At 43.5% G+C, this 288,358-nt stretch overlaps 2 protein-coding genes across 2 annotated transcripts; one reads left to right on the forward strand and one right to left on the reverse strand.

Annotated features, from left to right (window-relative positions):
* Nucleotides 1-17,773: 17,773 nt before the first annotated feature.
* ccdc160 (coiled-coil domain containing 160) lies at nucleotides 17,774-52,011 on the reverse strand. The gene is given in 5 exon segments (XM_073057739.1): nucleotides 17,774-20,743; nucleotides 20,745-20,822; nucleotides 20,824-20,944; nucleotides 20,947-21,430; nucleotides 51,159-52,011. Coding segments are annotated over 5 exon segments (1,029 nt in total). The 5' UTR covers nucleotides 51,276-52,011; the 3' UTR covers nucleotides 17,774-20,514.
* A 14,154-nt stretch (nucleotides 52,012-66,165) lies between these two features.
* Nucleotides 66,166-237,100, forward strand: gpc4 (glypican 4). The gene is made up of 9 exons (XM_073057738.1): nucleotides 66,166-66,800; nucleotides 79,524-79,682; nucleotides 112,105-112,496; nucleotides 149,669-149,834; nucleotides 156,066-156,196; nucleotides 167,955-168,098; nucleotides 186,577-186,710; nucleotides 209,764-209,939; nucleotides 235,286-237,100. Exons 1-9 carry the CDS (start codon nucleotides 66,644-66,646, stop codon nucleotides 235,498-235,500), a joined length of 1,674 nt encoding a protein of 557 aa, XP_072913839.1. The 5' UTR covers nucleotides 66,166-66,643; the 3' UTR covers nucleotides 235,501-237,100.
* The last annotated feature ends 51,258 nt before the right edge of the window (nucleotides 237,101-288,358 follow it).

Here is a 288,358-nt window from a genome sequence, read left to right on the forward strand (position 1 = left end):
ACAGAAGGCTGGGAATTATAGGCCAGTTAGCCTAACATCTGTGGTTGGCAAAATATTGGAATCGATAATTAAGGAAACAGTAACAGGGCATTTGGATAAACGTAGCTTAATAGGACAAAGTCAGCATGGCTTTACAAAAGGGAAGTCATGTTTGACAAATTTGTTGGAGTTCTTTGAGGACATAACATATAGGGTAGATAAAGGGGAACCAGTGGATGTGGTGTATTTGGTCTTCCAAAAGGCATTTGACAAGGTGCCACACCAAAGATTATTACTTAAAGTAAAAAATCATGGGATTGGGGATAATATTCTGGCATGGGTGGAGGATTGGCTTTCTAACAGAAAACAGAGAGTTGGGATAAATGGTTTATTCTCAGACTGGCAGTTGGTGACTAGTGGTGTTCCGCAGGGGTCGGTGTTGGGACCCCAACTCTTTACAATCTATATTAATGATTTGGAGGAAGGGACTAAGTGCAACGTATCAAAGTTTGCTGATGACACAAAGATGGGAGGGAGTGTAATGAGTGCGGAGGACATTGAAACCCTGCAGGGGGACATAGATAGGCTGAGTGATTGGGCAGACATTTGGCAGATGAAATATAATACTGACAAGTGTGAGGTCTTGCACTTTGGCAGGAAAAATAATAGAGCAAGTTATTATCTAAATGGAGAGAAACTGGAAAGTGCTTCTGTGCAAAGGGATCTGGGGGTCCTGGTGCAGAAAACACAAAAAGTTAGTTTGCAAGTGCAGCAGGTGGTCAAGAAGGCCAATGGAATGCTGGCTTTTATTGCTAGGGGGATGGAGTATAAGAACAGGGAGGTCTTACTGCAGTTGTACCGGGTATTGGTGAGACCACACCTGGAGTACTGCATGCAGTTCTGGTGTCCATATTTTAAAAAGGACATACTGGCTCTCGAGGCAGTGCAGAGAAGGTTCACTAGGTTAATTCCGGGGATGGGTGGGTTGATGTATGATGAGAGGTTGAGTAGATTGGGACTCTACTCATTGGAGTTCCGAAGAATAAGAGGCGATCTTATTGAAACATATAAGATTGTGAAGGGGCTTGATCGGGTGGATGCGGGGAGAATGTTCCCAATGATGGGTGAAACTAGGACTAGGGGGCATAATCTTAAAATAAGAGGATGCCATTCCAGGACTGAGATGCGGAGAAATTTCTTCACTCAGAGGGTAGTGGGGCTGTGGAATTTACTGCCCCAGAGAGCTGTGGAAGCTACTACACTCAATAAATTCAAAACGGAGATAGACATTTTCCTGGATAAAAATGGCATTAGGGGATACGGTGAGCGAGCAGGTAAGTGGACATGAGGCTAGGTTTAGATCAGCCATGTGATCTCCTGGACCAGTTTTCGATAGCCTGGATGGGTCGGAGAGGAATTTTCCAGATTTTTTCTCCTCAGTTGGCAACTCGGTTTTTTTTCCCCGGGTGATCACATGGGTTTGGGCGGGATGAATAATAAAATAAAATGGGCGGCATGGTGCCCTGTTGGTTGGCACTGTTGCCTTGTGGGATTCGGTGAAAACTAAAGTTAAGATTGGATCAGCCATGATCTTGTTGAATGGCGGAGCAGGCTTGAGGGGCCGATTGGCCTACTCCTGCTCCTATCTCTTATGTATGTTCTTATGTTCTTACCAATTTGGTTCACCCAATCTATATGTAGATTGAAGTCACCCATTATAATTACTGCTCCTTTATTGCACGCATTTCTAATTTCCTGTTTAATGCCATCCCCAACTTCACTACTACTGTTAGGTGGCCTGTACACAACTCCCACCAGTGTTTTCTACCCCTTAGTGTTATGCAGCTCTACCCATATCGATTCCACAACCTCCAGGCTAATGTCCTTCCTTTCTATTGCGTTAATCTCCTCTCTAACCAGCAATGCTACCCCACCTCCTTTTCTTTCTTGTCTATCCCTCCTGAATATTGAATATCCTTGGATATTGAGCTCCCATCCTTGGTCACCCTGGAGCCATGTCTCTGTGATCCAAACTATATCATATTCATTAATAACTATCTGCACATTCAATTCATCCACCTTGTTACAAATGCTCCTTGCATTGATACACAAAGTCTTCAGGCTTGTTTTTACAATACTCTTTGCCCTTATACAATTATGTTGAAAAGTGGCTCTTTTTGCTTTTTGCCCTGGATTTGCCTGCCTGCCACTTTTACTTTTCACCTTACTACTTTTTGCTTCTACCCTCATTTTACACCCCTCTGTCTCTCTGCACTTGTTCCCATCCCCTTGCCACATTAGTTTAAAGCCTCCTGAACAGCAGTAGCAAACGCTCCCCCTAGGACCTTGGTTCCAGTCCAGCCCAGGTGCAGTCCGTCCTGTTTATACTGGTCCCACCTCCCCCAGAACTGGTTCCAATGCCCCAGAAATTTGAATCTCTCCCCCTTGCACCATTTTTCAAGCCACGTATTCATCTGAAATATCCTCCTATTTCTACTCTGACTAGCACATGGCACTGGTAGTAATCCAGAGATTATTACCTTTGTGGTCCTACTTTTTAGTTTATCTCCTAACTCCCTAAATTCACCTTGTAGGACCTCATCCTGTTTTTTACCTATATCTTTGGTACCTATGTGCACCACGACCACTGGCTGTTCACCCTCCCATTCCAGAATGTCCTGCAGCCGCTCAGAGACATCCTTGACCCTTGCACCAGGGAGGCAACATACCATCCTGGAGTCTCGTTTGCAGCCACAGAAACGCCTATCTATTCCCTTTACAATTGAATCCCCTATCACTATAGCTCTCCCACTCCATTTCCTTCCCTCCTGTGCCGCAGAGCCACCCATGGTGCAATGAACTCGGCTGCTGCTGCCTTCCCCTGATGAGACATCTCCCCCAACAGTATCCAAAACAGTATATTTGTTTAGGAGGGAGATGACCCCAGGGGACTCCTGCACTACCTGCCTACCGCTATGCTGTCTAGTGGCCACCCCTTCCCTTTCTGCCTGTGTAGCCTTTACCTGTGGTGTGGCCAACTCACTGAACGTGCTATTCACCACTTTCTCAGCATCGCGGATGCTCCAGTATGAATCCAATCGCAGCTCCAGACACTCAATGCGGTCTGCCAGAAGCTGCAGTTGGACACACTTCCTGCACACATAGTCTTTAGGGACACTGGAAGTATCCCTGATTTCCCACATGCCGCAGGATGAACAAACCACGGGGCCGATCTCAGCTGCCATGATCTACCCAATACTTGCCTCAACTTTTGAAACTTTCTCCTTTTGAAACTTTTGAAAGCTGTTCGGATGAACCGTGACACAGGTCCTTGCAACTTTCTCCACACCCTCTTTGCAAATCCACAGTCCACAAAAAGATAAGCTGCCATCTTGTCCCCACTACAATCCTGTCGAGCAGTGTACAGTGGGAGTAATGATCCAGGCATGCTGGAAAGGCAGCTCTCAGTGCCAGCCAAGCAAGATCTTGATGCCTTTTGAGAGGCCTGGAAATGAGGCATTCTGCCAGCTAGTCTGGACAGTCTGCTTGGGAAACCACCCTACTGTATCCAATGAGTTCATTCCTGCAGTGTTCATAGGATGTTCAGTGTTGACCATTTCCTCATGGACTTGTGATTAAAGGTGTTGGTTATGAAACACCCTGGTTTCTTTGGCTACATAAGTCCAAGGAAGACAATCTCCGGCCCTGCCAAACTTTAGAGATTAAGGCACACTGGATCTCACCCCAAACTCCAGTTTGTGTAGATGCTGTGTCATTTGCTACCCTGTTACAAATTAATGCCTTGAAATAACAGACAGTACACTGCATATGATTAAAGGAATTATATTTATAAATCTTAAATGAAGGGTCAGTAAAGAATAACAAAAAGGGCCCATTCTAATTAAACAATCAAATGTACACAATTTGGAGCTCACCTTGAACTTCTCTGTCACTCACTCGCTGGGCCCTCGGTCAACATGAAAGCACACACCACCTTCTGAACATTGCTCGCAATCCATCTCAAATAAATGGGTCTCCCACTGGATCGTATACTACGACTGATTCTCCCCAGTATCTTCCCTCCATCTCCCACTGAACAAAAGTCGAAGACCAACCTTATTGTCCCTCACCAAGAAAAACCTCCTGCTAATTAGATGGCACACATTCCACATCATCCCTGATCTTCAACAATAACCCAAACAGGCTGATAGCAGAAAAAACAGCTCTTACAGAGCTGCTAAATGAAATACCTACAGCATAACAGTAAAGGTGTGAACCAGGGCATTGCAGTTAGGAAGAACTTTAACACAAGATGACAGGTAGTGCTGTAACATCCAACTAACAAGGCTGTTGCATGGCAATAGGGCCAGACCTACCCTTCACAATATTGGGGACAGATAGAACCTGGACATGTAGTGGTACTTGATGCCCACATGCTTAGGTTCACACACAGCCTGATGCGGCCACATATGAAAGTGGTCATTAGGGTGAGAGCAACATTGGGTACATGTTTACCCCATTGTCCAGGACTTCACTCTCGTGACCCATCTGACTCATTCCATCTTGAATCTCCAAATTAACTTGAAGACAGCTCAAGTGATTCCCTAGCTGGAGGAGTGGGTTTCAGCCACTGCTGTGCCAAGTACAGCAGCCCTGAGAGTACTGTACCTGATGACCACATTCTTCCCAGTTATTGAGAACAATTTCTTCTTACATTCTCAATCTGCTCCAGCCAATTCTTGTCACCTCAGTCCTTTTGAACTAGATCCCCAGTGCCTTCAGGTAATCAGACCTGATAGTGAAGGGGATACTAGATCAGGCAGGCAAGTTGCTGAAGTGCATGGCTTCATTCTTCACGCTGTTAACCCTGGCCTCTGATGCTGACTTAAACTGGTGGCAGATGCTTGTAAATCTGTGAACCAACCTCAGATCTGAGCTGAAGACAGTGACATTGTCTATGTTCAGGGAGGTTTTTAACTTGCATTCCCCACTGCCTGGCAGCATCAACCCTCTTATGCTCTCATTCTTCCCGATAGCTTCAGCAAAGGGTTCTATACTGCACGTAAACAAGATGGGGAAGACTGGGCAACCCTGGCTGACGCCATCTGCTCTACAGATGCTTGTGTACGGCAGTTGGATCCAGTTCCTGATTCCCTCCCCAAAATCCATTTTGGAGAGTGCATCTATCACATGTGTGTGATATCCTGTCAAAGGATTTCTCCTGGGCTAAGCTGACCAGGTAGGTGTCCAACCCCTAGTCCTACTCTAGGCGAAGGTATCTCAGTGCAGCACAAGCCTGTCAAACTTCTTCCTGCAAGGTACAGTAACCGGTTTGGTCTGGGTGGATTGCCTATCCCAGAAGAGACATAACCCTGTTGGCAATGGCCTTGGACAGGATCTTACAGCTTACATTCAACAGCAAAATGGGTTTCCAATTCCTGATAACATCCCTTTCTTCATTTTGATTGTAAATATGGGTAATGATGCCATTCGTCATGGAATCTGACAAGTTGCCACTAGAAGCATAGCACTGTACACTTCCAGCGAGTCTGGGCCCATCCACTCTCACAGAACCAAGTACAACTGAGCTGGCAAACTGTTGCTTCCGGAATTTTTACTTGTGTTGAGGGTAGGGATGAAGCCAGTCAGCTCCTGTAGGGTCAGAAGGTGGTCCAGATTCTCCCACTTGCTGTTGTCTAACACCTCCTTAATAGATCATAGGAGGTTCTGGAAGGCCGTGCTATCTGTGGCCATTCTGTCATGCAAATTGGCATAGAAGGGTCTGCAGAACCTCAATGTCCGACTGTGAGGATGCTACTGAGATGTAATCTTCCATAAAGTTGTGGATTACAGAGCTCCCCCTATGAACTTTTGGAAGAAAACTTTAGTTTTATGGAGTTGTGTTATCCGAGTCTGCTGGAGCTTGTATGTATTGGGCCCTGTGTTATCCCAGTCTCCAGGGGCTGGTATGTATTGGGCTCTGTGCTGCCCCGGTTCACAGGAGCTGGGAGTGGCTGCCAGGAATTCTTCTTCATCGATGTTAGCCTGTTGGGTCACTTTACTTTCTCATCTCTAGTTTAGCGTTTCCTCTCCTGGCGTCAGTTTCCCACGCTTGCTTCATCATCCAATAAAAAGTTGTTGCTGGTGTCTGTCTGTTGTCCTGCCCATTTCCTCCCATTTGTGTTACTCTCAGCAGCCTGTTGCCTGTTGAATCGTGTCTTCTGGATCTCCCTCCTTTTCACCACCCATCATTGTCTCTTTGCCCTTCCCACCTCTGCTGACTCTTCCTTGTCTTGTGCAGAGGCCTAGGGTTTTCAGCTGGGGTCTGGGAGCTCCAGGTAGCTGGCCTCTCTGACATCTCACTCTCTGCTTTCAAACGAGAGAAAATCTGCAGATGCTGGAAATCTGAGCAACACACACAAAATGCTGGAGGAACTCAACAGGCCAGGCAGCATTTATGGGAAAAAAGTACAGTCAACGTTTCAGGTCAAAACCCTTCAGCAGGACTGGACATAAAATACTGAGGAGTAGATTTGAAAGGTGATAGGTGAAACCTGGAGGGGGAGGGATGAAGCAGTGCTGGGAAGTTGATTGGTGAAAGAGACAGATACCCATGGAAGAAAGTAAAAGGTAGAAGGAGCACCAGAGGGAGGCAATGGGCGGGCAAGGAGAGAGGGAAAAGGGGATGGGAAGTGGAGAAGGGGGGGTGGGGTTGGGAGGGCATTACAAGAAGTTTGAGATATCGATGTTCATGCTATCAAGTTGGAGGCTATCCAAATGGAATATAAGGTGTTGTTCCTCCAACCTAATTGTGGCCTCATCACAACAGTGGAGGAGACCATCAATGGACATATGGGAATGGGAAGTGGAATTAAAATGGGTGGCCATTGGGAGATCCCACTTATTATGGCGGACAGAGTGTAGATGCTCAATGTAGCGGTCTCAGAATCTCTGTCCGGTCTCACCAATGTACAGGAGCACCAAACACAGTAAATGACCCCAACAGACTCACAGGTGAAGCGTTGCCTCACTTGGAAGGACTGTTTAGGGCCCTGGTTGGTAGTGAGGGAGGTGGTGTAGGGGCAGGCGTAGCACCTCTTCTACTTGCAAGGATAAGTGCCGGGAGGGAGGGAGGAATGGACAAAGGAGTCACGTAGGGAGCAACCCCTACAGAAAGCAGAAAATGGGGGATGGGGGGGAAGGAAAGATGTGCTTGGTGGTGGGATCCTGTTGGAGGTGGCGGAAGTTTCTAAGAATTATGTGCTGAATGTTGAGACTGGTGGGATGGTAGCTAAGGACAAGAGGAACCCTAACCCTGGTAGGGTGGTGGGAGGATGGAGTAAGAGCAGACTTGCTTGAAATGGAAGAGATGTGGAGGAAGGGAAGCCCCTTTCTTTGAAAAATGAGGACATCTCCTTCATTCTAGAATGAAAAGCCTCATCCTGAGAGCACATGTGGCAGAGATGGAGGAATTGAGAAAAGGGAATGGCATTTTTACAAGTAGTAGGGTGGGATGAGGTGTAGTCTAGGTAGCTGTTAGAGTCCTTGGGTTTGTAATAGAGATTGGTGGATAAGCTGTCTCCGGAGATAGAGACAGTGACATCGTGAAAGGGGAGGAGGTGTCGGAAATGGACCAGGTGAATTTAAGGGCAGGGTGGAAGTTGGAGGCAAAGTGGGTGAAGTCGACGAGTGCAGGAAACACCACTAATTCTATGCCAGCCTGTTTGTCAGCTATGTGGAACAAGCTTGCACTGGTGACCGTCCCGCACTTTTCCTATGCTATATCAACGACTGCAATTCCTGTACCTGTGCTGAAACACATTTACTGTGTTCACTGCTCCTGGTGTGACCTCTTGTACATCGTTGAAACCCAACCTAGATTGGGAGACCACTTCACCAAGCATCTACACTCCGTCCACCAGAACAAATGCGAACTCCCAGTGGCCACCCATTTTAATAGTACTTCCCATTTCCATTCCGATATGCCCATCCATGGTCTCCTCCACTGTCATGATGAGGCCATACTTAGGTTGGGGGAACTGAACTAAAGAGACTGGGGAAGAGGAGGTTAGCTCACAATTAGAGAGAGCTTGTAGACAGTGCGAGAGGGAGGATAGGCAGGTGGTAGAGAAGGGACGCACTCAGAGCGAGGGCTTGAGAGTGTCTATTTTAATGTGAGGAGTGTTGTGAACAAAGCGGATGAGCTTAGAGCGTGGATCAGTAGTTGGAGATATGATGTGGTGCTCATTACAGAGATTTGGATGGCTCAGGGACAGGATTGGTTACTTCAAGTGCTGGGTTTTAGATGTTTCAGAAAGGACAGGGAGGGAGGCAAAAGAGGTGGGGACGTGGCACTGTTGATCAGAGATAGTATCATGGCTGCAGAAAAGGTGGAAGCCATGGAGTCTCTGTGGGTGAACATTAGGAACAGGAAGGGGTCAATAACCTTATAGATGCTGCCTAGCCTGCTGTGTTCTACCAGCATTTTGTGTGTGTTGTTGTTTGAATTTCCAGCATCTGCAGATTTCCTCGTGTTTGCTCTTAAAATAACCTTACTGGGTGTTTTTTATAGGCCGCCTAATAGTAACAGGGATATTGATGAGCAGATAGGGAAACAGATCCTGGAAAGGTGTAATAATAACAGAGCTGTCGTGATGGACAATTTTAATTTCCCAAATATAGATTAGCATCTCCCTAGAGCGAGGGGTTTAGATGGGGTGGAGTTTGTTAGGTGTGTTCAGGAAGATTTCTTGACACAGTATTATAAGCCTACAAGAGGAGAGGCTGTACAGTACTTGATCTGGTATCGGTAAATGAACCTGGTCAGGTGTCAGATCTCTCTGTGGGAGAGCATTTTGGAGATGGTGATCGTAATTCTATTTCCTTTACAATAGCATTGGAGAGAGATAGGAACAGACAAGTTAGAAAAGTGTTTAATTGGAGTAAGGGGAATTATGAAGCTATCAGGCAGGAAATTGGAGGCTTAAATTGGAAACAGATGTTCTCAGGGAAAAGTACGGAAGAAATGTGGCAAATATTCAGGGGATACTTGTGTAGAGCTCTGTATAGGTATGTTCCAATGAGACAGGGAAGTTATGGTAGGGTACAGGAACCATGGTGTACAAAGGCTGTAATAAGTCTAGTCAAGAAGAAAAGAAAAGCTTAAAAAAGGTTCAGAGAGCTAGGTAATGTTAGAGATCTAGAAGATTATAAGGCTACTAGGAAGGAGCTTAAGAAGGAAATTAGGAGAGCCAGAAGGGGCCATGAGAAGGCCTTGGCGGGCAGAATTAAGGAAAGCCCCAAAGCATTCTAGAAGTATGTGAAGAGCAAGAGGATAAGACGTGAAAGAATAGAACCTATCAAATGTGACAATGGGAAAGTGTGTATGCAACCGGAGAAAATAGCAGAGGTACTTAATGAATACTTTACTTCAGTATTCACTATGGAAAAGGATCTTAGTGATTGTAGTGATGACTTGCAGCAGACTGAAAAGCTTGAGCATGTAGATATTAAGAAAGAGGATGTGCTGGAGCTTTTGGAAAGCATCAAGATGGATAAAAACACAAAAATACAACTGCAGATGCTGTGGATCAAAGAATACGTACACGACGCTGGAAGAACTCAGCAGGTCAGGCAGCATCTGTGAGAAAAGAGTAGCCAACGTTTCAGTCCGAGACCCTTCATCAGGAATGGGGGGGGGGGGAAGAGAGGGCCAAAGCCCAGTAATAGAGATAGGGGAGGGGGAAGGGCTAGAGGCGCCAGGTGGAGAACCAATCAGAGGAAGGATAAAGGGGGGAGGGGATAAGCATGAAAGAACTGTAGAGATAAGAGAGCAGAAAGTTGAAAGGGGAGAGGGGCAGAGAGGGACCTGGGATAGGGGAAGGGGGAGGGGAGGGAATTACCGGAAATTGGAGAATTCAATGATCATACCACCAGGCTGGAGGCTACCCAGACGGTAGATGAGGTGTTGCTCCGCCAACCTGAGTTTGACCTCATCATGGCAGTAGAGGAGGCCATGTATGGACATATCTAGATGGGAATGAGAGGCAGAGTTGAAGTGGGTGGCAACCGGGAGGTCCTGTCTATTGTGACGGACGTAGCAGAGGTACTCGACGAAGCGGTCCCCCAATCTGGGTCAGGTCTCACCGATGTAGAGGAGGCCGCACCGGGAGCACCGGATGCAATAGACAACTCCAGCAGACTCGCAGGTGAAGTGTTGCCTCACCTGGAAGGACTGTCTGGGGCCCGGAATGGTGGTAAGGGGGGAGGTGTGGGAACAGGTGTAGCATTTGCGCTTACAAGTGCCGGGTGGGAGTTCTGTGGGGAGGGACGTGTGGACCAGGTAGTCGCGGAGGGAACGATCCCTGCGAAAAGCTGAGGGGGTAGGGAGGGAAAGATGTGCTGGGTGGTGGGGTCCTTTTGAAGGTGGCAGAAGTTGCAGAGGATAATGTGTTGGATCCGGAGGCTGGTGGGGTGGTAGGTGAGGACAAGGGGAACCCTGTCCCTGTTGTGGTGACGGGAGGATGGGTTAAGGGCTGAAGTGCAGGAGGTGGAGGAGATGCGGGTGAGGGCATCTTTGATGACACCAGAAGGGAAACCACGATCCTGAAAGAAAGAGGACATTTGAGAAGTCCTGGAATGGAAAGCCTCATCCTGGGAGCAGATGCGGCGGAGACGGAGGAACTGGGAATAGGGAATGGCATTTTTGCATTGGGCAGGGTGGGAAGAGGTATAGTCAAGATAGTTATGGGAGTCAGTGGGTTTGTAGAAGATGTCAGTGGATAGTCTGTCTCCGGAGATGGAGACCAAGAGATCAAGAAAGAGGAGAGAAGTGTCCGAGATGGACCAAGTGAATTTAAGGGCTGGGTGAAAGTTAGAAGCAAAGTTGATGAAATTGACGAGCTCAGCATGGGTGCAGGAAGCAGCACCAATGTAGTCGTCGATGTAGCGGAGGAAAAGTTGGGGAGTGGTGCCAGTATAGATTTGGAGCATAAACTGTTCCACATAACCCACAAAGAGGCAGGCATAGCTGGGGCCCATGCAAGTGCCCATGGCTACACCCTTGATCTGGAGAAAGTGGGAAGAACCAAAGGATATCAAGATGGATAAGTTGCCAGGATCGGACGAAAAGTACCCCATGCTACTGTGGGAGGCGAGGGAGGAGATTGCTGAGCCTCTGGTGATGATCTTTGAATCATCAGTGAGGACAGGAGAGGTTCTGGAGGATTGGAGGGTTGCGGATGTTGTTCCTTTATTCAAGAAAGGCAGTAGAGATAGCCCAGGAAATTATAGACCAGTGAGTCTTACCTCAGTGGTTGGTAAGTTGATGGAGAAGATCCTGAGAGGCAGGATTTATGAACATTTGGAGAGGTATAATATGATTAGGAGTAGTTAGCATGGCTTTGTAAAGGGCAGGTATGCCTTACGAGCTTGATTGAATTTTTTGAGGATGTGACTAAACACATTGAGGAAGGAAGAGCGGTAGATGTAGTGTATATGGATTTCAGCAAAGCATTTGATAAGGTACCCCATGCAAGGCTTATTGAGAAAGTAAGGAGGCATGGGATCCAAGGGGACATTGCTTTGTGGATCCAGAACTGGCTTGCCCACAGAAGGCAAAGAGTGGTTGTAGACGGGTCATATTCTGCATGGCGGTCGGTCACCAGTGGAGTGCCTCAGGGATCTGTTCTGGGACCCTTACTCTTCGTGATTTTTATAGATGACCTGGATGAGGAAGTGGAGGGATGGGTTAGTAAGTTTGCTGATGACACAAAGGTTGGAGGTGTTGTGGATAGTGTGGGAGGCTGTCAGAGGTTACAGTGGGACATGGATAGGATGCAAAACTGGGCTGAGAAGTGGCAGATGGAGTTCAACCCAGTTAAGTGTGAAGTAGTTCATTTTGGTAGGTCAAATATGATGGCAGAATATAGTATTAATGTTAAAACTCTTGGCAGTGTGCAGGATCAGAAGGATCTTGGGGTCCGAGTCCATAGGACGCTCAAAGCAGCTGTGCAGGTTGACTCTGTGGTTAAGAAGGCATACGGTGTATTGGCCTTCATCAATCATGGAATTGAATTTAGGAGCCAAGAGGTAATGTTGCAGCTATATAGGACCCTGGTCAGACCCCACTTGGAGTACTGTGCTCAGTTCTGGTTGCCTCACTACAGGAAGGATGTGGAAGCCATAGAAAGGGTGTAGAGGGGATTTACAAGGATGTTGCCTGGATTGGGGAGCATGCCTTATGAGGATAGGTTGACTGAACTCTGCCTTTTCTCCTTGGAGCGAAGGAGTATGAGAGGTGACCTGATAAAGGTGTATAAGATGATGAGAGGCATTGATCGTGTGGATAGTCAGAGGCTTTCCCCAGGACTGAAATGGTTGCCACAAGAGGACACAGGTTTAAGGTGCTGGGGAGTAGGTACAGAGGAGATGTCAGGTGTAAGTTTTTTACTCAGAGAGTGGTGAGTGCCTGGAATGGGCTGCCGGTAATGGTGGTGGAGTCAGATACGATAGAGTCTTTTAAGAGGCTTTTAGATAGGTACATGGAGCTTAGTAAAATAGAGGGCTATAGCTAAGCCTAGTAATTTCTAAGGTAGGGACATGTTCGGCACAACTTTGTGGGCTTAAGAACCTGTATTGTGCGGTAGGTTTTCTATGTTTCTAACAACATCTTATATTCCATTTGGGTAGCCTCCAACCTGATAGCATAAACATCGATTTCTCAAAGTTCTGGTAATGCCCACTAACCTCCCCCCCCCCTTCTCCATTTCCCACCCTCTTTTCCCTCCCTCACCTCGTCTCCTTTCCCGCCCATCACCTCCCTCTGGTGCTCCTTCCCCCTTTTTCTTTCTTCCATGGCCTTCTGTCTCTTTCACCATCAACTTCGCAGCTCTTTACTTCATCCCTCCCCCTCCAGGTTTCACTTATCACTTGGTGGTTTTCTCACCCTCCCCACACATTTTAAATCTACTCTTTAGCTTTTTTAATTCAGTCCTGCCGAAGGGTTTTGGCCCGAAATGTCGACTGTACTCTTTTCCATAGATGCTGCCTGGCTTGCTGAGTTCTTCCAGCATTTTGTGTGTGTTGTTCACTCTCTGCTTTGGTCTTCGTAGTGGCCTCTGCACTTGTAGTGGGGGTGTCAGCATTTCTCTGGGCATTATCAGTGCCAACACCCCCTCACATTGCCTGTACATAGGTGCTAGTATGTTTTGAATAGGCCTGAAGACGTGTGTGTCCTGCCTCTCCACACAGGATGCACCATTTGCTTTCCCTGTAGTTCTTGGTCTGATGTTCTTTGTCCATGCAGTTCTTGCAGATCAATACACTGAATTGGGTTGCAACATCTCCAGACTTGTTGCAGTTATGACACAGCCTGGGTTGTCCAGCATACACCAAGTAACCACGGTTCCCTCCAATTGCAAAGACTGAGTGAGTGTGGATAATTGTGCCATTCAATTCTCCCCTCAGTTTGACCTTCACCTGGTGCTTACTTGTACAAATCTCAAACACCCACATAGTTTCCTGCTCCTTCAATGTACTGAGGCAGGAAGGTGACCTGTAATGGATAAACGGCAACCAGACATAAGTTTTAATGTTGCCAAGGTGTTTGAAAGCCAGGTGGAGAACCAGTGAGATTGTCCACTGTAGACCTGTTGTTGCGGTAGGCAAATTTCAGTAGATACAGTTCCTTGCTCAGGCAGGAGTTAATTCCAGCCATGACCAATCGCTTAAAACACTTCATCTCAGGAGATCTGAGTACTATTGAGTGTCAACGTGAAGCAGCTTACCCTGCTCTTCTTGGGCACTAGTATGATTGATGCCATTTTGAAATAGGTGGGAAGTAAAAGAGGGTGGAGCTTAGTCATGATGATGCTAAACCCCAACTCCTTTGCTTGCATCTTTGGAAACAGCTCTACTTCCATCTTTAATATCTGTATTTTCCTTTTTCAGGGTACTTTTGAAGACCCTGACCTGGAGTTACACGCTGACTTTGGTTCTCTGTGGGAACGGGACCCACACTTGGGGTTTCATGACTGGCCGTTATTTGACATGCCAAGGACGCAGCCTAAGAACTTAGCTCACCTTCGGAGGTCCAAGATCTTGTGGCTCTGGAGACGGGTGGATCGAAGGTCGGTGTCCTGTCAGGAGATCAATGTGTCGTGGGAGCTGTAAGATCTCTGGCTGTGTGCCCAGAGACATGAGATCTTTGGGCACAGAGCTCGGAAAAAGCGACACAATGGACTTTTAACATCATAAACCAGTGAGTTGTTTGATGGGTCTCCCCTCTCACTGTGAAACGAAGACATCTCTTTCTCCTTTATTAGGGAGAGAGAGAGAGCCTGTGGGACTGGGGGACTGCAAGTCTATGTCTTTGTTGTTGCTTTGCTACATGCTTGAGTGCTTAGTGGTGGGTGCTGAAGTTTTTTTTTGCTGATGGGGAGGGGGATCATTGCTGCTGCTTATGCATGGGAGGGAGGGGAGTGGGGGGACTTTGGGGTTTTGGCATTTAACTGTCATTCATTCTTTGGGGGCACTCCTCTGTTTTCGTGGACAGTTGCGAAGAAAAAGCATTTCAGGATGTATATTGTATACATTTCTCCGACATTAAGTGTATCTTAATCTCAGTGAGGTCAGCTTAGAAGATCATCGGGGTCTCTCTTCCCACCATCACGGACATTTACACTACATACTGCATCCACAAAGGAAACAGCATTATGAAGGACCCCATGTACCCCTCACACAATCTCTTCTCCCTCCTGCCGTCTGGGAAAAGGCACCGAAGCATTCGGACTCTCACATCCAGACTATGTAACAGTTTCTTCCCCCAAGCTATCAGACTCCTCAATACCCGAAGCCTGGACTGACACCTTGCCCTATTGTCCTGTTTATTATTTATTGTAATGCCTGCACTGTTTTTGTGCACTTTATGCAGTCCTGTGTAGGTCTGTAGTTTAGTGTAGTTTTCTCTTTTTTTTTACGTAGTTCAGTCTAGTTTTTGTACTGTGTCATGTAACACCATGGTCCTGAAAAACATTGTCTCATTTTTACTATATACTATACCAGCAGTTATGGTCAAAATTACAATAAAAGTGACTTGACGACTTTGAAACCTTTGAAACCACCAACTGCAGCAGGGAGAGGTTGAATATGTCCTTGATCATTCCAGCTACTTGGGCAGGGCAGGCTTTCAGTATCCTGCTCAGTACCAGGGTTCCAATGTTTTAGAAAAGAGGGAAGTTTGAAGGGGTGGGTGGGGGAATGTGGTTGCATTATTAATCATGGACAATATCACAGTCACCCTCATCCAATGAGTCGATACGGTTTGAACTCAAAATTAGGAAAGGTACAATCAGTCAAGGCACTTAAGGAAAGCAGGAAATAATTTAATCAAGAAATTAAAAGAGCTAAAAGAGGCCCTGAAATGTCCTTAGCAAGAAGAATTAGAATTAGAATCAGGTTTATTGTCAATGATATAAATCGTGAAATGCATTTTTTTATGACAGCAATACAGTGCAGGCATAAGAAATTACTGTAAGTTACCTAATAGATAAACCTAAATAGATAGATAGAGCAAAAAAAGAATAGCGAAGAAGTGTTCATGGACCATTCAGAAGTTTGATGGTACAGGAAAAGAACTGTTCCTAAAACATTGAGTATGGGTTTTCAGGCCTCTTGAGAATGAGGAGCGACCTGAAGTTTGGAATTTCAGTGCCAGGTCAGATTGAAAAGGTTAAGGTGTCAGGACCATAGCAAGGGACATCCTGGTTCAGTTCACTGCTCCACAAGGTCTACTCGTCTCTACACTGAATTGAAGATGTGCCCTGCAACTAACAGGCTACTAGATCAGCTGTGATGACAGCCTTTGTGGCCGTGGACTCACTTTCTTGAACTGCTTCTTCTTGTTATTTGCACAATTTGGTTTTTTTTTCTGTACATTGGGTGTTTGAGTCTTTTTTTAATGGTTCTATTGGGTTTCTTTGTTGTGCAGCTGCCTTTAAGGAGACGACTCTCAAGGTTGTATAAAGTACACATACTTTGATAATAAATGTACTTTGACCTTTTGAACTTTGGAGACCAGTAACCAGTGGCACCACAGGCATCAGTGCTGTGTCTGTTGTTGTTTGCCATCTCTTTCAACGATCTGGTTGATAATGTGGTAAACTGGATCAGCAAGTTCGCAGATAACACCAAGATTATGGGTGTAATGGACAGCGAGGAAGGCTATCGAAGCTTACAGCAGGATCTGGACCAGCTGGAAAAAATGGCAAATAGAATTTGATGCAGATGTATAAGTTGTTGCACTTCGGAGGAGAGCTGTAGGGCACTAAGGATTGAGGTAGAACAAAGGGATCTGGGAATATTGATCCATAATTCCTTGAAAATGGCATCACAGGTAGATATGGTCATAGAGTCTTCCTAAAGTATTGAAAGCATGAGTTGGAATGTTATGTAGAAGATGTATAAGATGCTGATGAGAGCTAATTTGGAGTGTTGTGTGCAGGTTTGTTTACATACCTACAGGAAAGATATCAATATGATTGAAATTGCACAGAGAAAATTTACAAGGATGTTGCTGGGACTTGAGGACCTGTGTTATGGGGAAAGGTTGAACAGGTTAGGACTCCATTCTGTAGAGTGTAGGAGAAAGAAGGGTGATTTGATAGAGGTATACAAAATTATGAAGGGTATAGATAGGGTAAATGCAAGCAGTCTTTTTCCACTGAGGTTGGTGATGCACCATCAATAACTCTTGAAGACGTGAGGCGAGAGATTGGCTCTTATTAGCTGGAAGAGAGAGCACTATCAGCAGCAAGAGACCATCACACAACATCTTGGAGACTGAGGGAGGAGCAGTGCCTCCAATCGCCTTTATACAGTGTTACGTAACCAGGTAACTTACCAGCAAAGATAGCGGGATCAGCTGAGTCGGATGCTACTATTTTCAAACGTTTTATTCAAAAAGGGGCACAAACGTATGGTTAATACAAAACATTCAGATCATATACATCGTCAAAACTCAATCTAAAACACCGGTGTAATAATAATCAATCAGAAATAAGCTCTATAGTTGTCTAGGGGTTAATACTGAGTCCAATTGAAATATAAAGAGTCACTCAGAAGTTTGCAGGCTTTTCCCTTTTGGGAACCGCTGGGGTTTCATGTTGTGGAGAGAGAGAGATGGTTGAGAAAGGATAAACACTTGCCCGTTGTCTTTACAGAGCAAATCCTTCAAAATGCCTTCCCGCTCCCACGGGAATCGGTATCGTGCTTCCTTGGTGTCTCCTGGGTGCGTCTGAGGGTTGTCCCCCCCTCAGACCCTCCTTTATACTTCTTCACGGGATCGCAGGTGTCAATCAGGTTGCAGGTGATGCGATCTCTCTCTCAACCAGCCCACTTTGCCCGAGGGCTTTTCACGTGGTTTTCATGAGACAATAGTCAATATCGCCTTTATTCTGCTTCTCGGGAGAACATGGTCTTCCGCACATCTCTCTCTCTCTCTCTCTCTCTCTCTCTCCCATTTCCTGTGTCTATTCAGCACGTCTCTCCCCCTCTTGGGTCAGTTGACCCCCCCTTGACTAGGGCTCTTGCGATTCTCACAAAGGAGGGGGCCGAGGTCATAACAACAGGGGTCTGTGGGAGGAGCCACAGGAGCAGTCAGCGGGGGGGGGGGGGGGGGGGGCGTGTCCAGACAGGTATATGTAGTTCACAGTTGGGTGGGACTACAACGTGAGGTCCTGTCAAGGGTGAAAGACTATAACATATAGAAGCAGAATTGGGCTATTTGACCCATCGAGTCTGCTCCATCATGTCATCATGGCTGATCCATTTGTTCTTTCAGCCCCAATCTCCGGCTTTCCCCCCATTTCCCTTCATGCCCTGAAAAATCAAGAACCTTTCAACCTCTGCTTTAAATATACATACAGACTTGGCCTCCACAGCTGCCTGTAGCAATGAATTCCTCAGATTCGCTACTCTCTAGCTTAAAAAAAATCCTCATCTTCATTCTAAAAGGATGTCCCTCTATTCTGAGGCTGTGTCCTCTGGTCTGAGACTCTCCCACCATAGGAAACATCCTCTCCACATCCAGTCTATCCATGCCTTTCACCATTCGACAGGTTTCAATGAGGTCACCCCTCATTCTTCTGAATTCTAGTGAATACAGGTCCAGAGCCATCAAATGGTCTTCATACGACAACCCATTTAATCCTGGAATCATTTTCATGAAACTCCTTTGAACTCTCGCCTTTTTAAGATAAGGGGCCAAAACGCCTCACAATCTCCAAGTGAGGCTTCACTAATGGTTTATAAAGTCTCAATATTACATCCTTCCTGTTATATTCTAGTCCTCTTGAAATGAATACTCACATTGCATTTGTATTCCTCAACACACACGAAAACTTTTTCAAATTTAACCTTAAGGGAATCCTGCATTAGGACTCCCACATCCCCTTGTGCGTCAGATTTTTGTATTTTTTCTCATTTAGAAAATAGTCAAGCCTTTTAATTTCTTATACTAAAGTGCATGACCGTACACTTCCCAAAACTGTATTTCATCATCTACTTCTTTGCCCATTCTCCAAAGTCCTTTAACCTCTCTAATTCCTCAGAACTACCTGCTCCTCCACCTATCTTCGTATCATCTGCAAACTTGGCAACAAAGCTATCAATTCCATCATCCAAATAATTGACATATAATGTAAAAAGAATCAGTCCCAATACAGACCCATATGGAACACCACTAGTCACCAGCAACCAGACAGAATAGGCTCCCTTTATTCCCACTCTTTGCCTCCTGGCAATCAGCCACTGCTTTATACATGTTAGAATCTTTCCTGCAGTACCATGGGCTTGTAGCTTGTTAAAGATCCTTGTATGTGGCACCTTGTTGAAGGCTTTCTAAAGATCCAAGTACATAACATCAACCGAATCTCCTCTGTCTGTCCTGCTTGTTATTTCTTCAAAGGATTCCATGGATTTGTCAGGCAAGATTTTCCCTTGTGGAAACCAAGCTGACTACGGCCTATTTTATCATGTGCCTGCAAGTACCACAAAACCACATCCTTAACAATTGACTCCAACATCTTCCCAACCGCTGAAGTCAGACTAACTGGCCTATTAATTCCTTTCTTCTGCCTTGCTCCCTACCGAAGAGTGGAGTGAAATTTGTAATTTTCCAGTCTTCCGGAATCATTCCAGAATCTAGTGATTCTTGAAAGATCATTAATGCCTCCACAATCTCTTCAGCCATCTCTTTCAGAACCCTGGAGTGTACACCATCTGTTCCAGGTGACTTAACTACCTTTAGACCTTTCAATTTCCCAAGATCCTTTTCCCTAGTAATGGTGACTTCACACACTTCATGACCCGTGACACTGCAAAATTTCCAGAATACTGCTAATGTCTTTCACAGTGAAAAGTGATACAAAATACTTATTCATTTGTCTGCCATTTCCTTGACCCTTATTACTACCTCTCGAGCATTGTTTTCCAGTGATCTGATTCCACTCTTGTCTCTCTTTTACACTTTAACTATCTGAAGAAACTTTTGGTATCCTCTTTAATATTATTGCTAGCTTACTTTCATATTCTATCTTTACCTTCTTAATGACTTTTTAAGTTGCCTTCTGTTGGCATTTAAAAGCTTCCTAATCTTCTCACTTCCCACTAATTTTTGTTCTATTATATGCCCTGACTTTGGTTTTTATGTTGGCTTTGATCTTCCCTTGTTAGCCATGGGTGTGTCATCTTGCCTTTAGAATACTTCTTTCTCTTTGGGATGAATATATCCTGTGCCTTTTTCAAAGAAAGGTGACATGTTCAAAGGGAACGGAGAATTCTTCACTCGGATGGTAGTGAGAGTGTGGAATGAGCTGCCAGCAGAAGTGGTTGGGACTGTTACAGTAGTAATTTTGATAGGTACACAGAGACGGACAAAACATAAGAAACATAGAAACATAGAAAATAGGTGCAGGAGTAGGCCATTCGGCCCTTCGAGCCTGCACCGCCATTCAGTATGATCATGGCTGATCATCCAACTCAGAACCCTGTACCTGCTTTCTCTCCATACCCCCGATCCCTTTAGCCACAAGAGCCATATCTAACTTCCTTTTAAATATAGCCAATGAACCGGCCTCAACTGTTTCCTGTGGCAGAGAATTCCACAGATTCACCACTCTATGTGTGAAGAAGTTTTTCCTCATCTCGGTCCTAAAAGGCTTCCCCTAAAAGGAAACTGGGACAATCCTGGTGTAAACCATAAACGAGATTCTGTGGATGCTGGAAGAACTCAGCAGGTCGGACAGCATCTATGGAAATGAATAAGCAGTCAACATTCATCAGGACTGGACCATGGTTGACAGCATGTATTGAGCCTGTACCTGTGCTATATTGCTCTTCATGTGAAAACAATATTAAATGCATAAAATCAAGTTCTGTGATTTCCATCAACCAACAAGTTCATAGTCACATGATTCGATTGAACTCAGCTGATATTTGTTCCAACGTGTGAAAAGTAATTTTTATTTATTTAGAAATTCAACACTGATAGTTTGAGTTTGAAGAAATTAAACAAGCAAAATGTTTATAGAACAACTCCAGATCTTTCTTGTTTCGAGCATTTTGACACTTTTCAGCTTGTAGTTCAACTTTCACCGCATCCATTTCCAGCTGTAGTTTATTCAGCTCAGTAGCAGAATGTAATTTTACCTTCTGCACCAAGACAGCCTTTTCCAACTGATGTCACAAGGTCTGTTGCTCCAGAGACCAGAAGCCTTTGCTTACCCATTTGGAATTCCTGAGCTTCTAGCCTGGCATGATGGACTTCTGATCTCAGCTTACTTACATTCATTATGGAGATCTTCTCTGAGAATTTGAATTTGTAAATCTTTTACATAAATTTCTTGTACATTGTGAATGTGCATTAGAGCCCTGCCCTGTAGTTCCTGTTGGGCTTTGCACAGTTCAGTCCTCTCTTTTCCAGACTTTCTTCTAGTTGCTTGCAAATTGCTTTCAGCTGTAGCATTTGTGAATGGGTAAGACCCAGCCGTGCCTTTATCATGCACTGTTCCGTATTTTTACATGTATCTATTGGTTGTTCAGCACTTGGGACGCACCCGTCTTCCATTCTATGAGAGAGAGTTTTACATAAACTGGCCGATTCATGCAGCTGAAGGTGACTTTGAACAATCTGATCTTTGATAGGACTCACCTTATGTACAATCAGCCCTTCAGTGTATTTTTTTCGTTTTGCTTTCTTTTGCTGTTGAAAATTCTTAGTTTCCTGCAGGTATAAAGGTATATATTCAATTCTTTTAACTCTGCTGGCGGCAAAGCATTCAGAGAACTGCAGGACCTCTGAGCTGCAGGTATTTCCCACAAGTAAGTCCTCTAGACTAAAGCGAGGAGGAAATAAATCCTGAACATAGTGTTGTTTTTCCATTTCTTGGAATTTCTGTAAAACAAAAAAAATGCCAGTGTTACTTTCAGATGTGATGAAACAATCTTAAACACTGACAGTCGGCACCAAACTGATGAACAGACTGAAACTCCAGCCCATTCACATAGTGTCGGTAAGCTGGGTGTCCATCACCCCACACACTGCAGTAGTGAACGGTGGCTCATTCATCCTCATGTACCTGGAGTCAGTTTCATCCTTCACCTTCTACTAATACTTCTGAGAGGCTATTAATAAATATGTAACCACTAATTACTCATTGTGGCAAAGACAACTTGCCCCTTCGAGACCTGAAAGGGTGAGTGGTGGTCTGGTAGAACCATAGAACATTACAGCACAGAAACAGGCCTTTTGGCCCTTCTTGGCTGTGCCGAACCATTTTTCTGCCTAGTCCCACTGACCTGCACTTGGACCATATCCCTCCATACACTTCTCATCCATGTACCTGTCCAAGTTTTTTTTTAAATGTTAAAAATGAGCCTGCATTTACCATTTCATCTGGCAGCTCATTCCACACTCCCACCACTCTCTGTGTGAAGAAGCCCCCCCCCCCATGTTCCCTTTAAACTTTTCCCCCTTCACCGTTAACCCATGTCCTCTGGTTTTTTTCTCCCCTAGCCTCAGTGGAAAAAGCTTGCTTGCATTCACTCTATCTATACCCATCGTAATTTTATATACCTCTATCAAATCTCCCCTCATTCTTCTACACTCCAGGGAATAAAATCCTAACCTATTCAACCTTTCTCTGTAACTCAGTTTCTCAAGTCCTGGCGACATCCTTGTAAACCTCTCTGCACTCTTTCAACCTTATTAATATCCTTCCTGTAATTTGGTGACCAAAACTGCACACAATACTCCAAATTTGGCCTCGCCAATGCCTTATACAACCTCACCATAACATTCCAACTCTTATACTCAATACTTTGATTTATAAAGGCCAATGTATCAAAAGATCTCTTTACTACCCTATCTACCTGTGATGCCACTTTTAGGGAATTTTGTATCTGTATTCCTAGATCCCTCTTCTACTGCACTCCTCAGTGCCCTACCATTTACCTTGTATGTTCTACCTTGGTTTTTCCTTCCAAAGTGCAATACCTCACACTTGTCTGTATTAAACTCCATCTGCCATTTTTCAGCCCATTTTTTCAGCAGGTCCAGATCCCTCTGCAAGCTTTGAAAACCTTCCTCACTGTCCACTACACCTCCAATCTTTGTATCATCAGCAAATTTGCTGGTCCAATTTACCACATTATCATCCAGATCATTGATATAGATGACAAATAACAATGGACCCAGCACTGATCCCTGTGGCACACCTCTAGTCACAGGCCTTCACTCAGAGAAGCAATCCTTCACTACCACTCTCTGGCTTCTCCTATTGAGTCAATGTCTAATCCAATTTACTACCTCACCATGTATACCTAGCGACTGAATCTTCTTCCTAACTAACCTTGTCAAAGTCCTTACTGAAGTCCATGTAGCCAACATCCACTGCCTTCCCTTCATTCACTTTCCTGGTAACATCCTTGAAAAACTCTAACAGATTTGTTAAACATGATCTACCACACACAAAGCCATGTTGACTCTCCTTAATAAGTCCCTGTCTATCCAAATACTTGTAGATCCTATCTCTTAGTACTCCTTCCAATAATTTACCTCCTACTGACATCAAACTTACCAGCCTATAATTTCCCGGATTACTTTTAGAGCCCTTTTTAAACAGCAGAACAACACGAGCTATCCTCCAATCCTCTGGCAGCTCACCTGTAGATACCGACATTTTAAATATATCTGCCAGAGCCCCTGCAATTTCAACCCTGTCAGGTCCTGGGGATTTATCTACTCTGATTTGCCTTGTCACATACCCTGTGGGTATCTTGTGACGTCTTATGACCATGATGTAATTGAGTATCTTGTGAGCATGTTGTAATTGTCTTATGATGGTGGGGTAATGTAATTTTCCCACCGGGGTGAGGTCATGTGATGGCATGTTCCAACAGGTATACAAGGGAAAACCCCTGTTGTGACACAGGTTAGTTCGTTAGTTAGTTCGATAGTCAGATCGTTAGTTACCGGTAGTTTTGCTGCATATTCATCTCATGACACAGTTTCATTTTAAAGTGGAGTTTTTACTTTCTATTGTAAGGTGCAAACCATTGTGCCGGCAGTTTCGCCAATTGCTGCCAGTTTTTGTTTGTACACATTGTTTTACCTCTACGGTCTAGTATTGGAGAGTGACGACCTTATCAAAGTATGGGAACCCGAAGGACTGAGTAAAGTTGGTGTCGTTCGTCGGTTTTGTAAAGTAGTGGTCACCATCCCGTCGATCGCGATCAACTAGTTGATCTTTGAGACTTTCCCAGTTGATCCCGAAAAAAAAAGAAAAATAAATACACAAATACTGTTGAGAGATTGTTTCCAGGTTGCGGGGTTTTAGTTCCGTTCTTTCTGTCCAGTGTGCATGCATATAGCTCTCCCGCACTACACAGTGTAATTCACTGGTCCCCAACCACCTGGCCGCGAGGAAACACTATGAGTCAGCTGCACCTTTCCTCATTCCCTGTCAGCCCACTGTTGAACTTGAACCCACGCGAAGTCATCAGGCGACTAAACGCAGTGACATCCTCGCGCCAGGGATTACTGGTTACCCTCGGGCGGCCGGCGGGAAGTGTCGTCGCTACTAGCCTAGAGTGCTGCCTCTGAACCTGTTTAGCACACCGAATATTTGTGGGGAACCCAGTGCTAAAATACTCGCAGACGACCTAATTCGGACTCAGCGTTTCGTAAGTAGTAGAGCAGCTACCACGCTGTGATCTACTGAAACAAACATTTGTCGGCCGATAGATCCTACAAGGGGGGCAGGCAGGCACTCTGTCGCACTCCCTGCTCGGTCGGCCGTGCTCTCTGGACTGTGACCGCCACGGCCCCGGTATGGGGACCTCTGGTCCTGACCTTGTCCTCTCACCCCACCCTCAACCAGCCGCACCTGGCCAAGGCATCTGGCGGCCGGCGGGCAGGTGGGAGGCTGACTTCAGGCCTGGAGGCTGTCTAATGAGGTAATGTCTCAAAACTGCTTCAGTACCCTGAGTCCAAGCACCCAGCACTTAAAGACGAACCCGCTGAGTTTTCTCAGCAGAATAAATGTGAGAAAGCGGGACAGAAGCTGAGAGCCGCGAAAACTAGAATAGACTGGACATAAGGAACCTGCTTGGAGTATCGCTGTATTCCGGTCATGTTTAACACCCACACCCCCTTTGGCCGGTCCACAAGAATATTATCAATATTAAACCGGTCCGCGGTGCAAAAAAAAAGGGTGGTACCCCCGGTGTTTATATATTATTTCTACTTCCAGGTTGCGGTCTTTTCTGCCCTGGGGTGTGCATGCGTGTAACTAATTGATGTGGGGTCGATCTTGCCTTTTACTATGGCTGAGGTAGGGGATCTTGGGCTTAAAAAGGTTGGTGATCACTATTGTTAAGGATTGACCTTATTGAATGTTCATTCAGGAATAGTGGCCTGCATCTGAGATAACCCCTGTAAGATCAGGAAGGTTTGTGCAGTTTTCACCCTCCAGCAAAAAGGTCAGTTCCTTTAAGCCGTTTTATTTCCTTCGTCGTGAATCCTTTGGACAGGCATCACTCGGCTGTAGGATTGGCAGATCATCGTTACTTTGAAGAAATCAGTTTTCAGCGAAGTCTCTCCTTACTATCAGTATAAATCACTTGGACTTTCGAATTTACCACTTTAAGAACTATTCCAGAGTTTGGCTGTTTGTTAAATTGCCGTATAGCAGTTAACTTCCGGTTAGGTTAGTCATTGATTTACTTCTCACTTTTGTTGGGCAGAGTTTAATAAATGTTTATGTTTGTTTATAAAACCTGACTCAATTCTATATTCATTGTTGCCACCACATAACAGCATGAAGATGGCAAACACCTCCTCTTCTTCAATCTGTATAGGTTCCATGACCTCACTACCTATTTGCCTTATTTCCATTGACTCCATGCCAATTTCCTTAGTAAATACAGAAGCAAAAAACCCATTTAAGATCTCCCCCATTTCTTTTGGTTCCATACATAGCTGACCACTCTGATCTTCAAGAGGACCAATTTTATCCCTTACTGTTCTTTTGCACTTAATATACCTGTAGAAGCTCTTTGGATTATCCTTCACCTTGACTGCCAAAGCAACCTTGTCTTCTTTTAGCCCTCCTGATTTCTTAAGTTTTTTTTGCACTTTTTATACTCCTCAAGCACCTCATTTGCTCCCTGTTTCCTACACATGTCATACATCTCTCTTCTTCTTTATCAGAGTTCTAATATCCCTTGAGAACCAAGGTTCCTTATTCTTATTCATTTTGCCTTAATCCTGACAGGAACATACAAACTCGGCACTCTCAAAATTTCTCCTTTGAAGGCCACTTACCAATCACATCCTTGCCAGAGAACAACCTGTCCCGATCCACGCTTTTTAGATCCTGTCTCATTTCTTCAAATTCGGCCTTTTTCCAGCTTAGAACCTCAACCTGAGGACCAAATCTATCTTTATCCATTATCAATTTGAAACTAATGGTGTTATGATCACTGGAACCAAAGTGTTCCCCTACACACACTTCCATCACCTGTCCTAACTCGTTTCCTAATAGAAGATCTAATATTGCATCCTTTCTAGCCTGAACCTCTATATATTGATTTAGAAAACTTTCCTGAACACATTTTACAAACTCTAACCGGTCTAGACCTTTAACAGTATGGGTGTCCCAATCAATATGTGGAAAATTAAAATCCCCTACTATCACAACTTCATGTTTCCTGCAGTTGTCTGCTATCTCTCTGCAGATTTGCTCCTCTAATTCTCACTGACTACTGGGTGGTCTATAATACAACTCCATTAATGTGGTCATACCTTTCCTGTTTCTCAGCTCCACCCATATGGCCTCGGTAGACAAGCCCTCTAATCTGTCCTGCCTGAGCACCGCTGTAACATTTTCCCTGACTAGCAATGCCACCCCCTCACCCTTTATTCTTCTGCCTCTATCACGTCTGAAACATCGGAACCCTGGAAAATTAAGCTGCCAGTCCTGCCCCTCCTGTAGTCAGGTTTCACTAATAGCTATAATGTCGTAATTCCATGTGTCAATCCACGCCCTCAGCTCATCAGCCTTCCCCACAATACTCCTTGCATTGAAATAGACACACCTCAGAGGATCATTACCGCCACACACAACCCTTCTATTTGTGACTTTGCATGTACTTCTAACATCATTTATTTTCACTCCTGCTCCACTATCTGCTCTGGCACTCTGGTTCCCATTTCCCTGCAAATCTAGTTTAAACCCTCCCCAACAGCACTAACAAACCTCCCTGCAAGGCTATTGGTCCCCTTGTAGTTCAGGTGCAACCCATCTCTCCTGTACAGGTCCCACCTGCCCCAGAAGAGGTCCCAATGATCCTGAAATCTGAAACCCTGCCCCCTACACCAGTTCCTCAGCCACGTGTTCATCTCCAGAGCATCCTATTCTTGCCCTCACTGGCACATGGCACAGGTAGCAATCCTGAGATTACCACCCTCGAGGTCCTGCTTTTTAACTTCCTACCAATCTCTCTACACTCACTCTTTAGGACCTCCTCACTCTTTCTTCCTACGTCACTGGTACTGATGTGTACCATGACATCTGGCTGATCACCCTCTCACTTCAGAATGGTCTTCCATTCAGAAAAATCCTGGCTGATGTTCACTCTCGGTAAGTTTTCCTACAGTGCCTCCATATCCTTTGGCATCCAGAAATGTAATAATCTCTGAAGTTATACGTTTTACCACACAAAAGGCAGTGTATTTTTTTAATTGTAAATTATATCTTGCTCCAATTCCATTTATAAGTTTGCAGATGATACCACCATGGTGGGCTGCATCACAAAGAATGGTGAGTCAGAGTACAGGAAGGAGATAGAGAGCCTAGTGACATGGTGTCATGACAACAACCTTTCATTCAGTGTCTGCAAAACAGGAGAGCCGGTCATTGACTTCAGGAAGGGAGGGGGCAGTGTACATGCTCCTGTCAATAAAATTCAAAATAAATTTATAAAGTTGAAACTACATATATGTCACCATATACCTGAGATTCATTTTCCTGGCAGCATACTCAATAAATTCATAATAGAATAATAACCTAAAAGAATCAGTGAAAGACTGTCACCAACTTGGGCATTCAACCAGTGGGGCACCAACAGTGTTGAGGTGAAGAGGGTTGAGACCTTCAGGATTCTAGAGTGGCAACAATGTAGATGCTATGATGAAGAAAGCTCACGAGCACCTATACTTCTTCAGGAGACTAAAGAAATTTGGCAAGTTCCCTTTGACCATCACTAGTTTATATTAATGCACCATAGAAAGCAATCTATTAGAGTCAGGTTTAATATCATTGGTATCTGTTGTGAAATTCATTGTTTTGTGGCAGTAATACATAAAAACTGTAAATTACAGTAGGAAGTATATATATTTTTAAAAGTTAAAATTAAGTTTAGTGCAAAAAGAGAAAACCAAAGTAGTGAGGTATTGTTCATGGATTCAATGTCTATTCAGAAATCTGATGGCAGAGGGGAAGAAGCTGTTCCTAAATCATTGAGTGTGTGCCTTCAGGCTCCTGTACCTCCTCCCTGTTGGTAGCAATGAGAAGGGGGCATGTCCTGGGTGACGGGGGAGGGTTCTTAAAGATGGATGCCGTGTTTTTGAGGTATCGGGACCTGTCTCCTTGCGAGCTTTCACCCTCTTGAAAGACATTCTGACATCGCTCACCAAAACAGAGATTACAGGGTCACCGGGTGCTGCAGGGATCCTCATAACTGTAGTATGCATAAAAGGCGTTAATGCTCAACTGGAGTGAAGCATCACTGCTATTCATGATGATAGGTTTTGCTTTACAGGAATTAATGGCCTGCAAACCCTGCCAGAGTTAATGTGCATCCAATTCCACTTCTAACCTTGATTGGAATTGTTCTTCTGCTCTTGAGATAACCCTCTGTATTCATGCAGACTTGAAGATGAATCCCTGAATACAGACTGAATGCATAACAGCTTAGTATGACAACTGCTCTGGCTGTGAGAGATTCATGGACACAGTTCAATGCATCACAGAAACAAGCCTTCCGTTCACAGATGCTGTCTACACTTCTTGCTTTCTCAGTAAACCCTCCAATGTAATCAAAGGCCCCATCCACACCAGACATTCTTTGATACTGAAAGCACGTACCATCAAGTTCAAGAACAGCTACTACTCCATTGTTAATAAGACTATTGTACAGACTCTAGTACAATAAAATAGACTCTTAACCTCACAATCTAACTTGTATAATCTTTCACCTTATTGTCTACTTGTATTGTACTTTTTCTGTAACTGTGACACTTTATTCTGCACTTTTTTATTGTTTTCCCCTGTTCTACCTCAATGTATTGTATAATGAATTGACCTGTATGAACAGTATGCAAGACAATCTTTTCATTGTGCTTCAGTATGTGCCAATAATAAACCAATTTACAAACTGTAATTTAGTGTCCATATGCTCAAACTATTGCAGTTGTAACAAGCAAATAGGCAGGTAAATATTTGGCCTTTGGAGTCAGAGAGTTGTACAGCATGGTAACTGGACATTTGGCCCCACTCTTCCCTGCTGACCAAGTGTGTAGCTGAGTTAGTTCCATTTGCTTGCATTTAGCCCATAACCCTTTATTACTGGAGGATTCAAATCCAGGAATAAAGACTTCACCAATGTTAATAGATGCACCACAGAGAGCATCCCATCCAGATACATCATAGCTTTGTGTATTAACTGTACTGCTTGAAATGGCAAGAAACTGCAGAGAATTGTGAACACAACTTAGTCTATCACAAAAGCTAGCTTCCCTCCATTGATATTCTTGGATATTCTTGTTTCTTCCCCCTCCCATTGGGCAGAAGATACAAAAGCCTGAAAACACAAACTATTAGGCTCAAGTATAGTTTCTATTGTACTGTGATCAAACTCTTGAATGGACCTGTTGTACAGTAAGATGGTCTATTAATCTCACAATCTGCCACATTATGATCTTGCATTGATCATTTACCTGGTACTGCAGCTTTTCAGCAACTTTACACTTTATTCTGCATTGTTATTGTTCTATCTCAATACACTGTGTAATGGTTTGATCTGTAGAAACAGTATGCAAGACAAACTTATCACTGTGTCTCAGTACATGTGACAATAAACCAACCAACTCTCAATGGTAGGGCAGTAGGGAGCATAATTGAACAGAGGGGCCAAAGAGTCCAGTTGCAACCTTATAGAACTGTTTAAAACTATGAGAGGTATAGACAAGTCACAGACTTCTCAGGATAGGGGTGTCTGAAACTAGGGGCCATAGGTTAAGGGTGAAAGGAGGAAGATTAAAAGATACCTGATGGGCAACCTTTTCATACAGAGGGTGGTGAGTATATGGAATGAGCTTCCAGAGAAAGTAGTTGAGGCACGTACATGGAGGGGCAGGGTTTGGAGGGGTATGAACCAAACATGGGAAATTTGGACTAGCTAGGTGATATAACCGTATAACAATTACAGCACGGAAACAGGCCATCTCAGCCCTTCTAGTCCATGCCGAATGCTTACTCTCACCTAGTCCCACCTACCTGCACTCAGCCCATAATCCTCCAATCCTTTCCTGTCCAAATACCTATCCAATTGTTTAAAAAATGACAAAATCGAACCTGCCTCTACTACTTCTACTGGAAGCTTGTTCCACACAGCTACCACTCTCTGAGTAAAGAAGTTCCCCCTCGTGTTACCCCTAAACTTTTGCCCCTTAACTCTCAACTCATGTCCTCTTGTTTGAATCTCCCCTATTCTCAATGGAAAAAACCTATCCACGTCAACTCTATCTATCCCCCTCATAATATTAAATACCTCTATCAAGTCCCCCCTCAACCTTCTACGCTCCAAAGAATAAAGCCCTAACTTGTTCAACCTTTCTCTGTAACTTAGGTGCTGAAACCCAGCTAACATTCTAGTAAATCTCCTCTGTACTCTCTCTATTTTGTTGACATCTTTCCTATAATTCAGTGACCAGAACTGTACACAATACTCCAAATTTGGCCTCACCAATGCCTTGTACATTTTTAACATTACATCTCAACTCCTATACTCAATGCTCTAATTTAGAAAGGCCAGCATACCAAAAGCTTTCTTCACCACCCTATCCATATGAGATTCCACCTTCAGGGAACTATGCACCATTATTCCTAGATCACTCTGTTCTATTGCATTCTTCAATGCCCTCCCATTTACCATGTATGTCCTGTTTGGATTATTCCTACCAAAATGTAGCACCTCACACTTATCAGCATTAAACTCCATCTGCCATCGTTCAGCCCACTCTTCTAACTGGCCTAAATCTCTCTGCAAGCTTTGAAAACCTACTTCATTATCCACAATGCCACCTATCTTAGTATCATCTGCATACTTACTAATCCAATTTACCACCCCATCATCCAGTTCATTAATGTATATGACAAACCATATTTGACCCAGTACAGATCCCTGAGGTAGGAATCCAGTGAGAAATCACTCACTAGTATGAGTGGTGAGCATAGATATTTTGGGCTGAAGAGGCTGTATCCATGGTGCACTGCATTATGGGAGGCATAGATATGGTAGATAGTCAGAATCTTTTTCCCCAGGTAGATATGTCATTCCAGCCTTGGGTGCAGTGCACAGTGAGGAGGGTTCTCGCAGGTCGGCAGTGCTTGTTTAAAAGGAAAGCTTTGCGGGCATTCGGTGTCATTCCAACGGCCCAATCAGTGACAGAGCAGCACAAAGGAGGTTTCTTGAGGTTGGTGGAAGCAGCTAGGAGTAAATAAAAGTACAGAAGGGAAAAGTGGAGTGGCAATTGTTGGGAGTTGGGCCAGTGGGAGTATCAGGCTTTGGCTCAAAGGAGGCTTCAGCTTGGAAGAGAGGTTGCTCTGGGTTAGTTGTTCAGCCAAGTTTCTGTTTAGGTTTCCTTTGTGAAGTGCATCCAGCTGCAGCTCTTTGAAGACTGTGTTAGGGATCTGGAGCAGCAGCTGGATGACCTTTGGCTTGTATGGGAGAGTGAGGAGTTCATCGATTTGAGTTAAGGGAAGCAGTCACCCCCTAAGTTGCAGGAGGCGAGTAGCTGGGTGACTGTCAGGAGAAGAAATGGGAAGGTGAATAAGCAGTTAGTGCAGAGCACCCCTGTGGCCATTCCTCTCAATAATGAGTATACTGTTTTAGATACTATTGTGGGGATGATCTCCCAGGGGAATGCCACAGAGACCAGATTACTGGCACCGACCATGGGTCCGTGGTGCAGAAGGGAAAGAGAGAGAAGATGGGACTGGTAGTGATAGGGGACTCAATAGTTAGAGGAACAGACAGGAGATTCTGTGGATGTGAATGGGACACATGGATGGTATGTTGCCTCCCAGGTGCCAGGGTCAAGAATGTCTCAGATCGTGTCCACAGCATTTTGGAGAGGGAGAGAGATCAGCCAGATGTCTTGGTACATATTGATACTATTGACAGAAGAAGGAAAAGCAATGACATCCTGAAGAGAGACTTTAGAGTGCAAGGCAGAAAGCTGAGAAGTAGGATCTTCATGATATAGTAATTTCTGAATTTCTACCTGTGCCTTGCACCAATGAGGGTGGAAACAGAATGATTTGGCAGATAAATGTGTGGCTGAGAAGCTGGTGCAGGGGGCAGGGCTTCGGGTTCTTAGATCATTGGGATCTCTTCTGGGGGAGCTGTACAAAAGGGACAGATTGCACCTGAACCTGAAGGGGACCAATGTTCTTACAGGCTGTAAGAGCAGTTGGAGAGAGTTTAAAATAATTTGGCAGGGGGATGGGAACCGGAGTGAAGGGACTCAGGGTAGGTTGGATGGTAAAAATAACAAAGATAGTATGCAGCAAAAAAAGGATCAGAAGATGTTGAATCCTTCTGGCAACACACACAAAGTGCTGGAGGAACTCTGCAAGCCAGGCAGCATTCATGGAAAAAAGTACGTTGACTACTTCTTTCCATAGATGCTGCCTGGCCTGCTGAGTTCCTCCAGAATTTTGTGGGTGTTGAATCTGCTGGGTTGAGTTAGGAAACTGCAAGAGTATAAGGACGCTGATGGCAGTTATATTCAGGCCTTCAAGCAGCAGCTGTGATGTGGACTACAGATAGATAGATAGATAGATAGATACTTTATTCATCCCCATGGGGAAATTCAACTTTTTTTTCCAATGTCCCATACACTTGTTGTAGCAAAACTAATTACATACAATACTTGACTCAGTAAAAAATATGATATGCATCTAAATCACTATCTCAAAAAGCATTAATAATAGCTTTTAAAAAGTTCTTAAGTCCTGGCGGTTGAATTGTAAAGCCTAATGGCATTGGGGAGTATTGATCTCTTCATCCTGTCTGAGGAGCATTGCATCGATAGTAACCTGTCGCTGAAACTGCTTCTCTGTCTCTGGATGGTGCTATGTAGAGGATGTTCAGAGTTTTCCATAATTGACCGTAGCCTACTCAGCGCCCTTCGCTCAGCTACCGATGTTAAACTCTCCAGCACTTTGCCCACGACAGAGCCCGCCTTCCTTACCAGCTTATTAAGACGTGAGGCGTCCCTCTTCTTAATGCTTCCTCCCCAACACGCCACCACAAAGAAGAGGGCGCTCTCCACAACTGACCTATAGAACATCTTCAGCATCTCACTACAGACATTGAATGACGCCAACCTTCTAAGGAAGTACAGTCGACTCTGTGCCTTCCTGCACAAGGCATCTGTGTTGGCAGTCCAGTCTAGCTTCTCATCTAACTGTACTCCCAGATACTTGTAGGTCTTAACCTGCTCCACACATTCTCCATTAATGATCACTGGCTCCATATGAGGCCTAGATCTCCTAAAGTCCACCACCATCTCCTTGGTCTTGGTGATATTGAGACGCAGGTAGTTTGAGTTGCACCATATCACAAAGTCCTGTATCAGTTTCCTATACTCCTCCTCCTGTCCATTACAACGGGAAATAGAAAAGGCATGCTAAAAGGGCAATGTTATGATAGTCTTGGAGATTTGAACAAGTAGGTAGATTGGAAAAATCAGGTTGGTAATGGATCCCAAGAGAGAATTTGTTGAATGCCTACGAGATGGCTTTTTAGAGCAGTTTGTCGTTGAGCCTACAAGGGGATCAGCTATACTGGATTGGGTGTTATGTAATGAACCGGAGGTGATTAGGGAACTTAAGGTAAAGGAGCCTTAGGAGGCAATGATCACAATATGATTGAGTTCAACTTAAAATTTCATAAGAAGGAAGTAAAGTCTGACATAGCAGTACTTCAGTGGAGTAAAGGAAATTACAGTGGTATGAGAGAGGAGTTGGCCAAAGTAAATTGGAAGGAGCTACTGGCAGGGATGACAGCAGAGCAGCAATGGCTTGAGTTTCTGGGAAAAATGAGGAAAGTGCAGGATAGATGTATTCCAAAAACAAAGAAATACTCAAATACTCAAAAAATAATAATGGGATACAAGGAAATGGCAGATGAACTAAAAGCATTTTGCATCAGTCAACATTCTGGAAGACACTAGCAGTATGCCAGCTATTGAAGGGTGTGAGGGAAAAGAAGTGAGTGCAGTTACAATTACAAGGGAGAAGATACTCAAAAAGCTGGAAGGCCTGAAGATGCAAAGGTTACCCGGACTAGATGAACTGCACCCAAAGTTTTGAAAGAGGTAGCGGTAGAGATTGTAGAGGCATTAGTAATGGTCTTTCAAAAATCATTGGACTCTGGCATGGTACCAAATGTCACTCCACTCTTGAAAAAAGGAGGAAAGCAGCAGAAAGTAAATTATAAACCAGTTAGCTTGACCTCAGTGGTTGGGGCACAGGACAAGAAAGGACAAAGTCAGCATGGTTTCCTTAAGGGAAAATCTTGCCTGACAAACCTATTGGAATTCTTTGTGGAGATTACAAGTGGGATAGATAAAAGGGATGCAGTGGATGTTGTATATTTGAACTTTCAGAAGGCCTTTGTCAAGATGCCACACATGAGGTTGCTTACCAAGTTAAGAGCCCATGGTATTACAGGAAAGTTACTGGCATGGTTAGAGCATAGGCTAATTGGTAGGAGGCAGCAAGTGGATCCTTTTTGGCTGCCAGTCACTAGTGGTGTTCTGCAGAGTCGGTGCTGGGACCGCTTCTTTTTCTGCTGTACATTAATAATTTCAATGATGAAATAGATGGCTTTGTTGCCAAATTTGCAGATGATATGAAGATTGGTGGAGGGGCAGGTAGTGTTGAGGAAACAGGAAGGTTGCAGCAGAACTTCGACAGATTAGGAGAATGGGCAAGGAAGTGGCAAATGAAAAGCAATGTTGGAAAATGTGTGGGAACCAAAATGATAATGCCAGCAGGTTTACAAGTAGATGTTGAATGTAACATGAATGTAAGGAAGGACACGCCAATGCAGACAGAGAAAAAAGTTAAATTATACCACCGAGGCAAAATTCAAAAGGGCAAAGAATGCAGGACTGAAGGTGATGTATTTAAATGCACATAGCATGTATCGAAAGGATAGGCATGAAGGCCACGGCAGTGGTGTGGCTTTGTTGGTAAGAGATGGAATTACATCTTCAGAAAGAGGTGACATATGTTCAGAGATTGTTGGATCTTTATGGGTGGAGTTAAGAAACTGCAAGAGTGAAAAAACCATTATGGGAATCATATATAGGCCTCCAAATAGTAGCCAAGATGTGAGGTTGAGATTGCAATGGAGCTGGAAAAGGATGTAATAAGGATGATGGCAGAATTATAATGGGGGACTTCAATATGCACGGGGATTGGTAAAATCAGGTTGGTGTCGGATCTCAAGAGAGGGAATTTGTTGAATGCCTATGAGATGACTTTTCACAGCAGCTTGTGTTTGAGCCCTCTCGAAGAAAGGCTATCTTAGACTGGCTGTTGTGTAATAACCCAGATCTTCTTAGGGAGTTTAATGTAAAGGAACCCTTAGTAGGCAGTGATCATAATATGATTGAATTCATACTGCATTTTGTGAAGGAGAAGCATAAGTCACATGTATCAGTATCACAATAGAATAAAGGGAATTACAGAGGCACAACAGAGGGCCTTGCACAGGTGGATTGGAGGAGGATACTTGTGGGATGATGGCAGAGCAGAGGTGGCTGAAGTTTCTAGAAATAGTTCACAAGGCACAGGATAGATATGTCCCACAGAAGAAGTAGTTCTCAGATGGCAGGGGTGGGCAACCATGGCTGACAAGGGAAGTTAAGACACAAAGTACACTGCAGATGCTGGGGTCAAAGCAACACGTACAACAAGCTGGAGGAACTCAGCAGGTTGGGCAGCATCCGTGGAAACGAGCAGTCAATGTTTCGGGCCGAGACCCTTTGTCCTGATAAAGGGTCGTGGCCCGAAACGTTGACTGCTCATTTCCACGGATGCTGCCCGACCTGCTGAGTTCCTCCAGCTTGTTGTACGTGATGCAAGGGAAGTTAAGAACTGTATAAAAGCCAAGGAAAGGGCATACAAGGTAGCAAAAGTGAGTGGGAAGTTGGATGATGGGGAAGGTTTCAAATTCCAACAAAAGGCAACTAAAAAAGCTATAAGAAGGGAAAAGATTAACTATGAGGGCAAACTAACCAATAATGTGAAGCAGGATACCAGAAGTATCTTTCAGTTTTATAAAGAGTAAAATGGAGGTGAGAGTTGATATTGGACTATTGAAAATGATGCTGGTGGGGTAGTAATGAGGGGCAAAAAATAGCAAATGAACTTAATGGGTTCTTTGCATCTGTCTTCACTGTGAAAGACACTAGCAGTGTGCCAGAGGTCCGTGAGTGTCACGGAGCAGGAGTGAGTGCCATTGCTATAATAAAGATAAAAGTACCAGGCAAACTCAGAGGTCTTAAGGTGGATAAGTCACCTGAACCACATGGTCTACATCCCTGAGCGAGGTTGCTGAAGTGATAACGGATGCATTGGTCATGATCTTTCAAGAATTCCCGAGGACTGGAAATTTGCAAATGTCATTCCACCCTTTAAGAAAGGATTAAGGCAAAAGAAAGGAAATTATAGGCTAGTTAGCCTAACCTCAGTGTTTGGGAAAGTGTTGGAGTCTATTATTAAAGATGAGGTTTCAGGGTACTTGGAGACTAATGATAAAATAAGTCAAAGTCAGCATGGTTTCTGTAAAGGGAAATCTTGCCTGACAAATCTGTTAGAGTTCTTTGAGGAAGTAACAAGCAGGGTGGACAAAGGAGAGGCAGTAGATGTTATTTACTTGGATTTTCAGAAGGCATTTGGTAAGGTGCCACACATGGGGCTGCCTAACAAGATGTAATCCTGTGGCATTACGGGAGAGACTGGTATGGATAGAAAAATTTCTGACAGGCAGGAGGCAGCGTGTGGGAATGAAAAGGGCTTTTTCTGGTTGGCTACCAGTGACTCGTGGTGTTCCTCGGGGTCAGTATTGGGATCACTACTTTTCACATTGTTTGTCAATGATTTGGATAATGGACTTGATGGCTTTGTGGCAAAGTTTGTGAAGATAGTTTAACGGATAGGTAGTGTTGAGAAAGCAACACAATTGCAGTGGGAATTAGACAAATTGGAAGAATGGACAAAGAAGTGGCAGATTGGTAAAAGGAGCAATAGTGCATACTGTAATCTAAATGGGGAGAAGGTTCAAACATCAAAGGTGAAAAGGGACTTAGTTGGAGAGCATTTTGGCTCCAGCAACCATAATTCTGATAGTTTTAATATAGTGATGGAACAGCTCAAAGAAAATAAATAAGCAATAAATATCGAGAACATGAGATGAATAGTCCTCGAAAGTGAGACCACAGTTCAGTGATGGGGCAAGTGAAGTTATCTCCTCTGGTTCAGGAGTCTGATGGTTGAGAGGTCATAACTGTTGCTGAACCTGGTGCTGTAATTCTGGAAGCTCCTGTATCCACTTCCTGATGGCAGCAGCAAGAAGGGAGCAAGTCCTGGGTGGTGGGGTTCCTTGATGATGGATGTTGCTTTCCTGAAACAACGTTTCATTTAGATGTGATCAATGGTGAGGAGGGCTTTACCCGTGATGAACTGGGCTGTATCCACCACTTTTTGTAAGATTTTCTGTTTGGTTATAGGATTGAATAGGTCCACAAGTGAGGGTCCTAAATTGGAACAGGGCTAAATTTGGGGGTATTAGATAGGAACTAGCAGAGGTAAATTGGATGAGCCTGTTTGAAGGGAAGTAAGAACATTAAAGCCTGTGACAGAGAGTCCAGGAGCAGCATTTTCCTATGAGTGAAATATAAACATTAGGGAGTTCCAGCTGATGAGATAAGGAGGCTTTCTTCAAGAAAAATAAGAAAGCAGGCATTGGAATTTGAGAGTCCAGAATGAGTGAATTGCTTGGTGGACTATAAATTGGCAAAGAATGGATGATCAGGAGAGCAGAGAGTTAGGGTGAGATGTAAAGTTAAAAAAAATCCCAAGAAGTTCCATTGGTATAATAAGAGTTAAATGGTGGCTGGGGTGTAATGGGGACAGAGAGGTTCCAGAGGATTGGAGGGTTCCAGATGTTGTTGCCTTATTCAAGAAAGGGAATAGAGATAGTCCAGGAAATTATAGACCAGTGAGTCTTACTTCAGTGGTTGGATACGCAGAACAGATCCCAGAGGCACACCACTGGTCACTGACCTCCATGCAGAATATGGCCTGTCTACAACCACTCTTTGCCTTCCGTGGGCAAGCTAATTCTGGATCCACAAAGCAAGGTCCTCTTGGATCCCATGCCACCTTACTTTCTCAATAAGCCTTACATGGGGTACCTTATCAAATGTCTTGCTGCAATCCATATGTGTTCCATACACACACTTCCGCTGTCACAATTGATTGGTCCTATTCTCTCACGTCTTAGCCTCTTGCCCTTCACATACTTCTCATGGCCCCTTCTGGCTCTCCTTCCTGCTAACCTTATCATTTTCTAGATTTCTATCATTACCTAGCTTTTTTAACCTTTCTTTTTCTTTCTTTTTGACTAACTTTCAACAGCCTTTGTACACCATGATTCCTGTACCCTACCATCCTTTCTCTGTCTCATTGGAATGAAACTATGCAGAACGCCATGCAAATATCCCCTGAACATTTGCCACATTTCTGCCGTACATTTCCCTGAGAACATCTGTTCCCAATTCATACTTCCAAGGTCCTTCCTGATAGCTTCATATTTCCCCTTACTCCAATTAAGCATTTTCCTGACTTGTCTGTTCCTATCCCTCTCCAATGCTATGGTAAAGGAGATTGAATTGTGATCACTCTCTTCAAAATGCTCTCCCACTGAGAGACCTGACACCTGTCCAGGTTCATTTCCCAATACCAGATCAAGTACAGCTTCTTCTCTTGTAGGCTTATCTACATATTGTGTCAGGTAACCTTCCTGAACACACCTAACAAACTCCACCGTCTAAACCCCTTGCTCTCGGGAGATGCCAATCAATATTTGGGAAATTAAAATCTCCCATCATGACAACCCTGTTATTATTGCACTGTTCCAGAATCAGTCTCCCTATATGCTCCTCAATGTCCCTGTTACTATTGGGTGATCTATAAAAAACACCTGGTAGAGTTATTGACCCCGTCCTGTTTCTAATTTCCACCCACAGACTCAGTAGACAATCCCTCTATGACTTCCGCCTTTCCTGCAGCCAAGACACTATCTCTGATCAGCAGTATCACACCCCACCTCTTTTGCTCCCCTCCCTGTCCCTTCTGAAACATGTAAAGCCTGACACTCTAAGTAACCAATCCTGCCTGAGCCATCCAAGTCTATGTTATGGCCACAACATTATAGCTGCAAGTACTGATCCACACTCTAAACTCATCCGCTCTAAGCTATCATTCTAATGATATGAAATTAGAAGTTGACAGTGATTAAAGTTATCATTAATTACAGAGGAATCTTGTTTATTTAGGGAAGAAGGGCCAAGGAGTAGCAAACAAAGAGTTGTAATGCAGATCTGCTCTAGGTAACCACTGTTCCTTCCCCTGAACCCACTGGTTCCCATTGTAAATACAGCTGAGGTATTAATTTAAGACTTCATCCATTTCCCACAGTGAGCACACAATGATAATGCATGCAATTGTAGAGGACCACACCAACTCACTTCCTAAATATACTTAAAGAACCTTTGATCATCTTCCTTCACCTTATCTGCCACACCCTTTATTTTCTGCAAGAAATTCACCTAATCCCAGCTGCCAATATATTTCATATGCCTCCAGACCAGACTTAATATTTCTCATCAGCTACTCCTGTCATCCTTGCCCTTCACTCTAACAGAAACATACTGAATCCTGAGCTCTTCCTAGTTTACTTTTAAAAGCCTCCCACTTGCCAGATGTTCCTTCACCTGCAAGCAGCCTGCATCACTTTTGTCAATTCTTGCCAGATACCATTGAAATTAGCCTTGTATCAACTTTGGACATTTTGAGGGCATTTCCTAGCTTTTCTAGACTATCTTGAAAACACACAATAAATATCTACTTTTGTTTATTCTGTTAATTGAAAATGCAATGTTTTTAATTACCTGCCCTCTTACAGCTGTTCCAATAAATCTGGTTTCTAAATACAGTGAATGAAAATAAAAGTAAATGCAGAGTAAGTAGCATAAAACAAGATTTGGTTTTAAAAATAGATTTAATATGTGAACATTTCAAATAATTTAAATTAGTTTCAATAACCTATATTGAACTTTGGATGAACTAATAATTACATGGTCATAGAGTCAGGTTTACTAACACTGGCGTTTGTCTGAAATTTGTTAAATTTATAGCAACAAACAATTAATATTGGCTTGGTTATATATTTTTGATATCAATTTTGAATGCGCTCGTTTGATTTTAATATATATATATCTTCGATATCAATATATTTAATTTTGTAATACCAGTATGTTTATCATATTACCCTCTGATAAAGCTCCTTTAATGATAATTTCCAAGAACTGCATTCTATTGTATTTGTAACATAGTTAATTAAGAAACTCGTATGTCCTATTCTGCCGATAAAACGTAATATATTCCTCGAGTCTGATTTGATCTGTTCAGAATTAACGGTTTCCTATTTGTATAACACATAATCATTGAAATAATTGTTATTTTCCCGGAAAACTTCGCTGATCGCTCTTATTGCAATTATTGCTAAAATATAACATAACAGAGCTAAAGGTGATAAACTTTATAAAAGTATTCGTAGAAAGGGAAACTAAAATTTACTCCTATAGCTCTCCAACAATTAACCCTAACGGGTCACCGCAATACCGTCCAGTAGTTTTTCACGAGGCTCACTCATTTTCCACGCTCAGCAGCAGGTTTTGAACAGCCCGCAGCCGTTCGAGGATAAAAAGGTGGCCGATATAGGCGGCACGATTGAATAATTAAATTGTATGAAGCGTTACGACTAAATTTATCGAAGCCACGTGTTCAATTTCTGTGCTTGCATCTCTTTCTTGAATTAATTTGTGTCGATGTGTTTTACGTTTGGAGAAGTGTGCATGCACTATTGTAGTTAGTGTTGACCAACTACCCCCCCCCCCCGGGTTCTTGACAATGTCAGTGTAGCTCCATGCTGCTCAAGTTTCAGAAAGGTTTGCCTGAACAGTTTTCAAGTATTACACCGTCAGATGAAAGCATTCAGAATAGATTTCCTGTTCAACGTTCCTGGCCCTTTTGGGATATTTTTCTTTAAATGCGTTTGTTTGATTTTTTTAAATTTCAAAACTAAACTTTATTCATATCAATGTATCAAAAAGAGTGCTAAACTTTATACATTATTGGTGTCATTTGGTCAACCCATTCAACGGTGTTAAAGCTTTGTTTAAATTAGTTAAATGGTTTAATGAATGCCCTTTGAAAAAATGCACCGAGCTGAGCCGGACAACAATGGGATGCTGCTGTGTATTATGCTAATGAGAGGGCCGGGCAATGGAAACACGCCTCACGTCATCACGTGGGTTTCTCTTCGCGCCACTTTCGGAAAGCCGGCCAGCACAGTGTGAGCCGAGGGGCGATGGCTGCGTGGCTGGCTTCTTTCCTCATGGCGCAGTGTCGGCGTCTATGCCACGCCGGTTGCACTGAGGAAGGTAGGTACCCGCCGGAATGAGCAGACACTCCCACCGCGGGAGCAGGGGCGCGGAGTGGTAGGTGGGGGAGGGTGGCAGGCCGTTCAAGGCTGAGGCTCTCGGGCCCGGCTCCATCTCCCGCCCAGCCCAGCCCTCTACCAATCTGAAGAAAATGCCACTATTGTTGCCCGAAGGTCAAAGTGATATCCAGGCCTTGAGTCGAAACGCAGGCCTTGAATCGGTCCGTCCCGGCTCTTTGGCCTGGCTCTGGCGACAGAGCAAAGCACATGGCGCGGCGGAAGAAGCGCCCGCTCCGGGCCTGTGAGGCGGACGGTCCAGTGCGCATGCGCTGGGCCGCCGGGAGTTGTAGTTCCCTGGTTGAAGGGTGAGTGGCGGCGGGTCCCGGAGCACGCGGCCGCCCCTCCCCCCGGACCCGCGCTCTACCTTTTGTCTCCGGGACGGACCATCGGCTCCTGGCGCTGACCCGTTCTCATCTCGCCTTGTATAAGGGCGGCACTCGTATTAAGTGGGAAGGTGGAAAACGCCCTCATTGAGTTACCCGAAGGGTCTCGGGCGAGAGAGCGGGCTGGTATTTTGTGGCCGGTCGGGTGCGGATGACGAGCCGAGACGGTACCGGCGCCAAAACCTCGGCGGGACAACTTTTCGCAGTCACACCTGATGCTGCGATACGTTGCTCGCGTTCAGTAACTTGCTGTGGCTTTGTAACTGCTGTTCACAATGGTCCCGCTCGGCATTTGGTGTTTACACCGTAACATTTCACAATGCCATCCAGTTTTAAACTTGCATGTTTAAGTAATCAATATCTTTATTTTAAATGACGTCTTTCCGTTCCAGAGCCCACAATTATTGCTCCTTCCTCGATTTCGCGCTCTTTCACCAGGTTCCTAAGGTGGTAAACGTAATGTCCCAGGGTCCCCGTCCCTTCCCCTCCCCTCCCCCTCCGAGCTACAGTGTGGGGGATGGGTATAATCGTGTCCTCCACTGCATCCCAAACCCGATCACGCGTTTGAACATTCCTGATCACAAATATCTCTGCCTAGAGCATCTCTGCTTGATTTTTATTTTTTGAAATGGTCATGTTACTTTTACAAAGTTTGGTTCGACTGGTTAGTGGTGTAAAGTATCGATCTCAAATACCGATTTTCAGAGATCAACATTACCAACAAAAGGAGTATAGACATGTTAAGTGAAAGATATGTAAGGAGCAGTATTGTAACTTGGAGGTCTTAATGAAAAGCCTTACTGAATAATTAATCCCATTAAAGTTGATCGTGTACACGAATTTGTCAATTGATTTGGGGGGAGGTCACTTCAATTTCAATATGGAAATTAAGTTGAGCTTTTAGACTGGTCCTTGTTTTTTATGAAAGTAATTGAAATACTTTCAATACAAATGCGAGAATTGGTGCTTCTGACATAAAATGGGTATAGCATTGCACCATTTGGCATTACAGAAACTTGAACAGTAGTTCTCAGCTGAAAATGTTCAATTGTGCAGTTTCATAGCCATGCTATAGCAGAAATTAAAATCTAACTAGATATCATTGCCATATCAAAACCAAAGGTACACCTTTTGTTATTTCTGGAGATCTCAAACTGGTGTGTTTTGCCTTGCCCTAAGCAACTAGGTTGAAGAGCTCTTTAAGAATTTATCTGGAACAGGGCTACTTCAGGGCAATACCTTTTGATTAAAGGGGCATTTTATTTTTATAAATAGGTTCAATTATTGGCTATTTTTGCTAACATCTCTTAAGTGTCATTAACTCGTGCTATCTTAATTATTAGTTGATATGTTTTTAATCGTCCAACATTGCTACTGGCACTGTTTATATAGTCTCTTGAATTGTCATTTTAACTGAGTTAGAAAAGTAGAGAGTTTGGATATTTGACTGGATGGGGTAGTGGATGATGTTACACCTCTACCTAGACAATCAAATTGAAGATGTAAGGAAATGCAATTTGGACCCGATCTTTTTAAAATCTGTCCTTTTTATTTGTAAAGATTGTTCTCTGGTATAGTAATCAACATTTTACTAAATAACACATATTCACCTCTTATTGTCCTGCAAATTGAATGCACTTCACATTTATTTTAACTTTTTATAAAGTTGGACTTAATTCTTTATTCGTTTTAACAGGTCTGAAGTTAAGAAGCTTTGAAGATGGTGAATGATCATCGATGCGACTTTTCGAGCTGTGCACTGGATTTAGTCAAAGTTGTGCAAAAGTGCTTACAGTGCAGGTAGCAGGCTACATCTACTGCAGTGCAAGCACTTCTTGCATTACTTTGGCAGTTGTTTGACTACAATTGGCCCAGTCCTAACCTCATCATATCACACTGTTAATTGCTTTTCCAGCCATGCATGCATGATGCTAACGTACCCCTTGTGTTAAGGTGCATCTAGTGCAGTTAGTGAAGTAGTTTAGAATCTACTGCCCTAAGTGCTCCTTCTGGCACAAGATTTTACACAGTCGGCTTGGCACATCCTTAAGGATGTGAAACTAAACTTTCACCTGATATCTTCAGATCACTCCTAATTCCGTTAATACCACTAGGATCCTGCATTGCAAGTTATTTGGCAACTTCTAATTTGTTGCTTTCATTCTGCAGTTTGAGCATGAAGTGAGTTGTTTTGTAGTTGCATGCAACCTGTAAGGTGAAAATGTTTCTAATGGCTGATATGGCATGATCTGTTATAAAATGATGTAGCATTTATTCATGAAATTACAGTCTCACATTCCATAGCATGAATGGTGATATTTAGTCTGTGAGGCAACAGCTATTCTGTTGTCAGGGAGTCGCAAGCTCTTGGTTTTGTTACCATGAATGTTTAGATCACCTTTCTAAAATATTGGGTTTTGTTAGAAGGTAGTTTTGTAGTAAATATAGCGCAGTTTCTACAATTAGAAAGGATTTTAATGATTGAACACAATTAAATTCTTATGCAAAAATCTATATTTATAGGTACCTTTTTAATATAATCATTGCCTTCTACCAAATATGACAGCTGTTTGCTCATGTGCTCTCACTGCTGCTTCAATGAAGCATATGCAATTCTCTGTCAGTTTTGCAGTTTTGTACTACAGGAAGAAGTGACCTGTGCAAATCTATGCAAAACTAGCAGGGAATTGTCCTGACGAAGGGTCTCGACCCGAAATGTTGACTGTACTTCTTCCTATAGATGCTGCCTGGCCTGCTGCGTTCCACCAGCATTTTGTGTGTGTTGCTTGAATTTCCAGCATCTGCAGATTTTCTTGTGTGGGGAATTGTACTGCTGCTTGCTGCTGCATTTATTTGCCTACTGTCTCCTCTCTGTTCTCCCTTTGTGCAGCCTATGGCTGTTTTCATTAGCCTTTCATTTGCCATTTACAGGAATGTGAACTGTCCATGCAGTACCAAAGTGCTCATAGTGCAGGTAGTAGTGTAAGAAATCTACTGTAATATGAGCACTTACAGTCATGCTAGACAAAAAGAAACAATTTGTCTTCCTGAACAGTGGAAATTATTGATTACTGTTTACAGTTAGTTTTGCAGGTTTGCATCCAGCTGTCAAAATACCAGGTGCTGTGCAAATCCATGCAAAACTGATTGTAGCAGTGGTTTCTGGGGAGCTGAGTAGTTTCAGAATTAGTAACAATAAGCACATTTTTGAGCAATGCAGGCTGGTTTCTGCATGGGTGGGGATTTGTTGCATTACTGGGTGTTGTATTAACAGTATTGCACTTGTCCCGGCCTGTGGAGGAAAAAAGGACTTGACAGCAAATGGTCTAACTGATGCAAAATTTACTCTCCTATAGGGAGTGTTGTCTCCTATCGTCTTGCTGTTGTCGGGTGGATCACGATGCAATTTTGATTTCTTTGCTTCTATAAAATTGCACGGTATCCATCTGTAATCCGCAAGACATTTGCTTAAGAGGTTTAATGTTTAACGATGCTGACTTTTCTGAGTTTTTTTTTGTTTTAAGGTGTTTGGAGACCTGCAAGTCTGTGCAAAACAAAATGTGAATTTTTAATGTGCAGCACTGGCTCAATAATTGAAGTCTGCTATTTATTGCAAGCGACAATTTATGGCTGCAATAATTTGTGACCTTATGTCAGTGATTAGACTGTCAATGTTCTTTGAGTGGAACAACTTCTCAGTCTGGTCTTCAAGGAGAATGTTTCTTGAAATTGTAGTTCATTTCAGATGGTAAATTAGCTAGCTGTTTTTTTAAAATTGACAACATTTAGGTCTTGGCAGTTCTATCCATTTTCATGAAAGTAAAGTTGCTCAAATTAAAAAGACCATTGGGTCCCTGCATTTCAGTCATATTTCAATTTTTCGGGTAATTCTAAAAATTGGGTTTCAGTCTAATTTCAGTATAGAAAAAAACTTGCCTCTTGCTAATTTTCTACATTATTCCCCTGCCCTTGATTCCCTCGTACACAAATATTATCAAACTGTTTTCAAATGAAGTGCACTTTCATAGCCAATTGGCATTTCAAATACTCACCAATTTTTTTTCTGTAAAGAGATGATTCAAAAATTCAGTTAATTCTTGCTTCTGAAGCTTTCACCTAGTGCTTGAGTGCCCAATTTGGGAAGTACTGTTTCTATATCCAGCCTGTGCATTACTGAGAAATTTGTTCTTCTGAACTCTGAAGAATACATGTCAGTTATACTTAATATGCTCAGTCAGCAAACATGCCATCCCAATCAGTGGAGTGAATCTTCACTTGCACAATCTGGCAAATGTATAAATTCCTGGGTAAGGACACCAAATATGACAGTTTAATAGGCTTGATATAATTGCAGTATAACATTTTCATGTATAGTTGTGTTGTAAATGCTGATATAACCATGAGTCATAGCCACACCATTCAATTGTGACTGATTTATTCTCCTTCTTGACGCCATTCTCTGCCTTCTACCTGTAACTTGGTACCTTTACTAATCAAGAGCCTAACAACCTCTGCTTTAAATATACAAGGGGAATGTCAGAGGTAGGTTTTTCGCACAGTAGTGGGTGTGTAGAGTGCTCTACCAGCAAAAGGAGATTTACAAGAATGCTGCCTGGTAGGTCAAATATGATGGCAGAATATAGTATGAATGGTAAGACTTGGCAGTGTGGAGGATCAGAGGGTCCTGTACATAGGACACTCAAAGCTGCTGCGCAGGTTGACTGATTAAGAAGGCATATGGTGCATTGGCCTTCATCAGTTGTGGGATTCAGTTCAAGAGCTGAGAGGTAATGTTACAGCTGTATAGGATACTGGTCAGACCCCACTTGGAATACTGTGCTCAGTTCTGGTCACCTCACAGAAAGGATGTGGGAAAATATAGCAAGGGTATAGAGGAGATTTACAAGGATGTTGCCTGATTTAGGGAGCATTTCTCATATTCTTATGAGAATAGGTTGAGTGAACTTGGTCTTTTCTCTTTGGAGTGACGTAGGATGAGAGGTGACCTGATAGAGGTGTATAAGATGCTGAGAGGCATTGATCATATGGATAGCTAGAGGATTTTTCCCAGGGCTGAAGTTGCTTCCACGAGGGGGCATAGTTTTAAGGTGCTTATAAGTGGGTACAGAGGGGAAGTCAGGGGAAAGTTTTTCCACAGAGTGATGGGTGTATGGAATGCACTGTTGAATGTTGGTGGAGGCGGATACAATAGAGTCTTTTAAGAGATTATTAGATAGATACACGGAGCTTAGAAAAATAGAGGGCTATGTGGTAGTGAAATTCTAGGCAGTTTCTAGGTCAGATTTTATGGTCGGCACAGCATTGTTGGCCATTATGTGTTGTAGATTTGTTTATATATCCACTGGCTTAGCCTCCACAGCTGTCTATGGCTGTGAATTCTGCAGGTTTTCTACCCTCTGGCTACAGAAATTCCTTCTAACCCGTCTGTCCCAAAGGGTGGTCCTAAAAAATTAGTGGTTGACCACTGGGAAATTCCACTTTTGGCAGATGGAGTGTAGTGACTGCTTGCTAAAGCAGTCCCTCAGTTTACACGGCGTCAAACCAATGCAGAAGAGGCCCCATCAGGAGAACCAGATACAATAGATGACTCCCAACAGATTTCCAGTTGGAAGTATTGCCTTATCTGGAAGGGCTAATGCAGGTGAATGGGCAGCTGTAGCATTCCTTCCATTGGTATGTGCCAGGAAGGCAATTGGTGGTGGTGGTGGGGAAAAAGTGTGTTTGGGGTAGAGTCCCACTGAAGATGGTGGAAATTGCAGAGAAATTGTTGAATGCAGCGGGAAGATGGGGTGAGTGGATGTCCAGGAAATGGAGGAGTTGTGGGTGAGGGCAGCATGAATGGTGGAGGAGGGAAATCCTGGGAGATGAAGGAACTGAGAAAATACTTTTACAGAAGACTGTAGGAAATGACAGTCAAGAGAGCCATGGGAGTAAGGTCTATTTAAGATGTGGGTTGACAGTTTGCAATGAGTGAAAAAGGGGTAAAGGTGTTAGAAATTAACTAAGTGAATTTAAAGGTAGTGTATATGATAAGGTAATAGTTGATGGTCAGTTCTCTGGAAACCTTGTGATGAGCAGGAATTCCCAGAGTTAAGTATTGGGGCTTGTAATATTAATCATTTGGCCCATGGATCTGCTCTGCCATTCAATTATGGCTGATCTGGTTTTTCCTCACCAGCCTTCTCCCTGTAACCTTGGTTGCAGTGTCCAATCAACAGCCTATCAATCTTCATCTTGAATAACCTGGTCTCCTCAGCTGTCTGTGTTAACAAATTTGATAAATTTCCTGCCTGGGTAAAGAAATTTCTCTCCATCTGTTTTAATTGGATGCTCCAATATCCTGAGACTACTCTTGTCTTATATCCTTTCTACTTTTACGCTTAGGCCTTTAATCATTCAAAAGGTTTCAAAAAAAGCACCCCCCCCCCCCCCAAATACTTATAGACACCAATGACTGCAGGCCCACAGCCATCAAATTAACCCTTTAATTCCCAGAATCCTTTTGAACGTCTTCCAAGCCCTCTCTAATGCCAGCATGTCTTAGTTTTGGGCTGTTCATCTGGTCACAATAGGCCTCACCAGTATTTTATAAAGCCTCAGCATCACATTCCCTGCATTTGTATTACAGACCTCTTGAAATGAATGTTAGCATTGCATTTGCCTTCCTCACCAGTGACTCAACCCTTAAGGTGTTCTGCACAAGTGCTAATAAGTCCCTTTGCATCTCAGATTTTTTTTGTATTTATTCCTTGTTTAGAAAATAGTCTGCTCATTTATTTCTACCTCCATGCATTTTCCAACATTGTATTTCATTTGCCACATTCTTGCCCATTCTCCTAATCTGTCTAAGTTCTGCATCCTACCCATTTTCTCAACACGAACTGCCACTCCTATCAATACCTGAAAATTGACATCAAAACCATCTATTCCATTGCTGAAATCATTAACATACATCATAAAAAGCAGTCCCAGTGCTAACTTCTGCGGAACAAGGCTAATCACTGGCAACCCAAAAACTCGCCCAATGCTCTAACCATGCTAATAACTTCCCTGTAATAATATGGGCTCTTAACTTGGTAAGTGGCATCATGTATGGCACCTTGTCAGGCCTTTTGAAAGTCCAAATATACAAGATCCACTGTACTTTCTTATCTATCCTACTTGTAGTTCTTCAAAGGATTCCAGCAGTTCTTCAGGTTAGATTTTCTTAAGGACACCATGCTGACTGCCCTACATCGCCAAGTACTCTATAACCTCGTCTTTAACAATTGATACCAACATCTTCGTAACCACTGAGGTCAGGCTAACTGGTGTATTCTTAAACAGTGGGCTGACACATGAATTGTTTCGGTGCACAGGAATCATGCTAGCTCAATGATTTTTGAAAGATCATTACTAATGCCTCCACAATCTCTACCTCTACCAGAACCCTTGGGTGCAGTTCATCTGGTCTGGGTGACGAGAAGCTTTAGGTCTCATCTTTTTGAGCACCACCTCCTTTTGTAATTGTAACTGTGCCCCCTTTCCCTCACACTCAAACCCTGGCTCATTGCTAGTGTATTCAAAGGCAACACGAGTGAATCTGCAGATGCTGGAAATAAATAAAAACAAATAATGCTGGCAGAACTCAGCAGGCCAGACAGCATCTATGGGAGGAGGTAGTGATGACTTTTTGGGTCGAAACCCTTCATCAGGAGTCTGTCTTCTACAATGAAAACTCATGCTAACTACTCATTTAGTTCATCTGCAATCTCCTTGTACCCCATTATTTCTCAGGCCTCATTTTCTAGTGGTCCTATATCCACTCCCATCTTATTTTAACTTGAAAATACTTCCTATTCACCTTGATTTGTTTGTTGGCTTTCTTTCATATTTCATCTTTTCCCTGCTAATGATTCTTTTAAGTTTGCTTTCTGTAGGTTTTTAAAGCTTTCCACATCTACCTTCCCTCTAATTTTTGCTTTGTTGTATGCCCTCTTTTGCTTTTACATAAGCTTTGACTTCCCTATGTCAGCCATGGCTTTGCCTTTTGAGTACTGTATTTCTGTTTTTGGAATACATCTATCCCCACTGCACCATCCTCATTATTCCCAGAAACCCACACCTTTGCTGCGATGGTGACATCCCTGCCAGCAGCTCCTTCCAATTTACTTTGGCCAACTCCTCTCTCGTATCAATAATTTACTTTACACCACTGAAACACTGCTATGTCAGACTTTGCTTTCTCCCTATCAAATTTCAAGTTGAACTCAAATCATATTGTGATTACTGGTATCTCGGGCTTCCTTTACAGTAAGCTTGCTAATTGCCTCCAGTTCATTACATAACACTCATTCCTCTATAGCTGATCCCCTAGTTGGCTCAATGACAAACTGCTCTAAAAAGCTATCTCATGGGCATTTAACAAATTCACTCTTTTGGCATCCATTATCAAACCAATCTCTTCTCTCCCCCCACCCCCCCAATTCAACCTGCATCTTGAAATCTCTAATAACTTATAACTTTACCTTTTATAGCATGCCTTTTCCATTTCCTGTTTTAGTGGGTAATCCACATCCCAACTACTCTTTGGAGGCCTCTTTGCGATCAGTGTCCTTTTACTCTTAGTTTCTTAACTCAACCCAGAAGGATTCATCATCTTCTGATCCCATGTCACATTTTTCTATTGATTTGATGTCATTCTTTACCAGCAGAGCCACACCACCCCTGTCTAGTTTTCCATTCCTCTGGTAATGTGTAACCTTGGACACTCAGCTCCCAACTACAACCATGATTAAGTGATTATACCCAACAATCTGTAAAAGTGCAACCACCTCATTTCTTGTACTCTGTGCATTGAAGTATAACACCATATGAGTATATTTGCTACAATTTTTTTAATTGTGCATCCCTATTGCACTGATACCCTGCTGGCTGCAATTTTATCCTGTCATCTGCCTCCCCTTTCTGGCAGTCTAACTGCATGTTGACTTGTTTTTTTTTAAACTGCCCTAACCTGAGTTTATTCATTCTGGTTCCCCATCATTGTGTGTAAATAATGTGGATGCATATGACATGGTTAACACTTACCTGATCATGCCAAATTTGGGAGTTTTGTTGATGGTGACCCAGGTTGCAATAAATTACAAGGAGATCTTGATTAGTTTGACATTTTGAGACATTGGTGATGATTTTTTCAGGAAGCATTTGATTTTGGAATGGTTCCAGAGTACTGGAAAATTGCAAATGTCACTCCTCTTCAAGACAGAGGAAAAGTAGAAGAAAAGAAATGGCCAGCTAGCCTAACTTACGTGGTTGGAGATACATTGGAGTCCATTATTAAGGATGAGATTTTGAGATACTTAAGGCACATGATAAAAGATTAAAGTTGTGCATGGTTTCCTTGAGAGGAAATCTTGCCTTTCAAAATCTGTTAGAAATATTTAAGGAAATATCAGACAGGACTGACAAAGATTCAGTGCATGTTCTTTAGTTGGATTTACAAAAGGCCTTTTGACAAGGTGCAAGACATGATGCTGCTTGAGATAAGAGCGCATAGAATTGCATGAATAGAAGATTGGAAGAAGGCGAAGAGTGAATAAAGGAGGCCTTTTTTGGTTGACTGCTGGAGAGTAGTGGTATTGGGACTGCTTTTTGTGTTGATTGGGATGATGGAATTGATAGCTTTGTGGTTGGGTTTGTGAATTGTTAGGATAGGGTTCAATTTCATGTGGAATTTGTTAGTGGGTTAGGGCTAGAGCCTCCTGATGAAGGGTTTCGGCCCGAAACGTCGTCACTACCTCCTCCCGTAGATGCTGTCTGGCCTGCTGAGTTCTGCCAGCATTTTGTGTTTTTATTTATTTCCAGCATCTGCAGATTCACTCGTGTTGTTTTTGGATTCATTGTCCATTTAGGAAATGGATGGCAGGGCAAGAAGCTATTCCTGAATTGCTGGGTGTGCCTGCAAGCTTCTGTATCTCCATTCTGACAGTAACAATGAGAAGAGGGCATGTCCTGGGTGATGGGGGTTCTTAATAATGGACGCTATCTTTCTGAGGCAATGCTTGTGAAGTTATCTGTGAAGGGGAAATCATGCCTGACTAATCTTCTGGAATATTTGGAGGATGTAACAATGAAAATAGATAAGGGAGAGCCAGTGGATGTAGTGTACCTGGACTTTCAGAAAGCCTTTGATAAGGTCCCACATAGGAGATTAGTGGGGAAAATTAGAGCACATGGTATTGGGGGTAGGGTGCTGACATGGATAGAAAATTGGTTGGCAGACAGGAAACAGTAGGGATTAGCAGGTCTTTTTCAGAATGGCAAGCAGTGACTAGTGGGGTACCACAATGCTCGGTGCTGGGACCACAGCTATTTACAATATACATTAATGATTTAGATGAAGATTAAAAGTAACATTAGCAAATTTGCAGATGACAAAGCTGGGTGGCAGTGTGAAATATGAGGAGGATGTTAGGACGGGTGACTTGGACGGGTTGGGTGAGTGGGCAGATGCATTTTAATGTGGATAAATGAGGTTATCCACTTTGGTGGCAAGAGCAGGAAGGCAGATTACTATCTGAATGGTGTCAAGTTAGGAAAAAGTGAAGTACAATGAGATCTCGGTGTCCTTGTTCATCAGTCACTGAAAGTAAGCAGGCAGTGAAGAAAGCTAATGGCACGTTGGCCTTCATAACAAGGGGAGTTGTGTATAGGAGCAAAGAGGCCCTTCTGGAGTATTGTGTTCAGTTTTGGTCTCCAAATTTGAGGAATGACATTCTTGCTATTGAGGGAGTGCAGCATAGATTCACGAGGTTAGTACCCGGGATGACGGGACTATTGTATGTTGAAAGATTGGAGTGACTGGGCTTGTACATTGGAATTTAGAAGGATGAGAGGGGATCTGATTGAAGCATAAGATTATTAAGGGATTGGACAGGCAGGAGGCAGGAAACGTGTTCCTGATGTTGGGGGAGTCCAGAACCAGAGGCCAAAGTTTAAGAATAAGGGGTAGGTCATTTAGAACAGAGTTGAGGACAAACTTTTTCTAACCATATAACAATTACAGCACGGAAACAGACCATCTCGGCCCTTCTAGACCGTGCTGAGGCTTACACATACCTAGTCCCACTGGCCCACACTCAGCCCCATTACCCTCCATTCCTTTCCTATCCATATACCTATCCAATTTTACTTTAAATGACAATACCGAACCTGCCTCAACCACTTCTACTGGAAGCTCATTCTACACAGCTACCACTTTCTGAGTAAAGAAATCCGCCCTTGTGTTACCGTTAAACTTTTGCCCCCAACTCTCAAATCATGCCCTCTTGTTTGAATCTCCCCTACTCTCAATGGAAAAAGCCTATCCACGTCAACTCGATCTATCCCCCTCATAATTTTAAATACCTCTATCAAGTCCCCCCTCAACCTTTCCCTGTAACTTAGGTGCTGAAACCCAGGTAACATTCTAGTAAACCTTCTCTGTACTCTCCCTATTTTGTTGATACCTTTCCTATAATTCGGTGACCAGAACTGTACACAATACTCCAAATTTGGCCTTACTAATGCCTTGTACAATTTTAACATTACATCCCAACTCCTATACTCAATGCTCTGATTTAGAAAGATCAGCATACCAAAAGCTTTCTTCACCACCCTATCCACATGAGATTCCACCTTCAGGGAACTATGCAGCATTTACTGCATTCTTCAAAGCCCTACCATTTACCATGTATGTCCTATTTTGATTATTCCTACCAAAATGTAGCACCTCACACTTATCAGCATTAAATTCCATCTGCCAACTTTCAGCCCACTCTTTTAACTGGCCTAAATGTCTCTGCAAGCTTTGAAAACCTACTTCATTATCCACAATGCCTCCTACCTTAGTATCATCTATATACTTACTAATCCAATTTACCACCCCATCATCCAGATTGTTAATGTATATGACAACATTGGAACTAATACAGATCCCTGAGGCACACCACTAGTCACCGGCCTCCAACCTGACAAGGTTATCCACCACTACTCTCTAGCATCTCCCATCCAGCCACTGTTGAATCTATTTTACTACAATATTAATACCTAATGATTGAACCTTCCGTGCGGAACCTTGTCAAAGGCCTTACTGAATTCCATATAGACATCCACTGCCTTACCCTTGTCAACTTTCCTCGTAACCTCTTCAAAAAATTCAGTAAGATTTGTCAAACATGACCTTCCACGTACAAATCCATGCTGACTATTCCTAATCAGACCCTGTCTATCCAGATAATTATATATACCATCTCTAAGAATACTTTCCATTAATTTACCCACCACTGACATCAAACCTACAGGCCTATAATTGCTGGGTTTACTCTTAGAACCCTTCTTAAACAATGGAACCACATGAGCAATACGCCAATCCTCTGGCACCATCCCCGTTTCTAATGACATTTGAAATACTTCTGTCAGAGCCCCTGCTATTTCTACTTCAACTTCTATTTCAACTTCCCTCAAGGTCCTAGGGAATATCCTGTCAGGATCTGGAGATTTATCCACTTTTATATTCCTTAAAAGCGCCACTACTTCCTCCTCTTTAATTGTCATAGTTTCCATAACTTCCCTACTTGTTTCCCTTGCCTTACAAAATTCAATATCCTTCTCCTTAGTGAATACCAAAGAAAAGAAGTTGTTGAAAATCTCCCCCCATCTCTTTCGGCTCCACACATAGCTCTCCACTCTTGATTCTCTAAGGGACCAATTTTATCCCTCACTATCCTTTTGCAATTAATATAACTGTAGAAACCCTTTGGATTTATTTTCACCTTACTTGCCAAAGCCACCTCGTATCTTTTAGCTTTTCTAATCTCTTAAGATTCTTTTTACATTCTTTATATTCCTGGAGCCCCTCATTTACTCCATGCTGCCTATATTTATTGTAGATCTCCCTCTTTTTCCGAACCAAGTTTCCAATATCCCTTGAAAACCATGGCGCTCTCAAACTTTTAACCTTTCCTTTCACCCAGAGAGTTGTGGATCTATGGAATGCTCTGCCTCAGAAGGCGGTGGAGGCCATTTCTCTGGATGCTTTCAAGAAAGAGTTAGACAGAGCTCTTAAAGGATAGCAGGGTCAAGGGATATGGGGAGAAGGCAGGAACAGGTTACTGATTGTGGATGATCAGCCATGATCACATTGAATGGCGGTGCTGGCTTGAAAGGTCAAATGGCCTACTCCTGCACCTATTGTCTATAATTCCCACTCACTGCCTGCCAGCCATTCCCCTCTCCATGCGGTGTCTTTCCTGCAACACCATTGGATTTTATCTTGTTAACTGCCTCGTGTGAGGCACCTTATCAAATGCCTTCTGACAATCTAAATGACATCCACTGCCTCTCCTTTGTCCACCCTGCTTCTTACTCGAATTCCAACAGATTTATCAGCCAAGACTTCCCTTTTCAGAAATGATGCTGATTGACTTATCATTAATCTCCAAGTACTTTGAAACCTCGTCTGTTATAATGGACTCCAACAATCTCCCAATCACTAGGCTAACTGGCCTATAATTTCCTCTCTCTTGTCTTCCCTTCTGAAAGAGTGGAATGACATTTGCAATTTCCCAGTCCTCTGGGACCATACCAGAATCAAGTGATTCTTGAAAGATCATGACTAATGCATCTGTGATCTCTTCAGCAGCCTCTCAGGAATCTGGGATGTAGTCCATCTGGTCCAGGTAATTTATCCACTTTAAGACCTTTCAATTGGCCTACCAATTTTTCCTTTGTAATGTACTTTGGTGGTAGAAATAAAGATATCGTCTTTGTAACTCCTGAAACAAAACTGATTCAGAGAAAAACGAGGAATCACAAGATAAACGTATGTACTTTTTTTCCAGTTTAGTGAGGCAAACGCATAATGTGGTGTTAATGACGTTTGGCAATCATGTAATCTGTAATGAATTATTTAAATAAAGAATGCTTAATCAAATAGTATATTTGCAATATTACTGAATATTAACTACACAACAACCTGCTTAGCTATATGCTCCAACTCAATGTCTCAACTCATATGTAATGTTCTCCAGTAATTTTATATTCATGTATACATACACATGCAGTATACTATAGAAAATAGGTGCAGGAGTAGGCCATTTGGCACTTTGAGCCTGCACTGCCATTCAGTATGATCATGGCTGATCATCCAACTCAGAACCCTGTACCTGCTTTCTCTCCATACCCCTGATCCCTTTAGCCACAAGGGCCATATCTAACTCCCTCTTAAATACAGCCAATGAACTGGCCTCAACTGTTTCCTGTGGCAGAGAATTCCACAGATTCACCACTGTGTGAAGAAGTTTTTCCTCATCTCGGTCCTAAAAGGCTTCCCCTTTATCCTTAAACTGTGACCCCTCGTTCTGGACTCACCAACATTGGAAATAATCTTCCTGCCTCGAGCCTGTCCAATCCCTTTAGAATCTTATACGTTACAATAAGATTCTCCCTCAATCTTCTAAATTCCAGCGAGTATAAGCCTAGTCGATCCAGTCTTTCTTAATATGAAAGTCCTGTCATCCCAGGAATCAATCTGGTGAACCTTCTTTGTACTCCCTTTATAGCAAGAATGTCTTTCCTCAGATTAGGGGACCAAAAGCTGCACGCAATACTCCAGCTTGGTCTCACCAAGGCCTTGTAGAACTGCAGTAGAACCTCCCTGCTCCTGTACTTGAATCCTCTTGCTATGAATGCCAACATACCATTTGCCTTTTTCACAGCCTGCTGTACCTGCATGCCCACCTTCAATGACTGGTGTACAATGACACCCAGGTCTCGTTGCACCTCCCCTTTTCCTAATCGGCCACCATTCAGATAATAATCTGTTTTCCTGTTCTTGCAACCAAAGTGGATAACCTCACATTTATCCACATTAAATCGAATCTGCCATGAATTTGCCCACTCACCTAACTTATCCAAGTCACCGTGCATCCTCCTCACAGCTAACACCGCCGCCCAGCATCGTGTCATCCGCAAACTTGGAGATGCTGCATTTAATTCCCTCATCTAAATCATTAATATATATTGTAAACAACTGGGGTCCCAGCACTGAGCCTTGTGGTACCCCACTCGTCACCGCCTGCCAATCTGAAAAGGTCCCTTTTATTCCCACTCTTTGCTTCCTGTTTGCCAACCAATTCTCTATCCACATCAATACCATACCCCCAATACCATGTGCTTTAAGTTCGCACACTAATCTCCTGTGTGGGACCTTGTCAAAAGCCTTTTGAAAATCCAAATATACCACATTCACTGGTTCTCCCCCATCCACTTTACTAGTTACATCCTCAAAAAATTCTAAGATTCGTTGGACATGATTTTCCTTTCACAAATCCATGCTGACTTTGTCCAATGATTTCACCTCTTTCCAAATGTGCTGTTATCTCATCTTTGATAACTGACTCTAGCATTTCCCCCACCACTGATGTCAGGCTAACCGGTCTATAATTCCTTGGTTTTTCTCTCCTTTTTTTAAAAAGTGGGGTTACATTAGCCACCCTCCAATCCTCAGGAACTAATCCAGAATCTAAGGAGTTTTGAAAAATTATCACTAATGCATCCACTATTTCTTGGGCTACTTCCTTAAGCACTCTGTGATGCAGACCATCTGGCCCTGGGGATTTATCTGCCTTTAATCCCTTCAATTTCCCTAACACCACTTCCCTACTAACATGTATTTCCTTCACTTCCTCTATCTCACTAGACCCTCGGTCCCCTACTATTTCTGGAAGATTATTTATGTCCTCCTCAGTGAAGACAGAACCAAAGTAGTTATTCAATTGGTCTGCCATGTCCTTGTTCCACATGATCAATTCACCTGTTTCTGACTGTAAGGGACCTACATTTGTCTTAACCAATCTTTTTCTTTTCACATATCTATAAAAGCTTTTACGGTCAGTTTTTATGTTCCCTGCCAGCTTTCTCTCATAATCTTTTTTCCCTTTCCTAATTAAGCCCTTTGTCGTCCTCTGCTGGTCTCTGAATTTCTCCCAGTCCTCTGGTGTGCTGCTTTTTTTTTCTAATTTACATGTTTCTTCTTTGGACTTGATACTATCCCTAATTTCCCTTGTCAGCCACGGGTGCACTACCTTCCCTGGTTTATTCTTTTGCCAAACTGGGATGAACAATTGTTGTAGTTCATCCATGCGATCTTTAAATGCTTGCCATTGCATATCCACCGTCAACCCTTTAAGTACCATTTGCCAGTCTATCTTAATTCACGTCTCATACTTTCAAAGTTACCCTTCTTTAAGTTCAGAACCTTTGTTTCTGAATTAGCTATGTCACTCTCCATCTTAATGAAGAATTCCACCATATTATGGTCACTCTTACCCAAGGGGCCTCGCACGACAAGATTGCTAACTAACCCTTCCTCATTGCTCAATACCCAGTCTAGAATGGCCTGCTCTCTAGTTGGTTCTTCGACATGTTGGTTCAGAAAACCATCCCGTATACATTCCAAGAAACCCTCTTCCTCAGCACCCTTACCAATTTGGTACACCCAATCTATATGTAGATTGAAGTCACCCATTATAGCTACTGTTCATTTATTGCACGCATTTCTAATTTCCTGTTTAATGCCATCCCCAACCTCACTACTACTGTTAGGTGGCCTCTCACCAGTGTTTTCTGCCCCTTAGTGTTATGCAGCTCTACCCATATCGATTCCACATCCTCCAGGCTAATGTCCTTACTTTCTATTGTGTTAATCTCCTCTCTAACCAGCAATGCTACCCCACCTGCTTTCCTGTCTATCCCTCCTGAATATTGAATATCCCTGGATGTTGAGCTCCCATCCTGTATAATACAACTACCATATAGACATGCACAGTGTAGTGAATTTTACATTGTCCCATTCAGGACTGAAGATTTAATTGCTGTGAAGCATTTCTTGTGCTTGTGGGATAATGTCTCGACTGGGGGTGGGGGGGGGGTGTCATCACTCTTAGCAGGTGAGGCTTGTGGTTGTGAAACAATCTCAGGTTCTGGGTCCTCTGTGGTGGTTGTATGAGTTGATTCTGAGACTGCAGGAAGTGGTTTTGACAGCTCTGGACACCTTTCTTTAACATTTCAGTCTGCTGTCCTCAACTGGTCAATTTGTCACCCGCAGATGACGACAGATGGAATCTCCACTGTGTCAGAGAGTGGACTAGTTCTGTCCTTAATCTTTTAAAGTACACACTTTTGATCACCTCTGTAGACCCTCAGCAGGAATACTTGTCCAGGTCTGAAACATCAATCCTCTTTGTTTGAGGATCACTGTATTTGTATCAGCTGTTTGTTCTGCATATTCCTGAGTTTGGGTTTGAGGAGATCCAAGTGTGAGTGCAGGGGATGATCCAAGAACAGCATAGCTGGTGAGTTGGTTGTGCAGTGTGCTGCACTGCAATATGCAGGAGAGGATAATTGATAAGTTTCTGATTCAGTGTTGGTGTAGTGTGCTCTACTGACATTGCTCACAGTGCATTCATACTCCGGACATACCTGTTCACCAAACCATTATTAGCTGGGTGGTATGGTGCAGATGTAATATCTTAATCCATCTTTTTCAGGAATGACTGAAACCAATGTACTAAACTCTGGTCCATTGTCACTAAGTGTGTTGGAACACCAGTCCTTGAGAAGAGGGTTTCAATACATGAAGTGTATAAGGCTGTAATGGAGGTACTGGGAACAGTACTAACCATTTTGTAGCTGCATCCACTACTACCAGGAAATTTGTGCCCATGAATGGTCCAACAGAATCCACATGAAACATCTGCCAGGGTAATGCACGTCATTCCCAGGTATGGAGATGTACTGCTCTTGGCACCTTCTGGACATGTTGGCATCCTTGTCAGTGAGTGTACGGCAAGCTGCTTCATCTGCTGATCTATCCTAGGCCAACAGACAAACCTTTGAGCAAATGCTTTCATTTTGGCCATGCCTAGATGACTGGGATGTAGCTCCTCCAGTACTTTTAGCTCTCAGCTTGGATGGTACAACAACTCTCAATCCCCACAAGTTCATTCCAGCACTGGTGAAAATGGGGGAACTGAAATTTCTGCCACAAATTCCAGCCATTTTGGATTGACATGTCGACCTGAGACAGTATTCTCTCTTCTGTTTTTCCTTTATTAATAGGGGGACTTTCAATTTGCATAAAGGATAATACTTCAAGAGGAGTGTCCTCTTTTATAAATTCTTCAGGTATTTCCTTTTCCAAAGATAAATGGAACAATCCACCAGCATTTCCATGATTAGTTGTCCTCTTGAATTCAATCTTGTAATTGTATCCTCCAAGAAAATCAGCCCTGCATTTGTGCTGATGCAGTTAGTGGAACATCCTTTTATGAATTGACAATAGACACTAGTAGTTTTGAGAGGACTAGAATATAAAAACAAGGATGTAATGCTGATGTTTGTTTGGGCATTAGTCAGAACTCTGTGAGCAGTTTTGTGTCCCTTATCTAAGAAAAGATGTGCTAGCATTTCAGAAGGTGCAGAGGAGGTTCACAAGACTGATCCTGGGAAAGAAAGGGTTAATGTATGAGGAAGGTTTGGTTCTGGGCTTGTACTCACTGGAGTTCAGAAGAATGAGACAACTATCGAATATTAAAATGCCTAGATATTGTGGATGTTGAGGAGTGGGGAGGAATGTAGAACCAGAGGGCTAAGCCTCAATAGAAGAGTGTCTGATTAGAGGGATGTATATTTAGAACAGATGAGGAATTTCTTTAGCTAGAGAGTGGTAAATCTGGAATTCATTGCTGCAGATGACTGTGGGGGCCGAGTCTTTGGGTATATTTAAAGTGGAAATTGATGGGCTGTTGATTAGTCATACATCAAAGATTATGGGGAGAAGGCAGGTGAATGGCTTTGAGAGAAATAATAAATCAGCCATGATGGAATGGTGGAGCAGACTTGATGGGTCAAATGGCCTAATTCTACTCCAGTGCCTTATGGTCAATCTGCAGCCCCAGTATTGTCATTAACACTGAGAGAAAGGTTTTGTTTCACATATAAGGAGGAAGATTAGTGGGGGGAGGGTGAAGACAAATTAACAAGGGAATCATGGAGAAAGCGATCACTGGAAACTGCAGAGTGTGGAGGTAAAATGTATTTGCTGCTATTAACCTGTAGAAAATGGGGGGAGTTGTGGAGAATGTTATGTTGGCTTTGGGCTGCTAGGTAAGGACATGAGGAACTCTAACCCTGTTGAGGTGGTAGAAAGCTGGGGTGAGGACTGATGTCTGGTAAATGGAGATGTGAGTGGGGGCAGTATTAAGAGTAGAGGAAGGGAAACCTGTTCTTTGAAGGTGGATATCTCAAATATTTTGGGAGGGAAAGCCTCTTAGATATGGAGGAATTGAGAAAAGGGAGAATAATTTTTACAAGTTGATGAAATTGAGCTCAGAATGGGTGCATTAAGCAGCACCAATGCAGTCATCAATGTGGGGCAGTAAGTTTGGGAGCATGACCAGTGAAGGCTTGAAACATGGATTGTTCTACATTGTCAATCAAAATGCAAGCATAACTAGGGGTGCTCATGCCCTTGGATTTAGAAAATGTGGGAGGAGCCATAGGAGGAATTGAGTATGGTGACCACTTCTGCCTGATAAAGGAGAGAGGTGATGGATGAGAACTGGTTAAGTCTGTTGTATAGAAAAGTGGAGAGCTTTTGGCCTTCTTGATTGGTGATAGATGTGTAAAGGGTCTGGACATCCATGGTGAAAATGAGGTGATCAGGGCCAGGGAACTTAAAGTCATTGAAGAGAGTGAAGTGTAACTGATATAGGTAAGAGGGACTGAACCGGGGGGGGGGGGGGGGGATTGAATGGAGTTAAGGATACCATTTGAGGGAGGAGGATGCAAAGAGGCCTTAAGGCTAAACAAGTGAATTTGTATTTTACCATATGGCAGATAATGATATAATGTGGGAAAAATATGAAGTCACCTATCATTCAAAAACAGAATCGGAGAAAAGATTTGGTGGTAAGAGTAAAAATGTTATATTACAATTATATCAAGCTTTGATGAGCCTACATTGTTGTTTTGCTGCCAAAGACAAGTTTACACATGCCATAGAGGGCATGCAGTGACAGTTAACTAGGCTGGTTTCTTGGATGGTCGGCTTGTTTTACGAACAGTGATTGAAAAGATAAAATCTCTATTTTCAGGAGTTTAGAGGAATGAGGTGAATACCTTGAAAAATAATAAGGGCTCAATGAATAGATGTGCAGCCGAATAAGTCGTCTGGAACTACATGTTCAATGACCTACAGATATGTTTACAATTCATAAAGGTATAATAGAGGCAAATTGAAATAAATGAAGCATTTTTGAAAATCTGATCAAAAATATTAATCTTCAAAAAATACAATTGAAAAAGCATCATATTTAACTAGTATTGCTATTGAAACTGATCACTGGCTAGGATCCTTATGTCCTTGTTGTCCACGGGAATAGTACCGGAAGATTGGAGGGAGGCGAATGTTGTCCCCTTGTTCAAAAAAGGTAGTAGGGATAGTCCAGGTAATTATAGACCAGTGAGCCTTGCGTCTGTGGTGGGAAAGCTGTTGGAAAAGATTCTTAGAGATAGGATCTATAAGCATTTAGAGAATCATGGTCTGATCAGGGACAGTCCGCATGGCTTTGTGAAGGGCAGATCGTGCCTAACAAGCCTGATAGAGTTCTTTGAGGCGGTGACCAGGCATATAGATGAGGATAGTGCAGTGGATGTGATCTACATGGATTTTAGTAAGGCATTTGACAAGGTTCCACATGGTAGGCTTATTCAGAAAGTCAGAAGGCATGGGATCCAGGGAAGTTTGGCCAGGTGGATTCAGAATTGGCTTGCCTGCAGAAGGCAGAGGGTCATGGTGGAGGGAGTACATTCAGATTGGAGGGTTGTGACTAGTGGTGTCCCACAAGGATCTATTCTGGGACCTCTACTTTTTGTGATTTTTATTAACGACCTGGATGTGGGGGTAGAAGGGTGGGTTGGCAAGTTTGCAGGTGACACAAAGGTTGGTGGTGTTGTAGATAGTGTAGAGGATTGTTGAAGATTGCAGAGAGACATTGATAGGATGCAGAGGTGGGCTGAGAAGTGGCAGAAGGAGTTCAACATGGAGAAGTGTGAGGTGGTACACTTTGGAAGGACAAATTCCTAGGCAGAGTACAAAGTAAATGGCAGGGTACATGGTAGTGTGGAGGAGCAGAGGGATCTGGGGATCCACATGTCCACAGATCCCTGAAAGTTGTCTCACAGGTAGATAGGGTAGTTAAGAAAGCTTATGGGGTGTTAGCTTTCATAAGTCGAGGGACAGAGTTTAAGAGTCGTGATGTAATGATGCAGCTGTATAAAACTCTGGTTAGGCCACACTTGGAGTACTGTGTCCAGTTCTGGTCGCCTCACTATAGGAAGGATGTGGAAGCATTGGAAAGGGTACAGAGGAGATTTACCAGGATGCTGCCTGGTTTAGAGAGTATGGATTATGATCAAAGATTAAGGGAGCTAGGGCTTTACTCTTTGGAGAGAAGAAGGATGAGAGGAGACGTGAAAGAGATGTACAAGGTATTAAGAGGAATAGACAGAGTGGACAGCCAGTGCCTCTTCCCCAGGGCATCACTGCTCAGTAAAAGAGGACATGGCTTTAAGGTAAGGGGAGGGAAGTTCAAGGGGGATATTAGAGGAAGGTTTTTCACTCAGAGAGTGGTTGGTGCGTGGAATGCACTGCCTGAGTCAGTGGTGGAGGCAGATACACTAGTGAAGTTTAAGAGACTACTAGACAGGTATATGGAGGAATTTAAGGTGGGGGGTTATATGGGAGGCAGGGTTTGAGGGTCGGCACAACTTTGTGGGCCGAAGGGCCTGTAATGTGCTGTACTGTTCTATGTTCATCCAAATACTGAAGTGTACACCAGGTCTATGAGGAGTTCAAACTGTATCATCCAACATCACATGTTCTTGCAACAGTCATGCTGGTGCCAAGCTGCCATGAGACATTTCCTGTGAGAACGCCAGTAAAGATTGTAACCTTATGGTGGGCTTTAAAAAAAAAAAAAAAAATTAAATGTTGGCTGCCACAAAATATCTGTGCCTGCCATCTTGGTCATGTGTGCTGTAGGTTAACCACACCTGTCTTTAAATATTTCACCTTTTACTCTAACCTATGACCTCTAGACCTAGTCGCCCAACCTCGATGGGAAAAAGACTTTGTATTCACCCTATCTAAATAACTCATAATTTTGTATCCTCCTACAAGATCTCCCCCATTCTCTTGTGTTCTAGGAAATACTCAAGAAATGAGTTGGTTTGCAGCAGCAATACTATTATATATACATATATAATATATATTCATGCACACCCATACACACACAAAATCAAATGTTGCAAGAAAAGTAAATGAATATAGTGAAGTAGTGTCCTGATGAAAGGTCTTGACCAAAATGTTGACTGTTTATTCTTTTCCATAGATGCTGTCTGGCCTGCTGAGTTCCTCCAGCATATTGTGTGTGTGTGTGTATTGCTTGGTTTTCCAGCATCTGCAGATTTTCTCATGGTGAGATAGTGTTCATAGGTTCATTGGTCATTCAGTAATCTGATGGCAGAGGGGAAGAAGCTGTTCCTGAAATGTTGAGTGTGTCTTCAGGCTCCTGTACCACCACCTCGATGGTAGCAATGAGAAGAGGGCATTTGCTGGGTGATGGTTCTTAATGATGGATAGTGCCTTTTTGAGACATTGCCTTTTGAAAGTGTCCTTGATACTGGGGAAGATGGTGCCCATGGTGGAGCTGGCTGAGTTTACAACTTTCTGTGGCTTATTTTGATCCTGTGGAGTGGCACATCCATACTGGCTGGTGATGCAGCTAGTTACAATGTTCTCAATGGTACATCTGTAGAAATTTGTGAGCGTCTTTGATGACATACCAATTCTTCTCAAACTCCTACTGAAATATAGCTGCTGTCGTGCTTTTGTAAATACACTAATATGTTAGTCCCAGGGTAGATCCTCAGTGATGTTGGCACCTAGGAACTAGAAACTGCTCACCATTTCTGATTCTTTGATGTGGACTGTTGTGTATTCCCTTGACTTCTCCTCCCTGAAGTCCACAATCAAGTCTTACTGACTTTGAGTGCAAGATTGTTGTTGCAACACCACTCAACCAGCTGAACTCTCATTTCTGTACACCTCCTTGTCACCATCTGAAATTTATGTGAACTATAGTTGTGTGGTAAGCTAATTTACTGATGGCATTTGAGCTGTGCCCAGCCACACAACAGTGCGCAGAGAGGGCGGAGGGCACAATACACACCTTTGAGGAGCTCCAGTCTTGATTGTCAGCAAGGAAATATTATTTCAGATTCACTCAGATTATGGCCTCCTAGTGAGGAAGTCCAGGACCCAGTTGCAGCGGACCAGGATTTGGAGCCTGTTGTTGGAAGAACTAATGGAATGATTGTGTAGAACGCTGAGCTATAGTCAATAACAGCAGCCTGACGTAGGGCTTTACTATTGTCCATGTGATCCAAGGCTGAGTGGAGCCTGTGAGATTGAATCCGCTGTTGACCTGTTGAAGCACATTGTTTTTAATTTTGCTTTTTTCCTAAAAAAAAAAGCTGGTCACAGAGTGAATGTAATGAAAATTTATTGGACTAACTCCTGGAATGGTAGGTCAGTTGTATGAGGAGAACTTGAATCGAATATATCTTCTATTTAGAATATATCTTCTATTTAGTACCCATTGAAGTACTCGATATTCTTGTTTTAAAGCCTGCACAGGGGTATCCACAAAATAAGGAGTCTGGGTCTGGAGGTGTGGTCACAAAGAGAAAGATATTAAGGGCTAAAAATGAAGAAAATTATCTGCTCAAAGTGCTGAGTGAATTCCGTCATTCAATCTAGAGACGGGTATCTAGAGATGCGAAAAGAATCGAAGGAAAATGGTGTTGAGGTAACACTTCAGTAAAAGTCGAGTTGAAGATGGGAGTCAAATGTTTGTTAGGCGGTGGACAATCTGGTCGTGTATGTGTTGGCTCATGGGATCGAGTGGTGCTGGAGACAAGGTGAGATCGCTTTAGCAGCAGCAGGAAGACCGGCGGGGTTCCTCCAGTGAATGGGAAGTGCTAGTCATTAACCAAAGTAGGTCCGTCCCCGCGGCATATTTTAACCAATGAACTTATAGGATCTCCTGTGATCGATGTTCAGCTGTGACCAATGGCCGCTCGATAAAGTTTGGGGTCGGGACCGCGAAAGAAACTTTTCTGTGCTTGGGCCGCGTTCCCCTCTCCTGGCCCGGATTGTAACGACTCCCCGACGCTGCTCTCCCTTTGCGGCCCTTCGATGCGCTCGTGGTTTAGGCGTAGTGCCCGTAGTTTGTCGCTATTCAGCCGACGGGGTTGGTGATGGATGCGGACTCAACGAGCTGAGTTCCGCGTGTTCCCGCCGCCCTTTGTGCCCGCCACCACGCCGTCCACCCGACTCTTTGTAACCGGCACCGAGGGCTGAGCTCCCTCCCTAACTCTTGCCCCGGTACCTCCAGCCCGGCTTCATCATGTCTTGGTTCCCGTTCCCCGTCTCGTTCTGTGTCCTGGCGCTCGCTCTGTTCTGTCTCCCCGCTCGGCCTGAGCTCCAGGCGCCGAGTTGCTCCGAGGTGATGAGAGCTTACAGCCCGCGGGAACTGAGCGGCGGCCCCTCCGGGGAGGTGACGGGTAAGTGAGCAGGTATTGGGGGCAGGATGGGGAGACACCGATGGAGGCCGGGTTGGTGACTATATTCAGGAACCTCAGCATGATGGGGGAGAGTGGTTGTGGGGTGGAAGGGAGGTGTAGTTGGGTTTGGGTTAGGAGGGGACACCCTCGTGAGTGGTAGCGGGATTGGAGGCAATCTGCTAGGAGATGCCTCTGTTGCAAGATGAGTGACTGAAACAGTCCAACTTCGGTCTGTTGAGTTTTAGTGGATGTTCCAGGTCGTTTTTTCTTTCCCAGGCTGACTGCTTCCACATCCACGCAACCCTCGCTGGTCATTACGAATAGAGCTGGATTAATGTTCATTTTAATTCTGTTGTGTGTTTCTATGTAAAGGCAACTAAATAAAACAATTACTTCCAATTGAAGTCCTCTGGTTAATGCACTGACACAGTGTATTTCACAATATTTGCTATTTTTAATCGATGTTGAAGTTATTTTACAAATAATAGGAATGTGGAAGCATTTGTCTCCACAATGATTTCAAAAGAACTCTGCTATTAGCACTGGTGTTGTGTAGAGTACCAGTTCTGTCTGATCTGTGTGTATGTGTGTGCTGTAATCTACTTGTGTTTGTTTATATCTGTGATGAGAACATATGAACTAAGAGTATGGTCCAGCTATCACCTGCTTTAATACCTTTGTGGTATTAATTCCCATGCATTTGATTTTCCTAAAACTGAAAGAAAGTTATGCCACATGGAAACAGGTCTATGGCTGTACCCGTCCATGTTGATCTGCGTTTTTTCTTGCATTTGACCCTGTCCTATTGGTTTAAATGATGTAATTGTGCCTGCCATCCCACTTCCTCTGCCAGCCTCATACAAATGCCTACTTTCTGAGTGGGCTGGAGGGAACAGTAAATTGACTCTTAGAGCTTCTTTAAATCTTTCTTCTTTCACCTTCAACCCATGCACTCTTGGACTCCACTGCTCTGGGGGAAAAACCTTTGATGTCAATATGCTTGCCACTGCAAATTTATAGAAATTTGTCAGAGTCTTAGATGTCAAGCCAAATTTTCACAAACTCCTAAGGAAGTAGAGGTGCTGCCATGCTTTCTTCATAATTGCACATATGTGCTGGGCCAAGGACAGGTCCTCTAAGATAATACTGAGGAATTTTAAGTTACTGACCTTCTTCACCTTTGATTCCCTGAAGAGGATTGGCACATGGACCTCTGGTTCCTTTTTCTGAAGTCAATAATCAGCTCCATGGTCTCGCTGACATTGAGTGGGACCAGTCAGTCAGATTTCAGTCTCCCTCTGATATGCTGATCCGTCACCACCTTTGATTCGGCCTACAACAGTGAACTTAAATATAGAATTAGAGCTGTGCTTCGTCTCATAGTCATAAGTGTAATGTGAGTAGAGCAGGGGATAAGCACACGACCTAGTGGAGCAACATGCAACGCAGCCTGGTATGGGAACACCATGTCCTTGAATGGAAATTCCTTCAAAAAGTAGTGGATACGGCCCAGTCCACTCATTGTAAAGCCCTCCCTACAATTGAGCAAATCTACATGGAGTGTTATTGCAGAAAAGTAGTATTCATCATCATTATGGTTATTCTGTGGATTTATTGAGTATGCCTGCAATAAAATAAACCTCAGGGTTGTATATGGTGACATATGTACTTCGACAATAAATTTACTTTGGATTTTAATGGTACAGTAAGACATAGCAGAATTAGGCTATTTGGCCTATTGGGTCTGCTCACCATTCCATCAAGGTTGAATTTTTTTTAAATCCTTAACAACCCCATTCTCCTGCCTTCTTCCTGTAACCTTTGATGCCCTGACTCATCAAGAAACTGCCAACTTTAAACATAGCCAATGACTCAGCCTCCACAGCCATCTCTAGTAATGAATTCCACAGATTTACCACTCTTAGTCTAAAGAAATTCCTCCTCATCTCTATTCTAAAGGAATGTTCCAGTATTCTGAGGCTGTGCCCTCTGGTTCTAGACTCCCTCACTATAAGTTCCTCTCAGTCCACTTTATCTAGGCCTCTCAGTATTTTGAAAGGTCTCAATGAGATTCCTCATTCGTGTAAACTCCAGCCAGTACAGGCCCAGAGTAATCAAAAGCTCCCCATACATTAACCCTTTCAGTCCCAAAATAATTCTCTTGAACCTTTTCTAGATACGCTGCAAGACCAGCGCATCCTTTTTGGATAAGGGGCCCAGAACTGTTCAGAATACGTCAAATCCTGTACGAGGACTCCCAAGTCCCTGTCCACCTCCGAGTTTTGAATTTTCTCCCCATTTAGAAAATATTATATGATTTTAATCCTGCTAAAGTGTGTGACTATACACTTTCCTATACTATACTCCATCAGCCATTTCTTTGCCCATTCTCCCAATCTGTCCTTTGCAGTTTTCCTGCTTCCTCAATACTACCTGCTTCTGCTTCTATCTTTGTATGATCTGTAAACTTACCCACAAAGCTCTCAATTCTCTCATCCAAATTATACTTTGGGAGCCACATACTTGTATCCCTAGGTCTCTGTTCTACAACACTCTCCAGAGCCCATCAATTCCCCATTCAGGCTCCCCTCTTACATTTTCTCACCTGTTCATCACCCTTGGTGCCCTTCCATTTCTCCCGCAGTCCACTCTCCTGCCCTTACATTTTCTCCCTATCGCATCTCAGTCTCACCATCCCTCTCCCTCACCCACCTGGGGTTTCACCTTTCACTTTCTAGTTAGATCTCCTTCCCATTCCCCACCTTTTTATTCTGGCATCTTTCCCCGTCCTTTCTAGTCCGAATGAAGTGTCTCAGCCTGAAATGTTGACTGTTTAGTCCTGTGCATAGATGCTGCCTGACCTGCTGAGTTTGTTTGTGTGTGTGTGTGTTGCTCTGCAGAGCCCTGCTGTTTACTGCCCTCATTTTAATTACCAAAATGCAGCATTTTGCATAAAATTTCATCTGCCCTTTCTTGGCTCACTTTCCCAGTTGATCCAGAGCCTATGGTAATTTTACATAACCTTTATCACTGTTTATTATTAGCGTACCTGCAAATTTACTCACAGTACCGACTACTTTCTTATTTAAATCATTATTACAGATGGCAAACAATAGTGGATACAGCACCAATCCCCATGGCACACCACTGGTCACCAGCTGTCAATCTGATCTATCAGTTTGTCTTTATAGTTGGAGACTGAGCATCTACTTCATTCTAGTGTTGAATAGTGAATTCCAAAGATTAATTAGCCTTTGGGTGAAGAAATTTCATCACGTAATTTGCCATAATTCAACAGATGGGGAGGACAGTATGATGCCTGTGGCACCTCATTGGTTAGAAATCATCCAGTTATCCTATTCCTTTGCCATAACCTTTACTTCTGAACACCTATTTGTGCAAAAGAATTTTCCTGTAAAATGCCTTAAGAACTCAATGCAATACTCTCATTCAGAAGAATGAAATATAGGATTAAGTCTATTTCATCTTTCTGCATGGCAAAAACTGATAGCCTGGCAATCAATCTCATGAACCTTTGGAAAGGACTGACCAATTAACCATGTTCATATTGACCAGCAGGGCTATATCTGTCCTTGTCCCTTTACCCAGAACATAGTTCATAGTATTCTGTCTCTTGGCAATTCAAGGGCTCATGTAGATACTAAGCATTGGGCAGATTTCAACCACCCTCTAAGTGGTAACAGTTCATTCTCAGAGCCCCTCTGAACCTTTTGTCCTTTACTTAAACTTAAGCAAATGCTTTTGTCCTATCTACTTCACCTATGCCCTTCTGAATTTTGTATTCCTCTATTGGGTTGCTTCCTGTCGGCCTGCAGACAAGTACAGCCTGTATGGTCTTGAATGTATTTGAAATGCTCCATCCCAGACAATGTTCTGATGAATGTCCTCTGCACCCTCTCCAATGCACTTGTATCCTTCCTAAAATGTATTCTTCTATTTGACATATTACTTGAACTGTAACCAATGTATTATAAAGTTATACTATGACTTCTGTGCTCTTGTGTACCATGTCACAGCAGATGAAGGCAAGTATCTATTATGCCTTCACCTTGTCTCCTTTTGCCACCAGCTTGAGGGATTCTATTCCTCAATACCCAAGGCTCTGACGTGAATTGTGTATGATCTAATCTTGTTAGCCCAGCCCCTCCAATATGTATTACCTCACACTGGATTATGACTAAATTCAGTTACTCTTCCCATTTTATCAAATGATCAATGTCATCTTGTAACCTATCATCATCTGCATATATGAAATGCTACCAATTTTTGTAATTGACAAACCTGCTATTCACCATACCTTCTATATTCATATCTTAGTTGTTAATGTCTACAAGAAACAGTTTTCTGTAGGGATCATTATTGCAAACCACCAGTCACAGCCTTCCATAGCAAAAGCAATCCTCCACCATTGCCCATATCTCCAAGACAATTTTCAATTAAATTTGCTAATTTGTGATGAATACCCATTGGACCAGTCACTTGGGATGTCATCAATGGTCTTGACGAGACTGCCATGTCTGCTAGATTGTCTCACCTGTATATTTTCTTTCCTTGTTGAAAAATTCAATTAAATTGGTCTGACAGATTTCCCCAACAAAACTATTTTCTTTCATTCATCTCTGCCTATCCCTCTTTTTTTTTGCATTACCATCTCTACCTCATTATGCCTGTAATTATCTAGTTTATCCAGATGCCCTTCTTGAATAAGGGTACCACAGTTATTAGGCACCTCATCTGTGGCCAGTGAAACTGAAAAAGCTGTCCAAACTGCAGCAATCTCTTACCTCTTCCTCAAACTAACACCCCATTTCCACAGTAGACTGGGATGAATCTTATAAAGCCCCTGGTCCATCTTTACCTTACTAAAACATCTAATAACCCCCTCCTTTTTTAGTAACTTTTCTAGAATTTCACTGCTTCTCCCTCTCTGATTTTTTTTCATTTCTGAGGTAGAAACATAGGATTTAAGCCATTCAGCCTGGAGTTTGTTCTACTTTTAATATGTCTGATCATTCAAATTCATTCCCCATGTCTCACAATCTATTTAGCTATTAACACCATACCTATCTCCTCAATTATATTTAATGATTTGGTCTTAACTGCTGTCCATAGGTTCACCACTCCTTGGTGAATAAATCTAACCCTAACCTTAGTCCTCTCCTCAGTCCTGAATAGTCCATCCTGTATGGTCTGCCCTGTATCCTTAAGTTATGACACCTCATTCTAGAGTTCCTGACCGTTGGAAAATCTTCTATGGAGATGGTATGTCCAGTCCTGTCAGTATTTAGTTTCACTGAGATTCTGTTCTGCTCTTCATATTTGAGAACATAAACCAAGTTGTCTCAATCTCTGCAGACACTGGTGCTACCATCTTGGCATTTGCTCATTTCCAATCTGGAAACTGTTTTGGAATTTATGGAGGTTTGTAAGATTCCAAAGAAAACTTGGCTGTCACCTGCAGATTCCAAAAATATGTGTCATTAGGTTGTGGGGATTTATCATCTTAATCTTTTTATTGCTGTTTCTTCAATGACAATTTCTTTTTGATCCTTATTCACTCTAATTTTTTATTTGGAAGTTTTCTTCTATTAAGTTTTGACTTCTATGAAAACACATACAAAATACGTTAAATTTTGCTGCTTTTTCCTACTACCCAAATATATTTTTCTCATCCTATATTTAAAGGAGGTAAATTAACTTTTGCTAATGTTTTCCTTTTTGGAGTCCCCAGAAACTTTTGATGTTTTTGTTTTATGCAGTATTTATTTTGTATTCTACTTTTCCCTTTGCTATTTTCCTTACAAGCCAATTATTGTTATACTGTTATTCTACTACATTTTAAAGTAATTAGGTTATTGTGCAGTGTGTATGTGGGGAATTTACCTGTCCCTTTCCTTCCTGTGATGGATTAGGTGAGCATTGTTTGGTCACAGTTTGCATTGCTTCCCACATGGAGTGTGTTGTATATGAATCTAGTCTATGGAATGTTGAATGTTGTTTATAAATGTGAATTTTGGGAATTTTTCAAACTCTGAAAACTTGCAGCTAAGGAAACCAAAACCTTGATTGTCATCATTACAGATGTTGTAAATTTGTTTGGGAAAAACTGAGTGTTTTTGTATTTGGCTGTATGGTATTCATGAGCAAATCTGCTTGGCTGTTTCATAAATGTTCAGATGAGTTCAAACAAGTTTAATCAGCATTTTGCATCTTAATATTCACCAAGAGAATTTCAGCAAGAAATTGTTTGTCTGTTGCTGGCTAAATGAAATGCTGGTAAATGTAATTAGACCTGAGCTATTTTCTTTTTCTGTTTTATTTCTATTGCCCCTCTTTCTAAGCCTGTTGCTTTTATTTCTTGGTTGAATGGCCAAATGGGTTACATTCTCCTCACAAACAAAGAACCTGGCTATTTTGCTCCAGTTCTTGAAGGACCACCAAGGTCTTCATCTTCTGCAATGTAATTCCACAGTGCTTTCAACAATAACAAAAATGCATGACTGAATAGCAGAAAAATGCAGAATCTTGAGAGCATTGAACTGTGTCTCAGCTGCTGTCACTACACAGACTAGCTCGGCTGCAATCTGTACTCAGGCATCCCTACAATGTTACAGGGTTGGGGCTGTACATCGGCTTTTATTTTAGTCAGTCAACACTTACTTATTTGCAAGACTGATCTTGGTAATATTTTCCAAAATCCTCGCTTTTGTGCATTTCCTCTACTGTTCTACTTTGGGTTGGGGAATAGGTAGTCGTAACTTGAAGATTCAAATGAATTCTACCTTTTGATGCTAATTTTGATTCATCTTATTTGACTTTAAGTGCAGATGGAACTGCTCCACTTTCCCACCAGATTGTTCTGCCCACCACTCTTCACCCCTTCATGTTCAAGACTCTGGTATGGCGATTTTTGTGTGTTCAAATGTGGTGCCCGCAAAGTTTTGAATCTGAGTTTTGGACACGCATCTTTTCAATTTAAAATGTCAGGCTTTATAAAATCCGATTTTTTTTCTCTCTGCAAGGTGTTATTCCACCACTGTCAGAGTACTAAACGGTCCCAGGTGAAGCACTCCTACACATGTTAATCTATTGGTGTTATGGAATGCTGGAGCAGATTTGATGGGCCAAATGGCCTAATTCTGCTCTTTGGCCATGCATAGACGTTTCCTGGCTATGTTTACCATCCCCGCATTCCTTACTTGCTACTTGCATCCGTGGAATGAATCAGTTGATATCAAAGTTCAAATTTAAAAGTATATAAAGGTCACCATATACAGCCCTGAGATTAATTTTCTTTTGCACATGCTCAATAAATTCAATAAGCATAATAGAATCAATTTCCTGGGTTATCAGCCACACACAAGGAAAAATAGACATTTGCTCTGTACTCAGTCAGTCTGGAACTGAATAGATGTTGTACATTTCTGCTCAGTCATGTTACCTTCTTCCCAAAACCTTTCTCAGCATTAAATGTATTCAAACTTAGTCTCCAAAAACCTGTGGAGACATAATGCTTGCCTTGCCAGTGACTTGGAATCCTGGTAATCAGTGAATTTAAATAAAATATAAAGGATTTGCTTTCCACAGGCAGGTAGTAAAACCTCACTTATGGAAGTGTGTTTTCTTCATATCTAGAAATACATTTATCTGTTTTGAATGAACAAACTTGGCCACGACTTTCCTGGAGTAAATAGTTCCAGTGATTCACCACCTATTCATTGATGTGTAATCTCCTCATCTCGGTCCTAAATGGCTGTACCCTGCACTCAGCCAGGCAGTCAGAGATAGAAAAGGGATCGTTGCTGGAGTCCTAAATGACCGTACCCTGCACTCCTCAGCCAGGCAGTCAGAGATCTCATCTCAATCCTAAATGGCTGTACCCTGCACTGCTCAGCCAGGCAGTCAGAGACAAAAAATGGATTGTTGCTGGAGTCCTAAATGGCCGTACCCTGCAGTCTTCAGCCAGACAGTCAGAGATAGAAAAGGGATTGTTGCTGGAGTCCTAAATGAAAACTTTGCTTCAGTGTTCACCAGTGAAAGGAACCTTAATGAATGTGAGGTCAGCATCAAACAGGCTAATGTGCTAGAGCCTGTCAAGGGTAAGAAAGAGGCAGTGTTGGAACTCCCGAAAAGCATTTTCCTTTGTTCAAGGAAAGTAATATAGCTAATCCTGGGAATTACAGGCCAATTCAAATCAAATTACATATGTCACCATACACAGGCCTGAGATTCATTTCCTTGTGGGCATACTCAATAAATCCAATAACCACAATAGAATCATAAGAACATAAGAAATATGAGCAGGAGTAGGCCATCTGGCCTGTTGAGCCTACTCTCCTCATAGTCTAACCCCCATCATCTCTGGAATCAACCTAGTGAACCTCCTCTGCACCGCTTCCAATGTCAGTATATCCTTCCTCAAGTAAGGAGACCAGAACTGCATGCAGTACTCCAGGTTCGGCCTCAACAGTACCCGGTACAGTTGCAGCATAACCTCCCTGCTCTTAAATTCAATCCCTCTAGCAATTAAGGACAACATTCCATTTGTCGTCTTGACATGAGTCACATGAGAGCAGGTAGAAAAAAAACGAAGGCAACAAAAGCTGTGGGAGCATGCGCGTGCACAACTGATCCGGCCCGCATGAAGTCGCATTTTGCCCAATCCGGCCCGTGACCTAAAATGAGTTTGACACCCCTGGTTTAAGGAGAATTTGATCATTGGTATAAATGACAAATCAGCACCAATCCCTGCTGCATTCCACTCATCACAGGCCTCCAGTCAGACAAGCAAGCATCTACTACCACTTTGGCTTCTCGCAAAAAGCCAATGTTGAATCCAATTTACTTCATCCTGAATGCCTTGCAAGAGTTTTTAAAGGCCTTACTAAAGTCTATGAAAAATAACATCCACTGCCTTTCATTCATTAACTTTCTTGGTAACCTCCTTGAAAAATTCTTTAAGATTGGTTAGACGTGGCCTGCCATGCACAAAGCCATGTTGACTATCCCTAATCTGGCATTGTCTATCAAAATACTTGTATATCTGACGTCTTAAAATACCTAATAATTTACCCACTATAGATGTCACACTCACTGGCCAATAATTTCTCAGCTTATTTTTGAACCTCTTTTGAACAGTGGAACAACATTAGCTATGTTTCAGTCCTCTGGCACCTCACCCATGGCCCAGGACATTTTAATTGTCTCTGCGAGGGCCCTGCAGTTTCTGCACTTGCTTCCCACAGGGTTTGAAGGGACATCTTGTCAAACCTTGGGGATTTATCCAGCATAATTTGCCTCAAGACAGCAAGCACCTCCTCTTCTGTAATCTGAATATGATCAATGAATTTACTGATTATTCTTAATTCTGATTAGTATGGCACTGAGCTGCAGTCTCCATCATGGTTGTGGCTCAGTTTTTTTAGATTTTTACAGACAGAGAGGGGAGTGTGGTTTAGGGTCAGGGATGTGGGGGAGTTCAATGCCAGGACTGATTCTAGGCCTCCACTCCACAGTCAAAGCCCAGTGATGTGGGTGTGTGACATAGAGTCATAGAGAAGTACAACACAGAAACAGCAGCTTTGACCCATCCAGTCCATGCTGAAACAATTTCAAATGCCTACTCCTATTGACCTGCACCAGGAACAGAGCCCTCCATACACCACCATCCATGTATTGTACGTATCCAAACTTCTCTTAAACATTGAAATTGTGCCTGCATACACCACTTGTGCTTAGTGCTCATTTTCCCCTTAAACTTCTCACTTTCACCCTTAACCCATGACTTCTGGTTCTAGTCCCGCTTGCATTCTCTCCTCAATATCTACGTTTTAAGGAATAAAAGGCTAACCTATTCAGCCTTTTCTTATAACTCAGGTCCCTCAGACCCACCATCATGCTTGTAAATTTTCTCTGTACTCTTTCAACTTTGTCTACATCTTTCCTGTAGGTAGGTGACCAAAATTGCATATAATGCTCCAAATTAGACCTCACCAAAGTCTTATACAACTTCAACATACCATTCCATCTCCTGTACTCAATACATTGATTTATGAAGGCCAATATGCCAAAAGCTTTCTTTATGATCCTATCTACCTGTGAGGCCACTTTCAAATAATGTATCTGTATTCCTTTGTTCTACCACACTCCTCAGTGCCCTACCATTCACCGTATAAGACCCACCCTGGTTGGTCTTACCGAAGTACAAAACCTCACATTTATCTGTATTAAATTCCAGCTGCCTTTTCCAGCTGATGCAAAGGCATGATAACCTTCCTGACTGTCCACTACACCCCCAATCATAGTCTCATCCACAAATTTGGTGATCCAATTAACTACATTATCATCCAGATTGTTGATATAGATGACAAACAACAGCGGACCCAGCACTGATGTCTGTGGGACACAAGTCATAGGCCTCCAGTAGGAGAGGAAACTCTCTACTACCAATCTCTGGCTTCTCCTATAAAGCCAATGTCTAATCCAGTTTACTTCCTCATCCTGAATGCCGAGCGACTGAACCTTTTTGACCAGTCTCCCATGTGGGACCTTGTTAAGTGCCTTATTAAAGTCCATGTAGACAACATCCATTTTCCTGGTAACTTCCTCAAAAAACACTATATGAGTGGTAAGAGGTGACCTACCATGCATAAAGCCATGCTGACTATCCTTAATCAGTCCATGTCTATCCAAATACTTATAAATCCAGTTCCTTGGACTACCATCCAATAACTTTCCTACAAGTGATGTAATGGAATTATAATCACAGGGTTCAAATTGTCACCCTACACAAATTTTTGTCACTGCCCTGTCTTGTTTCCCAATAGGAGATGCAGTATCACACTATCTTTAGTTGTAGCCACTTTCTATTGATTAAGGAAACTTTCCTGAACACTTTTGACAAATTCTATCCCATCCAGTCCTTTTACAGTAATGGAGTTGTCTGACAGTGTGCAGAAAGTGAAAATCACCCTCTATCATAACTGTATTTTTCTTGCAGCAGTCTCCGATCCACAGTTGGGTTGTCTGTAATAGAGCCCCATTAATCTGGTCATGCCTTTATTTCTCAGTTCTACCTATAAAGCTTCATGACACAAGTTCTCCAGCCTGTCCTGATTGAGCACTGCTGTGATATTTTCTGTGACTACTAATGCCAACCCTTCCCCTTTAATTCCTCACACACCATCACTTCTAAAACCAAGGAACCTCAGAAACTAAGCTGCCAGTCCTGTCCCATTCTGGAACAAAATCTTACTCGGGATTGAAATATCATAACTCCACATGCTAATCCATGTCCTAAGCTCATCTGCCTTTCCTGCAAAATTCCCTGCACTGAAATAGTTGCAACTCAGAACGTGTCCTACTAAGCTCAACCTTTCAGTTTGTAGTAGGCTGAACATCAACTTTCCTCTCAACCATTCTGCTAGCTACCCTGGCACTCTGGTTCCCATCATCCACAACTCCAGTTCAACCAGCCCCCTATGCAGTACTAGCAAACCTTCCTGCAAGGATATTAATTCCCCTCCAGTTCAGGTGCAGCCCAGTGATCTAAAAATCTGGATCCCTCCCTCCTGCACCATGTCGTTCAGGTTAAACTGTATGATCTTACTATATCTGACCTCTCCAACATGAGCCAAGTGTAGCAATCCTGAGATCACAACCCATCCTTTACTTAGCACCCAGCTCCCTGAACTCATTTTGCAGGACCTGGTCACTCTTCCTACCTATGTCATTGGTACCATGTGGACCATGTCATGATCTCTGGTTACTCACACTACACCTTAAGAATGCTGTGGACTCGATCCCAGATGTCCCTAACCTTTGCACCTGGGAGGCAACATACCATCCAGGAATCTCATTCTTGTCCTCAACCTCTTTTCCCATAAGCAGTGACTTCCTTATCACTGCATCTCCCCTCTTCTCCATCTTTGTGAGTCACAGAGCTAGACTCAGTGCCAGAGATCTGACAACTGTGGCTGTTGTCTAGTAGGTTATCTCCCTTCCACTCCAATAGTATCCAAAACAAATTTCTTTTTATTGAGGGGTACAACCATGCATTGTCTGTCTTTCCCCTTTTCCTCTCTTTTTCTGCACAATAGGTGTACCTACCTCCCTGTATTGCCTGTCAAGCAACACCTCAGCCTGCCAAATGATCTGGAATTCATCCAGCTTCAGCTTCAGTTCCCTAACATGGTCTGTAAGAAGCATGGTCTGCACTTTTTTGCAGTGTAAGTTATTGGGAACACTAGAGTTCTCCCTGTCTTCATACATCCCACATGAGGAGCATTCCACTATCCTGTCTGGCATTTCCACAGCTCTAACTGTGCAAGAAAGGAACTTACCAGAAGCTTACCTTAGCCTCCACCTCCTCTTGCCAAAGCCTCTTGAGCTGAAGCCTCACCTTCCCGCACTAACCCTGGCCCACTCACTGGAAGGATGTTCCTCACCTCCCCACTCTAACCCTGGCCCACTCATTATTGCCTCTGAAACCTAATTTCTTTTTATTGGCCTTGCTAAATGCTGTAACCCAAATGATCTCAAGCCTGATGAAATTCCCTGCAGGTCCAGCTTGCTTTTCAAATCTTGTGCTTTAATGTACTTAACTTCTTTAAACTTTTAGAATCATTGTTCACAGATCCATTACAGTTTGATGTGATCAGTAGGAGTAAATCCCAGAGTAAAATATGTCCAATCTGTTCCCAGGTGATCAGCTGAAGGTCTGCTCACAGCTCTATACTTGCTGTACGTCTGAAATGGAGGACAAACTCAACCTGCAAAGCCAACAAGAGTTTAGCAAAACAGTTTTGGAGACCTGCAATATCCTGCACTCAACCTTCGCCTCTAGATATAAGAAATTTGATGGTAAGTGTAGGGAGGAATATGATGTAATGGAAATACCTGGTTATGACTAGATTATGTGCTGAGAACTGTCTGTAAGTGGGTAATGTGTGTGTGGGAGAGGATCTCACTCGAGGAGAGTGAGCAGGTGCACAAGGAGTGGCCACCAATCAGCCTCACTGGTGATGTTTTCCCAGCCTTGGACTCTGTCAATTGTCATGGTTTGGGGGGGGAGTGGGGGCGATGGTATGGGGAGGGGCAAAGGACGACTAGGCACATTTCAACACTCACATTCCCACTTGGTACAGGTGGCTGCAATCCTACAGTTTTCAGTAAATACATCTCATTCCTCTTGCTCGTCTATCATCGATTGTGTGGATGAGGAACGGGGTGTTGCAAGGTTTCTAAGGATTATGTCCTTTGTTCTACAGAGGTTTACAAATTGTTTTTTTTTCATTTTCAATCTTTTTTTATTGATTTAAAAAAAGTAAGAATAAATACAAATTAGGAGAAGTTATATCAAATACATATTTCAATAAAAGTACAAACTAACAAAGGAATATACACTGTCAAAATCATGTATAGCATAGTATTGAGCTAATATATAAAAGGAGCACAACTCCTCTTAATAATTCATAAAAAAAGACTCAAAATTTCTATTGTTGAGAAGAAAACTATGTACTGTGGACATGTGGTCGATGTTTAAGGATCTCTTGCAGGATGTTAGGGATAATTTTGTCCCGGTGAGGAAGATAAAGAATGGTAGGGTGAAGGAACCATGGGTGACAAGTGAGGTGGAAAATCTAGTCAGGTGGAAGAAGGCAGCATACATGAGGTTTACGAATAAAAGATCAGATGTGTCTATTGAGGAATATAGGGCAGCAAGAAAGGAGCTTAAGAAGGGGCTGAGAAGAGCAAGAAGGGGGCATGAGAAGGCCTTGGCGAGTAGGGTAAAGGAAAACCCCAAGGCATTCTTCAATTATGTGAACAAAAGGATGACAGGAGTGAAGGTAAGACTGATTAGAGATAAAGGTGGGAAGATGTGCCTGGAGGCTGTGGAAGTGAGCGAGGTCCTCAATGAATACTTCTCTTTGGTATTCACCAATGAGAGGGAACTTGATGGTGAGGACAATATGAATGAGGTCGATGTTCTGGAGCATGTTGTAATTAAGAGAGAAGAGGTGTTGGAGTTGTTAAAATACATTAGGAAGATAAGTCCCCGGGGACTGACGGAATATTCTCCAGGCTGCTTCACGAGGCGAGGGAAGAGATTGCTGAGCCTCTGGCTAGGATCTTTATGTCCTCGTTGTCCACGGGAATGGTACTGGAGGATTGGAGGGAGGTGAATGTTGTCCCCTTGTTCAAAAAAGGTAGTAGGGGTAGTCCAAGTAATTATAGACCAGAGAGCCTTGCGTCTGTGGTGGGAAAGCTGTTGGAAAAGATTCTTAGAGATAGGATCTGTGGGCATTTAGAGAATCATGGTCTGATCAGGGACAGTCAGCATGGCTTTGTGAAGGGCAGATCGTGTCTAACAAGCCTGATAGAGTTCTTTGAGGAGGTGACCAGGCATATAGATGAGGGTAATGCAGTGGATGTGATCTACATGGATTTTAGTAAGGCATTTGACAAGGTTCCACATGGTAGGCTTATTCAGAAAGTCAGAAGGCATGGGATCCAGGGAAGTTTGGGCAGGTGGATTCAGAATTGGCTTGCCTACAGAAGGCAGAGGGTTGTGGTGGAGGGAGTACATTTAGATTGGAGGGTTGTGACTAGTGGTGTCTCACAAGGATCTGTTCTGGGACCTCTACTTTTTGTGATTTTTATTAACGACCTGGATGTGGGGGTAGAAGGGTGGGTTGGCAAGTTTGAAGATGACACAAAGGTTGGTGGTGTTGTAGATAATGTAGAGGATTGTCGAAGATTGCAGAGAGACATTGATAGGATACAGAGGTAGGCTGAGAAGTGGCAGAAGGAGTTCAACCCGGAGAAGTGTGAGGTGGTACACTTTGGAAGGTCAAATTCCAAGGCAGAGTACAAGGTAAATGGCAGGATACTTCGTATTGTGGAGGAGCAGAGGGATCTGGGGGTACACATACACAGATCCCTGAAAGTTGCCTCACAGGTAGATAGGGTAGTTAAGAAAGCTTATGGGGTATTAGCTTTCATAAGTCGAGGGATAGAGTTTAAGAGACATGATATAATGATGCAGCTCTATAAAACTCTGGTTAGGCTACACTCGGAGTACTGTGTCCAGTTCTGGTCGCTTCAGTATAGGAAGGATGTGGAAGTATTGGAAAGGGTACAGAGGAGATTTACCAGGATGCTGCCTGGTTTAGAGAGTATGGATTATGATCAGAGATTAAGGGAGCTAGGGCTTTACTCTTTGGAGAGGAGGAGGATGAGAGGAGACATGATAGAGGTGTACAAGATATTAAGAGGAATAGAGAGTGGACAGCCAGCGCCTCTTCACCAGGGCACCACTGAACTAACCTAAAATGAAAAAAAGAAGACTGGGCAGTGCATTTGAGGATATAATTACAAAAAAAAGGGAAAAATCCTTCTGGTCAAATCTGAAACATCACGGAGAAGAAGATAAAAGATTATCAAAAAAAAAAGCAAAAAAACAAAAATTTAAATCATATGAAAATACTGATTGAAAGGTCTCCAGGTTTGCTCAAATTTAAAAGATGTTTCAAATGTCCGACTTCTAATTTTCTCTGAGCTTAAACACAACATAATGGAGGAGAGCCAAAAAAAACAGTAGGTGGATTTGGATCTTTCTAATACAACAAAATAGCTCTCCTAGCCAATAAAGTTGAAAAAGCTAAAATATGTTGAGCAGAAGAAGGAACATTGCCTGCTTCCTTCGGAGTGATCCCAAAGATTGCCGTAAGTGGATTAGGTTGTAGGTCCAAACCTATGACTTTGGATAACGTTTTAAAAACATCTCTCCAAAAATTATTTAACTTTATACAAGACCAAAACATAATAGTTAAGGTAGCCACGTCAGCATTACATCTATCACAGATAGGATTTATATTAGAAAAAATATAGGCTAGTTTATCTTTTGACATATGCACCCTGTGCACTACCTTGAACTGAATCAAGGAGTGACAGGCGCAGGTAGATGAATTGTTAACTAAATGATAAATTTTATTCCATTAATTATCTGAAAGTGACTCCAGAAGTTCCAATTCCCAAGCACGTTTAACCGTATAATTAGACATCATTCGTAAATTCATGAGCCGTTTATATATAATGGCTATCAATCCTTTTTGAAATGGTTTAAGCTGAAAAATAACATCTATCATATTTGGTAAATGAGCAAATGGATAATTCGGTAACAAATCTTGTAGAAAATTCCTAACTTGTAAATATCTACAAAATTGTGAATTAGTTTTATCATATTTATCCACTAGCTGCGAAAAAGACATTAAACAATTCTCTAAAAACAAATCTAAAAAAGTTTTTATTCCCTTAGTTTTCCATGTTAAAAAGGCCTTATCCAGAATTGATGGTTTAAAAAAATAGTTAAGATGGATATTTAAGTCAAAAAATCTGCGAAACTGAAACCAAATTTTTAATGTATGTCTAACAATCTTGTCTACCAATCCTAGAAAACAAAAAAGGAAGAGGAGCTCCCAGTAAGGAAGCCAAAGAAAACCCCCTTACTGAGCTCTCCTCCAAGTCCAACCATGAAGGACAGTCCTTATTATCTATACCGTAAATCCAAAAAGTAATATAATGAATATTAATTGCCCAATAATAAAACCTAAAGTTTGGTAACGCCAATCCTCCCATCTTTTAAAAATTTTTTGCAATACAGCTTTACTCAGTCTAGAACTCTTATTATTCCAGATAAATGACAGGATCATAGAATCTATTCTATCAAAGAATGTTTTCGGGACAAAGGGTGGAACAGCTTGAAACGTATATAGAAATTTTGGTAAAATTACTATTTTTATAGCATGTATTCGACCAATTAACAACATCGTCATAGGCGACCGTTTGGGAAAGAGTTTGTTTTGTATATTCAATTAGAGGAAGAAATTTATACTTAAATAAATCTTTAAAATTTTTAATAATTTTAATACCAACATAGGTAAAATAATTTTAGCAATATTAAAAGGTATTTGATCATAATAATCAGAATAATTATTAATAGGAAAAAATCACTTTTATGTAAATTTAATTTATATCCAGAGAAAATACTAAATTCAGTAAATATTGATATCATGGAGGGAATAGATTTCCTAGGGTCTGAAATGTAAATTAATAAATCATCTGCATATAATGAAACCTTATGTAATTTATCCCCTCTCTTAATACCCTGAACAGAGTTAAAATCCCTAAGAGCAATAGCAAGTGGTTCTAAAACCAAATTAAATAATAAAGGCTAAGAGGACCACCCTGACGAGTTCCTCTATATAATCTAAAATAAGGAGATTTTTGATTGTTAGTTATAACCGCAGCCATTGGGGCTTGATAAATAAGTTTGATCCAGGAAAAAAATCATAGACATAGAATAGTACGGCACATTACAGGCCCTTCGGCCCACAATGTTGTGCTGACCCTGAAACCCTGCCTCCCATATAACCCCCCACCTTAAATTCCTCCATAAACCTGTCTAGTAGTCTCTTAAACTTCACTAGTGTATCTGCCTCCATCACTGACTTAGGCAGTGCATTCCATGCACCAACCACTCACTGAGTGAAAAACCTTCCTCTAATATCCCCCTTGAACTTCCCTCCCCTTACCCTAAAGCCATGTCCTCTTCTACTGAGCAGTGGTGCCCTGGGGAAGAGGCACTGGCTGTCCACTGTCTATTCCTCTTAATATCTTGTACACCTCTATCATGTCTCCTCTCCAAAGAGTAAAGCCCTAGCTCCCTTAATCTCTGATCATAATCCATACTCTCTAAACCAGGCAGCATCCTGGTAAATCTCCTCTGTACCCTTCCCGATGCTTCCGCATCCTTCCTATAGTGAGGCGACCAGAACTGGACACAGTACTCCAAGTGTGGCCTAACCAGAGTTTTATACAGCTGCATCATTACATCACAACTCTTAAACTCTATCCCTCGACTTATGAAAGTTAACACCCCATAAGCTTTCTTAACTACCCTATCTACCTGTGAGGCAACTTTCAGGGATCTGTGGACATGTACCCCCAGATCCCTCTGCTCCTCCACACTACCAAGTATCCTGCCATTTACTTTGTACTCTGCCTTGGAATTTGTCCTTCCAAAGTGTACCACCTCACACTTCTCCATGTTGAACTCCTTCTGCCACTTCTCAGCCCACTTCTGCATCCTATCAATGTCTCTGCAATCTTCGACAATTCTCTACACTATCTACAACACCACCAACCTTTGTGTCACCTGCAAACTTGCCAACCCACCCTTCTACCCCCACATCCAGGTTGTTAATAAAAATCACAAAAAGTAGAGGTCCCAGAACAGATCCTTGTGGGACACCACTAGTCACAACCCTCCAATCTGAATGTACTCCCTCCACCATGACCCTCTACCTTCTGTAGGCAAGCCAATTCTGAATCCACCTGGCCAAACTTCCCTGGATCCCATGTCTTCTGACTTTCTGAATAAGCCTACCGTGTGGAACCTTGTCAAATGCCTTACTAAAATCCATGTAGATCACATCCACTGCATTACCCTCATCTATATGCCTGGTCACCTCCTCAAAGAACTCTATCAGACTTGTTAGACACGATCTGCCCTTCACAAAGCCATGCTGACTGTCCCTGATCAGACCATGATTCTCTAAATGCCCATAGATCCTATCTCTAAGAATCTTTCCCAACAGCTTTCCTACCACAGACACAAGGCTCACTGGTCTATAATTACCTGGACTATCCCTACTTCCTTTTTTGAACAAGGGGACAACATTCGCCTCCCTCCAATCCTCTGGTACCATTCCCGTCGACAACGAGGACATAAAGATCCTAGCCAGAGGCTCGGCAATCTCTTCCCTTGCCTCGTGGAGCAGCCTGGGGAATATTCCTTCAGGCCCCGGAGACTTATCCATCCTAATGTAATTTAACAAGTCCAACACCTTCTCTCCCTTAATTACAACATGCTCCAGAACATCAACCTCACTCATATTGTCCTCAACTTCCCTCTCATTGGTGAATACCGAAGAGAAATATTCATTGAGGACCTTGCTCACTTCCACAGCCTCCAGGCACATCTTCCCACCTTTATCTCTAATTGATCCTACCTTCACTCCTGTCATCCTTTTGTTCTTCACATAATTGAAAAATGCCTTGGGGTTTTCCTTTACCCTACTCGCCAAGGCCTTCTCAAGCCCCCTTCTTGCTCTTCTCAGCCCCTTCTTAAGTTCCTTTCTTACTACCCTATATTTCTCAATAGACCCATCTGATCCTTGTTTCCTAAACCTCATGTATGCTGCCTTCTTCCACCTGACTAGATTTTCCACCTCACTTGTCACCCATGGTTCCTTAACCCTACCATTCTTTATCTTCCTCACCAGGACAAATTTATCCCTAACATCCTGCAAGAGATCCTTAAACAACAACCACATGTCCATAGTACATTTCCCTGCAAAAACATCATCCCAATTCACACCTGCAAGTTCTAGCCTTGTAGCCACATAATTTGCCTTCTCCAATTAAAAATTTTCCTGTTCTCTCTGATTGTATCCTTTTCCATGATAATGCTAAAGGTCAGGGAGTGGTGGCCACTGTCCTCCAGATGCTCACCCACTGAGAGATCTGTGATCTGACCCAGTTCATTACCTAATACTAGATCTAGTATGGCATTTCCCCCTAGTCAGCCTGTCAACATACTGTGACAGGAATCCATCCTGGACACACTTAACAAACTGCCCCATCCAAACCCTTGGAACTAATCAGGTGCCAATCAAATTAGGGAAGTTAAAGTCACTCATAGAAACATAGAAAATAGGTGCAGGAGTAGGCTATTCGGCCCTTCGAGCCTGCACCGCCATTCAGTATGATCATGGCTGATCATCCAACTCAGAACCCTGTACCTGCTTTCTCTCCATACCCCCCTGATCCCTTTAGCCACAAGGGCCATATCTAGATAGATAGATAGATAGATAGATACTTTATTCATCCCCATGGGGAAATTCAACTTTTTTTCCAATGTCCCATACACTTGCTCTTAAATATAGCCAATGAACCGGCCTCAACTGTTTCCTGTGGCAGAGAATTCCACAGATTCACCACTCTGTGTGAAGAAGTTTTTCCTCATCTCAGTCCTAAAAGGCTTCCCCTTTATCCTTAAACTGTGACCCCTCGTTCTAGACTTCCCCAACATCGGAAACAATCTTCCTGCATCTAGCCTGTCCAATCCCTTTAGAATTTTATATGTTTCAATAAGATCCCCCCTCAATCTTCTAAATTCCAGTGAGTATAAGCCTAGTTGATCCAGTCTTTCTTAATATGAAAGTCCTGCCATCCCAGGAATCAATCTGGTGAACCTTCTCTGTACTCCCTCTATGGCAAGAATGTCTTTCCTCAGATTAGGGGACCAAAACTGCACACAATACTCTAGTTGCGGTCTCACCAAGGCCTTGTACAACTGCAGTAGAACCTCCCTGCTCCTGTACTGAAATCCTTTTGCTATGAATGCCAACATACCATTTGCCTTTTTCACCGCCTGCTGTACCTGCATGCCCACCTTCAATGACTGGTGTACAATGACACCCAGGTCCCGTTGCATCTCCCCTTTTCCTAATCGGCCACCGTTCAGATAATAATCTGTTTTCCTGTTCTTGCAACCAAAGTGGATAACCTCACATTTATCCACATTAAGTTGCATCTGCCATGAATTTGCCCACTCACCTAACCTATCCAAGTCACGCTGCAACCTCTTAGCATCCTCCTCACAGCTAACACCGCTGCCCAGCTTTGTGTCATCTGCAAACTTGGAGATGCTGCATTTAATTCCCTCGTCTAAATCATTAATATATATTGTAAACAACTGGGGTCCCAGCACTGAGCCTTGCGGTTCCTCACTAGTCACTGCCTGCCATTCTGAAAAGGTCCTGTTTACTCCCACTCTTTGCTTCCTGTCTGCCAACCAATTCTCTATCCAAATCAATACCATACTCCCAATACCGTGTGCTTTAAGTTTGCACACTAATCTCCTGTGAGGGACCTTGTCAAAAGCCTTTTGAAAATCTAAATATACCACATCCACTGGCTCTCCCCATCTACTCTACTAGTTACATCTTCAAAAAATTCTATAAGATTCGTCAGACATGATTTTCCTTTCACAAATCCATGCTGACTTTGTCACTCATGATAACAACCCTGTTATTTTTGCACCTTTCCAAAATCTGCCTCCCAATCTGCTCCTCGGTATCTCTGCTGCTACCAGGTGGCCTATAGAATACTCCCAGTAGAGTAACTGCTTCCTTCCTGTTCCTGACTTGCACTCATACTGACTCAAAAGAGGATCCTGCTACATTACCCACCCTTTCTGCAGCTGTAATAGTATCCCTGACCAGTAATGCCACCCCTCCTCCCTTTTTCTCCCCTCTCTATCCCTTTTAAAGCACTGAAATCCAGGAATATTGAGAATCCATTCCTGCCCTGGTGCCAGCCAAGTCTCTGTATTGGCCACTACATCATAATTTGATGTATGTATCCAAGCTCTCAGTTCATCACCTTTGTTCCTGATGCTTCTTGCATTGAAGTACACACACTTTAGCCCTTCTACCTTATTACATTTATACCCTTTATTCTGCTTCTTTTTCCTAAAAGCCTCTCTATATGTTTGATCTGGCTTTACTCCATGCACTTCTTTCACTGCTCTATTGCTCCGGGCCCCATCCCCTTGCAAATTAATTTAAAACTCTGGAACCATGCTAGCAAACCTACCTGCAAGGATATTGCTCCCCCTCCAGTTCAGGTGCAACCCATCCAATCTGTACAGGTCCCACCTTCCCCAGAAGAGATCCCAATGATCCAAAAATCTAAAACCCTGCCCCCTGCACCAACTCCTCAGCCACACATTCAACTGCCATCTCCTCCAATTCTTACCATCACTATCACGTAGCACTGGCAACAGTCCTGAGAACGCCACCCTTGAGGCCCTGTTCTTCAGCCTTCTGCCTAGTTCCCGAAACGCACACTTCAGGACCTCATCCCTCTTCCTGCCTATGTTGTTGGTACCAACATGTATCACGACTTCTGGTTGCTTTCCCTCTCGTACCAGGATGTCATGCACCCAGTCAGACATCCCAGACCCTGGCACCCGGGAGGCAACAGACAATGCGGGTGTCCTTCTCACATCCACAAAATCTCCTGTTTGCTCCCCTGACTATAGAGTCTCCAATGACGACAGCTGTCTTCTTCTCCGTCCCACCCTTCTGCACCACAGGGTCAGACTCAGTGCCAGAGGCCCTGCCACCGTGGCTCACACTTGGTCGGTCGTCCCCGCCAACTGCATCCAGGATGGTAAACTTATTATACAGGGGTGTTCTGCACTACATGTCTACTCACCTTTGCTTTCTCCCCTCTGACTGTCACCCAACGACCTACTTCCAGCAGCCTAGGTGTGACTACCTCCCTGTAACTCTCATCTATGACTGCCTCATTCTCCCTTATGAGTTGAAGGTCATCCAGCTGCTGCTCCAGATTCCTCACACGGTCTTCCAGATCACCCAGCCGCATGCACTTCTGGCAGATGTGACTCTGCAGGAGAGGGGAATTCCCCCAAGACTGCCACATCTCACAGGAGAGGCACTTCACCGTCTCCGGAGGCATTGTACAGACTAACTGGGAACAAGCTCGTCGAAGCCTCTCGAGTCAAAGCCTCAAAGCTCCACTCCTTCACTGGCCCACTCACTCACTGGCCGCTTTCCACGATCCCGTGGAAATCCCGGACCAAAATTAAACCTCTCCAAAACCTGAAACAAATAAGGCCATTCCACCCTGTCAAAAGCTTTCTCTGCATTGAGAGAAACAATACATTCAGATTCTTTGAGGGAGAATAAATAATATTTAACAATCTTAGAATATTAAAATGTGAATGCCTATTTTTAATAAATCCAGCTTGATCATTTGAGATAACAGCAGGCAAATATTCTCAAGTCTATTGGCTAAAATCTTAGATAGAATTTTAAAATCCACATTCAATAGGGAAATTGTTCTATAGGAGACAGATTCAGATAGATCTTTTCCTTTTTTAGGAATCAGTGAAATTGATGCCTTGTGGCGACCCACTTCCTAGCGCACTCGAACCGGCTCACAAATAGCCAGCGCGCAGGCACAAAGGCCAGGTCCGCAACAAAGGGAAAAAGCCTGCGGGGGTTTGTGAGTACGTGTCCCTTAGAGCATCTGCGCCCGGGGAGGGCGGGATGAGGGAGGCTTTAAAGCAAGGCTGTGAAGTTCGAATAAAATCATCTTTAATTACAGTTTACCGACTCGGTGTCGTTATTTTAGCGCTGCGTGTAGCACACCGCTACAATTTGTGACCCCGACGGTCCAAACGATTTTTGGACTGGAGATGACCGACGCCACATCTGTTCATGCGGTTTCATTGAAACTGCCAAGCTTCTGGACGCTGCGACCTAACCTATGGTTCCAGCAAGCAGAAGCCCAATTCCACGTTCGGCAGATAACCTCAGAGGACACACGTTACTACTACGTGGTGAGCTCCCTCGACCAGGACACAGCGGCCCAGGTTGTGGAGTTTGTACAGTCTCCCCCGGCGGACGGCAAGTACACGGAATTCAAAGCCCTGCTCCTAAGGACTTTCGGACTCTCACGGCGCGAGCGGGCTGCCCGCTTACTGCACCTGGATGGCTTGGGGGACAGACCTCCATCGGCTTTAATGAATGAGATGTTGTCTTTGGCCGGCGGACACACACCCTGCCTCATGTTTGAGCAGGCATTCCTGGAGCAGCTGCCCGAGGACATACGCCTGCTGCTGTCCGACGCGGATTTCAGCGACCCCCGGAAGGTGGCAACCCGGGCGGACTTGCTGTGGAACGCCAAGAAGGTGAGTGGGGTGTCCATCGCACAAATCACCAGGCCACGCTCCCAGCAGCAAACCAGTCCAAGCCCGGCCGCAGAGCCCGCTAGCCCCAGAGGCAGGGGTGGGGAGCCCTACGAACACTGGTGATTCTACCACCAGCGGTGGGGCGCAAAAGCCCGCCGTTGTCGCCCGCCCTGCCAGTTCCCGGGAAACGCCAGGGCCAGCCGCCGCTGATGGCTACGGCGGCTGGCCGTCGGGATAGCCTCCTGTATGTGTGGGACAAGAGGTCGGGACGCTGTTTTTTGGTCGACACCGGTGCCGAGATCAGTGTCTTACCTCCGACGAGTTACGACACCCGCATCAGGGCACTGGGTCCCCCCCCAAGGGCCGTGAACGGCAGCACGGTAAGGACCTACAGCACCCGTACGATGCAGCTACAGTTCGGCTCCAGCCGGTTCACGTGGGACTTCACACTGGCCGCCGTAGCCCAACCGCTTCTGGGCGCGGATTTTTTGCGGGCTCACAGCCTGCTGGTCGACCTGCCGAGGCAGAGGCTGGTCCACGCCGAGACCTTTCAGACGTTCTCCCTGGGAGAAGCCCAGTTGCCAGCCCCACACCTTGGCTCCATCACGCTGTCCGACAACGACTTCACCAGAGTCCTGGCGGATTTCCCATCGGTTCTGCCACCGCAGTTCACGGCAGCCATGCCCCGACACGGCGTACAGCACCACATCCCGGCCCAGGGACCACCCCTCCACGCCCGTGCTCGGCAGCTTCCCCCGGACAAGCTCCGACAGGCGAAGGAGGAGTTCCAGAGGATGGAGGAATTGGGGATCATCCGGCAGTCCGACAGCCCATGGGCCTCCCCCCTGCACATGGTGCCCAAAGCAACAGGGGGCTGGAGACCGTGTGGCGACTACCGCAGGCTGAACAAGGCTACCACACCAGACCGCTACCCTGTGCCGCACATTCAGGACTTTGCAGCAAACCTGCACGGCGCACGGATCTTCTCCAAGGTAGACCTCGTCCGAGGATACCATCAAATCCCGATGCACCCGGACGACGTCCCCAAAACGGCTCTCATCACCCCGTTCGGCCTTTTCGAGTTCCTCCGTATGCCATTCGGCCTGAAGAATGCTGCACAGACGTTCCAGCGGTTAATGGATGCGGTGGGACGCGACCTGGACTTCGCATTCATCTATTTGGACGACATCCTCATAGCCAGCAGCAGTCGTCAGGAGCATCTGTCCCACCTCCGTCAACTCTACGCCCGACTGAGTGAATACGGTCTAGCAATCAACCCGGCCAAATGCCAGTTCGGGCTCGACACCATTGACTTCCTGGGCCACAGGATTACTAAAGACGGGGCAACCCCTCTGCCCGCTAAGGTAGATGCGGTCCGCCATTTCCCCCGACCCACCACGATCAAAGGCCTTCAGGAGTTCGTGGGTATGGTCAATTTCTACCACCGCTTCCTCCCTTCAGCTGCTCGAATCATGCGCCCCCTGTTTGCCCTGCTTTCGGGTCCGGGCAAGGACATTGCCTGGGACGAGGAGTCCGCCGCTGCTTTCATTCAAACGAAGGAAGCCTTGGCGAACGCCGCGATGCTAGTGCATCCCAGAATGGACGTCCCTACCGCCCTCACAGTGGACGCATCTAACACGGCAGTCGGTGGGGTGCTGGAACAACTCATCGAGGGGCGCTGGCAACCCCTGGCATTTTTCAGCAAACACCTGCGGCCACCCGAGCTCAAATACAGTGCTTTCGACTGGGAACTGTTGGCGCTATAGCTGGCAATCCGGCATTTCAGGTACTTCTTAGAAGGTAGGCCCTTCACCACGTTCACGGACCACAAGCCGCTTACCTTTACGTTCACGAAGGTGTCCGATCCCTGCTCGTCCCGCCAGCAGCGCCATCTGTCCTACATCTCTGAATACACGACGGATGCCCGGCACGTCTCGGGTAAGGACAGTGTCGTGGCGGACGCGCTCTCTCGCCGTAACATTCATGCAGTTTCCCAAGGGGTAGACTTTGAGGCGCTGGCAGAGGCGTAGCAGGTAGACGAGGAGATCCCGAGTTACGGAACTGCAGTTTCTGGTTTGCAGCTCCAGGACCTCCCCGTAGGCCCAGGTGAGAGGACCCTACTCTGTGACGTCGCCACCGGCCAGCCCCGTCCCGTCATCCCGGCAAACTGGCGGCGCCGTGTTTTCGACTCCATTCATAACTTAGCGCACCCCTCCATCAGGACAACTGTCCGGACGGTAGCCAACAGGTTCGTTTGGCACGGACTCCGCAAGCAGGTCAGTGAATGGGCCAGAACGTGCATGCACTGCCAGACGGCCAAGGTGCAGCGGCACACCAAAGCTCTGCCGCAGCAGTTCCACCCCACCCACCGGCGTTTCGACCACATTCACGTGGATATCGTGGGCCCCCTGCCAGTGTCGCGCGGAGCGGACCGGTTCACAAGATGGCCAGAGGCGATCCTGCTCACGGACACCACCTCCGAATCTTGCGCCCGGGCACTGATCGCCACCTGCGTGTCCCGCTTTGGTGTACCGGCCCACATTACCTCCGACAGAGGCGCCCAGTTCACCTCCAGCCTGTGGTCAACTATGGCCAGCCTTTTGGGGACACAGCTGCACCACACCACTGCCTACCACCCACAGTCGAATGGACTAGTGGAGTGTTTCCACCGTCACCTAAAATTGGCTCTCATGGCCCGCCTGCGAGGAACTAACTGGGCGGACGAGCTTTCCTGGGTCCTACTTGGCATCCGCACGGCGCCCAAAGACGTTCTGCACGCCTCGTCGGCCAAGTTGGTGTACGGCACACCCCTGGTCGTCCTCGGGGAGTTCATACCAGCCCCAAGGGGGCAAGAGGAAGTACCCGCAGCTGTCCTGGGCAGACTACGCGAGAGGTTCGGTGACCTGGCCCCCATACCCACTTTGTAGCATGGGTAGAACCCGACCTGCGTACCCAAAGACCTGCAGAACTGTAAGTTTGTGTTTGTGCGACGGGGAGGGTATCGGCCACCGCTGCAACTGCCCTACGAGGGGCCGTTTACGGTGCTCAGGAACAACGGGTCCACGTTCGTGCTGGACATTGGGGGGAGAGAGGAGGTTTTCACGGTGGACCGACTCAAACCGGCCCATGTGGACCTGGCGCAACCGGTCGAGTTTCCGGCACCACGGCGCAGAGGCCGACCTCCCAAACAGAGTCCCTCCCAGACTGTGGACATTGGGGGGGCGTATCGCCGGTTCTGGGGGGAGGGGTTATATGGCGACCCACTTCCTAGCGCACTCGAACCGGCTCACAAATAGCCAGCGCGCAGGAACAAAGGCCAGGTCCGCAACAAAGGGAAAAAGCCTGCGGGGGTTTGTGAGTACGTGTCCCTTAGAGCATCCGCGCCCGGGGAGGGCAGGCTGAGGGAGGCTTTAAAGCAAGGCTGTGAAGTTCGAATAAAATCATCTTTAATTACAGTTTACCGACTCCGTGTCGTTATTTTAGCGCTCTGTGTAGCACACCGCTACAGCCTTATAAAAAGTTTTCGGAAGATTCCCAGAGGATATAGAATCAGTGAAAGTTTGACAAAGATGTGATGTAAGCATTTCATTAAAGATCTTATAAAATTCCACTGTATATCCATCTGGTCCCGGAGCTTTCCCTAATTGCATAGAGGAATCAGCCTTAGCTATTTCCTCTTGTCTAATAGGTGCATCTAGTGTATTAATATCTTGAATAGAAGTTTTAGGTATATTTAATTTTTGCAAAAATCTATTCATAATAGTATTATCAAGGAATTCAGATTTATAAAGATTAGAATAGAAATCCATAAATATCTTATTAATTTCATAAGGGTCTAATGTTTCAGTTCTATCTGATCTACGTATTTTCAAAATCTGTCTTCTGACCATATTTGCCTTTAACTGACCAGCCAGCAGTTTACCTGATTTATCACCATATAAAAATTGACTTACAGATTTAAAAATTTGCTGCTCAATGGGGAAGGTCAAAAGCAGATCATATTGTGTTTGGAGTTTAACCCTTTCCTTATATAGAACTTCACTAGGTCTTACTGAGTACGCTTTATCTGTCTCTCTAATTTTATTAGTAATCACTAAAGGTTCCGCTTTGGTTTACCATCTTAAACCTGCTGAATATGAAATTATTTGCCCCCTGAGATGGGATTTCATCGTATCCCATATAACCAAATTTGACATACCTTCAGTTGTATTAAGTTCAAAAAATATGGAAATTAGCTCCTTGATAAAACTAACAAAAGCTGGATCCTGTAACAATACAGGAATCAATCTCCATTGTGACATTTTCAAAAAAATTATCAGAGAACTTCAGAGTTAATTTCATAGGTGCATGATCCGACAGCGCAATGACGTCATATGCACACTCAGCAATGGAATATAACAACCGTGTATCTAGAGAAAAAAAAATCAATTCTTGAATATTTATGATGAACGTGTGCGAAAAAAGAAAAATATGTGTCATTAGGGTGTTTATATCTCCAGATATCGACCAGGCCATATTCTAAAAGAAAAGAATGAATACAAGTCCCTGCTTTATTAGGAAGCAACGGATTGGTTCATGACTTGTCAATCGCCGGATTAAGGCAACAGTTAAAGTCACCGCCCATGATCAATTTATATCCATTTAGATTCAGTAGCTCAGAAAGAAGCTTCTTAAAAAATTCAGGACTGTCTGAATTAGGTGCATAAACACACACCAAAGCTACCTTGACTGCATAATAAACCAGTGATAATTAAATATCTTCCAATTGAATCAGTAATAATATTAAAGTGCACAAAAGGGATTTTAGAATTAACAAAAATAGATACCCCTCTAACTTTATTTGTTGATAAGGAATGATATAAAGAGCCCTTCCAAAATTTAAAAAAGCAATCTTCATCCTGTCTCTGTACGTGAGTCTCTTGCGCAAAAATAATATCCGCATGAAGTGTTCTTAATTTCTTAAAAATCTTTTTACACTTAATAGGATGATTCATGCCATTCAAGTTCCAAGAAATTATATTGATTTTATCAACATCCATGTTTAAGATTTAACTTGAAGTTTTATAAAGAAAGCTATTGCGCAAGCGCACACTAGATCCAGAAGAAAAAAACCAGCATTGACTTGACTGGAAGTGACAACATAATTGATAGAAAATGTAACCTCTTAGAACTGCCCAATTGAGAAAAAAAACTAATCTAATAGCCCCACCCCACCAAAGCCTGAATATTAGCGACCCAATAGTCAGGCCACAAGCTAAACCTAATAACCCTTAACCCCATCCTCCATCTTGCAGCTATATTAACAAAGTATTATGTTTACCCCACCAATTCCAGACATAATAAGATATTAAAAAGTAGAGCCGCAGTAAAAGCATGTCTCACTCCATTTGCTGCAAAATGGAGTTGTGCTTGTACAAATTGTTAAGAGGAGTAGAAAGTGTGGAGAGTCAGAGACTTTTTCCCAGAACAGAAATGGCTTATATGAGGGGACATAACTTTCAGCTGATTGAAGGAAAGTATATGGGAGGGGGGAATGTCAGAGAAATTAGAAAAGCTAAAAGAAGATATGAGGTTGCTTTGGCAAGTAAGGTGAAAATAAATCCAAAGGGTTTCTACAGTTATATTGATAGCAAAATGATAGTGAGGGATAAAATTGGTCCCTTAGAGAATCAGAGTGGACAGCTATGTGTGGAGCCAAAAGAGATGGGGGAGATTTTGAATGATTTCTTCAGTATTCACTAAGGAGAAGGATATTGAATTGTGTAAGGTAAGGGAAACAAGTAGGGAAGTTATGGAAAATATGATGATTAAAGAAGAGGAAGTACTGGCGCTCTTAAAGAATATAAAAGTGGATAAATCTCCAGGTCCTGACAGGATATTCCCTAGGACCTTGAGGGAATTTAGTGTAGAAATAGCAGGGGCTCTGATAGAAATATTTCAAATGTCATTAGAGATGGGGATGGTGCCGGAGGATTGGCGTATTGCTCATGTGGTTCCATTGTTTAAAAAGGGTTCTAAGAGTAAACCTAGCAATTATAGGCCTGTAGGTTTGATGTCAGTGGTGGGTAAATTAATGGAAAGTATTCTTAGAGATGGTATATATAATTATCTGGATAGACAGGGTCTGATTAGGAACAGTCAACATGGATTTGTGCGTGGAAGGTCATGTTTGACAAACCTTACTGAATTTTTTGAAGAGGTTACTAGGAAAGTTGACGAGGGTAAAGCAGTGGATGTTGTCTATATGGACTTCAGTAAGGCCTTTGATAAGGTTCCACATGGAAGGTTAGTTAGGAAGGTTCAGTCGTTAGGTATTAATATCGAAGTAGTAAAATGGATTCAACAGCGGCTGGATGGGAGATGCCGGAGGGTAGTGGTGGATAATTGTTTGTCAGGTTGGAGGCCGGTGACTATTGGTGTGCCTCAGGGATCTGTACTGGGTCCAATGTTGTTTGTCATATACATTAATGATCTGGATGATGGGGTGGTAAATTGGATTAGTAAGTATGCAGATGATACTAAGATAGGTGACGTTATGGATAATGAAGTAGGTTTTCAAAGCTTGCAGAGAGATTTTGGCCAGTTAGAAGAGTGGGCTGAAAGATGGCAGATGAAGTTTAATGCTGATAAGTGTGAGGTGCTACATTTTGGTAGGACTAATCAAAATAGGATACACATGGTAAAATGGTAGGGCATTGAAGAATGCAGTAGAACAGAGTAATGGTGTATAGTTCCCTGAAGGTGGAATCTCATGTGGATAGGGTGGTGAAGAAAGCTTTTGGTATGCTGGCCTTTCTAAATCAGAGCATTGAGTGTAGGAATTGGGATGTAATGTTAAAATTGTACAAGGCATTGTTGAGGCCAAATTTGGAGTATTGTGTACAGTTCTGGTCACCGAATTATAGGAAAGATGTCAACAAAATAGAGTACAGAGGAGATTTACTAGAATGTTACCTGGTTTCAGCACCTAAGTTACAGAGAAAGGTTGAACAAGTTAGGTCTTTATTCTTTGGAGCGTAGAAGGTTGAGGGGGTGTCTTGATAAAGGTATTTAAAATTATGAGGGGGATATATAGAGTTGACGTGGACAGGCTTTTTCCATTGAGAGTAGGGGAGATTCAAATAAGAGGACATGAGTTGAGAGTTAGGGGGCAAAGGTTTAGGGATAACACGAGGGGTAACTACTCAGAGTGGTAGCTGTGTGGATCTAGGATTGTATAATGCAACATGATTGATTAATAATTGCATATGCAACCTTCTCACTGGGCTCATATACAAACTTGGCTTGTTAGCTAACTCTGCACTCAGCAGTGAGGGGGCCACCTTTCGTAAGCAAATATTTTTAGGCTTTGTATGATTTGGGTTCCACCAAACAGGAAAGGTTGGAATGTTCCAATTAAGGAATGTTGATTGTAGCAAATGTTTTGTGTAAGTACTGCCTATACACAATTATCGGTCACCAAGATATGAGATATACACCAGTATAAAATTAAAAAGAAAGTATATTTACCAATTTTCAACTTTATCAGGCAATTAATAGGAAAAGAAAGAAAATAATACAAGGGCGAATGAGAATTAAGCCAATCTAAATGTGAACATACACGTTGGAGCTCGTGTCTGTAGTAGATGGGTGTATCACTTTACTCAAAGCACTGAATTCCCATCACCAGCTACAGGGAGAACTACCCTTGGAATCCTTTGTCTTGCAAAGCACTCCTTGCATTAGTGGCTCCCTGGTTCTCTTGTCTCCGTAACTTATGCTAAAAGACCCATCAGAGTACTGTCCTTCAAAAATCTCATCCTGCCCAGCTCTCTAGAATCTTCTTTTGCATCCCACTGGGCAGAAAGTTACAACACATACTCAGACAGTGCTGATTAGCTGACACAACAGTCCTATGTTGGACTACATGGCTCCTTATCTTCAACTGAAGCCAAAACACTCTTATTAGCAGGACACACTGCTTTTAGGTTTCAATAGGTACAATTAATATCAGAGAAATGTATACAATATACATCTTGAAATTTTTTTTCCACAAGCATCCACAAAAACAGAGGAGTGCCCCAAAGAATGAATGACAGTTAAACGTTAGAACCCCAAAGGCCACTCCCCCTCCCAGGTACAAGCAACAGCAAGGCAACAACCCCCCCTCACCCCCACCAGCAAAAAAGCATCAGCACTCCCCACCAAGCACTCAAGCGTGCAGCAAAGCATCATTAAAGACAGAGACTTGCAGTACCCCAAAGACTACTCGTTCACCCAGTATTCGATATACCACAGGCTCTCTCTTCCCCCTAATAAGGGGAAAAGAAATGTCCCTGTTTCACAGCGAGCAGAGAGACATAACAAATAACTCACTGATTTATGGTGATATAACTCTGTTGCGTCGCTTTTTCCAAGCTCTGTACCTCTAAGCACACGGCCAACAGCAAGCCCGCTGCTTCCGATCTTCCTTGTTCTCCCGCGAAGCATCAGTCCTCAGTGGTTGCACCAGCCTTGAATCAGCCCGTTTCCAGAGCCACAAAATCTGGCAACCCAAAGGCGCGCTAGTCTTCCAAGCCACATCCTTGGCATATCAAAAAGTGGTCAGTCGTGAGGCCCCAAGAGCAGGTCCCATTCCCGCAAACAACTGAAGTCAGAGTGTAACTCCAGGTCAGGGTCTTCAAAAGAACCTTGAAAGGGAAAAAAAGAGATATCAAAGATAGAAATACAGCCGTTTCCAAAGATGCAAGTAAAGGAGTCGCTGTTAATGCCATCATCACTAAGCTCTGCCTCTTCTGTTTTTTATAGAAAACTGCTACAATAAAAATACCTCACAGCATAGCAGTCGAAATCTTACCCAGGGCATTGCACATTGTAAAGGATCGGTGCTTTTTGTGGAATGCCTGTCTATATCCTCTTGTAACCTTCGACAACCTACAGCTCCATCCACAACTCTTCCAATCTTCATGTCATCCGCAAACTTACTCACCCATCCTTCTGCCTCTACGTCCAGGTCATTTATAAAAATCACAAACAGCAGGGGTCCCAGGACAGATCCCTGCAGCACTCCACTAGTCACTGACCTCCAGGCAGAATACTTTCCTTCCACAACTAATCTCTGCTTTCTTCCTTTAAGCCAATTTTTTATCCAAACAGCCAAGGTTCCACTTATGCCATGCCTCATGACTTTCTGGATGAGTCTCTCATGAGGGACCTTGTCAAATGCTTTGCTAAAGTCCATGTTGACTACATCCACTGCCCTACTCTCATCAATTTCTTTTGTTACCTCTTCAAAAAACTCAATCAGGCTTGTGAGGCACAATCTTCCCTTCACAAAGCCATGTTGACTATCCATGAGTAGACTGTAGTTCTCCAAATGCTCATAGATCTTATCCTTAAGAATCCTTTCCAGTAGTTTGCATACCACCGACGTAAGATTCACTGGTCTATAGTTCCCAGGTTTCTCCCTATTACCTTTTTTAAAGAAGGGAACTACATTTGCCATTCTCCAGTCCTCCGGCACTTCCCCTGTAGCCAAAGAGGATTCAAAGATCATAGCTAATGCTCCTGCGATCTCTTCTCCCAATTCCCACAACAACCTGGGGTGTATCATATCCGGCCCTGGGGATATATCTATCTTAATGTTTTTAAGAAGATCCAGCTCTTCTTCTTCCTTAATCTCCACATTGTCCAGCAGACAGGCCCACTCCACTTCGACCTCGTCCTGATCGAGATCCTTTTCACTTGTGAATACTGAAGCAAAGTATTAATTTAGGACCTCCCCGACCTCCTCTGCTTCCAGGCACATGTTGCCCTCTTTATCCTTTAGTGGTCCCACCTTCATACTCGTCATCCTCCTATTCTTCACGTACACCTGGAATGCCTTGGGGTTCTCCTTAATCCTACATGCCAAGGTCTTCTCATGCCCCCTTCGAGCTCTCCTAAGTCCTTTCTTTAGCTCCTTTCTGGCTACCCTATATTTCTCATGAGCCCCTCCTACTTCCTGCTACTTGTATCTAACATATGCTTCCCTTTTCCTCTTGATGAGTTGCCTCACATGTTTTGTCAGCCACAGTTCCTTTTTCCTACCATTTTTTCCTTGCCTCAGTGGGGGAAACCTATCCTGAACCCAGCTCAAGTGGTCCCTAAACTTCTCCCACATTACTTCTGTGCTTTCCCCTTTGAACATCTGTTTCGAATTTACTCTCGCTAGTTCCTGCCTCATCCCTTCAAAGTTAGCCCTTCGCCAGTTAAGCACTTTACCACTTCGTCTGATGTTATCCCTTTCCATAGCTATGCTGAAGCTAAGGGAGTTGTGGTCACTCTCACCAAACTGCTCCCCCACCAGGAGGTCTGTCACCTGACCAGGTTCATTACCCAGAACTAGATCCAGTATAGTCTTTCCTCTCATCGGCCGGTCCACATACTGTGTCTTTCTTGAACACACCTGACAAATTCAGCCCCATCTATCCCCCCTTGCACTCAGGAGGTGCCAGTCAGTTTCCTTGGAGTGACGGAGGATGAGAGGTGAACTGATAGAGGTGTATAAGCTGATAAGAGGCATTGATGGTGTGGAGAGTCAGAGGCTTTTTCCTAGGGTTGAAATGGCTAACACAAGGGGGCTTAGTTTTAAGGTGCTTGGAAGTATGTACAAGGGGGAAGTCAGAGGTAAGTTTTTCCACACAGAGTGGTGGGTGCATGGAATGCACTGTCAGCGACCATGATAGAGGTGAATACAATATGGACTTTTAAGAGACTCCTAGATAGGTACATGGAGCTCAGAAAAATAGAGGGCTATGTGGTAGGGAAATTCGAGACAGTTTTTAAGAGTGGGTTACGTGGTCAGCACAACATTGTGGGCTGAAGGGCTTGTAATGTATTGTAGATTTCTATGTTCTACGGGCCAGTTAGCATAACCTTAATGGTTGGGAAAGTATTGGAGTCCATTATTAAGGACAAGGTTTTGGGGTACTTGGAGAGTAATGATAAAATAATTCACAGCATGGTTTCTTTAAAGGTACATTTTGCCTAACAAATCTGTTAGAATTCTTCGAGAAAGTTGCAAGCAGAGTGGACAAAGGAGAGGCAGTAGATGTCATTTACTTAGGTTTTCAGAAGGTAGTTGATCAAGTGCCTTGCATGATGCTGCTTTACAAGATAAAACCCTATGGTGTTACAGGATAGATAATGGCATGGATAGAGGAATGGCTGACAGGCAGGAGGCAGCAAATGGGAATAAAGGGGCCTTTTCTGGTTGGCTGCCAGTGAGTAGTGGTGTTCCTCAGGGGTCAGTATTGGCACCGCTACTTTTCAGATTGCTTGTCAATGATTTAGATAATGGAATTGATGGCTTTGTGGCAACATTTGCGAAGATAGGTGGAGAGGTAAGTAGTGCTGAGGAAACAATGCAATTGCAGTGGGAATTAGATGAATTGGAAGAATGGATAAAAAAATGGCAGATGGAGCACAGTGTTGGGAAATGTATGATAATGCTTTTTGGTAAAAGGAGCAATAGTGTGGACTATTATCTAACTGGGGAGAACATTCAAACATCAGAGGTGCAAAGGGACTTAGAAGTCCTCGTGCAAGACTCCCAGAAGGTTAATTCACAGGTTGGGTCTATGGTAAGGAAGGAAAATGCAATGTTAGCGTTTATTTCAAGGGGAATCGAATATAAAAACAAGGAGATAATGCTGATGATTTTTTAAGACACCAGGAAGGCCACACTTGGAGTTTTGTCAACAATTTTGGGCCCCTTATCTCAGAAAGGATGTGTTGTCATTGGAGAAAGTCCAGAGGAGGTTCATGAGGATGATTCTGGGAATGAAGGTGTTAACATATGAGGAGTGTTTGGGAACTTTGGGCCTGTACTCACTGGAATTCAGAAGTATGCATGGAGATCTCATTGAAACCGACCGAATTTTGAAAGGTCTAGATCAGGTGGATGTGGAAAGATACTTGCTTTGGTGTGGGTATCCAGAACTAGAGGGTACAGCCTCAAAACTGAGGAGCAACCTTTTAGAACAGAAGTAAGGAGGAATATTTTTAGCTGAAGGGTGGTGAATATGTGGAATGTTCTGCCACAGATTGTGGTGGAGGCCAAATCCATGGGTATTTTCAAGGTGGAAGTTGATAGATTGCTGATTGGTCAGCGTATCAAGGGATATGGTGCGAGGGCAGGTGTTTGGGGTTGAATGGGATCTGGGATCAGCCATGATGAAATGGCGGTGTGGACTCAATGGACTGAATGGCCTGTGTCTTATGGTTCAAGAATAGCTTTTTATTGAAGCGATCAGAGAATGGGCATTGTTTCAAGGGGCAAAATAGTAAAGTTGCACTCAGCAAGGAATATTATGGAGATTGAAGTGGCATGAGTGGAAAGTTGCCTAAGTAGTAGAGTTAGAGTAAAAGGTTGATTCTGCACTGTGAAAATATTCCTAATGGACTTCCTCAGGAGATGGCAATACTTGTTGCAAAAGTCCTAGAGTTGTATAAGGTAAAGCACACCCAACTCATCAAGATGCTGATCCATGGTAATCCACATCTCTTTAAACATTTCCAAATCATCTGACAACCAGAGATGCATACAGTATTTCAAGTGTAGTCTATCAATTAACAACTGTTTGATGTGGATTTGGGAGTTGAAGGCAGAGAATTTCCAAATGCCTTTTAAATGTTGCAATTCTACCTGCCTCAACCACTTCCTTGGGCAGATCATTCCAGTTACTCAATACCCTCTGTGTAAAGAAGTTATCTCTCGTGTCTCTTTTAAATCTCTTCCCTCTGGCCTTCTATCTGTACTCTCTAGTTTTGGACTTCACAACCTTGGGGAAAAGAGTATGACTTTCCACCTTATCCATACCTCTCACAATTTTACAAACTGACATCATCCCTCATTCCCCTGTTCTCCTAAGAATAAAGATCCAGAGTGGCGTTAGGGTTAGCCTAACCCTAACCCTAATCTAGAATGGCCAGCATCTCCTTACAACTCAGGCAGTCTAGTCCAGGCAACGTCCTTGTAAATCTCCTCTGCATCTCTTCAGCACGACAGTGTCCTTTGCATAATAGAGTGACCAAATTGTTAGTGACCAAATCCTTATAGATGCTGCCTGGCCTGCTGTGTTCCACCAGCATTTTGTGTGTGTTGACCAAACTGTGAGTGTGGTCTCTTCAACTTGCGTAACTGCAAAATAATGTCCTTTATCAAAACTTGACTGATAAAGACTAGCATGTTAAACACTACCTTCACCACCTTGTCTACATATGTGGTCTCTTTCAGTGAACTGTGCATTTGTACACCCAGGTCCCTCTTCTACCACACCTGTCGGTGGTCTTTCATTCACTGTATATCCTGTATTCCTTGGTTTGACTGTCAAAAATACATCACCTCACACTTAAACAACACACACAAAATGCTGGTGGAACACAGCAGGCCAGGCAGCATCTATAAGGAGAAGCACTGTTGACGTTTCAGGCTGAGACCCTTCATCAGGACTAACTGAAAGGAAAGGAAAGACGGTAAGAGATTTGAAAGTAGTGGAGGGGGTGGGGAATGAGAAATGATAGGAGAAGACTGGAGGGGGTGGGATGAAGCTAAGAGCTGGAAAGGTGATTGGCGAAAGTGATACAGAGCTGGAGAAGGGAAAGGATCATGGGACGGGAGGCCTCGGGAGAAAGAAAGGGGGCGGGGAGCACCAGAGGGAGATGGAGAACAGGCAGAGTGATGGGCAGAGAGAGAGAGAAAAAAAACAAACAACTAAATATGTCAGGGATGGGGTAAGAAGGGGAGGAGGGGCATTAACGGAAGTTAGAGAAGTCAATGTTCATGCCATCAGGTTGGAGGCTACCCAACCTGAGTTTGGATTCATTTTGACAGTAGAGGAGGCCATGGATAGACATATTGGAATGGGAATGGGACGTGGAATTAAAATGTGTGGTCACTGGGAGATCCTGCTTTCTCTGGTGGACTGAGCGTAGGTGTTCAGTGAAACGGTCTCCCAGTCTGCGTTGGGTCTCACCAATATATAAAAGGCCACACCGGGAGCACCAGATGCAGTATACCACACCAGCTGACTCACAGGTAAAGTGTCGCCTTCACCTGGAAGGACTGTCTGGGGCCCTGAATGGTGGTGAGGGAGGAAGTGTAAGGGCAGGTGTAGCACTTGTTCTGCTTATAAGGATAAATGCCAGGAGGGAGATCGGTGGGAAGGGATGGGGGGGACGAGTGGACAAGGGAGGCAAAGTTAATGAAGTCAACGAGCCCAGCATGCGTGCAGGAGGCAGTGCCAATGCAATCGTCAATGTAGCGAAGGAAAAGAGGGGGATGGATACCCTATAGACTTGGAACTTGGAACATTAACTTTGCCTCCAACTTTCACCCTGCCCTCAAATTTACCTGGTCAATTTCTGACACCTCCCTTCCCGTTCTTGATCATTCTGTCTCCATCTCTGGAGACGGCTTATCTATTGATATCTACTACAAGCCAACAGACTCTCACAGCTACCTGGACTATTCCTCTTCCCACCCTGTCTCTCGCAAAAATGCTATCCCCTTCTCACAATTCTTCCGTCTCCGCCGCATCTGCTCTCAGGATGAGGCTTTTCATTCCAGGACAAAGGAGATGTCTTCCTTTTTTAAACAAAGGGGCTTCCCTTCTTCCACCATCAACTCTGCTCTCAAACGCATCTCTCCCATTTCCCGCACATCTGCCTTCACCCCATCCGCCCGCCGCTCCACTCGGGATAGAGTTCCCCTTGTCCTTACCTACCACCCCACCAGCCTCCAGGTCCAATGTATAATTCTCCGTAACTTCCGCCACCTCCAACGGGATCCCACTAACAAGCACATCTGTCCCTCCCCCCCCCTTTCTGCTTTCTACAGGGATCGCTCCCTACGTGACTCCCTTATCCACTCGCCCCCATCCCTTCCCACCAATCTCCCTCCTGGCACTTATCTTTGTAAGTGGAACGAGTTCTACACCTGCCCTTACACTTCCAAGTGGAGAGAGTGGGAACAAGTGCAGAGAACAAGTGGGAACAAGTGCAGAGAGACAGAGGGATGTAAAATGAGGGTAGAAGCAAATAGTAGTAAGGTGAAAAGTAAAAGTGGCAGGCAGGCAAATCCAGGGCAAAAATCAAAAAGGGCCACTTTTCAACATAATTGTATAAGGGCTAAGAGTGTTGTAAAAACAAGCCTGAAGGCTTTGTGTGTCAATGTGAGGAGCATTCGTAACAAGGTGGATGAATTGAATGTGCAGATAGTTATTAATGAATATGATATAGTTGAGATCACAGAGACATGGCTCCAGGGTGACCAAGGATGGGAGCTCAACATCCAGGGATATTCAATATTCAGTAGGGATAGACAGGAAAGAAAAGGAGGTGGGGTAGCGTTGCTGGTTAGAGAGGAGATTAACGCAACAGAAAGGAAGGACATTAGCCTGGAGGATGTGGAATCGATATGGGTAGAGCTGCATAACACTAAGGGGCAGAAAACGCTGGTGGGAGGCCACCTAACAGTAGTAGTGAGGTTGGGGATGGCATTAAACAGGAAATTGGACGTGCATGCAATAAAGAAACAGTAGTTATAATGGGTGACTTCAATCTACATATAGAGTGGGTGAACCAAATTGGTAAGGGTGCTGAGGAAGAGGATTTCTTGGAATGTATACGGGATGGTTTTCTGAACCAACATGTCGAGGAACCAACTAGAGAGCAGGCCAATCTAGATTGGGTATTGAGCAATGAGGAAGAGTTAGTTAGCAATCTTGTCGTGCGAGGCCCCTTGGGTAAGAGTGACCATAATATGGTGGAATTCTTCATTAAGATGGAGAGTGACATAGTTAATTCAGAAACAAAGGTTCTGAACTTAAAGAAGGGTAACTTTGAAGGTATGAGACGTGAATTAGCTAAGATAGACTGGCAAATGATACTTAAAGGGTTGACGGTGGATATGCAATGGCAAGCATTTAAAGGTCGCATGGATGAACTACAAGTGTTCATCCCAGTTTGGCAAAAGAATAAACCAGGGAAGGTAGTGCACCTGTGGCTGGCAAGGGAAATTAGGGATAGTATCAATTCCAGGGAAAAAACATACAAATTAGCCAGAAAAAGCGGCACACCTGAGGACTGGGAGAAATTCAGAGTCCTGCAGAGGAGGACAAAGGGCTTAATTAGGAAAGGGAAAAAAGATTATGAGAGAAAGCTGGCAGGGAACATAAAAACTGACTGTAAAAGCTTTTATAGATATGTGAAAAGAAAAAGATTGGTTAAGACAAGTGTAGGTCCTTACAGTCAGAAACAAGTGAATTGATCATGGGGAACAAGGACATGGCAGACCAATTGAATAACTACTTTGTCCTCCTTAGTGAAGACAGAACCATAAATAATCTTCCAGAAGTAGTTGGTTATCCAAGATGTGATAACAGCACATTTGGAAAGAGGTGAAATCATCGGACAAAGTCAGCATGGATTTGTGAAAAGAAAATCATGTCTGACAAATCTTATAGAATTTTTTGAGGATGTAACTAGTAGAGTGGATAGGGGAGAACCAGTGGATGTGGTATATTTGGATTTTCAAAAGGCTTTTGACAAGGTCCCACACAGGAGATTAGTGTGCGAACTTAAAGCACATGGTATTGGGGTATGGTATTGATGTGGATAGAGAATTGGTTGGCAAACAGGAAGCAAAGAGTGGGAATAAAAGGGACCTTTTCAGATTGGCAGGCGGTGACTAGTGGGGTACCGCAAGGCTCAGTGCTGGGACCCCAGTTGTTTACTATATATATATATTAATGATTTAGACAAGGGAATTAAATGCAGCATCTCCAGGTTTGCGGATGACACAAAGCTGGGCGGCGGTGTTAGCTGTGAGGAAGATGCTAAGAGGATGCATGATGATTTGGATAAGTTAGGTGAGTGGGCAAATTCATGGCAGATGCAATTTAATGTGGATAAATGTAAGGTTATCCACTTTGGTTGCAAGAACAGGAAAACAGATTATTATCTGAACGGTGGCCGATTAGGAAAAGGGGAGGTGCAACGAGACCTGGGTGTCATTGTACATCAGTCATTGAAAGTGGGCATGCAGGTACAGCAGGCGGTGAAAAAGGCAAATGGTATGTTGGCATTCATAGCAAGAGGATTCGAGTACAGGAGCAGGGAGGTTCTACTGCAGTTGTACAAGGCCTTGGTGAGACCAAGCTGGAGTATTGCGTGCAGCTTTTGGTCCCCTAATCTGAGGAAAGACATTCTTGCCATAGAGGGAATACAAAGAAGGTTCACCAGATTGATTCCTGGGATGGCGGGACTTTCATATTAAGAAAGACTGGATCGACTAGGCTTATACTTGCTGGAATTTAGAAGATTGAGGGAGAATCTTATTGAAACGTATAAAATTCTAAAGGGATTGAACAGGCTAGATGCAGGAAGATTGTTTCCGATATTGGGGAAGTCCAGAACGAGGGGTCACAGTTTAAGGATAAAGGGGAAAGGGAAAAGTTTTAGGACTGAAATGAGGAAAAACTTCTTCACACAGAGAGTGGTGAATCTGAGGAATTCTCTGCCACAAGAAACAGTTGAGGCCAGTTCATTGGCTATATTTAAGAGGGAGTTAGATATGGCCCTTGTGGCTAAAGGGATCGGGGGTATGGAGAGAAAGCAGATACAGGGTTCTGAGTTGGATGATCAGCCATGATCATACTGAATGGCGGTGCAGGCTCGAAGGGCCAAATGGCCTACTCCTGCACCTATTTTCTATGTTTCTGTGTTTAACCACTCTGAGTAAAAAACCTTCCTCTAATATCCCCCTTGATCTTCCCACCCCTTACGTTAAAGCCATGTCCTCTTGTATTGAGCAGTGGTGTCCTGGGGAAAGAGGCACTGGCTGTCCACTCTTATCTATTTCTCTTAATATCTTGTATACCTCTATCATGACTCCTCTCATCTTCCTTATCTCCAAAGAGTAAAGCCCTAGCTCCCTTAATCTCTGATCGTAATGCGCACACTCTAAACCAGGCAGTATCCTGGTAAATCTCCTCTGTACCCTTTCCAATGCTTCCACATCCTTCCTATAGTGAGGCGACCAGAACTGGACACAGTACTCCCAAGTGTGGCCTAACCAGAGTTTTATAGAGCTGCACCATTACCTCGTGACTCTTAAACTCTATCCCTCGACTTATGAAAGCTGATACCCCATAAGCTTTCTTAACTATCCTATCTACCTGTGAGGCAACTTTCAGGGATCTGTGGACATGTACCCCCAGATCCCTCTGCTCCTTCATTATGGAGTATCCTGCCATTTACTCATCGCCAGAGGCTCAGCAATCTCCTCCCTCGTCTACCACAGTAGCCTGGGGTACATCTCATCTGGGCCCAGGGACTTATCCAACTTGATGCTTTCCAAAAGCTCCAGCACATCCTCGTTCTTAATATGTAACCATATAACAATTACAGCACAGAAACAGGCCATCTCAGCCCTTCTAGTCCCTGCTGAACGCTTACTCTCACCTAATCCCACTGGCCCGCACTCAGCCCATAACCCTCCATTCCTTTCCTGTCCATACACCTATCCAATTTTACTTTAAATGACAATACTGAACCTGCCTCTACCACTTCTACTGGAAGCTCGTTCCACACAGCTACCACTCTCTGAGTAAAGAAATTCCCCCTCGTGTTACCCTTAAACTTTTGCCCTCAACTCTTAACTCATGTCCTCTTGTTTGAATCTCCCCTACTCTCAATGGGGAAAGGCTATCCACGTCAACTCTATCTATCGCCCTCATAATTTTAAATTACCTCTATCAAGTCCCCCCTCAACCTTCTATGCTCCAAAGAATAAAGACCTAACTTGTTGAACCTTTCCCTGTAACTTAGGTGCTGAAACCCAGGTAACGTTTTAGTAAATCTTCTCTGTACTCTCTCTATTTTGTTGACATCTGTCCTATAATTTGGTGACCAGAACTGTACACAGTACTCCAAACAATACTCCAAACACATGCTCAAGCTTTTCAATCTGGTGCAAGTCGTCACTATTATCACCAGGAGCCTTTTCCTTAGTGAATACTGAAGTAAAATGTTCATTAAGTACCTCTGCTATTTCCTCCGGTTCCATACACAATTTCCTATTGTCACATTTGATAGGTTCTATTCTTTCATGTCTTATCCTCCTGCTCTTCACATACTTGTAGAATGCCTTGAGGTTTTCCTTAATTCTGTCCGTGAAGGCCTTTTCATGGCCTCTTCTGGCTCTCCAAATTTCCTTCTTAAGCTCCTTCCTGTTAGCCTTATAATCTTTTAGATCTTTAACATTTATCTAGCTTTATAAACCTTTTGTAAGCTTTGCTTTTCTCCTTGACCAGATTTATTACAGCCTTTGTATACCATGGTTCCTGCACCCTATCATAACTTCCCTGTCTCAATGGAAAGTACCTATGCAGAACTTCACACAGATATTCCCTGAATGTTTGCCACATTTCTTCCATACTTTTCCTTGAGAACATCTGTTTCCACTTTAAACTTCCATTTTCCTGCCTGATAGCCTCATAATTCCTCTTACTCCAATTAAACGCTTTTCTGTTCCTATCTCTCTCTAATGCTATCGTAAAGGAGATAGAATTATGATCACCATCTCCAAAATGTTCTCCCACTGAGAGATCACTGACACCTGACTAGGTTCATTTCCCAATACCATATCAAGTACAGCCTCTCCTGTTGTAGGCTTATCTACATATTGTGTCAAGAAACCTTCCTGAACACACTTAACAAACTCCACCCCATCAAAACCCCTCGCTCTAGGGAGATGCTAATCTATATTTGGGAAATTAAAATTGTCCATCACGACAGCTCTGTTATTATTACACCTTTCCAGGATCTGTTTCCCTATCTGCTCCTTGATATCCCTGTTACTATTGGGCGGCTTATAAAAAACACCATTAAAGTTATTGACCCCTTCCTGTTCCTAATCTCCACCCACAGAGAGTCCATAGACAATCCCTCCATGACGTTCACCTTTTCTGCAGCCGTGACACTATCTCTGAACAACAATGCCACGTCCCCACCTCTTTTGCCTCCCTCCCTGTCCTTTCTGATACATCTAAAACCCAGCACTTGAAGTAACCATTCCTGTCCCTGAGCCATCCAGGTCTCTGTAATGGCCACCACATCATATCTCCAAGTACTGATCCACGCTCTAAGCTCATCTGCTTTTTTCACAACACTCCTTGCATTAAAATAGACACATCTTAAACCTTCGGTCTTAGCGCATCCCTTCTCGATCACCTGCCTATTCTCCCTCACACCCTGTCTCCTATCTTTCTCTATTTGAAAGCCAGTCGCCTCTTCCCCAGTCTCTTCAGTTTGGCACCTGACAACATTTCTATCACATACAAACCTTTGATTTCTGTCCACACAAGCAGTCCTCGCATGACCTTTATCCTCCTCCACCTCACCATCTGCTCTTAACACTCTGGTTCTCCTCCCCCTGCAAATCTAGTTTAAACCCCCTGGAGCAGCACTTGCTAATCTACCCGCAAGGATGTTAGTCCCCTTCCAGTTCATGTGCAACCTGACCCACCTTCCCTGGAGCAACAAGGAGCAAGAAATTGGTCGCTGGAGGAACTCAACTTATTGAGCAGTAGCTCTGGAGGGAAATGGACATTTAGTCTGCACAGGTGCTGCCTGACACTCTTGAGTTCCTCCATCTTCTTGTTCATTACTCCAGACTCTAGCACCTAGAGTCCTTTTTCTGTGTGAAGGTAGTTAGTGGTGATTGGGATAGGTTTGTGCCACTGAAAACCAGGAAAGGACAGCCCGATTAAGGAACTATGCCTGTGCATTTAGTCAAAAGGAACAAGAAAGAATATTTAAGGGTTAAGAAGCAAAAATCAAGCAGGTCTCTTGAGAACTCTAAGGCAGCCAGGGAGGGACTGAAGAGCTAACGTTGGATTAAGTGGGTGGGGGGGGGGGGGAAAATCACAATGTGTATGTGAAGAACAAGACGATGACTAGCTGAGGGCAGGACTGTTCAGGGATAAAGGGGGAAATGTGCCTGGAAGAAGAGGCGGTAAGGGAATTTGTAATAGTTTAATTCCCCAATATACATCACTATACACTTGTCTAAGTTAAATTTCATCTGCCACTTTTCTCTCACTTTCCCAGTTGAGTCACATGCTGATGTTGATTTGAACAACCTGTTCACTATGACACCATTTTTGATGTCTTCAATAAATTTACTGATCACTCCAATCTGATGAGAAATCAGCTAACACTATAACAAGTGAGAACAAATGCAGGGAGCATGTGTGTGATTGCTCGCAAATTCTGACAGGTCCTAAAGACCTACTTGACTGTTTAATCTGCCAGGTATGTCTCATTATCATCTTAATGTTAATTAATGCTTGAGATCTGTTCACTTTAATCAGTTGTCACCTAATAATAGATGCTAATTTATTTCCACAGAATTTTTCAAGGAGTTATTGGATAATGCTGAGAAATCCTTGAATGATATGTTTGTACGTACTTACGGCCAGGTTTATAAGAAAAACTCTGACGTGTTCCAGGATCTGTTTAAGGAGCTGAAGAAGTACTATCTGGCTGGAAATCTAAACCTGGAAGACATGTTGAATGATTTTTGGGCTCGTCTCCTAGAGCGGATGTTTCAGTTGATGAATCCTCAGTACCATTTCACAGAAGAGTACTTGGATTGTATTAGTAGATATACAGAACAGCTGAAGCCATTTGGAGATGTGCCCCGCAAACTGAAGCTTCAAGTGACCAGGGCATTTATTGCTGCTCGAACATTTGCACAAGGCCTTCGAGTTGCAAGAGATGTAGTGAGCAAAGTATCCATAGTAAGTAAATTGTTCCTTTTATCATTACAAATGTTGTTACTTTAGTATTTACGAAATACTAGATGCGGAACAGAGGGATCTAGGAATACAGATACAAAATTCCCTAAGAGTGGCGTCACAGGTAGATAGGGTGGTAAAGAGAGCTTTTGGTACATTGGCCTTTATAAATCAAAGTATTGAGTATAAGAGTTGGAATGTTATGGTGAGGTTGTATAAGGCATTGGTGAGGCCAAATTTGGAGTATTGTGTGCAGTTTTGTTCACCGAATTACAGAAAGGATATTAATAAGGTTGAAGGAGTGCAGAGGTTTACGAGGATGTTGCCAGGACTTAAGAAACTGAGTTACAGAGAAAGGTTGAATAGGTTAGGACTTTATTCCCTGGAGTGTAGAATAATGAGGGGAGATTTGATAGAGGTATATAAAATTATGAAGGGTATAGATAGAGTGAATGTAAGCAGGCTTTTTCCACTGAGGCTAGGGGAGGGAAAAAAACAGAGGACATGGGTTAAGGGTGAAGGGGGAAAAGTTTAAAGGGAACATTGGGGGGGGCTTCTTCACACAGAGAGTGGTGGGAGTGTGGAATGAGCTGCCAGATAAAGTAGTAAATGTGGGCTCACTTTTAACATTTAAGAAAAATTTGATGAGAGGTCTATGGAAGGATATGGTCCAGGTGCAGGTCAGTGGGACTAGGCAGAAAAATGGTTCGGCGCAGCCAAGAAGGGCCAAAAGGCCTGTTTCTGTGCTGTAATGTTCTATGGAAATAAAATCACATCCAGCCATTGATATTTATCATTTTATGAATGAATTGTGCTCTGGCTCTTCCCAGGGACAGGTGAATTTTCCAGAAAACTCTCTGCAAGTTTTCAACTTTTCAGACCATTATAATTTGACAGTTCAGTAATTCATGCTGTTGTTTTTGCATTGCTTCCCATTATAGTATGAAAGTTATGGTCGTAATACCAACCAGGCACATTGGTGAAATATTGTAGAGTTGTGGCTAAAATAGCTGTTTTTTTGGCAGACTAAACCTTTGGGGATCTTTTCGAGAAATGAGATAAGACACAAATAGTCCGTTCTTCCATCATGCCTGCCCCCTTGTATTCTAGAGCAATCCATACTTAACCAGTCATCATCAGCTTTGAATATTGTACATTGATAAATCTCAAACATACCATGAGCTATTATTTTTATTTGTATAGCTGAATATTTTTGTGCACATCTATTTTTGAATGAATGTACATTCTGTTATAGACTATGCTGCCTTACTACATTATCTATTTGTCCCGCTCAAAAGAATACATCAGCAAAGAGATAATTATGGTACTTAATTGTGAGGGTACAAGGTACTGCAGTTGGTAATGTCCAGAACAAAAAGTACTCGAGGAACTCAGTTGGTGAAGGTAATTATGAAGGTACAAGAAACTGCAAATGGTAAAATCTGGAGCAAGATGGAGCAGAGTACTCGAGGAACTCAGTTGAAGCTGCTTTTTTGTAGCAGAATGTGTAGTTCACGTTTTGGATTGAGATCACTCATCAGGACTGAAGATGATGAACCATCCATTTCTCATCACAGTGATGACATTAACTCAGCCTTTCTCTCTCTCTCTGCAGATGTTATCTAGTCTGCTTAGTTATGCAGCATTCTCTTCAACATAGACCACAACTAGTGTGTCCTGCCTCATGGATTTCATTTCTTTTCTTTCTCTACATAATTGTTATTCATTCTTCCTTGTTTACACTCCTACACCCAGATCAGTTATGATAAACACTCACTGGGCACTAACAATTAGTACAGTTGATGCTGAAATTGCGGCAGTTCAAGCAATGGAAATTTGCCCTTATGGAATTCACAAATAACTGCCAAAAAAAAATTTGAGGTGCAGAATACAAATTAGCTCTTATAAAAACAACTAAAGGAATGCAGAATTTACTCACATCTTTTGCCACGGGGATTGTTTGCATCTCTAACTCTTATGATTTTTATTTCAGTTCTCCTGCATCTGTACTATTTTACTTTTCAGTGTAGCTAGTGTTCAAGTTCAAGTTTAATTGTCATTCAACCATACATGAATACGCCGAATGAAAGAGCATAGGTCTGGGGCCAAGGTGCAAAACACAGTCATACACAGTACATGGCACATATCGCACATATAACAAGTAAACATACGGTCACACAAAAAAAGTTTCTGATTGTTATGTCCTGTAAATTGGTGCATGGGTGTTGTCAGCAAGAACAATCACTTCTCAGCAGTGTGCAAATGAACATATGCACACAATCCGACTTGTCTTTCAACATGAGAACACGGCAGGGCAACACCAGTGGGGTGGGCAACCCTCCCAGTTCAGCATGACACTGTGCCACACTGCTTCAGGCATTTCCCCTCCTGGACTGCTGCAGCAGGCAAGTCTGAGGCATAAGGCCTAGTCCTCACTACAGTTGAGACAACGCAGCTTCCCAGCCACCAGTCTTACCAATATATCAGTGAACTGGACTTGCAGTATTTTATATTACCAGTGTTCAACATAGTTTTGCGATCCCAAGGAAACATCCAAGGCAATCACTCGCTATTAGAAACTCACACAACGACCCTGACACCTCTCTGAAGCAAGCAACAACACAGTCTGCACCAACTCCACCTCCTCTGCCAACGAGCAATTTGCTGCTGGGGTAGACCTGCATAACCTGAAGTTCTTAATGTCCAGCGTTGCCTTGCAATCCTAAAATAGACAAAAAAAACACCTTTGGTTCAATATTTATAGAAGTTAGAATTAATCAGGCCACCAGATAAAATTTTAAAAACCATGTGTCTGAAGTCTTTGCCTCTCTGCTCTACTATGAATTTGGAAATGTAATACATTTTCAGGATAAATTCCACTCCCCACCCCCCCAGTCACAGATACTGCTCGATGCACTGTGTTCCTCTAGAGGATTGTTTGTGGTTTCAGATTCCAGCATCTGCCCTTTCTTGCTTCTTTGTGGTCTGTACTCACCCCACTTGTTCCGTGACTTATAATACTTTAGCAATTCAGTGCTCAGTCTGATGCTTGTTAAATATCGAGAGTCCACCACCTTCTGATGTAGTATGTTCTAAACTCTAACCACCCTCATCTCCTTTAACACAACCTATCCTCAAAACAGAAACATTTCATCCCTGGCAACATCCTTGTGAATCCCCTGTACAGCCTCTCCAGAGAAATCACGTGTTTTTAATACCTTGACTCACACTACACACAATATTGCCAGTGTGGCCTGACAATACTGGTATATTATGATGGTGCATATTTGGCACAGGTGCACCACAAGCCTATGTACTTAGCCCCTCTGCTCTACTCACTTTTTCTTTATGATTGAGACTAAGCACAGCTCCATTGCCATACTTACGTTTGCTGTTGTTAGCCAAGTCAAAGGTGGTGACAAATTGGCATATAGAAGGGAGATAAAAGTCTGGTTGAATGGTGCCTGTTGTGATGGAAAATAACTGGTTCTTTGAGTCTCAACAATAGAGGCCTGGACACACACAGTTTTAATAATAAGGAATTTATTTACAAGGGGAAGTCGGGTCAACACAAGCAACTACAATACACAGGAAGCGGTGTGGGGACAGGGTACGGTTACACAAACAAAGAACAAGGGAAAAGCACTACAACAGCTATCCCCCTTGACCTTGGATAGCTGCGGCTCCCTTACCAGGACAAACGATAGACCTTCCCAAGCATAAATCAATGCACTTACCTCCAATGTGATGGTCTGTAAGAGAGGGCTAGCCAAGGGCAAGTCTCACCTTTTAAAGCATGGGGCTGGGCGAGATAATCCAATTAAGGTGATCAATAATTTAAGTGTGCATTGATTAGTTGGGAGGGACCAAATGTTGATTGGCATGTGGTGTGTCCTCCGACCAGCCAGGTGGCAGTGCATCTGTCACGTGGCCGGTATCTCTGGATACAGTGCCACAACAACAACAGTCGCTCAATGTTGGCAAGACCAAGGAGATGAACCATTAGGACCCTGGTCAGACCCCACTTGGAGAACTGTGCTCAGTTCTACTACAGGAAGGATGTGGAAACTACAGAAAGGGTGCAGAGGAGATTTACAAGGATGATGCCTGGATTGGGGAGCACGCCTTACGAGAATAGGTTGAGTGAACTCAGCCTTTTCTCCTTGAAGCGATGGAGGATGAGGTGACCTGATAGAGTTGTAGAAGATGATGAGAAGCATTGATCATGTGGATAGTCAGAGGCTTTTTTCCAGGGCTGAAATGGCTAGCACGAGAGGGCACAGTTTTAAGGTGCTTGGAAGTAGGTACAGAGGAGATGTCAAGGGCAAGTTTTTTATGCAGAGAGTGGTGAGTGCATGGAATGGGCTGCCAGCAACGGGGGTGGAGGCGGATACGATAGGCTCTTTTAAGAGATTCCTGTATAGGTACATGGGGCTTCGAAAAATAGAGGGCTGTGTGTAACCCTAGGTAATCTCTAAAGTAAGTACAAGTCAAGGCGAGGTAGGTTGCCTTTGTAGAATACAGACAGGAAGTATGTGTGTGAGGCCAGTGTTCTGTGTCAGATGTGGGAAATCCGGGAGACTACCAGATGGCCACATCTGCGCTAGTTGCATCGAGCTACAGCTCCTTAGGGACTGTGTTAGGGAACTGGAGATGCAGCTCGATGATATTCGTCTGGTCAGGGAGAATGAGGAGGTGATAGATAGGAGCTATAGGCAGGTAGTCACACCGGGGTCTGGGGAGACAGATAAATGGGTAACAGTCAGGAGAGGGAAGGGCAGAAGTCAGATGCTAGTGAGTACCCCTAGTGAGTTAGGAAGGAGGTGGAGAAGCAAGACCACAAAGGTAATAATCTCGGGATTACTGCCTGTGCCACGTGACAGTGAGTATAGGAATAGAGTGATGTGGAGGATAAATGCGTGACTGAGGGATTGGAGCAGGAGGCAGGGTTTCAGATTTCTGGATCATTGGGATCTCTTTTGGGGCAGGAGTAACTTGTACAAAAAGGACAGGTTGCACTTGAATCCCAGGGGACCAATATTCTGGTGGAGAGGTTTGCTAAGGCTATTGGGGAGAGTTAAAACTAGGATTGCTGGGGGGTGGGAACCAAACTGAAGAGACAGAGGAAGAGGCGTTTGGATCACAAATAGAGAAAGCTTGGAGACATTGCAAGAGGGTGGATAGGCAGGTGATAGAGAAAGGACATGCTCAGACCAATGGTTAGAGATGTGTCTATTTTAATGCAAGTAGTATTATGAACAAAGCGGATGACTTAGAACGTGGATCAGTACTTGGAGCTATGATGTTGCAGCCATTACAGAGACTTGGATGGCTCAGTGGCAGGAATGGTTACTTTGAGTACCAGGCTTTAGATGTTTCAGAAAGGACAGGGAAGGAGGCAAAAGAGGTGGGGGCATGGCACTGTTGACTAGGGATACAGTTGGCCCTCCTTATCTGCGGGAGGTTGGTTCCAAGACCCCCTGCGGATACCAAAAATCATGGATGCTCAAGTCCCTTATTTAACCTGGCTCAGTGCGGTGGTCTTTAGGACATAGCTGAACACCAGACTTTATTTAACATGCTCAGTGTGGTGGACATTAGGACCTGGCGGTGCAGCTCTGAATCTGCAGTGTTTCTGTTCACAAAAATAATCATGATCACGATTGAAAATAAGGTGGAAGTAATAAAGCAATTGAAACGCCATCGGTCATTGGAAAAGCATCAGGCTACAGTAGGTCAACGATCAGAACAATTTTAATGGAGCATGTGAAAGGCCCTGCCCCGATGAAAGCTACAATTATTACTAAGCAACGCAGTGGTTTAATTATTGAAATATGTATGTTTCTTAAGTGTTTTATATGCATAGAAAGGTAAAATATGTACTATATACTAAGAAAAATGTTTGACTAACTGACGCTAAATAATACTGGGTGTACCTGTTCTGACTTAAGATCCGACCTAAAGACCGGCTCAGGAACGGAACTCGTTCATAACCCGGGGACTGCCTGTACTTTTAAGTCATTTCCAGATAACTTATAATACCTAATACAACAAAAAATGCTATGTAAATAGTTGTTATACTGTATTGTTTAGGGAATAATGACAAGAAAAAATAGTCTGTACATGCTCAAATAAATGAGTGCTGGAGAGAGAACTTCCTGGTTTTCCCGATCCGCGGTTGGTTGAATCTGCACATGCAGATTCCGTGGATAAGGAGGGCCAACTGTAGTGTCAAGGCTACAGAAAAGGAGGAAGACATGGAGGATTGTCTACGGAGTCTCTGTGGGTGGAAGTTAGGAACAGGAAGGGGTCAATAACTCTATTGGATGTTTTTTATAGATCTCCCAATAGTAACGGACATTGAGGAGCAGATAGGGAAACAGATCCTGGAAAGGTGTAATAATAACAGAGTTGTCGTGATGGGGTATTTTAATTTCCCAAGTATCGATTGGCATGTCCCTAGAGCAAGGGGTTTAGATGGGGTGGAGTTTGTTGGGTGTGTTCAGGAAGGTTGCTTGACACAATATGTAGGTAAGCCTACAAGAGGAGAGGCTGTACTTGATTTGGTATTGGAATTGAACCTGGTCAGGTATCAGATATCACAGTGGGAGAGCATTTTGGAGATGGTGAACATAATTCTATCTCCTTTACAATAGCATTGGAGAGAGATAGGAACAGACAAGTTAGAGAAACGTTTAATCGGAGTAAGGGGAATTATGAGGCTCTCAGGCAGGAACTTGGAAGCTTGAATTGGGAACAGATATTCTCAGGGAAAGGTACGGAAGGTACAACAGAATGCAATGTTTGAAAGACAATTTAAGCACTAGGCCATATTGAAAAAGTCAGGGAGTCGGCATCTGAGGCAAGGGACAAGTTATTTTAAGTTGCTGCTCAGTGACGTTAATTCAGCTGTGCACTGAACTATGGGTCTCAGACTCTCTTTGTGGATGTTAAATGTTTGTGTTTGTTTTTGCGTGATTTGTTTATTCTGCATGTTTTGTGTTTGATGGTCTGTTTGAATGGGTTCTTTTGAGTTTGTTTGTTTTGTGGTTGCCTGTAAGGAGATGAATCTCAAGATTCTGTAATGTAGGCACACTTTGATAAATGTACTTTGAACTTTGCTTCAAATCAGACTCCATCATTCCCATGCCAAAGAACTCTACATCTTCAAAACTGAATGACTGCTGCCTAATAGCACTGACATTGATCACACTAATCATCATGAAGTGCTTTGAGTGGTTGGCAATAGCACATATAAAACTCCATTCCTACCACACAGAACACTTAGCAAATTACTTACTGATAGAACTGCTCTATAACAGATGCCATAGCATCTGCCATGCACCTGGCCCTGACACACCTCGAATCCTTATGTCAGAATGCTGTTTCTGGATTTCAGTTCAGCATTCAACACTATTGCCCCACAGTGCTTGGTAAACAAACTTGCTCCTCAGTATTTGATTGGGAGAAGTGCACAGATGCAGTAGCTTGTCATTACACAAGGCCGTTGTGAAGGTTCCAGGATAAAAGGGAGACACTGCCTATTGGAGCGGTCATCGAAGGAGCTATTGTCAGAGTAGCGTCAGTCAGAGTGGTAGGGCTTTGGCTCACCGGGGCTTCGGCAAGGATGGGCCTAGGCGAGGCAAGGAGGTAAGTTACTTCCATATCTCTTTTTTCCTTTAACATAAGAATATTGGGTATGACTGCAAGACTAGTTTTCTGCTCTGGGTGTCATGTGTGATATCCGGGAGACTTCCAGCCTCTCTGATGGCCACATCTGCGCCAGGTACATCAAGTTGCAGCTTATTAGAGACCAAGTTAGACAACTGGAGTTGCAGCTTGATGACCTTCTGCTTGTTAGGGAAAGTGAGGAGGTGGTTGATGGGAGCTACAGGCAAGTAGTCACACCGGGGCCTCAGGAGACAGATAAGTGGGTGACCGTCAGGAGAGGGAAGGGAGAGCGTCAGGTTGTGGAGAGCACTCTTGTGGCCACCCCCTTACCAGTAGGTACTCCATTTTGAGTACTGTTTGGGGGATGACCTACCTGGGGGAGGCAACAGTAGGCATGCCTCTGGCACTGGGACTGGCCCTGTGGCTCAAAAGAGTAGGGAAAAGTGACAATGGCAGTAGTAATAGGGGATTCTATAGCTGAGGGACAGATACGCGATTCTGTGGGCGCGATAAAGTAAAACAGATGGTAGTTTGCCTCCCAGACACGAGGGTTCATGATGTTTCTGAATGTGTCCACAGTATCCTGAAATGGGAGGGTGAGGAGCCAGAGGTCATGGTGCATATTGGAACCAATGAAGTTGGTAGAAATAGGGAGAAGGTCCTAAAAGCAGAATACAGAGAGTGAAGGAGGAAGCTGAGAAGCAGGACCTCAAGGGTAGTAATCTCGGGATTACTGCCTGTGCCACACCACAGTGAGAATTGGAATAGAATGAGGTTGAGGATAAATGCATGGCTGAAGGATTGGAGCGGGGGCAGGGATTCAGATTTCTGGATCATTGGGACCCCTTCTGGGTTGCACTTGAATCTGAGGGGGACCAATATCCTGGCGGGGAGGTTTGCTAATGCTATTGGGGAAGGTTTAAATTAGATTTGCAGAGGGTAGGAACCTAAGTGAAGAGACAGAAGATGGTCAGGTTGGAGCACAAGTAGAGACAGCTTGTAGGGTGTTTGTGAGAAAGGATAGGAAGATGTTAGAGCAAAGATACACACAGTCTGATGGCTTGAGATGTGTCTATTTTAATACAAGGAGTATCACAAACAAGGCGGATGAACTTAGAGCGTAGATCAATACGTGGAACTATGACATTGTGGCCATTACAGAGACTTGGATGTCTGAGGAACAGCAATGGCTGCTGAATGTGCCGGGCTTTAGACGTTTCAAAAAGAACAGAGAAGGATGTAAAAGGTGGGGAGGGGGGGGGTAGAGTGAGTGGCATTGCTAATTGAGGATAGTGTCACAGCTGCAGAAAAGGAGGAAGTCATGGAGGGATGGTCTACTGAGTCTCCGTGGGTGGAAGTCAGAAACGTGAAAGGTACAGTAACTCTATTGGGTTTTTTTTATAGACCCCCCCCCCAGTAGTAACAGGGATATCAAGGAGCAGATGGCAAGGCAGATTCTGGAACAGTGCAATAATAATAGGGTTGTCGTGATGGGTGATTTTAACTTTCTGAATATTGACTGGCATCTCCTTAGAGCAAGGGGGTTAGATGGGGGCAGAGTTTGTTAGGTGTGTTCAGGAAGGTTTTCTGACGCAATATGTTCATAAGCCAACTAGAGGAGAGGCTGTACTTGATCTATTATTGGGAAATGAACCTGGTCAGGTGTCAGATCTCTCAGTGGGAGAGCATTTTGGATGTAGTGACCACAACTCTATCTCCCTCACCATACTGCTGGAGAGAGATTGGAGCAGACAATATGGGAAAACATTTCATTGGAGTAGGGGAAAACATCATGCTATTAGGCAGGAACTTGGGAGCATAAATTAGGAGCAGAGCTTCTCGGGGAAATGCATGGCAGAAATACGGCAGATATTCAAGGAACATTTGCATGGCGTTCTGCATAGGTATGTTCCATTGATGTAGGGTAAGGATGGTAGGGTAAAAGAACTTTGGTGTACAAAGGATGTGGAAAATTTAGTTAAGAATAAAAGAAAAGCTTACAAAAGGTTCAAGAAACTAGGTACTGATAGAGTTCCAGAAAATTACAAGGCTGCCAAGAAGAAGCAGCTCAAGAATGGAATTAGGATAATCAGAAGGGGCCATGAGAAGGCCTTGGCAGGCAGGATTAAGGAAAACCCCCAAGGCATTCTACAAGTACATGAAGAGCAAGAGGATAAGATATGAGAGAATAGACCAATCAGCTGCAACAATGGAAACGTGTGTGTTGAGTCAGAGGAGGTAGCGGAGGTACTTAATGAATACTTAGCTTCAGTATTCAGCAGTGGAAAGGAACTTAGCAGTTGTGGGGATGACTTTCAGTGGACTGAAACACTTGAGCATATGAATATTAGCAAAGAGGATGTGCTGGAGCTTTTAAAAAATATTAAGTTAGGTAAGTTGCCAGGACTGGACAAAATATACCCAAGGCTACTGTGGGAAGCAAGGGAGGAGATTGCTGAGCCTCTCGCAATGATCATTGCATCATCAATAGGTACAAGAGAAGTACCAGAGGATTGGAAGGTTGTTTATGTTGTTCCCTTGTTCAAGAAAGGGAGTAAAGATAACCCAGGAAATTATAGACCAGTGAGTCTTACTTCAGTGGTGGGCAAGTTGTTGGGAAAGATCCTGAGAGGCAGGATTTATGAACATTTGGAGAGACATAATCTGATTAGGGATAGTCAACATGGTTTTGTCAAAGGCAGGTCGTGCCTTACGAGCCTGATTGGATTTTTTGGAGATGTGACTGAACACGTTGATGAAGGTAGAGCAGTAGATGTAGTGTAGTAGATTTCAGGAAGGCATTTGACAAGGTACCCCATGCAAGGCTTATTGAAAAAATAAATGGCATGGGATCCAAGGGGACATTGCTTTGTGGATCCAGAACTGGCTTGCCCACAGAAGGCAAAGAGTGTTGTAGACGAGTCATATTCTGCATGGAGGTTGGTGACCGGTGGTGTGCCTCAGGGATCTGTTCTGGGACCCCTACTCTTCGTGATTTTTATAAATGACCTGGATGAGGAAATTGAGGGATGGGTTAGTAAATTTGCAGATGACGCAGAGGTTGGAGATGTTGTGGATAGTGTGGTGAGGCTGTCAGAGGTTACAGCGGGACATTGATAGGATGCAAAACTGGGCTGAGAAGTGGCAGATGGAGTTCAACCCAGATAAGTGTGAGGTGGTTCATTTTAGTAAGTCAAATATGATGCAGAATATAGTATTAATGGTGTTACGTACCCCGTACCTGGGTCACTTACCAGCAAAGATAGAGAGGTCCGTTGAAGTCTGATGGTACTATTTTTAACAGTATTTATTGATAAAAATACACAAAATAATATCAGTGCAAACATACAGATAATATACTTCGTCAATACTAAATCTAAAAGCACGGGTATAATAATAATCAATAAGAAATAGCTCTATCGTTGTCTAGGGGATAATGTATTGTCCGATGGAAATATAAAAGTCACTGTAGTTAATTCAAGCTGCAGCTTTTTGGTTGGAGAGAAAGACGGGTTAAAACTTGCCCATTCCTTTTATGATGTCAATCCTTCGAGAGTCGTTGGGAGTTGATTTCCCCGTTGTTAGCTAAAAACCGTTCTTCCGTGGTAAAGGGCCCACCGATTCTGGGGCAAATGGAAAAGGACGCATGTGGCCTTTCCACCAGTTTTTGCTATTACAGGATCGCTAGCGTTTCTTCTGGTGCGTCTGAGGGGCTGTGCCCACAGACCCTCTTTTATCCTGACTCACAGGGTCTCAGATGTCAATCAGGTTGGGATGATGCAATCCCTCCACCAACCCCCCCTCGGTTCATTGCCTGGGGGCTTCGATGCATCGTACAGTATTCAATACACAATCCCGTCTCCAAGAGACAATAGCCGTTATCCATGGTTCCGCCTTTCGGAGGCCAGGACACATTCCAAACTCTTTGTGGATTCTGCATGTCTTTCTCTCATTTCCTGGGTCTCCTGAACTGACTTAATAGTGATCTTGCGATTCTCAAAAAGGAGGGGGCCACGGACGTAACAATGGTAAGACTCTTAACAGTGTGGAGATCAGTGAGATCTTGTGGTCATTGTCCATAGGACACTCAAAGCTGCTGTGCAGGCATTCATCAACTGTGGGATTGAGATCAAGAACCATGAGGTAATGTTACAGCTATATAAGACCTTGGTCAGACCCCACTTGGAGTACCATGTTCAGTTCTGGTCACCTCATTACAGGAAGGATGTGGATACTATAGAAAGGGTGCAGAGGAGATTTACAAGGATGTTGCCTGGATTGAAGAGTGTGCCCTATGAGAACAGGTTGAGTGAACTTGGCCTTTTCTCCTTGGAGCGATGGAAGTTGTGAGGTGACCTGATAGAGGTGTATAAGATGTTGTGAGTCATTGATGGTGTGGATACTCAGAGGCTTTTTCCCGGTGCAGAAATGGCTAGCACGTGAGGACACAGTTTTAAGGTGCTTGGAAGTGGGTACAGAGGGGATGTCGGGTAAGATTTTCAGATAGAGAGTAGTGAGTGCGTGGAATGGGCTGCCGGCAGCAGTGGTGCAGGCAGATACAATAGGGTCTTTTAAGAGACTCTTAGATAGGTACATGGAGCTTAGAAAAATAGAGGGCTATGCAGTAGGGTAATTTTAGGCAGTTTCAAGAGTAGGTTACATAGCTGGCACAACATTGTGGGCTGATGGGCCTGTAATTTGTGGTAGATTTTTATGTTCCATTTTCAGTCTAAGTCAGGGGTTCCCAACCGGGGGTGCGAGATGAAATTTCAGGGTGTGTGACAAAGAGTGGCTTGTGTCCTTGACTGACGAGTCACGAGTCATCACTCAGCCAGCTGCCAGTGTGCCTTGAGAAGTGGTAGTAACGTTTGTCCCAAGCACTCTCCAGTCTCCCGCTGCCCGAGTCGAGAGAGATGTAAACTCACTCCAGTCTCCCGCTGCTCGAGTCAGCGTTGAGGATTCTCATTAGTGTTACCTGGGAACTTACACCTCAGAGTCGAGGATTCTCATCATTGTTAGCTAGAAGGTTACATCTCAGAGTTAAAAATCATCTCATAATTCCAAAATCTTTATATATCCCGAATCAACCATCAAGTAACGACTTCGCGTTAAAACCAAACCCGCAGACAGTAGGTAAATTATTCAATTATAAAATTTAAAAAAGCCGCATTTTGATAAAAAGCAGCTGAAGTCATTCATTCATATTTGTCTCAATGCATTAAAGAAGTTTTTGAATTTCAAAGGTTTTTTTTCCTCTTAAAAGGTTTTTTTCTTGAATTGTTGATAATTTTGAATTATGTTAGTTGAGGAGGTATCATGGTTAGCACTGAGGATTTTGAATCGTGTGATGGGAGTTCATGTCTCCGGTAATCATCGGAAATAGGTGTGTAAATTCAGTAGAGAGTTGTCTAATATAATAATTCACGTTGCGTCCCCGTAGCATTTTCACCTGACGATTTATCTTGGCTTAACCGCAGATAATATCGTAATATAATATTCGAAAGTGTATTTCTCGTGATACTTTGCTATAGGCGTGTCTGGTTGAATAAAGCGGTCATCCCTGACTTAGTCAGATAGTTTTTCTCATATTAGCTTATATTTTTCCCTTCATCATGTTAAACAGAGGGAAATGGAATGATGACTATGTGTGCTTTGGTTTCACTTGCACAACAGGAAATAATGGCTTGCAAAAAACCCCGGTGCATTCTATGTAGTGTTGTGTTTTCCAACTCAAATCTGAAGCCATCCAAGCTTCAAGAGCACTTCAAGAACAAGCATGGTGGAGCTGATGTTGAAGGACATGATATTGGGTCATTGAAAATCAAAAGAGCTCATTTTGATTCACAAGGAACTCTTCTAAAATTAGGTTCAGTTTCTGTTGAAAAACCACTACTTCTTGCTTCATACCAAGTGGCATATGAAGTGGCCAAATTCAAGAAGCCCCATACAATTGTGGAAGATCTCATCAAGCCATGTGCACTGGAAGTGGCAACAATTATCCTGGGCAAAGAAGCAAGAAAAAAATTTGAACAGGTGCCCCTATCAAATAATGTCCTTCACAACCGAATCAGTGATTAGAGTGAAGGTATTTTGGACCAAGTCATCTCAGATGTCAGAGCTAGTCCTCTTAAAATCTCTATTCAGTTGGATGAGTCAACTGATGTCTCCAGTTGTAGTCAACTCATCACATTAGTGAGGTATGTCAATGATGGTGCTGTGAAGGAAGATTTCCTGTTTTGTAAAGGTCTGAAAACAAACACAGCTGCAAAGTATGTGATGCAGCTGGTGAAAGACGTCTTTGCCAAACATGATTTTGATATCAAAGTCATTGGTTCTGTGTGCACTGATGGGGCACCCTGCAATGCTTGGAAATAAATCTGGCTTTTCTGCATTGATGAAAAAGGAGATTCCAGACTTGCAAGTTACCCATTGTTTTCTTCATCGGCATGCTTTGGCATTAAAAACATTGCCTCCAAATTTGAAGAAAGTCGTTGATACTTGTGTGAAGATCATCAACTGGATTGGGGGCGTGCTTTGGACAATCTGAGAAATGAGCATTCAGTTTTGCTTTTCCACACTTTGTCCGTTGGTTGTCACGAGGACAAGCTTTAACCCACTTCTTTGAACTGCGGGAAGAAATCAAAGTTTTTCTGGAGGAGCGTGAAAGTGATCTGGTTGGGGCAATGGAATCACAGGAATTCGCCCAAATGCTGGCTTACTTAGCTGACCTTTTCACTCGTATGAATGACCTGAGTGTTTCTTTTCAAGGAAAAGGGATAAACATATTGAAGGCTTGTGAAAAGTTGAATGCCTTCAAAGAAAAGTTACTCCTTTGGCGTCGAAGGATGGAAAGAGGCAGTCTCTCAAATTTTCCTTCACTAGAAGAAATGGTTGATGATGCTGGATCCATAACTCCTACTGTGCGTGAAGAAATTGTGGCTCATTTGGAAATGCTGTCAGAATCATTTGATGGATATTTTGCTGCTGGAGACCTGAAGATTTCAGAAGAATGGATCATGAATCCATATTCCTACAATTTGGAGAAAATGTCAGATAATGAAGAGCTGAAGGAAGATCTTATTGATTTGTGGACAAATTGAGCTCTTGAAATGCAATTTGAAAGCAAGACTTTGGAGGAGTTTTGGTGTGCAGCATTGGATATGTTTCCAAGACTTGGTGGAAAAGCACTCTGTGTCCTCACTCCATTTGCAACAACATACTTGTGTGAATCTGGATTCAGTTCTCTTTTGTCAATCAAGACAAAATCTAGAAATCGCCTGAATCCACAGGCAGACCTGCGGATCGCAGTCAGCAAGAAAGTTCCACATTTTGACAAAATCATGAATGAGAAGCAGGAGCAAAGAAGTCATTGAATTTTATGTTCACAATTGGGATTGATTTTACTGTTTACAATTTTTTCTGAATAAATTAGAATCTAATTGCTCAGTTTATATTTGCATTTTATGCACTGAATTAAGCTTTTTTTCTTAAGTTCAATTTGTTCACCCGCAGTGTTGTATGTGGTTCAAAAATTAGAAATTAGACTTCTGCATCTTCAAATGTGATATTACTTTTGTAGGGGGTGTGAACATTAATCAAACATTTCCTAGGGGTGTGGGGCATAGAAAAGGTTGGGAACCACTGGTCTAAATGCATCAATGTGCAACTGGGTGTTGGACTTCCTAAAGAACAGATCTCAGATGGTCTGGCTACACAAGTACTCTTCCCTCCATGTCATCCTAAACATGTGTGGCCCCAGGGCTGTGTGCTGAGCCCACTGATGTACACTCTGCTCACGCATGACTGCACAGCCAAGCACCCAAGCGATCACATTGTCCAGTACACCGATGACATGACAGTGGTAGGGCTCATCAACCACTTTACATCACACCAAAGCAATAGAAATTGCAAGCACTAGAAAGCATCGCTGTTTGGTACGGAAACTGCACTGCAATGGACAGGAAGGCTTTACAACAGGTAGTTAACACAGCCCAGTGCATCACTGGCAACAGCCTCCCTGCCATCAAAGAGATATATAGAGAAAGGTCATGGAAAAGCGTCAGTAACATGAAGGATCCCACCCACCCTGCTCATAGACTGTTTGTCCCACTCCCTTCAGGGAGGAGGCCACGCTAGGACCGCCAGACTCAAAAACAGTTACTTTCCGCAAGCAGTAAAACTGATCAACAGCTTCACTCACTTACTCCACCACTACCTTTTTATTTCCTGTTTATCACCTTATCCACAAGCAATCAATCTATATATATAAAAGCTGTCTTATGTATCTATATTTATTGTGTTTTTAAAAATTATTATTGTTCCTTTTGTGTTTTTTTGTGTGCTGCATTGGAAATGGAGAAACAATTACCGTAGATTCCGGATTTTAAGCCGCTACTTTTTTCCCACATTTTGAACAGCTTTGAACTTTGCGGCCTATAATCCGGAGCGGCTAATGCATGATTTTTTTTCATGCCGCCTCGTAAACATTTTGCCTCATAACAGTAGACCAATAAAATTGATGAGTAGTTCACAGAGGTCCAATGAAATTGTACGATAAATCAAGCGCACTTTCACAATTAAATTATTGTAAATCAGTCATTTGTACTCACCCTCATCAACATGGAAAACACTCGAAGCATTGTGCTGCCTTATGGCATACTTAGTTTATAATATTTTCGCTTAGTAATTCATTTTCTAGTTAAAGTTAGAAGAGTTTTAACTATATTTGTTTTCTGTACTACATCGCGGGATGCTATGACGTCACACCCGGTTTCGCGGTGTCTTGTGGGAAAATGCCGGTTTGCGATAAACGGAAAGGAGGGGGGGAGCGCATTACGCGAGCGGCTTTGGATCTGAGCGAACGCTGCTTTTAAATGCCGTTTGCGATAAACGGAAAGGAGGGGGGGAGCGCATTACGCGAGCGGCTTTGGATCTGAGCGAACGCTGCTTTTAAGTTAAAGGTGATCAATAACTTTTCCTGGTAGGCTGTAGTATATATATTTTTTACCAGTCGTTAGGAGATATTGGAATGTTGTTCAGTAAAGAAGTATACGCAACGTATTTAAAAGTAGCCGCGTTACGGGCACGGTTCGAAAAAAAGCATTTGCAATATGTATTTGTTTTTGTTACCATATGGATTTAATTAAAAGTTAAAAAATCCTCACGTGTAATATCTTTCTGTGTAAATATCTCATATTACAACGTGGGACACCTGCGGCCGAAAATCCGGTGCGGCCTAAAATCCGGTGCGGCCTTTACAATTAAAAAATTGATTTTATTTCTAAAATTAGAGCCAGCGGCTTTTAATCAGGTGCGCTCTGTAGTCCGGAATCTACGGTATTTATTTCTCTTTTACACTTGTGTACAGGAAATAACATTATTTGAATATTGAATTAGGAAATTGAAGGTGGAGAGAGTCAGTAACTTTAAATTCTTTGGTGTTATCATATGAGAGGACCCGTTTTGGGACCAGCATGCAAGTGCCATTACAAAGAAGGCATGGCATCACCTCTATTTTTTTAAGAAGTTTGCACAGATTTGGCATGTCATCTAAGGTTTAACAAACTTCTACAGATGCACTGTGGTGCGTACCCTGACTGATTGCATCACGGCCAGATATTGAAACACTAGGAAAGTCTACAAAAAATCTGGATAATTGCAAATGTCACTCCACTCTTGAATAAGGAAAGAAGGCAAAAGAAAGGAAATTATAGGCCTGTAACGTTCTCGCTCGGGTGTAACGTAACGTCGAGATAAACCGTAGTCAATGAAAACAAGGTCGCAGTAAGATTAACCATTTACTGTTCACTCTTCACATTAACGTATGGTGAAAACTGTTGATAAAACAATACAAGATTGGTACAGTGTTTGTTTCCTTCTAAATATCACATTTACATTGTGAATACTTGCAAAGGTAAAACTACAATAACTACATTACATTAAAGTGCAGCATACAGTCAGAATCTACCTGCTCCATTGACTGCTTTAAATACACTTCAACACAAACTATCCCGACTCTTTAACTAATGAAAACATAAACCTTATCGACCGTCGTTACTTTTAACAGAATCGGCGTTAACATTTTAATTCAACATATCGATTATCTAATGACTTACAGCGTTGCTTTCACTGTGTTTTTGGTGCGTAGAGAACTACTTACTGGCGCTGAACTGCCACATGTGAGCGACCCCCACCCTTGCGTTTATCCCAAACCGGTATTTTCCCACAAGATGCGGCGAAACCGGATGTGACGTCATCGCAGCCGCGATATATTACAGACAAATGAATTTACTTAAACAATCCTAACTTTAACTAAAAAATGCTAACAAATTACTAAGCGAAAATATTATAAACTAAATAACTGCCATAAAGGCAGCACACTCCCCGCTTGACCTTCGTAAGGTCACAATGAACATAATACAAACTTCAGTCTCTAAATCAGTCATTAGGTAGAAGTAGAATGACTTCTGTAACTGGCCTTTGGTAAATTTTCACATCGCCTTGGTCGGTAGTTTTCAACTCGACTTTCCTGACATGTCCATCCCTACTAGGGAATGTGGCAGTGATTCTGGCCATTGGCCAACAGTTGCGGGCGATTTGCTTGTCCCTGAGCAGGACTAAATCTCCAACTTGAAGGTTCCTGCGGGGTTCTGTCCACTTTTGTCTGTGTTGCAACAAAGGTAGATATTCCTGTCTCCAACGAGACCAGAACCGATTTGCCAGGGCCTGGACCTGTCTCCATTGCTTTGTGTCTGAAGACCTTGGTGTCCTCTGTTTTTAAGAAGATGGCGTCTTGAGCCGATGGAGCAAGTTTATTATCATGCTCCGTTTGAGCGAAGACTGACTGACCCAACGTCTCGTCAGTTACTTTGCGCTTGTTAAAGCCTCGTTGTGCTTCCTGGACACACATGGAACTTGTGCGGGGTTGAAGAATCGAATGGCGGCTACTCTCTAGCACATTGGTCTTGAGTGTGTCAACCGTCGATTTGTGTATGTTGCCAGGACACACCTCTCCTATCACCACCCAGCCCAGATCCAGGCGTTGCGCAAAGGGGGCGTCGTGTGGTCGGTTGACCTGCTGCCTAACCTTGTGTACCCGGAGAACATCTCTCCCTAATAGCAGGAGTATTTCTGCTCTTGGATCCAGCTCTGGGATGTGTTTGGCGATGTGGTGGAGATGTGGCTGGTGTAGCACCGCACTTGGCGTTGGGATCTCAGTGCGGTTATTCAAGATTTCATCGCACTCTAAGAGTGGAGGGAGACAGATGAGGACTTTACCATCCAGGGACTCGATCTGGAAGCCTTCAGCCTTCCTTCCGTAAGTTTTCATGTTGCCTCAGCAAGTTCTAAGGTAGTATGGGAACTGCTCACTCTCAATGTTGAACAAGTTAAAGAACTCTGGACTGATTAGCGAGCGATTGCTCTGATCATCCAGAATTACGTAGGCTTTGATGGCCTTGTCTTTGGCTCCCTTAGGGTACACCTTAGTGAGACAGATCTTTGAACAAGAACGGCTTGACTGAGCTTGACTGCAAACTTCTGTACAGCTCGAGCTGACAACGGTTGTCCTGGAGTGAGCTTCTCCCTCCCCGCCGTCCTGTTGTGGGGGTGAAGGAGCGTTGTCGGTTCGCGGTAACGGGCCGGGATGCATGGCCCCATCGTGATTAGTGCTATTACATTCCGGGCACTTCACGGCGACAGTACATTCTCTAGCAAGGTGAGAGGTCGAGGAACAGCATTTAAAACATATTCTTTTCTCCTTGAGAAGGGCCTTCCTCTCTTCAAGGGGTTTTTCCCTAAACGTTCTGCATTTCTTGAGGGGGTGGGGTTTGTTATGCAATGGACAATTCTTGCTAGGGTCGTTGTTAGTTGTAAAGACTTCAGTCTTAAGCACTGAGACTGGTTTAATAACGTTGAAATTATTCGAAGAGGATTTATCTGGCTTGGTGTAAATTGTACTGCTTCCTGGACCTATGAGGCTAGGATCATTTCGCTTCTTCGCCTCCTTGCACACAAACCTAGTGAAATACTCGAAGGGAGGAAATCGACCTCTGTGTTCTTCCTTGTACTCTGAGGCAACGGACAATCACCTGTCCTGCAGCCCAAATGGAAGTTTGTCCACGAGTTGTCTAATCCCAGTCGGAGTGTCTAGGTATACTAGACCAGCTGAGTAGCCATCTTCTTTGGCGCCTTGGATCTCCATGAGTAAATCTCCGAATTCTCTTAGCTTAGTGTGGTCCTTGGCTGACACCTTAGGAAAATTTCCCAAACGTTGGCATAGCGCCGCTTCAATAATTTCGGGGGCCCCATAGCCCTCCTGAAGTCTCTCCCATGCTTTCTTCAATGCTAGCTCGGGTTCGTTGATGTACACTGAACGTATGCGTCTCACCTGTTCGCATGATTCTTTTCCCAGCCATTTCGCCATAAGATCCAACTCCTGGGTTGCTCTGAGCTGGACTCCGTCGATAGCGTTGGTGAATGTGGAGTGCCATGCACGGTAATTTTCAGGTTTATCGTCGAACTGGTATAGTCCTGAAGTGACGAGATCCCGTTGTGCTAAATACCGTGCTACGGGTTCGTCTGCAAGTGGCATGCGGGCTGAGGGAACATGTCTGCAGGTACACGACTGAGGGCGTACATCTGTTATGGAATTTGCTGTTCTGGACTCGGTCTTTGCCTCTCTTCTCCCCAAATCTGGTAAGTTTGGTGTCGAGAAGTACTTGTCGTGAGCCCTTTCATTCCTGGATTCATTGCGGGGTTGCGAGGGTAAATTGCTTTCCTCGGATGGATGTGGTGCGGTCGGGCCTCTCTGAAACTCCTCATGAAGTGGGACGTTATCTAATGAGTGTGGAGCGGAAGAACGAATCTTCCAGCTTATTTGAGATTGGACATAGTCTCTTGTGCGTTCCAACCTGATCTTTTCTGAAGTAGATTTTCCGTCAACCGGATCATGCATTTCTTCAGCATCTTCTATTAACTCTGCTTCCACCCTGGCAGCTGCTGCTTCTCGTTCTAGCTTCAGCACTTCTAACTTTGCCTCTACCCTTTTTCTTTCCAACTCGTTTTCGGCTTCTCTGGCAGCCTTTTTCCTCTTGTTTTTGGCTTCTCTGGCAGCCTCTTCCTTCTGGTTTTCGGCTTCTCTGGCAGCCTCTTCCTTCTGGCTTTCGGCTTCTCTGGCAGCCTGTTCCTTCTGGCTTTCGGCTTCTCTGGCAGCTGCTTCCATTCTTACTTCTACTTCTTGTTTGGCAAAGCACGCTCGCACATTGGCGGCTTCTGCTTTAGCTCTTGCTTGGATGGCCTTACTTGATGCCCTACTGCACCTGTCGCAGGATGGCAACGACTTTGGCAATGACTTGATGCTGGACCGAGTTGACATTGCTGCACTTGAAACACCTGATAATTCCGCTTTTTCACTGTAACGTTCTCGCTCGGATGTAACGTAACGCCGAGTTAAACGTCGAGATAAACCGTAGTCAATGAAAACAAGGTCGCAGTAAGATTAACCATTTACTGTTCACTCTTCACATTAACGTATGGTGAAAACTGTTGATAGAACAATACAAGATTGGTACAGTGTTTGTTTCCTTCTAAATATCACATTTACATTGTGAATACTTGCAAAGGTAAAACTACAATAACTACATTACATTAAAGTGCAGCATACAGTCAGAATCTACCTGCTCCATTGACTGCTTTAAATACACTTCAACATAAGCTATCCCGACTCTTTAACTAACAAAAACATAAACCTTATCGACCGTCGTTACTTTTAACAGAATCGGCGTTAACATTTTAATTCAACATATCGATTATCTAATGACTTACAGTGTTGCTTTCACTGTGTTTTTGGTGCATAGAGAACTACCTACTGGCGCTGAACTGCCACATGTGAGCGACCCCCACCCTTGCGTTTATCCCAAACCGGTATTTTCCCACAAGACGCGGCAAAACCGGATGTGACGTCATCGCAGCCGCGATATATTACAGACAAATGAATTTACTTAAACAATCCTAACTTTAACTAAAAAATGCTAACAAATTACTAAGTGAAAATATTATAAACTAAATAACTGCCATAAAGGCAGCACAAGGCCAGTTAGCCTAACCTCAGTGGTTGGGAGAGTGATGAGGTCCATTATTAAGGACGAGGTTTCAGGATACTTGGAGACTAATGTTAAAATCAAAGTCAGCATGGTTTCTGCAAAGGGAAATCTTGCCTGACAAATCTGTTAGAAATCTTCGAGGAAGTAAAAGGTAGGGTGCACAAAGGAGAGGCAGTGAACGCCATTTAGATTTTCAGAAGGCATTTGATAAGACGTCTCACATGAGGCTGCTGAACAAGATAAAAACCTATGGTGTTAAAGAAAGATATTGGCATGGATAGAGGAACGGCTGACAAGCAGGAGGCCATGATTGGAAATAAAGATGGCCTTTTCTGATTGGCTGCCAGTGACCAATGGTGTTCCTCGGGGGTCAGTATTAGGATCACTACTTCTCACATTGTTTGTCAGTGATTTAGATAGTGGAATTGATGGCTTTGTGGCAAAGTCTGCAGATGATATGAAGATAGATGGAGGGGTAGCTAGTGCTGAGGAAGCAATGCGATTGCAGCGGGACTTAGACAGAAAGAATGGGCAAAAGAGTGGCAGGTGGAATATGGTGTTGGGAAATGTATGATAATGCTTTTTGGCAAAAGGAATAACTGCTGAAGTAAGAATTTTTTTTTAAACCAGAATGGTGATTTTATGGAATGCTCTGCCACAGACTGCGGTGGAAGTCAAGTCTGTGGGTATGTTCAAAGCGGAAGTTGATATATCCTGATTGGCCGGGGCATCAAGGGATATGGTGATAGGGCAGGTGTATGGGGTTGACTGGGATCCAGGATCAGCAATGATAAAATGGTGGAGTGGACTTGATGGGGTGAAAGACATAATTCTGCTCCTACGTCATATGGTCTTATAGTCTTCACTTCTGTCACCAGGAATAAGTTACAGGAGCCTCAGGACCCACATCACTGGGTTTAAGAACAGTTTTACCCCTCAACCATCAGGTTCTTGAATCAGTGTGGATATCTTCACTCACCTCAACTCTGAACTGATTCCACAACCCATGTCGTCACTTTCAAAGGCTGTATAACACACAAGTTCTCAGTTATTTATGTACATATTTATTATTAATATTTGTTTTTGTATTTTCACAGTTAGTTTTTTGCAGCTTGGTTGTTTCAGTCTTTGTGTGTAGTCTTTCATAGATTTTGTTGTGTTTCTTTGTTCTGTGAATGCCTGCAAGAAAATTAAGCTCAGGTGATATATAGGTACTTTGATAATAAATTTACTCTCAACTTTGAATTATTTGTTGTTTTCACCTGGCTTGAGTCGCAGTAAAATAATTGTTTTATAAACGTACCTTGACTTTGTGGCTCTTATACACTAATGAAGACAAACACTATGTTTGTGTTTGCCATCCGATGTACTGGGCTTAGTCCCTTCAAGGATTTTTGGATTTATACACAAAGGTCCTTCTGATAATAAATTTACTTTGAACTTTGAACATTAGGGCCTGAGGGAATATTGAACAAAGTACTGTTGGGCTTGAAATTCTGCCCTGTGTTCGTTTAGGAAGAGAGACAACCAACACCGGAATATTACAAAACTTGGGTTTATTGCAGAATTTGTAACTGGCACAGCGAATCGACGGAGTCGCTGGAGAAGGCGCGTTCCGACTTCCCCTTACAATCTGCTCTTATTTATATCCCTTTTCCCCCCAGCACAACCCCCCGCTACATATTAGGTAATATCGGGCACTTGTGTCCATCTTATTGGCCCGACGCCATATACTCACGAGTTACCTGTTTCTTTTGTTTACTGAATCGCGTGACACTAGTAGTTTCGGTGTAGCGGAATCCCCAGTTTCGCTCCCCCCCTCCCTCGCATTCCGGTCCCCTAATATTACGTGAGCCACTCCTGACCTGTAATGGCAGTCTCGAATTAACCCTAACATTAACCCTAACACTCCCTCCCTTGGCCTCCCAGAGGCCACATCCCTTACAAGCTTTTCCGCGGCTGTCGGGATCAGGCAGGGAGGTGAGCGTCCCCCGGCACTCTTTGGCATGTCCTCCCTATTTGCTTATCCTGATTTGTCCGACCTAGGGTCACAAAATATGGGTAGGGGTTCCCTAAACATCGGCAATTTTTACAAGTAGCATGCAACATTTCAGAAAACTTATTCAAGAACAAATTCACAATCCCCCCCCTTGCCATGGTCCATTTCAGTCCATGTCCTCCCATAGCGCGTCCGCTTTCCGGGAGGGCCGTGTCCTCCCCTTCCACCGGGAACAAGGGTGCCTGGTACGCCGGTGGAGGTCCATCCTTTCCGGTCAAGGCTCGATCTATAGTCCTGCAACAACAACCACACGTAATAAAGATAGCAATTGAAATAGACAGTCCTAGAGCCGACTGTCCCAGAAACGCTCCCCACTTGCCAGAGGTCTTATTTAGCCAGTAGAAAATGATGCCGGTTATTGTCCCCCTCCCTTCTTACCTTTTAATGCCCTGTTGGAGAGCTCGGTGACAGGGTATGGACCATGCCACCGTTTTCCGTTCCAGGTGAGCTTCCCCGGGCCTCGGAGGAACACTTCCACTCCTACCTTGATGGTGTCCGACCCCTGCGGCTGCTCACTGTTAGATTATTGAACTCGCACAGTTATCAATTTTACCATATTTCTAAAAACTCTCATATACTCTGTTACTCAACACACAAATGTCTGAGTTTTGGTAACTCGAAATTGAAGTGCTCCATGGCTCCCTAGTACACAGAGAGGATCAAATGTGGGACGGTCGCCTTTCAAAACCTGACCTTCGCGTGGGAGATTTCTCCTCTTAACAACCAGTCTAAGGTAGGCGCCGTCAGTATCCCTGTGTACTACGGTGTACTGCGACACTTTTCTCCTCACTCCTGAGACTTTTATGCCCATCGTGGGCGGCGGGTACCCTCACTCAGAAGACTTTTCCACGGGTGGAGGATCTTCCTAAAAACAGATAAGAGTTAGTACTTACCAGTCACGATTCTGCACCGGGAATGATCTCTCCCAGGGTAATTTGGGGTTGGTGAGGATCCGTCAGCAGACAAGATCTAACTCAGTGATTTAACTATCTAGTGGAAGTCTTCGATATAACAGGCACTTCCTGACCTTAGTCGAGCTTGCGGCCGCAAGTTGTCTGCTGTCGGACCCGCCAGCCTGTGTTGTCTCTCCCTCCCCACGTCGGGGTCACCAAATGTTGGGCTTGAAATTCTGCCCTGTGTTCGTTTAGGAAGAGAGACAACCAACACCGGAATATTACAAAACTTGGGTTTATTGCAGAATTCGTAACTGGCACAGCAAATCGACGGAGTCGCTGGAGAAGGCGCGTTCCGACTTCCCCTTACAATCTGCTCTTATTTATATCCCTTTTCCCCCCAGCACAACCCCCCGCTACATATTAGGTAATATCGGGCACTTGTGTCCATCTTATTGGCCCGACGCCATACACTCACGAGTTACCTGTTTCTTTTGTTTACTGAATCGCGTGACACTAGTAGTTTCGGTGTAGCGGAATCCCCAGTTTCGCTCCCCCCCCTCCCTCACATTCCAGTCCCCTAATATTACGTGAGCCACTCCTGACCTGTAATGGCAGTCTCGAATTAACCCTAACATTAACCCTAACAGTACATACACGCCATATTCACATAGACCATAAGATATAGGAGTAGAAGTAGGCCATTTGGCCCATTGAGTCTGGTCCGCCATTTAATCATGGGCTGATACAATTCTTCCAGTCATCCCCACTCCCCTGCCTTCTCCCCCTACCCTTTAATACCCTGGCTAATCAAGAACCTATCTATCTCTTCCTTAAATGCACCCAATGACTTGACTTCCACAGCTGCTCGTGTTAACAAAGCATAAACAACCCTGAACCACAGTAGAATCAACGAGAGACCACACCAACAGGGTGGACAACCAATATGCAAAAGACCACAAACTGTGCAAATACAAAAAGAAGAAAAGGAAATATATAAATAAGCAATAAATATTGAGAACAAGAGATGAAGAGTGCTTGGAAAGTGAGTCCATAGGTTGTGGAAACACTTCAATGATGCGCAAGTGAAGTTATCCCCTCTGGTTCAAGAGCCTGATGATTCAGGGGTAATAACTGTTCCTGAACCTGGTGGACTGGCCTCCTGTCCCTCCTTCCTGATGGGAGCAGCGAGAAGAGTTCCTGGGTGGTAGGGGTCCCTGATGATGGATGCTGCTTTCCTGCAACAATGTTTTGTGTTGTAGTGCACAAGGGTGTGGAGGGCTGTACCCGAGATGGACTGGGCCATACTTTTTGTATGATTTTGAATGGACTCCAATAGTCTATTGTACCACTGTGCCTGTTCCCTTATTTACTAGATCAATCCAAACTCAACAGTCAGTCATCCTCAGCTTTGAATATTTATGCACATTTCACCTCTACACTACTATGAAACTTTCTATATACACTTATACATTTTATTTGCATCGCTAAATATTTATGTTAGTATACATCTGTGTGTATATATGAATGAATGCATAATCTAAGAAAAACTAAGTAACCTGCTTTAGCAACTACCACCCAGTGGCTCTGACATCCAGCATGATGAGTACTTCAAGAAGCCTGTCAGGACAATGGTCTTTCACTCGATGTCTTCAAAACAAGAGAGCTGGTCATTGACTTTGGGAAGGGTGGTGTACATGCTGCTCTCTACATCAACAGTGCTGAGGTTGAGAGCTTAGGGGTGAACATCACCAATATTCTGTTTTGGTCCAGTCACATAGAAATCACGGCCAAGAAAGCTCACAAAGATTTCCTCAGAAGCTAAAGAAATTGGTAAGTCAACATGTCCCTGTTGATTTTTTTTTATGGATCCACCATAGAAAGCATTCTGTCTAGATGCATATCAGCTTGGTATGACAAATGCTTTGAGCATGACTGCAAGCAACTGCATCTCAGCACATCATGGAAACCATGGACTCTACTTCTCTCTCCTTCAGGAAAACAGCCAGCATTATCAAAGACCCCATCCACCCCAGGGGGCCTCTCTTTGTGTGAGTGGGAGATGGCAAAGGGGCTTGTACTGATGTTGTCGGCGCCAAAATGTGTAGTGACAGTTGTGGGCTGCCCCTAGCATAATTTGGGTGTGTTGGTTGTTAATAAAACCAAAGCATACACTCTGTGACTTGAATCCTCTTGTTTGTTGCTGCTTGTGTTCTGCTGAACATTGTGGCCATGCTATCTATATTGGTGCCAGAATGTATAACAATATTTGCAAACTGCCTCCACATCCCTGGGTGTGTTGGTTGTTAATGCAAAAGATGCATTCCGATGTATGTTTCAATATACTATACATGTGTTAAATAAATCTGAGTCTGAACAGTCTCTCTTCTTGTCTCTCCCACTGGGCAGGAGATATAAAGGCTCGCCTGAAAGCACATACCACTAGTTCGAAGACGGCTTCTATCCTGCTGTTATCAGACTACTAAATGCTTCCTGGTACAATAAGATGGACTCATGACTTTACAATCTACCTCGTTATGATCTAGCACATTGTTTACCTGCACTGCATTTTTCATTAGTTTTTACACTTTATTCTATATTCTGTTATTGTTTTACCTTGTTCTACCTCAAAGCACTGTGTAATGATTTGATCTGTATGAACAGTCTACAAGACAAGCTATTCATTGTATTTCAGTACATGTGACAATAAACCAATTTTAGTTCTTATCTATGGTGGAGTATTTTGCTTAAATAGAGTAGATATTCAGTCTCTTTCCCCAGAGTAGTGAAGTTTAAAACTAGATGATATTGATTTGTGCAAAGAAAACAAAGTGGACCTGAGAGAGAAGTTTTTCAGATGTGAGTCTTGGGTATATGGAACTCGCTTCAGAGAAAGTGTTTGAGCAGGTATAATAACATTTAAAATGGCATCTAGACAGATTCATGGGTACGAGAAGGAAAGTGACTAGCTCAGGAAGGAATCTTGGTTGATACAGACAGGGTGGTCAAAGAGCTGGTTTCGGTACTGTAGTAATCTGAACTCTTGAGTTTGATCGTGAAATGTTGGATTAGATAAGCAAAGGTGAAAGTGTTATTTGGGTTTAACAACACTAATCCTGGATGAGTCATGTATTCAAATATGTTTGAAAGCAGTACAGTAGAGGATTAAATGGAGGGTGGGCAATAAAAATTTGTGTGGATAGAAAGTAAATGTTGGAGATGGGAGGCGGATGGATAACTGAGTGAACAGTACTGGCTATGAGGGATGTTTGGAGGAAGTAGATGTTGAGCGTCTAAATTAATAGAATTTGGAAATGCTTTGCAGTCAGGTAGCATATAGTTAACATTAATGTTAAATGTGTGAAATATTGGAATAATAAGCTTATTAAACGAACCTTAAGGGTTTACTGCCCTTGAAAGTAGAATAATTGCCAGGCTTAGATGAAATGTATCCCTAGTTGTTAAAAGAAGCAAGAGAAGAACTTTCCCTGAGCATCATTTTTAAGTTGCTGTTAGCTGCAGAGCTGTTGCCAGAGAAGGGAAGGACAGCTAGCTTTTATTTGAAAAAGAAGGAAGTAATAAACAATTTAATTACAGCTAAGTTAGTTTAAAATTACTAGTGTAAAATGAGTCAGGTACTGTATAAGCCTATGACTAGTAGTGTTCTACCCTGCTCAGTATGTAGTCCCTTGCTTTTTGTTGCTTAGAACCATAGAACATTACAGCACAGAAACAGGCCTTTTGGCCCTTCTTGGCTCTGCTGAACCATTATTCTGCCTAGTCCCACTGACCCACACCTGGACCATATCCCTCCATACACCTCTCATCCATGTACCTGTCCAAGTTTTTCTTAAATGTTAAAAGTGAGCCCGCATTTACCACTTCATCTGGCAGCTCATTCCACACTCACACCACTCTCTGTGTGAAGAAGCCCCCGCTAATGCTCCCTTTAAACTTTTCCCCCTTCACTCTTAACCCATGTCCTCTGGTTTTTTTCTCCCCTAGCCTCAGTGGAAAAAAACACAAAGTACACTGCAGATGCTGTACAAACAAGCTGGAGGAACTCAGCAGGTCGGGCAGCATCCGTTGAAACGAGCAGTCAACGTTTTGGGCCGAGACCCTTCATCAGGACTGAAGAAGGAGGGGGCAGGGGCCCTATAAAGAAGGTGGGGGGAGGGTGGAAGGTGCCAGGTGAAAAACCAATCAGAGGAAAGATCAAGGGGTGGGGGAGGGGAAGCAGGGAGGGGATAGGCAGGAAAGGTGAAGAAGGAATGTAAGCGGAAAGCACTATGGGTAGTAGAAGAAGGCAGAATCATGAGAGAGGTAATAGGCAGCTGGAAGAGGAGGCAGCGTGAAAGTGGGAAGGGAGAGGGAGGGAATTACTGGAAGGTGGAGACTACCCAGACGGTATATGAGGTGTTGCTTCTCCAACCTGAGTTTGGCCTCATCATGGCAGTAGAGGAGGCCATGTACGGACATATCCGAAAAGATGCCCAGTTCCTCCGTCTCCACTGCATTTGCTCCCAGGATGAGGCTTTCCGTTCCAGGATACCTCAAACGTCCTCTTTTTTTAAGAATCGTGGTTTCCCTTCTGCTGTCATCAATGATGCCCTCACCAGCATCTCCTTCATTTCCCGCACTTCGGCCATCACCCCATCCTCCTGTCACCACAACAGGGACCGTGTTCCCCTTGTCCTCACCTACCACCCCACCAGCCTCTGGATCCAGCATATTATCCTCTGCAACTTCCACCACCTTCAACAGGACCCCACCACTAAGCACATCTTTCCCTCTCTACCCCTCTCCACTTTTCACAGGGTTCATTCCCTCTGCGACTGCCTGGTCCACACGCCCCTCCCCACAGATCTCCCACCTGGTACTTATCCCTGCAAGCGTAAGTGATACACCTGTCCCTACACCTCCTCTCTTATCACCATTCAGGGCCCCAAACAGTTCTTCCAGGTGAGGCAACACTTCACTTGAGTTTGTTGGGGTCACCTATTGTATCCAGTGTTCCCGGTGCGGCCTCCTCTACATCGGCAAGACCCAACGCAGTTTGGGGGACCGCTTTGTCAAGCACCTCCACTCCGTCCACCAGAACAGACAGGATCTCCCGGTTGCCACCTACTTCAACTCTGCTTCACATTCCCATTCGGATATGTCCATACATGGCCTCCTCTACTGCCATGATGAGGTCAAACTCAGGTTGGAGGAGCAACTCCTCATATACCGTCTGAGTAGTTTCCAGCCCCTTGGTATGAACATCGAATTCTCCAACTTCCGGTAATTCCCCCCTCTCCCTTCCCCCATCCCACTTTCACTCTGCCTCCTCTTCCAGCTGCCTATCACCTCTCACATGATTCTGCCTTCTTCTACTACCCATAGTGCTTTCCGCTTACATTCCTTCTTCACCTTTCCTGCCTATCCCCTCCCTGCTTCCCCTCCCCCACCCCTTGATCTTTCCTCTGATTGGTTTTTCACCTGGCACCTTCCACCCTCCCCTCCACCTTCATTATAGGGCCCCTGCCCCCAAATTCTTCAGTCCTGACGAAGGGTCTCGGCCTGAAATGTTGACTGCTCGTTTCAACGGATGCTGCCCAACCTGTTGAGTTTCTCCAGCTTGTTTGTACTCAGTGGAAAACGACTGCTTGCATTCACTCTATCTATACCCATCATAATTTTATATACCTCTATCAAGTCTCCTCATTCTTCTACGCTGCAGGGAATAAAGTCCTAACCTTTTCAGCCTTTCTCTGTAACTCAGTTTCTCAAGTCCTGGCAACATCCTTGTAAACCTTCTCTGCACTCTTTCAACCTTATTAATATCCTTCCTGTAATTCGGTGACCAAAACTGCACACAATACTCCAAATTCAGCCTCACCAATACCTTATACAACCTCACCATAACATTCCAACTCTTATACTCAATACTTGGATTTATAAAGGCCAATGTATCAAAAGCTCTCTTTACTACCCTATCTACCTGTGATGCCACTTTTAGGGAATTTTGTATCTGTATACCTAGATCCCTCTGTTCTACTGCACTCCTCAGTGCCCTACCATTTACCTTGTATGTTCTCCCTTGGTTTTTCCTTCCAAAGTGCAATACAGGTAGTCCCCGAGTTATGAACGTGCGACTTACGGACAACTCGTACTTAACGAACCAAGGAAGGAGAACAATGTCCGCCATTTTAAGTCGTTGCCATTGACACTGCGTTGAATGTTTAACTTTGTATTTGGCTTAAATTTTTCTTAGTAAGGTTTACCCTGACCCCGGTCTGATCAGCTGGTGGCGCAGTGAGATCAGCAAGTTCGATCCAATGACACACCGCTCCCGTGCCAGGTTGATGTCGATCCAGTGACTCCCGTACCATCCGTGCCAGGTTGATGTCGAGCTTGCAACTCGATCTCATAAAAAAAAGCCACTGCCACCTCCAGTTTAAATACCCACGTGGAATATTGTGGAGGATCAAATACCCAAACCCAGCACAGCCCCCACTTGTCCCATTTAGCCTGCCTCAGTGTGGTTGTCCTTAGGACCCAGCGAACCTCGGGAGCCGGCAGAGGTTGGGACCCGCTGCCCGCAGTGTTTCTGTTCCATTGACGGGAAGCAATCGCGATTGAAAATAAAGTGGAAATAATAAAGCGTTTGGAAAGAGGTGAAACACCATCAGTCATTGGAAAAGCATTAGACAATAGACAATAGGTGCAGAAGTAGACCATTTGGCCCTTTGAGCCTGCACCGCCATTTTGAGATCATGGCTGATCAATTACTATCAATACCCGGTTCCTGCCTTGTCCCCATATCCCTTGATTCCCCTATCCATAAGATACCTATCTAGCTCCTTCTTGAAAGCATCCAGAGAATTGGCCTCCACTACCTTCCGAGGCAGTGCATTCCAGACCCCCACAACTCTCTGGGAGAAGAAGTTTTTCCTTAACTCTGTCCTAAATGACCTACCCCTTATTCTCAAACCATGCCCTCTGGTACTGGACTCTCCCAGCATCTGGAACATATTTCCTGCCTCTATCTTGTCCAATCCTTTAATAACAATTTTAAAGGATAACGGATAAATTGAGAATAATGGAGCATGTGAAATGCCCTGCCCCGATGAAAGCTACAATTATTACTAAGCAACGCAGCGGTTTAATTATTGGAATACATACATTTCTTAAGTGTTTTATATGTATAAAAAGGTAAAATATATTCTATATACTAAGACAAACATTTGACGAACTGGCGCTAAATCATACTGGATGTACTTGTTCTGACTTGCATACAAATCCGACTTAAAGACAGACTCAGGAACTCTGACATAACCCGGGGACTGCCTGTACCTCACACTTGTCTGTATTAAACTCAATCTGCCATTTTTCAGCCCATTTTTCCAGCGGGTCCAGATCCCTCTGCAAGCTTTGAAAACCTTCCTCACTGTCCACTACACCTCCAATCTTTGTATCATCAGCAAATTTGCTGATCCAATTTACCACATTATCATCCAGATCATTGAGATAGATGACAAATAGCAATGGACCCAGCACTGATCCTTGTGGCACACCACTAGTCACAGGCCTCCACTCGGAGAAGCAATCCTCCACTACCACTTCTCCCATTAAGCCAATGTCTAATCCAATTTACTACCTCACCATGTATACCTAGTGACTGAATCTTCCTAACTAATCTCTCATCCGGGACCTTATCAAAGGCCTTACTGAAGTCTATGTAGACAATATCCACTGCCTTCCCTTCATCCATTTTCCTTGTAACCTTCTCGAAAAACTCTAATAGATTTGTTAAACTTGACCTACCCTGCACAAAGCCGTGTTGACTCTCCCAAATAAGTCCTTGTCTATCTAAATACTTGCAGATCCTATCTCTTAGTACTCCTTCCAATGATTTACCTCCTACTGACGTCAAACTTACCAGCCTATAATTTCCCTGATTACTTTTAGAGCCATTTTTAAACAACAGAACAACATGAGCTACCCTCCAATCCTCCGGCACCTCACCCGTAGATACCGACATTTTAAATATATTTGCCAGGGCCCCTGCAATTTCAACACAAGTCTCCTTCAAGGTCCGAGGGAATACCCTGGCAGGTCCTGGGGATTTATCTACTCTGATTTGCCTCAAGATAGCAAACACCTCCTCCTCTTCAATCTGTATAGTTTCCATGATCTCACTACTTATTTACCTTATTTCCATTTACTCCATTCCAGTTTCCTTAGTAAATACAGACACAAAAAACCCATCTAAGATCTCCCCCATTTCTTTTGGTTCCATATATAGCTGGCCACTCTGATCTTCAAGAGGACCAATTTTATCTTTTCCTATCCTTTTGCTCTTAATATACCTGTAGAAGCTCTTTGGATTATCCTTCACCTTGACTGCCAAAGCTACCTCATGTCTTCTTTTAGCCCTCCTGATTTCTTTCTTAAGAATTTTATTGCACTTTTTATACTCCTCAGGTACCTTATTTGCTCCCTGTTTCCTATACATGTCATACATTCTCTCTGCTTCTTTATCAGAGTTCCAATATTCCTAGAGAACCAAGGTTCCTTATTCTTATTCGTTTTGCCTTTAACCCTGACAGGAACATACAAACTCTGCACTCTCAAAATTTCTCCTTTGAAGGCCTCCCACTTACCAACAACATCCTTGCCAGAAAACAACCTGTCCCAATCCATGCTTTTTAGATCCTTTCTCATTTCTTCAAATTCGGCCTTTTTCCAGTTTAGATCCTCAACCCGATGACCAGATCTATTTTTATCCATGATCAAGTTGAAACTAATGGTGTTATTATCACTTGAACCAAAGTGTTCCCCTACACACACTAGGTCACCTGTCCTGAACACATTTTACAAACTCTAACCCGTCTAGACCTTTAACAGTATGGGAGTCCCAATCAATATATGGAAAATTAAAATCCTGTGCTTTATTTTCACTGGTGATCTTGATTATTTTCGTGAACAGAAACACAGCGGATTCAGAGTTCTGCCGCCAGGTCCTAACGTTTACCGCACTGAGACAGGTTGAATAAGGGACTTGAGCATCCACGAATTTTGGTATCCGCGAGGGGTCCCGAAACCAATCCCTCATGGATAAGAAGAGCCGACTGTACTTATTTATTATTTTTTTCTTCTATATTATGTATTGCATTGTATTGCTGCTGCTAAGTTAACAAATTTCACAACACATGCTGATGATATAAACCTGATCTTGATTCTTTTGGAACATCACAGATCTCCATTCAGAATAATTGAATTTGATTCCAATCTAGCCACATAGTGAATCCCATGTGCTTTAATCTTCTGGATTAGCCAACCCTGAAGGGGCTTGTCTACATCATTATGAAAGTCCATAGGGTTCAAAGAGGGTGAGGATGTGAGTCACCGAGATACTGTCTGGATTTGAGCCTTATAGTTATTAGGAGAGGCTGGACAGGCGGGTTTTGTTTTGTCTTGGACCAAAGAGCATACCCGGTGTAGATAAAAGGATGAGGGAGAGGGACAGGGAAAAGTCTTTTACTTATAGTGTTACGTTGAGGTGTAGCTTTAAGGTTAGTGGTAGGAAGTTTAGAGGAAATCTTTAGGGGATATTTTTCCCCAACAGAGTATTGGAATGTGTTTCTTGAGTTTGGGAAGTCTGTAGATGAACGTAGAAAGTTACAGATTTAACACTGGTAAATGGTAGCATGGACATGATGTGCCAAAGAGTTTCTTTCTATGTTAGAACACATGGAAACATAGAGAAACATAGAAAGTCTACAGCACAATACAGGCCCTTCGGCCCACAATGCTGTGCCGAACATGTACTTACTTTAGAAATTACCTAGGGTTACCAATAGACCTCTGTTTTTCTGACCTCCATGTACCTATCCAGGAGTCTCTTAAAAGACCCTATCGTATTCGCCTCCACCACCGTAACTGGCAGCACTCACCACTCCCTGCGTAAAAAAAACTTACCCTGACATCTCCTCTGTACCTACTTCCAAACACCTTAAAACTGTGCCCTCTCATGCTAGCCATTTCAGCCCTGGGAAAGAACCTCTGACTGTCCATGCGATCAATGCCTCTCATCATCTTTACACACCTCTATCAGGTCACGTCTCATCCTCCGTCAATCCAAGGAGAAAAGGCCGAGTTCACTCAACCTTTTCTCATAAGGCATGCTCCCCAGTCCAGGCAACATCCTTGTAAATATCCTCTGTACCCTTTCTATGGTTTCCACATCCTTCCTGTAGTGAGGTGACCAGACCTGAGCATAGTACTCCAAGTGGGGACTAACCAGGGTCCTATGTAGCTGTAACATTACCTCCTCGCTCTTAAACTCAATCCTACGGTTGATGAAAGCCAATGCACTGTATGCAACAGAGTCAACCTGCGCAACAGCATTGAGTGTCCTATGGACTTGGACCCCAAGATCACTCTGATCCTCCACACTGTCAAGAGTCTTACCATTAATACTATATTCTGCCATCATATTTGACCTACCAAAATGAACACCTCACATTTATCTGGGTTGAACTCCATCTGCCACTTCTCAGCCCAGTTTTGCATCCTATCGATGTCCCGCTGTAACCTCTGACAGTCCTCCACACTATCCACAACACCCCCAACCTTTGTGTCATCAACAAATTTACTAACCCATCCCTCCACTTCCTCATCCAGGTCACTTTTATAAATCACGAAGAGGAGGGATTCTAGAACCGATCCCTGAGGCACTCCACTGGTCACCGACCTCCAAGCAGAACATGACACGTCTACAACCACTCTTCACCTTCTGTGAGCAAGGCTGTTCTGGATCCACAAAGTAACGTCCCCTCAGATCACTTGCCTCCTTACTTTCTCATTAAGCCTCGCATGGGGTACCTTATCAAATGTCTTGCTGAAATCCATATACACTACATCTACTGCTCTACCTTCATCAATGTGTTTAGTCACATCCTCAAAAAATTCAATCAGGCTCGTAAGGCATAATCTGCCTTTGACAAAGCCATGCTGACTATTCCTAATCATATTATGCCTCTCCAAATGTTCATAAATCCTGCCTCTCAGGATCTTCTCCATCAACTTACCACCCACTGAAGTAAGACTCACTGGTCTATAATTTCCTGGGCTATCTCTACTCCCTTTCTTGAATAAGGGAACAACATCTGCAACCCTCCAATCCTCTGAAACCTCTCCCGTCCCCATTGATGATGCAATGATCATTGCCAGAGGCTCAGCAATCTCCTCCTTCACCTCCCACAGCAGCCTGGGGTACATTTCATCCGGTCCCGGAGACTTATCCAACTTGATGCTTTCCTAAAGCTCCAGCACATCCTCTTTCTTAATGTCTATGTGCTCAAGCTTTGCAGTCCGCTCTAAGACATCCCTACAATTGCCAAGATTCTTGTCCGTAGTGAATACTGAAGCAAAGTGTTCATTAAGTACCTCTGCTATCTCCTCTGGTTCCATACACACCTTTCCACTGTCCTATTCTCTCACATTTTATCCTCTTGTTCTTCACATACTTGTAGAATGCATTGGGGTTTTCTGTAATCCTGCTCACCAAGGCCTTCTCATGGCCCCTTCTGGTTCTCCTAATTTCATTCTTAAGCTTGATTCACAATTGATTGGTCCTATTCTCTCACATCTTATACTCTTGCTCTTCACGTACTTGTCGAATGCCTTGGGGTTTTCTTTAATCCTGCTCACCAAGGCCTCTTCTGGCTCTCGTAATTTCATTCTTACATTGGGTGACTTTGCAGCAGTTCATCATGTCATTCCTTTTGACATTTGCACCTTTAACAAGTTTAACGTCCCATTCTGTTTACTAAGTGTTAAGGCTCCTGTTTGTCAACCAGTGTGTTTACTGGGCTGGGGAAGTCATAGAACATCACTGCTCGTTCTACAGGTTCTGCTTAACCTCTGAGTTTTCGTATCCTTGAATTAGTGCTTCGACTCAGACTTGCCCTCTTTTTGATTGTGAACTTTCCAAGTAAGATGATTAAAAACCACAGTTGCATTAGGGTCAGTTGCAATGGTATTTGTGCTATAGGTTCTACCACCTTCATTGCTGGTGTTGTGGCAGCTCATATCCTTTGTCAGTTTCTGCCTAAATTAATTAAGCTTTGGTTATTGTATTCCATCTTCAAGCTCACTGTCATGTACAGCAGGAAACTATGAAGAATTCTTAATCATATTTTTCAATATTCTGTGTCATTCATTGGGTGTAAATAAGGACTTCCAGCTAAACAGGTTTATGGAGAAATGTTTTCAATGGGCAGTGGTTCTGTGAGAAAGTACATACCCATCCTCTGAATACCTTGCTGGAGTACCATCATGGTGATAATGCAGTTTTGGAAAATGTTTAAAGCAAAACTGATTATTTAAAGTTGTAAAATGGTATTAAATTCAAAATAATCATATCATTGTATTTTGAAAAAATACATTTTTATCAAATAGGTCAATCCAACAAGAGAGTGTGCTGATGCGTTGTTGAAGATGACATATTGTCCACGTTGCCATGGGTTACTTGCAGTTAAACCATGCAACAATTACTGTCTCAACGTCATGAAGGGTTGTTTGGCCAATCAGGCAGATCTGGATATAGAGTGGAACAATTTTATTGGTGAGTTTTGTTTTCCACAGTCAACAATTAATGTTATTAATCGTTGTTTGAGTCATGAAATTAAACAGCAAGGACACTGGTCCTTTGGCCCAATTCATGCATGCCAACCAAGATGGCAATCTGACCCAGTCCAATATACCCGCATTTGGTCCACATCCCTCTGAATCTTTCCTGCCCATGTAGCTGTCAAAGTATCTTTTAAATGTTAGAATTGTACTTGACTATAGGTTCCCCTGGTAGCTGTTCCCATATACTTGCTATCATCTCGCCTTAAATCTATGCCCACTATTTTAACAATTTGAAGAAAAAGACTGACAGTCTATTTTATCTCTGCTCCTCTTGATTTTATAAACCCCAGTAATTTCATCCCTCACTTCAGGGATACCAGTCCCAGCTGTCCAGTCTCTCCTCACAACGCAAGCCCTACCGTCCAAGGCATCCTTGTGAATTTCTGCACTCTCTAGTGTTCACTCGCATTGAAGGTGCAACGAGAACTGCAAACAATGTTCTGGGTGCTGTCTCATCAATGTCCTAGACAGCTTAATACAACCTTGAACTCGATAACCCATCTGATGATGTCTGCCTATGTTGTTACTTTCAAGGAACTATTTATCCCTACTCTGTGCTACAACACTCCTAGGGCCCTGCCATTCATTGTGTTTGTTCCCCGATGATTGAGATCGTGTTGTAACCTTAGACAACCATCTTCACTGTCCTGTATATCACCAGTGCTGCAGATGCTGAAAATCTTAAGTAACATGCACAATGCTGGAGGAACTCAGAAACTCAGGCAGCATCATGGAGAGGAATAAACAGTTGATGTTTCCAGCGGCAACCTTTAAATAAGACTTCATCAGGGTGTTTGCCCAAAACATCAATTGTTTATTCCCTTCCATACATGCTGCCTGAACTGCTGAGTTCCTCCAGAATTTTGTATGTATTAATTAAATACATTCCCTTCCAATCTGTTAATCTACATGACAAAGGACAGTGGACACTGCACTAAGGGTAAGCAAAACTCTAGAACATAGAAAATTACAGCACATTACAGACCCTTTGGCCCACAATGTTGTGCTGACCATGTAACCTATTCTAGAAACTGCCTGGAATTTCACAAGTGCATAGCCCTCTATTTTTCTAAGTTCCATGTACCTATCTATGAGGCTCTTAAAAGACCCTATTGTATCCACATCCACCACCGCCACCAACGGTGCATTCCACGCACCCACTACTCTCTGTGTGATAAACTTACTCCTGACATCCCCTTAGTACTTAATTCCAAGCACCTTAAAACTGTGTTAGCCATTTCAGCCCTGGGAAAAAGTCTCTGACTATCCACACGATCAATGCCTCTCATCATCTTATACACCTTTATCAGGTCACCTCTCATCTTCCATCGTCCCATCATTCCAAGGAGAAAAGGCCAAGTTCACTCAACATATTCTCATAGAGCATGCTCCCAATCCAGGCAACATCCTTGCAAATCTCCTCTGCATTATCTCTATAGTATCCACATCCTTTCTATAGTGGGGTGACCAGCACTGAACACAGTACTCCAAGTGGGGTCTGACCAAGGTCTTGTATAGCTGTAACATTACTTAATGGCTTTTGAACTCAGTCCCATGGTTGATGATTATGTTTAGAGCCTTTTTTAAACAGTGGAGCAACATTGGCTATCCTGCAATCCTCCAATACCTCACCTGTTCCTGAGGCTGATTTAAATATCTCTGCTAGGGCCCTGGTAATTACTGCTCTTGCTCCCTGTAGGGTCCGAGGCAACACCTTGTCAGGCCCTGGTGATTTATCCAACCTGACATGCCTTGTGGCGGCTGCAATTACCAGCTGTACCATCAACCGGGAATATTAAAGTGTTTTGTAGCCGACCATCCTCCTGATAATCTGGTAAATGACTGAGCTGTTGTATTACACCAGCCTAATAGATGGGACTGGATAATTGGATTGTTCCATTCTGCTACAGCCAGAGGGGTGTTCTCTGGAGCTGCTAAATTTATGCCATATCTTTTTAAGGAGAGGAATGTTTTCTCTCCCCTGCAATTTTACTATGGACTGGCCAGCATCAAATATAAACCCACAGTCAGGAGATGAGTGGTGTTTCTTGGTTTTAGAAGTATTTACTATGTTGTTGTAACCAAATTCTGTTTAGCTAATTCAAGTTTAGACTCTAGAACAGTTTTGTTGAGTTTGTAAACATTTTGGGTAAAAAAGCCCCTACTTTTTTCACCTTTACCTGCTCTCCCAGTTTTATGCTTACCCTGGTCCTTCACATGCCTTAAGACAGTAAATACCTCCTCCTCTGTAATCTGTATAGAGTCCATGAAGTTGATGCCACTTTGCCTCATTTTTATAGACTCTTGTGTCTGTCTCCTGAGTAAATACAGGTGCAAAACATTCATTCAAGATCTCTCCCCCATCTCTGTTGGCTGCATGCATAAATTACCATTCTGGTCTTCCTTTTGCTCTTAACATATCTGTAGAAGCCCTTGGGATTCTCCTTCACCTAGCCCTCCTGCCAATCAGCCACTGCTTTATCCATGCTAGAATCTTTCCTGTAATACCATGGGCATGTAGATTGTAAAGCAGCCTCATGTATGGCACCTTGTCAAAGGCCTGAAAATCCAAGGAACACAACATCAACCGATTCTCCTTTGTGTATCCTGCTTTGTTCTTATTCAAAGAATTACAACAGATTTGTCAGACAAGATTTTCCTTGAGGAAACCAACCTGACTATGGCCTATTTTATCATGTACATTCAAGTACCCTGACACCTCATCCTTCATAATTGACTCCAACATCTTCCCAACCACTGAGGGTAGACTAACTGGCTGATAGTTTCCTTTCTTCTGCTTCTTTCTCTCTTTGAAGAGTGGAGTGACATTTGCAATTTTCCATTCTTCTGGAACCATTCCAGAAAACATTGAATCTTGCCAGATCATTACTAATGCCATGCTCCCCAATCCAGGCAACATTCTTGTAAATCTCCTCTGCACCCTTTCTATGGCTTCCACATACTTCCTGTAGTGAGGCGATCAGAACGATCCATAGTACTCCAAGTGGGGTCTGACCAGGGTCCTATATAGCTGCAACATTACCTTTCAGCTCCTAAATTCAATTTCACGATCGATGAAGGCCAATACACTGTATGCCTTCTTAACTACAGTCGACCTTCACAGCTGCTTTGAGCGTCTTATGGACTTGGAACCCAACATCCCTCTGATCCTCTGCACTGCCAAGAGTCTTACCATCAATCCTGTATTCTGCAATCATATTTGACCTACCAAAATGAACCACCTCACACTTATGTGAACACACCTAACAAACTCCACCCCATCTAAACCCCTTGCTCTAGGAGATGCTAATCTATATTTGGGAAATTAAAACCTCCCACCACAACAACCCTGTTATTATTACACTTTTCCAGAATCTGTCTCCCTATCTGTCTTACCATCAATCCTGTATTCTGCCATCATCCTTGACCTACCAAAATAAACCACTTCACACTTATCTGTGTTGAACTCCAACTGCCACCCACAGAGACTCCGTAGACAATCCCTCCATGGCCTCCACCTTTTCTGCAGCTATGACACTATCTCTGATCAACAGAGCCATGCCCCCACCTCTTTTGCCTCCCTCCCTCTCTCTCTTTTCTGAAACACCTAAAACCCAGCACTTGAAGTAAGCAATCCTGTCCCTGAGCCATCCAAGTCTCTGTAATGGCCACCACATCATATCCCCAAGTACTGATCCACACTCTAAGCTCATCTGCTTTGTTCATAACATTACTTGCATTAAAATAGACACATCTCAAGCCTTCGGTCCGAGTGCATCCCTTCTCTATCACCTGCCTGTCCTCCCTCTCGCACTGTCTACAAGCATTCTCTATTTGTGAGCCAACATCCTCTTCCCCAGTCTCTTCAGTTCGGTTCACACCCCCAACAATTCTAGTTTAAAGTCTCCCCAGTAGCCTTAGCAAACCTTCCCGCCAGGATATTGGTCCCCCTGGGATTCAAGTGCAACCCGTCCTCTTTGTACAGGTCACACCTGCCCCAGAAGAGGTCCCAATGATCCAGAAATCTGAATCCCTGCCCCCTGCTCCAATCCCTCAGCCACGCATTTATCCTCCACCTCATCCTATTTCTATTCTCACTGTCGCATGGCACAGGCAGTAATCCAGAGATTATTACCTTTGTGGTCCTGTTTCTCAACTTCCTTCCTAACTCCCTGTAGTCTTTTTTCAGGACCTCTTCCCTTTTCCTACCTATGTCATTGGTAATAATATGTATCACGACCTCTGACTGTTCTCCCACCGCAGGGTATCTTGGACGCGATCTAAAACATCCCAGACCCTGGCATCTGGGAGGCAAACTACCATCCAAGTTTCTTTCCTGTGTCCACAGAATCTACTGTCTGAGCCCCTAACTATAGAGTCCCCTATCACTACTGCCTTCCTCTTCCTTTCCCTACCCTTTTGAGCCACAGGGCCAAACTCTGTGCCAGAGGCACGACCATTGTTACTTCCCCCAAGTAGGCTGTTCCCCCCACACCCCCAATTATTGCCAAGGGGTACAGTCACAGGGGTACTCTCTAGTTCCTGACTCTTCCCCTTCCCCCTCCTGACTGTGACCCACTTGTCTGTCTCCCGAGGCCTTGGTGTGACCATCTGCTTATAACTCCTCTCTATCACCTCCTTGCTCTCCCTGACTAGACGAAGGTTATCGTGCTGCATCTCCAGTTCCCTAACTCGGTCCTTCAGGAGCTGCAGCTCGACACATTGGGTGCAGATATGGCTGTCCGGGAGGCTGGGATACTCCAGGACTTCCCACATCGGACACCGAGCACAGAAAACTGGCCTCACACACATACTTCCTACCTCGCCTCGTCCCATTACCGCCTAAGCCCATTGAGCCAAAGCCCTACGACTCTGCTGCCCATTGGATATGGCTGCCTTCTTTTTAAACCTTTTGCACTCTACTGGCTGACGTCACATGCCTGCGCAGTCTCGCATCTCTTTAACCCGAGTAGTAAAAACAAAACAACTCCCTTTGCTTCGAAAAATCGGCAGTTCACTCGCAGCCTTCTTGCTCCGAATTAAACCTGACTTTGGGTGTCTTTTTTATCGGGCAGGACATCTCTGTAACTCACACCCCCAATCTCATCTCATTGATTGGAACACCTGACTCCAAATAGCTTTTATAGAAAGTATTACCCCAGAGGTTCACAAACTTTTTCCAACAAATACATGTAATATTGGACCATTTTTCTGCTAAATGAACAAGTTTTTTGTGTTATTTATTTAATAGGGTTTTAGGACATGTGAGGATCTGATCAAATTTTAGGTTACATTTATACAGAAATAAAGAAAATTGTATAGGGTTCACAAACTTTCTAACACCACTGTACATGGACCATGACTTCTGGCTGTCACCCTCCCACTTAAGTTCATTATGTGCAGCTGGGTGTTACGATCATAAAAATATGTTTAAAAAGGACAATGATACCCTTGTTGGCCCCGTCAAAGTTTCTGCATCCTAGCACAGTACTGTCTTACCAGAAGGTTCTGTTCATCGCAATCTACGAATGAGCATAGAGCAGATATTTCAAACTGGTTACAGGGATTGCAGTAACTAGGTTATGTTGGAGAAATTCAGGTTATTCTTTTGAGAGCAAAGTAGTAGATAGGAAATTTAACACAGATGTATAGGATTGTGATGGGTTCATCAAGCTTACAGATTTCAACCAAATTAATTCTTTTTCCTTTCTTTTAATGGTGTAATTTTTAATCAGAATTTGCCATCATCTTTCTGTTTGTACTGCCTGCCATTTTGAGTATTTCTAGCATTTTGTGTTTTATTTCAAGTTCCACAATCTACGACGTTTTGTCTTAAGCTGTGATGTTTATGTGAAATTGTGTTTCCATTTGCCAGATGTAGGGGTAGGGGCATGGAAATCTGTAGAATTTTTTCATGCTGAGATGATAACGTAGAACTCTGTCTTTGAAGACTGGCAAGACTGTTGACAATCAAAAGTGTTGTTTAGCTGTCACGGTGTAGTGATGTGGTTACTGGTGGGTTGTTCAACAGAGAGTCACAGTGCAGTATGATGTGGCTATAGGTGGGTTGTTTAACAGCGAATCTGCGTAGACTCATCTGTGTTGTGATTCAGTAAGCCTATTTGAATAGTTTCTGTTCACCTCCATTTTTATAAAAAAACAGATTCAATGCTGATGGTTGCAGAGAGATTGGAAGGACCATTCAACATTGAAGCAGTCATGGACCCCATTGATGTTAAGATTTCTGATGCAATCATGAACATGCAGGAGAACAGTATACATATCTCTGAAAAGGTATGAATGGGCTTTGTTGTCTCACACTGTCTAACATAGATTTACAGCCAAGTAGATATTTCCGGTACGCTTTTCAGAATCACATAGCTTGAAACTCTGTAGCCTGGCATTGCGTCCACCAGTTCCTGTGGTCTGACATGTTTTGAATCTATAATGCAGATCTACACTGATTAATTATAAGATCTAAAACTAAGCTCTATATTGATTTGTAGCTAATTAACCAACCAATGCAAGTTTTGTGATCTCAGCTGACACCGTTTGCAATTAATGGAAACCTTGGTTTACAGACGGTTCTTGGAACCCTTGTGTGATGCAGGGGAGTCAATATTTAAAAACAGTTGTCCCACTCAGGTAAGTGTAAGTCATGCATTTCAGAAAAGCAAACCAGGATAGGACTTTCACAGTGAATGACAGGGCTCTGGGAAGTGTTGCTTAACAGAGAGTACAGGTATGTGGTTCTCTGAAAATGGTGTCACAAGTAGACAGGATGGGGAGAAGGCTTTTGGCATGCTGGCCTTCATTGTTCAGAGCAGTATGCATAGGAGTTGGGATGTTAAGTTGCAATTATGAAAGATGTTGGTGAGCTCGCATTTAAAATATTGTGTTCAGTTTTGGTCATCTTGCCTTTAAGCTGGGAAGAGTGCAAAGGAAATTTGTGAGGATGTTGAGAGAGTGAGTTATGAAACAGTGTTGAACAAGGTGGGATTTTTTCATTGAAGTGTTGAAGAATGAGGGGTGACCGTATAGAATCATAAGGGGCATAAATGAAATGAAAAAGCACAGACTTTTTCCTTGGTTTGGGGAATCAGGAGCTAGAGGGCATACTTTTAAGGTGAGAGGAGAGAGACTTCACTGGAACTTGAAGGATAACCTTTTCATCCAGCAGGTGGTCCATCTATGGAACGAGCTGTCAGCGGCTGATCAGTCAATGGAATGATAGGGTGGTCTGTCTATGGAATGAGCTGTCAGAGGCTAATCAGTCTGTGGAACGGAGCTCTTAGACGGTGGTCTGTCTATGTAATGAGCTGTCAGGGTGGTCCGTCTATGGAATGAGCTGTCAGAAGGTGGTCATTCTATGGAACGAGAGGGTGGAAAGTTTGGAACGAGCTGTCAGAGGGTGGTCAGTCTATGGAACGGACTTTCAGAGGGTGGACAGTCTCTGTGGAATGAGAGGATGGTCAGTACCCAGAGAAATTGATGGTAGGAGAACATTGCATTTACAATGCCATAAGATTGACTTCAACAGCACAAAACTACTTGTCATTGGAGTACCGTGCAGATGCAACAGAAGTGTTCCTGCACAGGTCCAGCGAAGAGCTTTAAAAATCCAGTCCTATAAAAGAGAGGTACCGCCTAGCGGAGCGGTCATCATGAGAGTGGTCGTCGTCAGAGTAGTCTGAGGCAGAGTAGTAAGGCTTTGGCTCAACATGTCTTTGGCGAGTACAGTCAGAGGCAAGGTAAGTAGGTAAGTTCATTAATTTCTTATTTAAATCTTGAGAGTATAGGAGGTGTGTCTACAGAGCCAGTAGTCTGTTCTGTGTGGCAGATGTGGGATTTCCAGGCGACTTCCAGCCTCCCCAATGGCCACATCTTCACCAGGTGCATTGAGATACAGGTCCTTAGAGACTGTTAGGGAACTGGAGCTGCAGCTTGATGACTTTCCGCATGTTAGGGAAAATAAAGCAGTGATAGACAGGAGTTATAGGGAGGTAGTCACCTCAAAGCTACAGGAGACATAACTGGGTGACTGTCAGGAGAGGGAAGGGAGAACATTGGATAGTGGAGAGCACCCCCGAGGCCGTCCCTCCTCAACAATAAGTACTCCATTTTGAGTGCTGTTGGGGGGGGGGCCTATCTGGGGGAAGCCACAGTGGTCATGCTTTTGTCACTTAATCTGGTTTCGTAGCTCAGAAGGGTAAGGATATGAAGAGGATGGCAGCAGTAATTGGGGATTATATAGTCAGGGGGACAGATATGATTCTGTGGTCGCGAAAGGGAAACATGGATGGTAGTTTGCCTCCCAGGTGCCAGGTAGAATGGCAGAACAGACTCGATGGGCCAGATGGCCTACTCCTGCTCCTATTTCTTATGTTCTTATTAATGAAAATACAAAAAAGGTGCAAAGGGACTTGCAGGTTGAGTCTATGGTGAGGAAGGCAAATGGAATGTTAGCATTCATTTCAAGAATACTAGAATATAAAAGCAAGAATATAATGTTGAAACTTTATAAAGCACTGGTGAGGCCTCACTTGGAGTGTTGTGAGCAGTTTTGGGCCCCTTAGAAAGGATGTACTTAAACTAGAGCTGGTTCAAAGGACAAAGACGAAAATGATTCCAGGTTTGAACAGCTTGTCATATGTGGAACATTTGATGGCTCTGTGCCTGAGTTCTCTGGAATTCAGAAGAATGAGGGGTGACCTCATTGAAACCTATCGAATGGTGAAAGGCCTTGATGAGTGGATGTGGAGAGGATGTCTCCTATGGTGGGAGAGTCTGAGACCAGATGACACAGCCTCAGTAGAGGGGTGTCCTTTTAGAATGGAGATGAGTAGGAATTTCTTTAGCCAGAGAGTGGTGAATCTGTGGAGATCAAGTCATTGGGTATATTTAAGGCTGAGGTTGTTAGATTCTTGATTGGTCAAGGCATGAAGAAACATGGCGAGAAGGTAGGAGAATGAGGCTGAGAGGAAAAATGGATCAGCCATGATGAAATGGTAGAGCGAACTTGATGGGTCAGATGGCCATTTTGCTCATATGTCTTATGGTCTTATATTCAGTGATGCATTTAATTAGTTCACCACATCGTGGGCAAAGGGCCTGTTCCTGTGCTGTACTATTCTGTGTTCACATGGACCCATTCTTGATGCAGTGGATGAATTTAGTAAATCATGAAATCCATTTCAAAGACAAGAATATCAAATTGATTCAAAGCAAAAAGGCTGCGAGTGGAACGTCGGAGGGGATTTCCAGAGAGAAGGCATTTTACTACTCAGGGTAAAGAGAGGCAAGAAGGTTGGCCTGTGTGACAGCGGGAGAGTATAAAAAGTGAACAGATTGAGAGGGGTAAGGTAATTTCTTTGGTAGTTTGAACAGGGCACAACTGTGCAAGCGCATGAACGCTGGCTTGTGAGATAGCAGGGGAGTTTAAAAAGTGAGCAGATTAACGAAGCGGGTGATGGAGTAGTGGGAGACAGAGTAGGAAGGCTTTGGCTCCAGAGGCTTCAGCGAGCAGAGGCTGAGGATGAGCTTGCTCCCAGTCAGGTAAGGCCGGGTAAGCTCCTTTAAATAATCAAATTAGCTTAGAAGTAGGAAATGGAGGCAGCATTTAGGGCTGTTGGGTGCTCCGTTTGCAGTATGTGGGAAGTCAGGGCAAGCACAATTGTCCCTGATGACTAAACCTGTAAAAGGTGCATCCAGCTGCAGCTCCTGACAAACCGAGTTAGGGAACTGGAGCTGGATGAAATTCGGATCATTCGTGAGGCAGAGAAATAGACAGGAGTTTCAGGGAGATAGTCATCCCTAAGAGTTAGGAGACGGGTAGCTGGGTGACTGTCAGGAGAGGGAAGGGGAATAGACAGGAAGAGCAGAGCACCCCTGTGGCTGTTCTCATCAACAATAAGTATACCATTTTGGATACTGTTGGCGGGGACGACCTGCCAGGGACAAGTTGTAGTGGTCGCGTCTCTGGCACCGAGACTGGACCCTTAGCTCAGAAGGGAAGGAGGGAAGAGAGGAGAGCAGTAGTGATAGGGGATTTGGTAGTTAGGGGATAGATAAGAGGTTCCGTGGGAGAGATCGAGAATCCCGGATGGTCTGTTGCCGCCCTGCTGCCAGGGTCCGCGATATCTCGGATCGAGTTCTCAATATTTTCAAGAGGGAGTGTGAGCAGCCGGATGTCGTGGTCCATGTATGGACCAATGACGTGGGTAGGAAGAAGGAGGAGGTCCTGCAAAGAGAGTTTAGGGAGTTAGGTGCAAAGTTAGTTGAAGGACAGGACCTCCAGGGTTGCAATCTCAGGATTGCTACCCGTGCCCCATGCTAGCGAGGCTAGCAATAGGAAGATAGTGCAGCTAAATATGTGGCTAAGGGTGCAGGAGGGAGGGCTTCATGTTTCTGGACAATTGGGCTTTGTTCCAGGGAAGGTGGGACCTGTTCCAACAGGACAGGTTGCACCTGAACTGAAGAAGGACTAATATCTTTGTGGGAAGGTTTGCTAGTGCTGCTCCGGGGGGGGGTTAAACTAGATTTGCAGGGGGAGGGGAACCAGAGTGTTAGAGCAGATAATGAGGTGGAGGAGGATAAAGGTCATGAGAGAACTGCAAGTATAGTGCATGGAGTAAAGCCAGATCTAACCTATCAAGAGGCTTTGAGGAAAGAGAAGCAGAATAAAGAGTGTAAAAGTAGTAAGGTAGAAGGGCTAAAGTGCGTGGACTTCAATGCAAGAAGCATCAGGAACAAAGGTGACGAACTGAGAGCTTGGATACATACATGAAATTATGATGTAGTGGCCATTACAGAGACTTGGCTGGCAATTTATGGCTGTATTCCACTTGAAAAAATTACTTATAATTTAAGAGATAAATATGAAACATTTTTGAAAATTTGGCGCCCTTATTTACAAAAGACAGGATTAAATATATAGGTGCTCCGAAGATGAAATAATTGGTTACTTGGGGAAAGAAATAAATATATACTAAAGTTATTACGAACTCCATGGAGCATGTGGGGATCCTCCAATATCCAGGCATTCCTTTTTTTTTCTTTCTTATTTTTTTAATAGGGATGTTAGGGGGGAGGGGTTAAGGGGAGGGGGGCTGGGTGACACTTTTTTTTTCATACACATTTATTCTGTAACTATTTGAAAACAATAAAAAAAGTTTTAAAAAAAAGAGACTTGGCTGGCACCAGGGCGGGAATGGATTCTCAATATTTCTGGATTTCAGTGTTTTAAAAGGGATAGAGAGGGGGGAGAAAGGGGAGGAGGGGTGGTATTATTGGTCAGGGATACTATTACAGCAACAGAAAGGGTGTGTAATGTAGCAGGATCCTTTTTTGGGTCAATATGGGTGGAAGTCAGAAACAGGAAGGGAGCAGTTACTCTGTTGGGAGTATTCTCGAGGCCCCCTGTTAGCAGCAGAGATACCGAGGGACAGATTTTGGAAAGGTGCAAAAATAACAGGGTTGTTATCATTGGTGACTTTAACTTCCCTAATATTGACTGGCACCTGATTAGTTCCAATGGTTTAGATGGGGCAGAGTTTGTTAAGTGTGTCCAGGATGGATTCCTGTCACAGTATGTTGACAGGCCGACTAGAGGGAATGCCATACTGGATCTAGTATTAGGTAATGAACCAGGTCAGGTCACAGATCTGTCAGTGGGTGAGCATCTGGGGGACAGTGACCACTGCTCCTTGGCCTTTAGCATTATCATGCAAAAGGATAGAATCAGAGAAGACAGGAAAATTTTTAATTGGTGAAGGGCAAATTATGTGGCTATAAGGCTAGAACTTGTGGGTGTGAATTGGGATGATGTTTTTGCAGGGAAATGTACTATGGACATGTGGTCGATGTTTAGGGATCTCTTGCAGGATGTTAGGGATAAATTTGTTCTCGTGTGAAAGATAAAGAATGGTAGGGTGAAGGAACCATGGGTAACAAGTGAGGTGGAAAATCTAGTCAGGTGGAAGAAGGCAGAATACATGAGGTTTAGGAAGCAAAGATGGGTCTATTGAGGAATATAGGGTAGCAAGAAAGGAGCTTAAGAAGGGGCTGAGGAGAGTAAGAAGGGGACATGAGAAGGCCTTGGCAAGTAGGGTAAAGGAAGACCCCAAGGCATTCTTTAATTATGTGAAGAACAAAGAGATTACAGGAGTGAAGGTAGGACCGATTAGAGATAAAGGTCGGAATATGTGCCTGGAGGCTGTGGAACTGAGCGAGGTCCTCAATGAATACTTCTCTTCGGTATTCACCAATGAGAGGGAACTTGATGACGGTGAGGACAATATGAGTGAGGTTGAAGTTCTGGAGCATATTGATATTAAGGAGAGGAGGCGTTGGAGTTGTTAAACTACATTGGGACGGATAAGTCCCTGGGGCCTGACGGAATATTCCCCAGGCTGCTCCACAAGGCAAGGGAAGAGATTGCTGAGCCTCTGGATAGGATCTTTATGTCTTTGTTGTCCACGGGAATGGTATCGGTGGACTGGAGGGAGGCGAATGTTGTCCTCTTGTTCAAAAAAGGTAGTAGGGATAGTCCAGGTAATTATAGACCAGTGAGCCTTTCGTCTGTGGTGGGAAAGCTGTTGGAAAAGATTCTTAGAGATAGGATCTATGGGCATTTAGAGAATCATGGTCTGATCAGGGACAGTCAGCATGGCTTTGTGAAGGAAAGATTGTCTCTAACAAGCCTGATAGAGTTCTTTGAGGAGGTGACCAGGCATATAGATGAGGGTAGTGCAGTGGATGTGATCTACATGGATTTTAGTAAGGCATTTGACAAGGTACCACACAGTAGGCTTATTAAGAAAGTCAGAAGGCATGGGATCCAGTGAAGTTTGGCCAGGTGGGTTCAGAATTAGCTTGCCTGCAGAAGGCAGAGGGTCGTGGTGGAGGAAGTACATTTGAATTGGAGGGTTGTGACTAGTGGTATCCCACAAGGATCAGTTCTGGGACCTCTACTTTTCATGATTTTTATTAACGACCTTGATGTGGGGGTAGAAGGATGGGTTGGCAAGTTTGCAGATGACACAAAGGTTGATGGTGTTGTAGATAGTGTAGAGGATTGTCAAAGATTGCAGAGAGACATTGATAGGATGCAGAAGTGGGCTGAGAAGTGGCAGACGGAGTTCATCCCGGAGAAGTGTGAGGTGGTACACTTTAAAAGGACAAACTCCAAGGCAGAGTACAAAGTAAATTGCAGGATACTTGGTAGTGTGGAGGAGCAGAGCGATCTGGGGGTACATGTCCACAGATCCCTGAGAATTGCCTCTCAGGTAGATAGGGTAGTTAAGAAAGTTTATGGAGTGTTAGCTTTCATAAGTCGAAGGATAGAGTTTAAGAATCGTGAGGTAATGATGCAGCTCTATAAAACTCTGGTTAGGCCACACTTGGAGTACTGTGTCCAGTTCTGGTCACCTCACTATATAGGAAGGATGTGCAAGCTTTGGAAAGAGTACAGAAGAGATTTACCAGGATGCTGCCTGGTTTAAAGAGTATGCATTATGATCCGAAATTAAGGGAGCTAGGGCTTTGCTCTTTGGAGAGAAGAAGGATGAGAGGAGACGTGATAGAGGTATACAAGATATTAAGTGGAATAGATAGAGTGGACAACCACACCTCTTCCCTAGGGCACCACTGCTCAATACAAGAGGACATGGCTTTAAGGTAAGGGGTGGGAAGTTCAAGGGGGACATTAGAGGAAGGTTTTTTACTCAGAGAGTGGTTGGTGCATGGAATGCACTGCCTGAGTCCGTGGTGGAGGCAGAAAGACTAGTGAAATTTAAGAGACTACTAGACAGGTATATGGAGGAATTTAAGGTCGGGGGATATATGGGATGCAGGGTTTAGGGGTCAGCACAACATTGTGGGCCGAAGGGCCTGTACTGAGCTGTACTATTCTATGTTCTCTGTTCTAAGACTGTGCAGGCGCATGACATCAGCCAGTAGAGAGTGGGAAGAGTTTAAAAATGCAAGGACTCTTCAGCCGTTTTAGATTTGAAGCAAGATGGCTGTGAGTGGAACGTCGGAAGGGCTTTCCGGAGCGAGGGCATTTTATTGCTCGGGGTAAACAGAGGCAAGACTGCGCAGGCACTTGACATCACCCAGTAGAGAGCGGGAAGAGTATAAAAATAAAACTGCCGTATACAGCGGGCAGTGTTCGGAGCTGGCAGCAGAGAGAGAGTGTCGCAGAGTAAAAGGGCTTTGGCTCAAAAGGGGCTTCGGTGAAAGTCAAGGTGAAGAACTGATTCACAGAGGCTCACAGATAACAGTCTTCGACTTCCCCAACGGACTCTTCCCTTTCTCCCGTGGTCCTCTCACTAACATCGGTTGCTCTGCCATGGCAAGTGAGCTCAGACCTATGCCATGCTCCTCCTGTGACATATGGGAACTCAGGGAGGCTGACAGTGTCCCTGAAGACTACGTGTGCAGGAAGTGTGTCCAGCTGCAGCTCCTGATAGACCGCATGGCAGCACTGGAGCTGCGCATGGACTCACTTTGGAGAATCTGAGATGCTGAGAATGTTGTGGATAGCACATTTAATGAGTTGGTTACACCGCAGTTTAAGGATATAAGGAAAGATAGGGAATGGGTGACCAACAGGAAGAGTAGTAGCAGGAAGGTAGTACAGGAGTCTCCTGTGGTCCATCTGCCTCCAAAACAGATATACCGCTTTGGAGTCTGCTGGGGGAGATGGCTCATCAGGTGAAGGCATCAGTAGCCAGGATCATGGCACAATGGGTGGCTCTGCTGCGCATGAGGGCAAAAAAGGGAGTGGCGGAGCTGTTGTGGTAGGGGATTTCATGGTAAGGGGAATAGAGAGGAGTTTCTGTGGCTGCAAACGGGACTCCCATATGGTACGTTGCCTCCCGGGTAGAAGGGTCAGAGATGTCTCGGAGAGGCTGCAGGGCATTCTGAAAGGGGAGGGTGAGCAGCCAGCTGTCGTGGTGCATGTAGGTACTAACGATATTGGAAGAAAGTGGGATGAGGTCATACAAGCTGAATTTAGGGAGGTAGGAGATAAATTAAAGAGTAGGACCTCAAAGGTAATCATCTTGAGATTATTACCGGTGCCATGTGCTAGCCAGAGTTGGAATAGCAGGATAGCTAGAATGAATATGTGGCTTGAGTGGTGGTGCAGGAAGGAGGGTTTCAGCTTCTTGGGGCATTGGAACCGCTCCTGGGGGAAGTGGGACCAGTACCATCTGGACGGTCTACATCTGGGCAGGGCCGGGATTAATATCCTAGGGAGATTGTCTGCTAGTGCTGTTGGGGAGGCATTAAACTAATATGGCAAGGGGATGGGAACCCACACAGAAAAGAAGAGGGAAGGGAAATTGTGGCACAGATCAGTACCAAGGCATATAATTTAGTGGCCATTACAGAAACCTGGTTGCAAGGTGAAGATGACTGGGAATTAAATATCCACGTGACTCAAGTATTACGGAAAGATAAGCAGGAAGACAGAGGAGGTGGGGTGGCGCTCCTGATTAGGAATGAGATCAGGGCAATTGTGAGAAACAATATAAGATCTATGGAGCAGTATGTTGAGTCCGTCTGGATAGAGATTAAGAATAGTAAAGGGAAAAAAATCACTGGTGGGTGTTGTCTATAGGCCACCTAATAAAGATATTGCAGTGGCAGAGGCGATTAACCAAGAAATAACTGAGGTTTGTAAGAATGGAACAGCAGTTGTCATGGGGGATTTTAACTTCCACATAGATTGGGTGAATCAGGTTGGTCAAGGAAGTCTTGGAGGACTTCATAGAATGCATCCGTGATGCCTTTCTTGAGCAGCATGTTAGCGAACCTACAAGCGAAAATACTACCTTAGATCTAGTCCTATGCAATGAGACAGGTAAGATTACTACAACGGGATGAGGGAGGAGTTGGCTAATGTGGATTGGGAGCACAGGCTATTTGGTAGGACAGTTGAGGAACAGTGGAATACTTTCAAAGAGATTTTTCACAGTGCTCGACAGAAGTATATTCCAGTCAAAAGTAAGGACAGTAAGTGTGGGGAGAGCCAGCCTTAGATAGCTAAGGAAATAAAAGATTGTATCAAATTAAAAGCTCATGTGTACAAAGTTGCAAAGAGTAGTGGGAGACTGGAGGATTGGGAAAACTTTAAAAAGCAACGAAGAACAACTAAGCAAGAAATAAGGAAAGGGAAGATAGAGTATGAAAGTAAACTAGCACAAAATATAAAAACAGATAGCAAAAGTATTTATAAATATATAAAGCAGAGGGGAGTGGCTATAGTCAACGTAGGTCCCCTGGAGGACGAGAAGGGGAAATTAATATTGGGTGATAAGGAAATGGTTGAGGTATTGAACGACTATTTTGTGTTGGTCTTCACGGTGGAGGATATGCCAAAGAAGGATGTTATGGACGAAATGGGAGGTGAGGATCTTGATAAAATAACTGTCACTAAAGAAATAGTGATGAGCAAACTAGAGAGCCTAAAGGTAGATAAGTCCCCTGGTCCTGATGGGATGCATCCCTGGGTGCTGAAGGAATTGGCAGAGGTTATAGCAGATGCATTGGTAATCATTTATCAAAACTCCCTAGACTCTGGGCAGCTCCTGGCGGATTGGAAGCAAATGTCACGCCACTTTTTTAAAAAGGATGTAGGCAAAAGACGGGCAACTATAGGCCAGTTAGCTTAACATCTGTAGTCTGGAAAATGCTTGAGGCTGTCATTGAGGAAGAAATAGCAAAACATTTAGAAAGGAGTGGTTCCATTAGACAGATGCAGCATGGATTCAGAAATGGCAGGTCCTGTTTGACAAACTTACTGAAGTTCTTTGAGGACATAATGAGTGCAGTGGATAGAGGGGATCAGGTGGATGTCGAATACTTGGATTTCCAGATAAGGTGCCGTATAAGAGACTTATAAATAAGATACCGATGCATGGAGTAGGAGGAAGTGTATTGGCATCAATGGTGGATTGGTTAACCGATAGAAGGCAGAGAGTTGGTATAAATGGTTGTTTCTCCAGTTGGCAGTCGGTGGTGAATGGGGTACCGCAGGAGTCAGTACTGGGCCCGTAGCTGTTTACCATTTACATTGATGATTTGGAAGAGGGGACTGACTGTAGCATAGCAAAATTTGCTGATGACACTAAACTGAGTGGAAAAGCAATTTGTACAGAGGATGTGGGATATAGATAGGTTAAGTGAGTGGGCCAAGGTCTGGCAGATGGAATACAACATCGGTAAATGCAAGATCATCCACTTTGGAAGGAATAATAGAAGAGCAGATTATTATTTAAATGGTGAAGATTGCAGCATGCTGTTGTGCAGAGGGACTTGGGAGTGCTTGTTCATGAATTGCAAAATTCATTACAACGGGTTATTAAGAAGGCAAGTGGAATGTTGGCCTTCATTGCAAGAGGGATTGAATTCAAGAGCAGGGAGGTCATGCTGCGACTATGTAGGGTACTTGTGAGGCTGCACCTGGAGTACTGTGTACAGTTTTGGTTTCCATACTTGAGGAAGGATATACTGGCTTTGGAGGCAGTGCAGAGGAGGTTCACCAGGTTGATTTCAGGGATGAAGGAGTTAACCTATGAGGAGAGATTGAGTCGCCTGGGACTATACTCTCTGGAGTTCAGAAGAAGGAGAGGGGATCTTATAGAAACACACAAAATTTTGAAAGGGATAGATAAGATAGAAGTAGCAAAGTTGTTTCCATTGGTAGGTGAGAGTAGAACTAGGGGACATTGCCTCAAGATTCAGGGGAGAAGATTTAGGACAGAGATGAGGAGAAACTGTTTTTCCCAGAGAGTGGTGAATCTGTGGAATTCTCTGCCCAAGGAAGCAGTTGAGGCTTCCTCACTAAATATATTTAAGAAATAGTTAAGTTTTTACATAGTAAGGGAATTAAAGGGTTATGGGGAAAAGGCAGGTAGATGGAGCTGACTTTACATTCAGATCAGCTGTGGGCAGATGGATGGGCCGGATGGCCTACTCCTGCTGCTATCTCTTATGTTCTTATGACTGTTTATATTTAATTTATTATTAATTTTATTCATTCCAGGCATTTCAGGGATGTGGAAAACCCAAGTCTCTACCTGTGAGCCGTTTGACTCGATCCGTAACAGATGGGTTTAATCCAAGATTTCGCCCCTACAGTCCTGAAGAGCGTCCTACAACTGCAGCTGGCACAAGCCTTGACAGACTGGTAAGTTCTCAAATTCTGATTGCATGCCATTGTACTTGCCCACAACAGGTGGTCCTGTATCTAATGAATAACCAGTTAGTAACAAGATAGGTTCAGTTTTATGTGGTGGAATGAAAAATTGGGAAGAAAAGAATCTAATTAAGCCATTCAACTCCTTTGCTTCTTAACTGTTTTACAATCAGATCAGCTATGAGTTAATGGGCATCGGGCTTGAGGGACCAAATGGCCTGCTGCTGCTTCAAATTCATATGTTCATCTGTGACCGAACTCCATTGTGCTCAGCTCTGTCACATATCCTTCAGTACCTTTAGAAAACAAAATCTCTGAAATGAAAGCAAAAAAAAGGTCTTGTGAATCTTCTACACCTTTTCCAGCACAATAACATCCTTATAGTATTGGAACCAGAACTGCAGACACTGTTCTGGTTACAGGTCTCAACAATGAGCTTAGAGCATGGATCAGTACTTGGAGCAATCATGTGGTGGCCATTACAGAGACTTGGATGGCTCGGAGACAGGAATGGTTACTTCAAGTGTCGGGTTTTAGATGTTTCAGAAAGGACAGGGAGGGAGGCAAAAGAGCTGGGGGGTGGCACTGTTGATCAGAGATAGTGTCACGGATGCAGAAAAGGTGGACGTCATGGAGGGATTGTCTACGGATTCTTTGTGGGTGGAGGTTAGGAACAGGAAGGGGTCAATAACTCTACTGGGTGTTTTTTATAGGCCACCCAATAGTAACGGGTATCAAGGAGCAGATAGGGAAACAGATCCTGGAAATGTGTAATAATAACAGAGTTGTTATGGTGGGAGATTTTAATTTCCCAAATATCGATTGGCATCTCCCTAGAGCAAGGGGTTTAGATGGGGTGGAGTTTATTAGGTGTGTTCAGGAAGGTTTCTTGACACAATATGTAGATAAGCCCACAAGAGGAGAGACTGTACTTGATTTGGTATTCGGAAATGAACCTGGTCAGGTGTCAGATCTGTCAGTGGGAGAGTATTTTGGAGATAGTGATCAAAATTCTGTCTCCTTTTCAATAGCATTGGAGAAAGATAGGAACAGACAAGTTAGAAAAGCGTTTAATTGGATTAAGGGGAATTATGAGGCTATCAGGCAGGAACTTGGAAGCTTAAATTGGGAACAGATGTTCTCAAAGAAAAAAAACATAGAAAAACATACAAAACATAGAAAACCTACAGCAGAATACAGGCCCTTCGGCCGACAAGGTTGTGACGAACATGTCCCTACCCAAGAAATTGCTAGGCTTACCTATGGCCTTCCCTTTTTCTAAGCTCCATGTACCTATTCAAAAGTCTCTTTAAAGACCCTATTGTATTTGCCTCCACCACCTTTGCCGGCAGCACATTCCACACACTCACTACTCTGAGTAAAATAACCTACCCCTGACATCTCCACTGTACCTACTCCCCAGCACCTTAAACCTGTGTCCTCTTGTGGCAACCATTTCAGCGCTGGGAAAAAGCCTCCTACTATCCACACGATCAATGCCTTTCGTCATCTTGTACACCTCTATCAGGTCACCTCTCATCCTTCTTTGCTCCAAGGAGAAAAGGCCAAGTTCACTCAACCTATCCTCATAAGGCATGCTCCCCAATCCAGGCAACATCCTTGTAGATCCCCTCTTCACCCTTTCTATGGCTTCCACATCCTTCCTGTAGTGAGGCAACCAAAACTGAGCACAGTACTCCAAGTGGGGAGCTGGAAGTCGAAAGAGCCCACTGCGTGCTTGTCCCGAAACCTACTCAGGATAGAAAGCCACGCTCAATAATACTTAAATTCCTTCGGTACAGCACCAAGGCGGAGATTCTACGAAGGGCTTGGGGTAAGAAGAGAGTGTTTTTAGAGGATAAATTAATATATTTCGACCAAGATTACCCCCCCCCCCCCCCCGCGGTCCTCCAGAAACACAAAGAATACTCTGAAGTAAAGCGAGTACTAAAGCAAAATAAGATTAGATTTCAACCTCCGTACCCTGCTAAACTTAGAGTGTTTTATGACAACGGGACGCGGTTGTACCAGACAGTGGAAGAGGCGACTACAGACATGAAGGCTAGAGGGTTGCCCGTCAGCATGACCAAAACGAGGGAAAGCCAGGCTGAGGAATTATCCCGCACTGCTTCGGAAATAGTGCGAGAATCGAGAAGGCAGGAGACGGGAGGAGGCCAAGAGAAATATATCAGGAAGAGACCAGGAGTTTCCCAAAGACAGTCCTCACCCCCATCAGAAGAGCCATAAGGTTTGGCTAACTTTAAAAATGTTGAGAAGCGAAACAGAAACAAAAGTACACAGTGATATACCTATCTCGAGAAATACTTATTATAATGTGGATTTTATATTACTTGTTATTCTTTATTCGCTCATTTACTCCTTTTTCCCCACCAAAATTAGAATATATATATGTGTGCATATATGTGTATGTATGTAATGTGTGTGTGTGTGTGTGTGCGTATATATATATATATAGGAGGCGTACACAGGGAAATCATTTCTGTGTAATGGATTTGTTCACTGACTTTAATGAATACTGCAATGGGGCCCTCAACTCACAAGTAGGAGGGGTTATCTCCCACAGCTAGACATTTCCTCCAGCTCAATGCAGGGTCATCTACTAGAGACCTCAGCCTTGGAATCACACGTTCGTTGCCATTTTTGTTATTATTTGCGTTTCCTGGTTCTTATTTGTTCAGGGAGTAGATCGATTGTTTTGTTCTAATTTCAATGATACATTGACAGATAAATACAGATGGCTAAGGACAAGGTAAAATTCATTTATTTTAATGTCAATTGGCTATTAAATCCAATCAAACGTAAGAGAATTTTATCCAAAATGAAAAAAAAACAAGCCCAGGTAGTATATTTACAGGAAGCTCATTTAAGTGATAATGAGCATAAAGAACTAAAGAGAATGGGCTTCACTAATCTGTTTTTCTCCTCGTATAAATCAGGACATAGGAGGGGAGTTGCTATTCTTATCTCAAGTAAGCTAAATTTTGAAAAAGTATTCGAAATGGGAGATAAAGAGGGCAGATATATTCTGGTAAGGGGGAATATTGACGGCAATTCAGTTACTCTATTGAATATATACACACCCCCGGGAAGTGATATTGGTTTCTTTCAGAAAATTACTGATATTATGGTAATGGAAGCAGAAGGTCTCCTGATATGTGGGGGAGACTTAAATTTACAATTACAACCAAACTTAGACTCTTCCAATAGAAAAACCTATGAAACAAAATCTTTACATAAGAAAGTTAATACACTTTTTGAGGATGTTGCTTTAATTGATATATGGAGGGACCTTTTCCCTGACAGAAGGGATTACACTCATTTTTCTGCTCCCCATTCTGTATGTACAAGAATAGACTATTTCATAACATTTGGAAAAGACAAAGACAAAATAAACACCTGTGGAATTGGGACAATAGATGTAAGTGACCATGCACCTATATATTTATCTGTTGATTTTGACCTACAACCAAAGAATACTATTTGAAAAGTAAATTCAAGTCTACTCAATGATCCGTACTTTAAGGAATGAATTAAAAAAGAAATTGGGCTCTACTTAGAATTTAATGATAATGGAGAGGTTTCACCTCCCATTTTATGGGATACTCTGAAGGCGATCTTAAGAGGGAAAATTATAGCAATATCTTCATATAAGAAAAAATAAGGAATAAAACATTAGAGGAATTACAAAATAGGCTGAAGGAACTAGAGAAAAAACACAAATTGAATTTGGCACAGGATACATTGGGGAAATTAAAAGAATTAGGAATGAAATAAATAATTTGGCTACGCAAGAAATCAGGAAAAACTTAATGTTTCTGAAATAGAGGCATTATGAAAGTGGATCGAAATCTATGAAAATCCTGGCGTGGAAACTGAAAGAAAAGATAGCAGAAAATACAATTCCTAGAATTAGGGACCCAAGAATGAAAATGATAAAAGAATAAGCTAAGTGAAGTTCAAGAAGCTTTTGAAGTGTTTTACAAAATGTTATATTTCAAAGTTCCAGAGGGAAGCATAACCCAAATTGACACCTTCTTGAGTTCTCTAGAGTTACCTACATTAAGCGAAGAACAAAATAGAACGATGACTGCTGACATAATTGAAGTTGAATTAAAAGCTGCAATTAGTAGGCTTAAATTAAGCAAGTCACCAGGATCAGATGGGGATATGGCAGAGTGGTACAAAGAATTTAAAAATGAGTTAATTCCTGTTTTACTCCCCACACTGAACTGGGCTCTAAAATGCCACCCAGTTGGAAGGAAGCGATAATCTCAGCTATACGGAAAGAAGACAAGGATAAAATGGAATGCGGTCATTTAGATCAATATCCATTCTTAATGTAGATTATAGGTTATTTACCTCCATCATGGCCAAACAATTAGAGGAGTTTCTACCCATACTGATACGTAACGATCAGACAGGTTTATACGACAACGTCAGACACAAGACAATATACGAAGGACACTTCACATTATGGATCATATACAAAAAAATAAAATCAAAGCAATAGTGATAAGTGTGGACGCTGAAAAAGCATTTGATTCGGTTAATTGGAATTTTCTTTACAGAGTTTTACATAGATTTGGTTTCCAAGACACAATTATTAAAACTATACAGACACTATATGATAATCCTACTGCTAGGATTAAAATCAATGGATATTTATCAAATAGTCTTACCCTAGAAAGGGGCACGAGACAGGGTTGGGCATGGTCACCACTACTCTTCGCGTTATATCTGGAACCATTAGCTCAATACATCAGACAAAGTGAAGATATCAGGGGAATTACTATTAAAGGGACAGAGCATAAATTGGCTTGTTATGCGGATGACATTTTGATCTATCTAGGGCAACCAACATACTCTTTACCTAAATTGATGCAATCCTTTGAACAATATGGTCAATTATCAGGATACAAGATCAACATAGATAAAACCCAATTACTTTCATATTACTATAGCCCACCAAGAGAAATTGGAAGTCGATACCCCTGGGCATGGCACACAGAGTCTTTCAAATATTTGGGCATCATTATGCCAAAAGATTTGGCAAAATTATCAGCATGTAATTATCAGCCTTTATGTAAAAAAATTAAGGAAGATGTGGCAAGATGGAACTTGATTCCTTTTTTCAGTCTCAGTTCAAGGATTGAGTCTATTAAATGAATATACTGCCCAGACTTTTATATCTTTTTCAGACCCTACCAATAGAGATTAATCAAAATCAATTCAATGAATGGAACAAGATGCTTTCAAGATATAGTTCATTGCACCATGGGTGGCTCTGCGGCACAGGAGGGAAGGAAACTGAGTGGGAGAGCTATAGTGATAGGGGATTCAATTGTAAGGGGAATAGATAGGCGTTTCTGCGGCCGCAAACGAGACTCCAGGATGGTATGTTGCCTCCCTGGTGCAAGGGTCAAGGATGTCTCTGAGCAGCTGCAGGACATTCTGGAATGGGAGGGTGAACAGCTAGTGGTCGTGGTGCACATAGGTACCAACAATATAGGTAAAAAACGGGATGAGGTCCTACAAGGTGAATTTAGGGAGTTAGGAGATATATTTAAAAAGTAGGACCACAAAGGTACTACTCTCTGGATTACTACCAGTGCTACATGCTAGTCAGAGTAGAAATAGGAGGATATTTCAGATGAATACGTGGCTTGAAAAATGGTGCAAGGGGGAGGGATTCAAATTTCTGGGGCATTGGAACCAGTTCTGGGGGAGGTGGGACCAGTATAAACAGGACGGTCTGCACCTGGGCTGGACTGGAACCAATGTCCTAGGGGGAGCGTTTGCTACTGCTGTTCAGGAGGCTTTAAACTAATGTGGTAGGGGGAAGGGAACAAGTGTAGAGAGACAGAGGGGTGTAAAATGAGGGTAGAAGCAAAAAGTAGTAAGGAGAAAAGTAAAAGTGGCAGACAGGCAAATCCAGGGCAAAAATCAAAAAGGGCCACTTTTCAACATAATTGTATAAGGGCTAAGAGTGTTGTAAAAACAAGCCTGAAGACTTTGTGTGTCAATGCGAGGAGCATTTGTAACAAGGTGGATGAATTGAATGTGCAGATAGTTATTAATGAATATGATATAGTTGGGATCACAGAGACATGGCTCCAGGGTGACCAAGGATGGGAGCTCAACATCCAGGGATATTCAATATTCAGTAGGGATAGACAGGAAAGAAAAGGAGGTGGGGTAACATTGCTGGTTAGAGAGGAGATTAACACAATAGAAAGGAAGGACATTAGCCTGGAGGATGTGGAATCAATATGGGTAGAGCTGCATAACACCAAGGGGCAGAAAACGCTGGTGGGAGTTGTGTACAGGCCACCTAACAGTAGTAGTGAGGTTGGGGATGGCATTAAACAGGAAATTGGACATGCATGCAATAAAGAAACAGTAGTTATAATGGGTGACTTCAATCTACATATAGATTGGGTGAACCAAATTGGTAAGGGTGCTGAGGAAGAGGATTTCTTGGAATGTATGTGGAATGGTTTTCTGAACCAACATGTTGAGGAACCAACTAGAGAGCAGGCCATTCTAGATTGGGTATTGTGCAATGAGGAAGGGTTAGTTAGCAATCTTGTCGTGTGAGGCCCCTTGGGTAAGAGTGACCATAATATGGTGGAATTCTTCATTAAGATGGAGAGTGACATAGTTAATTCAGAAACAAAGGTTCTGAACTTAAAGAAGGGTAACTTTGAAGGTATGAGACGTGAATTAGCTAAGATAGACTGGCAAATGATACTTAAAGGGTTGACGGTGGATATGCAGTGGCAGGCATTTAAAGATCGCATGGATGAACTACAACAAGTGTTCATCCCAGTTTGGCAAAAGAATAAACCAGGGAAGGTATTGCACCCGTGGCTGACAAGGGAAATTAGGGATAGTATCAAGTCCAAAGAAGAAACATATAAATTAGCAAAAAAAAAGCGGCACACCTGAGGACTGGAAGAAATTCAGAGACCAGCAGAGGAGGACAAAGGGCTTAATTAGGAAAGGGAAAAAAGATTATGAGAGAAAGCTGGCAGGGAACGTAAAAACTGACTGTAAAAGCTTTTATAGATACGTGAACAGAAAAAGATTGGTCAAGACAAATGTAGGTCCATTACAGTCAGAAACAGGTGAATTGATCATAGGGAACAAAGACATGGCAGACCAATTGAATAACTACTTTGGTTCTGTCTTCACTAAGGAGGACATAAATAATCTTCCGGAAATAGTAAGGGACCGAGGGTCTAGTGAGATGGAGGAACTGAGGGAAATACATGTTAGTAGGGAAGTGGTGTTAGGTAAATTGAAGGGATTAAAGGCAGATAAATCCCCAGGGCCAGATGGTCGTCTCCCAGAGTGCTTAAGGAAATAGCCCAAGAAATAGTGGATGCATTAGTGATAATTTTTCAAAACTCCTTAGATTCTGGATTAGTTCCTGAGGATTGGAAGGTGGCTAATGTAACCCCACTTTTTAAAAAAGGAGGGAGAGAGAAACCGGGGAATTATAGACCAGTTAGTCTGACATCAGTGGTGGGGGGTTATCAAAGATGTGATAACAGCACAGTTGGAAAGAGGTGAAATCATCGGACAAAGTCAGCATGGATTTGTGAAAGGAAAATCATGTCTGACGAATCTATAGAATTTTTTGAAGATCTAACTAGTAGAGTGGATAGGGGAGAGCCAGTGGATGTGGTATATTTAGATTTTCAAAAGGCTTTTGACAAGGTCCCACACAGGAGATTAGTGTGCAAACTTAAAGCACATGGTATTGGGGGTATGGTATTGATGTGGATAGAGAATTAGTTGGCAGACTGGAAGCAAAGAGTGGGACTAAACGGGATCTTTTCAGAATGGCAGGCGGTGACTAGTGGGGTACCGCAAGGCTCAGTGCTGGGACCCCAGTTGTTTACAATATATATTAATGATTTAGATGAGGGAATTAAATGCAGCATCTCCAAGTTTGCGGATGACACGAAGCTGGGCGGCGGTGTTAGCTGTGAGGAGGATGCAAAGAGGATGCAGGGTGACTTGGATAGGTTAGGTGAGTGGGCAAATTCATGGCAGATGCAATTTAATATGGATAAATGTGAGGTTATCCACTTTGGTTGCAAGAACAGAAAAACAGATTATTATCTGAACGGTGGCCAATTAGGAAAAGGGGACATGCAACGAGACCTGGGTGTCATTGTACACTAGTCATTGAAGGTGGGCATGCAGGTACAGCAGGTGGTGAAAAAGGCAAATGGTATGTTGGCATTCATAGCAAAAGGATTTGAGTACAGGAGCAGGGAGGTTCTACTGCAATTGTACAAGGCCTTGGTGAGACCGCACCTAGAATATTGTGTGCAGTTTTGGTCCCCTAATCTGAGGAAAGACATTTTCTTGCCATAGAGGGAGTACAGAGAAGGTTCACCAGATTGATTCCTGGGATGGTAGGACTTTCATATGAAGAAAGACTGGATCGACTAGGCTTATACTCACTGGAATTTAGAAGATTGAGGGGGGATCTTATTGAAACGTATAAAATTCTAAAGGGATTGGACAGGCTAGATGCAGGAAGATTGTTTCTGATGTTGGGGAAGTCCAGAACGAGGGGTCACAGTTTAAGGATAAAGGGGAAGCCTTTTTGGACCGAGATGAGGAAAAACTTCTTCACACAGAGAGTGGTGAATCTGTGGAATTCTCTGCCACAGGAAACAGTTGAGGCCGGTTCATTGGCTATATTTAAGAGGAAGTTAGATATGGCCCTTGTGGCTAAAGGGATCGGGGGTATGGAGAGAAAGCAGGTACAGGGTTCTGAGTTGGATGATCAGCTATGATCATACTGAATGGCGGTGCAGGCTCAAAGGGCTGAATGGCCTATTCCTGCACCTATTTTCTATGTTTCTATATTTGGCAGGGTAAAAAGCCTAGAGTTTGTCTCAAAACTTTGCAATTAGCAAACGAAAAGAGGGGATGGGGCCTACCTTCTCTTAGAGATTATTATTTTGCAGAACAGTTGAGAGCTGTGATATGTTGGTGCAAACCATCATATGACGCTCAATGGAAAAGCATTGAGGAGCGGGTACTTCCCAACCCCATACAAGCAATTTTGGCTGATAACAACCTGCAAAGGTACATAAATACTATTGATAACCCATGGGTGAAATTGATTCTTAAAATATGGAAAACTACTATAAAAGAATATAATCTAGAGGGAGATATTGCAATTCTTAAATGGTGTGCATATGACTCAGATTTTACACCAAATAAATTGGATGCTAGATTTAAGAACTGGACAGCTAAAGGAATAACAGTTCTTTGCAACATAATGAAAGAAGGAACATCGTTCAGTTTTGAAATGCTTAAAGAGAAACACTTATTAGAAAAACAAGATTTTTATCGGTATTTACAGATGCGACAATATGTTAATAAGACACTTAAAAATGTAACCAAGGCAAATACATGCTTGATAGAGCTCTTTAGAAAAGCATATAATTCAGATAATGGTAGTAGAATCATTTCAAGCATGTATAAGGGGTTGTTAAATCTTAAAACACATTCGACTTCATACATTAAAACAAAATGGGAGAAGGAAGGAGGGATAATTATATCTGAGGAAGAATGGACAACAATATGGAGATATCAATGGAAGTGTACCAGTTCACAGAAATGGAAGGAGTCTGGATGGAAAAACTTGATAAGATATTTTATTACACCCTCTCAGAAATCCCATTATGATACTAACTTCCCTGTTTGCTGGAGAAATTGTGGAAATCAAAATGCAAATCATTATCATATTTTTTGGAACTGCCCTGTTATCAAAAACTATTGGAGGGAGATACACAATGCCCTACAAGACATCTTTAAATGTGAAATACCCTTAGAGAGTAAGACCATATATTTTGGATATATACCTCAAGAATAGTTGAAAAGAGATAAATATTTAATGAATATACTGTTGGTGGCTAGTAAAAAGACTGCTACTAGGAAATGGTTATCACAGGAGAGCCCAACTTTAAATACATGGATGGAAATTACAATGGACATTTACAAAATGGAGAAGGTAACAGCATCTGTTAATCATAAGCTGGAACAATTTGATTCATACTGGGGGAAATGGTTTAACTACATAATGCCTCATAGGCCTGATTTTATTCTCACAAATCAATGAATCTGTTGTAAAAAAAAAGATCACTCCCTACTTGTACATAGTTCTTTTCTTTTGCTTGTTTTTTCTTTCCACTCTTTTCTATAAGTGTAGACCTCAGATAAATACTTTGTGGAGATTTGTGATATATATGATTATATCATATATATGTACAATGTCTGAAATACTTCTTATGGAAATGTTTGTTTGATGATAAACTTCAATAAAAAAATAAATTACATACAAAAAATACAACATTCCCCAAATATAGAAGAACTGGGAAATAAAAACTGTGGTATCATTAGCAACAGGTTACCAATAGAAAAACATCTAAAAAACATGGGAAATTCAACATTCAATCTAACATCAAAAGAAACTATCCAATCAAAGATTCAGTCTGTCAGGAGGTTTATGAGGGTGCTGCGATCTATGCACTACTCCTGGTGACCCAGCAGGCACCGCTGGTGAGGATGTTTTGGGTGGATCTACTGTTGGGGACACGAGAGGGGTCTGTGTGTCCGCGTGAGAATGTCCATCCTCTTCAGGAGACTCTGCCCCTTCTGCCAGTGTTTCTCCCTCCAGCAAAGTCACTGGTGGACATGTTTTCCTGGTATGCATTAAGTGGTCATTGCTCCTTAACTGTTTTGGACTTCTGAGCTTCTTTGAAATCGGTGGCAAACTATTCTCAGCATTATTGAGATAAACAGCATCTGCAGGTTTGCCACTTAGCTTGGAATGCACTGAAGAAGGAACTTTGGTTTTTGAACCATCATCATGACCGTGGCTCAGAATAGACCCAATTGCAATATTTTTCATAGAGTTCCTTGTTATAACTTGGAACTATCTGGAGCTCAACAGCAGGAAATCATGTTTCGGAAAACCTCTTGTGCTTGAACAAAGGTCTTGTCATTGATTCTGATGATACATTCATTCTCCTGGAGCAGGTTCTCTTTTCTTGAATGGCTGTTCTCTTCAATACCACGAATACTCAGGCCAATGAATCTTCCAGTCAGCATAGAGTTAAAAGGCACCACATGGATTCCCAGGGGGCCATCGCCTCCAGAAAATTCTACTTTCTTTGTCAAATCACTTAGAGTGCTTTCTGAATGCTTGTCTGGTGGTCCTGGAGGCTCTGGTCTTACATCGTCTGCAGGTGCCCCGATTGCTACTGTTACGATTGGCTTGACATGCAGGTTCCTGTTAGTGGGATCATCAGGCTGAGATGCACCTTGCTGTAACTGGGCAGGTGGTACAAGAGCTGGGTCACTGCTTCGCCGTACTAGAAGAGGCGTGCTGGCTTTCAGTGCCGAGGGGGTAACTTCAATTGCTCCTGTGATAGGCTGAAGAGCTGCAAACTGCGCTGCGAGCTCACTCTCAAATGTGTCTGGACTATGTCTGTCACTCACATTGCCATCGGTGACTTCATCTGCACGCTGCACCTCATGCTCCTAGGTGGTGTGTGGTTGCCTGAGTCTGTTGAGCTTTCCCCTGCCCAGGCTTAACCTTACCCTTTATGCTTCTGCACTTTTTAACTAAATGTCCCTTCTTGCTACAAGCATGGCAGACAGTATCTTTGAATTTACGAACATTTGCATAGTGCATTCCTCCACACCGAAAACATTCCACCCGCTTTTCCTATCTACCAGTCTCCCTCCTGACGTGGAGCACTGCCGCCGACTGCGACCCCCCATATCCTTTCTGTATATCCTTGGTATTATTAGCAGCCAACTCCATGCCTTGAGCAATCTCTAGGGCCGTCTTGAAAGTCAACGGTGGGGTTTCCCCCAACAAGCGGCATTGTACAGCGGCATTATTAATGCCGCATACAAATCTGTCACGGAGCATGTCATCCAACACGGCTCTGAAATCACAGTGCTCCAACAGCTGCCGAAGCTTGGCCACAAAATCGCCCACAGACTGACCTGGCTTCCAGACATGGCTGTAAAATTTGAACCGTTGAACTATCACCGAAAGCTTTGGATTGTAATGGTTCCCCACGAGCTTGACCAGTTCGTCGTATGGAATTTCTGCTGGTTTCCGCGGCGTAGCTAAGTTACGTATCAGCTTGTACGTCCTTGCCCCACACACACTCAGGAGAATAGAGCGCTTCTTAGCCTCCTCAGTAATTCCATTAGCACAGAAAAAGTGGCCCAACTTTTCCTTGTACTCCGGCCACTCCTCGATTTGCTCGTCAAACACACCGACAGTTCCGAACACAGCTATCGGAACATGAGGCTCCTCGCCCGCTCACAGCTCCTGATCGAAAACAGGGCCGACCGGTCCACAAAGCCAGTTTACCTCGTCACCAAAAATATGTGGTAACTTCTACTTTACAAAAAGACCACTCGACAACTTGATGGCCAAAAGAGCATCTGTATCTGGGATGGCAAATGATATTTACAATACAGAGACTTCCAGGTACCTCGTGCAGCATGGGTGGAGGAACTATATACAATGCATACTGGGAGTGAAAAGAGCAGAAGTAAAGACCCTGCGAGCCCCGGATCCCGCCTCTTGCTACCAACGGCTTCCTGATTAGTATTAAGTTACTTTTAATAATACTCAACAGATAACAACATTTTTCAGATACGTAGAGAGTTAAAAAGAGGTGAGAGTAGATATTGGACCACTGGAAAATGACACTGGAGAGATAGTAATGGGGATATGGAAATGGCGGACGAACTGAATAAGTATTTTGCATTTGACTTCATTGGAGGATACTAGCAATATGCTGAAAGATCAAGAGTGTCAGGAGGCAGAAGTGAGTGCAGTTGCCTTTAAAAGGAAGATGGTGCTTGCAAAACTGTTATGGGTAGCTCCCTTCTCATATCAGACGCATACTTCAGACAAGTTTTCGGTGGTAGGTCTTCCTCACCAGTCCCAAAACAAAGGTCGATGGGCAACCTTGCCTTGCGCCCAAACATCAGATAATATGGTGAGTACCTGGTGGCTTAATTTCGTGTACAGTTGTAGCAGTGGACCAGATGTCCAATATGTTGACTCCACTTGTTCTTCTTGCTGATTTCCAAAGTTCCCAGCATGTCTAGCAAGGTCTGATTAAACCTCTCTGGCTGGGGATCACCCTTTGGGTGATAAGGTGTAGTCCTTGACTTCTCAACTCCTAGCATGCTCAGTATCTTACGTATGAGCCTACTCTTAAAATCCCGTCCCTGATCACTATGTATCAGCCAGGGGAGGCCATAATAAATGAAATACTTCTCCCATAACACTTGGGCCACTGTGGACACCCTTTGATCCTTGGTAGGGGAAGCTTGCACATATTTGGTGTAGTGGTCTGTGATGACTAACATTTGCCATGTTGCTGGCATCGGGCTCTGTTGACAGGAAATCCATACGCACCAGGTGCAGGGGTCCCGTGCTCTGCAGTGGGACAACACAGCAGCCCTTGGAGGCAACATCTTCTGCCGTATGCTTTGAATGCACAACTTGCAGTATTCTTTGACCTTAGCAACTTCATTCGGGGCCTGTAGAACTGATCTCTGAGCAATCCATAGGTCTTTTCAACCCCTAAATGGTCAGAATCATCATGAAATGACTTCAACACAATCCTCCAATACTTCTCAGGCAGAACCAGCTGGGAATGCCAAGATCTGGTATAGGATCTGGTTCCTCAACTCCAATCTGGGCCATTCCCTCAGTAATGGAGACACCATAGCATGTTTCATCTTCTCTGCTTGGGCCATGTCTCCCTTTTCAACCACTGACCAAATGGTACCGATGCCCAGGTCATCTTGCGGAGTAGCTGCCACTTCCCCAGGATTCAATTCCGGCAACTGTTTTGTCTTCAGAGCGGTCAGGTTACTGTAAACTTGTGCAATGGCATCATCAGAAGCTTCCAGTTGATCTACTGCTCAATTCTACCCTTATCTTCCTTCTGCCTTCACCGTGATGGCAAACTGGCAGATGGCCTTCACCTCCGGGGCAGGAACTCTTCGTCCCTGACCAGTCCCTTATGCACATCAATGTTCCTACTTCCTGGCTGGTACTTCAGGCTGTAATCATAGACAGACAATGCCGCCAAGTACCAATGGCCTGTGGCATCCAATTTCACCCAGGTCATGATATAAGTTAGGGGATTGTTGTCCATCCTCATCTCAAACTTGGCACCACAGAGGTAGTCACTCAACTTATCCACCATGGCCCATTTCAATGCTAGGAACTCCAACTTGTGCATGGGATAGTTTTTATAGACAATAGGTGCAGAAGTAGACCATTCGGCCCTTTGAGCCTGCACCGCCATTCTGAGATCATGGCTGATCATCTACTATCAATACCCGGTTCCTGCCTTGTCCCCATATCCCTTGATTCCCCTATCCATAAGATACCTATCTAGCTCCTTCTTGAAAGCATCCAGAGAATTGCCCTCCACTGCCTTCCGGGGCAGTGCATTCCAGACCCCCACAACTCTCTGGGAGAAGAAGTTTTTCCTTAACTCCGTCCTAAATGACCTACCCCTTATTCTCAAACCATGCCCTCTGGTACTGGACTCTCCCAGCATCTGGAACATATTTCCTACCTCTATCTTGTCCAATCCCTTAATAATCTTATATGTTGCAATCAGATCCCCTCTCAATCTCCTTAATTCCAGCGTGTACAAGCCCAGTCTCTCTAACCTCTCTGTGTAAGAGGGTCAGAGGGTGACAGACTCCAGCTGACAAATGCAACAGGTCTCAACCATGTGCCCTGATCCTGATACAGGACACCCCCTAAGCCCTCACTACTGGCATCCGTATGCAGTACATATGGCAATCGGGGGTCCGCAAGAGCCAGCACCGGCACCTGGGTCAGCAACTCCTCAAGTGACTGAAAGGCCTCATCACGTTTTGCGTCTCACCTCGGTCCAAAGGCCTCCAACGGGCTAAGATATTCTCCACCCTCCTGCCCTTTTTCCCCCCTCCCTTTCTTCCCAAGCGAGGTTACCCACACAGGGCTGATTCAACGGGTGACTCACTTTTGTGTAGCCCTTCACGAACCTCCAATAGTAACCACAGAACCCGAGGAACGAGTGCAGAGTGCTTCCAGTCTGGGGTCTTGGCCAAGTGGTCACTGCCTCTGTCTGTAGCTACTCCAACCATGAGACTACCTGCACAACATAGCTAACAGATGTTTTGCAGAACTGGCTAGGGAAGGTTTTAACCTTCAGCTTTCAGGTGGCCCAGCACCTTTAGCGGCCTCGCTTCATGTTCTTCCAAGGTGGACCCAAACACCATGAGGTCATCCAAGTACACCAATACCTCAAGCAAGTTCATATCCCCCACCGTTTTCTCCATGACCCGCTGGAAGGTTGCAGGGGCTCCCAATATACCCTGGGGCATCCTTTTGAACTGGAAGAATTGCAGGGGACATATAAATGCCATCTTCTCTTTGTCCGCCTCACTCATGGGGATCTGGTAATATCCACTCCTCAAGTCCAGCACACTGAACCACTTCGCACCACTCAGGCCAGCACGTCTCTGATCCTTGGGACCGTGCACTGGTCAGGGACGGTGTGCCTGTTCAGAGTCCTATAGTCCACAGACATCCGTACCTTCCCATTCTTCTTCCTGGCCACTACTATTGGGGACTCATAGGGGCTTCTGGACTAGGTGATGATCCCAGCTTCCTTCAGCTTACACAAGTGCTGCTGAACGTCTTCCATCTCTGCAGGGGCCAGTTGCCTCTATCTTTCTCTGTACAGGGTGTTCTCAGTCACCCAGATAGTGTGGCAAGTGCTCTTGGAACATCCAACATCAAATTTGTCAGTAAAAAAGACACCTTCCAGTTTCAGCTCCTCTTTGTGGTCATCCGGAGCATCTACCAAGAGGCTTCGGTGGGCTGACGGCAGCGGCGGTGGAGGCGGAAATGATAGGGTCTTTTACAAGACTCCTGTATGGCTACATGGAGCTTAGAAAAATAGCAGGCTATGGGTAAAGACTAGGTAGTTCTAAGGTAGGTACATGTTTGGCAGAGCTTTGTGGGCCGATGGGCCTGTATTGTGCGGTATGTTTTCTATGTTAAGACACTAGCAATGTGCCAGAGGTCAATGAATGTCAGGGAGCAGGAGTGAGTGCCATTGCTATTACAAAGTAAAAAGTGTTAGGCAAACTGAAAGGTCTTAAGGTGGATGTTTTGTACTTGGATTTTCAGAAGGCCTTTGACAAGGCACATGAGGCTACTAAACAGTGTAAGAGCCCATGATATTACAGGAAAGATATTAGCATGGATAGAGCAGTGGCAAATTGGCAAAAGGGAGCCTTTTCTGGTTGGCTGCCAGTGACTAGTGGCTTTCTGCTGGGGTTAGTGTTGGGACCACTTCTTTTTACATTGTATGTCAATGATTTGGATGATGGAATTGATGACTTTGTGGTTCAGTTTACAGACAACATGAAGATAGGTGGAGGGGTAGGTAGTGTCGAGGAAGCCGGGAGGCTGCAGGAGGACTTGGACAGATTAGGAGAACAGGCAAAGAAGTGATAGATGGAATACAATGTTGGGAAGTGTATGGTCATGCAATTTCTTTAGTCTCTTGAGGAAGTAGAGGCTTTAGTGAGCTTTCTTGGCCATGACATCATTGTGGTTGGACCGGGACATGTTTCTGGTTATGTTCACACCTTGGAAGCTGAATATCTCGGCTATTGATGTAGACAGGAGCATGTGCATTGCCTGCCCTTCTGAAGACAGAGCTCTCTGACTCCTTTACTCCGACTCATCATTAGCAGATATGAGGCTGTGACTGTGATATCATCTGCAAACTTGTCGACGGAATTAGAGCAGAATGTGGCCACACAGTCATGAGAGTACAGAGAGTAGAGTAGGTGGCTGAGTAATGCCACCTTCTGGAGCTCCAGTGTTTGGAATAATCATGGTGGACATGTTGTTGCCTCTCCTTACTGTTTGTGATCTATTGAGGATCCAGTTGCAGAGGGAGTTGTTTACTCTCGGGGCCTGAGTTTGGCAAAGACTTTGCATGGAAGTATAATATTTAAGGCAGAACTGTAATCAATGAACAAGGGTCTGAGTATAGCTGAGTCAGCATAGTACAAGAAAGATGCGATTAGACTGGACAGGGAACAGGACATAATCAGCATTGGAGAAATATTTTCATGAGAGACCAAGGCTGTTTTCTTTAGATTGGAGGAAAATGAGGGTAAATTTGATAGAGTGATATAAAATTAAGAAGATTAGACCAGAAAAACAGAAAAGACCTACATTTCTTAACAGAGTGATCATTAATTTAAGGGCATGGTTGATTAATTGGTAGAAGATTTGCAGAGAGTTGGGAAAAGAGTTGTCAATTAAATGACCATTCCATGAAGATGGTAGAATCAGAAACCCTCATGATATTCTAATGTAGTTAATACCTAGATAAGTCAGAATCAAAATCAGGTTTATTATCACTGGCATGTGACGTGAAATTTGTTAACGTAGCAGCAGCAGTTCAATGCAATACATAATAGAGAAGAGAAATTTTTTTTAAATTAAAATTAATTAAAGAATTAATTAATTTTGGAGCTTAGCAAAATAGAGGGCTATTGGTAAACCTAGGTAATTTCTAAGGTAGGGACACGTTCGGCACAGCTTTGTGGGCTGAAGGGTTTGTATTGTGCTGTAGGTTTTCTATATTTCTAAATCAATTATAGTATACATATATTGAATATATTAAAAATGTGCAAAAAAATACTGCATATTAAAAAAAAGTGAGGTAGTGACCAAGGTTCAATGTCCATTTAGGAATCGGATGACAGAGGGGAAGAAGCTGTTCCTGAATCGCTGAGTGTGTGCCTTCAGCCTTTTGTATCTCCTACCTGATGGTAACAGTGAGAAAAGGGCATGCCCTGGGTGCTGGAGGTGCTTAATAATGGACGCTGCCTTTCTGAGACACTGCTCCTTGAAGATGTCCTGGGTACTTTGTAGGCTAGTACCCAAGATGGAGCTGACTAAATTTACAACCCTGTGCAGTAGCCCACCCTCTCCCCACCCATACCAGACAGTGATGCAGCCTGTCAGAAAGCTCTCTACAGTATATCTATAGAAGCTTTTGAGTGTATTTGTAAATACTTGAGTAGCTGTAAGTAGAGGATTATTTGCCATGACCTAGGAAGTAGGATTCATTCGAAGTTAATTTTTCATTTAAAGTGACACAGTGAGCCAAACAGCAACTTCTGTGCTGTGAATGTCTGTAATTCACAGGTACTAAAGCCGTGAAGGATCTGATCCCATGGAGGTTACTTGTCCAGTCAATTTTATTAAACAGATTTATAAAAAATTTTACAAGTTCCGAGTGATTAACGATTTTAATGTGGAGAATTCTATGTATTTCAGGTGACAGATGTAAAAGAAAAATTAAAGAATGCAAAGAAGTTCTGGTCAGCCCTTCCATACAGTATGTGCAGCCACAATGGCTCAGCAGGTGTGGTTGAGCAAGATGAATGTTGGAATGGCAGTAACAGCAGCAGGTGAGAACTACTGTTACCAAAGCCCCAAGTTTCTCCTTAGAATTCTCTTCGATAGGATTAGACATTTCCTCAAACCTTCATGAATATTGCCTCACTACTTTGCTCTCTTTTTGCAATCCTAAAATCAGATGTGTGTACCAACTTGTCTTGCTAGCTGACTCTGCTAACAGCCATGTGACTCAGCATGGAGAAGGCTGCCTTTCATAAGCAATACACATCTAGGCTTGGTATGATTTGGGGTTCAACCAAACAGGAATGTCGGGAATTCCAATTAAGAAATTTGGTTTGAGCGAATGCTGTGTAAAAAGCAATAACAGATCATACACTGCATAAACTTATAAAGACCATAAGATATAGGAGCAGAAGCAGGCCATTCAGCCCATCAAGTCTGCTCCGCCATTCAGTCATGGGTTGATCCAATTCCTCTAGTCATCCCCACCCCCCTGCTTTCACCCCATACTCTTTGATGCCCTGTCAAATCAAGAAGCTATCTATCTCTGCCTTAAGTACACCCAATGACTTGGCCTCCACAGCTGCTTGTGGCAACAAATTCCGCAGATTTACCACCTCTGAATAAAGTAATTTCTCCGCATCTCAGTTCTGAAAGGACATCCTTCAATCCTGAAGTCATGCCCTCTTGTCCTAGAAGACCCGACCATGGGAAATAACTTTGCCATATCTAATCTGTTCAGGCCTTTTAACATTCTGAATGTTTCTATGAGATCCTCCCCTCATTCTCCTGAACTTCAGGGAATACAGCCCAAGAGCTAACAGATGTTTTTTATACGGTATCATTCTCGTGATTCTTCTCTGAACCCTCTCCAATGTCAGTATATCCTTTCTAAAATAAGGAGCCCAAAACCCTAATGCGAGGCCTTATAGAACCTCAACATCACGTCCCTGCTCTTATATTCGTTACCTCTAGAAATGAATGCCAACATTGCTTTTGCCTTCTTCACAACTGACTCAACCTGGAGGTTAACCTTTAGGGTATCTTGAACAAGGACTCCCAAGTCCCTTTGCATCTCTACATTTTGAATTCTCTCCCCATCTAAATAATAGTCTGCCCGTTCATTTCTTCCACTGAAGTGCTTCCATCGGAGTCCTGCCATGTGCAGAAGTTCGCTGATGACACGGCCATAGTGGGGTGTGTCAGGAATGGACAGGAGGAGGAGTATAGGAAACTGATACAGGACTTTGTGATATGGTGCAACTCAAACTGCCTGCGTCTCAATATCACCAAGACCAAGGAGATGGTGGTGGACTTTAGGAGATCTAGGCCTCATATGGAGCCAGTGATCATTAATGGAGAATGTGTGGAGCAGGTTAAGACCTACAAGTATCTGGGAGTACAGTTAGACGAGAAGCTAGACTGGACTGCCAACACAGATGCCTTGTGCAGGAAGGCACAGAGTCGACTGTACTTCCTTAGAAGGTTGGCGTCATTCAATGTCTGTAGTGAGATGCTGAAGATGTTCTATAGGTCAGTTGTGGAGAGCGCCCTCTTCTTTGTGGTGGCGTGTTGGGGAGGAAGCATTAAGAAGAGGGACGCCTCACGTCTTAATAAGCTGGTAAGGAAGGCGGGCTCTGTCGTGGGCAAAGTACTGGAGAGTTTAACATCGGTAGCTGAGCGAAGGGCGCTGAGTAGGCTACGGTCAATTATGGAAAACTCTGAACATCCTCTACATAGCACCATCCAGAGACAGAGAAGCAGTTTCAGCGACAGGTTACTATCGATGCAATGCTCCTCAGACAGGATGAAGAGGTCAATACTCCCCAATGCCATTAGGCTTTACAATTCAACCGCCAGGACTTAAGAACTTTTTAAAAGCTATTATTAATGCTTTTTTGAGATAGTGATTTAGATGCATATCATATTTTTTACTGAGTTAAGTATTGTATGTAATTAGTTTTGCTACAACAAGTGTATGGGACATTGGAAAAAAAGTTGAATTTCCCCATGGGGATGAATAAAGTATCTATCTATCTATCTATCTATCTATCTATCTATCTATCTATCATAAACCTTCCAATATTGTATTTCATTTGCCACTTGTTTGCCCATTCCGCTGAACTATCTAAGTCTCTCTAAAGACTCTTTGTTTTCTCAACACTATCCGCTCCTCTTTGTATCATTGTATCATTGTATCATTTGTATCATTGTATCATTGACAAATTTAGCCACAAATCCATTAATATCGTAGTCCAAATCATTGACATGCATCGTAAAAAATAACTGGCAGCCAGTCAGAAGAGGATCCCTTTATTCCCACGCTCTGTTTTCTGACGACCAGCCAATGCTCCACCCATGCTAGTAACTTCCCTGTAATTCCATGGGCTCTTATCTTGCTAAGCAGCCTCACGTGCAGCATCTTGCCAAAGGCCTTCTGAAAATCCAAGTACACCTTGTCTTCTGCATCTCCTTTGTCTACCCTGCTTGTAATTTCCTCAAAGAATTGCAGTAGGTTTGTCAGGCAGGATTTTCCTTTCAGGAAACCTTGCTAGCTTTGGCCTATCTCATCATGTGCCTCCAGGTACTCCGTAATCTCATCCCTAATAGTCGATTCCAACAACTTCCCAACCACTGATGTCAAGCTAACAGGTCTATAGTTTACTTTCTGCTGCCTCCCACCCTTCTTAAATAGTGGAGTAACATTTTCAATTTTCCAGTCATCCAGTACAATGCCAGAATCTATCAATTCTTGAAAGATCATCATTAATGCCTCCACAATCTCTCCAGCTACTTCCTTCAGAACCCGAGGGTGCATTCCATTAGGTCCAGGAGATTTATCCACCCTCAAACATTAAGCTTCCTGTGCACCTTCTCAGTCGTAATTTTTACTGCCTAAACTTCACTTCCCTGATACTCTTGAATGTCCGGTATACTGCAGACGCCTTCCACTGTAAAGACTGATGCAAAATATGCAGTCAGTTCTTCTGCTATCTCTGCATCTCTCATTACAATATCTCCAGTGTCAGTTTGTATTGGTCCTATATCTACCCTCGACTCTCTTTTACCTTTTATATACTTAAAAAAGCTTTTAGTATCTTCTTTGATATTAGTCGCCAGCTTCCACTCATAATTCAACTTTTCCTTCCAAAAGACCTTCTTAATTTCTTTCTGCAATTTTAAAAGCTCCCCAATCCTCTGTCTTCCCACTAGATTTGATTTCCTTGTATGCCCTTTCTTTTGCTCTTTCTTTGACTCTGACTTCACTTGTCAGCCACTGTAGTGTCCTTCTTCCCTTTGAAAATTTCTTATTTGGAATATATCTGTCTTGCACTTCCCTCATTTTTCGCAAAAACTCCAGCCATTGCTGCTCTGCTGTCTTTCCTGCAAATGTCTCTTTCTGGTCAACTTCGGCCATTTCCCCTCTCATGCCATTGTAATTTTTTTTTATCCCACTGAAATATCGACACACTGGATTTTATTTTTTGCTTCTCAAATTTCAATGTGAACTTGATCATAATGTAATCACTGTTCCCTAAGGGTTCCTTAACCTTATGCTGTCTTCTCAACTCTGGATCATGGCATGACACCCAATCCAGCACAGCCAATCCCCCTAAACAACAATTTGTTCTAAAAAGCAATCCTTTAGACATTCTACAAATTCTCTCTCTTGAGGTCCAGTACTGACCTGGTTTTCCCAATCCACTTTCATGTTAAAGAAAGTATATTTGCCAATTTTCAACTTTACCAAATCATTACAGTAAAAGAAAAAGAGATAAAAGAGCTCATTACTGTTGACCCAGTCTAACTGTGCACATAAATGATGGAGCATTTCTGTAGTAGCTGGGAGTAGCTTTACTCATGATGCAGAATTTCCATCACCAACCACCCTTCCCTTCTTGGAATGCTCTGCCATGCGAAGTATTCTTTGCAAGAGGGTTTCCCCTTCGGATGAGAACTCCCAGGCATCTTCCCTGTTGCTCTTCTCTCTGCACCTTCTGCCCAAAAGGCCTCAAACCAGATTATTATCCTTCAGAAAACTCTTCCCACCCAGCACTCCAGAATGTTCCACACCATCCCACTCCTGCTTAGTTTACATAACATTCCTAAATTGGACAACATGGCTCTTTATCTTTAGCCAAAACTGAAACATTCTTACTAATAGGACACACTACTTTTACAGAAAATTGCTAAAATAAAATACCTCACAGCCTAGTGTTAGAAATCTTAACCAGGGCATTACACTTATTATAACTCACAGTAATTTTTGGGTATTTGTTGCTGTAAATAACAGTCACAACTTATTTCAGTAACAATATTACTTATTCTGATCATTGCCCTTAAAATCTCTGCATGTGGCTTAGTGTTACATTGTTTTACTACTTTACTGTCAAGTAGTTTGTAGGACTTTGCATTGTTAAAAGTTCCTTATAGATCATAAGACCATAAGACATAGGAGCAGAATTCGGCCATTTAGCCCATCGAGTTCACACCGCCATTTCACCATGGCTGACTCTGAATCTATTCAACCCCATACACTGCTCTCTCACCATATCCCTTGATGCCCTGACCAATCAGGAATCTATCAACATCTGCTTTGAATATACCCATGGACTTGGCCTCCATCACTGTCTGTGGCAGAGCTTTCCACAGATTCACCATTCTTTGGCTAAAAAAGTTCCTCCTTACTTGTGTTCTAAAATGTCACCCCTCAATTTTGAAGCTGTGCCCTCTAGTTCTGGATACCCCCACCTGAAGAAACATCCTCCTCACATCCACCTTATCTAGTCCTTTCAACATTTAGTAGGTTTCAATGAGATCCCCGCGCATTCTTCGAAATTCTGGTGAGTACAGGCCTGAAGCTGCCAAACGCTCCACATATGTTAATCCTTTCATTCCTGGAATCATCCTTGTGAACCTCTTCTGGACTCTCCAAGGAGAATACATTCTTTCTGAGATATGGCGCCGAAAACTTGACAGTACTCCAAGTGAACAGATTAGATATGGCAAAGTTAGTTCCCATGGTAGGGCAGTCTAGGACAAGAAGGCATGACTTCAGGATTGAAGGACATCCATTTAGACAATAGACAATAGACAGTAGGTGCAGGAGTAGGCCATTCAGCCCTTCTAGCCAGCATCGCCATTAACTGTGATCATGGCTGATCATACACAATCAGTACCCCGTTCCTTCCCTCTCCCCATATCCCTTGACCCCGCTATCTATAAGAGCTCTATCTAACTCTCTCTTGAATGCATCCAAAGACTTGGCCTCCACTGCCTTCTGGGGCAGAGCATTCCACATATCCACCACTCTCTGGGTGAAAAAGTTTTTCCACATCTCTGTTCTAAATGGCCTACCCCTTGTTCTTAAACTGTGCCCTCTAGTTCTGGACTCACCCATCAGCGGGAACATGCTTCCTGCCTCCAGTGTGTCCAATCCCTTAATAATCTTACATGTTTCAATCAGATCCCCTCTCATCCTTCTAAATCCCAGTGTATACAAGCCCAGTCGCTCCAATCTTTCAACATATGACAGTCCCGCCATTCCGGGAATTAACCTTGTGAACCTACGCTGCACTCCCTCAATAGCAAGAATGTCCTTCCTCAAATTTGGAGACCAAAACTGCACACAATACTCCAGGTGGGGTCTCACCAGGGCCCTGTACAGCTGCAGAAGGACCTCTTTACTCCTATACTCAATTCCTCTTGTTATAAAGGCCAGCATGCCATTAGCTTTCTTCACTGCCTGCTGTACCTGAATGCTTGCTTTCATTGACTGATGTACAAGAACACCTAGATCTCGTTGTACTTCCCCTTTTCCTAACTTGACTCCATTTAGATAGTAATCTGCCTTCCTGTTCTTGCCACCAAAGTGGATAACCTCACATTTATCCACATTAAACTGCATCTGCCATACATTTGCCCACTCACCCAACCTGTTCAAGTCACTCTGCATTCTCATAACATCCTCCTGACATTTCACACTGCCACCCAGGTTTGTGTCATCAGCAAATTTGCTAATGTTACTTTTAATCCCTTCATCTAAATCATTAATGTATATTGTAAACAGCTGCGGTCCCAGCACCGAACCTTGTGGTACCCCACTGGTCACAGCCTGCCATTCCAAAAGGGACCCGTTAATCACTACTCTTTGTTTCCTGTCAGCCAGCCAATTTTCAGTCCATGTCAGTACTCTGCCCCCAATACCCATGTGCCCTAATTTTGCCCACTAATCTCCTATGTGGAACTTTATCAAAAGAGATGCGAAGAAATTTACTTTAGTCGGGGCGCGGTAAATTCTGTGGAACTTGTTGCCATGAGAGGCTGTGGAGGCCAAGCCATTGGGTGTATTTAAAGCAGGGATAGATAGGTTCTTGATTAGCCAGGGCATCAATGGGTATGGTGAGAAGGCAGGGGAGTGGGGATGACTGGAAGAATTTGATCGGCCCATGATTGAATGGCAGAGCAGACTGGATGGGCTGAATGGCCCGCTTCTGCTCCTATATCTAATGGTCTTAAGTGCGGCCTGCCTAGTATCTTATAAAGCTTCAGCATTATCTCCTTGTTTTTATATTCTATTCCCCATGAAGTAAATGCCATTTGCCTTCTTTACCACAGACTCGCCCTGTGAATTAACCTACTGGGAGTCTTGCATGAGGACTTTTCATCTCTGATGTTTGAATTTCTCCTCATTTAGATAATAGTCTGCACTATTGTTCCTTTCACCAAAATGCATTAACATAATATTTCCCAACACTGTATTCCATCTGCCATATTTTTGCCCATTCTTCCAACTTGTCTAAATCCTGCTGCAAACACATTGCTTCCTCAGCACTGCTTACTCCTCCACTTATCTTTGTAACATCTGCAAACTTTGCCACAAAGCCATCAATTCCCATTATCCAAATCATTGACAAGCAACGTGAAAAGTAGCGGTCCGAATACTGACCCCTTATGATGATGTCGACTCAGGCCTGAGAGGCCAGCGTCGGGCATTTTCATGCCTTACAAGATGCAGAATGAAAAACTGTGTGCGCACCACTCCTCACACAGACCCCTTAAGAACACCACTAATCGCTAGCAGCAAACCAGAAAAAGGCCCCTTTTATTCCTAATCACTGCCTCATGCTAGTCAGCCATTCCTCTATCTGTGCCAGTATCTTTCCTGTAACAACACACAATTTTATCTTAAGCAGCCTCATGTGTGGCACCTTAGCAAATGCCTTCTGAAAATCTAAGTAAGTTACATCCACTGCCTCTCCTTTGTCCACCCTGTTACTTCCTGAAAGAATTTTAACATACTTGTCAGGCAACATTTCCCTTTATAGAAATAATGCTGATTTTGACTTATTTTATCAATAGTCTACAAGTACTCCGAAACCTCATCCGTAATAACACTTTCCCAACCATTGAGGTTAGGCTAACTGGCTTATAATTTCTACTCTATTGTCTTCCTCCCTTCTTAAAGAGTGGAGTGACATTTGCAATTTTCCAGTCTTCTGGGACCATGTAAGAGTCAAGTGATTCTTGAAAGATCATAACCGATGCATCTGTTATCTCTTCAGCAGCCTCTTTCAGGACTCTGGTGCCCACTAATATCTAAATGGGGAGAAGATTCAAACATCAAAGGTACAGAGGGACTTAGGAGTCCTTATGCAAGACTCCCAGAAGATTAATTTACAGGTTGAGTCTGTGTGGTGAAGAAGGCAAATGCAATGTTGGCACTTATTTCAAGGGGGGAAAAAAATAAAAGCAAGGAGATAGTGCCTTAATAAGACACTAGTCAGGCCGCACTTGGAGTACTGTCAACAGTTTTGGGCCCCATAACTCAGAAAGGATGTGTTGTCAGTGGGGAGTCCAGAAGAGGTTCATGAGGATAATTCCAGTACGAAGGGGTTAACATATGAGGTGCATTTGGCAGTTTTGGGCCTGTACTCACTGGAATTAAAGAAGAATGTGAGGAGAGCTCATTGAAACCTACCGAATATTGAAAAGACTAGATAGGGTGGATGCGGAGACGATGTTTCTGTGGTGGAGGTATCCAGAACTAGAGGGCAGAGCCTCAAAATTGAGGGGTGACCTTTTGAATAAAGGTAAAAAGGAGATTTTTTAGCCCAGGAAGTGGTGAATCTGTGGAATGGTCTGCCACAGACTGCGATGGAGGCCAAGTCAATGGGGATATTTAGGGTGGAAGTTGATTGTTTCCTGATCGATGAGGACATCAAAGGATATGGCGAGGAGGCAGGTGTTTGAGGTTGGGTGGGATCTGGGATTAGCCATGATAGAATGGCAGAGCAGATTTGATGAGCTGAATGGCCTAATTCTGCTCCTGTGCCTTATGTTCTAAGAAACCACTTTTAGGCATTCAACAAATTCCATCTTTTACAATCCAATACCAACATGATTTTCCCAATCCCCTTGCATATTGAAGACCCCCATTACAATTGTGACATTACCCTTATTACATGCCCTTTCCAGCTCCCTTTGCAATCTCAACCCCAGATCTTAGCTACTATTTGAAGGCCTACATATGATTCCCATAATGATTTTTTTACACTTGCAGTTTCTTAACTCCACCCAGAAAGATTTGACATTCTCTGACCCTATGTCACCTCTTTCTAAAGATGTAATTCCATGTTTTATTAATACAGCCACACCACTGCCTGTGCCTTTTACGTGCAGGCTATGGCAGGGTACATGATCAGAGAGCTGATTCTCCAGTAGGGAATGTCAACAGGATAGAGTTACAGCCCTGTTCCCAATTGGAGTCCAGCTGTGGAGAAAATTATCAGGCAAGTTTAGTTCCTATTCAAGATATTTCAGCATTCCCACAAAACAATTGAAAAACTATAAATTACAACATGAAATAAATATATAAATCAAATCAATTATGTAGTGCAAACGGAGCAATAAAGAAAAAATAGTGATGTAGTGTACATTGGTTCATTGTCCTTTCAAAAATCTGATTTTGTTGGGGAAGAACCTTTTTCTAAAGCATTGAGTGTGTCTTCAGGCTCCTGTACTACCTCCTTGATGGTAGCACTGAGAAGAGGGCATGTCCTGGGTGGTTGGGATCCTTAATGATGGATGCCACATTTTTGACACGTTGCTTTCAGAAGGTGTCCTGGATGCTGGAGAGGCTAGTGCCCCTGGTTGAGTTTGCAACTTCCTGCAGCCTTTTCCAGTCCTTTGCAGTGGTAGGTGGTGATTCAACCAGTTTGAATGCTGTCCACAGTACATCTATAGAAATTTACAAGGGTCTGGTGACATACCAAGTCTGCTCAAACGCCTAATGAATTAGAGACACTGTTGTGCCTTCTTTGTAATTGCATGAAAATGGTGGGCCCACAATAGATCTTTGGAGATATTGACACCCAGGAACTTGAAACTGCTCACTTTTTCTACTGCTGATCCCTCAATGAGGACTTGTTTGTTTTCCCTTGACCTTGCCTTCTTGAAGTCTATAATGAATTCCTTGGTCTACTGATGTTGGGTGCAAGGTTGTTGTTATATATTTAATATTTCAATAATATTTGAGTAATTTTGTGTATTTATATGTATGGATTGATTAAGCATTCTTGTTCTTTTAAATAATTAACTACGGGTTATATGTAGAAATATATTAATCACCACATTACCACGTAATACTTGCACAGCTCGCTTAAGTAAAGACAAAGTTACACCTGCATTCTTTGGACTCCCCTGTTTCCTTTGAATTAGTTTAATGTTTTGAAGTTGCAGAACATAACATTGTCGACGAGGTAGTTTTAAAACAAACCTGAGACAGCTGCTAACCTGTTAAACTGGAGTGAAACATTCAAACTAAAAAAACACACAGGAACATCAAGTAAAATACCCAGTCCAGCACGTGCAGCAAGATGATAGAGTTTTAAGCAAAAGACAGTGCAGCTCATATTATTCAGAAGGGAAGAAACAATCGAGTTTTTTTTAAAAGTCTAAAAAACTGAAGAATTCAGGATTTGTAAAGAGTGAGCACTGGGTGATAATAATCATAAAAAAATCTGAAATGGCTGGTTACTTTGGGAAGATTGATGAATTTCATTATACTACGGGTGGACTGAGAGCTTATGTGGACTGAGCTATTGGAACTGTATTTTGAAGCAAATGAAATAAACAACGAGAAGTATGTGTCAATTTTGCTAAGTTCATTGGGTTTAAAGGCAGTTTGCTTCAAAGTTTGTTGTTTCAACCAAACCATCAGAAATTAGCTTTGCTGTTATTGCCAAAGTACTGCAGGAACACTTAGTACAAAGGCCATTGTTGAATGCAGGACATCTTAGGTTTCATAAGCAAAATCAAAAAGAAGGGGAGCCCATTTCAGCATACGTGGCTGAATTGAAGAGATTGTCTGAGCATTGTCAGTTTGGTAATGGTCTTAATGATGCACTAAGAGATTGTGTAGTTTGTGGAATCTTCAAAGAAAGCATTCAAAAATGGTTCCTAACTGAAGCACAACTTACAAGTACATTTAAAAGTGCAGTGGAAATCACTGTTTCAATGGAAACTGCAGATAGAGATGCAACTGAGTTGCACTCAGGAATTAAAGTGAGTGTGAATAAAATTGCAACATCTAAACAGAAACCAGCCTGGTCAAAGAAATGGTGTTACCATTGTGACAGTGTCTCACATACACCACATAAATACAGATTTAAAAGGTGAAACTTGCAGAAAATGCAACAAAGTACGACACATGCAAAGAGCAAGACAAAAATAAATGATCTGCACTGGAAAGAGAAAAAGATAAAAAGTTGCAGTTTCAAAAAGAGCATTAATCTTCATGCTGTTGATGGAAAATCCGATAATGATAAAGAGTGACACTGTATTGTTTAGCATTGAGATTTACACTGTGAAAATTAGCAACAGACAAGCAATAACACTTACACCAGAAGTGAACAGCAGATTAACTAAAATGGAATTAGAAATTGGTTCAGCTGTTTCAATCATACCACAAAGTAAGTTTGAACAGCATTTGTCAAGTTGGAGGCCAGTGACTAGTGGTGTGCCTCAGGGATCTGTACTGGGTCCAATGTTGTTTGTTATATACATTAATGATCTGGATGATGAGGTGGTAAATTGGATTGTTACGTATTCGGGCAACAATAATATAGATGAGTTAGGCAAGGGGTTTTATAACGAATAACACGTTTATTAAACACTGATAACAAACCCCCTTCAAATGTAAACAAACCCAAACAATGGTCCGAGCTCAGCTGCTGGCAGCTGGTCAGACAGTTCTTAATAGCTTTGCAGTCTCAAACAGTCTTTAAAGTAGTATTGAAAAAAACAGTTCTCCAAAGCGAATTGCCGAATGAAAACAGTTCAAAGAACGATATGCCGACAGTTCAAAAGCTCACGGTACTTTTAAAAGGAGAGACTTTTTAAAGCGATGTAAATTCTCTTCCACGTCGATGTCCTTCGATTCCCAGCGTCGAACTCCCACGTCGAATCTTATTAAATATAACAACTTAAAGTGACTGACCTCTCTTCCACACTATTCTCAAACCCTTTCTGGTCATCCCAGGGGTCAACAGCGAGAATAGTCAACGAAATCCTTCCGAATGAGGATCACACAAGGTCGAAGTCAATCCATCGAAAATCGATTTTTCTTGATCTCCACTTCACTCTCCATTAGCAAAGAAACCGTTGGCTCTGACCTTTTAAACTTTAGGCATTATATAAAACTTCATTTTTAACTAAACTGCGTCATCCCTTTAAATCACACAGTAACATGAAGTCATCTTGGCAAATCCAGCCACGAACTGCCCCACCTGACAGGGTGGGTCTTCCTTTTATACCCTGTAGAAAAAACCTGTCACATGACCTCTACTGGCGGGAAAATGACATCACTCCACCATTACCTCATGTCCAGTACAACTTCAACCCCAGTCACGTGACAAGGGTACCACTGTCACGTGTCACGGGTACGTAACACCTCCCTCCAAAAAAAACATTTTTGGTCTATCAAGAACAAAAATTTTTAACAATTACTTACAAAAAAAAACAACATGTATAAATCATATAACATACACAATATACAATACAGTAGGAGTGTTACAATAAAAAAAAACCATTCCAAAAAAAAACATTGTACAGTCAACATCGAGATAGACAATCAGCAATCACATTATCTCTACCTTTAATATGAGTTATCACAATATTGTACTCTTGTAACATCAAACTCCAATTTAACAATCTTCTGTTTTTGTTTTTCATCTTACTCAGAAAAACTAACGGATTATGATCAGTGTAAACAATAAGTGGTTTTTGAGTTGTACCAACATATACCTCAAAATATTCCAAAGCTAAAACAAGAGATAACAATTCTTTCTCTATTGTTGAATAGTTTCTTTGATGCTTATTAAATTTCTTAGAAAAGTAAGCTACTGGATGATCAACCTCATCACCCTCATTCCTTTGCATCAATACTGCTCCCGCAGCTTCATCACTAACATCCACAGCTAATGAAAAAGGTTTTTCAAAGTCAGGTGCCTTAAGCACAGGTTGTTCACATATCATTGTTTTCAATTTTTCAAATGCTTCCTGACAAAACACTGTCCACACAAACTTCACATTCTTCTGCAGAAGATTAGTTAATGGAAGGGCAACATTAGCAAAATTTTTACAAAATTTTCTATAATATCCTACCATTCCCAAAAACCTTCTGAGAGTTTTTTTCCCCGTCGGAGTGGGAATTTCCAAAATTGCCTGAACTTTTGCCTGAACAGGAGCTACCTTACCTTGACCTACAACATAACCAAGGTAAGTCACAGTAGCATGTCCAAATTCACTCTTGGCTAAATTAATAGTTAAGTTAGCTTTTGAAAGCTTTTCAAACAATTTCTCCACCGCAATAATGTGTGCTTCCCAAGTATCATTTCCTGTCACTAAATCATCAATATAAGCATCAGTATCTTTCAAACCCTGAATCACAGAATTAATCATCCTCTGAAAAGTACCTGGCGCATTCTTCATCCCAAATGGAAGAACATTATACTCATATAACCCAGATGGAGTTACAAATGCAGAAATCTCTCTACCTCTGTCCGTTAATGGAACACACCAATACCCTTTCAATAAATCAATCTTTGTAAGAAACTTTGCTTTCCCAACTTTATCTACACAATCATCTACTCTAGGAATTGGATATGCATCTGTTTTCGTTACAGCATTCACCTTCCTATAGTCCGTACAAAACCTAATACTACCATCAGGTTTTGGCACCATAACACATGGCGAACTCCAATTCGAGTTAGAATGTCTAATAATATCATTCTCTAACATGTATTCAATTTCTTTCTCAGCAAGTTCACATTTTTCCATGTTCATTCTATATGGATGTTGTTTAATAGGTTTGGCATCTCCAACATCTACATCATGTGAAGCTATAGTAGTCCTTCTCGGAACATCTGGAAACAAATCCTTATACTTAAAAATCAATTCCTTCATCTGTTGTTTCTGCTCTAGCTGTAAATGTGCTAATTTCTCATCCATATTTTCCAAAATAGTCGAATTAGGTAACCTAACAGAAACAATGTTAGATTTAGAATGAAAGTCAGATGAATCATCTATCATGTTCCCAGTTAAATCCAACTCATTCTCACTAACCACAACAGTCACAGTATCAGATTGTTTCTCAAAATATGGTTTAATCATATTTATGTGGCAAAGTTGTGTTGACCTTCTACGATCTGGAGTTTTTATTACATAATCCACATCATTAACTCTAGACACAATTTCATAAGGTCCATGAAATCTAGCTTGTAAAGGATTTGTCTGCACTGGGAAAAGAACCAACACCTTATCTCCAGGCTTAAACATCCTCATCCTAGCTTCCTTATCATACCAAGTCCTCATTTTCTCCTGAGCCAACTTCAAATTTTCCTTGGCTAAGCTACAAGCTTTATGTAACCTGTCCTTAAATTTCAAAACATAGTCCAACAAATTAGTATGCACTTCCTTACTAATCCACTGTTCCTTCAATAAAGCTAAAGGTCCTCTAACTCTATGCCCAAACACAAGTTCAAATGGACTAAACCCTAAAGATTCCTGTACCGATTCCCTTACTGCAAATAAAAGTAAGTTTATACTCTCATCCCAGTCACCTTCATTCTCCACACAATATGTCCTAATCATATTCTTGAGAGTAGAATGAAACCTCTCCAAAGCACCTTGCGATTCTGGATGGTATGCAGACGAAGTAATTTGCTTAGCTCCCAATTTATAAACTATCTGTTGAAACAATCCAGACATAAAATTACTACCTTGATCAGTTTGTATTTCCTTAGGCAATCCAAAATAAGTAAAGAATTTTATAAGAGCCTTCGTCACAGTTTTAGCTTTTATATTCCTAAGTGGTACTGCCTCTGGAAACCTAGACGAAGTACACATGATAGTCAACAAATACTGATAACCAGTTTTTGTCTTTGGTAATGGACCAACACAATCTACAATAACTTTAGAAAACGGTTCACCAAATGCTGGAATAGGTTGTAATGGAGCTACTGGTGTAACCTGATTTGGTTTACCCACAATTTGACAAGTATGGCACGTCTTACAAAACATCGCCACATCTTTTCTTAAACCAGGCCAGTAAAAATGTTTTAAAATCTTGTCCACAGTTTTCCTTACCCCTTGATGTCCACCTAAAGGCACACTATGAGCTAAAGTCAAAATCTCATTCCGATAAACTTTAGGAACAACCACCTGGTAAACAACATTCCATTCCTCACTTGCAGGAATTGTAGGCGACCTCCACTTTCTCATCAACACTCCTTTTTCCAAGTAATATCCTACTGACACCTTCTCAATTTCACTACCTAGTAAAGCTTGTTCCCTTAATTTTACAATCTCAGGATCTCTATTCTGCTCTGCTATCATCTCCTTCCGAGACAAAGATAAATCTTCATAGTCAGACTTACTCCCAGAACCTTGTTCAAACAACGAAGGTAAGAAAGTTTCTGACACATCCTCAAAACTCAAATCCTGAGTTGAACAGTCATGAGTAACAACCTCATTCTGCACATCAATTTTTTTAGCCATAGCTCTAGTCACAACACAAGAAAAATCTGTGTTAGAATTCACCTCAGGTACCTCTGATTCCATTGTCAAATGCACTTCAGGAAAAACTTGTCCACCTGCCAAGTCATTACCTAACAATAAAGAAATACCCTTCACAGGTAAGCTATGCTGTAGTCCTACCTTAACAAATCCTGTAACTAACCCTGACTTTAAATTTACTTCATGTAAACGTACAGGCATAAAATCACTTCCAACACCTCTTATGTAATTTACCTCACCAGTATCACTCTCTTCATTAAACTTCAACACACTATCTAACATCAGTGATTGAGAAGCTCCAGTATCCCTAAGAATCTTTATTGGCACCAGAGTAGATCCTTCTTTCAAGGATACAAACCCTTCAGTTATAAAATGATCATATCCCTTTCTAACTTTGTCAGACTCTAACAAATCCTCATTTGTGTTTACCAAACCCTGTAACTTTACAGGTGCTTTAGTATGTTGCACACAAGCATCTGTAACTGCTTCCTTCTCTTTCTTTTTCAATTTGAAACAGTTAGCTATTACATGGCCAGGCTTCTTACAATAGTTACAAATAAGACCAAACTGTCTTTCCTTCACAGGTTTTCCTTCCTCCTTACCTCTCTCATTAACCTCTAATTTAATTTCTGATTTACCTTGAGTCTCCATATTATTTTTCCTCTTAAAAATTCTACCCTGAGGAAATTTATTCTTATGGATTAAAACATACTCATCAGCTAATCTAGCACAGTCCTGCAATTTATCAGTACCCCTCTCATTTAAGTAGGTCCTTACTTCAACAGGAATGCTTCTTTTAAATTCCTCCATTAAAATCAGCTCTCTCAATGTATCATAGTCCCCATTTACATTTTTAGAAGAAACCCATCTCTCAAAACACATAGCTTTATCATAGGCAAATTCCACATAAGTCTTTTCCACAGACTTTTTCAAACTCCTGAATCTTTCTCTGTACGCTTCTGGGACCAATTCATACGATTTGAGAATATTTTCTTTCACAATATCATAATCTAATGCTTGCGCAGCAGTTAAAGCTGTGTAAACCTGTTGTGCCTTGCCTTTGATTACACTCTGTAATAACACTGACCATTTATCTTTCGGCCACTCTGACATCTGAGCAATAGTTTCAAAATGTTGAAAATATCTCTCCACTTCTGTTTCACTAAATGGAGGGACCAATTTAATTTCTTGGCTAGCAACAAACGGTTTTTTAGAATCAGCAGACTGTTCTACAGACCTCAATTTCTCCATTGCATATTCAAAATCTCTCTGCTTTTGTTCAGCTTCCAATTTATACCTTTCTAACATCATTTGTTCAATTTGCAACTGCATCTCCAGATTACTTATTGGAAACGATTCTAAAATCGATTCTTCAAAATGACCCGAAGCCACAAAATGTGATGCGATCTTTCTCTGTATTACAGCTTTTGATGTAGTTTGCAAAATCCCTTTCAGATGCAACCGATTAGCAAGTTCAGAGACTTCAGTTTTTTTCGCCTTCGCTAACAAATCCGCGTCTGGCGAATCCAGAAACTCATCAATATTCATCGTTGCCGAATACCACTCACAAGCCAATCAAACAAAAAAAAATCGAGCAATCCCCGTTACCAAAACACCGATTCAAAATTCAAAAAACTTTTTAAACTCAAATAATTCAATTCCGGACGTACCCCCATATTTATGTTACGTATTCGGGCAACAATAATATAGATGAGTTAGGCAAGGGGTTTTATAACGAATAACACGTTTATTAAACACTGATAACAAACCCCCTTCAAATGTAAACAAACCCAAACAATGGTCCGAGCTCAGCTGCTGGCAGCTGGTCAGACAGTTCTTAATAGCTTTGCAGTCTCAAACAGTCTTTAAAGTAGTATTGAAAAAAAACAGTTCTCCAAAGCGAATTGCCGAATGAAAACAGTTCAAAGAACGATATGCCGACAGTTCAAAAGCTCACGGTACTTTTAAAAGGAGAGACTTTTTAAAGCGATGTAAATTCTCTTCCACGTCGATGTCCTTCGATTCCCAGCGTCGAACTCCCACGTCGAATCTTATTAAATATAACAACTTAAAGTGACTGACCTCTCTTCCACACTATTCTCAAACCCTTTCTGGTCATCCCAGGGGTCAACAGCGAGAATAGTCAACGAAATCCTTCCGAATGAGGATCACACAAGGTCGAAGTCAATCCATCGAAAATCGATTTTTCTTGATCTCCACTTCACTCTCCATTAGCAAAGAAACCGTTGGCTCTGACCTTTTAAACTTTAGGCATTATATAAAACTTCATTTTTAACTAAACTGCGTCATCCCTTTAAATCACACAGTAACATGAAGTCATCTTGGCAAATCCAGCCACGAACTGCCCCACCTGACAGGGTGGGTCTTCCTTTTATACCCTGTAGAAAAAACCTGTCACATGACCTCTACTGGCGGGAAAATGACATCACTCCACCATTACCTCATGTCCAGTACAACTTCAACCCCAGTCACGTGACAAGGGTACCACTGTCACGTGTCACGGGTACGTAACAGGATTAGTAAGTATGCAGATGATACTAAGATAGGTGGTGTTGTGGATAATGAAGTAGGTTTTCAAAGCTTGCAGAGAGATTTAGGCCAGTTAGAAGAGTGGGCTGAAAGATGGCAGATGGAGTTTAATGCTGATAAGTGTGAGGTGTTACATTTTGGTAGAAATAATCAATATAGGACATACATGGTAAATGGTAGGACATTGAAGAATGCAGTAGAACAGAGTGATCTAGGAATAATGGTGCATATAGCCCTGAAGGTGGAATCTCATGTGGATAGGGTGGTGAAGAAAGCTTTTGGTATGTTGGCCTTTTATAAATCAGAGCATTGGGTGTAGGAGTTGGGATGTAATGTTAAAATTGTACAAGGCATTGGTAAGGCTGATTTTGGAGTATCGTGTACAGTTCTGGTCACCAAATTATAGGAAAGATGTTAAGAAAATAGAGAGTACAGAGAAGATTTACTAGAATGTTACCTGGGTTTCAGCACCTAAGTTACAGGGAAAGATTGAACAAGTTAGGTCTTTATTCTTTGGAGCGTAGAAGGTTGAGGGGGGACTTGATAGAGGTATTTAAAATTATGAAGGGGATAGATAGAGTTGACATGGATAGGCTTTTTCCATTGAGAGTAGGGGAGATTCAAACAAGAGGACACGAGTTGAGAGTTAAGGGGCAAAAGTTTAGGGGGAACTTTACTTAGAGAGTGGTAGCTGTGTGGAACGAGCTTCCAGTAGAAGTGGTAGAGGCAGGTTCGATATTGTCATTTAAGAAAAAAATTGGATAGGTATATGGACAGGAAAGGAATGGAGGATTATGGGCTGAGTGCAGGTTGGTGGGACTAGGTGAGAGTAAGCATTTGGCACGGACTAGAAGGGCCGAGATGGCCTGTATCCATGCTGTATTTGTTATATGGTTACTAAACTGAAGCCTGCAGGTACCCAACTGGGAATTTACACTGGGAAAAAAAAGGTAATTTCTGTAGGAGTGGCATTTGTGACAGTGAAACACAGCAAGCAACAAGCCACATTGAGCGTTTATGTGGTAAAAGCAGAAGAGCTAGCATTATGGGATGTGAGTGGATGAGACAGTTACAACTTGATTGTAGATCCATCCACCATTTGCATGTCACATCTGCTGCAATGAAGCCAACTGAAAGTGAGTTAATAAAGGATGTTGCCATTACTGTCTCAATGCTGAACCCCAAAAACCATTGCCCAACAGAGGACAAATAGGTGTTGGTGTCAACCTCTGTCCTTCTGGTAGGAACGCATGTTGGGCCAAGGAAGAACCACGTTGCTCAGAAGAAACATGGAAGTAAGAAAAACAGTAGTCTGACTACAACAATTTTAGAAGGCAATATATATGAGAAAGCTTCTGATATGTTAATCACAAGAGTAAGAAATCCTCCACAGGGATTAAATCTTTAGGCCTGAATGGGTTAATTTAAAATTTACCATTCCATGGGTGTCCATATATAGTAGTTTCAATATATAATATACTGTGTATATAGTTGAGATCCATTCTCTATAGAGTTGGAGTTTGTAGCTATACAGGGAGGAGTGTTGCCTATTTAATATTTCATTAATACTTAAGTAATCTTGTGTGTATATTATGGATTGATTAAGCATTCTTGTTTATTTAAATAATTATGTATGGTTATATGTAGAAATACGCTAATTGCATACGTCATTACACTACCAGATGATGAGGGCACACCTCACTTAAAATAAGGACAAAGTTACACCCATATGTTTCAGATTCCCATCTCCTTTGAATTAGTTTACTGTTTTGAAGTTATAAAACAATATAGTTGTTGCAACCCCATTCAAACAGCTAATCTATCTTATTCCTGTATACCTACACGTCACTATCAGAAATTCTGCGAACGATAGTTGTGTCATCGGGTGTAGAGAGAGTAGAGCAGTGGGCTAAGCATACATCCTTAATGTGCACTGGGGTTGATTGTCAGTGAGTAGGAGAAGGTACTTGCAGTCTGCACTGGGTCTCCCAATGAGGAAGTCAAGGATCCAGTTCCAGAGTGAGTACCAAGGCCCAGGTTTTGGAGCTTTTTGATTAGTACTGCAGGCATGATGATGTTAAATACTGCTGTAATCATTAAGCAACAGCCTGATGTAGGTGTTGCTATTGTCCAGGTGATCCAAGGCCAAATGGAGAGCCAGAGAGTTAGCATCCACTGTAGCTCTGTTGTGGTGATAGGCAACTTGCTATTGTCCAGGTCCTTGCTTAGACAGGAGTTGGTTCTAGCCATGACCAACCTCTCAAAGCACTTCACTATAGATGTGAATGCAACTGGGTGATGTTCATTGAGGTAGCTGTCAATACTCTTCTTGGGCACTGGTATGATTGTTGCCCTTTTGAAGCAGGTGGGAACCTCCGACTTTAGGAATGAGAGACTGAAGATGTCCTTGAACACTCCTGCCAGTTGGTTGGCACAGGTTTTCAGAGCCCCGCCAGGTATACCATCAGGGCCCGATGCCTTGTGAGGTTCACTCTCTTGAAAGATGTTTTGATCATAGAGTCACCAGATGCCGCAGGGATTTGCACAGATGTAGTTTTATTCTCCCTTTCAAAGCATGAATAAAAGGCATTATGTTCATCTGGGAGTGAAGCATCATGACAATTCATGACAATGACATTTGGCCTGGTTAGTCATATACATGATACAAGTTAGAATAAATTACTGAGCACAGTCAGTCTCATAATATTATAAGACATTACTGCTCCTATTTCTTGTGGTCTGATGGTCTTAAATCATTAGAAATTAGAACTAGTTTGAAGGAGCATTGAATCCTAAAAAAATTATCAGTGGTATACAAGGCCATCAACTGTTGATCAGTTTTTTAAATTCTCTCACTTCTTCAGGACATAATTGTGTGTGATCTGTCAATAAATGTTGAAACAGTTTTGAGTTGCACTGTTCTTGCTGAACACTGATGTGAGACTAGAACATTCTTTTACCATTTAAGCATCTGATTGTCCACCTCCTTTGAGGATAGAACAAGCGCAGTGGATAAGACCACAAGACCATAAGATATAGGAGCAGAAGTAGGCCATTTGGCCCATCAGGTTTGCTCTGCCATTCAAACATGGGCTGATCAAATTCTTCCAGTCATCCCCACTCCCCTGCCTTCTTTCCATACCCCTTGATGCCCTGGCTAATCAAGAGCCTATCTATCTCCGCTTGAAATACACTCAATGACTTGGCATCCAAGAGGGGTACAGATGGACTTGGATTTCCAGAAGACGTTCAATAAAGTGCCGCATAAAAGACTTATCGATGAGATAAGGGTACAGAGAGTTGGGGGTGGGGTATTAGTATGGATAGAAGATTGGTTAACTAATAGGAAGCAGAGAGTTGGGGGACATGGGCATTATTCTGGTTAGCAATCAGAGGTGAGTAGTGTGCAGGGTCAGTGCTGGGCCCACAACTGTTCACGATATACATTAACGATCTGGAAAGGGGATTGAGTGTAGTGTATCTAAGTTTGCTGATGATACTAAATTGAGTGGAAAAGCAAATTGTGCAGAAGATACAGAGAGTCTGCAGAGGGATATGGATAGGTTAAGTGAGTGGGCAAGGGTCTGGCAGATGGAGTACAATGTAGGTAAATGTGAGATCATCCATTTTGGAAGGAAAAATGGAAGAGTAGATTATTACTTAAATGGTAAAAAATTGCAGCATCCTGCTGTGCAGAGGGACTTGGGAGTGCTTGTGCATGAATCAGGGTTGGTTTGCAGGTGCAGCAGCCTATCAAGATGACAAATGGAATGTTGACCTTCATTGCTAGAGGGATTAAATTTAAGAGCAGGGAGGTTATGCTGCAACAGGGCACTGGTGAGGCTGAACCTGGACTACTGCATGCAGTTCTGGTCTCCTTACTTAAGGAAGGATATACTGGCTTTGGAAGCGATGTAGAGGAGGTTCACCAGGTTGATTCCAGAGATGAGGGGGGTTAGACTATGAGAAGAGATTGAGTCAGCTGGTACTGTACTTGCTATAATTCAGAAGGATGAGAGGAGATCTTATAGAAATATATAAAATTATGAAAGGGATAGATAATATAGAGGCAGGAAAGTTGTTTCCACTGGTAGGTGAGACTAGAACTAGGAGACATAGCCTCAAGATTCAGGGGAATAGGGTGGAGATGAGGAGGAACTGCTTTTCCCAGCGAGTGGTGATTCTGTGGAATTCTCTGCCCAACGAAGCAGTAAATATGTTTTAAGACATAGAAGGGGAATTAAGGATTATAGGGAAAAGGGAGTGGAGATGAGTCCATGGCTAGATCAGCCATGATCTTATTGAATGGCAGAGCAGGCTTGGCAGGCAAGATGGTCTACTGCTCCTATTTTTTATGTTCATATGTTCTTATATTCTCCTGTTGCCAAGTTCAAAGTAAATTTATTATCAAAGTACATATGTGTCACCATATACAATTCCAAGAAGTATTTTCATGCGGGCATTCACAGTAAATACAAAGAAATGCCATAGAATCAATGAAAAAACCACAAACACCAAGACGAATAAACAACCAAGACAACAAACTGCAAATACAGAAAGAAAACAGTATAAAATAATAATATCAAATAAATACGCAACTCTGAGCTTTGAACTCTGGGTCTGTACTCCCAGAGTTTGAAGAATGAAGGGATCTCATTGAAACCTATCCAATATCGAAAGGCCTAGATAGAGTGGATGTGGAGAGGATTTTTTTTATAGTGGGGGGGGGGGGGGGAAGTATTGGACCAGAGGGACAGCCCAAGAATAGTGTGACGTCCCTTTAGAACAGAAATGATGAAAAATTTATTTAGCCAGAGGGTGTGAACCTGTGCAATTCATTGCCACATGTGGCTGTGGAGGCCAAATCATGGAGTATATTGAAAGCAGAAGTTGAAAGGTTCTTGATTAGTTAGGATTTCAAAGGTTATGGAGAGAAGGTAGGAAAATGGACGAGAGGGCTGATAATCAGCCATGATGGAATGGTGGAGCAGAATCAATGGGATGAATGGTGTAATTCTGCTCCTATGTTTTATGGTTTCCTATTATACGTGGAGAGATTTGGTGAAACTAGATTGGCTAAGGCAAGATTTAATACTGGCGTTTGAAGAACTAGAGCTTTGCTGGAGTTAATAAGCACAGTTTGATCAGAGGACAAGGCTTGAAATTGGTTGAAAAAATAATGTGCTGTTGAGCTTCATTTTGACATAATTGGAATCTTCTACATAGAAAGGTGGAAGAAACATTGTTTTTTAAAATTTATTTTTCAGTAGTTAGTGGAGAATGAATTTCAGGACTTTGGAGAAGATCTTTACCATAGACACGACCTCAGTGTTTTCCCTATTGTGTGTCCAGTGGTGCAGAATGCAAATCATCTTGTAGAATTTCATTATGTTTTTCACAGTACAATTTTTCTTTTATTTTTCAAATCGGTTCAGCTTTCCATTACAATATAAAGGGATTATTTGTGTTTGCCAGGTACAATTTTCCAGTGGCAGGTAATGGCCTTGCTAACCAGCTCAATAACCCGGCTGTTAAAGTGGATATTACCAAACCAGACATGGTGATTCGGAGGGAGATAATGGTGCTGCGAATAATGACTAATAAAATTAAAAATGCCTATCATGGAAATGATGCAACATTTCAAGATGCAGGTAAGTTACTTTTCCCTAGATAAAGGTCACCTTGATGTACGTTTTTAAAATCAAACGTATTTAATATTTTAGGAAGAGAGAGTCATAAAAACAGAAAACCTACAGCACAATACAGGTCCTTCGGCCCACAAAGTTGTGCCGAACATGTCCCTACCTTAGAAATTACTAGGCTTACTTACAGCCCTCTATTTTACTAAAATCTATGTACCTATCCAAAAGTCTCTTAAAAGACCCTATTGTATCCACCTCCACCACCTTTGCCGGCAGCCCATTCCACACACTCACCATTCTCTGAGTAAAAAAAACTTACCCCTGACATCTCCTCTGTACCTACTCCCCAGCACCTTAAACCTATGTCCTCTTGTGGCAACCATATCAGCCTTGGGAAAAAGCCTCTGATTATCAACATGTAATCAAAAGCGATCTTTTTTGCCTTTCAAGCTAGCATATATTACACCTCTCTTGTTTGACTGAAGAACTAAGTTTAAAATTACCATTATAGAGAACTACAATACAGAAACAGGCCCTTTGGCCCATCTGTTTGTACCAGACTATTATTCTGCTTAGTTGCATTACCTGGTCTATAACCTTCCATACTGCCCCCCCCATACATGTATTTGTCCAAATCTGTCTTAAATGTTGAAATCAAATCCACATCCCCCATTTCCCCATATAGGTATATGAAGCTTAGAAAAATAGAGGGCTATGGGTAAACCTAGGTAGTTCTAAGGTAAGGTCATGCTCGGCACAGCTTTGTGGGCCGAAAGGCCTATATTGTGCTGTAGGTTTTCTATGTTCTATGTTTCTATTTCCACTGGCTGCTCGTTCTACACTCTCACCACCCTCTTGAGTGAGAAAGTTCCTCCTAAGGTTCTCCTTAAGTGTTTCACTTTTCATCCTTAACCCATGATCCTGCTTTATATTATAGGCTAGTTTGCCTTCACACTTCATCTTTTCCCTTCTTATAGCTTTTTTAGATGGCTTTTGTTGGATTTTAAAAGCTTCCCAATCATCCAACTTCCCACTCATTTTTGCTACCTTAAATGCCCTTTCTTTGGCTTTGATGCAGTCCTTAACTTCCCTTGTCAACCACAGATGCCTACCCCTACCATCTGAGAACAACGTCTTCTGTGGAATATATCTATTCTGCACTTTGTGAAATATTCCCAGAATTTTCAGCGATCACTACTCTGTGGTCACCCATGCCAGTATCCTCCTTCAATCCACCTGGGCAAGCTCCTATCTCATGCTTCTGTAATTCTCTTTACTCCATTATGATACTGATACATGTGACTTATGCTTCTTCCTCTCAAACTGCAGTATCGATTTTATCATATTATGATCACTTGCCCCGAAGGGTTCCTTTACATTAAGCTCCCTAATAAGATCTGGGTTATTACACAACACCCAATCTGAGATAGTGTTCATGGAGTAGGCTCAAGCACAAGCTGTTCTAAAAAGCCATCTTGTAGGCATTCAACAAATTCCCTCTCATGCAATCCAACACCACCCTGATTTTCCCAATCCTTTTGCATATTGAAAAGATATTTCCAATCTTCCAGTCCTCCAGGACCATGCCAGAATCAAGTGATTCTTGAAAAATCATGATAAGTGCATACCTTATCACTTCAGCAACCTCCCTCGGGACACTGGGATGTAGTCCATCTGGTGCAGGTGACTTTTCCACCTTAAGACCTTTCAGTTTGCCTCACACTTTTTTCTTTGTAGTAGCAATGGCACTCACTCCTCCCCTGACACTCACAGACCTCTGGCACACTGCTAATTTCTTCCACAGTGAAGACAGGTGTAAAGTAGCCATTAAGTTAATCTGCCATTTCTTTATCCCCCATTACTACTTCACCAGCATCATTTTCTAGTGGTTCAATGTCAACTCTCATCTTTCTTTTATTCCCTCTCTTGCGATCGACACCAACCTGATTTTCCCAATTCCCTTGCATATTGAAGTCCCCCATTAGAATTGTGTCATTACCTTACATTCATTTTATATCTGTCATAGAACCATAGAACACTACAGCACAGTACAGGCCCTTCAGCCCTCCATGTTGTGCCGACCCATATAATCCTTAGAAAAATATACTAAACCCACATTACCCCATAACCTTCCATTTTTCTTTCATCCATGTGCCTGTCCAAGAGGCTCTTAAATACCCCTAATGTTTTAGCCTCCACCACCATCCCTGGCAAGTCATTCCAGGCACTCTCAACCCTCTGTGTAAAAAAACTTACCCCTGATGTCTCCCCTAAACTTCCCTCCCTTAATTTTGTACATATGCCCTCTGGTGTTTGCTATTGGTTTTCTGGGAAACAGGTACTGACTATCCACCCTATCTATGCCTCTCATAATCTTGTAGACCTCTATCATGTCCCCTCTCATCCTTCTACACTCCAAAGAGAAAATTCCCAGCTCTGCTAACCTTGCTTCATATGACTTGTTCTCCAAACCAGGCAACATCCTGGTAAATCTCCTCTGCACCCTCTCCATAGCTTCCACATCCTTCCTATAATGAGGTGACCAGAATTGAACACAATACTTAGCCCTGAGGAGGGCTAAGGCACCGGTGACCCCTGTTTCCATCCAAGGGGTCACTGTGGACATGGTAGAGGATTACAAATACTTGGGGATACGAATTAACAATAAACTGGACTGGTCAAAGAACACTGAGGCTGTCTACAAGAAGTGTCAGAGCCGTCTCTACTTCCTGAGGAGACTGAGGTCCTTTAACATCTGCCAGACGATGCTGAGGATCTTCTACGAGTTTGTGGTGGCCAGTGCTATCATGTTTGCTGTTGTGTGCTGGGGCAGCAGGCTGAGGGTAGCAGACACCAACAGAATCAACAAACTCATTCGTAAGGCTAGTGATGTTGTGGGGGTGGAACTGGACTCTCTGATGGTGGTGTCTGAAAAGAGGCTGCTGTCCAAGTTGCATGCCATCTTGGACAATGTCTCCCATCCACTCCATAATGTACTGGTTAGGCATAGGAGTAAGTTCAGCCAGAGACTGATTCCACCGAGATGCAACACTGAGCGTCGTAGGAAGTCATTCCTGCCTGTGGCCATCAAACTTTACAACTCCTCCCTCGGAGTGTCAGACACCCTGAGCCAATAGGCTGGTCCTGGACTTATTTCCACTTGGAATAACTTACTTATTATTTAATTATTTATGGTTTTATATTGCTATATTTCTACACTATTCTTGGTTGGTGCAACTGTAACGAAACCCAATTTCCCTTGGGATCAATCAAGTATGTCTGTCTGTCTGTCTAAGTGTGGTCTCACCAGAGATTTGTAGAATTGCAACATGACCTCTCTAGTCTTGAACTCAATCCCCCTGTTAATGAAGCCTAGCATCCCATAGACCTTCTTAACTACTCTATCATCCTTGAGGGATGTATGGATTTGAACCCCAAGGTCCCTTTGTTCATCCACACTCTTAAGTAACTGACCATTAATCCTGTACTCAGTCTTCTGGTTTGTCCTTCCAAAATGCATCACCTCTCACTTGTCCAGATTGAACTCCATCTGCCATTTTTCTGCCCAACTTTGCAGCCTGTCTATATCCTCTTGTAACCTTCGACAACCTACAGCTCCATCCACAACTCCTCCAATCTTCGTGTCATCTGCAAACTTACTCACCCATCCTTCTGCCTCTACATCCAGGTCATTTATAAAAATCACAAATAGCAAAGGTCCCAGGACAGATCCCTGCGGCACTCCACTAGTCACCGACCTCCAGGCAGAATACTTTCCTTCCACAACTACCCTCTGCTTTCTTCCTTTAAGCCATTTTTTTTATCCCATGCCTCATGATTTTCTGGATGAGTCTCTCATGAGGGACCTTGTCAAATGGTCCATGTAGACCACATCCACTGCCCTACCCTCATCAATTTCTTTTGTTACCGCTTCAAAAAACTCAATCAGGCTCGTGAGGCTCGATCTTCCCTTCACAAAGCCATGTTGACTATCCATGAGTAGACTGTACTTCTCCAAATGCTCGTAGATCCTATCCTTAAGAATCCTTTCCAGTAGTTTGCATACCACCAACGTAAGACTCACCGGTCTGTAGTTCCCAGGTTTCTCCCTATTATCTTTTTTAAACAAGGGAACTACATTGTCATCTACTTGTAAAGCTGCTGGCTCATCCTCAGCTCTATCATACTTATTCCCGTCCCTCTGCCATTTTCACTTAAACCACTCCCAACAGTTCTAGCAAACCTGCCCGCAAGAAAATTGGTCCCCTTTGGATTCAAGTGCAACCTGTCCCTTTTATATAGGTCCCACCTGCCCCAGGAGAGGTCCCAATTATCCAGAAATCTGAATCCTTGCCCCCTGCTCCAATTCTTCAGCCATCCATTTACTTGCTACCTCATTCTTTCCTATCCTCACTGTCGCATGGCACAGGCAGCAATCCTGAGATTACTACCCTTGAGGTCTTGCTTCTCATCTTCCTTCCTAAACCCCTGTGTTCTTTTCTCAGGATCTCCTGCCTTTTTATTCCCATGTCGTTGGTACCAATATGTATCACGACCTCTGGCTGCTCACCCTCCCTTTTCAGGATGTTGTGGATGTGTTCAGAAATATCGTGGACCCTGGCACCCGGGAGGCAAACTACCATCCATGTTTCTTTTTTCGCATCCACAGAATCGCCTAACTGTCCCCTGACTATAGAGTCCCTATTACTGCTACATCCTATTGATTTCCCTACCTTTCTGAGCAACAGGGCCAGACTCAGTGCCAGAGTCGCGGCTGCTGTTGCTTCCTCCAGGTAGGCTGTCCTCTGCTACAGTACTCAAAATGGAGTACTTATTGTTGAGGGGTTGGCCACAGGGTGCTCACCACTATCTGACGTTCTCCCTGTAATATCCTTGAGTATGTTTTATATTAGTGGTCACCAACCCGTCGATCGCGATTGACTAGTCGATCTTTGAGACTTTCCCAGTAGATCCTGAAAAAAAAGAAAAATAAATACACAAATACTGTTGAGAGATTGTTTCTGGGAGAGATTGTCCCCTCTCCTGACTGTCACCCATTTCTCTGTCTCCTGTATCCTTGAGGTGACTACCTCCCCGTAGCTCCTGTCTTATCACTGTTTTATTTTCCCTAACAAGCTGAAGATCATCAAGCTGCAGCTCCATTTCTCTAACTCGGTCACTAAGGAGCTGCATGTAGCCGCACCTGGTGCAGATGTAGCCTTTGGGTAGGCTGAATTCTCCTGTAATTCCCACATCTGACACCCAGAAAAGAACACTGGCTATTCTCTCAAGATTTAAATAAGGAACGAGCTTACCTACTTACCTTGCCTCCACCTGTTCTTGCTGAATCCCTGTTGAGCCAAAGCCTTACTACTCTGCCTCAGACTACGCCGACAACGACTGTTCCAAACATGACCGGTCCACTAGGCAGTACCTCTCTTGAGAATTGGTTTTTAAAGCTATTCACTGGACCTGCGCAGTACTCCGAACAACCTCCTCAGCCTTTCGAGCCCTTTGAGCCGGGCTGCTCAGCAATCCCCCAAATTAATCGTAGCCCAATGATGGGACAATTTACAATGACCAATTAACTTACTAACTGGAACATCTTTAGATTGTAGGAGGGAACCAGAGCACCCAGAGGAAACCCACGCGGCCATGGGGTGAAAGTAGAAACTCGTTAGATGGCAAGCACCTACTCCTCTGTAATCTGTATAATAGTCCATGCCTTCACTTCTATAGATTCTTGTCCATCTCCTGAGTAAACGTAGATGCAAAATATCCATTTAGTATCTTCCCCATCTCTTTTGGTGCCATGCATAAATGACTGCTGATCTTCAAGAGGACCAAGTTTGTCCTTCGCTATCCTTTTGGTTTTAATATCTCTGCAGAAGCCCTTGGGAATCTGCTTCATCGTGTCTGCAGAGTAGCATCATGCCTTCTTTTAGCCCTTCTGCTGTCCCTCTGTAGTATACTCTTGTATTTCTTATACTCCTCAAAAACCTCATTTGTTCCTTCAGGATCAGATTTAATACCACCAGCATATGTTGTGAAATTAGATTTTGTGACAACAGTACATTGCAATACACAATAGTGAAAAAAACTGAACTACTGTAAATATAAATCTATTTTAAATAAGCAGTGCAAAAAATGTAGTGAAGTAGTGTTCATTCATAAAATTGATGGCAGAGGGGAAAAAGCACTGACTCATTGAGTGTGTGCCTTCAGGCTCACGTACCTCCTTCCTGATAGTAGCAATGCGAAGAGGGTATGTCCTGGGTAATGGGGGTCCTTAATGATCAATGTAACCTTTTTTAGGCATCGCTCCTCGAAGATGTCCTGGATGCTGGGGAGACCAATGCCAATGATGGAGCTGACTTGAGTCCACAACTTTCTGCACCTTCTTTCAATTTGGTGCAGTAGCTCTCCCCCCACCCCCCATACCAGTGTGATGCAACCAGTTAGAATGATCTCCATGGTACATCTGTAGAAACTTGTGAATGTCTTTGGTGACATACCAAATCTCCTCAAACTCCTAATGAAATATGGCTACTTTGGAACTGTATCGATATATTGGGCCCAAAGTAGATTCTCAAAAGCTGCTGATTCCCAGGATCTTGAAATAAGAACTCAAGAACATAACAAATAGGAGCAGGAGTAGGCCATCTGGCGCATAGAGCCTGCCCCGCCATCCAATTAGATCATAGCTGATCTGTCCATAAACTCAGCTCCATCTACCTGCCTTTTCCCCATAACCGTTATTTCCCCTACTATATAAAAATCTATCTAACTGTATCTTAAATATATTCTTTCCAATTGCTTATTCTTTCCACTTCTGATCTCTCTATGAGGACTGGTGTGTGTTCCCTTATCTTATCCTTTCTGAAGTCTACAATGAGTTACTGACATTGAGTGCAGGATTGTTGCTGCAACACCACTTCTGCCTGTACCTGCTATGCACCTCCTTTTTCTTAACCAGGGCCTCAATATCTCTTGTAAACCAAGGCTCCCTAAACCTGTTAACCTTTCCTTTTATTCTGACAGGAGCACACAAACTTTGTACTCTCAAAATTTCACATTTGAAGACCTTTGGCAGAAAACAACCTCCTCCAATCCACACTTGCCAGATCTTTTCTGATATCAATTGGCCTTTCTCCAATTTAGAATCTCAAGACCACACCTATCATTCTCCATATCTCGAAATTAATAGAATTATGATCATAAGATCCAAAGTGATCCCCTACATACACTTGGTATGTGATCCAAAGTGACACTTTGCCCTGTCTTGTTCCCCAATAGGAGATCCAGTATTTCCACTGTCTCTAGCTGCAGCCTCTTTCTTGGCTAAAGAAACTTTACTGAACACATTAGCCAAACTCTATCCCATCCAGGTCTGTGGAAAGTTAAATCACCTACTGTCACAACCTTATGTTTCTTGCAAATTTGTCCCTCTGAATCCCACGACAATTGGGTTATCTATAATATAATCAAATTATCCTAGTAATCCCTTTCTTATTCTTCAGTTCCACCCATACAGCCTCAGGAGACATGCTGTGCAGTGTGACATTTTCCAGGACCCGCTCCCTTTAATCCCTCCTCCTCCAGCATATCTAAAACAACAGAACTCTGAAACATTGAGTTGCCAGTCCTGCTCCTCCTGCAACCAAGCCTCACTATTAGCTACAATGCCATATTTCCACATGCTGATCCATGCTTTAAGCTCACCCGCCTTTCCAACAATACATCTTGCATTGAAACATACACAACCAGAACATTAGTCCCACCATGCTCAACCTTTTGATTCCTGACTTTGTTTGTAGGCTTAATAACATCTGTCTGTCCACTAGTTGCTCTGGTGCTCTGATTCCCACCCACCTGCAACCCCAATGTGCAGCACCAGCAAATCTTCCAAGAAGGATATTAGACCTCTCTCTTTTTCAGGTGCAAAGCATCCTGTCCATTAGAGGTTCCACCTTCTCTGGGGGAGAGCCAATAATGCAAAAGAATGAAGCCCTCTGTGAAGTTACTTTTCAGGACCTTGTCCCCCCATCTTACCCATGTCACTGGTATTCACCCTCTGGATGATCACCTTCCCGCTTAAGAATGCTGTAGATTCGATCTGAGACATCCCTGACCCTGGGACCTGGGAGGCAACATACTATCCGGAAATTTTGTTCTTGTCCACAAACAATTCTAAGGGTAGAAAGACCCTAATGGGAGTTATCTACAGGCCCCCAAACAGCAGTCTGGATGTAGGGTGTAAGTTGAATGAAGAGTTAAAATTGGCATGTCGCAAAGGTAATGATACAGTTGTCATGGGGGATTTCAACTTGCAGGTAGACTGAGAATCAGAATGGTACTGGACCCCAAGAAAGGGAGTTTGTGGAGTGCCTCCGAGATGGATTCTTAGAACAGCTGGTACTGGAGCCTACCAGGGAGAAGGCAATTCTAGATTTAGTGTTGTGCAATGAACCGGATTTGATCAGGGACCTCGAGGTAAAAGAACCATTAGGAGGTAGTGACCATAATATGATATGTTTTAACCTACAATTTGAGAAGGAGAAGGGAAAATCGGATGTGTCAGTATTACAGTTGAACAAAGGAAACTATGGAGCTATGAGGGAGGAGCTGGCCAAAGTTCAATGGAACAATACCCTAGCAGGGAAGACTGGAACAACAATGGCAGTTATTTCTGGGAATAATGCAGAAGGTGCAGGATCGGTTCATTCCAAAGAGGAAGAAAGATCCTAAGGGGAGTAAGGGGCGGCCTTGGCTGACGAGGGAAGTAAAGGGCAGTATAAAAATAAAAGAGAAGTATAACATAGCAAAGATGAGTGGGAAACCAGAGGACTGGGAAGCTTTTAAAGAGCAACAGAAGATAACAAAAAAGGGCAATACGCCAAGAAAAAATGAGGTACGAAGATAAACTGGCCAAGAATATAAAGGAGGATAGTAAAAGCTTCTTTAGGTCTGTGAATAGCAAAAAAATAGTTAAGACCAAAACTGGGCCATTGAAGACAGAAACGGGTGAATTTATTATGGGGAACAAGGAAATGGCAGATGAGTTGAACAGGTACTTTGGATCTGTCTTCACTAGGGAAGTCACAAACAATCTCCCAGATGTAATAGTGGCCAAAGGAACTAGGGTAAAGGATGAACTGAAGGAAATTTATATTAGGCAAGAAACGGTGTTGGATAGACTGTTGAGTCTGAAGGCTGATAAGTCCCCGGGACCTGATGGTCTGCATCCCAGGGTACTTAAAGAGGTGGCTCTAGAAATCGTGGACGCATTGGTAATCATTTTCCAATGTTCTATAGATTCAGGAACAGTTCCTGCTGATTGGAGGGTGGCTAATGTTGTCCCACTTCTCAAGAAAGGAGGAAGAGAGAAAACAGGGAATTAGAAAGGGGGGGGAAGAGGAGGGCATGATGGCATGAACATTGACCTCTAACTTCCGTTAATGCCCCTCCTCCCCTTCTTATCCCATCCCTGACATATTTAGTTGTTTGTCTGTTCTCCATCTCCCTCTGGTGCTCCCCCCCCCCTTTCTTTCTCCTGAGGCCTCCCGTCCCATGATCCTTTCCCTTCTCCAGCTCTGTATCACTTTCGCCAATCACCTTTCCAGCTCTTAGCTTCATCCCACCCCCTCCAGTCTACTCCTATCATTTTGCATTTCCCCCTCCCCCCTCTACTTTCAAATCTCTTACTGTAGCGGTGTGCTACACGCAGCGCTAAAATAACGACACGGAGTCGGTAAACTGCAATTAAAGATGACTTTATTCGAACTTCACAGCTTTGCTTTAAAGCCTCCCTCAGCCTGCCCTCCCCGGGCGCAGATGCTCTAAGGGACACGTACTCACAAACCCCCGCAGGCTTTTTCCCTTTGTTGCGGACCTGGCCTTTGTTCCTGCGCGCTGGCTATTTGTGAGCCGGTTCGAGTGCGCTAGGAAGTGGGTCGCCACATAACCCCCCCCCAGAACCGGCGATACACCCCCCAATGTCCACAGTCTGGGCCGGACCCTGTTTGGGAGGTCAGCCTCTGCGCCGCGGTGCTGGAAACTCGACCGGTTGAGCCAGGTCCACACGGGCCGGTTTGAGTCGGTCCACCGTAAAAACCTCCTCTCTCCCCCCAACGTCCAGCTCGAACGTGGACCCGTTGTTCCTGAGCACCGTAAACGGCCCCTCGTAGGGCTGTTGCAGCGGTGGCCGATGCCTGCCCCGTTGTACAAACACAAACTTACAGTTCTGCAGGTCTTTGGGTACGCAGGTCAGGTTCGGCCCATGCTGCGAAGTGGGTATGGGGGCCAGGTCACCGAGCCTCTCGCGTAGTCTGCCCAGGACTGCTGCGGGTACTTCCTCTTGCCCCCTTGGGGCTGGTATGAACTCCCCGGGGACGACCAGGGGTGTGCCGTACACCAACTCGGCCGACGAGGCGTGCAGATCGTCTTTGGGCGCCGTGCGGATGCTGAGTAGGACCCAGGGAAGCTCGTCCGCCCAGTTAGCTCCTCGCAGGCGGGCCATGAGAGCCGACTTTAGGTGATGGTGGAAATGCTCCACTAGTCCGTTTGACTGTGGGTGGTAGGCAGTGGTGTGGTGCAGCTGTGTCCCCAAAAGGCTGGCCATAGCTGACCACAGGCTGGAGGTGAACTGGGCGCCTCTGTCGGAGGTAATGTGGGCCGGTACACCAAAGCGGGACACCCAGGTGGCGATCAGTGCCCGGGCGCAAGATTTGGAGGTGGTGTCCGTGAGCGGGATCACCTCTGGCCATCTTGTGAACCGGTCCACGATAGTCAGGAGGTGCCGCGCTCCACGCGACACTGACAGGGGGCCCACGATATCCACGTAAATGTGGTCGAAACGCCGGTGGGTGGGGTGGAACTGCTGCGGCAGAGCTTTGGTGTGCCGCTGCACCTTGGCCGTCTGGCAGTGCATGCACGTTCTGGCCCATTCACTGACCTGCTTGCGGAGTCCGTGCAAAACGAACCTGTTGGCTACCATCCCGACAGTTGTCCTGATGGAGGGGTGCGCTAAGTTATGAATGGAGTCGAAAACACGGCGCCGCCAGTTTGCCAGGATGACGGGACGGGGCTGGCCGGTGGCGATGTCACAGAGTAGGGTCCTCTCACCTGGGCCTACGGGGAGGTCCTGGAGCTGCAAACCGGAGACTGTGGTTCTGTAACTCAGGATCTCCTCGTCTGCCTGCTGCGCCTCTGCCAGCGCCTCAAAGTCTACCCCTTGGGAAAGGGCATGAATGTTAGGGCAAGAGAGTGTGTCCACCACGACATTGTCCTTACCCGAGACGTGCCGGACATCTCGTGTCGGAGATCTCGTGTATTCAGAGATGTAGGACAGATGGCGCTGCTGGTGGGATGACCAGGGATCGGACACCTTCGTGAACGTAAAGGTAAGCGGCTTGTGCTCCGTGAACGTGGTGAAGGGCCTACCTTCTAAGAAGTACCTGAAATGCCGGATTGCCAGGTATAGCGCCAACAGTTCCCGGTCGAAAGCACTGTATTTGAGCTCGGGTGGCCGCAGGTGTTTGCTGAAAAATGCCAGGGGTTGCCAGCGCCCCTCGATGAGTTGTTCCAGCACCCCACCGACTGCCATGTTAGATGCGTCCACTGTGAGGGCGGTAGGGATGTCCATTCTGGGATGCACTAGCATCGCGGCGTTCGCCAAGGCTTCCTTCATTTGAATGAAAGCGGCGGCGGACTCCTCGTCCCAGGCAATATCCTTGCCCGGACCCAACAGCAGGGCGAACAGGGGGCGCATGATTCGAGCAGCTGAAGGGAGGAAGCGGTGGTAGAAATTGACCATACCCACGAACTCCTGAAGGCCTTTGATCGTGGTGGGTCGGGGGAAATGGCGGACCGCATCTACCTTAGCGGGCAGAGGGGTTGCCCCGTCTTTAGTAATCCTGTGGCCCAGGAAGTCAATGGTGTCGAGCCCGAACTGGCATTTGGCCGGGTTGATTGTTAGACCGTATTCACTCAGTCGGGCGTAGAGTTGACGGAGGTGGGACAGATGCTTCTGACGACTGCTGCTGGCTATGAGGATGTCGTCCAAATAGATGAATGCGAAGTCCAGGTCGCGTCCCACCGCGTCCATTAACCGCTGGAACGTCTGTGCGGCATCCTTCAGGCCGAACGGCATGCGGAGGAACTCGAAAAGGCCGAACGGGGTGATGAGAGCCATTATGGGGACGTCGTCCGGATGCATCGGGATTTGATGGTATCCTCGGATGAGGTCTACCTTGGAGAAGATCCGTGCGCCGTGCAGGTTTGCTGCAAAGTCCTGAATGTGCGGCACAGGGTAGCGGTCCGGTGTGGTAGCCTCATTCAGCCTGCGGTAGTCGCCACACGGTCTCCAGCCCCCTGTCACTTTGGGCACCATGTGCAGGGGGGAGGCCCGTGGGCTGTCGGACCGCCGGATGATCCCCAATTCCTCCATCCTCTTGAACTTCTCCTTCGCCAGTCAGAGCTTGTCCGGGGGAAGCTGCTGAGCACGGGCATGGAGGGGTGGTCCCTGGGCCGGGATGTGGTGCTGTACGCCGTGCCGAGTTGTGGGGCTGGCAACTGGGCTTCTCCCAGGGAGAACGTCTGAAAGGTCTCGGCGTGGACCAGCCTCTGCCTCGGCAGGTCGACCAGCAGGCTGTGAGCCCGCAAAAAATCCGCACCCCACTCACCTTCTTGGCGTTCCACAGCAAGTCCGCCTGGGCTGCCACCTCCCAGGGGTCGCTGAAATCCGCGCCGGACAGCAGCAGGCGTATGTCCTCGGGCAGCTGCTCCAGGAATGCCTGCTCAAACATGAGGCAGGGTGTGTGTCTGCCGGCCAAAGACAACATCTCATTCATTAAAGTCGATGGAGGTCTGTCTCCCAAGCCATCCAGGTGCAGTAAGCGGGCAGCCCGGTCGCGCCGTGAGAGTCCGTAAGTCCTTAGGAGCAGGGCTTTGAATTCCGCGTACTTGCCGTCCGCCGGGGGAGACTGTACGAACTCCACAACCTGGGCCGCTGTGTCCTGGTCGAGGGAGCTCACCACGTAGTAGTAACGTGTGTCCTCTGAGGTTATCTGCCGAACGTGGAATTGGGCTTCTGCTTGCTGGAACCATAGGTGAGGTTGCAGCGTCCAGAAGCTTGGCAGTTTCAATGAAACCGCATGAACAGATGCGGCGTCGGTCATCTCCGGTCCAAAAATTGTTTGGACCGTCGGGGTCACCAATTGTAGCGGTGTGCTACACACAGCGCTAAAATAACAACACGGAGTCGGTAAACTGCAATTAAAGATGATTTTATTCGAACTTCACAACCTTGCTTTAAAGCCTCCCTCATCCCGCCCTCCCCGGGCGCGGATGCTGTAAGAGACACGTACTCACAAACCCCCGCAGGCTTTTTCCCTTTGTTGCGGACCTGGCCTTTGTGCCTGCGCGCTGGCTATTTGTGAGCCGGTTCGAGTGCGCTAGGAAGTGGGTCGCCACATTATTATCTTTCCTTTCGATTAGTCCTGACAAAGGGTCTCGGCCTGAAACGTCGACATCGCCTCTCCCTATAGATGCTGCCTAGCCTGCTGTGTTCTACCAGCATTTTGTGTGTGTTGTTGTTCAAAGAGTCAGCAAGTGTTTTGCGGTGTCCTTATCGCGAATGGGTTGTTCGAAGACTTCCCTCATTTCAGCAACAAAGGAGGGAAGGAGGAACAAACTTCTGGTCGGTTATCAAGGCATCCCCTCATAAGAGCCCCATGATGTACGCAGTCTTGGATTTATCTGAAGTGTAGGTACATGGCTGTAGCTCGAAGACCAGAGAGCATTGTAACAGGAAGGCCTGGCACCTCCCTAGGTCCCCAGCGTAAGATACGGGCTCAGGTACTTAGGACTCTCGAGGGGACTGTGTTGCTGATCTCAGGGGCGACGCCATGCCAAGCGGTGCAGGTTGGGTAGTCAGGATTCTTGGAGGGGATGGAGGAAGGGAAGCGGAAACTCGATCCACCTGCTCACTGACCTTCCATGTATTCATGGACAGCGTCCAAAGGTTTTCCGTGACCTCCCTAAGCAGTTAGTCATGGGTGCCCAATAGGTAGCCCTGGCTGGCAAGGACCTGTTGCATGGGATCTGTGTCCACTGGGTTCATTATGGCCAGTTCATTCTGTTACACGAGCGTGGCAGTGGACGAACCCGTGCAGAACACGGGCGTAGAGGCAGAATTGGGAGGCGTTATTGATGTAGCAAGCGTGGAATTGGTATCCAGGAGCGATGTTAGACTTAGAACCTTGAAACAAAGTTACTCACACCGGAGTTGACCAACGAACTGGCAGCTCCTTGTGATCACAGGGTCTCTATCCTGCATTTTCTGATGGAAAGCAAGTGTGTGTAGTTAGTGGATCCTGGGAATGATTGGAAACTAACATAGAATAGTACAACACATTACAGGCCCTTCAGCCCACAATGTTATGCCGACCCTCAAACCCTGCCTCCCATATAACCCCCCACCTTAAATTCCTCTATATACCTGTCTAGTAGTCTCTTAAACTTCACTAGTGTATCTGCCTCCACCACTGACTCAGGCAGTGCATTCCACGCACCAACCACTGTCTGAGTGAAAAACCTTCCTCTAATATCCCCCTTGAACTTCCCTCCCCTTACCTTAAAGCCATGTCCTCTTGTATTGAGCAGTGGTGCCCTGGGGAAGAGGCGCTGGCTGTCCACTCTGTCTATTCCTCTTAATATCTTGTACACCTCTATCATGTCTCCTCTCATCCTCCTTCTTTCCAAAGAGTAAAGCCCTAGCTCCCTTGATCTCTGATCATAATCCATACTCTCTAAACCAGGCAGCATCCTGGTAAATCTCCTCTGTACCCTTTCCAATGCTTCTACATCCTTCCTATAGTGAGGCGACCAGAACTGGACACAGTACTCCAAGTGTGGCCTAACCAGAGTTTTATAGAGCTGCATCATTACATCGCTTCTCTTAAACTCTATCCCTCGACTTATGAAAGTTAACACCCCATAAACTTTCTTAACTACCCTATCTACCTGTGAGGCAACTTTCAGGGATCTGTGGACATGTACCCCCAGATCCCTCTGCTCCTCCACACTACCAAGTATTCTGCCACTTACTTTATACTCTGCCTTGGAGTTTGTTCTTCCAAAGTGTACCACCTCACACTTCTCTGGGTTGAACTCCATCTGCCACTTCTCAGCCCACTTCTGCATCCTATCAATGTCCCTCTGCAATCTTCGACAGTCCTGTACACTATCTACAACACCACCAACCTTTGTGTTGTCTGCAAACTTGCCAACCCACCCTTCTACCCCCACATCCAGATCGTTAATAAAAATCACCCTTTCTGTAGCTGTAATAGTATCCCTGACCAGTAATGCCACCCCTTCCCCTTTTTTCACCCCCTCTCTATCCCTTTTAAAGCACTGAAATCCAGGAATATTGAAAATCCATTCCTGTCTTGGTGCCAGCCAAGTCTCTGTAATGGCCACTACATCATAATTCTATGTATGTATCCAAGCTCTCAGTTCATCACCTTTGTTCCTGATGCTTCTTGCATTGAAGTACACACACTTTAGCCCTTCTACCTTTACACTCTTTATTCTGCTTCTCTTTTCTCAAACCCTCTCTATACGTTAGATCTGGCTTTGCTCCATGCACTTCTTTCACTGCTCTATCACTCCGGGTCCCAATCCCCTTGCAAATTAGTTTAAACCCTCCCAAACCATGCTAGCAAACCTACCTGCAAGGATATTGCTCCCCCTTGAGTTCAGGTGCAACCCATTCAATCTGTACAGGTCCCACCTTCCCCAGAAAAGATCCCAATGATCCAAAAATCTAAAACCCTGCTCCCTGCACCAACTCCTCAGCCACGCATTCAACTGCCATCTCCTCCAATTCTTACCATCACTATCACGTAGCACTGGCAGCAATCCTGAGAACGCCACCCTTGAGGTCCTGTTCTTCAGCCTTCTGCCTAGTTCCCGAAACTCACACTTCAGGACCTCATCCCTCTTCCTGCCTATGTCATTGGTACCAACATGTATCACGACTTCTGGTTGCTTTCCCTCTCATACCAGGATGTCATGCACCCGGTCAGAGACATCCTGGACCCTGGCACCCAGGAGGCAACAGACCATGCGGGTATCCTTCTCACATCCACAAAATCTCCTGTCTGCTCCCCTGACTATAGAGTCTCCAATGACGACAGCTCTCCTCTTCTCCGTCCCATCCTTCTGTACCATAGGGTCAGACTCAGTGCCAGAGGCCCTACCACCGTGGCTCACACCTGGTCGGTCGTCCTCGCCAACAGTATCCAAGACGGTAAACTTATTATTCAGGGGAATGGCTACAGGGGTGCTCTGCACTACCTGTCTACTCACCTTTGCATTCCCCCTTCTGACTATCACCCAACGACCTGCTTCCGGCAGCCTAGGTGTGACTACCTCCCTGTAGCTCTCATCTATGACTGCCTCATTTTCCCTTATGAGTCAAAGGTCATCCAGCTGCTGCTCCAGATTCCTCACATGCTCTTCCAGATCGCCCAGTTGCATGCACTTCTGGCAGACGTGACTGCGGGAGAGAGGAGTTCCCCCAAGACTGCCACATCTCACAGGAGAGGTACATCACCATCTCAGGAGGCATTGGGAACATTCCAGACTAACTGGGAACAAACTTGTCCTCCGCCTCTTCTCGTCGAAGCCTCTCGAGTCAAAGCCTCAAAGCTCCACTCCTTCACTGGCCTCTTTCCACAGGCCGCTCCGCTTGAGCTACCCCTCTATTTATTTGTTTGAGCTTTTCAAACTGCTTGGTCACCTGACCTCGATTGCCCAATCAGCTGCTTTCTGCTGAGTCTGAGCTATTCAAATCTTGATTGTCTAATCAACAGCTTTCTGCTGAGCTATTCAAATCTTGATTGACTTGATTGTACAGTCCAACTGCCAAAACTGCCAGAATCTCTCAAGTCAAAGCCTCAAAGCTCCAAATTGAGGCCCAATTCCTGAGGTAAATAGCAAGGTGGCGGATTGCCAGAAGGGACAATGACAGCCTCCAATCTTAGTGTCATTAGCAAACTTGCCGATCGATCTAATTTACCACATTATCATCTAGATCATTAATATAGACAACAAACAACAATAGTCCCAGCACAGATCCCTGAGGCACACCACTAGTCACAGGCCTACAGTCTGAGAAGCAATCAACCACTACCACTCTCTGTCTTCTCCCACACAGCCAATTTCGAATCCAGTTTACAACCTCTCCATTGATACCTAATGTCTGAACCTTCTGAACTAACCTACCACATGGGACCTTGTCAAAAGCCTTACTAAAGTCCATGTAGACAACAACAACAGCCTTTCCTTCATCTACATTCTTGGTAACCTCCTCGAAAAACTCTACAAGATTCATTAAACACAATCTACCACGCACAAAGCCATGCTGACTACCCTTAATCAGTCCTTGGCTGTCCAAATACTTGTATATCCGATCTCTCAGAACACTTTCCAATAATTAGGGTTAGGATTAGACTACTGGTGTCAGGCACACTGGCCTGTAATTATCTGGTTTACTTTTGGAGCCTTTTTTTAAAAAAAACAGAACAGCATGAGCTACCATACAATCCTCTGGCACCGTACCCACAGCTAAGGACATTTTGAATATTACTGTCAGGGCCCCTGCAATTTCTACACTAGTCTCTCTCAAGGTCTGAGCAAATATCATGTCAGGCCCGGGGGATTTATCTACCTTTATTCGATGTAAGGCAGTAAGCACCTCCTCCTCTTTAATCTCTATATGTTCCATGACACTACTGCTTGTTTTCCTTCCTTCCATATATGCTATGCCAGTTTCCTGAGTAAATACTGATGCAAAAAAACTGTTTAAGATCTCTCCCACCTCGTGAGGCTCCACACATAGACGACCACTCTGATCTTCTAGGGGACCAATTTTGTCCCTTACTATCCTTTTACTCTTAATATACTTAATGTCTATATGCTCAAGCTTTTCAATTCGCTGTAAGTCATCCATACAATTGCTAAGGTCCTTTTCCAAAGTGAATGTGAAAACAAAGTATTCATTAAGTACCTCCGCTACCTCCCACGTTCCATACACAGTTTTTCACTGTCACACTTGATCAGTCCTGTTCTCTCACATCTTATCCTTTTGCTCCTCACATACTTGTAGAATGCCTTGGGGTTTTCCTTAATCCTGCTCACCAAGGCCTTCTCATGGCCCCTTCTGGTTCTCCTAATTTCATTCTTAAGCTCCTTCCTGCTAGCCTTATAACTTTCTAGATCTCTATCATTACATAGTTTTTCTGAGCCTTTCATAAGCTTTTTTCTTCTTGACTAGATTTTCAACAGCCTTTGTACACCGTGATTCATGTACCCTACCATCCTTTCACTGTCTCATTGGAACATACCTATGCAGAACACCATGCAAATATCCTCTGAACATTTGCCACATTTCTGCCGTGCATTTCCCTGAGAAAATATGTTCCCAATTTATGCTTCCAAGTTCCTGCATGATAGCTTCATATTTACCTTCACTCCAATTAAACGCTTTCCTAACTTGTCTGTTCCTATCCCTCTCCAATTCCATGGTAAAGGAGATAGAATTGCGATCAGTATCTCCAAAATGCTCTCCCAGTGTGAAACCTGACACCTGACCAGGTTTATTTCCCAATACCAGATCAAGTACAGCCTCTCCTCTTGTAGGCTTATCTACACATTGTGTCAGGAAACCTTCCTGAACACACTTAACAAATTCCACCCCGTCTAAACCCCTCACTCTAGGGACATGCCAATCAATACTTGGGAAATTAAAATCTCCCACCACAACAACCTTGTTATTATTACACCTTTGCAGAATCTGATTCCCTGTCTACTCCTCAATGTCCCTGTTACTATTGGGTAGTCTATAAAAAACACCTATTGACCCTTTCTTGTTCCTAACTTCCACTCACAGAGACTCAGTAGACAATCCATCCATGACTTCCTCCTTTTCTGCAGCCATGACACTATTTCTAATCAACAGTGCCACACCCCCACCTCTTTTGCCTCTCTCCCTGTCCTGTCTGAAATATCTAAAGCCTGGCTTTCAAAGTAGCCATTTCTGACCCTGAGCCCGCCGAGTCTCTGTAATGGCCACAACGTCATAGCTCCAAGTACTGATCCACATTCTAAGGTCATCCGCTTTATTCATGATACTCCTTGCATTAAAATAGACACATCTGAAACCATCGGTCTGAGCGCATCCCTTCTATCACCTGCTTATCCCCCCTTTCACACTGTCTACAAGCTCTGTGAGCCAACAGCCCCTTCCTCCATCTCTTTAGTTCGGTTCCCACCCCCCAGCAATTCTAGTTTAAACCTTCCCCAATAGCCTTAGCAAACCTTCCTGCTAGGATATTGGTCCCCTGGGATTCAAGTGCAACCCATCCTTTTTGTACAGGTCATTCCTGCCCCAAAAGAGATCCCAATGATCCAGAAATCTGAATCCCTGCCCCCTGCTCCAATTCCTCAGCCACGCATTTATCCTCCACCTCACTCTATTACTATACTCACTGTCGCGTGGCACAGGCGGTAATCCCGAGATTACTACCTTTGAAGTCCTGCTTCTCAACTTCCTTCCTAACTCCCTGTAGTCTGTTTTCAGGACCTGCTCCTTTTTCCTACCTAAGTTGTTGGTAACCAGTAAGTATCACGACCTCTGGCGTTTCACCTTCCCACTTCAGGATATCGTGGACGCGATCAGAAACCTCCTGGACCCTGGCACCTGGTATCTGACTTTTGCCCTTCCCTCTCCTGACTGTTACCCACTTATCTGTCTCCCGAGGCCCTGGTGTGATGACTTGCCTATAGCTTCTCTCTATCACTTCCTCACTTTCCCTGACCAGATGAAGGTCATGGAGCTGCATCTCCAGTTCCCTAACTCGGTGCCTAAGGAGCTGCAGCTCAACGCACCTTGTGCAGATGTAGCCATCCAGGAGGTTCGGCTTCTCCTGGACATCCCACATCTGACACCCAGTACAGAACACTGGCCTCACAGACATACTTCCTATTCCTATTCTTCACAAGTAACTTACCTCGCTTCAACCCATTAATGCTGAAGTCCTGTTGAGTCAAAGCCCTCCTACTTTGTCTCCCTTTAATCCATTGCCCTCTCCTCCAGTGCCTGCTCTATAAAGCTGTCTTTGTTTTAAACTCTTCCCGCCGGTCGAACTTGCTGATATCCACATGGCTGCGCAGTCGTTCCTCAATATTTCTGCCCACAATATTTCTTAATGATTTTCTCAAATCCTTAGTTAGTCTGTACTGTGGCCTCCGTCGGTTATGGTCAACCAAGGGTATTGTGCTTCTGGTAGTCACTGGTTTGTCAAGCAGTGTCGTCTGTGGCTATTGAGGCCGATCCTGGAACGGTAGGCTCTGCCACAGTTGCTGCATGTGTAGGGCATCGTGGAATTGTCCGCTGTGCTCTCCACTCCTCAAACTGACTCAGGATCACTCTTTCACCTTGCTCTAGGTGTTGCTGAAGAATACCTGGCCATTTGTTGTGGTCATCTACTGTATAGAACATAGAACAATACGGCACAGTACAGGCCCTTCAGCCCACATTGTTGTGCCGACCCTTAAACCCTGCCTCCTATATAACCCTCCACCTTAAATTCCTCCATATACCTCCCAGCACTCTGTGTTGATTTTTAAGGCTTAAGCGAAGCTGGGGTCTACCAATGTTCCTCTTGCCTCTAATCCTAACCCTAACCTTAATGCAGTAGACAGGATTTAAATAAAAGGAAGGGAGGAAAAGTGTATGATTTTGTTGAGTTTGGAATGTGAACCTGTTTCTAATATCATTCTAATTAGACTAACTAACTAACTAAGAGGAACATTAGTTAGTCTAATTAGTTTGATATTAGAAACAGGTTCACATTCAAAACTCAACAAAATCATACACTTTTCCTCCCTTCCTTTTACACACATTTGTATTTAAATCCTGTCTACTGCCTTCATCACTTAATGATAAGCCACTACAGTGCTCAATCAGCCGCTTATATATTCATTTCCCAGAAACCTGCCATTAATCTTAGTCCATACAACTCCTATCACCCAATACCATCTCCCATTCACAAACTTTGTCATCTCAGGCGCTTCCTGTCTGAGAGAAAACTTTCAACAACCTGCTCAGGCCTTTGACCAACCAACCCCAATTAGATTCACCCCATCCTCCCAAGATTCAGAGCTCCAAAACCCAAGCCTGAAGACCTTTCTTAAACTCAGACACTCACACAGTGGCCACTCCACTTGATCTTCCCTTCTGTTTACTAGCAGCTGCTGTCCAATTATTCAATTAGCTCATCAATGAGTCACACTCTTTTACCTCCTTCCTGTGCTCACTTCTCATTCCATTAACAGATTTTACCCAATCTTGGCCATGTGATTTAGCTGGTGTTCTAAAGTTATACAAATTTTAGAACACAGAGGATAGCAACTTTGACACTTGAATCCCTGTAGAGCAATCAGATCCCTTACTCCTTTCTCATAACCCTAAACATTACTTTCTCTCAAGGCTGAAGCAGTTGTAATATGTTCATTCAAATGTGAGTGAATAATCCATCTCTGCTTCCTCCTAAAATTTCCATCATTACAGAAACCTGTCTTCAGCCATTTCTATTCACCACGGGATTGGAAGGAATGGTTTGATAGCGCCATGTACAGCAGATGAAATGGAACAGACAGCATTGTATTTGTTGAAATGACAACCTGTTCTCCTTAACCAGCAGCACCTCTTGCCAAGAAAAAGCCCTGGCATTTACCTACCTGGGTTCTGTTCACAAAAGCAGGACAATTCCCTATCCCACTAATTATTTTCCAATATCTCTCAGTCACCAGCAATTTGTTAGCAGTTCTCAAAGTGGCATTTATGAACTTGTAACTTTCTCATCAATTCCCAGTTTATGTTTGGCCAGGGCCACTGAGCTCAGACTTTTCACAGTCTGAACATGGATCATCAAGCTGATCTATTCTTGATGTTTGGGGATATTTGGTTGAGTTTAGCATCAAAGATTTTTGGTAAAACATAGGTTAGCTGGTTCAGGAGAAAAACAATCCAGTGACTGGATAGGAGTGATACCTTTGCCAAAAGAAGATGGTTGCAGTTGCTGAAGGCATATTCCATCCCTAGAGCTTCATTGCTGGAGTCCTCAGAGCAATGACCTTAGCACAGCCAAAATTAGTAGTTTCATCAGTGGCCTTACTTCCATCATCTCGGCTCAAAATATTTACTGTTTATTTTCCCTTCATAGATGCTGTCTGACCTGCTGAGATACCCCAAGATTTTGTTGGTGATACAAAAAGATACAGGAGTAGCTCAGAATTTGGAAGTGAATTGCCTCTGATAGCCAAATGGCATTCTACTGTTTATAATTTACAAGTCACAACCATGATAACATTGTCTTTACTTCCTTAGATCTGTGTGCCTCCAACAACTTTCTTGACAGTATTCCAGTGCAAAGCAGTCCAATTAATTGATATCCCATCCACTACCTAAATCATTATTACTGGCTTTATTCACCTAGGTTATAACAATTACACCTCCCAATCCTGCAACCTCTGTCACTAAATTGAACAAGTACTTCAGGGGTATGGGAACGTTTCCAACTTCTTCTCCATTTAATGATTCATCTTGAAAATTTATTTTCATACCATCATCATTGGTACATCTAAATACTGAAAAATAAATAAAATTAATTCTGGAAAATTGATTGAGCCCACAGGCTATTTGAGGCTTGTATTTTACTATGCTCCTCACTCCAGTATATCTGCAGATAGATCCATATCCAAGTCATTAATGTAAATCAAAAAGTCCAGTGCCAACACTTGGAGAACATTATTGTGCACCATCCTCTAGTCTGAAAGTCGGTAATTTACCACAGCTAATAAACATAATAGATTCTGCAGATGTGGGAAAGCCAGAGTAACACACAGAAGATGCTGGAGGAACTCAGGTCAGGCAGCATCTAGGCAGAGAAATAAACAGTGGACATTTTGAACTGAGACCCATCATCAGGTCTGGAAAGAAAGGGAGCAGATGCCAGAATAGGAAGGTGGGGAAGGAGTACAAGCTGGCAGCTGATAGGAGTATAACCAGGTGAAGGAGAAGGTGGATGAAGTAAGAAACTGGGAGGTGATAGGTATAAGAAGTGTAGAGCTGAAGAGGAAAGAATCTGATAGGAGAGGAGAGTAGACCATCAGAGTAAGGGAAGGAGAGTCACCAGAGGAAGATGATGGACAGGTGAGGAGCAGGGATAAGAGGAGAGCAAGAATGGAATGGAAAAAGAGAGAAGGGGGAGCCAGCAATGTTCATGCCATCAGTTGGAGGATGCCCAGCCAGAATATGAATCAACTGAATCAAATCTAGAAAGACTGGATGTGAAGAGGATGTTTCCTATTGTGGAAGAGTCCAGGACCAGAGGGCACAGTCCCAGATTAGAAGAATGTCCCTTTAAAACATAGATACCGAGGAATTCTTTAGCCAGAGGGTGGTAAATCAGTGGAATCTATTGCCACAAACAACTGTGGAGGCCATGTCCCTGGGTACGTTTAAAACAGAGGCTGATAGGTTCTTGATCAGTAAGGGCATCAAACGTTATGGGGAAAGTGCAAGAAAGTGGGGCTGAGAGGGACAACAAATCAGCCAGGATGGAATGGCAGAGCAGTCTCGATAGGTCTAATTCTGCTTCCATGTCTTGTGGTCTAACCTGTTTAATATGACTTGGTGGATATCAATTTTAGAGTTTCCAGTAATCACAAAACAAAATCAGATGCATAGTTAGCCACAAAGTGGCATGAAATTAGTAACCTCACCATGGAATACCATGGTGGAAGATTCTTTCTTTCCAAGGGATAAATTGAACCCTTTTAAGCTCGTGTGTCTTTCAAAGGAAACTGCAGGATCTTTATTCTGTTCATGTTTGAACTCCAGTGTATTTAACAGTGTTCATGCCTGTACTAGATGATAAATCCTTTGGTTGATACCAACAAAGTCTCACCAAAAATAAAAATGCTAAATAAAAAACAATTTGTTCATCACCACCACTGTTAAATATTTAACTTTAGTTTCTTTTTATTAAATAGTTTTTAAATAGAATACAAATTGGATTCATTTCCCCACAGTTTTCAAGCAATTTTACCAGATGTAGATCATGCCAGCACACATTAAATGACACCTGTCAGGAATGTGATCTGGAGACTGATGTGCAATAGTAACCTTTGTGTGGCTGAGGTCTCCCTAAGGTCTTTTGTACACCAGGTTATGTTGCTGGGCATACTCTGTATGAGATTCCTTGACTGCCAAATTGGGAGTTTCTTTATCAACATACAACTCACATTGATCACTCACTGAAAATCTGGGAGCTCTTTCTTCAGGGTGTTATCGAGGGGACAGTAAGTAACAAGTTCATAACACCATAAGACATGGAAGCAGAATTAGCCTGTCTGGTCCATTAACTCCTCCCTACCATTCCATCATGGCTGACCCATCACCCCTCTCCACACCATTCTCCCACCTTCTCCCCTTAACCTTTGAAACCCTGACCAATCTCGATCCCATCAACCTCCGCCTCAAACATACCCAATGACTTATCCTCCACAACCATCTGTGACAACGAATTCCACAGATTCAGCACCCTCTGGGTCCCTCTATTCTGAGGTTGTGCCCTTGTATCCCAGACTCACCCACTATAGGGAACATCCTCTGCATAGAACATAGAATAGTACAGCACATTACAGGCCCTTCGGCCCACAATGTTGTGCTGACCCTCAAACCCTGCCTCCCATATAACCCCCCCACCTTAAATTCCTCCATATACCTGTCTATGAGGTGTAACTCCTCCATCCTGAGAATGGCCTCATTGTGGCAGTAGACAAGGCAACGTGTCAGAATGGTAAGAAGAATTAAAATCGGTAACAACTGGGAAAACCCACCTTTTGTGATGGTTAGAGTGAAAATGCTCGGTGATGTGGTCCCCCAATCTACATTGAGTTTTTAGCCAGACAATGGTGAATTTGTGGAATTAATTGGCACAGGTGGCTGTGGAGGCCAAGTCATTAGGTATATTTAAAGTGGAGGTTGATAGGTTCTTGATTAGTCAGGGTGTCAAAGGTTATGGGGAGAAGGCAGGAGAGTGGGGTTGAATCAGTGGTGCTGATTCATTGGGCTACTTGCCACAATTCTGCTTTCTGTCATTAAAACAGTTCATTTTATCCTTTTTGCCAATAACTTAATTCCATGTTCAAAATATTCTAATTCACTGCATTTATTTGGAATGCCAAAAAAAATCAATTCTATTTTTTTTATCTTTCAGGTGACGAAGGTAGTGGTGAAGAAAGCGGCAGTGGCTGCTTTGGGTTTGATTGCCACCTGGAGTTTGAGTTCACCAGCACTGATATTCCTCAGTTTGCTGCCCCCATAGAGCCAAGGAAAATACTTCCCAATAACTCTGCTTGCAGCAGTGATCCCTCTCTGTTGATTCTGTTAGTTAGCTGTTTGGTTATAATCTTACACCTGAGGTTAAGATAATCACACAAGGTTACAAGGAAGAGTCTCACAAAATAGATTTTTTTAAATGAAGAACTATTCTCCTTTATGCCAGCTGATGACAACAGTCAGTTGCAAACTTCTCTTAAAATTTCATCAGTGATGTTTGTTGCTTCAATTGCCATCACTTTATCTGCGTCATCATGTTCAATCACACAGTCCACTAGGCTTCCAACCTGTAGTTATGTGAACTCTAACTTAGTAAATCTTTGAGGCATTTTTTATTTGCTTTTTACCTATTTAAAGAAGCAAGGTTGTGTGCAAGAAAATACATAGCAACTTTCATTTAATAATGTGGTTAAGTATCTGTACAGAAGCAAACTTATTTATCTCGAAATCACTTGGGTATTGATGCACAAATGTAACGATTATGTTGTCAAGCTAATATCTGCTAAATGCCTAGTATAATTTTAGGGAGTTAGTTATATACAGTTGCACAGTAATTAGAGCTGTGCTTGTTGAGCCTTTTCATAAAGGAACTTGTTGGGTCTGGAATTTTTTCAAACATTTGTTGTAAAGAACCCAGCCACCAGAATTGAATCCAACATTAACAGAGCTTGACGTTAAAGTCATTGGATTTTGTTTTGAGCGAGCTGAATCTGGAAATTAAATTTCAAGATTGCTGATTTGTTAATCCGTCCTTGAGTTAAACTTGTCAGCAGCCTGAGCAGCTTCCTGCAGTTTGACAGTCAGTAAATCATCATACTGACATTGTTTCTATATAATAAAATCTGAAGGCAATATTTCACCTATATACATTTCAATTTTCATTGTAATGTTAATTACATTTTATATCAAATTTTTCAACTACTTGTAATCACTAACTCAGAAATTACTTTACACTACTTTACTATACTACTTTACTGTACACTACTTTAGAAATTCACACTAACAAAAATCTGAATGATACACCTTTTCTGTTTAGAAATCATCGGGGCTCTTCTTTATCTACAGTTTACCAGTTAAAATAGTGCTTTTTGTGTGATAGTATATTGTATAAAGCAGAGCCACAGCTGAGTTAGCAGAATGTGTTGTGTAAGGTTTTGTGTTCCTTAGATCATGTAGAAATTAGTTTTGGCTTTCTGTAAGGGAAAGAATTGTCTGAAATATCCACTCATTAGCTGAAATTCAGCTGGAACACCAGCGAAGTTATGGCGTCATTCTGCGGGACAGATAGCTGCAACCATCCTTTGTTCATGTCAAGCTTGTAAATTTTGCTTTTGGTCATCTTGTAAACCTTATAACCCAGTAATTATATTTTAAAATACACATAGCTGTACTGATTGTCAGTTTTGTTTTCATTATGATTTTAAGTGCAAAGTACGAAGTGCTTTGATGTGTTGAAAAAAAATATTAATGAAGATTGTTGTTTTATTCATGGTCGAGCACCTGTACAGAGGGAATATCAATATGGAAAGCAGCTGATTCTTAAGTAAATGTCTAATATCAAATTTGAGTATTTGAATCACTGTATTGAAACCACAGAACTTCTTGAATACAGATTTGTAATCTACAGTTATATTCACTGAAAATGTGATTTAACATTTCATACATTAAAACTGGTTTTATTTATGTAACCGCACTGAAGTAATGACATTGAGCATGTAAATATTTTTATTACATTTTAACAATAACAGTGTTCCAGGTCTTTTTTTAAATTCAGAATTTCAGTAAAGCTGTTTTAGGTAGTTTATATGAAGCTTCCAGTTTTTGCCTAATGGGGCACTACTAAGGAGTGAAGATTTAATATTTTATGTGCAGACATAAAGGACAAGGCATTTTAATCAATATTTGTTATATCATCACCATTGCAGATGGTGATTTATTTTTGTTTCCAGTTTATCTCACTAAATGAATTTGAGTTCTACCACTGCCAATTGGGTTTCTTGATGAACAGTGACATAAGAATGCAGCAACACTGCTATTATGACTGTTTGAACCCAATGGTAGAGCTCTCACACGAAAAACCCTTGATCTAACACTGCTATGTTGATCTTGACTGTTTGCAAGGAAATCACATTTATCATTTGTTTTCATTGTCTTCCAATCTCTGTTTTAATGTAGATTAGATGAGTTTGAGTTATATTGTGGGCTAGGAAACATGACCTCCAGAGTGGAGATGCTTGTGTCCATGATGAAGCTGGCTGAGTCGACAACTGTCTGCAGCTTTTTGCAACCCTGTGCATTGGAGCCACCATACCAGGTGGTGATGCAACCGGATAGAACGTACTTCATGATACATCTATAGAAATTTGCTAAAGATATTGGTGACTTGCCAAATCTCCTCAAGCTCCTAAGGCAGTATAGCTTATTTTGAGTGTGTAGGGCTTAGAATAAATCCTCTCAGATGCTGACACCCAGATAAGTTGAAGCTGCTCACTCTCTCCACCACTGACCAGTCGATGAGGACTAATACGGCAGGGGGATGGGAACCAGTATGATAGAGCTAAGGATGAGCCAGCAGGTTTATAAGTAGATGATGGGTGTAACCTGAATATAAGGAAGGACAAGCCAATGATTGGGTACAAACACAGACAAAGCAAAGAGTTAAATTGTACCACAAAGACAAAATTCAAAAAAGCAAAGAATGCAGAACTGAAGGTGCTGTACTTAAATGCACGTAACATTCAGAACAAACATAGAAAAAACTACAGCGCAATACAGGTCCTTTGGCCCACAATGCTGTGCTGAACATGTACTTACCTAGGGATACCCATAGCCCTCTATTTTTCTAAGCTCCATGAACCTATCCAGGAGTCTCTGAAAATATCCTATCATTTTCACTTCCACCACCATTCCACACACTCACCACTCTCTGCGTAAAAAACTTACCCCTGACAACTCCTCTGTACCTACTTCCAAGCACCTTAAAACTGTGCCCTCTCGTGCTAGCCATTTCAGCCTGGTAAAAAGCCTCTGACTATCCACACGATCACACATCATCTTATACACCTCTATCAGGTTACCTCTCATCCTCCGTCGCTCCAAGGATAAAAGGCCAGAATAAGGTCGATAAATTAGAAATTGGTTGGTATGACATTGTGGGCATCACTGAGTCGCGGCTGAAAGCAGGTCATAGTTGGGAGCTTAACTTCAAAGGATATATCTTGTATTGAGAGGACAGGCAGGAAGGCAGAGGTGGTGATGTGCCTCTGCTGGTAAGAGATGGAATTACATCTTTAGAAAGAGGTGACATAGGGTCAGAGAATATGAAAATTTGTGGGTGGAGGGGGTTAAGAAACTGCAAGGCTGGAAAAAAAACATGGGAATCATATAGGCCTCCAAATTGTAGCCAAGATGTGAAGTTGAGATTGCAAAGGGAGCTGGAAAAGGCATATAATAAGGGTAATGTCACAATTTTAATGAGGGACTTCAATCTGCCAGGGGATTGGGAAAATCAGGTTGGTGTCAGATTGCAAGAGAGGGAATTTGTTGACTCTACAAGATGGCATTTTAGAGCAGCTCGCGCTTGATTCTACTCGGGGAAATGCTATCTTAGATGGGGTGTTGTGTAATAACCCATTCTTATTAGGGAGCTTAATGTAAGAGAAATTTTAGGAGGCAGTGATCATAATATTAAATTCATACTGCAATTTGAGAGGGAGAAGCATAAATCACGTGTATCAGTATTGCAATCGAATAAAGGGAATTACAGAGGCATAAGGGAGGTGTGATAGTTCAGTCCATGGTCCGGTCCGCGGACTCCGGACTCCAGGTTTTCTGGCGGTCCCTTGCTGCAGTTGGACTTAACTAGAAAAACCTGAGGCTCATGTTGTAATTAGGAATATAAGTGGCCCTTGCATTGAGTGTGGTTGGTTTGTTTGGGTTTTTTTTCTGGGGGGGGGGGGGGGTCTTGTCAAGATACTCATGGCACAGATGGCTGGTGGAAGGCTAGAATGGACTTTGCCATCCTTGGGGCTGCATTACAGAACCATGGCTTCAGGGACCCTTGCTGTTAGTAGTTGGTATGGTCATTGTGGTATGGATTCAGCTGTTTCCAGGGCCAGCTGGGTGGCTGTCAGCCACTTTGAGCTAGGTAGGGATCTGGTTGCTTCTGTAGCCAGCCAAGGTTGCTGACTGTAATGGCTACTCAGAGCTACCCTGATGCAGAGGTGGAACTGTCTGTTGTTCCTTGGTGTTTGTCCCTTCCTGTCCTTGCCCTGTGGGGTAAGTCTGGCTGTTCTGCTGTTTCCCTGTGGGGGGGGATCTGTCTTGTATTTGCCCCTCTGGAGTAAGTCAGGCTGTTCTCCTGTTACCCTGTGGGGGGATCTGTCTTGTCTTGTCCTTGCCTCTGTGGAGTAAGTCAGGCTGTTCTGCCATTGCCCTGCGGTGGGGGGGGGGGGGGAATCTGTCTTGTCTTTGCCTCTGTTGGGTAGGTCAGGCTGTTCTGCTGTTACCTGATGGATGGTCCTGCCCCACCTTGGTGTGGAGTTATAGAAGAGGCCTGGTTTGTCGGAGGACAAGTCCCGTCTCGTCAGTATCCTGTCAAAGATGAGTCCCGGCTTGACGGAGGATAAGTCTGGGCTCCATGTTGATGTACAGTTCCTAGTCTGCCCCTAGCTCCAGCCTCCGAGTTCCTCAAGCCCCGACCCAAGCCGGCAGCCTCAAGCTTCGTCACGTCCTCGCCTGGGTTTGGGGGTCCGAGCCCGAGGCAAGACCCAGGTTCTGGGTCCTTGTCCAGTCTCAGGCTCGGGGTCCACCCCAGGCTCCTTGTTTCCCAGTCCCTCGTCCTGCCCAGTTCCTAGTACTACAGTATCTGGGTCCTGATTCAACACCCAACTTATGACAGGAGGAGTTTACCCAGCTGGATTGGAGGAGGATACAGGTGGGGATGATGGCAGAGCAGAGATGGCTGACGTTTCTAGAAACTTAGAAAATAGGTGCAGGAGTAGGCCATTCGGCCCTTTGAGCCTGCACCACCATTCGGTATGATCATAGCTGATCATCCAACTCAGAACCCTGTACCTGCTTTCTCTCCATACCCCCTGATCCCTTTAGCCACAAGGGCCATATCTAACTTACTCTTAAATATAGCCAATGAACCGGCCTCAACTGTTTCCTGTGGCAGAGAATTCCACAGATTCACCACTCTGTGAAGAAGTTTTTCCTCATCTCGGTCCTAAAAGGCTTCCCCTTTATTCTTAAACTGTGACCCCTCATTCTGGACTTCCCCAACATCGGAAACAATCTTCCTGCATCTAGCCTGTCCAATCCCTTTAGAATTTTATACGTTTCAATAAGATCCCCCCTCAATCTTCTAAATTCCAGTGAGTATAAGCCTAGTCAATCCAGTCTTTCTTCATATGAAAGTTCTACCATCCCAGGAATCAATCTGGTGAACCTTCTTTGTACTCCCTCTATGGCAAGAATGTCTTTCCTCAGATTGGGGGACCAAAACTGCACACAATATTCTAGGTGCGGTCTCACTAAGGCCTTGTACAACTGCAGTAGAACCTCCCTGCTCCTGTACTCAAATTCTTTTGCTATGAATGCCAACATACCATTTGCATTTTTCACCACCTGCTGTACCTGCATGCCCACCTTCAATGACTGGTGTACAATGACACCTAGGTCTCGTTGCATCTCCCCTTTTCCTAATTGGCCACCGTTCAGATAATAATCTGTTTTCCTGTTCTTGCAACCAAAGTGGATAACCTCACATTTATCCACATTAAATTGCATCTGCCATGAATTTGCCCTCTCACCTAACCTATCCAAGTCACCCTGCATCCTCTTGGCATCCTCCTCACAGCTAACATCGCCGCCCAGCTTCGTGTCATCCGCAAACTTGGAGATGCTGCATTTAATTCCCTCATCTAAATCATTAATATATATTGTAAATAACTGGGGTCCCAGCACTGAGCCTTGCAGTACCCCACCAGTCACTGCCTGCCATTCTAAAAAGGTCCCGTTTACTCCCACTCTTTGCTTCCTGTCTGCCAACCAATTCTCTATCCACATCAATACCATGCCCCCAATACCGTGTGCTTTAAGTTTGCACACTAATCTCCTGTGTGGGACCTTGTCAAAAGCCTTTTGAAAATCTAAATATACCACGTCCACTGGCTCTCCCCTATCCACTCTACTAGTTAGATCTTCAAAAAATTCTATAAGATTCGTCAGACATGATTTTCCTTTCACAAATTCATTTAGAGTCCATTATTAAAGATGAAATAGTGGCATATCTAGATAGCAGTGATAGGATTGGGCCGAGCCAGCATGGATTTACCAAGGGCAAATCATGCTTGACTAATCTATTGGAGTTTTTCAAGGATGTAACCAGGAAGTTAGACAAGGGAGATCCAGTGGATGTAGTGTACCTTGATTTTCAGAAGGCATTTGATAAGGTCCCACATAGGAGATTGGTGGGTAAAATCAGAGCTCATGGCATTGGGGGGAAGATACTGACATGGATAGAAAACTGGTTGGCAGATAGAAAGCAAAGAATAACAGTGAATGGGTGTTTCTTGGAATGGCAGGTGGTGACTAGTGGGGTGCCACAGGGCTCGGTATTGGGACCACAGCTGTTTACGATTTACATCAACGATTTAGATGAAGGCATTGAGAATAACATCAAGTTTGCTGATGATACTAAGCTGGGTGGCAGTGTGACATGTGATGAGGATGTTAGGAGAATTCAGGGTGACTTGGATAGGCTGAGTGAGTGGGCAGATACTTGGCAGATGACATTTAATGTGAAGAAGTGTGAGGTTATCCACTTTGGGAGTAAGAACAGGAAGGCAGATTATTATCTGAACGGTGTAGAGTTAGGTAAGGGAGAAATACAAAGAGATCTAGGAGTCCTTGTTCATCAGTCACTGAAGGTGAATGAGCAAGTGCAGCAGGCAGTGAAGAAGGCTAATGGAATGTTGGCCTTTATTACAAAGGGAATTGAGTACAAGAGCAAGGAAATCCTTTTGCATTTGTACAGAGCCCTGGTGAGACCACACCTGGAGTATTGTGTACAGTTTTGGTCTCCAGGGTTAAGGAAGGACATCCTGGCTGTAGAGGAAGTGCAGCGTAGATTCACAAGGTTAATTCCTGGGATGTCCGGACTGTCTTACGCAGAGAGGTTAGAGAGACTGGGCTTGTACACGCTGGAATTAAGGGGATTGAGAGGGGATCTGATTGCAACATATAAGATTATTAAGGGATTGGACAAGATAGAGGCAGGAAATATGTTCCAGATGCTGGGAGAGTCCAGTACCAGAGGGCATGGTTTGAGAATAAGGGGTAGGTCATTTAGGACAGAGTTAAGGAAAAACTTCTTCTCCCAGAGAGTTGTGGGGGTCTGGAATGCACTGCCCCGGAAGGCAGTGGAGGGCAATTCTCTGGATGCTTTCAAGAAGGAGCTAGATAGGTATCATGGATAGGGGAATCAAGGGATATGGGGACAAGGCAGGAACGGGGTATTGATAGTAGATGATCAGCCATGATCTCAGAATGGTGGTGCAGGCTCGAAGGGCTGAATGGTCTACTTCTGCACCTGTTGTCTAAATCCATGCTGACTTTGTCCGATGATTTCATCTCTTTCCAAATGTGCTGTTATCACATCTTTGATAACCGACTCTAGCATTTTCCCCACCACCGATGTCAGACTAACCAGTCTATAATATCTCGGTTTCTGGGAATAGTTCACAAGGTGCAGGATGGATAAGTCCTACAGAAGAAGTTGTTCTCAATTGGCAGGGGTAGGCAACCATGGCATATAAGGCAGCAAAAGTGAATGGGAAGTTGGATGATTGGGAAGCTTTTAAAATCCAACAAAAGGCAACTAAAAAGCTATAGGGAGGGAAGAGATTGAACATGAGGGGAAACTAGCCAATAATATAAAGTGGTGTACTAAAAGTTTGAGTTATATAAAGAGTAAAAGGGAGGTGAGAGTTGATATTGAACCACAGGTAAATGGTGCAGGTGAGGTAATAGGAGACAAAGGAATGGCAGATGAACTTAATGAGCATTCTTCTGAATTCTAGTGAACACATGCGCAGAGTCAACAAATGCTCTTCCATTCAATCTGGAATCATTTATGTGAACCTCCTTTGAATGCTCTCCAGTTTCAGCACATCCTTTCTAAGATCAAGAGCCAAAAACTACTCACCAGTATTTTATAAAGTCTCATCAATACATCTTTGCTTTTATATTCTAGTCATTTTGAAATGAATACTAACATCACAATTGCCTTCCTCATCACAGACTCAATCTGCAAATTAGCCTTTAAGGAATCCTGCACAAGGACTCCCAAGTCCCTTTGCATCACAGTTTTTGTATTTTCTCTCCATTTAGAAAATAGCCAACTCTTTGATTTCTTCTACAAAAGTATATGACTATAGACTTTCTGATCTTATATTCCATCTGCAGTCTCTGTTTCCTCAACACTACCTGCTCCTCCACCTATCTTTGTATCATTGGTAAATTTAGCCACAAATCCATTAATCCAATAGTCCAAATCATTACATACATCGTAAAAAGCTGTGGTCCCAACACTGACAACTGTGGAAGTTCAGCCAGAATAGGATCCCTTTATTCCCACTCTGTTTTCTGCTGATCAGCCAATGCTCCACCCATGCTAGTAACTACCCTGTAATTCCATGGGTTCTTATCTTGCCAAGCAGCCTCATGTGCGGCATCTTTGTCAAAGGCCTTCTGAAAATCCAAGTACACCACATCTACTGCATCTCCTTTGTCTACCCTGCTTGTAATTTCTTCAAAAAAAATTGCAGCAGGTTTGTCAGGCAACATTTTCCTTTCAGGAAACCATGCTGGCTTTGGCCTATCTTGTCATGTGCCACCAGGTACTCCGTAATCTCATCCCTAACAATCAATTCCAACAACCTGATGTCAGGCTAACAGGTCTATAGTTTCCTTTCTGCTGCCTCCCACCCTTCTTAAAAAGCGGAGTAACATTTGCAATTTTCCAGTCATCTGGTATAATGCTAGAAACTATCAATTCTTGAAGGATCATTGTTAATGCCTCCACGATCTCTCCAGCTACTTCCTTCAGAAACCGAGGGTACATTCCATTGGGTCCAGAAAGTTTATCCACCCTCAGACCATTAAGCTTCCTGAATACCTTCTCAGTTGTAATTTTCACTGCACATACTTCACTTCCCTGACACTCTTTTATGTCTGGTACACTGCAGTTGTCTTCCACTGTGAAGACTGATGCAAAATACACATTCAGTTTCTCTGCATCTCTCATTACAATATCTCCAGCATCATTTACTGTTGGTCCTATATCTACCCTCGACTCTCTTTTACCCTTTATATACTTAAAAAAGCTTTTAGTATCTTCTCTGATGTTCCCTTTCATAATTCATCTTTTCCTTCCTAATGACCTTAGTTTCTTTCTGCAAGTTTTAAAAAGCTTCCCAATCCTCTATCTTCCCACTAGGGTTGGCTTCCTTGTATGCCCTCACTTTTGCTCTTACTTTGGCTCTGAATTCATTTGTCAGCTGCAGTAGTGTCCTTCCATTTGAAAATTTATTCCTATTTGGAATATATCTGTCTTGCACTTCCCTCATTTTTTGCAGAAACTCCAGCCATTGCTGCTCTGTTGTCCTTCCTGATAGTGTCCCTTTCCAGTCAACTTTGGCCAGTTCCCCTCCCATGCCATTGTAATTTCCTTTATTCCACTGAAAGACTAACACATTGGATTTTATTTTTCCCCTCTCACATTTGAATGGGAACTCCATCATGTTGTGATCACTGTTCCCTAAGGGTTCCTTAATCTTAAGCTCTCTTATCACCTCTGGATCATAGCAGGACACCCAATCCAGCACATCTGACCCCCTAGTGGGCTCAACAACAAGCTGTTCTAAAAAGACATTCTACAAATTCTCTCGAGGTCCAGTACTGAACTGGTTTTCCCAATCCACTTCCATGTTACAATTCCCAATGATTATCATGACATTGCCCTTCTGACATGCCTTTCCTATTTCCTACTGTAATTTGTAATCCACATCCCAGCTGCTGTTTGGAGACCTGTATACAACTGTAGTTAGGGTCCTTTTATTTCTTATGCTGTGTGCATTCAAGTATTACACTTTCAGTCCAGTATTTGTTGCTTTCTGTTTTCACTATGCCTCTATTGTCTTGTAACTCATCCCACTGGCTGTGATTAAGCCTCACCTCCTGCCTGTCCTTTCTATAATCTGTTTCACACTATCTTTGATTTATTTGTTTTCCCCTTCCTCAACCTTATCACTCCAGTTCCCATCCCCCTGCCAAATTAGTTTAAACCCTCCTGAACAGTTCTATTAAACCTGCATGCTAGGATATTGGTGTCATAAGGGGGCGTGAGACTGGACCCAATTGCAGGACAGGACAACTAAATGATAGACAAGATGTGGAGACCGTGGCGTGTGTGAGGGACGTGGCGTTCAAGGTGATTCTGGGGTTCAGAGAGAGTCGCAGAGTTCGGGCAGGATCTCGGAGTTCTCTGGGTGGGCTGCATAACTCCTGGACAGGGCCCAGACCTCCCAGACAGGAACACGGGGGCCTGGGCAAGTCACGGGGCAGCTGGGCAGGTTACAGGGCACAACCCATCAGCAGCAAAGGATAGAAAGGGTCAGAGTCCCCCACTGGGCAACGGCGGTCCAGCCTGGCTTACCCGACGGAGGCAAGGAATAGGAAGGGAGCTCGGACCAGGGTGGCTGCCAGACTTACTCGCAGAACTAATCTTGACGGTGGGTACTCCAAGCCAGGAAGAGCAGGATAAACAGGGCAAACCAGAGGAACTCAATAAGCAGGATAGACAAATCAACCCCCCAACTATGCTCAGTCCCAGAGCCCTCTATATACACCGTCAGCCGTTAGGCATCAATCAGGTGGTCTCCTTAAGCCAAGATGATCCTCAGGTGACTAATTGGGCTCAAGGGCGAAACGAGGGATGGCTACAAGACCCGGAGTCCGCAGACCGGATCAGGAAACGGAATGCGGTCTCCGGACTGGACAATAACAATTGGACCCCTCGGGGTTCAGGTGTAATCTGTCGTTTTTGTACAGGTCATACCTCCCCCGGCAGAGGCCCCAATGATCCAGGAATCTGAAGCCCTGCCCCCTACACCAGTCTCTTAGCCATGCATTAATATGCCTGATCATGCTATTCTTGCGCTTGTTAGCACGTGGCACAGGCAGCAATCCTGAGATCATTACCCTAGAGGTCCTGCTTTTCAGCTTCCTCCCTAACTCCCTGAATTCTCTCTTGAGGACCTCCTCCCTTTTTCTACCCATGTCATTGGTACCAATGTGTACCAAGACTTCTGATTGTTCACCCTCTCCCTTCAGAATACTCTGCACCTGATCTGAAGCGTCCCATACCCTGGCACCTGGGAGGCAACACACCATGCGGTTATCTCTATCGGGTTGACAGAACCTCCTGTCTGTTCCCCTCACTCTGAAAGACCCCTATGATCATCTTCTTTCCCTTCTGTACCACAGAACCAGGCTCAGTGCCAGATACCCGATCGCCATGGTCTTCCTCTGTCAGGTCCCCCCACCCCCAACCCTCAACAGCATCCAAAATGAGATAATGATTGCTGAAGGCGATGGCCACTGGGGTGCTCTCTACTATCTGAGCTCTTCCCTTCCCTTTCCAGATAGTCACCCACTTATTTAACTCCTCCAGCCTCAGGGTGACCAACTCCCTATAGTTCCTATCTATCTCCTGCTCACTTACCCTAATAAACTATTCACCAGTGAAAAGGACCTTGGCAATTGTGGGGACGACATACAGCGGACTGAAGTGCTTGAGTGTATAGACATTAAGAAAGAGGATGTGTTGGAGCTTTTGAAAGGTATTAAGTTTGTTATACTGGACTGGACAAGATATACACCAGGCTACTGTGGCAAGTGGTGGGGGTGGGGGGGGGGGGGTGAGATGCTGAGCCTCTGGCAATGATCTTTGTATCATCAATAGGGCCAGGAGAAGTACCAGATGACTGGAAGGTTGCAAACATTACTTTGTTCAAGAAAGGGAATAAAGATAACCCAGGTATTTATGGACCAATGAGTCTTACTTCAGTGGTGGTAAGTTGTTGGAGAAGATCCTGAGAGGCAGGATTTATGAGCACTTAGGGAGACATAATCTGATTAGGGATAGTCAGCATGGCTTTGTCAAAGGCAGGTTATGCTTTACGAGCCTGATTGGATTCTCTGAGGATATAACAAAACATATTGATCAAGGTAGAGTAGTGGATGTAGTGTACATGATTTCAGTAAGGCATTGGATAAGGTTCCACTTGTGAGGCTCATTCAGAAAGTAATGAGGCATGGGAACCAAGGAGACCTTGCTTTCTGGATCCATAATTGGTTTGCCCACAGAAGTCATAGGGTGGTTGTAGATGATAAGTGTGAGGTGCTACATTTTGGTAGGAATAATCAAAATAGGACATACATGGTAAATGGTAGGGCATTGAAGAATGCAGTAGAACAGAGTGATCTAGGAATAATGGTGCATAGTTCCCTGAAGGTGGAATCTCATGTGGATAGGGTGGTGAAGAAAGCTTTTGGTATGTTGGCCTTTATAAATCAGAGCATTTGAGTATAGGAGTTGGGATGTAATGTTAAAATTGTACAAGGCATTGGTAAGGCCAAATTTGGAGTATTGTGTACAGTTCTGGTCACCGAATTATAGGAAAGATGTCAACAAAATAGAGAGAGTACAGAGGAGATTTACTAGAATGTTACCTGGCTTTCAGCACCTAGGTTACAAGGAAAGGTTGAATAAGTTAGGTCTTTATTCTTTAAAGCGTAGAAGGTTGAGGGGGGACTTGATAGAGGTATTTAAAATTATGAGGGGGATAGATAGAGTTGATGTGAATAGGCTTTTTCCATTGAGAGTAGGGGAGATTCAAACAAGAGGACATGAGTTGACAGTTAGGGGGCAAAAGTTTAAGGGTAACACGAGGGGGAATTTCTTTACTCAAAGAGTGGTAGCTGTGTGGAACGAGCTTCCAGTAAAAGTGGTAGAGGCAGTTTCGGTATTGTCATTTAAAGTAAAATTGGATAGGTATATGGACTGGAAAGGAATGGAGGGTTATGGGCTGAGTGCGGGTCAGTGGGACTAGGTGAGAGTAAGCGTTCGGCATGGACTAGAAGGGCCGAGATGGCCTGTTTCTGTGCTGTAATTATTATATGGTTTAGTAGGGTCTTTTAAGACATTCTTAAATAACAACATGGAGCTTAGGAAAATAGAGGGCTATGCGGTGGGGAATTTCTGAGCAGTTTCTAGAGTAAGTTACACGTTCAGCACAACATTGTGGGCTGAAGGGCCTTTAATGATTTCTTTGATCAATTTTATGTGCTCATTCTAACTATGGCCACTGCACTTGGCCCTGGCTTCCTTTAATTTGTACCTGTTAATTCTGCTCAAACACAAATTGGTCACTGGTTGGAGCTCCAAATTAACTGCTGTGATCCGCCACTGCCTTTTTCTACTTGGTTAGTGCACCTGAGTGAAATCTCCTCCTTTCAAACTTCTGTTGTCGGAATAGTCACCTGTCAGAGGTCTCAAATGCTGATTAGTCACTGGTCAGAGCTCCAAATAAATTGCCACGATCCGCTGCTGCCTTTTTCTACTCAGTCAGTACACCTGAGTGAAAATCCCCTCCTCTCAAACTTCTAATGTCTGGATTGGTTGCTGGTCAGAGCTTTAAAATGCACTGGACTTCTTCCAATGCATCACAGCAGACTCTAAGAAAAAGTCTGTAGACTTGAAGAGCTTTCACAATCTCTGATTTGTTATGCAGCCAAGAAGGAGTCTTTTCCATGTTGCCCACAGCAACTTTGTGCTCATCACCAAAATCTTCCTGAGGTAAAGCTTGGGGCTTTAGTTATCCTTGCTCCGGGTAGGCTCACTGGGAATTTTTGACTAGCTCTTTTGGGTAATCTCCAGTGAACTGTTTGAGAAAATAGAGCATGTTTGCCATAATCATCAGTATTGCCTTGAACGCTATTGTTGAGAGCCCCCATAAATGAATGATATCCATCAAAGATTTGAATCTCTTTTTTAGGCAGAGATGTAATCCATTGTTGCACCACTGTTTGCTATTTCTTTTCATGTCCTTATGGCTTCCAGTGCACTATTTAGACTTCTATCATCTGAAACTGGAGTTTCACTGTACTGTAAATTAATGTCCTCAGAAGCCCCTAGTACAGTTGGATGTGACATAGATTCGGAGTGCCTCCTTAATGTAAGCTGAGATTGAACACCTTGAACTCCTTCTTCTGGTCCAAACATGTCATTCATAAACACTTGAGAAACAAGTGTATCCACATTGATATCAAGTATGTTGGATATTTTCTCTTACCATGTCAACATAGGAACACACACTATCGAAATGTCCTGCTGGAGAACGTTTGGCACCCGCAGCCCTGGAAGCCCCTCGCATTAGGCCCCTCGCTGTTCATAGAAACGTAGAAAACCTACAGCACAATACAGGCCCACAAGGTTGTGCCAAACACGTCCCTACCCTAGAAATTACCAGGCTTACCTATAGCCCTCTATTTTTCTAAGCTCCATGTACCTATCCAAAAGTCTCTTAAAAGACCCTATCGTATCTGCCTCCACCACCTTTGCCGGCAGCCCATTCCATGCACTCATCACTCTCTGAGTAAAAAACTTACCCCTGACATCTCCTCTGCACCTACTCCCCAGCAACTTAAACCTGGGTCCTCTTGTGGCAACCATTTCAGCCCTGGGAAAAAGCCTCTGACTCTCCACATGATCAATGCTTCTCAACATCTTATACACTCTATCAGGTCACCTCTCATCCTCTATTGCTCCAAGGAGAAAAGGCCAAGTTCATTCAACCTATCCTCATAAGACATGCTCCCCAATCCAGGCAACATCCTTGTAAATCTCCTCTGCACCCTTTCGATAGTATCCACATCCTTCCTGTAGTGAGGTGACCAGAACTGAGCACAGTTCTCCAAGTGGGGTCTGACCAGGGTCCTATATAGCTACAACATTACCTCTCGGCCCCTAACTTCAATTCCATGATTGATGAAGGCCAATACACCGTACGTCTTCTTAACCACTGAGTCAACCTGCGCAACTGCTTTGAGCATCCTATGGACTCGGACCCCAAGATCCTTCTGATCCTTCACACTGCCAAGAGTCTTACCATTAATACTATATTCTGCCATCATATTTGACCTACCAAAATGAACCACTTCACACTTATCTGGGTTGAACTCCCATCTGCCACTTCTCAGCCCAGTTTTGCATCTTATCAATGTCCCGCTGTAACCTCTGACAGCCCTCCACACTATGCACTACACCTCCAACCTTTGTGTCATCAGCAAACTTACTAACCCATCCCTCTACTTCCTCATCCAGGTCATTTATAAAAATCACAAAGAGTAAAGGTTTCAGAACAGATCCCTGAGGCACTCCACTGGTGACCGAACTCCATGCAGAATATGACCCATCTACAATCACTCTTTGCCTTCTGTGGGCAAGCCAGTTCTGGATCCACAAAGCAATGTCCCTTTGGATCCCATGCCTCCTTACATTCTCAATAAGCCTTGCATGGGGTGTCTTATCAAATGCCTTGCTGAAACCCATATACACTACATCTACTGCTCTTCCTTCATCAATGTATTTAGTCACATCCTCAAAAAATTCAATCAGGCTTGTAAGGCACGACCTGCCCTCGACAAAGCCGTGCTGAAAATTCCTAATCATATTATGCCTATCCAAATGTTCATAAATCTTGTCTCTCAGGATCTTCTCCATCAACTTACCAACCACTGAGGTAAGACTCACTGGTCTATAATTCCCTGGTCTATCTCTACTCCCCTTCTTGAATAAAGGAACAACATTCGCAACCCTCCAATCATCTGGAACCTCTCCCTTCCCCATTGGTGATGCAAAGATCATCGCCAGAGGCTCAACAATCTCCTCCCTCGCCTCCCACAGTATCCTGGGGTACATCTCATCCGGGCCTGGCAACTTGTTGCTTTCCAAAAGCTCCAGCACATCCTCTTTCTTAACATCTATATGCTCAAGCTTTTCAATCTGCTGCAAGTCGTCACTTTTATCACCAACAGCCTTTTCCACAGTGAATACTGAAGTAAAGTATTCATTAAGTACCTCTGTTATTTCCTCCGGTTCCATACACACTTTCTCACTGTCACATTTGATAGGTTCTATTCTTTCATGTCTTATCCTCCTACTCTTCACACACTTGTAGAATGCCTTGGGGTTTTCCTTAATTCTCATTAAAATTAAAATGTGTGGCCACTGGGAGATCCTGCTTTCTCTGGCGGGCCGAGCATAGGTGTTCAGCAAAACGGTCTCCCAGTCTGCGTCGGGTCTCACCAATATATAAAAGGCCACACCGGGAGCACCGGACGCAGTATACCACACCAGCCGACTCACAGGTGAAGTGTCGCCTCGCCTGGAAGGACTGTCTGGGGCCCTGAATGGTGGTGAGGGAGGAAGTGTAAGGGTAGGTGTAGCACTTGTTCCGTTTACAAGGATAAGTGCCAGGAGGGAGATCGGTGGGAAGGGACGAGTGGACAAGGGAGTCACGTAAGGAGCGATTCCTGCAAAAAGCAGAAAGGGGGGGGAGGGAAAAACGTGTTTGGTAGTGGGATCCCATTGGAGGTGGCGGAAGTTACGGAGAATTATACGTTGGACCTGGAGGCTGGTGGGGTGGTAGGTAAGAACAAGGGGAACCCTATCCCAAGTGGGGTGGCGGGTGGATGGGGTGAGGGCAGATGTGCGGTAAATGGGAGAGATGCATTTGAGAGCAGAATTGATGGTAGACGAAGGGAAGCCCCTTTGTAAATGGACCAAGTGCTACAAGCAGTCCTCACATGACCTTTATCCTCTTCCACCTCACCATCTGCTCTAACACTCTGGTTCCCCTCCCCCTGCAAATCTAGTTTAATCCCCCAGGAGCAGCACTGGCTAACCTACCTGCAAGGATGTTAGTCCCCTTCCACTTCAGGTGCAAACCTTCCTGTTGGAACAGGTCCCACCTTCCCTGGTACAAAGCCCAATTGTCCAGAAACATGAAGCCCTCCCTCCTGCACCACCTCCTTAGCCATGTATTTAGCTGCATTATCTTCCTTTTTCTAGCCTCACTAGCACGTGGCCAAGATTGCAACCCTGGAGGTCCTGTCCTTCGACTTTACACCTAACTCCCTAAACTCTCTTTGCAGGACCTCCTCCTTCCTATCCACGTCATTGGTCCCTTCATGGACCACAACGTCTGACTGCTGTCTCTGACCTGAGAATACCGAGAACTCGATCCGAGATATAGCAGATCCTGGCACCAGGGAGACAACAGACCATCTGAGATTCTCGATCTCTCCCACAGAACCTCTTATCTGTCCCCCTAACTATCGAATTCTCTATCACTACTGCTCTCCTCTTTTCCCTCCTTCTTTTCTGAGATGAGCGTCCAGTCTCGGTGCCAGAGATGCGACCACTACGACTTGTCCCTGGTAGGTCGTCCCCACCAACAGTATCCAAAACGGTATACTTATTGTTGATGGGAACGGCCATACGGGTGCTCTGCTCTTCCTGTCTATTCCCCTTCCCTCTCCTCACAGTCACCTAGCTAACTGCCTCCTGACTTTTAGGTGTGACTATCTCCCTGAAACTCCTGTCTATTTCTGCCTCTGCCTCACAAATGATCCAAAGTTCATCCAGCTCCAGTTCCATAACTCGGTTTGTCAGGAGCTGCAGCTGGATGCACCTTTTACAGGTATAGTCATCAGGGACAATTGTGCTGTCCCTGACTTCCCACATCCTGCGTAGGGAGCACTCGACTGCCCTAATTGCTGCCTCCATTACCTACTCTTAAGTTAATTAAATTAATTAAAGGAACTTACCCAGCCTTACCTCACTTGGAGCAAACTGGTCCTCAGCCTCTGCTCGCCAAAGGCTCTCGAGCCAAAGCCTCAAAGCTCCACTCCTACCCTGAGCCACTCACACCACTGGCCGCTCCTCTTCAGTTGCCTGTTCTTTTATTTGTCCCTGCCAATTATCTCACGAGCCCTTCGCTCCTCCTCTTCCTGCTGCAACGGTTTCTCGATCACACTGTCTCAAGTACCTGCTGTGCGTGCCTTTTTGAAGCATGCTCACCTCAGTTGCTTCCCAGTACTCAGCGCTCTCCTGTGCCCTTCGCTCCTCCTCTTCCTGCTGCAAAGGTTTCTCGATCACACTGGTTTCACTTTGGCCATCTTGGCTGCAGTTTCTTCCTGCACTTAAGCTGCTCCTGGTTTCTCCAAAGCTGTTCTTCCATCTACTCTTGAGGCTGCACTTGAGAGACATTTTGCATTCCTTGTACCAAGAAACCCCTAACAGTATTAAATCATTAATCTTCTTAACAATTTTATAATATTTGTTCTGAACATTGTAAACTCTACTCACCAAATATTTCCCAGTAAGTTTTATTTCTCTTTTCATCCTGACCTCAAGATCACTGCTTCCAGCTTGACCAATGTTGTTTTCAAAGTGAGCGAACCAGACAAAACAACAGTGTCCAATTCAGATGTCGGCAGTTAATCAGAATCAGGTGTATTATCACTGATATGTGATGTGAAATTTGTTAACTTAGCGCAGCAGTTCAATGCAATACATAATCTAGCAGAGAGAAAAAAATAATAAATATAATAATAAATAAACAAGTAAATCAATCACATATATTGAATATATTACAAAAAAGTGCAAAAACAGAAATATTGTATATTTTAAAAAAGTGAGGTAGTGTCCAAAGATTCGATGTCCATTTAGGAATTGGATGGCAGAGGGGAAGAAGCTGTTCCTGAATTGCTGAGTGTGTGCCTTCAGGCTTCTGTACCTCCTACCTGATGGTAACAGTGAGAAAAAGGGAATGCCCTGGGTGCTGGAGGTCCTTAATAATGGACACTGCCTTTCTGAGACACTGCTCCCTGAAGATGTCCTGTGTACTTTGTAGGCTAGTACCCAAGATGGAGCTGACTAGATTTACAACCTTCTGCAGCTTTTTTCGGTCCTGTGCAGTAGCCCCTCCATACCAGACAGTGATGCAGCCTGTCAGAATGCTCTCCACAGTACAACTATAGAAGGTTTTGAGTGTATTTGTTGACATGCCAAATCTCTTCAAACTCCTAATAAAGTATAGCCACTGTCTTGCCTTCTTTATAAGTACATCAATATGTTGGGACCAGGTTAGATCCTCAGGTATCTTGACACCCAGGAACCTGAAGCTGTTCACTCTCTCCATTTCTGATCCCTCTATGAGGATTGGTATGTGTTCCTTCATCTTACCCTTTCTGAAGTCCACAATCAGCTCTTACTGATGTTGAGTGCCAGGTTGTTGCTGCGGCACCACTCCACTAGTTGGCATATCTCACTCCTTTATGCCCTCTTGTCACCACCTGAGATTCTACCAACAATGGTTGTATCATCAGCAAATTTATAGATGGTATTTGAGCTATGCCTAGCCACACAGTCATGTGTGTATAGAGAGTAGAGCAGTGGGCTAAGCACACACCCCTGAGGTGCTCCAGTGTTGATTGTCAGCGAGGAGGAAATGTTATCACCATTCCACATAGATTGTGCTCTTCCGGTTAGGAAGTCAAGGATCCAATTGCAGAGGGAGGTATAGGGACCCAGGTTCTGCAACTTCTCAGTCAGGATTGTGGGAATGATGGTATTAAATGCTGAGCTATGGTTGATGAACAGCATCCTGACGTAGGTGTTTGTGTTGTCCAGGTGGTCTAAAGCCATGTGGAGAGCCATTGAGATTGTGTCTGCCATTGACCTATTGTGGTGATAGACAAGCTGCAATGGGTCCAGGTCCTTGCTGAGGCAGGAGTTCAGTCTAGTCATGACCAACCTCTCAAAGCATTTCATCACTGTCAATGTGAGTGCTATTGGGTGATAGTCATTAAGGCAGCCCACATTATACTTCTTAGGCACTGGTATAATTGTTGCCTTTTTGAAGCAAGTGAGAACTTCCACCCATAGCAGTGAGAGGTTGAGAATGCTCTTGAATACTCCCGCTAGTTGGTTGACACAGGTTTTCAGAGCCTTACCAGGTACTCCATCGGAACCTTCCACCTTGCGAGGGTTCACTCTCTTTAAAGACAGCCTAACATTCTAAGTGTTGTCTAACCAGGGTTTATAGAACTATAACATTACCTTGGGGCTCTTGAGATCATTTCCCTCACTAACAAACTAACTATATACCATCTTAACCACCCTATTGACTTGCACTGTAACTTTGAGGGATCTATGGACATACACCCCGAGATCCCACTGTTCCTCCACATTGCCAGGGTTCTGCCATTAACCTTACACTCTGCCTATAAGTTCGACCTTCCAAAATATATCACTTCATACTTTTCAGCTGCCAATTGTTAGCCCAGTTCTGCATCCTATCACTATCCCATTGTAATCTACTACAATCTTCCACACTATCCACAACACCACTAACTGAAATGTACTCACCCAACCATACATTTCCTCATCCTAGTTATTTATAAAAATCATAAAGAGCAGAGGTCCCAGAACACCACTGGCCACACATCTCCAGATAGAATACAGTCCATCTACTACCACCCTTTGCCCTCTATGGGCAAGCCAATTCTGAATCCATGCAGCCAAGTTTCCAGGATTCCTTATGTCCTGACTTGCTGAATGAGCACTACATGAGGCCTGCTGTTGGAGAGGCTATTTGCTGGCAGGGAGAGGCTTACACATTCATCTCTCCTTTTTGTAAGTCTGCTAGCCAGTGGTGGAAGCTGAAAGTGAGAGCAACAAGCACTACCACTACACTAAGGTGTATAAGTTGATGAGAGGCATTGATCGTGTGGATAGTCAGAGGCTTTTCCCCCAGGGTTAAAATGGCTAACATGAAAATGCAGTTTTAAGGTGCTTGGAAGTAGGTACAGAGGAGATGTCAGGGGTAAGTTTTTTTACACAGAGAGTGGTGAGTGCATGGATGGGCTGCCGGCGACTGCAGTGGAGGTGGATACAATAGGGTCTTTTAAGAGACTCCTGGATAGGTACATGGAGCTTAGAAAAATAGAGGGCTATGGGTAACCCTTGGTAATTTCTAAAGTAAGTACTTGTTTGGCACAACATTGTGGGTTGAAGGGCTTGTATTGTCCTGTAGGTTTCTATATTTCTATGTTACACTACACTACCTCACTAGACACATCACAACAACCATTTTGACACTTTGCTGATTATTTAATTGGGGGAGGGCTAATCATGATGGTATTAGACAGGAACTCGGGAACATAAATTGGAAGCAGATATTCTCAATAAAATGCCCATCAGAAATGAGGAGATTGTTTAGGGAGCACTTGCATGGGGTTCTGGATAGTTTATCCCACTGAAACAGGGAAAGGATGATAAGGTAAAGGAACTACGGTTGAACAGAGTTGGGAAATTTAGTCAAGTGGAAGAAGAAAGCAAAAATCAGGCAGGGCTCTAGGGAAATACAAGGTAGCAAAGAAGGAGCTTAAAAAGGGACAGTAGAGGTAGGATAGGACATGAAAAAGCCTTAGAAAGTAGGGTTAAGGAAAACCCCAAAGTGTTCTACATGTATCAAGTGTGTGGGGACATGAAGTATGAGAAATTACTAGAGAAACTAGAAGTTACTAGAAGTTCTTTGGAAACTAAAAGAACTGAAGGTAGTTAAGTTACCTGGACCAAATGGTGCACAGCCTAGGGTTCTGAAAGAAGGGCTGGAAACATTGTGGTAGCATTTGTAATGATCTTTCAAGAATCACTAGGTTCTGGAAGACCGGAAAATTGCATCTGTGACTCCACTCTTCAAGAAGGGAGAGAGGCTAAAGAAAGAAAATTATAGGCCATTTAGACTAACTTCGGTGGTTAAGAAGCTGTTGGAGTTGATTATTAACAATGAGGTCTCAGGGTATGATGGCACAGGATAAAATAGGCTGTAGTCAGCATAGTTTCAAAGGAAAATCTTGATGGACAAATCAATTGGAATTCTTTGAAGAAATAACAAGCAGGATAGACAAAGGAGAATTGGTTGATGTTGTGTACCTGGATTTTCAAAAGGCCTTTAACAAGGTGCCACATATGTGGTTGCTTAACAACCTATGAGCCCATGGTATTATGGGAAAGATTCTAGCATTGATAAAGTAGTGGCTGATTGGCAAGAGGCAAAGAGTGGGAATAAAGGGAGCTGTTTCTGGTTGGCTGCCAGTGACTAGTGGTGTTCCACTGGGTCTGTGTTGGGACCAATTCTTTTCACATGTCAATAATTTGGATGATGGATTTGATGGTTTTGTTGCAAAATTTGCAGACAATATGAAAATAGGTGGAGGTGCAGGTAGTTTTGAGGAAGTAGAGAGGCTACAGGACTTAGACAGATTGGGAGAATGGGTAAAGAAATGGCAGATGGAATACAATGTCAGAAAATGTATGGTCATACAGTTTGGTAAAAGAAATGAGGTGAGGTGAGGAAGACAAGTGCGATGTTAGCATTCATTTCAAGGGGACTAGAATATAAAAGCAAGGATGTAATGTTGAGACTTTATAAAGTACTGTTGAGGCCTCACTTGGAGTATCGAATGGTGAAAGGCCTTGCTAGAGTGGATGTAAAGAGGATGTTTCCTATTGAATTGACTTTATTTCTTACATCCTTCACATACATGAGGAGTAATGTTATGTATGAGAAGTAATGTTATGAGGAGTAATGTCTTTATGTTATGTATCCATCTAAATGTGCAATCATAGTAATTTATAATAAATAGAACAGCCAATGTAACATAGAAATACACTAAAAACAGTGTAAGTTTATCAGTTTGATGGTCTGGTGGAAGAAGCTGTCCTGGAGACTGTTAGTCCTGGTTTTTATGCTGCGGTATCGTTTCCAGGATGGTAGCAGCTGGAATAGATAGTGGTTGGGGTGACTCAGGTCCCTAATGATCCTTTGAACCCTTTTTTCACACCTGTCTCTATGAATGTCCTGAATAGTGGGAAGTTCACAACTACTGATGCGCTGGGCTGTCCGCACCACACTCTGCAGAATCCTGCGATTAAGAGAGGTACAGTTCCCATACCAGGCAGTGATGTAGCCAGTCAGGATGCTCTCAATTGTGCCCCTAAATAAAGTTCTTAGGATTTGGGTGCCCATACCAAATTTCCTCAACTGTCTGAAGTGAAAGAGGTGCTGTTTTGCCTTTTTCACAACATAGCTGGTTTGTGCAGACCACGTGAGGTTCTCGGTAATGTGGATGCCGAGGAACTTGAAGCTGTTCACCTTCTCAACCCCAGATCCACTGATGTCAATGGGGTTAGCCCATCTCCATTCCTCCTGTAATCCACAACCAGCTTCTTTGTTTTTTGCGATATTGAGGGAGAGGTTGTTTTCTCGACCCCACTGTGTCAGAGAGATGACTTCATCCCTGTAGGCCACCTCGTTATTGTTTGAGATTAGGCTAATCAATGTAGTGTCGTCGCAAATTTAATTAGCAGATTAGAGCTGTGGGTGGTGACACAGTCATGAGTATACAGGGAGTAAAGAAGGGGACTTAGCGCACAGCCCTGCGGGGCTTCTGTGTTGAGAGTCAGAATGGTGGAGGTGAGGGAGCCCACTCTTACCACCTGCCGGCGATCTGACAGGAAGTCCAGGATCCAGCTACACAAGGCAGGGTGAAGACCTTGACTCTCCTATGGGGTTCAGTCTAAGACCAGAAGATACAGCCTCAGAATAGACGGGTATCCTTTTAGAATGGCGATGAGGAGGAATTTCTTCAGCCAGAGAGTGGTGAATCTGTGGAATTCTTTGCCACAGGTAGCTGTGAAGGCTTTATGTGTATATAAGGTAGAGATTGTTGATTCTTGATTGGTCAGAGCATGAAGGGATATGGGGAGAGGACATGAGACTGGGGATGAGTGGAAAATTGGATCAGCTATGATAAAGTGGCAGGTCAGACTCGATGGGCCAAATAAACTAATTCTACTCCTATATTTTATAGTAGTATGTATGTGAAGAACAGGAGGATGACTAGTGTGAGAGTAAGACTGCTCAGGTAGATCACGTATAGAACAGGCTAACATGCTGGAATATATTGAGGTTAAGAAAGAGGCAGTGTTGGAACTTCTGCAAAACATTAGGATGGATAAGACATTTGACAAAGTCCTGCATGGGATGCTGGTCAGGAAGGCTTAGTCTTGGCATTCAGGATTAGATAATAAATTTGATTCAACATTGGCTTTGCAGGAAAAGCCAGGGAGTGGTATTAGGTGGTTGCTTCACTGACTGGAGGCCTGTGACTAGTGGTGTGCCACAGGACTGGCGCTGAGTCCATTGCTGTTTGTCATCTATATCAACAAACTGGATGATAATGTGGTAAATTTGATCAAGAAATTTGTGGATGACACGAACATTTGAGGCATTCTGACAGCAAGGAAGGCTATCAAGGTGGCAGCTGGATCTGCACCAGCTGGAAAATGGGCTGAAAAATGTCAGATTAAATTTAATGGGGATCAGGGTAGGACTTACTCAGTGAAGGGCAGGGCAATAAGGAGTGCAGAACCTTATGACTTCTGGGCATAAGGTCCTTAATTCTTTGAAAGTGATGTGATAGGTAAATAATGTTGTAAAGCGAACCTTTGGCCTTCATTAATCAGAGTACTGAGTGTAAGTTGTTGTTTCCAAGACTTGAAGACCTGGATTAGGTTGAGAGCTGGGAGAAGGGAAAAGTTGGATAGGTTAGGACTTTATTCCCTGGAGTGTAGGAGATTTGAAAGAGGTAGACAAAGTTATGAGGGGTATGCATAGGATAAATGCAAAAAAGTTTTCGCCACTGAGGGTGGATGAGACAACACTAGAGATCACGGGTTAAGGGTGAAAGGGGAAATACTTAAGGGGAACCTGAAGGGGATCTTCTTCACTCATGGGGTGGTGAGAGTGTGGAATGAGCTGCCAGTGGAAATGGTAGCTGCACATTCAAGTACAACACTTAAACCAAGTTTGGATAGGTACATGGATGAGAGGGGTATGGAGGGCTATGGTCCAGGTGTGGGTGGATGGGACTAGGCAGAATAAACAGTTTGAGAGGAGCAAGGTGGGTCAAAGGGCTTGTTTCTGTGCATTAGTAGTCTATGACTATAGCTCTATACATCACTGAGGCTAGTCGCAATATTCTACAGGCTATTACAGGAAGTGAGGGGAGTGATTGTTGTGCCCTTGACAATAATCTTTGTGTCCTCACTGACAACAGGAGTAGCACCAAAGGTTTGGAGGATGGAAAATGCTACTCTATTGTCATGAAAGGCAATAGGGATAATCCTAGGAATGAAAAACCAGTGATGGGCAAACTAATAGAGCGGATTCTTAGGAACAGGATTTATGAGATTTAGGAACACGATTTAGAGAGGATTATTAGGAACAGGATTTGTGCTTGGTGTCAGATGTGGGAAGTCCGGAAGACTACCAGCCTCCCAAACGGCCACATCTGCTCCAGGTGCGTCAAGCTACAGCTCCTTAGGGACCAGGTTAGGGAACTGGAGATGCAGCTCGATGACCTTCATCTGGTCAGGGAGAGTGAGGAGGTAATAGAGAGGAGCTATAGGCAGGTAGTCACATCGGGGCCTCGGGAGACAGATAAGTGGGTAACAGGAGAGGGAAGGGCAAGAGGCAGATATTAGAGAGTACTCCAGTGGCTGTCCCCCTTAATAATAAGTACTGCTGTTTGAGTACCATTGGGGGGGAATGACCTACCTGGGGGAAGCAACACTGGGTGTGCCTCTGGCACAGAGTCTGGCCCTGTGGCTCAGAAGGGTAGGGAAAGGAAAGGATGGCAGCAGTGATTGGGGACTCTATAGTTAGGGGGTCAGACAGGCAATTCTGTGGATGCAGGAAAGAAACACAAATGGTAGTTTGCCTCCCAGGTGCCAGGGTCCAGGATGTTTCTGATCGCGTCCACGATATCCTGAAGTGGGAAGAACAGCCAGTGGTTGTGGTACATATTGGTACCAATGATATACGTAGGAAAAGGGAGGAGGTCCTGAAAACAGACTATAGGGAGTGAGGAAGGAAGTTGAGAAGCAGAACCACAAAGGTAGTAATCTTGGGATTACTGCCTGTGCCACATGACAGTGAGTATAGGAATAGAATGAGGTGGAGAATAAATGCTTGGCTGAGGGATTGGAGCAGAGGGCAGGGATTCAGATTTCTGGATCATTGGGACCTCTTTTGGGGCAGGTGTGGCCTGTACATAAAGGATGGGTTGCATTTGAATCCCAAGGGGACCAATATCCTGGCGGGGAGGTTTGCTAAGGCTATTGGTGAGAGTTTAAACTAGAACTGCTGGGGGGTAGGAACTGAACTGAAGTGACGAAGGAAGAGGCAGTTGGCTGATAAATAGAGAAAGCTTAGAGACAGTGCGAGAGGGAGGATAGGCAAGTGATAGAGAAGGGACGCGCTCAGATCGATGTGTCTATTTTAATGCAAGGAGTATTATGAACAAAGAGGATGAGCTCAGAGCGTGGATCAGTACTTGGAGTTATGATATGACCATTACAGAGACTTGGATGGCTCAATGGCAGGAATGGATACTTCGAGTGCCAGGCTTTATATGTTTCAGAAAGAACAGGGAGGGAGGCAAAAGAGGTGGGGGCGTGGCACTGTTGATCAGAGTTAATGTCACAACTGCAGAAAAGGAGGAAGTTATGGAGGGATTGTCTATGGAATCTCTGTGGGTGGAAGTTAGGGACAGGAAGCGGTCAATAACTCTACTGGGTGTTTTTTATAGACCATCCAATAGTAACAGGGACATTGAGGAGTAGATAGGGAGACAGATTCTGCAAAGTTGTAATAATAACAGGGTTGTTGTGGTGGGAGATTATAATTTCCCAGTGTATTGATTGGCATGTCCCTAGAGTGATGGGTTTAGATGGGGTAGATAAGCTTACAAGAGGCTTCAATATTCACTATGGAAATGGATCTTGGCAATTGTAGGGATGATTTACAGTGGACTGAAAAGCTGAAGTGTGTAGATATTAAAGAAGAGGATGTGCTGGAGTTTTTGGAAAGCATCAAGTTCGATAAGTTACCAGGACCAGATGAGATGTACCCCAGGCTACTGTGGGAGTTGAGGGAGGAGATTGCTGAGCCTCTGGTGACAATCTTTACATCATCAACGGGGACAGGAGAGATTCTGGAGCATTGGAGGGTTCCGGATGTTGTTCCCTTATTCAAGAAAGGGCATAGAGATAGCCCAGGAAATTATAGACCAGTGAGTCTAACTTCAGTGGTTGGTAAGTTGATGGAGAAGATACTGAGAGACAGGATTTATAAACATTTGGAGAAGCATAATATGATTAGGAATAATCAGCGTGGATTTGTGAAAGGCAGGTTGTGCCTTACGAGCCTGAATGAATTTTTTGAGGATGTGACAAAAGACATTGATGAAGGTAGAGCAGTAAATGTAGTGTATATAGATTTTAGCAAGGCATTTGATAAGGTTCCCCATGCAAGGCTTTTGAGAAAATAAGGAGGCATGGGATCCAAGGGGACCTTGCTTTGTGGATCCAGAACTGGCTTGCCCACATAAGGCAAAGAATGGTTGTAGACATGTCATATTCTGCATGGAGGTCAGTGAGGTCAGTTGCCTCAGGGATCTGTTCTGGGACCCCTACTCTTTTGTGATTTTTATAAATGACCTGGATGAGGAAGTGGAGGGATAGGTTAGTAAATTTGCTGATGACACAAAGGTTGGGGGTGTTGTGGATAGTGTGGAGGGCTGTCAGAAATTACAGTGAGGCATTGATTGAGGACGTAAAACTGGGCTGAGAAGTGGCAGATGGAGTTCAACCCAGATAATTGTGAGGTGCTTCAGTTTGATAGGTCAAATATGATGGCAGAATATAGTATTAATGGTAAGACTCTTGGCAGTGTGGAGGATCAGAGGGATCTTGGGGTCCGAGTCCATAGGACACTCAAAGCTGCTGTGCAGGTTGACACTGTGGTTAAGAAGGCATACGGTGCATTGGCCTTCATCAATCGTGGAATTGAGTTTAAAAGCCGAGAGGTAATGTTGCAGCTATATAGGACCCTGATCAGACCCCACTTGGAGTATTGTGCTCAGTTCTGGTCGCCTCACTACAGGAAGGATGTGGAAACCATATAAAGGGTGCAGAGGATGGAGCTACAAACCAAGGTTGTACGGAACTTCCAGCTTAATGTGGAGGCACCGTACAACCTTGCACTAAATAACTTAAAAACCCTAAGTTAACAATACCAACTGAACTCGGGCTATGTCAAAAATGACTACAATCAAGGACTGTGATATCTTCACCCGAGAACACGGCTCCAAAAAATCAAAAATCAACACTTCATCGATGAAGCAAGAAGAGGAAGTTTCTAGCAACATGGCGGAGCTAACAACAGTGTTAGATGAATTAAAGTTACTTCCATAAGACCATAAAACAAAGGAGCAGAAGTCGGCCCTTTGGCCCATTGTGTCTGCTCTGCCATTTCATCATGAGCTGATCCAATCTCCCCTTTAGTCCCATTCCCTGCCTTCTCACCATAACCTTTGATGCTCTGACTACTCAGATACCTATTAATCTCTGCCTTAAATACACCCAATGACTTGGCCTCCACTGCCCGTGGCAACAAATTCCATAGATTCACCACCCTCTGGCTAAAAAATTTTTTTTGCATCTCTGTTCTGAATGGGCACCCCGCAATCCTCAAGTCATGTCCTCTCGTACTAGACTCCCCCACCATGGGTAACAACTTTGCCACATCCACTCTGTCCATGCCTTTCAACATTCGAAATGTTTCTATGAGGTCCCACCTCATTCTTCTAAACTCCAAGGAGTACAGTCCAAGAGCGGTCAAACGTTCCTCATATGTTAACCCTCTCATTCCTGGAATCATTCTAGTGAATCTTCTCTGAACCTTCTGCAATGTCAGCACATCCTTTCTTAAATAAGGAGCCCAAAACTGCACAAAGTATTCCAAGTGAGGTCTTACCAGTGCCTTATAGAGCCTCAACATCACATCCCTGCTCCTATACTCCATTCCTCTAGAAATGAATGCCAACATTGCATTCGCCTTCTTCACCACCGACTCAACCTGGAGGTTAACCTTAAGGGTGTCCCTCACGAGGACTCCCAAGTCCCGCTGCATCTCAGAACTTTGAATTCTCTCCCCATTTAAATAACAGGTTGCCCGTTTATTTCTTCTACCAAAGTACATGACCGTACACTTTCCGACATTGTAATTCATTTGCCACTTCTTTGCCCATTCCCCCAATCTATCCAAGTCTCTCTGCAGACTCTCTGTTTCCTCAGCACTACCGGCCCCTCCACCTATCTTTGTATCATCAGCAAGCTTAGCCACAAAGCCATCTATTCCATAATCCAAATCATTGATATACAACATAAAAAGAAGCGGCCCCAACACAGACCCCTGTGGAACACCACTGGTAACCGGTAGCCAACCAGAATGGGATCCCTTTATTCCCACTCTGTTTCCTGCCAATTGACCAATGCTCTATCCACGTATGTAACTTTCCCTTAATTCCATGGGCTCTGATCTTATTTAGCAGCCTCATGTGCGGCACCTTGTCAAAGGCCTTCTGAAAATCCAAATACACAACATCCACTGCATCTCCCTTGTCTAGCCTACTTATAATTTCCTCAAAAAATTGCACTAGGTTTGTCAGGCAGGATTTTCCTTTAAGGAAACCATGCTGAGTTCTGCCTATCTTGTCATATGCCTCCAGGTACTCCGTAACCTCATCCTTGACAATTGACTCCAACAACTTCCCTACCACCGATGTCAAGCTAACAGGTCTATAATTTCCTTTTTGCTTCCTTACCCCCTTCTTAAATAGCGGAGTGACATTTGCAATCTTCCAGTCCTCTGGAACTAGTCCAGAATCTATTGACTTTTGAAAGATCATTGCTAATGCTTCCACAATCTCCACTGCTACTTCCTTCAGAACACGAGGGTGCATTCCATCTGGTCCAGGAGATTTATCTACCCTTAGACTATTTAGCTTCCTGAGTACTTTCTCCGTCGTAATTGTGACTGCGCATATTTCTCTTCCCTGACACCCTTGAATGTCTGGTTTATTGCTGATGTCTTCCTCAGTGAAGACTGATGCAAAATACTCATTCAGTTTCTCTGCCATCTCCTTATCTCCCATTACAATTTCTCCAGCATCATTTTCTATCGGTCCTATATCTACTCTCACCTGTCTTTTACTCTTTATGTACTTGAAAAAGCTTTTAGTATCCTCTTTGATATTATTTGCTAGCTTCTTTTCATAGTTCATCTTTTCCCTCTTAATGACCTTTTTAGTTTCCTTTTGTAAGCTTTTAAAAACTTCACAATCCTCTGTCTTCCCAATAATTTTTGCATTCTTGTATGCCCTCTGCTTTGCTTTTAGTTTACCTTTGACTTCTCTTGTCAGCCACGGTTGCATCCTTTTTCCATTCGAAAATTTCTTCTTTTTTGGAATATATCTGTCTTGCACCTTCCTCACTTCTCGCATAAACTCCAGCCACTGCTGCTCTGCCGTCCTTCCTGCTAGTGTCCCTTTCCAGACAACCTTGGCCAGTTCCTCTCTCATGCCACTGTAATTTCCTTTACTCCACTGAAATACCGACACATCGGATTTCGGCTTCTCTTTCTCAAATTTCACAGTGAACTCAATCATGTTATGATCACTGCCGCCTAAGGGTTCCTTCACTTCCATCTCTCTAATCACCTCTGGTTCATTACACAATACCCAATCCAGTACAGCCAATCCCCTAGTGGACTCAACAACAAGCTGTTCTAAAAAGCCATCTCGTAGACATTCTACAAATTCTCTCTCTTGAGATCCAGTGCCGACTTGATTTTCCCAATCCACTCGCATGTTAAAATCCCCTACAATTATCACATCACTGCCCTTCTGGCAAGCCTTTTCTATTTCCTGTTGTAATTTGTAGTCCACATCACTGCAGCTGTTTGGAGGCCTGTAGATAACTGCCATCAGGGTCCTTTTACCCCTGTGATTTCTTAGCTCAACCCATAAAGATTCTGTACCTTCCGATCCTATGTCAACTCTTTCTAATGATTTAATATCATTTCTTACTATTAAAGCCACGCCACCCCCTCTACCAACCTGCCTATCCTTCTGATATAACGTGTATCCTTGGACATTCAGCTCCCAGAGACATACATCCTTTAGCCACATCTCAGTGTTGGTCACAATATCATACCTGCCAATCTGTAACTGTACAACAAGATCATCCACCTTATTCCTTATGCTGCATGCATTTAAGTATGTAGCCCCCTGGAAAGCCTCAGGTTTGCTCAGCTCGCTTCTGTCTAGGGGGAGCAGCCTTCGGCCCCACCAACTGGGTAATCAGTTTGTGTAGATGCTGTGTGATGTCCCCACCCCACCGAATAACAGACAGTACACCATATGTGAGGTAGATGATTATACTTTATAGATCTTACTGGAACTATGTATTTAATAGGTATACAATATAAAAGGAAAAGTAAAAGGCGCCAAACTTATCAAAGTCCAACCACTTCATGCACAACCCATTGGATCTCAGTTAACGAAGTCTTCTTGCCACCATTCGATCCCCTCCGACCTCCTCGACCCGCCGCCTGGGACCAACAACGGTAGTCGACCAGACACTCTATATGAATCTGTCCTCGTCCCTTCTCCTCGCCAAAACCCTTGGGTCTCGGACCCCCGCTCAGGGCTGTTCCGTCGCCCAGCTTACAGCATCGCGTCTTCTCCTTCTAACTGCCTCGCGCTGTCTCCCAAAAAACCCACGAAACCACAGCTCACAGACTCACAAGAAAAAAAATCTATTCCAATTGGTTAACAAAAGAATACAATTCCCATTATCAGCAATCATAATCCAAGCAAGCTTCGAAAGAAAGCACTCTCTCACCAGTTAGCATAACAAAGAAGCATTTTTACTTTTAACAAACAAAGAAGCCATTTTGATTAACACACGCAGTAACATAAAGGAAGAAGAAACCCCCTCACAAAGAAGAAACCCCCTTACACTCTCCCCCCACCTAATCTAGTTATGTCCTCATGACTGCTAAATAACTCACCAATCCTTCCTGCAAACACAAAAGCTAATCCAGGTACAAACAGTGACATTGCTCCCCAAACAGTAGACCTCACTCCCTGTTCCTCAGGCACTACATAGGTCAACCTATCTGGGAGTTCCCTAACCCTCCGAGACCTCCGTACCCCCTCACCTAAACCCTCCAGGCTCGGACACAACTGGGGATACCTCAGGTCTGCTTGCCAACTCCTCTCTCAAGCTCTCACTCATACCCCCACTGCAATTTGAAGCCCCCTGTCCTGTGTCCTGGGCCCCGCTGTAACCCAGGCTGCCCACAGCTAGTCCTCCCCACTACACCTGACTCAGTGGGAGAAGGGCCAAAGGTCTCTTCCTTAATCAAGGGGAAGTTAACAAAAGGCAGCATGTACTACACATCCAGTACATCATCCTTCGAATCTGTATTCTTCCTCATTTCTGCTATCGGTAGCTGCTGTTTGATTTTCTCCAAATGGAGCCACTTGGCCTGGACTGCTCCTGCAGCCTCTTCAGCCTCCTGCAATCGAGACGTCAGCTTCTACTCTGGCTCCTCTAACTCTTGCCACAGTCCCAGAAGTTCTGACTCACGCTTCCTGGCCATCTCAATCTGGGACACAGTTACTCCACCAGCTTCTTCCACCCCGACCTGAAAAGCAGCAGTTAAAGATTGGTCAGCCTCCAGTTCAGTATTCACTGCACTAATCTCCAGCTTTTTCTTCCTAATGACTTCTTCCAGGTCAACTTTCAGGTTTTCCACTTAATTTAGACTGTCGATGGTCATCTTCAGGTTCCCTTCAAGCTGCCGCTTCCCTCTTCCGAGATCTGTCCGCAATTGCTTCACCTCCTCAAATTCCCCTCTCTGGGCTCTCGATTTTCTGTTACCCTTAGACAACTTTCCTTGTCTTCTCCAACTTGCAAGACTTCCAACTGGTTCCGGATCACTTTCTCCAATCTCTGCTGAGAATTCGGTCTCTCCGTCTTCACTTCAAACTTGATCCCGTAGAGACAGTCACTCAGGAGCTGCGACCTTCGCCAGACCTGGCACGTGTCCAGAGAAAGCTTTAACTCTTTAGTTCTTAGCCACTCCTGCAACTGTCTCGCTTCATATTCTTCCGAGGCAGATCCAAATACCAGGAGATCATCTGCATACGCCAAAACTCCAAACGCCTCCACATCCCCCATGGTCTTCCCCACGCCCCGGTTGCAAGGGCTCCAGATATGCCCTGTGGCATTTTTTCAGACTGGAAGAATCCTAGGAGACCTATAACGGCCATCTTCTCCGTGCCGGCCTCACTCATCAGGATCTGGCAACATATCCACTCCTCAGATCCAGCACCTTAAACCACTTCGCACCACTCAGACAGGCCATCGCCCCTTCGGCCCTCAGGGCTGTATTCTGGTCAATGACAGTGCGCCTCTTCAGAGTACTATAATCCACACACACGCTGCCTATGTCTTCCACGGCTGCAGTCGCCGTGACCTCTCTCTCACCGATGTGTCTTCAGTGGTCAACTCCCCTCCCTTGTGGTATTTCGGAGCATCCACTAAGAGGTTCTCACCCTCAGATACTTCCCCCAGGCCGTACCACCACCGGCTCTCATTTGAATTCGGTACCAGCCCAATGCTGCTACATACGTCCACACAAGCAGCTCAAAACTCTGGGTGCATTAACAATGCCTCCAAACAGCTCTCACCTGCCTCCTACTGGCAGGCCCCCAGGCCCCTCCTCACTAGCAGGGTGTTGGTCCCCTCCAGAATCGAAACGCCGCCCGTCTCAACAGTGTCCGGACACAGCAGCATTAACGATTCACGAATCTCAGTCACCCCCACATTGGCCTCCAAGAACTCCATTTTCACTGACCAATAACCGTCGTCTGGATAATCACCAGCACTGGTACCCCAAATCTCCAGTGCCCTTAATGTTGTCAAGGGTAAATGCTTCAAATACCGGTTGTAAAACGAACTGTACAGCAACTTGACCTGTGCCTAGGTGTCAAGGATGGCTTTAGCATGGCTTCCATCTATCCGTAGCGACACCCGAGCGCGTGGTCCCTCTAAGCCTTCAGGTATAGGGTCTGTTCCTTTCGGGAGTTCCTTGGTACATTGCTGGGAACGTGTTCCCCCAGAGACCCCAAGCCGTTCCCCCACTGGGCCTCCTCTAAGTTTCCCGACACCTCTCTGGTCAGCTGAACAACTGAGGGAGGGGCTGATCCCCTGGACTGATCCCCTGGGCACCACAAACAACTTATCTGCCCCCTAGCCAAAGAAGATACCCTGAAAACTTTCCACCAATCTCCTGCCACAAATACGGTAAGCCCCCCCAGCTGCGGTATTTGACTTCAAGTCGAACCAAACACATTTTCCCCCCTTTCCGATAACTGGCAGCTGTCACTTTGAGGCAATTGGACCAGACAGTTCTACCAACGTCACCAGCCCACCTACTCAAACTTCCAACCAATCCCTGTCACTTTCCCTCAGCCAAGCACTGAGAGTTCCACTCTGCCCACGCCTCCACCCCTTTAGTGCTGGACATTATTCCAACAGCCGGGCAGAGCCTGTCATAGGTGGAACATTCTTTCCTAACAGTATGGACAGCCCATGGTCCCACTACCAGTTCGTCAGCGATAGTCTGAACTCGAACAACGACCTCCAGGGTACCAACCACCACCCTACCCAACACACATGCAGTGATAACCAATCGCACAGAGATACACCAACTTTCCGTCCCCGCAGCATGCATAAATTAAAGAGTGTGATCACACAGCTTCCACTAAAATTCAATCCCGGACGAGCCCCCACAATGTAGCCCCCTGGTAAGCCTCAGACTCGCTCAGCTCGCTTCCATCTAGGGGGAGCAGCCTTTAGCCCTGCCAACTGGGTAATCAGCTTGTGTAGATGCTGTGTGATGTCCCCACCCCGCTGAATAACAGACAGAGGTAGATGATTATACTTTATAGATCTTACTGGAACTATGTACTTAATAGAGATACAATATAAAAGGAAAAGTAAAAGGCGCCAAACTTATCAATGTCCAACCACTTCATGCACAACCTGTTGGAGCTCAGTTACCGAAGTCTTCTTGCCACCATTTGATCCCCTCGACCTCCTCAACCCGCCGCCTGTGACCGACAACGGTGGTCAACCAGATGCTCCACACAAATCTGTCCTCGTCTCCTATCCTCGCCAAAACCACTGGGCCTCAGACCCCCACTCGGGCCATTCCATCACCCAGCTTACAGCATCGTGTCTTCTCCCTCTAACCCCCTCGTGCTGTCTCCCAAAAACCCGCAAAACCACAGCTCACAGACCCACAAGAAAAAAAAATCTATCCCAATTGGTTAACAAAAGAATACAATTCCCATTATCAGCAATCATAACCCAAGCAAGCTTCGAAAGAAAGCACTCTCTCACCAGTTAGCATAACAAAGAAGCATTTTTACTTTTAACAAGCAAAGAAGCTATTTTGATTAACACACGCAGTAACATAAAGGAAGAAGAAACCCCCTTATAAGTATAACACCTGAAGTCCAGTATTTGGTACTTTTTGCATCGATTGCACTGCAACTTTATTGCACTGCAACTCATTCCAATGGCTGCAAATTTGTCCCATCACCTGCCTATCCTTCCTGACATCCTTACTGCTCACTACCTTAGATCTATTTCTGTTTTCCCTCTCCTCCGCTCCATCATTCCAGTTCCCATCCCCCTACCAAATTAGTTTAAATCCTCCCTAACAGCTCTATTAATCCTTCCCGCCAGGATATTGGTCCCCCTAGGATTCAAGTGTAACCCGTCCTTTTTTGTACAGGTCACACTTGCCCCAAAAGAGGTCCCAATGATCCAGAAACTTAAATCCCTGCCCCCTGCTCCAATCCCTCAGCCACGCATTTATCCTCCACCTCATTCCATTCCTACTTTCACTGTCGCGTGGCACAGGCAGTAATCCTGAGATTGCTACCTTTGCCGTCCTTCTTCTCAACTCCCTTCCTAACTCCCTATATTCTCCTTTCAGGACCTCTTCCCTTTTCCTACCTATGTCATTGGTACCTATATGTACCACGACCTCTGGCTCCTCACCCTCCCACTTCAGGATATCTTGGACGTGATCAGAAACATCCCAGACCCTGGCACCAGGGAGGCAAACTACCATCCAGGTCTCCTGACTGCATCCACAGAATCGCCTATCTGACCCGCTAACTATCGAGTCCCCTGTTACTACTGACTTCCTCTTCCTTTCCCTACCCTTCTGAGCTACAGGGCCGGACTCTGTGCCGGAGGCACGGCCACTGTTGCTTCCCCCAGGTAGGCTTTTCCCCCCAACAGTACTTCACTCTGAGTTTGGATCCAAATTGGACAGTATAGATGACCGCCTGGGTAAGATGGCCAGCTCTGTCGTTGCCTTGGAAAACAATATGTCGGAGGTGAAGTGAAATGTTGCTTCTAATACCGCGCGGATGGTAGAGGCTGAAAATAGAATAATGGCAGCAGAGGAGCACCTGGAACAGTACAAGGCTGAACTAACCAACACCATGAAACGAATCGCCTACCTGGAATTCAAGACTGAAGACCTGGAGAATTGGAGTCGAAGGAAAAACTTGCAGTTGTTCGGGAAGGCGCTGAAGGAAACCAACCACTGCTGGAATTCATACAAAACATGCTACCGCGCTAGTTGGAACTGGACACTGTCAGATCCTTCATCCTAGGAAGAGTTCACCAAACTCTAGCACCGTCAAAACCAAACCAGAACAGAGCGGTTCTCATTTGGTTTCTGAAATTTCAAGATTGGGAGTTTGTTTTCCGCTCCATTAAACAGCGTAATATTATGTACGAGGGAAACAAGCTTTTCTTAGGTCAAGACCTATCAACTGAGACCATATGGCAGCAAAACGAGTTTAACACGGTCGGAAGAGAGTTCGTCGAAAATGGAACTTTCCATGAATTTCAACATAATCCATGCAAGATGAGAGTCCTCCACAATGGGAAAATACACCTGTTTTCATCACCAAAAGAGGCGAAAGATTTCCATCGAGGACACACCTGAGGGGTCTGATTAAGGCAGTAGTGAGATTTGTTTACTCCCATACCCATAAGAATCAGCTGATACTGTTTGCTTAACAGGTAAAAGCCTACACTGAGTCCCAGAAGACATCTCTTTTTCTCTCTTCCTTTATTTTTCTTTTAGTAGAACTGCCACTTTAGCCTCTTTTATTCTGTTCTTGAAAAGATACCATCAGAATAGCTTTATTATTTTGTCTATTTTTATTGTTTACAACATTTTTGTTTGTTGAAACCTTAATTCTATTGAGATGGGACTCCATGGACCTGAATGAACATTTATAATAGGAATACAGTACTGGCATACAGTTCAGTGGCTACTTTGACTTTACTTCTATGCTAAATGGGTTGATATAAATGTTCTAAGATATAATAAGGTGTGTGGTTGATGGACACCACTAGTTGCCTATGGAGTTAGGTTCCCATAGTTCAGCAGCTCCTCCACAGAGTGGATCAGCACAAGTTCTACTGTTCTTTGTTTAATTAGGGAGGGGGAATTCAAGAGTTCAAATGCCTATATGTGTAAATGTATATATGTTTTTTTGTTTTTCTATATGCATGTTGAACACTCAATACAGCAGTAATATTTCTTACTCCTTTTCCTAGTATAATTGACATGTACTATATATGGAACAGACGAGCGCTCAGAATATCTTTAATATAAGTCACGAGCTGGAATGTTAGGGTGGACTAAAGAAGTTAAGCAAACTAAAACAGGTTATGAATAGGATCAAACAGCTTAAGTCCAAAATAATTTTTCTTCAAGAAACCCATCTGACAATTTCAGATATTAAACTGGTATGGAATAGATGTCCTGGCCAAGTAATATATGCAACATACAACAACTATGCTAGAGGTGTACTTATTCTTATTCACAGAACGATACCATTTCAAATTATGAAAACAATCCAAGACTCACCTGGAAGGTATGTTATTGTCCAAAGTAATATCCTCTCTTGCACATTAAGCCTAGTCAGTATATATGGCCCAAGTGAGGACAATCCTAAATTTTTGAAGATTTCTTCCTTACTTTGTCCACTTTATGAGGCTCTTATATCATTGGAGGAGACTTTAATTGAACTTTAAACCCAATAATGGATCGCTCTACAGGCTGTGATACCTATAAGGCACAAACTAGAAAATTACTAAAACAATACATTGTTGATATAAATTTGGTTGAAGTATGGAGAGAACAAAATCCTAGCAAAGAGAATACTCTTGCCATTCAAGTATATGTAAATCTCATTCTCGTATTGATAATTTTCTTGTCTCGAGAGCTCTTATCAAAGATTAAAAGTTGCTGGTATGATAGCATGGTAATAAGTAACCATGCTGCTATTTCATTAAGTATTCATATAAAGAAATGTATTCACAGTTCCCCTAACTGGCGATTTCAGATGAGATGGCTACAAAACCCAGACTTTGTTAAATTTGTGGGAACTAAGATAAATTGTTATTTTGAGTTAAATACAGATCAAACTAGTGCCAGCATGAGGTGGGAGGCAATCAAGGCAGATATTAGAGGAGAAATCATCAATTATATAAGCTCCAAGTCCAAACAACAAAAAATAGAGATGGAAACTTTGTAAAAACAAATTAAATCTTTAGAGGTAAAACTAAATGAAAGGGGTGATCCAACAAAACAAAGAGATCTGCTACTTTTGAGAGCCAAATATAATAAATTATCTTCTGATAAAGCTGCAATAAGTTTAATGTGGCTGAAGCAATCTTATTACAATCAAGGAGAACAAGCTGGGAAACTTTTGGCATGGAGAATTAAAAAAGTGCAGTCTGATAAATTAACAGTATAATAACCTCATCAGGAAGCCTAACAGTAGACCCATTGAAAGTTAATAACAGTTTTAGGGAATTTTATGAACATTTATATAGATCAGAATGTCCCCAAGCCTCAGAAGAATGGGACATATTTCTTGATCAGTTTCAATTCCAGACACTGACAGAAGATGCAAAAAAGGAGTTAGATTGAGGTTTAACAATTGAAGAGTTATCACAGGTTATCCAAAATATTAAAGGTGGTAAAGTGCCAGGGCCTGATGGCCTACCAATTGAATTCTACAAAACAGTTCAAGAAAAATTACTAGTCCCACTCTTAAATTTATATGGTGAATCTTATCGGAATGGAACACTCCCACCTTCTTTAAGGCTGGCAATGTTAACACTGATCTTGAAGCCAGGCAAGCCTCCTACAGAATGTTCCTCATTTAGACCGATAAGTCTAATTGGATCGGAGTATTGCAAAAATACTTTGTAAAGTCTTAGCAAGAAGATTGGATCCTTATATCCCACATCTAGTTCATAATGATCAGAATGGTTTGGTGCAAAAATGCCAAGGATTCCATAATATTAGAAGAGTGCTTAACATAATTCATGAAAAATTTGACGCTAAAAATATATCAGCTGGATGCTCAGCAGGCCTTCGATAGAATAGAATGGCCATATTTATTTAATGTATTGCCTAGATTTGGATTTGGGAAGAACTTCCTTAAATGGATTCAGATTTTATATACAAACCCAATAGCCAATGTCTTAACAAATAGTGCAGTTTCTAAACCAGTTTTCTTGGAGCAATCTACTCGCCAAGGATGCTCTTCGTCACCGATGTTGTTTATACTGGCCATAGAACCCCTGGCTATGGCAATAAGAATGCATATAGGCCTGTTGGGCATCCAGTTAGGAGAACAGGATCACAGAATATCCTTAAATGCTGACGATGTGATTCTTTTTTTAACAAATTTATCCATCAGTATTCCAAACTTACTGCAACAGATTGAACTGTTTGGGCAGTTCTCTGGTTATAACATTAACAACTCAAAATCATCAATACCATTTTTGAACAAAGAAGAAAGACTGAAACCAGTCGTAAAACCCCCATTTATAAATGCAAAGGAAGGATTTACCTACCTTGATGTCAAAATTACCCACAAAATTAAAACGATTGTCCTAACAAACTATGACCCACCAGTGGACAAAGTGAAGGAGATGTTGGATCAATGGATAACAATGTCCATATCAATGACTGGCTGTATAAACATGATCAAAATGAATATGTTACCAAAATTTCTATACCTTTTTCAATCACTTCCTCTCCCACTACCAAAATCATTTTTTGATAAGTTTAATAGTATTTTTAGTAAATTCATTTGGAATAATGAAAAATCTAGACTGAGACTTAGGTTGCTATATCTGCCTTATGAAAGGGCAGGCTATGGCTCCCCACCCTGAAATGGTGTTATTGCTATACCTGCCTTATGAAAGGGGAGGGCTACAGCTCCCCAATCTGAAATGGTGTTATTGCTATACCTGCCTTCGAAAGGGGAGGCTACATTTCTGGTGACATCATCGTCGAGAATGGCAGCTTAAGTCACTAGCTCCTCCTGAAAAATGCATATTAAACCCTGTTAACCCATCAAATATAGTATTTTTTGAAAAATATTTGAACTGAAAAGAGGGGCAAGAATGGGGAAAAAGAATGGAAATAAAAAAAGCGACACTGCGGAGCCTGCAGCTGAGAGGAGTGCAGCAAGCGGCTCTCCTACCCGACCGCATGCTAGCGAGGCAGACGCTGGGCCTCGTTCAGGTGAAGCAGTGAATATGATCGAAATTCTAAAAGAGATAAGGGAGTTCCAGAAAGATATAAAGCAGCAGCTATGTGATATTAAGTCAGAGCTCACCAACGTCAATCAAAAAATAGTGGCGGCACAGACTCGAATTAAGAAGGTGGAAGATCGCGTTCAAAACGTTGAACGAATACTGAGTAAGACAATAAAAATATTAAATCACCAAGAAGGTAAACTGCTTGACCTGGAGGGAAGATCACGGCGGAAAAATATCAGAATATACAACGTGCCCGAAGGACCGGACGGCTTGTCTATGACGGTGTTTGTCGGAAAGTTGCTGCGGGACGCGCTGGAGCTTCCCTTGACTATGGAGCTGGAAATCGAGAGAATGCATCACGCTAGTCCTGAAACTTACCTGGGATAAGCCACGCTCAATAATAATTAAATACCTTCAATACAGTACCAAGGCGGAGATTCTACGAAGGGCCTGGGGTAAGAAGAGGGTGTTTTTAGGCGATAAATTAATATATTTCAACCAAGATTACCCCCCCCCCGCAGTCCTGCAGAAACATAAAGAATACTCTGAAGCAAAGCGAGTACTAAAGCAAAAAAGGATTAGATTTCAAAATCTGCACCCTGCTAAACCGAGTGTTTTATGAAGACAGGACGCGGTTGTACCAGACAATGGAAGAGGCGACTACAGACATGAAGGCCAGAGGTTTGTCTGTCAGCGTGATCAAACCGTGGGAAAGCCTGGCAGAGGAATTATCCCGCTCCGCTTGGGAAATAGTGCAAGAATCGAGAAGGCCGGAGACGGGAGGAGGCCGAGAGAAGTATATCAGAAAGAGACCGGGAGTTTTCCAAAGACAGTCCTCACCCCCTCCAGAAGAGCCATAAGGTTTGGCTAACTTTAAAAATGTTGAGAAGCTAAACAGAAGCAAAAGTAGATGGTGATATACCTATCTCGAGAAATACTTATTATAATGTGGATTTTATATTACTTAGTTGTTATTCTTTATTCGTTCACTTACTCCCTTTTCCCCACCAAAATGAGAATATATATATGTGTGCATATATGTAATATATATGTATATATATGTTTGTGGGTGTGTGCATATATATATACACATATATAGGACGAATACACGGAAATCTTTTCTGTGTAATGGATTTGTTCACATGGGGGCCCTCAACTCACAAGTAGGAGGGGTTATCCCCCACAGCTAGGCATTTCCTCTAGCTCAACACAGGGTCATCTACTAGAGACCTCAGCCTTGGAATCACACGTTCGTTGCCATTTTTGTTATTATTTGCAGTTCTTGGTTTTTATTTGTTCAGGGAGTAGATCGATTAAGTTTTATTCTGCTAATTTCAATGATACATTGACAGATAAATACAGATGGCTAAGGACAAAGTAAAATTTATTTCTTTTAATGTCAATGGGTTATTAAATCCAATCAAACGTAATAGAATTTTATCCAAAATGAAAAAAGAACAACCCCATGTAGTATATTTACAGGAAACTCATTTAAGCGATAATGAGCATAAAAAACTAAAGAGAATAGGCTTTACTAATTTGTTTTTCTCCACATATAAATCAAGACATAGGAGAAGAGTTGCTATTCTTATCTCAAGTAAGCTAAATTTTGAAAAAGTATTCAGAACGGGAGATAAAGAGGGCAGATATATTCTGGTAAGGGGGAATATAGACAGAAATTCAGTTATTCTATTGAATATATACACAACCCCGGGAAGTGATATTGGTTTCTTTCAGAAAATTACTGATATTATGGTAACGGAAACAGAAGGTCTCCTGATATGTGGGAGAGACTTAAATTTACAAATACAACCAAACTTAGACTCTTCCAATAGAAAAACCTATGAAACAAAATCTTTACATAAGAAAGTTAATACACTTTTTGAGGATGTTGGTTTAATTGATATATGGAGGGACCTTTTCCCCAACAGAAGGGATTACACTCATTATTCTGCTCCCCATTCTGTATATACAAGAATAGACTATTTCATAACATTTGAAAAAGACAAAGACAAAATAAACACCTGTGGATTTGGGACAATAGATGTAAGTGACCATGCACCTATATATTTATCTGTTGATTTTGACCTACAACCAAAAAATACTATTTGGAAATTAAATTCAAGTCTACTCAATGATCCGTACTTTAAGGAACAAATTTTTAAAAAATTGGTCTCTACTTAGAATTTAATGATAATGGAGAGGTTTCACCTCCCATTTTATGGGATACTCTGAAGGCTGTCTTAAGAGGGAAAATTATAACAATATCTTCATATAACAAAAAAATAAGAAATAAAACATTAGAGGAATTACAAAATAGGCTGAAGGAACTAGAGAAAAACACAAATTGAATTTGGCACAGGATGCATTAGGGGAAATTAAAAGAATTAGGAATGAAATTAATAGTTTGGCTATGCAAGAAATCAGGAAACATTTAATGTTTCTGAAACAGAGACATTATGAAAGTGGATCAAAATCTCTGAAAATACTGGCATGGAAACTGAAAAAAAAGATAGCAGAAAATACAATTCATAGAATTAGGGACCCAAGAACCAAAATGATAAAAAAATAAGCTAAGTGAAATTCAAGAAGCTTTTGAAGTGTTTTACAAAACTCTATATTTCAAAGTTCCAAGGGGAAGCATAACCCAAATTGACACCTTCTTGAGTTCTCTAGAGTTACCCAGTTTAAGCGAAGAACAAAATAGAACGATGACTGCTGACATAACTGAAGTTGAATTAAAAGCTGCAATTAGTAGGCTTAAATTAAGCAAGTCACCAGGATCAGATGGGTATACGGCAGAGTGGTACAAAGAATTGAAAAATGAGTTGATTCCTGTTTTACTCCCCATACTGAACTGGGCTCTAAAAAGGCACAAATGCCAACCAGTTGGAAGGAAGCGATAATCTCAGCTCTACCGAAAGAAGGCAAGGATAAAATGGAATGCAGTCATTTAGATCAATATCCGTTCTTAATGTAGATTATAGATTATTTACCTCCATCATGGCCAAACGATTAGAGGAGTTTCTACCCATACTGATGCGTAATGATCAGACAGGTTTTGTACGACAACACCAGACACAAGACAATATATGAAGGACACTTCACATTATGGATCATATACAAAAAAATAAAATCGAAGCAATAGTGATAAGCGTGGACACTGAAAAGGCAGTTGATTCAGTTAATTGGAATTTTCTTTACAAAGTTTTACATAGATTTGGTTTCCAAGACACCATTATTAAAACTATACAGACACTATATGACAATCCTACTGCTAGGATTAAAATCAATGGATATTTATCAAATAGTCTTACCCTAGAAAGGGGCACGAGACAGGGTTGTGTATGGTCACTGCTACCCTAATGGTTTAACTACATAATGCCTCATAGGCCTGATTTTATTCTCACAAATCAATGAATATGTTGTAAAAAAAAAAGGATCACTCCCTACTTGTACATAGTTTTTTCCCTTTGCTTGTTTTTTTCTTTCCACTCTTTTCTGTAAGTGTATACCTCAGATAAATACTTTGTGGAGAATTGTGATATATATGATTATATGATATATATGTACAATGTCTGAAATACATCTTATGGAAATGTTTGTTTGATGATGAACTTCAATAAAAAAATAAATTACAAAAGTGAAAGGGGAGGCTATGGCTCCCCAACCTGAAATGGTATTATTGGTCTGTTCGGTTACGTTCTACAATGTTTTATTTCTCAATGGAGGCTCTTCCAGCCTGGGTGAATATTGAACAGGCATCAGTACCAAACCTCCCATTAAAGCTCTATCTATACTCTGCAGACCCAAGAAATCTGAAAAGAACAACTGAGAACCTTTTCTTGAACCGAGAATGATTTTTTCTAAATCAGAGCTAGAGGCTGAGAGTGAAGGAGTAAGGAATCTCAGAGAGAAGCCATTTTTTTTCACTGCTCGGGGAAAACAGGCTGGAACGCACAGGCCAGTGGTGTGCCAAAGGTCTAAAAAGGTGACCACCATATATGGTGGGCAGCAATGAGAGCGGGCAGCAGAGTGAGAGGGAGCAGAGTGGGACAGCTTTGACTCAGCATGCTTTGGCGTGAACAGGCAGAGGCATAGATAGGTTCCGGTAAGTTTTGCTTTGTTCATTTAGAGTAGAGAGAATGCCAGGCAGGATGTTGGAATGCTCCTCTTGCAGGATGTGGGAGGTCAGGATGTGCGACCTTTGGTGTCCCTGACAACGACACCTGCAAGAAGTGCATGCAGCTGCAGCTCCTAACAATCCGCGTTAGGGAACTGGAGCAGGAGCTGGATGACCTCCGGATTATTCGGGAGAATGAGGAGTTTATAGATTGTAGTTTCAGGGAGGTAGTTACGCCAAAGGAGCAGCGCACAGGTAATTGGGTTACCGTCAGGCAAGAGAAGGGAAAAGGGCAGGCAGAGCAGGTTTCCCCTGTGGCCATTCCCCTCAATAACAAGTATACCGATTTGGATACTGTTGGGAGGAGATGACTTACCTGGGACAAGCTGTGGCATCCGGATCTCTGGCACTGAGTCTGGTTCTGCAGTGCAGAACGGAGTGTGAAAGAAGAGGAGAGCGGTAGTAATAGGGGACTTGATAGTTAGAGGTACAGAAAGGAGATTCTGTGGTCATGACAGAGACTCCCGGATGGTTTGTTGCCTCCCTGGCGCCTGGGTCAGAGATGTCTCTGATGGCGTGCACAGCATTCTGAGGTGGGAGGGTGATCAGCCAGATGTCATGGTACACATCGGTACCAATGACGTAGGAAGAAAGAGTGAGGAGTTCCTGAAGAGTGAGTATAGAGAGCTTGGTAGGAAGTTAAAAAGCAGGGCCTCGAGGGTGGTAATCTCAGGATTGCTACCTGTGCCACGTGCCAGTGAGGGTAAGAGTAGGATGCTCTGGAGGATGAACATGTAGCTGAGGAACTGGTGTAGGGAGCAGAGTTTCAGACTTCAGGATCATTGGGACCTCTTCTGGGACAGTTGGGACCTGTACAAGAGAGATGGGTTACACCCAAACTACAGGGGGACCAATATCCTTGCAGGGAGGTTTGTTAGTGCTGTTGGGGAGGGTTTAAACTAGATTTGCAGGGGGTGAGAACCAGAGTGACAGAGCAGATAGTGGAGCAGGGGTGAAAATAAATGGTGTTATAAGTTCATGCAAAGTCAATCTTCTGGGGTGTATCTATTTCAATGCGAGGAATATTGTGAGGAAGGCTGACAAGCTGAGGGCATGGATTGACACATGGAATTATGACATCATAGCCATTAGTGAAACTTGGCTACAGGAGGGGCAGGACTGGCAGCTCAATGTTCCAGGGTTCAGATGTTTCAGATGTGATAGAGGCAGAGGGATGAAGGGTGAGGGGGTGGTGTTGTTAGTCAGGGAAAATGTTACAGCAGTGCTCAGGCAGGACAGGTTAGAGGGCTTGTCTACCGAGGCCATATGGGTGGAGCTGAGAAACAGGAAAGGTATGACCACATTAATGGGGTTGTATTATAGACCACCCAATTGTCAGCGAGAATTGGAGGAGCAAATCTGCAGAGAGATAGCAGACAACTGCAGGAAACATAAAGCTGTGATAGTAGGGGATTTTAATTTTCCACCAATTGATTGGGACTCCCATACTGTTAAAGGTCTAGATGGGTTAGAGTTTGTAACATGTGTTCAGGAAGGTTTTCTAAATCAATATATGGAGGTACCGACTAGAGGGGATGCAATATTAGATCTCCTATTAGGAAACAAGTTAGGACAGGTGACGGATGTGTGTGTAGGGGAACACTTTGGTTCCAGTGATCATAACACCATTAGTTTCAACTTGATCATGGATAAAGATAGACGTGGTCCTCAGGTTGAGGTTCTAAACTGGAAAAAGGCCAAATTTGAAGAAATGAGAAAGGATCTAAAAAGCGTGTTGGGACAGGTTGTTCTCTGGCAAGGATGTGATTGGTAAATGGGAGGCCTTCAAAGGAGAAAATTTGAGAGTGCAGAGTTTGTATGTTCCTGTCAGGATTAAAGGCAAAGTGAATACGAGTAAGGAACCTTGGTTCTCAAGGGATATTGGAACTCTGATAAAGAAGAAGATAGAGATGTATAACATGTATAGGCAACAGGGAGCAAATAAGGTGCTTGAGGAGTGTAAAAAATGCTTAAGAAAGAAATCAGGAGGGCTAAAAGAAGACATGAGGTTGCTTTGGCAGTCAAGGTGTAGGATAATCCTAAGAGCTTCTGCAGGTATATTAAGAGTAAAGAATAGTAAGGGTAAAATTGGTCTTCTTGAAGATCAGAGTGGTCAACTATGTATGGAACCAAAAGAAATGGGGGAGATCTTAAATGGGTTTTGTGCATCTGTATTTACTAAGGGAACTGGCATGGAGTCTATGGAAATAAGGCAAACAAGTAGTGAGGTCATGGAACCTATACAGATTGAAGAGGAGGAGGTGCTTGCTGTCTTGAGGCAAATCAGAGTAGATAAATCCCCAGGGTATTCCCTCGGACCTTGAAGGAGGCTAGTGTTGAAATTGCAGGGGCCCCAGCAGATATATTTAAAATGTCGGTATCTACGGATGAGGCGCTGGAGGATTGGAGGATAGCTCATGTTGCTCAGTTGTTTAAAAAAGGCTCTAAAAGTAATCCGAGAAATTATAGGCCAGTAAATTTGATGTCAGTGGTAGGTAAATTATTGGAAGGAGTACTAAGAGAGAGGATCTACAAGTATTTGGATAGACTGGGACTTATTAGGGAGAGTCAACATGGCTTTATGCATGGTAGGTCATGTTTAACCAATCTATTAGAGTTTTTTGAGGAGATTAGCAGAAAAGTGGATGAAGGGAAGGCAATGGATGTTGTCTACATGGACTTCAGTAAGGCCTTTGACAAAGTCCCGCATGGGAGGTTAGTTAGGAAGATTCTGTCGCTAGGTATACATGGTGAGGTAGTAAATTGGATTAGACATTGGCTCAATGGGAGAAGCCAGAGAGTGGTGGTAGTAGAGGATTGCTTCTCTGAGTGGAGGCCTGTGACTAGAGGTGTGCCACAGGGATCAGTGCTGGGTCCATTGTTATTTGTCATCTGTATCAATGTGATAATGTGGTAAATTATCACATTGTGATAATGTGATAATGTGGATGATAATGTGGTAAAATTTGCTGATGATACAAAGATTGGAGGTGTAGTGAACAGTGAGGAAGCTTTTCAAAGCTTACAGAGGGATTTGGACCAGCTGGAAAAATGGGCTGAAAATGGCAGATGGAATTTAATACAGACAAGTATGAGGTATTGCACTTTGGACGGACAAACCAAAGTAGAACATACAAGGTAAATGGTAGGACACTGAGGAGTGCAATACAACAGAGGGATCTGGGAATACAGATACATAATTCCCTAAAAGTGGCATCACTACAAGTGGCAGAAAGGGTCGTAAAGAGAGCTTTTGGTACATTGGCCTTTATAAATCAAAGTATTGAGTATAAGAGTTGGAATGTTATGGTGAGGTTGTATAAGACATTGGTGAGGCCGAATTTGGAGTATTGTGAGCAGTTTTGGTCACCTAATTACAGAAGGATATTAATAAGTTTGAAAGAGTGCAGAGAAGATTTACAAGGATGTTGCCAGGACTTGAGAAACTGAGTTACAGAGAAAGGTTGAATAGGTTAGGACTTTATTCCCTGGAGCGTAGAAGAATGAGGGGAGATTTGATAGAGGTATATAAAATTATGATGGGTATAGATAGAGTGAATGCAGGCAGGCTTTTTCCACTGAGGCTAGTGGAGAAAAAAACCAGAGGACGTGGGTTAAGGGTGAAGGGGGAGAAGTTTAAAGGGAACATTAGGGGGGGCTTCTTCACACAGCGAGTGGCAGGAGTGTGGAATGAGCTGCCAAATGAAGTGGTAAATGCAGGCTCACTTTTAACAGTAAAGAAAAACTTGGACAGGTACATGGATGAAAGGGATATGGAGGGATATGGTCCAGGTACAGGTCAGTGGGACTAGGCAGAAAAATGGTTCGGCATAGCCAAGAAGGGCCAAAGGGCCTGTTTCTGTGCTGTAATGTTCTATGGTTCTAACCCTTTCCTCAAAAATACTATTGACATCTGGTATAAAGCACATCAGCATATTAAAGATACTCCTCCAATTTCTCACTTCTCCCCAACATGGGGCAGAAATGTAATCTTGTTACATTTGATCAATTGTGTCAGACATACCATATTCCTAAAAAACACTTTTTAAAATATTTGCAAATGAGACATTTCATATTATCAAAATGTAAGCAATTAAAATATGAACCACCACTATCACATCTTGAAAATCTTACACTTCTAAACCTAAAGGCGGTGGGGGGTGAGGGTCAGATTTCTTTTTTCTATACAGCTTTGATGTCATATGATATTGCTCCTCCAACCACCGCCTGGGTAGTCTCCAGCCCCTTGGCATGAACATTGAATTCTCCAACTTCCAATAATTCCCTCCCCCTCCCTTCCATCCCAGTTTCACTCTGCCTCCTCCTCCAGCTGCCTATCACTTCCCTCATGGTTCCGCCTTCTTCTACTACCCATAGTGCTTTCCCCTTACATTCCTTCTTCACTTTTCCTGCCTATCCCCTCTCTGATTTCCCTCCCCCACCCCTTGATCTTTCCCCTTACTGGTTTTTCACCTGGCACCTACCAGCCTTCTCTGTCCCACCCTCCCCCCCCACCACCTTCTTTATAGGGCCCCTGCCCCCTCCCCTCTTCAGTCCTGATGGAGGGTCTCAGCCTGAAATGTTGACTGTTCATTTCCACGGATGCTGCCTGACCTGCTGAGTTCCTCCAGTGTATTGTGTGTGTTAGTTTAATTATTATTAATTTATTTGTATATGTGAAAAATATGTAAAATTCAATTAAAATATTGTTTAAAAAAAGAAAGGGTGCAGAAGAGATTTACAAGCATGTTGCCTGGATTGGGAAGCATTCCTTTCGAGAATAGATTGGGTGAACTTAGCCTTTTCTCCTTGGAGTGATGGAGGATGAGAGGTGACCTGATAGATGTGTGCAAGATGATGAGAGGCATTGATTGTGTGGATAGACAGAGGCATTTTCCCAGGGCTGAAATGGCTAGCACAAGAGGGCACAGTTTTAAGATGCTTGGAAGTAGGTACAGAGGAGATGTCAGGGGTAAGTTTTTTATGCAGAGAGTGGTGACTGTGTGGAACGGGCTGCTGGTGATGGTGGTGGAGGTGGAAACAATAGGGTCTTTTAAGAGACTCCTGGGTAGGTACATGGAGCTTAGAAAAATAGAAGGCTATGGGTAACCCTAAGTTTATTTCTAAGGTAAGGACATGTTCAGCATAGCTTTGTGGGCTGAAGGGCCTGTAATGTGCTGTAGGTTTTCTGTGTTTCTATGTTCTATGAGCATTTGCCTTATCCTGGATAGTCAGCATGATTTTGTTGAAGGGCAGGTTGTGCCTCATGAGCTTGACTGAGCAACAAAACTGGAGGTGACAACATAAATTGATGAAGGTAGAGCAGGGGTTGTGGTGTAAATGGATGTTAGTAAGGCTTTTAAGAAGTGTCCCCTTGATAGTTTCATCCAGAAAATTTGGAGGCATGGGATCCATGGGATGCTATCAACTTGTATGGCCATTTTCAGAGAGCCATAGATTTGGATTCCAAGATCACTCTATGTCAGTGCTGTTTTGGTCCTGCCTTTAACTGTATATTCTCCTGCTAAATGTAACAGCTCACATTTAGCTGGATTAAATTCCACCTGCAATTTCTCAAAGTTAAAGTCAATCAATTATTGATATATGTACATTTGTATATGCTATATTATCATTAGATTGATTTTCTTTCAGGCATGTTCAGGAAAATAAAGAAATGTGTACTATTGAATTTATGAAAACCTAGGCAAAATCAAACACTGAAGAAAAGCAAATAAAAAATACGAGAACATGAATTGTAGAGCCCTTTAAAGTGAGTATGTAGAGTCTGTAGGTTGTGGAATTAGTTCACAGTTGTGATGAGTGAAATTATCCATGACGGTTCAGGAATTTGCTGGTTGTAGAGTAATGCACTTGGTGGTGCTGCACTTAATGCTTCTGTACCTTTTTCTTGCCTGAAGTTTGCAGCAAGAAGAGAGCATGACCTGGATGGTAAGGGTAATTGTGAATGGATGCTACCTTCTTGAGGCAGTGCTCCTTGCAGATAAGCTCAATGGTGGGGGGTGGGGGGCAGTGGGAAGCTTTTCTTGTGATGTACTGAGCCACATCCACCACCTTTTTTAAACTTTTCCATTCCTGGACATTGGTGTGTTTCCTTATGAAGTTGAGATGCAAAAATTGGGAATCAATTTCTCTGTCCAGATCTGCAAATAATTTAGATCCTGTTGTGTTCTTTGGCATTCTTTTTAAATAGCCACCACATGTGGCTATGCCATATTGCCATCCTAATGCCATCTGCAAACTCATTAATCCTCCCATCCATGCTTTCATTCCACCCATTTATATATACAAAACAGCAGAAAGTCCTAGTCTTGTCCATTTGCGGTCAACACTCCCACCTACTGATGATCAGCTGCACTAACAACAGACAGGAGAAAATCTGCAGAAGCTGGAAATCTAAGCAACACACACAAAATGCTGGAGGAACTCAGCAGGCTAGGCAGCATCTATGGAAAAGAGTACACTTGACATTTCGGGCTGAGACCCGGCCTTCATTATCTCTTGAGCTTTAAGTGTGAGGTGTCAGAAAAGTTACCACAGGGATAACTGGCTTATGGTGGCCAAATGTTCATAGCAACATCACTTTTTGATCCTATCATTGTGAAGCAGAATTCACCAAGCGTCGGATTGTCCACCCACTCATAGGGAAAGCGAGCTGGGTTTAGACCGTCGTGAGACAGGTTAGTTTTATCCTACTGATAATGTGTTGTTGCAACAGTAATCCTGCACAGTACGAGAGAAACCATAGGTTGGACGTTTGGTGTATGTGTTTGGCTGAAGAGCCAATCCCGCCTAAATATAGTGATAATCGGGTAATCAGCCTCCTCACAGATCAGGCAAGAAGTACCGTTGCTACTGGCCTGAAGCCCGGACTGATGGGCACCATCTCTAAACCTGTTAATCACACTAATTCGGGCTCAGCGTTTCGTAAATAGCGGAGCAGCTACCCTGCTGTAATCTCCATGTACAATGTCCTGTGTATGTTACTAAAAAGGGCTTCTTTGGTTTGTTACGAGTTGGAATGCTTCTTTGTCTGTTAAAAGTTTCTCTCGCCGTTGTTTCGCTTTAGAATGGCTGCTAGGGTAATTGTATTCATTTGTTAATCAATGGGGAATGTTATTGTGTTTTGTGAGGCTGGGAACTTGGGGGAGGGGTTGCGCGGGCTTGGGGTGTGAGGAGAGTCGGGAGGGAGACGCCGAGGAAGGAGGACGTGCGCTCGGACGACCACTGGGGAGTCCGAAGTGGGAGTTTCGGGAGGACAACCACCGAGGAGTCAAATGGTTCGCTGGATGAGCTCCACCGAGTGCACTAAACTGATTGAACTTTGATAAGTTGGCGCCTTTTGTTTTTTTCTTGTATATATATATATTGTATTGCCTAATACTCTTTTAATTTTAGAAACTCTTTAAAGTGTATTTCATAACGGTATTTGTTGTGGGTTTGATACTGTTGGCGGGCGCGAGGCATAAACACGATTCTCACAGCACCTGCGTGTACGGGAGGTGGGTTGGTGTGTGGCTGGATCTCTTTTTCCCCTAGACATATACCAGCCTGTTGGGTAAGTGTTACATCCAGAAAGTCATCCCATGGGGGGGGGGGGGGGGGGTGCAGGTATGTGCCCTGTTGCATTCTGCTCGCTTGATCGCATTAGGGTTAGGATGTAATTATGTAGGCAGTGGGCAAAATATCCCTCTAGTGTTGTAGATCTCGTACTGGAGATGCAGTATCATTTCACCCTGCCATTTTGTTTTTGGCCCACATTGTCATCATCCAGGTCCCCGACTTGGCTTTATTAGGATCTTCCTCCTCGTTAACCTCCATTCTGGAGTTGAAGTTACGATGGTGGGGTTATGTTTATGGTCAGTGTTTGGAGGGTTTTAATATAGGGAATGGGTGCTGTGATT

The sequence above is a fragment of the Hemitrygon akajei genome, chromosome 10 (genome assembly GCF_048418815.1).
Source record: "Hemitrygon akajei chromosome 10, sHemAka1.3, whole genome shotgun sequence".
Classification (NCBI taxonomy): Eukaryota; Metazoa; Chordata; class Chondrichthyes; order Myliobatiformes; family Dasyatidae; genus Hemitrygon; species Hemitrygon akajei.

Excerpts from the sequence above, each read along its gene's own strand:
- gpc4 (XM_073057738.1), top strand. The coding sequence starts at position 66,644 with ATGTCTTGGTTCCCGTTCCCCGTCTCGTTCTGTGTCCTGGCGCTCGCT. Across the intron at positions 112,497-149,668 it reads TAGTGAGCAAAGTATCCATA|GTCAATCCAACAAGAGAGTG; the intron begins GTAAGTAAATTG and ends TTTATCAAATAG. Across the intron at positions 168,099-186,576 it reads GCACAAGCCTTGACAGACTG|GTGACAGATGTAAAAGAAAA; the intron begins GTAAGTTCTCAA and ends TATGTATTTCAG.